Source organism: Onychomys torridus, chromosome 21 (genome assembly GCF_903995425.1).
Source record: "Onychomys torridus chromosome 21, mOncTor1.1, whole genome shotgun sequence".
In the NCBI taxonomy this organism is placed as follows: Eukaryota; Metazoa; Chordata; class Mammalia; order Rodentia; family Cricetidae; genus Onychomys; species Onychomys torridus.
Window position 1 is genome coordinate 31,695,990 of NC_050463.1, and position 288,358 is coordinate 31,984,347.

General features: G+C 45.1%; 6 protein-coding genes, 1 long non-coding RNA gene, 5 other non-coding genes and 1 pseudogene across 12 annotated transcripts; 5 read left to right on the forward strand and 8 right to left on the reverse strand.

The window, feature by feature from the left end:
- Positions 1-2,186: 2,186 nt before the first annotated feature.
- On the reverse strand, positions 2,187-49,091 carry Togaram2 (TOG array regulator of axonemal microtubules 2). Its single transcript, XM_036171181.1, has 19 exons — positions 48,997-49,091; positions 46,656-46,769; positions 43,698-43,985; positions 42,411-42,613; positions 41,401-41,567; positions 37,352-37,398; positions 35,196-35,341; positions 32,719-32,869; positions 32,010-32,174; positions 28,641-28,794; positions 27,651-27,756; positions 26,053-26,288; positions 23,978-24,136; positions 18,727-18,844; positions 18,299-18,393; positions 16,361-16,577; positions 15,410-15,626; positions 6,620-6,706; positions 2,187-2,594 (listed from the first exon to the last, which is right to left on the reverse strand). Exons 1-19 carry the CDS (start codon positions 49,022-49,024, stop codon positions 2,254-2,256), a joined length of 3,039 nt encoding a protein of 1,012 aa, XP_036027074.1. The 5' UTR covers positions 49,025-49,091; the 3' UTR covers positions 2,187-2,253.
- Positions 49,092-79,244: 30,153 nt separating this feature from the next.
- On the reverse strand, positions 79,245-123,790 carry Wdr43 (WD repeat domain 43). The gene is made up of 18 exons (XM_036171309.1): positions 123,520-123,790; positions 117,573-117,710; positions 114,743-114,864; positions 110,307-110,427; positions 108,392-108,528; positions 107,191-107,293; positions 103,499-103,563; positions 101,298-101,469; positions 99,788-99,874; positions 98,714-98,845; positions 97,478-97,606; positions 92,852-92,938; positions 92,234-92,265; positions 86,493-86,556; positions 84,428-84,541; positions 83,903-83,972; positions 80,893-80,942; positions 79,245-80,806 (listed from the first exon to the last, which is right to left on the reverse strand). Exons 1-18 carry the CDS (start codon positions 123,742-123,744, stop codon positions 80,624-80,626), a joined length of 2,031 nt encoding a protein of 676 aa, XP_036027202.1. The 5' UTR covers positions 123,745-123,790; the 3' UTR covers positions 79,245-80,623.
- LOC118572084 lies at positions 98,510-98,587 on the reverse strand. The gene has a single exon (XR_004943454.1). It is a non-coding gene; the product is annotated as a small nucleolar RNA SNORD53/SNORD92 (small nucleolar RNA).
- On the reverse strand, positions 99,165-99,234 carry LOC118572086. The gene has a single exon (XR_004943456.1). It is a non-coding gene; the product is annotated as a small nucleolar RNA SNORD53/SNORD92 (small nucleolar RNA).
- LOC118572085 lies at positions 109,218-109,302 on the reverse strand. The gene has a single exon (XR_004943455.1). It is a non-coding gene; the product is annotated as a small nucleolar RNA SNORD53/SNORD92 (small nucleolar RNA).
- Positions 123,781-144,597, forward strand: Trmt61b (tRNA methyltransferase 61B). Its single transcript, XM_036170513.1, is given in 11 exon segments — positions 123,781-123,823; positions 137,266-137,457; positions 137,916-138,226; positions 138,228-138,336; positions 138,339-138,397; positions 138,399-138,431; positions 138,433-138,483; positions 140,999-141,213; positions 143,234-143,391; positions 143,394-143,513; positions 144,224-144,597. Coding segments are annotated over 11 exon segments (1,317 nt in total). The 3' UTR covers positions 144,250-144,597.
- Positions 137,224-137,295, reverse strand: Trnac-gca. Its single transcript has one exon. It is a non-coding gene; the product is annotated as a tRNA-Cys (tRNA).
- Spdya (speedy/RINGO cell cycle regulator family member A) lies at positions 143,979-175,532 on the reverse strand. Its single transcript, XM_036170850.1, has 7 exons — positions 175,328-175,532; positions 171,952-172,201; positions 170,277-170,335; positions 166,941-167,026; positions 160,839-161,010; positions 150,480-150,777; positions 143,979-144,585 (listed from the first exon to the last, which is right to left on the reverse strand). Exons 2-7 carry the CDS (start codon positions 172,181-172,183, stop codon positions 144,497-144,499), a joined length of 936 nt encoding a protein of 311 aa, XP_036026743.1. The 5' UTR covers positions 172,184-172,201; positions 175,328-175,532; the 3' UTR covers positions 143,979-144,496.
- LOC118572060 lies at positions 166,624-166,766 on the forward strand. Its single transcript, XR_004943436.1, has one exon. It is a non-coding gene; the product is annotated as a U4 spliceosomal RNA (small nuclear RNA).
- Positions 174,858-181,559, forward strand: LOC118571655 (basic proline-rich protein-like). The gene is made up of 2 exons (XM_036170851.1): positions 174,858-176,323; positions 181,440-181,559. The coding sequence occupies exon 1, from the start codon at positions 174,975-174,977 to the stop codon at positions 175,689-175,691; it is 717 nt and encodes a 238-aa protein (XP_036026744.1). The 5' UTR covers positions 174,858-174,974; the 3' UTR covers positions 175,692-176,323; positions 181,440-181,559.
- A 2,561-nt stretch (positions 181,560-184,120) lies between these two features.
- On the reverse strand, positions 184,121-218,991 carry Ppp1cb (protein phosphatase 1 catalytic subunit beta). Its single transcript, XM_036171021.1, has 8 exons — positions 218,842-218,991; positions 198,651-198,782; positions 195,741-195,971; positions 193,018-193,122; positions 190,710-190,781; positions 189,896-190,047; positions 188,367-188,501; positions 184,121-185,908 (listed from the first exon to the last, which is right to left on the reverse strand). The coding sequence occupies exons 1-8, from the start codon at positions 218,891-218,893 to the stop codon at positions 185,804-185,806; spliced, it is 984 nt and encodes a 327-aa protein (XP_036026914.1). The 5' UTR covers positions 218,894-218,991; the 3' UTR covers positions 184,121-185,803.
- LOC118571863 lies at positions 197,191-197,542 on the forward strand (annotated as a pseudogene).
- A 29,744-nt stretch (positions 218,992-248,735) lies between the features above and the next one.
- LOC118571436 lies at positions 248,736-251,457 on the forward strand. The gene is made up of 3 exons (XR_004943366.1): positions 248,736-249,007; positions 250,466-250,545; positions 251,346-251,457. It is a non-coding gene; the product is annotated as an uncharacterized LOC118571436 (long non-coding RNA).
- The last annotated feature ends 36,901 nt before the right edge of the window (positions 251,458-288,358 follow it).

Below are 288,358 nucleotides of genomic sequence, written 5' to 3' on the forward strand. Positions count from 1 at the left end.
AGTTGATGGTTATTTTCAACACATCCACCCATGAGAACCCTAGGGGCAAGAAGCTTGGGTTTGAGGTGGGTACAGGAAATAGCATCAGACTTCATCCTTCATCCTTTTTGTTTTCTTCTCTCTCTCTCTCTCTCTCTCTCTCTCTCTCTCTCTCTCTCTCTCCCTCTCGTGTGTGTGTGTGTGTGTGTGTGTGTGTGTGTGTGTGTGACGAAAGTGTGTGTGTGGGTATATGTGAAAGGCTCTCCATCTTACTCAATCAGACAAGGTTTTTCAATCGGACCCAGAGCTTGCCAGTTCGACTAGTCTGCTGGCCAGCTTGCTCTGGGGTCCCGCCTTCGCCTTCTGAGGCTGGAATGACATAGGAGCTAGCCCCTCCCCCCAGTACTGACCTAGCTCCTGGGGTCCTGAATGCCAGCTCCCACGCTTGCGCAGCAAGCGCTTTAACCACTGAGCCATCCTCCCAGCTCTGTCAAGCTTCATTTCTGCCTTCAAATGTCTCTGCCAGCCTCTAAGTTCCTGGACTCTTACAATTCTCAAGAACCTTGAAACAGTCTCATCTCTCCTTGGATCCTGACAAGCAGAAAAATACAGGTCTCCCCCCTCCCCCCCACCAAAAAAAGCTTGCTCAGACGATAAGCAAATGTGGTTAATTACATCGCATAAAGCCTTAGAAAGATTTACAAACCAGCCTCTTGGAGTCTTCTGCACAACTCCCTTTGCCAGCATTTCTCCTGGCCCAGACGGAGCTGGCTTCCGGAAAGCCCCGCTGGGGTCACCATCGGGTGAACAGCAGCTCACACTGGCTCTGGAATGACCCTAAGTCACACTTAAGCCGTCTATTAAAAGCCGAGCCCCAGCCTGACTTGCCAGCACCCACTCAGCCTGGGGAGGGGCTGGCCGACATCCACCTGGCCAGAGCTGCCCTGGCTTAAGGCCAGGCTCCCCTGGAGAGGCTCAGAACAGCATAGAACTCATATCAAACCTGGAGGTCAGATGATGGATGATGCAGGGGGATTCCACTAGGTGGACCAGCCCTGTCAGAAAACCTGCTGGCTCGAGGCTGAGCCTCGGGACTTCACCATCTGGAACTGCCCCTACATGGAGTAATGGCTGAGTCCTTGGCCAATGGCGAAACGTCACCCCTTCGGTCTTTACTACATCACAGCTGCCTGGCTGTGTTCGAGGCAGTGACCTGAGCTCTTAAATCCTACTCAAATCACTGCCAATCTGTTGCTGGTCACAACAAACCAAGGCTACTACAGAGATGTCCTGACTGCCCCTCCCACACCTCCACCCCCCCCCCCCCCAACCCCCCCAACCCCCCCACCCCCCACTGCCATGGTCAGGACCCCTCTCACTGGCTTTTCCTTAGGGACCAATACTATCCTCTGTTTTCTCACCACCTGGCCCCTCTGAGCCCAACATTCCCGTGACTTGGCCCATCTATGCAGCCTGTGACATGTCACGTAGTCCACGTGACACGTGAGTCATGTACAGCAGGCAGATTCCACCACACGGTCCCATCCATGCTGATTTAAACATGAAACGCCATCTAGTCCTTGTCAGAACAAGCCAGATGGCCAGCTTCTGGCTAAGGCATCTAGTGGTACATTGTTAAATTCTTCCTGCTCTGTGACAAGCTGGGCAGATCCCCGTAGATCGTCCCACGGGATACACGGAGACTTCAGTCAAGATTTTGCAGGGCTGAAGGGTGAGGGGCTGGAAGACATGTGTTGCAATGACTTCTAATCAAGTTGATGATAAACAGACCATATCTGAGGGAACAACGGGAGGGGTGGGCGCTCTGAGATGCAGGAGGCTTCCAGCTGCTCACAGATGTGGGGGCTGGGCTGTATTCCTGCAATATGGGGGCCTATGTTTCCCTTTCTTTCCCAGATACTTGTCACTGTCTTTTTTTTTTTTTTTTGGAGCTGAGGCTCGAACCCAGGGTCTTGCACTTGCTAGGCAAGCGCTCTACCACTGAGCTAAACCCCCAGCTCATACTTGTCACTGTCTTATCTAAAACTAGGTCTGTTGTTGTGTTTTGTAAACCGGTCTGATGGAAAAGTCCTGTGGTTAAAAAAGTGTAAGGTTAAAAAAAAAAACTTAGAAAAATAAGCAATTATTTTATTTCTACTTCAAAATAGACTATGTACATCGGGGACTCTAACAGGAAGAGTAGGTCATGAGGTGACTCCATCATAAAAAATAAGATAAGGTAAAAAATAAAAATTTCCCATTTCAGACCCATCTTTAATCCGGCTGCTGGGGGCAGCTGGTCCCAGTCATCTTGCTGTTGGGGAGCATTATTTCTCCATTGGTGACCTTGTCATTGCCCCTCAGAGATTCAGAGTCTAAAAGTCCCTGGAGTGTCTTGAGGACATGCTGGGGCTGATTGGCAGCGAAGTCCTGCAGGCGGGACCCCATTTGTTCCTGGAGGCTCCCTGCCAGCCGGCATACCACCGTGCGGACGTTGCCACCACGCCCAGGCAGCACACCATTGCCAATCATTTTGTTCAGGAAGTACCAGAGGACTGGAAGGACGTGCCGCTCCACAGCCTGAGGCTTTCGGGGGTACACTGAGGCCACCAACACTGTCACAAAGAAAAGAGGGAGGTTCATTTGAGCTGCACACTCTATCACCAATCCTGTGCTCTGGAGGGCGGGCACCCCAGCAGGGCTTATTTCCCACCTAGGCCCTGTGCACAAGCCTCAAGATGTTCAGGGGCCCATTAAAATGTTTCAATTTATTTTAACATCAGAAGAGAAATATTGGTTTGTATTCATAACAGTCATAAAATATAATTTTATTTTTTTATGAAAGAAAGGACCACAAAAGCCAATGCAAATGAGGTAGGTCCATGACGATCGTAATGTGTTCCCTCTGCCCCAGTGAGGGAAATGAGGTGGATTGCAATCCCACCTCTACCATCTTCCAGGTGTGTGAACTTGAGAAAGACACCACCTCTCTAAGCTCTTTTACACACATAAAGTAAGAATCGCTACACAGAGAAACCCTGTCTCAAAAAACCAAAATAATAATAATAATAATAATAATAATAATAATAGTAATGTAGAAAGCAACTGAGGAAGATACTGTAGATCAACCTCTGGCCTCCACATGTACACATATGCACACCCACCCATACACACACACACACACACACACACACACACACATTCTAATGCCTGCTACAACATGGGTGAACCTTGAAGACTTTTCGCTAAGTGAAATAAGCCAGTCTCCAGAAGATAAACTTATATGAAGTGCCATGGAGGAAGTCAGTGTCACAGAAACAGGAAGCAGAACGGTAGTTGCAGGGGCTGAGGGGCTCAGGGAGTTATCGTTTGATGGGGTGAGAGTTTCCAGTTTCACAAGATGAAAAGAGGTGGGTGGTAGTGATGGTTGGACAACATTATGAATGCAGTCAATACCCAAAGAACCTCCTTAAATGGAGTGGTAAAGTTTATGTTACATGTATCTTAAAACAATAAAAAATGTAGGGAAACCAATAAAAAGGAAAAGGAGAGAAATCCCAAGAACCATCCCAAACCCCGACCTTAACTCCTAACCCTAACTGGAACCCAGACCAGGAACAAGACATTGTCCCACAATGGGGTCACCAGCCCTTGCCCTATCAGATCCTTCTTCTCTCCTGCCATGGCTTGTCTACAGACCCTCCTGAACTCTGACCCTCTGTGCAATGAGCTACTCACTCTCTTGACCTCCAAAGACCAAGAACAGCAACCTGCCCACCTCAGCTGCCCAGGCCACACTCCCTCCCCTGCTCACATCTCAGCCACCCCGGAGCCCTGGTCCCCAGGCACAGGGACATGGTAGTCACTCAACTGGCCAGGTCAGTCTCTCGAGTTGGCAGAGGGACAGAAGCCCTCCGGGAACCATTGGGAAGAAGAAACCACCATTAAACTTGAGTTTAAAAGACAGCTGAAGTAATTACAAAAGATTTACTCCTAGTGAACTGTGTTGCTCTAGTCCATGCCTGTGTCAGAGGCGTTTCTAGAAAACACCTAGTTAGCAGAAGAGCTTGGGAGAAACTTGCTTTGGTGGTCTCTTAAAAAGAAATGGGGAATATTAACAGTAAGTGGATAATCTATGGTGAGACTCCTCTCCCACCTCAGCCCTCGAAGTTACCTGCAGGTGCTGGTGTGTTTGTATTGGTTTTTGTTTTTTTTTGTTGTTGTTGTTTTTTTGTCTTGTTTTTGGTTTTGGCAGGGTCTTCTATACCCCAGGCTGGTCTCAAACTCCCTATGTAACCAAGGATGCCTTTGAATGTTTGATCTTGTCATTTCCACATCCCAAGCACAGGGATTACAGGCTTGTGTCACCGTGTCCAGTACACAATGCTGCCAATCAAACCCAGGGTTTCATGCATGCTAAGCAAGCATGCTAACACTGAGCTCTGTTCCCAGGACTTCTTTTCTTCAGTGCAAGGGACGGAATCTGGGACTTCGTACATTATGGTCAAGCACTCTACCACTGAGCTATAGCCGTAGTCTGCAAAACACCGATTGTGGGCCACGGGAAAGGGTTGTGTATGGTCTCCTGGGTGATCTTAGTTCCACGCCCCCCCATCCTCACCCCCAAGGCATCCAAACCCCACACTGAAGCCACCATGGATGCTCCCAGCCCTCATGCCACATCTTTAGAGGAGGTCTGGTACTGAATGAGAGGTAAAGAGTCACTTTGGGGACATAGGGAAGACTGAACCAGGACACAGAGACAAGGTCTGGGGCAAGAGACGGGACAGGGAAGCCAGAATTCAGAGGTAGCACCCGAGTCCTTAACGATGCTACTTGTGACAACCAAGCATCTTCTGAGCATCCAAGACTCGGACACATCGGGGGAGGCAGCACCCTGGTGACTTACCATGGGGTGCATTCCCAAGAGCATGGGAAAAAAGGGACAGAGGAGGTGATGTGAGGTGCTAAGATGGTATGGGCATCACCCAGGTGGAGAAGAAGATGGCACCTGCCAGTTTCTGTCTGGCCAAAGAAGCAAAAAAATTTTTTTTTTAATTTTCATGACAATCATCAGCTACTGAATCATGGACTAGGCAGTGCCTACCTGAAAAAGCCATTCCCTCCTGACTCATCAGTGGAAGCCAGATGAGGGGAAACACATCTGTAATCCCAACAGTAAGGAGACTGAAGCAGGAGATCTTTACATATGAGGCCAGCCTGGGCTACATAGGGAGAGACTATTTCCAAAACAAAACACAAACAAACAAAAAACAAACAAAGGGAGTCTATGTCTGGTGATAGCTAAGTCAGCCAAGTACTTGCCTTACACCCTGAATTCTATCCCCAGAACCCACATATAGTGGTTTCTATGAGAAATGCCTCTCCTAGGCTCAGATACTGAACACTCCATCCCCAGTTGGTGATGCTGTTTAGAGATACAGTGTGGCCTTCCTAGAGGAAGCACATCACTTGAGAGACAGGCTTCGAGAGTTTCCGGCTTCACCTCACCTCCAGTTTACTCTCTCTGCCTCATGTCTGCATCTGAATATATGATCTCTCCGCTTCCTGCTCTGGCTGCCTCCCACCACGCCTTCTCTGCCATGATGGACTTGTATCCCTCTAGAACTATAAGCCAAAATAAACTCCGTCTTCCATGCATTGCTTTTGGTCATGGTGTTTTACTACACTAACAAAAAAGTAACTAATACACCAGAGAGAGAGAGAGAGAGAGAGAGAGAGAGAGAGAGAGAGAGAGCGAGCTTGAGTGTAATCAGCCCCCATAATCTCATAGGGAGTGGCACTATTAGGAGGTGTGGCTTTGCTGGAGTGGGAATGGCCTTGTTGGAGGAAGTGTGCCACTGTGGGGGCGGGCTTTGAGGTTTCCCATACCCAGGATACCACCAAACATGTCAGATAACTTCCTATTGCCTGCAAGCCAAGATGTCGCCAGTACCATGTCTGCCTACACGTCATTATGTTCCCTGCCACGATGATAATGGACAGAACCTCTGTCAGAGAACCACCCCAACTGAATGTTTCCTTTATCAGAGTCGTAATTGTCATGGTGTCTCTTCACAGCAATAGAAAACCCTAAGACAGACAGATAGACAGGTGTGGTGGCTTGTGCTGTGTACCCATCACTGAAGAGTAAATTCCAGCCATACTAGCCTACTTAACAAGTTCCTGTCCAATGAGAGACCCTGTCTTAAAAAAAAAAAAAAAAAAACCCTAAGTGTATACCACCTAAGGAAAGGATGTCAAAGAAGTCCTTTGGCCTCTATATTCATGTGCCCACACCTGCACATGCACACAGGCACGCGCGCACGCGCACACACATACACACACACACACACACACACACACACACACACTTTCTAAAAAGGTACTCAGTGGGATAGAGAAATCCAGATCTGTAATGAGGAAAAAATACAGTCTTAGAAACTATTTGGTTATATACATACGTACCTCACTTTCGCCAAAAACAAAGACTGTTTTCTGGTAATGTGGAGAGTGTCATAGAAAAAGCACACTATGAAATTTTTTAAATGGTCTTTGAAATCTAAAAAAAAACTATAAATTCCAGTAGAGAACAGTGATGGACAGGCTGTCTGGGCTGGGTGGGGTCACGGGTGCTCACCTGAAAGGCGTTCTGTGACAGCCAACACTGCAGGACCACTCAGGAAACGCACACGTCCGGCGAAGGCTTGAAGGAGGTAAAGGTGATCTGAAAGAGATGGAGATGTCAGCAACCAAGACATTGCCAGCTACACCAACACACCAGGCACTCACGGTGTCCACACGCCCTCATGAGGAAAGGGCCCTATGGGGAGCTGAATTAATTCTTCCAGATCCCTGGACTCCTGTGTGTGTGTGTGTGTGTGTGTGTGTGTGTGTGTGTGTGTGTGTGTGTGTGTGTGTGCGTGTGTGTCCATGCGCGCGTGTGCACGTATGCGTGTGTGTGTGTGTGTGTGTGTGTGTGTGTGTGTGTGTGTGTGTGTGTGTGTGTGTGTGTGTGTGTGTGTGCGCGCGCGCACATATGGAGACTGGAGGATAACCTCCAGTACTGGCCCTCACTTTCCACCTTATTTGAGACATGGTCTCTCACTCTCCACTGTTGTACGTCAAGCTAGCGAGCTCACAAGCTTCCGGAACTTGTGATATTAAGTCTGGCTGGAATGGCTTGATCTGGGGACTGGATCAGGTCCTTACACTTACATGACAAGTATTGACCCAGTGGGCTATCATCCCAGCCTAGGACCAGTTTTTGAAAAAGCATATGAACAAGATATTAGGGGAGAGTGGGAAGTCTAAAGCAGTTAGATTGACTCCAATCATTTATTCTCATCTGTCTGATTCATATTGTCTGATTTTCCAAATTGCCCTAAACTGAGGTTTGAAATAAAAGAAGGTAGATGGATGACCGGTAGACAGAAGACAGACACGCAAACAGCGATGCTCGCAGTAGACGAAGGAGGATGGCTACGTGGATATTTGAATGTATTTATAGCTTCGGGGTGAACGAGGCACTACCCGCTGGTCACACAAAGGTCGTTACAGGGATGGGGATAGCATTCAGAAGTCAAGGCTTTTATGAAAGACTGAACGCACACTCTGGTCATTAGGATACTCCATGTCAGGTTGTCACTTACTCCCACAGTGAGCACTTCCTGGTGCCCTTTATGTGACGGACACGGAGCCCAGAACTAGTCAAAAGGAGTCTCCCGACCCTCCAGGAGGTTTCTGTGATTTGAACATGAATCTCACCCAGGGTGCAGTCCTGTAAGAAGAGCCTGAGAGAGGGTTGATGCACACCCCTAGGTCTGTCCATGTGAAGGCACAAGAGCACAACATTCTGCTATCTCCCCACCACTCCTGCCACAAATCTGCAGGCACTGGCGTGCCCAGCTCCCAGCATGCTCAGCAACCAGCATTTTGCAACCACAACAGTCACGGAATAACTTAATGGAAAGTAAGGCAAGGTGTGCAATGCCCTTTTCAGGGCGATGGCTGTGGGGCTTGCCCACACCCGTTAGGCAGGCAGGGCAGGTACAGCCACCACCAAGTGTGTCCTGGTGTCTGAGTTCATTTTCTGCTTCCATGACTTTAAAAAACAGAATGAGCAATTGACAAATAATGAAACTTTATTTGGCTCAGGGTTGGGAGGCTGGAAAGTCCTAGAACAGGCACTGGCCTCTGGTGAGGACATGAGTCTTGCATTTGTCCATGGTGGAAGGCAGAAATGCATGCCTGTATGTGAGAAAGACAGAAAGATGCCCAAAGTCACCCTTTACATCAGGACCCCACCCTGTGATAGCGAGCCATCCCTGCAGCAATGTGTTCATCTGCCCTCACGGGCAGAACCCTTGACCTAAGCCGCTCTCAAAGGTCCTACTACTCACCACTACTACAGAGGGATTTCAGCTTTAGGATGGTTGGTGGGGAGACCGCAGAGCCAAGCGCCTGAAGTCAGGGGTCTGGGTTTAATAACTGCTTGGTCCAACGTAGCACAGTAAAAGCAAAGCTTCCCCCTCCTTAGCTCCTCACAGGACCCAGTCCAGCTCCTGGCCCTTGGCACAGTCCTCCAGAGCCAGAAAGAAGGGCACCTGGGGAGTCCTTGGAAATGAACCACCAGCCAACCAACCAGGCAATGCTCCCATAGCAACCAGCAGGGGCACCAGGTGCTCCATAAACGCTTGCAGTGTACAGGTACTTGACAAATGCTGGCTGAGTACATCTGCCTGGTAAATGTTTGTAGAGTCAGGGCATGGTTTATCCAGGCTTGTTTATGAATGTCGGAGCACTTTACTTGGGCATTTGGCCTTGTCTTGTTCTGGTCATCTCTATAAGAGTTGCCTTCAGGGGGCTGGAGAGATGGCTCAGCGGTTAAGAGCACCGACTGCTCTTCCAAAGGTCCTGAGTTCAATTCCCAGCAACCACATGGTGGCTCACAACTACCTGTAATGAGATCTGGTGCCCTCTTCTGGCCTGCAGGCATACATGCAGGCAGAATACTGTGTACTTAATAAATAAAATTTAAAAAAAAAGGAGTTGCCTTCTTGGGTCACACTCGGTTTTAATGAGACAAGGGAGCAAGATAAAGGGGTACAGGTTCAAGTTGCCTAAGCTTAAATCCTGTCTCATTCATATTTTACTATGTAACACTATATGAGAGCCACTCACTCCCTCTATGCCTCAACTTACCCATCTACAAAATGGGGACAAATCCTAGTTCCTTTCTGAGTTGCCGTGAGGTTTAGATGAGTTGATTTAATATTTAAGATTACACCCATATTACATAATTAATAATGTATCTGCTGTTCTAACGAGTTTTATTATTGCCCTAAAGTTCTTACAATGTAAAAATCAAACAAGAGGCCAGAACCTTGAGCTGGCTTGAGGTATCTCAGCAATAGAATACTTGCCTAGCATGTGTGAGGGCTCTGAGTTCAGTTCCAAGCATCATTTAAAAAAAAAAAGATGATTGTGGTGGTGATAATGACAATGAGGATGATGAAAAGGAATTTAACATTTGAAAGGCTAACATCGATACTCCATTAGCTAGGCCCACATTTCCAGAGGGTTCGTTTTGCCTCACAAGGAGGTCTAGACTTGGTACGCAGCGAGAAGAACGTAAGATGTCATGCATGAGAAGAAAACAGGCCTGGCTGCTCAGTCCGTCCCCCTGAGGCTCCCTTCTCTACAAAGGGACAGAGGGACCCCAGCATTACCACAGTTGTCCCACTTAGTGAAGCCCTGAGGCCACCAGGCCACGTTATCCTCGGACTACTTGAGAGCCACAGAACTGTATGTATCATTAAAAAAAAAGAAAAGAAAAGAAAGAAAAGAAAAGAAAAGAAAAGAAAAGAAAAAAAAGGACTCTTATTAACATTGGGCATCCTTCACTTTACCTTTCTTTCTTTCTTTCTTTCTTTCTTTCTTTCTTTCTTTCTTTCTTTTTTTTTTTTTAGTCTTCCTGTGCAGCTCTCAGAGATCTGCCTGTTTCTGCCTCCCCCTTCCTGTGCATATCCGTATACATAATTGTGATATTACACATTTGAATTTGCATCCTCTAACCAAATCAGAGCATGAGTGTTTGCATATGATAGCACACTGGAGCCAGGGGCTGCCCTGGAGTACACACACCTCGGCAGGTGGATCAGTTTCCCCTCCTCCTCTTTTGTTGGATGACCACACCTAGTTTGGGCCGCTCGGAGGACTGGTTACTGAACTGTGATGACTGGCCCCGATTGGTCATCAAGCCACTGTGCACACTGCCATGGTTTTCATACTTTCCTTTTAAAATTCTTCTATAGGGAGATGGTTCAGTCGGTAAAGGACTTGGCACACAAGCTTGTTGACCTGAGTTCTGTGCCCAGAACATACACACACACACACACACACACACACACACACACACACACATACACGCACGCACGCACGCACGCACGCACAGGCACTGGCGTGCCTGGGATAACAGTGTGTCCTTAGAATCTCAGCACTGGGGAGTTGGAAACAGGTGGGTCCCTGGGGGCTTACTATGCAGTTATTCCAGGACACAGTGAGAGATCCAATCTCAAAAATGAAGTAGAAAGCTCCCAAAGAATTACACCAGAAGTTGTCCCTGGCACCCATATAGACACAGACAGACAGACAGACAGACACACACACACACACACACACACACACACACACACACTTTCATGAGTTGGTACTTGTCATAAGTGGGTTATAGTCCTTTCAAATGCTTTAGATTTTTCTATTTCCCAATAATTAACAAGCGTGATTTTTTTTTTCTTTTTGATCTTTTTGAGACAGAGTTTCTCTGTGTAGCCCTGGCTGTTCTGGAACTCACTCTGTAGACCAGGCTGGCCTTGAACCAGATCCTCCTGCCTCAGCCTCCCGAGTGCTAGGGTTAAACCCATGAGCCACCACTGCCTGGCCTAACAAGCATGATTTTTATAGAAAAGAACGAGATTTCATGTTTAAGTAACTAGTAAGGCTACAAATTAGCACTGAAAACCAGCTGCTGCTCACTTGCTTTCTCTTTGAAGTTTTCAGACGGGGGCTCACATACAACCCAGATTAGCCCTAACTCATGTTAATCCTCCTGCCTCCAAAAATGCTGGGATTACAGATATGGACCATGAATATCTGCTCTGAATAGAACTTAAAGGAAAGAGTCCACATCAAAACTGGATTCACTTGAGGCTTTTCACTGGGTGAACCTGGACACCTATGGACTTTTTTGAGAGTTTGATATATTGGAGAGGCAGCTGGATGCAGAGTCTAAGCCCGTTGACAACATGATGCCAGTCATATGATTTACAGACATTTAAAGTCAGAGAGCAAACAACAAAATTAGATCCAAGCCTACCCCCACCCCCAAGCTTATCTGGCCTCTCCAGCTGGCCAGAGCCAGAACTAAATTGAGAGCTCCTCTTGGCCATGAGACACCGGAATGTCAAGGTCATCTGGGGAAGGCAGAGCTGTCTGCAGCCTGAAGTTTTCATCAGGCAAATAAATATCTTCTCCACCTAACCCAATGATAACAGAGCCCAGCGGGGCCAACCAGTCTGCTCCGGCACTTCCTTAATCCTCAAAGAAAAAGAAACTCCCCTGAAATCACATCTCGGTAGTAGGGAAAACGGCACTGGGTCTCAAGTTCAGAGAAATCCCAAAGCAGTAAGAGGGTGATGAACGGCAGAGGCCAGGCCACAAGCTGCCCAGGCTCCTTCCTGTCCACCACAGCCTCAGGGTGACCTGTTATGTCACCCAACGTCATATCCAAGCCACTAACCCTCAGGGAAACCAAGGAAGAAGACATGATTGGGGCTGATGAGACCATGCTGTCAATGAATTTCACAACCAAGCAGCATCTTCAGCGGTGTCGTCCTAGGAAAGCCAGCCTCCCCCGTTTAGCTGTGACATCTGGACTTGTCGCCAGAGGACAGCAGTCTCACTTGGCAGGAAACAGACTGGAGCACGTTGTGCGATCACTCTGGCCTTCCCTATTTAAGAACTGCCCAGCATTTTACAGGCCACCTCCAGCCTGGAGCCCAAAACCTCCCCGGAGGGCCACGGAGAAGCAGGCTGTGGAGAAAGCACCTTTGTAAGAGGGGTCCAAAGGACAACTGGAATTACCAGGCTTAGCTGGGTAGTTTGGGAAGACTATGTTTATTTCCTGTCCCCACTGCCCGAGGCTCTGCAGTGACCACCCAAAGCTCTGGGCAGTGGGACGTTCACTCGTGTCTCTGCTGAGCTACCTTCAGCTCAATCTAGGCAGATGAAAACCCTTCCTGGGGACAACATGATTCTACCCTTGGTACTCACTGGGGGCAATTAAATTCCCCATGTCGCTAACCTAAATCCTTAAGCTTGCCACTTCATAGTCAAAAACACCTTCAGAATCCGTGTTGCTAGTGAGACTGAGAAGGCATGCCACACAGCAAACCCAGCTTGTCCAGAGAACTCTTTCCCACGCCTGCTCAAACACCACCACACCCAGAGCCAAGATAGCACGCTGCACCATGTCCTCTCCACGGGAGCTTTCGCCAGGGATTTATTGGGTTCCCTTGGAACTTGAGGCCAACACTATTCCATTTCAAACCTCAGCACTGACCTAAGGAATAGAGAAGATAGCACCCCCTCACACTGGCATCATTCTCCCTGAACCAAAGACTCTGCCTGGTGGACCAGAAGGACTGTTTTCATCTGTATCCAAGAGGACTTTGTCCCAACTGGGAGAACCACATAGCTAAACCCCTGATTGCAATGTGCTGGTCCCCACGGGTTTCTGTGTTGGAGCCTGGTCCTTAGCGAGGAAATGTTGGAAAGTAGACTTTTAGGAAGTAGACAATAATAGAAAGTAATGAGGTCATTAGGAGCACTGCCCTTGGAGGGATTTAATATAGGCCTTGAGAAGTGAATCAGTTCCCACATACTTTCTTTAAAAAACAAATTACCCCCCCACCCCCGTGTGTGTGTGTGTGTGTGTGTGTGTGTGTGTGTGTGTGTGTGTCAGAGGCAACCTCAGATGTCAGTCCTTGCCTTCCACTTTGTTTGAGACCTGGGTTTAACCGCTGCATTCACCAGGGTAACCAAGCTTCCCAAGACTCTCCCTATCTCTGCCTCCCATTTCCCCACAGGAGCACTGGGTTACAGGAGTTCAGGCTTCCATGTCCCGCTTGAAGTGAGTTCCGGGATCCGAAATGGTGCTCTCGAACTGAAAACAATTCATTTACTGAAACTGCCACCTTCCTTCCTGTCTCACCTTGTAATCTCTTCCACAGGAACTCCCACCATTGTGACGACATCCATCACTGTGACGTCATCCACCATTGTGACGTCATCTATCACTGTGCCTTCATCCACCATTGTGATGTCATCCACCATTGTGATGCCATTCACTGTGAGGTCTTCAATAAAGCTGATCAGAAACTGGTGCCATGCTCTCTTGGACTTCCAGAACCATGACTTAAATTCCTTTTATAGGGGTTGGGGATTTAGCTCAGTGGTAGAGTGCTTGCCTAGCAAGCGCAAGGCCCTGGGTTCGATCCTCAGCTCCAACAAAAAAAAATTCTTTTATACACACACACACACACACACACACACACACACACACACACACACACTCATAATAACTTCCCAATCTTTGCTGTAGTAGCAGAAAGCAGACTAAAACACAGGCCATTCCCAGGTCTACTGCTCTCCAGGGAACTCATCCTAGGTGAGCACAGCAGATCCTCAGGTAGAGGGTATCTGACTCTCAGAACTATGGGAGATACTAAATTCTGTTGTCCAGAGTGCCAGGCTCTTCCATGCTGGGGAAGGTTGTCCCAATGGCAAAGAGCAGGCTGAAGCCCTTGGCGGAGCAAGAGTTAAAAGAGTCCACTCCCCAGACATGAGTGATCATCCTCCTCCAATACCTAAGCCCATTCTGCTTTGTGTAGGTTTTCCCAATAAATCCAGGGCCCGCGGTGATTTACCAAGAGCCTTGATTATTTGCAACAGCAATCTCACTCACCCAGAGCAGCTCAGGGAACAAGCTGTAATTTAGGGCTCGATTTGTATTGTTTGTTCCGTAGCAACAAACTCAGCAAATCATAAATTTCCTCCGCGATGAAATGTGGAAATTGACAATATTTATGAACTCAGGAGAGAGAGCAGGGCTTGACCAAGCCTTTGATTTGTAACTGAAACTCCTCCTGGTGGTTCTAGCTAGGACACAGCTTGCTGTCCCGGGTCCAGGAACTGGGCTCTGGCCAAGGCATGGGGAGGGAGGAGAGGAGAGTGTGCCAGGGATGTCTCGTCCAAGACATTCTGTGAATGCGGAGGCCAGGTGCCACCTTGTACCTATCCGATATACAGCAATCTTCAGATACAAGTTCCTTCACACGAGCCCAGACAGAAGCCTACTAAGGTACTGCTTTCTCAGTACGCCTTAAGTTTCAAATGTGCCCTTCCCTCTAGGGATATACTAACCACGAAAGGAAATGGAGATGCACCAAAGAGTCCACCTGACATTGGGGAACTGAGTTGAGATGCTGCAAAGTGAGTAGGCTCTGACATGCTCTTGCCTCTCGTGATGGCTGCCCACTGCCCCTTCCTTTCTTCCTCCGTCTCTGCTCCTCTCTTACAGTCCATCACCAACCCCTGGCACAGACAGACCTTGCCGAGCACTCCTCACTCACCTCTGTGGTGCCCTGTGTGGCCCTGAGAAGTCATTTTCCTCGTGTGACCGACTATAGGGAGGCTGGATCAAATCCTCTCTCATCACCTCCATTCCTGACCATGCAGTGCCTAGTAGACTGTGGTGGTTTGAATAAGAATGGTCCCATAGACTCATATATTTGAATGCTTGGTCATTAAGGCTGGTACTACTTGAGAGGGATTAGGAGGTGTGGCCTTGTTGGAGGAGGTGTGGCCTTGTTGGAGGAGGTGTGGCCTCGTTGGAGGAGGTGTGGCCTCGTTGGAGGAAGTGTGTGAGTGGGGGAAGGCTTTGGAGTTTCAAAAGTTAGAGCCAGTCCCAGTGTCTGTATCTTCCTGCTTCCTAGGACCTGGATGTAGAAGCCTCATCTACCTCCACAGCACCATGTCTGCCTGTGTACCACCATGCTTCCCACCAAGGTGATAATGTACTAAACCTCTGGAACAGCCAGCCCCAGTTACTTTCTTGTCTAAGAGTTGCTGTGGTCATGGTTTCTCTTCACAGCAATGGAACACTGACTAAGACATAGACAGAACATGGAGAAAAGCCTCCAGCCAGGAACTTGAGGGCCCTACAGTGTCAACACCTGCTCTGTACAGCCTCAGACAAAACCACCAGAGTTGTCTGCAACTCAGCTGACCCCCACACAAATAGATGTGAGTGGTGGCTCAGGTGCCTGTGCCTCCCACAGCCCCACAGGGACTACATTGGGATGCTCACCTAGGCTGTCCATCATGGCGTCCAGCACAGTGGAGGCAGCGGTGGAAATCCCAGAGTTCTTAGAGTTGAGGTTGTCAGCCACTGCAATGATGAGGGAGAGCAGTATGGGGTGGATGCTCTCCTTCAGGATGGGAAGCATCTGAGCGAGGGATTCCAGTGCCCACTGGTTCACTTTCTTGTTGGAATCCTGAAGCCGTGGGGTAAAAGTATCAAAGACCTATTGAGGGGAGAATCAAAGAGTTCGTGGGCACTCAGGGTTGGCAGGAGTTGGCTGGGATTCCTCCTGCATCCCTGAAAAGGGTCCCCCAACCTGTGCTAGCACATTCCCAATGAAGAAGAGCTCATCTCCTCGGAAGGGGAACAGGCCAAAAAGGAGGGACAGATGTGTACTGAGCGTTCTTCACACGCCAAACATCCAGAGCATCAGGATAAGCCCTATTCACCGTCTCACACTGATGACCTTAGCAACCCGTGTTACTGTTATAACTCTCCACTTTCCCATTGACAATGAAGGCTCACAGAGGTTACTGAGTCTCTTCAGACCACACAGCTAGTAGGGAACCTGACTCAGCCTGGGTTTCCACCTGCCTATCAGCATCACTCCAAGTGTGTTCAGCCTGTTACCCAGCCTGTCCATCATTCATGACCCAGCCACTGTCCAACCACGGGCTCTGATACCAAACATTATTCAAATAACTAATTGGATGTGACCCAAGATTTTGACTATGGCACCCTCTCTGGCAGAGGGATGGAAGCCAGGCAGGGAATCTCTGAGCATTCTAAAGATGTGCTCAACCCCACAGTCACATCCAACTAGTCATTCGACATTACAGAGACTGTAGGAAGAGTGGGTGCTTAGTGGGCTCTCTGAGCATCCCCTCCAAACCAGTTCAGAGCTCTCCAGATCGAACCCACAGGGAGAAACCACAGAGGACAGGGGTGGGTGCTCACCTGGATGAGGTTGGCAGCAATGAGCTCTGGCTTGGCCTTGCAGTATTCAAGAAGCTTCCCGACACCTTCCATCCGAGCCGGAAACTCCTTGGCCTCCAGCAGCCTGGTCAGCTCCCGTAACTGCTCTGCCAACTCCACACCACCCCGCTTGGAGGAACGGAGTCCCATCAGCCGTGGGCCATTGGAGCCTAGCCTAGGCGGAAGCAGGATCTGACCCCTGGGGAAGAGCCCAGGGGATGAACACAGCTCTCATCCCGAGCCACATCCCACTGCTGGGTAAGGCAGAAATGGTATCTCCTGTACCTTCATCCAAACCCCACCTCTCCTCTAAATGTTGCTTGAGGACACTGTTGGGAACTCTGGGCTTCTCTTTTCCTCAAAGGGCAACAAGCAAGGCTCTCCCTGAGTTTCTATCCTCCCTCTCCCTTCCAAGGACATGTAAGGAATTGGGGGTAGGGAGGATAAGTGTCATGGAAAGATGGCTGGTGCCAGTGATGGGGGAGGAGGTGCTGAGGATGGAACCCCTGGTCTCATGTAAGCTAGCTAGACAAGTGTTCTACCACAGAGAAGCACAGCCCGGCCACCAGCCCAGCTAGAGCATATGTAACCTAAGAGTAAGGGAAGATTCAAGACTCTGGAGGCCATCACACTTCTATCTCTGCTTGGCTCCTTGTTAGCTGGGCTCATTCAGTCCTCCAGGAACAGAGAGGATTTGGATCGCATGGCCATCAGAGCCTAGACAGTTCAGCCAGCATGAGAGAGGCTCCATGCAGGATTCCTACCTCCCACACTTAGTTCAAAGCCAGGGTCTCTGATCCCCTTCTCTATACCCAGGTCCCACCCAACAGGTTCCAAATTCCATCCATTCTAACATTTGTTTCTGCATCTCACATTCTTGCCTACTGAAAACCAAGAGGTGTGCTTGGGCCCTGAGAACAGAGATGAGATACACAGTCTTTGCCTTAAGCGTCTCACGGACATATGGGAGACAGAGGTATAAAGAACAGGGACAGCTGTCTACTCTGAGGATATGGGGCCACAGTGTCAGAGAATGTCTGGGAGAAGGTAACAGGCAAGCTGCATCTTATAGAATCAACAAGCAAGTTCTAGGTGCTCAGGGGACGTGAAGATGGAATGTATCAGGGAAAGAAAGCATGAGGAGGAGAAGGCTGGGAAGTGATCCAGTCTCGGGAGGTAGAGTACCAGAGTACAGGTCATCACCAAAGAGCTGGGCAGGGCTTTCCCTGGCATCCCACTAATGGTCAGCTGGGATCCTCACAGGGCATGGCAGAAGGGTTCATATTTCAAGCAGAGGGTTCCTGCTTCATTTTCATCTGTTCCCAGTACACACCCTCCAGCCTTCCAGCCAGGTCCTCTTGTCTACCTCTGTCCAGCTCTGCCTAGGAACGAGTCCCAAGCTGACCAGTCTAGTGGCTAAAGGACATGTTGATCTAAGTGAACAAGGAGATACTGAGCTTACATGGAGAGCCTGGCCAACACAGAAGCACATCCCCTCTGCCAGGACTACCTGACTCAACATCTCTGGCAGATGCTGCCAAGCCAGGATTGGGTCTGCCTAAGATGTGGGACAGGGAATGTACCCCACAATCCATCATTACAGACACAAACCCAACTAGATTTCAGACACGTCCCAGTCCACAATCAACCCCATGGGCAATTAAGACACCATTAGCAGGCTGGAGAGATGGCTCAGAGGTTAAGAGCACTGACTGCTCTTCCAGAGGTCCTGAGTTCAATTGCCAGCAACCACATGGTGGCTCACAACCATCTGTAATGAGATCTGGCGCCCTCTTCTGGCTTGCAGGCACACATGCAGGCAGAGCATTGTATACATAATAAATAATTTTTTTTTTTTTTTAAAAAGACACCATTGGCAGCTTTGGTCATGGGGCCCCAGAGACACAAAAACAGCCATACCTCTCCTGACCGGGCAATCCATTCTCACACACCACCAAACTCTTCAACACCTTGTGGCCTTTGGCAGATGGAAGTTCATGATTGTCTTGTATTCCCTTGAGAAACAGACACAGAACATAAGCCAAAGGGGGTGGTTTCATGTTCCAGTATAAAGCATAACAAGATGGATAATCTTTCCACCTGGGAGCACCCCCAAAGTCACAGTCTAGAGTCCTGGAGGTAGCTGGACAGATCTTCACTCAAGACAAAAAGGAATGGGGGCCCAGGGAGCTTGAGACGCATGGGGGCAGACCTGAGTATGGGCACTGGGAAGAGGAAACACAACCCTAACCCTGAGTCATGATGAAATGGCAGGTCCTGGAACTCCAACTCATTCATTCCCCGCACCTACATGAGGGCTGTCGGCCACTTGATTTCCACTAGCTCACCCGCTGTCTCATGGCCGCCATGACTTTCCGTAGGTCATGAGATGGGAGGGACTGTTTCAGAAATGCATCAAACTTTGCATTTGCCATCAAGATATTCACCATCTTCCGGCCATAAAACCTGCCACCAGGGAAAAAATATAAATGAAGAAATAGCCACGGAAAGGCCCAATAAATCCACTCTACAGCTTTATACAACTTTCCCAATTATAACAGGAGAGGCTGGCATACTTCTAATTAGGAAAGCAATCCCTACCCAGTTAAAAATTAGATTCATAAAAGAATAAACATCATCCATAATGCCATTACCAAGAGGAAATCACTATTAAATTTTAATATATTTTCTTAGTCTTTTTTCCCCTATGCATTTACATTTTAATAGATAGCAGAATACATGGGCAACTGGCTTACAGCCTTTTCTCTTATTAATCATCTGCCCAGGCTATGTAATATTCTTCATATGCACTTTTATTTTCAAGATTTTCTAAAATTTATGTGTATGTGTCTAGGGGTAAGTGTGGGCAGGTACCTGCAGCGTCCAAAAGGGGATGTCAGAGCTCCTGGAATTATGGGTGGTTATAACCTGTACAATGTAGGTACAGGGAATCGAATCTGGGTTCTCTGGAAGAACTCTGAGAGGTACCTGTCCATAACCTTACCCAGAGCCACAAGCAAAACAATATTGGCAGCACTGGCCATGGACAGACACACCCTTCCTCACTGGGAAGTGAGGCAAGTGTTCTTAGGCACTAAGCCATCTCTCCATCCCCATGGGTATCTTTTAAACAGCTGCTATCCATTATAGCTATTTACTCAATATATCCAATACCCAATATTATATAGCTATATATCCAATAGCAGAATATTTACTATCCTGCTGCATGGCTATCAGAAGTGTTGGTAAGTTTTTTCCCCCTGGTTTGGGACACCTAAAAATCTGGGGAAGGGTACAGGAGGGCACAGTCAGCTCTTCCTGGTGAATAGTGCTGGCTGAGTAAGAGAATCAAAAAGAGTTTGTGTTTGGGACTCAACAGATGAGCGAGAGTTCACTCTTAGGATAGGCCTAGGAAGCAAGGGGGGCATTCTAAAGTCGACAACATGGTCTGATACAACAGCCAGATATGGTTGGAGAATATGAGGCCAAAAGAAGCCAGTGTTTAGGGCAATGTGAAGGGCCTAGGCTTTGGCCTACAGGCAACAGGAAGCTAAGAAATGGCCAAATAATCTTGTTAGTCAACATATCTCCAGGCAATAAAGATGTCTCATTGCCTATAACTCCAGCTTCAGGGGATTCCGCATTCTTTTTTGACCTCCATGGTCACCCCATCCCCATCTCTCTCTCTCTCTCTCTCTCTCTCTCTCTCTCTCTCTCTCTCTCTCTCTCTCTCTCACACACACACACACACACACACACACACACACACACACACACACAATAATTTTTTTTAGCTCTGGCAAAAAGTTAGTAGCAAGGAGGCATGATTGGGAGCTTGGAGACCTTTTAGGAGGCCACCATCACAGAGCAGGCAAGAGATGAAATCCTGAGACACTCAAGAAAACAAAAATAACATAAGGACAGCCAGGTTCAAGAGCTGATAAAGGGGCCGAAATCACAGGACTGCCAAGCTGTCTGGAGATGGAGAAGAAAGCAATAGAACGATCATATTCCACACAACCTAAGACTGTGCTTTATAAAATGCATCGCGACTCTGTGTTCCACTAAGGAGAACCAGGACAAGAAAACGCTTGCTGCCCCGTGTGATGGCTGCCAGAGGAACAAAGGTCACATTAGTATGGTCTCTTCCTTCCTCTGGGTGGCATTCCTGCTTTGCAAGAAAACATGGGGTCATTCCTTCCACACGAAGTCTTGCTTAACTGATTGATGTCTCATTGCCGTCCCGATGAGCTATGTAACGTTTCACTGCTTTTCCCCTGGTTTCGGTGCCAAGAGACAGAATGACCCTTCTAAGGGGAAACAGGAGTTCTCAACATCCTCTGAACAGCACCCGAAGGGACCTCTTAAAATGAATCCCCCAGTCAACAAGCAAGGAAAAGTCCCTAGCATCACTCCTACAGGACAAACTTCAATTCCAAAGGTCATGAGATGAGCCACAGGCACCACCGAGCTTACAAATGTGCAGGTGGAAAACAAAACCCAGGTCATAGTCCCCGGTCGGGCAACAGCAAGTGAGAAAGGCCTCCGACAAGAACTTGTGTGCGTGGCAATATCAAAGATGCTGTGATGTAGAGGACAATGTGTCCAGGAGGGCTCGGTAAAGAATGAGAATCCCTATTTTGCGTCTTAGGTGACTTGGTAAGTGATGGTGACTTTGAACGACAGAGGGATACAACCCAAGAAGCAGGCTTAGGAAAAAGCAAAAAGTACTTTTGTTTTTAAGATTTATTTATTTATATAAAGTGTTCTGCCTGCATGTGTGCCTGCAGGCCAGAAGAGGGCGCCAGATCTCATGGTTGTGAGCCACCGTGTGGTTGCTAGGAATTTAACTCAGGACCTTTGGGAGAGTAACCAGTGCTCTTAACCTCTGAGCCATCTCTCCAGCCCACAAAAAGTTCTTTTGAGGACACTTTGCACTGAAGACGGGAGTGTGGCATCCAGGGATGGGGGCCCTGGTGGGATTAGAAGACTCTGAAGCTGACAGCAGGGGAGCCCGGGAGAGGAAAGGGAGGATGTGATGGCTAGCTTCCATTGGCAACTTGACATAAGTGGAGTCACCAGGAAAGGGAGTCTCAAGAGGAATGGTCTAGATGAGGTTGGCCTGTGGGCGCAGCTGTGAGGGTTGGTCTTTGTTGAGTCATTGAGATGGGAAGATACGTCTGCAATGTGGCCCATTTTATAGGCCCTGGACTGACTAAAAGGAGACCGCCGTGTAATGTGAATTCTCATTGGCCTTAGTAATAAGCACTCGGAGTCAGATATCAGGGTAAATGCTGGAAGATCAGAGATGTAAAGGAGCCAGCCACTAGAGAGACTTCTTACCTCTCGGAATCCTCAGACCAAAAAGGCTAAGCTCCTGTCTCTGCCCCACCTTATTACTGCCTCTCTCTACCCAGCCACATCACTTCCTGTTTCCTCCTCCCAAGTGCTGGGATTAAAGGCATGTGCCTCCCAAGTACTGGGAGCAATGGCATGAGAGCCCAAGTGCTGGGGTTAAGGTATGTGCCACCACTGCCTGGCCTCTAGTGGCTAGCTCCACACTTTAATCCCCAGGCAAGCTTTATCTGTTAGAGCACAAACAAAATATCACCACAGAGCTGGCTGAGCACATGTATGCGTGCCTTAATTCATTGCCTTGCGCTCCTGCCTGTGCAGGTAATGTGACTAGCTGCTTTGGGCTCCCACTGCCCTGTCTGCCCCACACCTGGAATTTTGAGCCAAAAAAAACCCCAAAAAACAAAAAACAAAAACAAAAAAACAAAACCCTTTTTTGAGTTGTTTGTGTTGAGTATTTTATCACAGCAATGGGAGGTGACACTAACACAGAGGACTAAGATCATTGCCAGGCCATCTCCAGATGCTAGGCAGACTGGCCCTAAGAGGCGAGAAGAAGCAGGAAGTCCATGACTCCAGAAACCAGAATACCATAAAGGAAAAAGAGATGTAGTTAGTGCCATCCACTGAGGGATTACATTTAGGAAGATATTAGGTCTTGATTTCCTCTCAACAACTACACACAACCCCAAGCCTTCTACTATAATGTTCCTCATTTCAGTGAACGGCACCACCATTGACCCAGATGCTCAGTTTAAAACCCAAAAGTCGGGTTGGGGATTTAACTCAGTGATAGAGTGCTTGCCTAGCAAGCGCAAGGCCCTGGGTTCAATCCTCAGCTAAAAAAAAAAAAAAAAAAAAAGCAATCCAAAAGTCACCTTTGATATACCTCTGAAACCCTCCCTGCCCATATCCTGATGGCTCTGCCTGCAAAACAGACCCAATGTCCTGGGCCAAGTCTGATGGAAAACAAAGTCACCAGGAAGAAAGACACTCGGAAACAATGGTGAGGCATCACTTTCTCCCCTCAGATCCATTCAAAGGGAAGGAGGAAACGAGGAAGAAGTGGATATTGCCACTCATTGGCCAGACCAAGGGGAAGCAGCACCTCAGGCACCAGGGGGGTCCTCAGGGGAAGCACTCTGGGTTATCCAGCATGGCCACTAGAGAGTGGGTGTCAGGGCTGTGCTGGGTTTATGCCAGAAGATTGCCACTCAGCAAACAAAGTGACCGGCAACACCCTGTAATGTGGTGGTGACAGAGAAGGGCAGGGACTTGAACTCTCCAGAGAACACAGAAGTGTGGACAGCTCATATGACCAACACACCACCTCAGCTCCACTGACTGGGGGGGAAGTGGGACCTCTAGAGCAGGGCCTGGTGGCCTAAGCCTCCTGATCCGTGCTCCTGTTCTCTGAAATGAAGGCATTAGACTGTCACTGTCACATTCACACAGACATAGTGTTAACATCCCAGGAAGTAAGAGGGTGGGATCAATTGCAATCAACTGGACCCCAACTCTGACTTTGGGAGACAGTCAGTCCCCAACGTACTTTAAAACCCTCTAGAACTCTCCCATCACACGGCCTAAAACCCCAGCTTTTCACCTTGGCTGCCAAGGTCCTTCACGATCTGGGCCTGTCTACCATGCCTGGCCATTGTTTTCTTTGTCCAAGCTGTTTCCGTCCTGGGCTCTTTATACTATTTCCTTTGCCTGGATTGCACGCTCAGATCCTCAGAGGACTAACTCCATCAACTTATCCCTGTCCAGCTCTCCCTGGCCTCAGCCTCAAGTCTCTCCCCCGCAATCTCCACCCCATTTTGCTGGTTTTTCACTTCTGTGTCCCTTATCTATCATCTAAAATGTTCATTATATTCATTGTTCACTGTGTATCGTCCTCAACCAGGAGGCAAGCTTCCACACAACAGAGGCTTAATTTTTCCTATTCATTTTCATATCCATACTTAGTAAAAACAACTCTCAGTAAACATTCTTGCAATAAAAAAAAATGGCTGAATAGTCTGAGATTGGAGCTGGGGCAGATGGACACAAAAAATAGAGGAAATAGAAGGTAAGAAAGAGTGGCCACTGACCACTGCCTGGACAGACTGGCCGTCATTCCAGAGGGAAGTGAGAACACAGTCAGAAGCAAAGGATCGAGCCTCCATCCATCTCCTTGTCTTTCTGCTAAACCCTGAGAACACTGAGCTGTGGGCCCACACCCAGTCCCGAGTCCTGCCCTACCTGGTGTCTTGGTTAGAGTCCTGGGCCAGCCTCACCAGGTTGTGCACCAGCATGTCTGTGTTGTCTCTAGAGCCTGAGAGAAGCTTTTCTGCGCCGATCTGCTCCAGGACAGCAGAGAGATGCTTGGCAGTACATTTCCGGACTAAGGGGTTCCGATGGCTACGAGAAACAGAATCACAGCCAAGAGGTTGGTCATGGAGGAGAGGGGAGCCCCAGACTCACACACATGCAGACTGTAAACCCATGCTCGCGGAAGCCATGACTTCAAAACCTATCCTGTGTGACTGGGGCACAGGGATGGTCTTTGAGTTCCCAGTGGCAGGGCTGAAGTTGACCACAGCATCAACGGGGACCGGGAAGAAGAGCTGCATGAAGCCACAGGGCAACCACACCACTTTCAAGGCATTCAAGAGCCCAAGCGAACCTTCTGCCACACCTGACGGTTACCATCTTTCTTCTGCCTAGGAAAACCCTTCCCAATCAATGTTTCTTCTTCCTTCCCTAGTCCCCTAGGCAGAATTTGATGCTCATTCTGAATCAGCACCTGCTTGGTCCCTGGTAAGTGTAGTTGTGTTCTTGTATCCCTCCCACCCCACCCCCCAAGTGAGCTGCTAGCTCCCTAGAATTGGATACTGTCCACCATCTTGGTTGCATCTCCCAGGCTCCTGCTGATGCTAAGCACTTGCATGGTGCTTAGTGACAGGGGGGTACACTCTTAGTCATTGAACAGGTGGCACCTCTGGTGACAGAAGCCCATCAAGTGTTGCCTCTTTCAAATGTGGCTTCTGTGTCCACTCACTCCCAGGCACTACTGACATGCCCCACACAGAAACACAGTGTCCCACTGTAGTGGACATAAAGGGGAACATCAGAGCTCTCCCTACTCAGTGCGACCCACGAGACTCTACATTGGCATCATATCAGCAAGGTCCCCAGGAGACTCAAACATATATAAGCCCCGTTCTGGGCATCTTGAGGACAGTCCACCCCGGTCCTTATTGACAGTGATCAATCGTCACACCCCCGACGTCAGGCACCATGCCAGGCTCATCTTATCCATCATCTCCCACCAACCATGAGTTGCTGTTGTCATCATATGGCAGGCAGGGAAACTGAGGCAAAGAGGAAAATCTAGCAAAGGCACCTCCATTTCTCCCAAGTTCACTCAGCCACAGCCGGTGTTCAGTAACACTGGGGAAAGCAGGCATTGTTCTGGATGCTGTGTCATGGAGCTATGCATTGACTCCTCACAACCACTTCAGGGGAGAGACGCCATTATTATCTCCATCAGCTGAGGAAGCAAAGGCCAGGAGAGGGAATGTGCCAATGTAAGGCGTGAGTCCAGGTCGTTAGGCCCAGGAGAGGCTCATGCTCTGCAACAGTTACTGTGCTGGCAGGTGCGGCGGACTCTGGGTAGTCTGAGAAGCTCCTGCCTCTGTGTGATGACTGACTTATGTACGGGAGCAGGGGGGTGTTTTGCCCTGTGGGAGGAAGGGCTTGGGAAATGCCTTTGGTTTTGCTATGGATTTGGTTTTGGCTTAAGGGGAAGTAAATCTGGCTCCAAGAGCAGCCCCTCCCTCCTGAGGGAGGCCAGTTTTGTCCCTGGCTCTCCTTGCGTGTCCATGTTTCAGCAGAAAGGAACATGGCTCCCCTGAGAGGGGCAGGAGCGCCCAGGGGACAGCCGAGGCTGCTTCTACAGCCCTGTCTCCCAAGCGTTGCCATGACCACCAGGCAGAACAACATCACCCTCCTCCTTCCACCCACATTTACCCCATCGTCCCCAGCCTAGCCTAGGGAGGGTAGCAGGAGCCCACAGGATACAGGGTTTTGCTCCCTCCGCTAAATGTGCGAGGTGTTTTCTGTGAAGCCTTCCATGGATGTCTTAGCACGCTGACCCCTGGCATCCCAAGACCTCTACAGTCACCATTCTGCTTCCTTCCTCCCTGTCCCTCTCTCCCATCCTTCTCTGCTCATTCCATATGCCAGGGCCTCTCTCTCTCTCTCTCTCTCTCTCTCTCTCTCTCTCTCCACACACACACACACACACACACACACACACACACACACACACATACTAGACACCCGCAGATGTGAGGGCCACCAGTGCACGGGCAGGGGTCACATTCTCCACCATGGCACCCAGAGCCCGGTTAGCTGCCCGCTGGATGAACTCGCTGGTGTTTCCCATCTTCTGCAGAAGGCAGCGGGCAATCTCCTCAGCCTCCTGGTCCATGCTCCTCTTCAAAGACCGGAAGAGGTCTCCCAGGGTGCTGATGGCCAGGCGGGAGACCTTGGAGCGGAGGTTGGTAACCTTGGAGAGAGAGGAGAAGGAGCCTCCAGGACAATTGTACCTTCCCAAGGCCTCTGAACACACTGTGTGGGCCCCTCTGCTGCTTCCTCACTTATGCTGAGGCCCTGTCATCCTTTGCCACAGTAGAAAAGAAAACCTTTCAGCATCTTTGGACAGAAGAGCCTTATTTTGTTATTATCATATCCCACCACGTTATCATTGCAACTATGAATCCCATTCTCAACAAGATCTGAAACTTGGGGCTGGAGAGATGGCTCAGAGGTTAGGAGCACTGGCTGCTCTTCCAGAGGTCCTGAGTTCAATTCCCAGCAACCACATGGTGGCTCACAACCATCTATAATGAGATCTGGTGCCCTCTTCTGGCCTGCAGGCATTCATGCTGTATACATAATAATAAATAAATAAATCTTTTTTTTTTTTATCTGAAATTTGTACATTTGCTTTAAATTCGAAATGTTCCCTCCAGGTCCATGTTGTGATCATTCATTCCCCAGATGTTGGTGCCATTTTAGGAAGATGGGGAACTCTCAGGAGGTGGAGCCTAACCAGTGAAAGTAGGTCAATAGGGCAAACCTTTGACTGTTCTGGCCCCGCCCCTTTCTCCTCTGGCTTGGGCTCTCTGTTAGCCGTATCTGCCATTATGTGAACAGGCCGCTCAGTACACTCCCACTCCATGCATAGAGACATCCCCACTTGCCATGCTTCCCTACCACGATGGGTTGAAATACCTCTGAAACCATGAGCTAAAATCTTTCCTCCCTTAGGCTGCTTCTCTCAGTACCAAGAAAAGCAGGAATGCAGCACATTTACAGAAAGGACTCCCTTCATCCTCCACAGCACACTCACTCTGCGGAGGAAGAAACTAATCCTCCATCACATGGCGCAGTCCAGCCAAGAGTCAACCGCATACATAACCGTCCCACCCCTGCTAGAGCAGTCTGTTCCCAAGGGTGTAGACTGGCCTCTACAGGGATCAAGCTTGAGTTACTGGCTCTCAGGGAGGGACCTCGGCTGAGATCCAAGCCTTGGGAAATTCTACAACAGCCCTGAGGTAGAGGATCACCCCAGGGTACTCCATCCCTCTTTAGACAAGACAGAAGACAATGGACAGTGACTCCAAATGCTTCAACTCCCAGAGATTACAGGATTGCTGATAAAGAAAGTCTCAGGGCTGGTACTTGAGGGATGGGTGGGGACCTCCTCCTACCTCAGGGGCTGGAGGCTGATGAATAAGCAGAGATGGCCATGTTCCAGAGAGCCGGAGTCTCTCATGGCTGGGGTGTAACTCACCCGAACAGCTGTGCCAGGAAAAGGGTATGATTAGGGGACGTGGCAAAGTACAGAAGCTGCGGGAGGCCTCACCTCTGCAGTCACTGCCAAGGACACATCATGCAGCCGGGTACCCAGGACCTCCGAGTGACAAGCTGCCAGGCGCTGGATGCTCGCCAGGCCCTTCTCCTTCATTTGCCTGAGAAGCAAGGCCAGGCCTGTCACAGGAGGGGAGGAGGGAGGAGCCCTGTTTCTCTGCAGACAACCCCTGCCTCAGCAAGTTGCGATTTCACTGCCTCAGAAGCAAGGTTTGTAGGGTGACAACACCCAGGCTTGGGGTCCTAGCAGGTCAATACAAGCTGGTTGATGGGCTCATGGCCAGCCCTCCACTCTGGCCACACAGGACCTGTTTGGGTCTTCCACACAAGACAGACAAGGCCAAGAAGTTGCTTAAAGGGAGGCCTGAAGATTGGAAGGTTTCTGCAAGAGTTCTGAACCACCACTTCACTGGAGACTAAGATCCTATGTCTCACTTGCATAGTGGAAGGACACTCATTAAACTCCATTTAGATGGGGACGTATCTCTATTAGTAGAATGCTTACGTAGCATGCACAAGGCCCAGTGCCACACAGACTGCACATGACAGCACATGCCTGTCATCCCTGCACTCAGGAGGCAGAGGCAGAAGGATCAGAAATTCAAGGTTATTCTCAGCAAGTTCCAAGACAGTCTGGGATACAAGAGACTCTGTTGTAACTAATAAACTTGATGTAGAAGAATAAAGCTGTGACCTTTCTTGGTCTCTTTGTTCTATAGTCAAATGTTACTGGTCATGTCCTGACTCTAACATGTCAGAGAACAATACATGGGGTCATTTGGAAGTTAGAGACCACACATATGAACCTACATGTGTGTATGCACACACCTGCACATCTGCACACACACACACTTCTTCCATAGTAGCAGCCCCTAGGGGTGGGTGAAGGAAGAGGGACGTTGTGGGGCTGGACTTCTTCTGTATCCCTCCTAAATAACCCGCTACCGCCCAAGCCACAGGCCATACAATGAAGGTGTCTCCTCACCAATCATTGCTGTTGAGACACTGGAGAGCATCTGCCATTCCAAGCTCTGGGTTCGAGAAGGGCCTCAACTCCCGGAAGGCTCGAAGGTCCACCTCTTCCTCTTCTTCCTCCCATTCAGGAGAGCCCAAGGTGAGCACGGCAGGTAATGAGTTAGCTGCATGGAGGAAAGAGAGACAGCAAGCTTCACCCAGGAAGATGGAGAAGTGTGTGTGTGGTGTGTGTGTGTGTGTGTGTGTGTGTGTGTGTGTGTGTGTGTGTGTGCAGACACACATCTAATTCTCAGACGCTGAACCTGACCCTCAGTGCAGCCCCACACACAGGGAGAAGAGCCTGGAGGCGGCAAAGCCAGCATCTATGCCTCTCTTGCCCTGACTTTCCTATTGCGCACACCAATGCCAACTTCAGTACATGAGGAACACACGGGCAGTGGGACAGCATGTGGAAGCCAGCTGAGCCCCTGACTCACCTCCAGCTCTTTCCTACCTTGGTTGGGATATGGCACAATGAGTCATTGAAAGACTCCCTGTTCACTTGATAGCATGCTAAGCTCACTCTCCTCCAGGAGCCTCTCTGCCTCTGCTCCAAACATCCCCCCTCTTGTGTGAGAGAGCCTGAGCATGGAAGCACTCCAGGGGACAGCTGAAGGAAGGCAGGGCAGGGCAAAGAATGGAGGAGGTTATCACCTGCAGGGTCAAGGTGTGGCCACACTTTCTAGGACTGACAGAGAAGAGAGACAAGAATGGCTGGGGTATAGGATGCCAGCCTAGCATTTGAGAGGTTGGTTCTTAGTTCAGTCAAGACAGACAGACAGACACACACACACACACACACACACACACACACACACACACACACACAGAAAGAAACACAGAAAGAAACACAGAGACAAAGAACAGAACATGTCTTCTTTCTTGTGACTAGATGGTAGAATCACAGACTCCTAGAAGAACAGGAAGGAACTGCAGAGACACAGCACAGCCCCTCAGCTCCTCCATCATGCAGCATGTCTCCCTTGCCTGCTAGTTCTGCTGTGAGGGTTCCTTGGTTCCCCTCCCTCAGAATGACTTTCACTATAGTACACCCAGAAGATCCTGGATCTGGGTGCATTTGTGAGTGTGTGTGTGTGTGTGTGTGTGTGTGTGTGTGTGTGTGTACATGTATATGGGCATGTGTATGTGTGTGTGTGTGTGTGAGAGAGAGAGAGCATGTGTGTGTGAGCATATGTGTGAGCGTATAGGTGTGAGCATGTGTGTATGTGTATGGGTGTGGATAGAGATTGAACATATAACTTTCCAACATGCCAGGCAAGAACTGTAACACTGAACAACATCAACAGCTCCCTCTTTACTTTTTGAATCTAGACAGGGTCTCACTAAATCGCCCAGCCTGGCCTTGAACCTTCACCTCAGCCTCCTGGATATCTGATGACATAGTCCTGCAGCACCACTAGCCCTAGAGTGGTAGCCAGCCTCCTTTACCCTCCCCAGCTCCACAGCATCCTCCAACATCACTTAACTCCCACCTAGGTTTAAGGTACATTCTTGCACAGAGAAACACATGCAGACCCACCAGGCCCTGCAGGGGTCACTCCAGCTTCTAGCCTCTGGGGTTTGCGTTGAACTTTGTCTTAGCCTCTCCCTCTCCTCCTGGCTTTGCTCATGAATACAACTTCCCACAAGTGGCCGAGGAATTTCCTTTTCCTGCACGCACACACGCACGCATGCACGCAGAATTGAAGAAATGCAGGGGAGCTGGTCTCCAGGCACCCGGTCTCCTAAGACAAGGCTGGAATCTCATGAGTTTCATTGAGCACGTGAAGATAATCAAGTTTCCAGTCCTGAAATTCCATCATTTTCAGACAGGCCAAAAGCTAGGCACAGGTGTAACCGATAAAGCTCCTTGAGTGACACCCCCACAACCATCCAGGGAAGGAAAAGCACGAGGATTCAGACTCGGCCTCCAGGGACGTCAAAGACATTGCCCTTTCCTAAGTCAACCCATCCGCCCACCAGCATGCGTAGCTTCAATAATGAGACAGTAGCAGACCATACTAGGTCAAGACTCAGCAGCCAAAGGCTTAGTTAGGCTGATGATCCACCATCACTGTGGGTGACCTGAGTCTTGGGCCCTCCACTCTGTTGTCTACAAAGTGAATGGGGTGGGCTAGACGGATCACGCCCATGGTTCATTCTCTCACACACACAACCCAGGTCCCAGGTGCCTGGTGCCTCCTCACCAGTCATGGCCGTTGACAGTCGTCTGTCAACCCCAGTGCAACCTCGCCCTCTCTCATGGGAGAGAGAGACAGAACAGAGATAGAGACAGAGATAAAGCCAGGCATTGCTAGTCAAGTGCCCCACCACTAAGCTTAAAGTCCTAGCCTATCATATCTCCTAATTACCTATAATTTTCATCTCTTTGCACTTTCCTTCAAATCAAGCCTCTTTCTAGATTCCAAATAAATTTATTTTAAAGGGAATTTTAGGTCACAATCATTGTAGGTAAACTAGCATTGCTTGTGACAGACTATGATGTTTATAACAGACATGGAATAATCTCTAAACACCTAGCTATGAAATTTCAGCCTCGGAAGCTTCTGAACCTAAGCGTGGGTCTCTTTGTTACAACAAAAACCAGAAACAAAGACAAAGGCCTGCATGGTTTACACACCTGTGACCCTAGCCCCTGAGAGGCCAGGGTACAAAGATCAAAGGTCATATAGCAAGACCCGTCACAGAAGTGGTAACAGTAAAATCATAAAAATCATAAAAAGGACCCCCAACTTAAGGCTTGCCATTTGACACAATTGAAAAGATCGAAATAATGGAAAGGAAAGCGAGTCAAAAATATTTATAGTATCATTATCTGCCACACACCAGAAGAAGGAAATATGAATCAGAATGATTAATTTCAACCTTTACTTAAAAAAAAAAAAAATCAAGGCTCCTTTGAAAGTGGGACAGAGCTTCTACCGGTTCCTTGGCACCTTCCGGGAGATGTTCTTGTAAGATCTACAGATTCCTTGGTCCTAGCCAGTCTCACCCATTCCCAACAGCATGAAGTCCCAGGCAGGCCTCCAAGATCTTCCCAGAGCCCCCTGGAAAGTAGTTCCTTGCCAGCATCTTTGGTCCTCATATACGATGACTTCTCTAAGACGTGTCACACTAGGCTGGCAGAACTGGCTCGCCATCTACTCACTGGATGAGCCATCTTGGGTCCCCGAGCCCGGCCCGTGGATAATTATGGGCCCCAGACATCGTCTCTCTTAGTAAGATGAGCATGGGCAACATGACAAAGACAGGTAGCCAAGGTCCCCCTGACCATACCCCAGAGCACCCAGAGATGGCCAGAGAAGAGGTCAAGTCCCACCTGATGCATGGCGGGCAAAACTAGGCTCTTTCTTGCTGACAGGGATGCTGGGCAGGGAGGCTCGGTTAGCCCTCTTCCTCAGGAGGACTCCGACGTTATTTCTGCGTGGGCTGCTCAGCCCAGTGGGCACAGATAGGGTTCCGCTGCCCCGCAAAGGAAGGAGGCCTGTGGAGGGAAAAAATCCTAGACTAAGCAGGTCCTCCACCTCACTGGCATCAAGTGTCCGTGGATATGTGTGCATCAGGAGTGTCGGGGAGTGGACATGACTCCTTGTAACGTCTCAGGATGGGAAGGGAGGAGCTGTGGGCAGCCCCTCTTTCGGAATGGTGAGAGGCCAGGAGTTGTCCAGGAGGTGTCCCCAGTGGAGACACCCACCAGTACTCCCCCCAGTGCACCAGTACTCCCCCCAGTGCACCAGTACTCCCCCAGTGCACCAGTACTCCCCCAGTGCACCAGTACTCCCCCAGTGCACCAGTACTCCCCCAGTGCACCAGTACTCCTCCAGTGCACCAGTACTCCCCCAGTGCACCAGTACTCCCCCCAGTGCACCAGTACTCCCCCAGTGCACCAGTACTCCCCCAGTGCACCAGTACTCCCCCAGTGCACCAGCACTCCCCCAGTGCACCAGTACTCCTCCAGTGTACCAGTACTCCCCCAGTGCACCAGTACTCCTCCCAGTACATCAGTACTCCACCCAGTGTACCAGTACCTTCCTTTGCTGAGGTTCTCCATGCACCCAGGCCCCGGGAAGCCAGCTCCGGCTCGTGCTCTGGCTCCTCTGCCCTCCGAAGCAGCTCCACCTCCCGCATCTGCTTCAGTCGCATCTTCTCCTGGGCAGACTTGGAAATGGTGAACTGGACCTGGGACAAGGTCAAGGAGATGTCTGTTAACCTGAGGGACACCACCAGTCTTTCTACACCTTCATTCATTCAGTCACCAAACAGAAGACTGCCTCCTACGTGTCAGCCACTGTTCCAGAGGGAAGAAAACAGTTAAGTCCTGGTCCCCTAGGAGCTTCCTGGGAAGGGTGGGGCACAGACAACAGTCAATGGGTCCATAATGTCATAGGAGATACACTAGAAGAAAAGCACAGCAGATCAGCGACTCCCTTTGGGGTGACATTAAGTGGAGACAAAAAGGGAGAGAGACAGCAGGCCATGCAGTTTTGAGGAGAGAGATGTTTTAGCAAAATGACTGCAAAGACCCTGAGGTTGGGGTGCGCCTAGCGTAAGTGGGAGCAGCTTGAGTTAAAGCAGGCCAGGGAGTGGCAGGATGGCTGATTTTTAGGGCCTGTGACAAGGGCTCAGGTTTTTCCTCAGAAGGACGTAAGAGGTCATTTAAAGTCAAGCAGAGGCAGGACAGGATCCAACTTCCATTTGAGGAAAGCAGTTCCAAAGGCTGTATTTTTAAAACATTTTATCCTTATATAGCTTGATATTCTTAAGAAGTTGTAAAAATGGAGCCGGGTGGTGGTGGTGCACGCCTTTAATCCCAGCACTCGGGAGGCAGAAGCAGGTGGATCTCTGAGTTCAAGGCCAGCCTGGGCTACAGAGTGAGTTCCAGGACAGCCAAGGCTACATAGTGAGACCCTGTCTCAAAAATAAATAAATAAGTAAATAAAAGGGTGGGGGAGAAGGTATAAAAATGGGATGAAAAGCCCCATGTGCCCTTCATCCAGCCTCCCCCAAGGATGATACCAACCACCCTGGAGCATTATGACTTCTGTTTCCCACAGATCAGGCTGACTACTGCATGGGAAGACTCAAGAGCATGGAAAACCATTGGGGAATAATGGGACATCCATGCAAGACGGGGAATTGGGGAGGACCACGGTATGGGGAGAGCATGGGAACACGGCAGCACCAAAGCTGGTTACAAGTGGAGTTAGTTCTGCTGATAGACAGAATATAGGGAGAGGGAGGAGGAGAAGCCAAGAGTGGACCTGGGATTTGGGGCCTGAGCAGCTAGGAATTGCCATTCAAAGGTAGGCATGGCAAGTTCAGAACCTAACTCGATATTTAAGCAGCGATGCTGGAGGTAAGGCAGTCTAAGGGAGGGAGGTGAGCTGTCTATCATGAATGCCAAGAACACCTCCTGGCTCAGCTCTGTCTCTAGGTGGAAAATTAAAGAGGTGCATGTCACAAGCTGAGTCAAAAGCTGGCGCGAGGTAGAAGACGGTTGAGACATGGCCTTTGGAACCTTGGTGGGGATATGGGGAGGGAGGCTGCCAGACTGCAGTGTACTCAGGAGAAACAGGAGTTTTGGGCAGCGGATTGTGATATGAAGATGAAAAGGCTAACAGAGAGCCGCTGGGCTGCTGGGAGTGATCTGGACTCAGGGTGAATGTCCCTGATACAAGGAAGCGGCCAAAGGCTAATGCTGGATGGAGCCCGAAGAGGAGATGGTGGTGAGCAAGTAGGACCTTGGAGTCGGGATAATATGGCTGGGACAAAACAGCGTGTAATGTCCTGGTCTTTGGAATGACCGTGCAGTGAGTGGCTGAGGCGGGCTGGGAAATAAAGTCAGGTCACATGTAGAATTTTCACGGCCACCCTCATTGGAGGGAGCCTGGCCCTCATGTTGTCAGCAAGGTACAGGCCTTCCACGTCTGTTTCAGAGCTGATCTGCTGTTTCCAGAGGACAAACCCGAGGCTCCCACAACAGTGACTCCGTAAGTTTGACTAAATCCATCTCAACCAGGGAAGCCAAGCCACGCCCCCCCGAAGGTCACCTTCCAAGTGCAAGGCATTTGTCAGCCTGTCCAGTGCAGCTTTGGCCCCTGAGCCTCTGAGTCAGCTGCCTCTCGGCTGCTATCTTGGAGGTCGGTTCAAATTACTCAGCCTGGTTCATCTAAGCCTCCTGTCCTCTTCCCAGCATCCTGCTCCCCTTCCAGCCCACACGCGACCTTCTTCTGTCCTTCCTCCTCTCCCTCCATCTGCATTCTTCCCTGTTCCCAGTCCCCATCCTCATCCTCAGCTCCCTCTCCGTTTCTCTTGCTCCTTACAGCCCTCCTCCCCAAACTGTCCACAGGTTCCTGTCCTAAGGGCTTGGGGAAACCGCTTTGGCCATCCTTGGCTCCGCCTCATTCCCCACCAGCTGACTCCACACAGCAGATTTCAGAAGCATGCTTGCATCCAGCCAGCTGGACCTCAGCTTCTTCCTCCTGTCTCCCCCCCACCCCAGTACCTTGGCGCTGGACTCCTTCTGGTCTTCTTCAGTCCCCAGGGAGTGGGCTTCTTTGGCATGGCTGGAGGCAGGCTGTGACGAAGCCAGGGATTTTGGGGGGCCTTCGGCCGACTTGGCTTTGACAGCTGGGACCAACGGCTTTGGCTCTGAGAAGTCAAGAGCAGGGCAGAGCTGAGGACATGGGCTGTCAATGGGTCCCTGACCCTGGGGCTGATGGACTTGCCTATGCAAGCTCTCGGTCCTCGGTCCTTCTGGCCCACATTTCCCGGGTGGGAAAGTTAAGTTTATTCTCCAGAGTGGCATTGCCAGGGATGTCAAGGACCATGCCATTCTCTCTCCCTCCCTCCCTCCCTCCATTCATTCATTCATTCAGAAAGCAAGCACTGAATGTTTTATTCTAAGAAGGGAGAAGGTTGGAAAACAGAGTCAAATGAAACACATCTGTCAGTCATTTCCTACCACTCCAGCAGAACTGGAAGGGGCCAGAGAATTTTTGAAAACTAGACCAACCCTCTCCCTTCACAGATGGGAAAACTGAGGTCCAGCAACCTTCATTTCCAAATATCAATTCCATAGAATCCCATCATCACTCTATATTTTCCCAATCAATGGATTTAAAGGTATATATTTTTTTAAACAGAGACGGGATAAAGATGGGCTCCTCCATTTTCTCCTGCCCCTAAATTTGGTCATTCATCACCTTGAGAGAGCCAGCTAACCAGGGGGTTCCCTGGAACTGGGGCTGCCATCTGGGGATGCTCAGGACTGGAAAGGACATTGTGTGTCTGTGTTTCTACCCAGCTCTTTGGACACAGTTCCTCTGCCTCACCCATGCCTTCATGAAGGGTCCCTCTGCTTGTGGCAGGGTGGAGAGGGGCTAAGAAGTCAAAGATGGGGGAGAAGACACAGATAGAAGTTCAGGGGCCCACTGTTCAGGACAAGGTCTGTGAAAACGCCACAAGATTTGAGACACCATGGCAGCCCTTACCATATACTACTGGCAATGTCACCCCCAGCTGACAGCCAGAGACAAATGGTACTCTAAGATCTTGTATATATCCAATGTCTCGCCTACACCCAAAGGGACACCTAGGAAGCCTTGTCTAGCAGGCTGTCCCTATTTATAGACACCTGGTGACATGGTCTCCTGGCCCAAACACCCATGCCAGCCATCTGAGGGCTAGCTCATAAAAACATATGAGGTGCCATGTGCATCACCTCAGGTGCCCCAGACACATTCCGCACAACTGAGCCAGGGACACAGGAGAAGCATCTGCCATTAAGGTGTCCCTGCTAGGCCTCTCAGGCGCAGCTCGGTGTCCTGTCCCAGAGCGTCCTGGACAACAGCCGGTCACTCTGCCAGCTGCCTCACCGCGCTGTGCTGATTAGTCAGGGACCTGCCAGGAAGGTGCTCACCCTCCCGCCAGTCAGCACAGCAGCCTGAGCTCAGAGTGCCCCTCATAGGCTGTGGCCTCTTCTCCTAACTCCGCATCACTCTCCGCCACAGCAAAGCTTTGCTTCACCCCATACCCTTCCAACGGCAGATCATCAGCCCCAAAGGGACGACCTTCAACGTTCATTCCCCTCCCTTCTCCCTCCCTCCTCTTTCCCTTGTCCTTCCTCCTTCTAGAAAGCTGTCCTCCCCTCCCCTACATCCACCCTCAGGTTGGCCCTGCTCCCCTGACCTTTGAATCTGCTGAGGGCAACTGTAGGAGATTTGCGGGAGGTGGTTTGATGTCCCGCTCTGTCCAGCGAGGACATCTCTCTATGCTAAACACAGAGCAAGAGGCCTCTGCTTGGTGTGTCAGGCCCACTCTGCCCCGGTGTGACCCCAATGCACTTCTGACCGGGTCGTCTCCCAGGCTCTGAGAGCAGGACTGTAAGCCTCAAGGTGGCCTGGATCAAACTCCCCAGCCTGGTTCACCTGGTTCATCAAAAAGGAACAGCGCATCTCCCTCATCTGGACTGTCATGAGCTACATAAATTGGTGTGCATCCTGGTGCTGAGTAGAGTGGATACCAATAAGTACTTTTCTATCATGTGGTGACATCTTCCCCCATCCATCTGTGAAATGGGTCTCCCCTGGCCTAATTTCATAACCCAATCCACAGATGCCAAGAAGCAGAAACAGGATGAGTGCTCATGGGAATACGTACCCAGAGATGTAGAGGTCTTCTCCAGAGGCCCATTCTCACAAGTCAATCTTAAAGGAAGGGAGAGAAAAGAACTGTATGAGATCTGGTTAGCCAGAGACACCAGGATGAGAAGCTTGAAGTTGGTCCAAGGTAGGGGAGACAGTGAGATGGACAAAGAGATAGGGTTCGTTTCCCTGCCAGAGATGGAGCTCCTTACACAAAGACTAGGTTGGTTGCTTATCCCCCAGGCCAGGCTGGGAGTCGAGGCACAGGCCTAGGCAGTTCCCTGGCTGTGCAATCATGTTTCCTAGGTAACAGCATCCACATGAAAACTGCTGTCTTAAACTAGAACCATCTTGCCAGGTGGTGGTGGTACACGTCTTTAATCCCAGCACTCAGGAGGCAATGCCAGGTGGATCTCTGTGAGTTCGAGGCCAGCCTGGTCTACAGAGTGAGATCCAGGACAGGCGCCAAAACTACACAGAGAAACCCTGTCTGGAAAAACCAAAAACAAAACCCTAGACCCATGTCTGACTCTACCCAGATGGAGGCTAGGACTTCTCCCTCAGCTCCTGCCACACAGCCCCTGCCTTGGCCTGTGCTTCATGGCAAGTGTTTTAGCTGCTAAGCCACCTCTCCTTCCCCTCACTGCTCACCACACTTTTTAAAGATGTAGGTACATGCTGTACAGGCCTGTTTGTATCAGTGTTTCGTTGTGCGTGTGCAAGTGTGTGTGTGTGTGTGTGTGTGTGTGTGTGTGTGTGTGTGTCCGGAGGCTCAAGGCTGATGTGAAGTGTCTCCCTCCACCACATGTTTTGAGTCAGGGTCTCTCCCTGAACCCAGAATTCACCGCTTCGGCTGGGGTGGCTACCCAGCTTGCTCTGAGGAGCCCGTCTCCACCTGTCACATACGGAGATGTGATGGTGGCCACCGGATTGCATGGGGTTCTAGAGATCCAACTCTCATAATTACACTACAAATGCTTACCTGCCAAGCCATCTCACCAGCCCCACAGTGGCCTTCAGAAGTCAGAGCTTGTCTAATCCCCCCACCTAAGAACCGTTGATGACACCTAGTTGCTTCAGGATAGGGGTTACACTCACTCAGAGGCCCCTCAGACAGGCGGAGCCTACCTCACAAGCAGACTCTTCGCAGCTTCCTAAACGCCTGTCCTTCCTCTCTGTGCACTGGTCTCCTTCATCTTACACAGTCTCTCCCTCAAAATTCCCTCAGGAAATCACCCCAGCTGGATTGAGACGCTTTTCTATTGAGCCTTCCAACATGGCAGGCAAACCCTCTACCTCGCCTCCAGTCTCGTTGGACTTGGACTCAGTGATTCGCACCCAGGTCTCTCTTATCCCCCAAAGACTTATTCACCCTGGTGTCCAAAGCATCTTGCAGATAGTAGGCAGTTAATAGTTTTTAAGTAACTAAATGATTAGGTGGTTGAATGAATGAATGAATGAAGTGGCAACAGAATGAATTTCCCATCCATTTGCTAGGCAGCCTTACAGAATTACAGATGGACAGCAGGAGATGGGTGTTTTCTATGTGACTAAATTCACGCCAGGCACCGAGCTTAGCATCACAGGTTTTTGAGATACGGCCCTTGTCCTATAAAGTGCCAAGTTAAAGAATAGGATGAAGTTTAAACAAGACAAAATAAATAAGAAGAACCAACATAAAGAGAAACAAAAATCAATTTAATTAGCCAAGATTTGTTAGTTCAATCAATGAAACAGTGGAAGGGAGGTGGGGGCGGACAGGCAGTCCATGTCGTGCGGGCAAAGCAGAGGTGGCCACTTCCTGTCCTTGCCAGCCATGAAAGCCAGGTGAGGCAGGGGTGGAAGGACAGGACAGAAAAGGGCCACGCCGGCAGTGAGGCTCTGGTTCGGGAATCGGCACACCCACAGAGGTGTGAGATGGACCCTATATATAGCACCGGAGGAGGGCGAGGTCAAACCAAGCTGACTCCTCTCAAAGCTGCCCGCAGCAAGAGGTGAAGGAAGGAAAAGGTCATAGAAGGTCTGCGTGGGGATTGAAAACAGGAGGTGGGGCTGGAGATGGCAGATCAGGGCCTTCTCTAAGTGCAAAATGGGGGGGGGGGGGGAATGACGGGGACAAGACCCAGGTGGGAGCTTCTGGGTATTCTGTTGTTGTAAGAAAGGTATGGGGAGAGGCAGCCTGTGAGGGACCAGAGCCAGTCTGCCAAAGGTGTAGGCAAAGGGCAGCTCCTCCATGGAAGGGCAATTTTGGGAAGCACAGGGTGCCTCATGTTGCCATAGCAATATGCATTCCTTTCTCCCTCCCCCCCCCAACAGCCTTCTCTCCCTCCCCCCCTCCCCGAACTTCCTCTAAGACTGACCAGCATCTACCATGAGAAACCAGAGGTTCCCAGTGAAAGTGTGGGTCTCCACAGAGAAGCCAGGCCACAGCAAAGTCACCCAGAGCCCCCTGATCCTGGAGGTCATGGGCACAGGTAAAGACTCCAGAAGAAAACCAGAAATTTTGAGGATGAGTAAATTTAAGTGACAGATGAAAGGAAGCGTGTAAGAGACTGCCTGGAAGTCATGGGTGTAAAACCAGAGAGGAGAGGAAGGAGAAAAGTCTGAGGGCTGGCCACAGTCCAGAAGATACGAGGAAGTTAAGCCACGAGTTGGGAGGAAAGGCCTTGGGCAGAGCAAGGACTCTACCATTAACGCTGCAGAGAGGAGAGGAATCTGGGCCCGAGGAGGAATGTCTGACCATAGGGAAGACCAGTCCAGAAGAGCAGATGAACCGCGTGTATAAGTGAAAATGGAGGAGAACTCCCACCCAGGAGCAGGTGCACGGGCACGTTCCCACATCCCAGAGAGGCTGGAGCACATGGCGGTGTACAAAGGAGAAGGCAGTTCAGGAGACAGGAGATCAAGGAAGCCAGAGAGAAACGGGAGACTTTGGGACATCAGGACAAAGAAGTGTGCAGAGATGTGACCACTCTATGTAGTGGTTTCAGAGAGAAACGTCCCCCATAGTCTCGGCATCCGGAAACTTGGTCCAGGGTGAGTGAAGATGTTTGGATAGGTTTAGGAGGTGCGGCCTTGCTGGAGGAGCTACGTCACTTGGGGGCAGATTCTGGGGTTTCAAAAGCTTTGTGCTGTTTCCAGTGTTCTCACTCTGCTTCCTGCTTGAGGATCAAATGTGAGCTCTGAGCATTTTGTGCCACCATGCCCGACACTTCCCCGCCATAAGGGACTCTTACTCCCCTGGAACTGTAAGTCCAAATAAACTCTTTCTTCTAGAACTTGCCTTGGCCCAGTGGTATTTTATTATAGTAACAGAAAAAGAGACTAATACTCCATACCAGAAAAGCCAGGCTCATGCTTGGTGAGCACACACACACTCACATGTATGTATACATACTCACACACACACAAACACAAATGTGATCACAGACATGTGTATATGAATTCTTACTCACTCACTCTGACATGTCTGGGCTGGCCGCTGGATGCTGAGAGCCAGTTAAAAGGCTCTGCCTGCCTGTTTTCTTTACAAAAAAAGATTCATAATAACTCAGAGCCTCTGCCTGAACTGTTTCTGGGTATGACGACCTCTTTTTAAGTCCAAAAGTTTTACAGAAAACCCATACGCTCACACATATGCATGCACAAACATGCCCACACATGAGCACACTCATATACACGATAATGGTGGTGGTTTTAGTATATCAGTTAAAAGAATACATAATAATAGAGATTCACCATGAACTTGATCATGCATGCTCTAAAACAATTTGTATTTTACTTGTCACTATGGCAACCACAGACATTGAGAAACTAGAGAACAGGATGCCCATTTCGCTTGTCAAGTATGCCTTCATGAACCAGAGAAGCTCCAATATCAACGCTACGGCCTCCCCAGGTCTGGGGTTCATGGGTGCGGCATCATTTCTAAACCTGGTACCTCCAAGCTGTATCTGTCATAGTGACTCAGCAATGGGGAGCCCAAGGGAATTTGGGGGTGGGGGGTGCACAAACTACAAGAGAGATGTCTACAGACAGGCTTGAGATTTGAAGTTGGCCCCTTACCGAGTCTGCGGGGCCCTTGGTCCCGTTAGCACATCCTGGCCTGGACCCAAGGGGCTGGGCAGGGAGTCAGGCAGCCGGGCCTTCGGAATGGGCGGGATCACGATGCCTCCTAGAGACTTGTGCATCTTCTCATCATTGCAAGGCAGGTACTGCCTGGAAATCTGTACCTGGGAGGGGAAGGGAGCCTGGGCCTTGGAAGCATGACTCACCGTACATTCAGCTCCTAGTAACCTCACACAGAGTGTCTCCAGCCAGAAGCTCGCTGGGGAAGGATGCTGGGAAATGCCTTTCGCTTCCCTTTTCAATCTCTTAACCCCACCCTAGCCCCTCCGGAAAGGTCAGTCTTTCCCAGCCACTCCAGGTGGGAAGGACTGACAATCTCTTCTGTTCTTTTTATTACCATGTAGATTTTTGTTTTGTTTTTGTTTTTTGAGACAGGGTTTCTCTGTGTAGCTTTGTAACCTTTCCTGGAACTCTGTAGCCCAGGCTGGCCTCAAACTCACAGAGATCCACCTGTCTCTGCCTCCCGAGTGCTGGGATTAAAGGCGAGTGCCACCACCGCCCTGCTGCGGATTTTTTTTTCTCATTTCAGAAGAATCTTTGACCATCAGAGCTGGAAGGGACCCTCTAAAACATGCAATTCAAAGCTCTGCTTTTACAAATATACAAAATGGGGCCAGGAAGAGGTTTTATTGACATTAAACAAGAGATGACCAGAAAACCAGGGAAATCCCAAAGACATGAATACCAGGGAAATCTGGGGGCCACCAACTCCAGGGTGGACAGTCTGGTAGCCCCTGTATCTTCCAGGCAGCCCCTCCTCCAAACTCCCAGGCCAGCTGTGGAGGTCTGGAATGAAGGCCTGGAGTCCCTCTCAACACCACCCTGATCTAGAGGGCTGCCCGGAGACACTCACAGAGATGCACAGAGCATGGGCCAAGCGTTGGTAAAGGAAAGAAAAGCCGACAGGGTAACCGCAGTAAAACCCCAGAGCTGTGGCGCCTCTTTACCTCCTGGGTACTGGTTCCCGAGTCCTGGAGATGCTGTCTGGCCCCAGGAGTGTCCAGGTCCTTCTCCTTGACACTGCTGGCCTCAGGGGTGGTGGGGATGCTCTGGATGGGAGGCATTGGCCTGGCCACCCTCAGCAGCCTCTGTGAGGTGGTACGGGGGATGGTACTCCTCAGAGGAACTCCTTTGGGGCCTCCCCCAGGATCTGAGCAAGGGTAAGATGGGGAATGAGTTAGTAAATACCTGGATCACTGGGAGCAGAGGGGGATTGACATGCTAACTAACTTAGGCTTCGTGTCCTAGGAGAAGGAGGGATGAGGAGGAGAGAGAGCAGGGCTCCCTCCAGCCCTATGCTCAACACCCACCAAAACACCAGATAAGCAGCAGGCTTTGAGGGTCCTTTTCCACTTCCATAGAATTTGGTAGAAATGCAAACCAAGGTCAAAGATGGAAGGACAAGAGCCGTATTGGGCTAAGAGAGGGAGGGACAGCTGGCCCTGGCTGGAAGCTGTGTGGCCCTGCTTGTTCCTGACTTGAGATCTAAAATGTCCCTCCTCAGACTCATGTTTGGAACACTGTCTCCCCAGCTGGCTGAGCTATTTGCAGCAACCGTGGAGACTTTCGGAGATGATGCCCAGCTGGAGGAGGGAGGAAGTAGGTCACTCGGGAGAAGCCTTCGAAGGTTACAGCCCAGACCCGGGGTCCAGCCTTGGGCTCGGCTTCCTGGTTTATGAGCGGCCTCAGACACATGATACACCCATGGCCCTGAATGGAGCCACCCCACCATGGCTTGAAGCTGTGAACCAAAATCAATCTTTCCTCCCTTCAACTGTTTCGGTTCTGTGTGCTTCTGTTCAGAGATGTGGAAGTAATAATATATCCACTAAGACTCACGGAATGGACTCCATAGAACGTCAGCCGTGGGGCCTGCTGAATCCCAGGCACTCTGTGTTCTGACACAAAACGCCAGTCTGGTGCCAGGCAGACACAAAGGGGCTAATCAACCTCTTCCCCCTCCCCACTTCTTCTCCAGCTACCGATGTGGGGTAAAGAGCTGCCTTGACTCTCCTAACCTAGACTAACAGACACGCTGCACCTCTTCCAGCGTCTGTTATGGTTTATTCTCCCCACCTCCTACGCATCCCACAAAGCCCCACCCCATCAGTAGAAGCCCACTCACCAGCCCCAGTGGATGACCCAAGAGCCTGAACACCTGCTAATCCTCATAGCCTGGCTGGTCTGGAGTCCTTGAGCTCAGGGCGGTGGGTAAAGGCAGGGTCATGGCTCACCTTGAGAAGACGCCGCCATGCCTTCTGAGAGCCGCCTCTTCTTGAGCTTGTCCTTAATCTGGATGGTGTCTCGGGCCACACTGCTGGCCTCTGATTCCAGGGAGGGGATAGCTGCCACAGGGTGAGGCCCCAAGGGCAGAGCCCCGAGATTCCTGGGGTAGCCATTCCTGGCCGGCCAGCCTTTCAAAGGAGCATCCAATGGGAGACGACTCTGGTCCTTGTGTCCACTCAAGAGTTGTGATGGCTTCTCACTGCTTAGCGGGACACTTGACCCTGGCTGCAGAGGGGCTGAGAGAGACGGAGACACGATGGCTTCTCAGCCAAGACCCAAGGTGGCACCCGACACCAGCAAGCTTGTTAGTATTGCATCTAGAGAATAGTCAGCCATATGCCCAGTGAATCCCAGTCCTTCTGTGTTTCTGTCATTCCTGGGGACCATTTATAGATTAGTGGTGCCATGAGAGTGAGACCCATGTCATGAAGTCTTCAGGAAATAAAAGGGGATCTATAGGCAGCCTTGTTGCAGAATGGGTAAGGGATGCTAAATACCTAGGAAAAAGTCTGTCAGCCCTGGGAACATGTAGTGGTATTTGCTCCGCCCATGACAAAGAGGTACAATGGCAGGAAGCACTGCCTTCTTTGGGCCGTGTAGCCCAAGGTCATGGGCGGAGCAAATACCACTACAGGACCATGTCCACCAGGCTCCAGGATCCAACCTTTGAGCACTGGCAACAATATCCAACATGGATCCAGAGGACAAGCTGGGTCTTCAAAAGAAGACACACTACATGTAGACTTCGAGTCATGCAATTTCTCACTCCTCCAGCATTTAACAGGCACTGTCCCTGTACATAGCACTGTCCAGACAGTGGAGGGACAAAGATGAGTGGAACACAGACTTTGTGATTTAAGGGGCTTTCAATTAGAGGAATATGTATGACATGCTGTGAATAGGTTCAAGGTAAGTATGAGATGTGCCCTAAGTTACAGAGAGAAATGTTCAATGTGCCCACTGTGTGAGTAGTGATGTAGAAGGCATTGGTGAACCACAGGGCCCCGAGGAGTCCTGGGACCTGGGAGAACATGGGGAATGGTGGGCAGGGAGCTCACAGAGACTCTGCCACATTGTTTCACTTGGAATCCCTGGACATAAGTCCTAAGACCTGGCCCTCAGGCTGCAGAGGTAGGGCTGGACCTGGCGTACAACCCAAAGACAGCCAAACTCCCGGACCAGCCACAACCCTGAGAGGACACAAGTCCTCAGAGCCATGGAGGCTTCCATCAGAGCAAAAGGACTGAGCTCTGCCCTAGACGGTCTACAGCTAGACACCGGAGCCGAAAGTCCAGGAGAAGGTGACAGGGAGTCGAGGCAAGCTTCAGACCAGGGCTGCCATGTTTGTGACTCCACCTCCTACTTCTCATGCTCGGTGCCTTCTTAAGACCAAGATGCAAGCCCCTGGGGAGACCAGCCCTGGCCTGCTGGAGTTTGAGGGGTCCCGGATTCCCAGAAGAGCTAATCCATACTTGTTGGAGCCCACCAAGATTTCCCAGTGGCTGTACCCAGCAGGACCGCGTAAGAGGGTGATTGAGCCACGGGCCTGAGTACCAGGTGTTTGGAAGGGTCTACACTTGGCTGTATCTACCAGGGGGAGGTCTTTTGCCTCGCCCCTTGGCATTGTTATAAAAAGCCCTTTTGGGGCTGGAGAGATGGCTCAGCAGTTAAGAGCACTGGTTGTTCTTCCAGAGGTCCTGAGTTCAATTCCCAGCAACCCCGTGGTGGCTCACAACCATCTGTAATGAGATTTGATGCCCTCTTCTGTCCTGCAAGGACACATGCAGGCAGAACACTGTATACATAATAAATAAAAAATCTTAAAAAAAAAAAAAAGCCCATTTGACTAAAGTTCTGGGCTGGTGGGTTCTGACCCAGGCCCTCCTGAGGCTATCCTGTGTTTCTGTGTTTCCTCTCGTCTTCTAGGTATCTCTTTCTATCTAAATATTTCCCTCTTCTCCCTACTCAAGAGTACCCTGGGGTTGGGGATTTAGCTCGGTGGTAGAGTGCTTGTCTAGCAAACACAGGCCCTGGGTTCAATTCTCAGCTCAAAAAAAAAAAAAAAAGAGTACCCTGGTCATAAAAGTGGGGGCTGGTTCCCCACATATACTGAGAGCACCACTTTCCCATCCCTGGGGTCTCTCTCTAAGACCCTGATCCCCTAAGGAGACTTGTTTTGTCTGTTTCTGCCTTTTGCTTAAGCTTTTTGTTTGGATGGTTCTCTGTTAACATTTAGTTTCATTTTCTTCTTCTCCACTCCTTACAATAATTTTTAAAACTAGGCATCACTCCAGGCGGTGGTGGCATACACCTTTAATCCCAGCACTCGAGGAGGCAGAGCCAGGCGAATCTCTGTGAGTTCGAGGCCAGCCTGGTCTACAGAGCAAGATCCAGGACAGGCACCAAAACTACACAGAGAAACCCTGTCTCAAAAAACCAAAAACCAAAACCATAAACAAAAACAAAAAACTAGGCATCACTCCACACATACAAAACTTGGGATATAAATGTTTTGTCAGATTCAAATGGTCACAAGTATATACTTTCCAGCTTTTAATTTTTTTTTTTTCTTTTAGAGAGAGTCTTGTGTAACACAGGTTAGCTTCCAACTCATTGTGTAGCTGAGGATGATTTTGCACCCTGGTCCTCTACTTCCCCCTCCGTGCTAAAATTAGTCTCTAGGAGCACTTTAAACAAGGGCCATGATACAAAAACACCTGCTATAGTTTGAGACTACCCAAGCATCCAGATACCATTGGCATCCTCCTCCAGGCTGGGTTCCAGCTCTGTGGTCAGTGGCCTTGACTGGGTAGTTTCTAGAGGATCATCTCCCATCCCCTGCCAAAGACCCCAGAGAGGCCACCAGGGCCATTTGATGTGACTGAGTCACCAGGCCAAGTTCTCACCTTCACGGTAAGGGAGAAGACTCGAGTCAATGCTTCCCGGTCGGGGCACGCGGAGCCCAGCACTGGTCCGAGGAACACTCCCACAGTACACAGCCGCTGGAGCCAGGACTTTGGCTAGGAACAGAATCCCAAGATAACGGTACCTTAGAGTCCTCTGGAGCCCAAAGTAGGGTATAAATGAAGAGTAGGAGTATCCATACCCACGATCACTCTCCCCTTCAGGGTCCCTGCTAGAACCAAGGGCAGGTCCTGGTCCTGACACCAGAGCCTGGTCCACTGATCAGGGTACCAGCCAGGCAACGACCCCAAACAAATCCCACAAACGCTACCAGCCCCAGCCTCGATAGCATCCCTCTCTCATGAAATTCTGCCTGCTTCCTCCCTCATGCCTACTTCCTCCCTCTCCGTCTGCTTTCTGTCTCCCTCTGGCTTTGGGTGGAGCCCTTTTGATATGTTTTCCTCAGCCTCCTTCAGGGTTCCTCTCCTCCAGCAGCCAGTGAAACGGATCCCCACTGACCACACTCCTGGCTTCTGTCACAGTGCCTTGCAGGGCTCTCCCTGGACCCCCCCCCCCCATACCCATTACAGATAACTCCCTTACCAGAGAAGCCCTGGCCTTGGCAAAGCCCCTGGTTCAGAGCATCCCTTGCCTGCCTTACCCTTAGAAGGCCTCCAGTGTTCCTGCCCCAGCTTCCCAGGTTTAGCAAATGGTAGCCTTTATTTCCTAGTGCCTGCACCAGGCAGGGGTTCTGCCCTGTCCACATTGACCAGAGGGTAGCAAGGCTGACCCACCCGGTCCTCCCATCAAGGAGACTGGAAGGCCAGTGACAGACAGGTGATGGAGAATGAGCAATGACTCAGTAAGCCTTTGTAAGGGACAGAGATGAGAAGGCTTCCCAGTAGGGGAGGAATAGAGCAGAAGTCAGGAAAAGAAGAGGGAGGTGGCTAGGGAGCTGCCCCTTTAAGAAACCTTCATCAAACCTACTACTATTATTCTGCTAAAGAAACATAGCAATAAATGACTCCTATAGACATGGCGCTATACCCATAGATCAGATCCCTCATCAGAGAAACTTCTTTTTTTTTTTTTTTTTGGTTTTTCGAGACAGGGTTTCTCTGTGTAGCTTTGCGCCTTTCCTAGATCTTGCTCTGTAGACCAGGCTGGCCTGGAACTCACAAAGATCCGCCTGCCTCTGCCTCCCAAGTGCTGGGATCAAAGGTGTGAGCCACCACCACCGGTGAGAAACTTCTTCTTGAAGTAGATGGAATTTAACACAGAGACCCATGACTAGACAGTGTACAGAGAGTGACTTTGGAACACTCAATCCTAAATGAGATGTCTTTATCAAATCCCTCCTTTCAAGGCTCAGGGATCTACGTGAAAGAGGAGGTCTTAAAGGGTTGTAAGAGCCAAAGGTGGTGGACGACTCGAAGAAAACAGCATCTTCCACACACAGCAGGGCTGAGACACATCCGAACTCACAGAGACTGAGTCAACAAACACAAGACCTGCACAGGTTCAAACCCAACAAAATCCCAGCGCCAAGAAGGGGAGGTAGACACAGAGTTAAGTGTTAAGACACCTGACCAAGTTAGGACACCCCTAAGCAGGAAGCTATTTGCAACTGGTGCCTGATAGGAAAGGGAAAAATCAGTTTTCTCCAATGGAGTCAACACTGACTACATCAACCACGCTCCACGACAGGCTCCATGCTCAGGGGCAGCTGGTCAACACAAAATGGACCCCATGGTTTGTAGGTGTTATTGCTGTGGGTTATTTGTTTCATTTTGTTTATTTGGATTTTTTGGTCTTCTTTGTTTTTTTCTGTTTGTTTTTATTCTTTGTTTTGGTTTTGAGAGAGAGAGAGAGAGAGAGAGAGAGAGAGAGAGAGAGAGAGATCATAGAGTTGGGTGGGTAGAGAGGTGGGGAAGATCACCATACACCCCCTATGCCTGGGCCCATCCAAGGTTAGTAGTAAGTCCACTTGACAGTCATCCAGTTCATCTGGGACAGGGGAACATCGTTCAGTTTCCACCAGAAACCAGGAATGCCTGGACTGTCACCTGACCCAGCCACCCACAGGCTCACAACCATAAGATGGAATCAACCCTTCAAGAAACCAACCCACTGTGTCTTAGAGCAGACACAAAGCCAGCTGGAGACCCTGGGCACTCCAAACCCCTGCAGGCCAGGGAGCTTTGCAGACAGTCAAGGCAACTGGAAGTCAGGACATCCAGTATCAGCATGTGGCCAGGAACCACCTGGCTGCATCTCCCCAGCAGAGCATGACCCTTGAACTATCCAAAGAATGTATGTTCCCAGCCCATCAAATCCCCCTACCTGAAGGGACATCATCACGGGCGTCCATGCCCTGGGTGGAGAAGGTGCCCACCAGTCTGTCTGAAGGTGGCAGATGTCCCTGGGCCCTGAGTGTAGTCAGGGGTCCAAAGGGTGCTGGCCTGTGACATCCAGGGCCCTGTGTACAAAACAAAAACAAAAACAAAAAACACTTTAAAACCCTCTGTGGGTTTTAAATCCACCAGAGCTAAAGCCTGTCTGAGATGAAAATATCAATGACGGGCCCTGGGAATACCCGGTCTTTTGGGCTCTTTGTCCTCTCTCAGAAAGGCCCCAGTTCCCGAGTCTCAAGGCCATGTGACCCTGGAGAGGAGTTCATTATGAGGAGTCTCAATGGAGCTCAATCAACCTGTCACCCCTTGTCACTTGCACATGACACCTTCAAGCCTCAGGGAATGTGTGATCCTGTCACTTTTTCTAGTACTTTCTATTTTCTTCCAAAGCCCTTTCCCAGCAGCTGCCTGGGAGCCTGTGGCAGATGGCTGCTCCTCAGCTCACGTTTGGGGTGTTGGCAGAGTCTTGTTTTTTGGGTTAGGTGTGCACCCGCAAGAAGAGCATGGTGTTCGCTCTCTGCTCATTGAACAAGATACACCTCTAACGCTCTCGGCCCCCTTGACCATTTTGTTTACCTCAGCTTGGCCGGCCACTCTGAGCCTCTTCCCTACCTCCCTCAAGCCTTCGGGGTCAGCCATCTTGCCCCTGACTGGACTTCACTTTCTCTTTGACAGGGGTCTCACTGCGGGCTCTGCAATTCCACACATCTTTACGCATGCCTCCGTCAAATGGGGTGACAGGTGGAGGCTGGGCGTGGCCTCGCCGGATTGGCGGCAGAGTTGGGCCTCTCAAGTGTCACTCCTGAGAGTGTTTCCTCCAGATGCCGTCTGGGGACAAGCAAGAACACTGTGCCAGCTTCCTTTTGCTGAGCAACAAACCCCAGCTCAGGAAGCGAGAAACCTGCCTTCTGCCTGGAAGACAGCCTGCCCTAGGCCCTGCCCCAGCCCCAGGGGAATCCCTGGCAATGTCTGGCCCAACAGGTTGAATGAGGCTCAGCCAGATGCCCAGACCCAGCCCTGACCCAGCCCTGTGCCCCTGCCTAGCACCTCAAGCCAGTTGGGTCCTCTGTCCCAGAATTTTCCTCAGTGACTACCACACTGAGAAAGATTTAACCACATAGTGGTAACAGCAGCCAGAAAGGCCTTTGAGACACAGCACTTCTTCCGAGGCAATGGGGAAGATTCTATTCCACAGGGACAACGCTCCATTCTTCAGCCAGAGAGCCGAGAAAGAGTCTCACCATACCACCCAGGCCACCAGCTTCCCTGGAAGGCCCAGGACCACTCTGGGCCTAAATGAAAGGCCCGGACCTGGAGTCTGGAGCCTCAGAGGCCCGAAGGGTTGACTCTCAACAGAGGATGCACTGTCTGTGGACAGACAGTCTAGGTAAATAAGCCACATTTATCTACATTGGTGTTTGCAGAAGATTTCCATCACCTATAGTCTGATTAAAATTACAGATCAAAGGCTGGGTGGCGGTAGCGCACGCCTTCAGTCCCAGCACTCGGGAGGCAGAGGCAGGTGGATCTCTCTGAGTTCAAGGCCAGCCTGGTCTACAGAGAAAGTTCCAGGACAGGCTCCAAAGCTACACAGAGAAACCCTGTCTTGGGGGGTGGGGGGAAATCCCTGTCCCTCAAACGAAAGTCAGAATGAGGAACTCCAGCACACACAGACAGAACTCTGGATTTAGCTCAGAGGCTATTCAGGCCCTGTCGCCTAGGTAGAATTCACTGAGGTCCCACACAACATTTTTCAGGCCATAAAGGCCTTACTCCCTCTCTACCTGTTAGATAATCCAACCTCAACCTGAAGAGCTCAATGAGCCAGCAGGTTCTAATAACCGGGGTTTTATTCTCATCCCTCCATGTTCCACACTGCCCCCCAGACAGCTGATTCCTTCACTCTCAGCCTCAGTTTCTCTCCAATCTCTCCAATTGTCTGCTCCTTCCCATAAAGCTGTAGTGGCCGGGCGGTGGTGGTAGTGCACACCTTCAATCCCAGCACTCGGGAGGCAGAGCCAGGCGGATCTCTGTGAGTTCGAGGCCAGCCTGACCTGCAAAGTGAGATTCAGGACAGGCACCAGAACTACACAGAGAAACCCTGTCTCAAAAACAAACAAACAAACAACAACAACAAAAAGCTATGGTAAAGATACATGCTCAACTATGTTCACAGCAGCACTATTTGTAATAGCCAGAACCTGGAAACAACCTAGATGCCCGTCAACTGAAGAATGGATTAAGAAAATGTGGTACATATACACAATGGAGTACAACTCAGCAGAGAAAAACAATGACATCATGAAATTTGCAGGCAAATGGATGGAACTAGAAAATATCATCCTGAGTGAGGTAACCCAAACCCAGAAGGAAAAACATGGTATGTACTCACTCATAAGTGGATACTAGATATAAAGCAAAGGATAACCAGACTGCAACCCACAGAACCAGGGAGGCTATAGCAGGGGGGACCCTAGGATGACTGTGGCTTATAATAAGTTTTGGTTTTACTCAATCATTGGGCAAGCCTCAGTGAAACATTTCACTATTAGGATAAGATTTTGTACTGTATCAAGCGGATAATAGAAAAAATAAAAATTAGAAAAATCACTTTGTTGTAATAAACTCATAAATAAAAATATGATCCAGCTGGGTGGGGGGAGGAAAGCCGTAGTGACAGGGGTTCTGTGGTGACCATACTGCAGGAATGAAGCTTCAGGACAGAAGGGACTCAGGTTTCAAGTAGAAAGGAAACCAAGTGAGCCTTGGCTCCAGAGCGCGTCAGCCTCAAGGGCAGGCACAACCGCCCCTGTGCCTCTCACAGACCACAGAGCCGGGCCCAGGGCCCTGCTCACCTCGTTTCCCAGGGAACTACTGTTCCAAAGAGAACAGCAAACAGCTCAAGCAGCAGGGCAGGGCAAAACCAAACCAAAGCCACATGAAATCACCTGGGCATGGCAGCACACACCTGTCATCCCAGAGCTGGGGAGGCAGAGAGAGAAGGAGGCCCGAGGCTTGCTGGTCAGTTATCTAGATGAATAGAAAGAGTCACATCCATTGAGAGACCCTGTCAGAAGGTGACATGGTGAGCGATTGAGGGAGACGTCCAATGTCAACTGTGCGTTTGGGGACAGGGATGAGTGATGAGTGGGTGGGAGAGAAAGAAGCTGATGAGGTGAGGAGACAATTCCTTGAAGTTTGCATGAGAAGGTCAGGAAGTGGAGGAGCTGGAGACAGGGGAGGGGGCCACTAAGGGGTAAGGGATGCTTTCAGGAGTCAGGCGCAGGCGGTAGATAACAGGAGAAGCAGGTCAGCTAGCAGCCTGCAGAGTCTAAAGAAAGTCCTGGGGAGATGGCCTGATGCTTTCTGTACAGTCATGAGAATTCTATTTCGAACTCTCAGAACTAAAAAAAAAAAACAACAACAAAACAACAACAAAAAAACAAAAACAAAAACAAAAAAACAAGAGGGGGCGGCAGGAACAGTGGCCTCATAATCCCAGTACTGGGAATTCAGGGACCTGTGGATCCCTGAGGCTCCTGGCCATCCAGCCTCAGTGACCTTCAAGCCAGCAAGGCCCTGACTCAAAAAACCAAGGTGGGCCGGGTGGTGGTGGCGGCGCACGCCTGTAATCCCAGCACTCAGGAGGCAGAGGCAGGTGGATCTCTGTGAGTTCGAGGCCAGCCTGGTCTACAGAGGGAGTTTCAGGACAGCTTCCAAAGCTACCAAGAAACCCTGTCTCAAAAAAACAAGACAAACAAACAAACAAACCGAAAAAACCAAGGTGGATAGCACCTACTGAATGAAACTTAGGGCTGGTCTCTAGCCTCCACATGTACCCACACACAAACATGCATCTATACACACTTTCACACACACATGTGCACACTCACAAGGGAATACAAAAGGCCAAACACAATGCCTGGTGCATAGCAATAATTCAATAAATATTAGTAGTGTAAATAAATGAATGAATTCAAGGTGGAAGCGTGTCATCACGGACAGTCTTGCCAAGAAAAGCTTCAATGAGGAAACCTCATGTCCATCAGCCCTGGGCTGCTCTGCATCAGGCCCTGTACTACATGCTTCCCAGGGTGCCATTGACCCTGGAAATAGAGCAAGGAAGTAGATGTTACGACCCTCACTTTACAGGTAAGATGACAGAGGCTCAGCGGAGCTTAGGTAAGGAATCAAGACCACAGCTCTGCTTTGGAAGTCAAAGCCAGTGGTTTCCATGGAAGCTGACATGGATTGGATTTCAGACTGTCACTCAGGAGCCAACAGACATACCACCTGCTGACCATGTGGCCTCAGGCACATTTGTACACCTCTGTGAACATGTGTGTTTCACAGCAAAATGGAATTAAAAACATCTCTTTCACAAGGTTATCAAGAGTACTCAAGGGGTTGGAGAGTTGGCTCAGTTACTAAGAGTGCTTGCTGGTCTTGCACAGGACCTGAATTCAGTTCCCAGAATCCATGGCTGGCAGCTCACAACAGCCTGTAACTGACCCCCGCCTTTTGGCCTCTGCGGGCACCCACATACATGCACACAGAGACAGACAGACAAATAGACAGACAGACAGACAAACACACACACACACACACATACACACACACACACATCCCTAAATAATAATAAATCCTCAAAAAACAGAAGCATACTCAGAAAATGTAACAGTTGTTGAGTGCTCTACCCATCTCAATTTCTCCAAGGCTCAGGCACATCAAAGAAGAAAAGCTGTAGGAGCTGGAGGTGGGGAGGAGCACTGGGGAACACTCTTCTGGAGGAGCTGGAGGTGGGGAGGAGCACTGGGGAACACTCTTCTGGAGGAGCTGGAGGTGGGGAGGAGCACTGGGGAACTCTTCTGGGGGAGCTGGAAGGGGGAGGAGCACTGGGGAACACTCTTCTGGAGGAGCTGGAGGTGGGGAGGAGCATTGGGGAACACTCTTCTGGAGGAGCTGGAGGTGGGGAGGAGCATTGGGGAACACTCTTCTGGAGGAGCTGGAGGTGGGGAGGAGCACTGGGAACACTCTTCTGGGGGAGCTGGAGATGGGGAGGAGCACTGGGGAACACTCTTCTGGAGGAGCTGGAGGTGGGGAGGAGCATTGGGGAACACTCTTCTGGAGGAGCTGGAGGTAGGGAGGAGCACTGGGAACACTCTTCTGGGGGAGCTGAAGGTGAGGAGGAGCACTGGGGAACACTCTTCTGAAGGAGCTGGAGATGGGGAGGAGCACTGGGGAACACTCTTCTGGAGGAGCTGGAGGTGGGGAGGAGCACTGGGGAACACTATCTCTGTAGCTGTTGCATTCATTAACTCACTACAGCTGTGGCTACCCGAACAAGATCAAGTCGGCGACAACAGTCAACATTCCAGCACAAAGCGGTCTCAGTGGGTCATTAAAAAAGACTTGGAGCAGGTGGTGACAACACACACCCTTAATCCCAGCACTGGGGAGGCAGAGGCAGGAGGATCTCTGAGTGTGAGGTTAGTCTGGCCTACAAAACAAGTTCCAGGACAGCCAAGGCTGTTCCAGAGCAGCCCTGTCTCAAAAAACCAAAAGGAAAAAAAAAAAAAAAAAGGATATGAGGCAGGGAAGGGAGATATGTTGGGGAGTTTGGAGGAAGAAGGGGATAGTTGGAGATAAAGAGACTCACTATACATTGTATATATGTATGAAACTGTCCAAGAATAAAAGTAAATAAACTGTACATATATTATAAATTATATACATGATGTATATATTATATAAATTACTATAAGCACACATATTATATATAATATATTAAAATACATACTATATAGTATATAAATAATATATCTTTTTTTTACTTTTTTTTTTGAGGGGGGAGCTAAGGATCAAACCCAGGGCCTTGCGGGTTCTACCACTGAGCTAAATCCCCAACCCCAACATATCATTTTTTAATGCCCTGATGGTGAGCTGACACAGGAGGAGGGGAAGTTCAAGGCCAGCCTGGCCAGCTTAGTGTGGCCCTGTCTCAAAATAATAAAAAGTCACCATATGGTAAGCATTTTGCCTAGCCATGTTTGAGGCCCTAGGTATAATCCCGTGAGCTGAAAAACAAAAGACAATCATGGAATGCTGTGTCTAGCCCTCTCGGGCAACAGTGGGCACTGTTTAGTAACGGCAGTTCCTGAAGGGGAACCCTGGGCCCACTGAAAGCTTTGGGGGCAGGAAGCTCCAGAGAGGTGTGTCTGAGGTTAGAGGCAGGGGGAAGATGCTCCCTCCACAGCACCACAGCCACATTTCCTGGGTTTTCTGGGATGAACAGGGGACAGCTGGCAAGCTGGGTCAGGGCATTCGGAATAGCTGATCTGGTGCCACTTGGCGGAGAAAAGCTCCAGGAGACTCATTGAAAGAGAACTGTCTGTACAGGCCGTTAACCTTGCAATGACCTCCAGAGACAGGATTGAGCATGCCATCAAGAACCCACACACACCCCACACCCATAAACAGCACCTTTCCTACCTTTTTTTATGCCCCCACAGAGCCAAGGAATGTGACCTCCAGTGTGTGTGTGTGTGTGTGTGTGTGTGTGTGTGTGTGTGTGTGTGTTCGGGAGAATGAAGGAACAGTGGCTAGGATGAGGCGGGAAGAGAGGCTGAATGCATATGCAACTAGGACCACAGAGTTTGAACAGCCTCCCCAGCCTCCCATCTAGAGAATTCTGATGTGAGAATCACGGGCCAAAAGATGGGAGACAGAGCTAGGGTGCAGCTCAATGCTAGAGAGCTTGCCTAGTGCCCATGAGGAGCTGGGTTTGATCCCCATTGCTTAAACCAAACAGGAGAGATAGAGTTAAGTCTATGAATAGAGGAAAGCTGCATTTAAGTTGTTTATGAAAATCCACAAACGTAGCCACTATGCTTGACTGTCCAGGCTGGGCACTGCACAAGAGCATCATAAGTAAGGGGATGCCACTCACAGTACAGGTGCTACAGTGGTACATTTATTACGGCCTTTAATAACAAATTAGGAACAGAGGCATCCTTTCCTAATTCACAGAAGGACTTGCACAGGTGAGCTGTGGCCCTCAGGACAACATGACTCCTGATTTCTGTTTATATTTACAAAATTCAAAATCTGTTGGATGCGACCCCTTTTTACACATCATGTTGATGCAAATATAAATGAAAGATGATGAATCCAAACACATACAAGACACTGAACACAGCTGCCTGGACCTGCCATGAAGGTTCGGGTTGGGAGGGATGGGGATCCCCTCCCTTGTAGAGGGGCACTGAGTATTGTCTGTCTGCTCCGGCCAAGCCTGCAGAGTGTGGCCTTAAACAACAGATAGAATTTCATATGGTTTCCAGCTGGAAAGGCCAACGTCAAGGCGGTAGGTGATTCAGGGCCTGCTGAGGTTTTGCTGAGCTGCAGAGGGTTCTCCTTGGTGTGTTCCCACATAGCAGAGAAGGAACAAGCTCTCTGGTCTCTTCTTATGGGGGTACTCATCCTCTCATGAGGGCTTGACTCTCATGACCTTCTTTGAACTTAATGACCCCCACAATGGCCCTTCTCTAGCACTAATTCATGGTGAAGGGGTGTCAGGGATTCAGTGTGAACTTCAGAGGAGACATAGCATTTGGTCATTAATGCAAACACAAGGCTATTGGGAGCTGATGCCCATCCTAGGCATACACCCGACCAGACATGGGTGGTCATCAGCTGGCAAGGCCTCAGTGGGTATGGGGGAATTTCCTTCTTCTCCAGCTCCCACCAAGTCCTCTGCAATGGTCACCAGGGCACAGCAGTGCCTGGCATGCCTCCTGCATGGTTTGGGTGTCCAACTATTCCCACGCAGGCTCTGGGGACTCAAATCATCCAGCAGCTGTGGTCTATGGTACCGGGCAGGTTCTCAGAGGCTCAGGAGAGGATGAGAAGGGATGAAACATCTGTCCAAGCAAAGTCAGAGCAACTTGCCTCCACTAAGCCATCTGAGTGCCTGCCTGTCACATTCCAGGACTCTCCTCGGGGCTCCTGGCAAAGGTACAGCAAGACCCTTGGGGAACTTCGGACTCCAGCTCTGTTCTTTAACCAAAGGCCAATCCCGGGGAAATAAAGTGTTGAGCCAACTATGGCTCAGAGGGTAAGAGTTCTTGCAGCACAAGCCTGATTCCCCGAGTTCAATGCCTGGAATCTACAGTGGAAAGAGGGAGATGGCGCTGGAAAGTTGACCTCTGACCTCTGCACACGGGCACTCACACACCTCTATCAAATACATACACGTGTAATAACAGTCATAAATGAAAATTTTAGAGGAGACTGTCAATTGTCCTAGCAGGGACCCACTTGTCAAAAGCTGGGGTTTACCTGGCACACTGAGAGCTCTTTCATGGAATGCCATTGTTTTCTAACCTGGGGCTGAAGGGAAATCCCAGGGTGAGGAGGAAAGTGAGTGGAGCCAAGAAGCAAAGGGTTTGAACCGGACCAAGTGGAAATCGCAGCTTCCAGAACAACTACCCTGGAGCCCAGCAGACAAGTAACATCACTGGCTGGTGAGCGGCCCTCCAGGAAGGGAAGAGCGGGTGGAGAGGAAAACCTCAGCCCACAGCCTGCACACAGGGTGGGGCTGAGAAAGCAGAGAGTGGCGGGGAACAGGACCTCCAGGCCAAGGAAAACGGGGGAGAAGAAAAGCTAGGTACACATCACCCTGGAGACCAGGGAGACACTAGACATACGGCGTGGCCACTGCTCTACAAAGATCGGCGTGCATGAAAATGAGAAGCGATACCAAATGCTGGCATAGGTGGAGGGTGATGGGAACTCACGCTGGCCGCAAGCAAGTTACCCATGGGCCTTCACCAGGACTCCAGCTGGCTTTCTCTAACAAAGCTCAAGAGGTATGCACCCCGTGCCAGCCACGCCAGAGCTGGGTGTCTACCCACATGATCCAGGGGGAAGGGGGGGGAGAATGTTCACAGCAGCTATGAGGTGGCTCGCCACCGAATCTGGGAGCCATCCAAATGTTGACCATTCACGTGACCCCGCAGTGAAAACAGATGACGGCTTTCAGTACCAACGATGACCACAGCAGCGAGGTTAGGAGGAGGAAGCCAGGCCCCAAAAGACAACTGGTTAATGATGCTGTTTACAAAGCACTAGAAGGAAGACAGGCAGGAACTGGGGCCTCGGGAATGCATCCGTGGGTGGGAGAGCTTTGTAATAAATTAAGGAGAACCTAGAAGAGCCCCAGTAGGGAGGTGGCTATGGTAAGAACAAGGGAAGGTCCCATGGTTCTGGGGTCTGTCTTGATGTGGGCAGTGGCCCCATCACCATTCACTTTGTTACTGTTCCAGAACCTGTTTATGGACCATAAACAGGACACCTTTCTGTCTGCATTGGTGGTGGCCCTGGGGAATGATGGGAGGCAGGTTTCTTCGGAGCCCAGGTTGATACCCTATCCTGTATCCTCCACCACATACCCCCTGCTCCAATTGTGCTGCTCTTCAGACTGAACTTCAACCAGTGAAGGAAGCAGTATAGAACTTGCCAAACTCACAACATCCCAACCCGGGGGCCACCTTCCCCACCTGGGGCCAGGTGCCAGTGTGGTCTGTGGCTAACCTCGCTGATGCTGGGACAGACAGAAGCCCTGTCCACCCTCACGCTTCGGAGAAAGAGCCAGCCTTCTGAGAGTCAGGCAGAGTGGCACACACCCGTGTTCATAGCACTCCAGCAGAGACAGGGACACCCGAAGTTCAAGGTCATCCTCAGTTTCATAACAAGTTTGAGGCTAGTCTGGACTACATGAGACCCTGCCTCAGAAGAAGACAAGAGAAAAACCGACAAAATCACCCTTCCAGATCCCCTATCAATGTGGGCCTCGTTCTTGAAGGGTGACAAGCAGAACCATGGTGTTGAGAGACTGAGATCAGTCTAGCAAGAAAGGAGCTGATCTCCACCCTCATGATGCCATCAAAATTAGAAGGTCCGTTCGGTCCATGGGCTAGCCTTGTCTCCACTCTCAAAAGCAGGGTCTGGAGAGGCATCACATACAAAGAAAACGAGGCTCCAAAGGGCCAAACCAAAGCCCCACACGTCCAGCACGTGTGTCTGGTGTTAGAATTCAAACCCAGCAGAGCGGTCCAAAACCTTCACTGTGACCCGGTGTCCCGGTCCCCGAGCTCAGCGCTGTCCCCACCCACGGCTGGTACCATCCTTCTCAGCACCCCCAGGGAATCCAGCCCAGAAGAGAACCACCCACTCCCTAAGGTCGCGACCCTGGAGAAGGGAACAGCCCAGGGCAGCCCTGCTTCCTATCAGTTGGACAGCAGCAAGTCTGGCCTCATCCAGAGAAACCCAGAGTGGGGCAAGGACCTCCCACACAGCTTCCCTTTCCCCACACGACATGCTTTGTGCTTGCTGCACGCCAGGGTCTGTCCCTCCTTCCAAGGACTTCAGAAGCTCAGTCCTCCCATCCCATCAGCTCCGTGAACACCATTACCTCTCACCTCTCCATCCAGAGGCCAAACCCCTGTCAGTGGAGGAATCCAGGGTCCTTATCTCTCTGGAGACGATGCTGGCCCTGCATCTAGGGAGGCAGGGTCGGCGCAGCACCCACCTGGCCTGCCTTGGCCCTGGCCCAGCTTAGGGAGCCCTTGGCCACGGCCTCCCGTCCAAGCAGGCTCAAGGCGGCCACAGCCCAGACGGGCACACTCCTGCTCTCTGCCAGGCTCCTCTTGAATAAACACCGCTGCATGGCAACCGCTCTCTGAAGGAGTCCAAGTCCCTGTGTGGGGGAGAGACGGAGCTGAGACTTCTCCCCTCGGTCTGCGTTCCCCTGTGGCTTCCCCAGGTGCTGGGCATGCCCCAGCGGCCAACCTGTCTTCTAGGTCCATGGGGAGTGGGGGGAAGGGGGTGTAGCACACAAGCATGCCTGAGCCAGCTCCGCTCCACTGTGTGGTGGCCGCATCAAGGAGTGTACAGCAGACTTTGGCAGGAACCATAGGCAGGTGAGCCTGTGCACACAAGCCTCTGGGCCCCATGTGCCTCTGCTCACTAGCCGGCCTCCCACAGGCAGGAGAGGCCAAGTAGGGTAGGCAGCATGTAGAGGCCAGGTCTGCCCCTGATTCTGCTGTTGCTGTCTTATGCCCTCTGACCAGGATTTATCCTTTCTCAGCCTCAGTTTTCCCATCTATAAAATGGGTTTAAAATAGTGCTCACTTGGGCTGGAGAGATGGCTCAGAGGTTAAGAGCACCGGCTGCTCTTCCAGGGGTCGTGAGTTCAATTCCCAGCAACCACATGGTGGCTCACAACTATCTGTAGTGAGATCTGGTGCCCTCTTCTGTATACTAAATAAATAAATCTTTAAAAAAAAATAGTGCTCACTCACTAGAGTTGATGTCAGGATTAAATAGCTAAGGGGGGGTAGGGGGAGGAGCATGGGGTTTGTTTAGATTTACAACAAAGTAGGCCCTCTGTTAATCTCTCCAGAAATATTTACATAGCAGAAAGCCGTGGTCTCCTCCCCAGCCACGTTCCCCGGCCAACATATGGGAAATATGAAGTCTGTCAGTGTACTTCCTCACTGAGCCCCTCAGATTGCGGCTAACTGCCCCTGCCCTCGCCATGCCCGCTTCTAACCCTCCACAGCCCACCTCCCAAGGCACACAGAGGTCTCCTACAGCTTTTCAAAGAGCCACTTGCCCAAAGACCAAGGATGTTTTTTAGGCGGCCCCTCCAAGTTCTCAGACAGGGTTCAGCTTGGCAGACACAGGAATACAGAGTGGGGGGGTCTGGAGTAGGCTGCCTCGCCTCAGGAAGCCTAGGTGCTGAATGGCTTTCATCCAATGCAACGTTTTCCTCCCCGTGGCCCAGGGGAGGCCACCCTGGAGCCTTTCTAAGGAGCAGCTTCCTGAAGCGAGCTCCTTGGAGAGAGGCCAAGAGCGGCTTGCCAGAGGATGGAGAACTGGATCTACCTGCAGAGAGCGCTGGTCCCGCCAGAGGGCGCCAGCGGGCCTCCTCTAAGCGAGCCGCCAATTGCTGCCCAATTCCTGCAGACCCCCCTAAAAGAGGGGCCTCCTCTAGGCCTGCACTGGATTTGGGTTCTCTGTGGGAGGTAAATATGAAGAAACCCAATGTTACAGATGGGGAAACCGAGGACTGATAAGTTATGCAATTTGTGAGTCAGAGACCCGTGCGCATCCGGAAAGGATGGCCACAGAACAGGAAGGAATCTGTGTGTCTCGTGGGTGGGAAGCCAGAGATGCACCCCACATCCCATCCTGGATGGGAGCTTCTAGAGCTCCGACCCAGCGGTCGTCCCCCTTCCCCAGGATCCTTCACAGCCCCGGGCCTTGAAGGAGAGCCACACAGCACCTCTGGCTCTACACACACCCGCTTCCACTCTGGCCCTCTGCTCCCTTTGCTTTCTGGGAGCGCTCACCTCTGGGGACTGGAGCATCAGGTTTCCCTAGGGTGATCTGAGTCACTCAGTGTCAGCCAAGCACAAGAGACACGCAGAGAGAGCACAGGCTGCCTCTGGAGCTGAGCAAGAGAGAAAGTTTACTACCGACACAGACCAGCATCCCCTCCGCAGTACCTGCCCACATCCCCTCCGCAGTACCTGCCCACATCCCCTCCCCAGTACCTGCCCACATCACCTCCGCAGTAGCTCCTTCCTTTTTTTTTTTTTTTAAAGATTTATTTATTTATTATGTATACAGTACTCCGCCTGCATGTGTCCCTGCGGGCCAGAAGAGGGCACCAAATCTTATTACAAGTTGTTGTGAGCCACCATGTGGTTGCTGGGAATTGAACTCAGGACCTCTGGAACTCTGTAAGAGCAGTCAGTGCTCTTAACCACTGAGCCATCTCTTCAGCCCCCTTTTTCTTTTTTCTTTTCTTTTCTTTTTTTTTTTTTTTTAAGCAGGATCTTTCTATGTAGCCATGGCTGCATTGGAACTCTCTATACAGCCCTGACTGGCCTGGAACTCTCTATATAGCCCTGGCTGGTCTCTAACCCACAGAGAGACACACGTAGTCCTTCCTCCCAAACGCTAGGAATAAAGGTGTGTGCCATCACGCCGGGCTGGCAGTAGCTTCTGTATGAATATTTGAAATAAATTCATTAAAGAGCTTAAAGATATAGATTCACGAGCTCACTGCCACATTCAAGAAGAACTTTATCTACCTTGGAAACCTCTCAAGAAGGTCTCAGTAGTCAATACCCTGTCACGTCCCAGGCTAGCACCTAGTCAGTTCTGACCCTAATCCAGTGGTTCTCAACCTTCCTAACGCTGTGACCCTTTAATACAGTTCCTCATGTTGCGGTGACCGGCAACCATAAAATTTTTTTTGTTGCTACTTCATAACTGTAATTTTGCTACTACTATGAATTGTAATGTAAATGTCTGATATGCAACACCCAAAGGGATCATGACCCCCAGGTTGTGAACCATTGGTAAGGCCTAATCCTTCAATAAACATGTCACTGAGGATCCTCTTAGCCTTTGCTGACCTGTAAAGTATAAAGTGTCCATGTCTAGCAACAGGAAGATGTAGGTGTCCTGAACACATGCCCTACTGCATGGCAAGCCTGCCACCTGGGGTACAGCATAAGACAACTTTTGACTCACACAGCCAGGCTCAGCCAAGGGACTATGCTCTGCTGGACTGGCTCTGGGGTTCCACTGGGGTTCAGCCTCCTCTTGTTCTTCCTATCCCCTCCGCCTGAAGACCCTTCCTACCCCCTTCACGTAAGAAACCTCCCCTCATCCTTTGGCTCCCGGTACAGCCCGACAGGCAGCCAGCCACACATGCTATCCTGTGTCACAACTCGTATTTCTAGAAGCCATTGCTCACTACCCAGGCTCTCCTATGACTAGAGAGAGACACAGATCTGACTCCAGTGGGAGGGGGAACAGTTAGACCCTGAGGAGTCGTCTTCTCTGAGACATCCTGATGTCCCCAAGATCAGACCTTTTCTCCAATCTGCGAAACCTGGGCTCTGAACATTGTGGGTTGTGAAGTTCTGACTTTCCCAATACAAACCAGGAAGGCCTCAGCCATGGCTGGAGATAACATGAAGCATGGGGAGCAGGGAGATAGAAAGTGTGGGCTGTATCTCCCCATGCCTTTGTCTCACGTGACATGCAATACCCGTCAGGGACAACTGAGAACAGATGAAGAAGAATCCACATGTGGCAGGGCCACAAGTGCCAGACAAGGGCCCAGGAGCGATGCTACTCCTAACTCTGACAGTGATTTTACTGTGTGGTTTCTGATGAAGCGCCTTGCCTTCCATAGGCTTCCAAACCGTCACTCATAACTAAGAGCCTCGGATGTTGGGTGACCTCCAATGGCCGGAGAGGAGGGCTGACCTTCCTCACTTCCACATGCCACTTCTCAGGCACCACCCCAAAACTGGTCTTGTCACTCATGGTCCCCAACATCTCACTCTTGCCCCCTAACCACAGCCCCTACCCTCAGAGTCTGGCCTATGAAGCTAACTGCTTGCTTCTCTGGGGCGTGTGGGGTGCACCTGTTCTCTAAATGGGGTGTCTGAGAGGAGCGACTTTCGTCCCAGCACCACAGGAAAGGGTTTGAAGGAAGATGCTTCCCTCAGCTACACACTGGGTAGCAGGGGGACAGCATGGGATGGGATGATGGGATGGGATGATGATGGGATGGGATGATGATGATGGGATGATGATGATGGATGGGATGATGGGATGAGATGATGGGTGGGATGATGATGGGATGGGATGATGGGATGGGATGATGGGATGGGATGATGGGATGGGATGATGATGGGATGGGATGATGGGATGGGATGATGATGGGATGAGATGATGGGGTGGGATGATGGGATGGGATGATGGGATGGGATGATGGGATGGGATGATGGGATGGGATGATGATGATGGATGGGATGATGATGGGATGGGATGATGGGATGAGATGATGGGTGGGATGATGGGATGAGATGATGGGTGGGATGATGGGATGGGATGATGGGATGAGATGATGGGTGGGATGATGGGATGAGATGATGGGATGGGATGATGGGATGGGATGATGATGGGATGGGATGATGATGGGATGGGATGATGGGATGGGATGATGATGGGATGGGATGATGATGGGATGGGATGATGATGGGATGGGATGATGGGATGGGATGATGGGATGGGATGATGGGATGAGATGATGGGGTGGGATGATGGGATGTGATGATGATGGGATGGGATGATGGGATGGGATAATGGGATGATGATGGGATGGGATGATGGGATGGGATGATGGGATGGGATGATGGGATGGGATGATGGGATGGGATAATGGGATGATGATGGGATGGGATGATGGGATGGGATGATGGGATGGGATAATGGGATGATGATGGGATGGGATGATGATGGGATGGGATGATGATGGGATGGGATGATGGGATGGGATGATGGGATGGGATGATGGGATGGGATGATGGGATGGGATGATGGGATGGGATGATATGATGATGGGATGAGATGATGGGGTGGGATGATGGGATGGGATGATGATGGGATGGGATGATGGGATGGGATGGTGATGGGATGGGATGATGGGATGGGATGATGGGATGGGATGATATGATGATGGGATGGGATGATGGGATGAGATGATGGGTGGGATGATGGGATGGGATGATGATGGGATGGGATGATGATGGGATGAGATGATGGGATGGGATGATGGGATGGGATGATGGGATGGGATGATATGATGATGGGATGAGATGATGGGTGGGATGATGGGATGGGATGATGATGGGATGGGATGATGGGATGGGATGATGATGGGATGGGATGATGGGATGATGGGATGGGATGATGGGATGGGATGATATGATGATGGGATGATGGGATGGGATGATGATGGGATGGGATGATGGGATGGGATGATGGGATGGGATGATGGGATGGGATGATATGATGATGGGATGATGGGATGGGATGATGATGGGATGGGATGATGGGATGGGATGATGGGATGGGATGATGGGATGGGGATGATGGGATGGGATGATATGATGATGGGATGATATGATGATGGGATGGGATGATGGGATGGGATGATGGGATGGGATAATGGGATGATGATGGGATGGGATGATGATGGGATGGAATGATGATGGGATGGGATGATGGGATGGGATGATGGGATGGGATGATGATGGGATGGGATGATGATGGGATGGGATGATGGGATGGGATGATGGGATGGGATGATATGATGATGGGATGGGATGATGGGATGAGATGATGGGTGGGATGATGGGATGGGATGATGATGGGATGGGATGATGATGGGATGAGATGATGGGATGGGATGATGGGATGGGATGATGGGATGGGATGATATGATGATGGGATGAGATGATGGGTGGGATGATGGGATGGGATGATGATGGGATGGGATGATGGGATGGGATGATGGGATGGGATAATGGGATGATGATGGGATAATGGGATGATGATGGGATGGGATGATGATGGGATGGAATGATGATGGGATGGAATGATGATGGGATGGGATGATGGGATGGGATGATGGGATGGGATGATGGGATGGGATGATGGGGTGGGATGATGGGATGGGATGATGGGATGGGATGATGGGATGAGATGATGGGGTGGGATGATGGGATGGGATGATGATGGGATGGGATGATGATGGGATGGGATGATGGGATGGGATGGGGTTGGTGGAATAGGAGAGAATGGAATGGACAGATGGACAGGATGGTGTTGATAGAAATGAAAGAATAAATAGATGGGGTGGGATAGGAAGGGAGAAGACGGGAAGATTCAGAATATTATGGATGGGAAGAAGAAAAGAAAAGAAGGAGGGTAAACCAATATGAATACATAATTGATGAACACGTAAACGAAAGCTGAACAATAGGAAAGAAGGAAGGTGGAAGTCCAGAGAGGAAGTTGCTCTGAACCACTGTACTAAGAATGCCTGGTGAAGGCCTCCATTTCTGCGGTGAGGGAGGAGGGCTTGAGTGGAAGCCGACAGCTTTCTGAGGGGAGCGATTGACTCCATCAGTGTGACAAGTGCTGAGAGGAGAATGTGGTGACTGACATGGAGCCTGGCACGTCCCGCTCCCTGCGCTGATGACCCACGAAAACCCAGATTACATCTTTGGTGTGGATGTCAGTGAACCTTTCCCAACACAGAAGAGAGCCACTCCCCGAGTAAGGCGGCTAGCAGGTGAGTCAGACTTGATCCACATGGGGCGAGGCGCAAAGGGAAATGCCACACCTACTTAAGACCCACTTCTCAGCGCACTAGGGAAGGAGGTCAGCAAGCCACAGTCATCCAACAGGTGTGCCATAATCAGGGTTCAGAAAATTAGGACCCTGAAATCAACTGGAGAGAAAAGGTCACTGTCTATAAAGGACTGTGGTATGGACAATAATGAGTTTCCCATCAGAAACTAGGCAGGCCCAAAGAGGGGCTCCAGGACACAGCTCATAAGCAACGGTGAAGACAGAGACCACAGAGGGGCTCCAGGACACAGCTCATAAGCAACGGTGAAGACAGAGACCACAGAGGGGCTCCAGGACACAGCTCATAAGCAACGGTGAAGACAGAGACCACAGAGGGGCTCCAGGACACAGCTCATAAGCAACGGTGAAGACAGAGACCACAGAGGGGCTCCAGGACACAGCCCATAAGCAACTGTGAAGACAGAGAATGAAGACACAGAGGACTGTTAGAGCCCCATTCAGCCATCAACAGAGTAGCAAGCCGTGAGGGCCAAAGGCTCCAGGGAGTTTGGAGTGAGACAGTCAACTCCTTAACACACAGCTCTAACTCAGCATTCAAAGGAAAGATCCAGCCACCCCCCCCCCCAAGCGCACACACACAACACACACCCTTAGAGATGCTCAAGAAGCCAAATAACCTTCTAGAAAATTCACTATAGGTCTCGGCTCTTCCCACATCAACCCTCACCATTTACCAACCCTACCAAGAGCCTTTACACCTGGGAGATTCTGGAATGTGAAGGAAATAGGAGACACCATCTCCTGAACTCCAGGTAACTCCAGGTATGCCCTCTTCCAGCTAGGCTTGAATCATGCCCTTGGTCAGGCCTTCCCAGGGCCAGTGCTCCAGCCCAGCAGTTCCCCGGCTGAGTTTTGCAGAACAAATGTGAATGTGAAAATAGAAGTTTCTACAGAGAAGGAAGCATAGACCACATGGGCGTAAATGTCCCACTGTGATTGTTTCTCACTGCTCAGAGCCTTCATCGTGCTCTAGGAAGGGGGGGGGGGGGGGGCGGGGGGGCGCTGAGCTCCAGTAGGGTTGGAGCATGAAACAACTTCCAAATCCATACAATTACGGGGAAGAGTTTGTGCATGAAAGGTTTCAGAAGATCAGAGTTTCAAAGAACGCTTGTGAATCTCAGCTCTCATACATTTCAAAGCTTTCAAGGCAATGGACCAGAGCTTGATGTCCACAGCCAAATAACAAATTTATTATTCAGTTCAGATACAAATATTGTACCGCTTAAGGCCATAGGAAAAATCAGATCCCCAGGAAAATGTCCACATTTGCCCAGCTCCCTCCCTCCCTCCCTCCCTCCCTCCCTCTCTCCCTCCCTCCCCCTCCTCTCTATCTCCAGCAGAAACATCCTCATTGTTCCCCCCCCCCTCAAGCCACCACCAGAAGAAAAAGTTCTCACCACAAGGAAGTTGGCCAAAGGTGTCCCCACCCCCACCAATCCAATTTTAAAACTACAAACAACCACCAACACAAGTCTATTGGAGGGCTTCCCCCAAATGACTGACAAACACTCCCAGGTCCCCAGGTTACTCAGATGCTGCCTTCAGGTTCCTTTGCAAGCTGCTGGTCCCCAGAAAAGAGATGGTGAGCGGAGATGATGAATGCACACATCTTCCGGGAGGGGACAAGCCAGGGCTGGCCAGAGGGACAGCAGCCTGATGGCTTTTAGGCTCTGACTCTGATGGATGTGACAGGGAAGAAAAGACTTGTGTCTCACTGTTCGCCAGGGTGACAGTAACCATGGATTTAAATCAATTTTGGGAAACTGTCCGTTACCAGCTGAATATAAAAAGCACACTCTCCCAGAGCCACGGGCAGGCAGAGATAGACGCAGCAGCCCAGCAAGTGGACAACAGGCATGGGCGCAAAATAAACCTTGTGTCTTTATAACTTATCCATCCTGAGGGATTGTGTTATAAGTGAACGGATGACAAAGGCAGCCAAGTCTAGAATCTGTTATGAAAAAATGTATATATGGGGTATGGGGGGGAAGCCCAGATGATGGGGGAATAAATATTGTTAGAATTAAAAGGCTAGGCAAGGTTGCACACAACTGTAGGACAAGTGCTTGAAAGTCTAAGACAGGAGAATAGTTTGAGCACAGAGCAGCCTGGGCAACAGAGAGAGAGAGAGAGAGAGAGAGAGAGAGAGAGAGAGAGAGAGACCCTGTCTCAAAAAACAAACAATAATTAATAATAATAATAATAATAATAATAATAATAATAGCCAGGCAGTGGTGGAGCACGCCTTTACTCCCAGCACTAGGGAGGCAGAGGCAGTCATATCTCTGTGAGTTCAAGGCTAGCCCGCCACAGAGTGAGAGTTCCAGGACAGCCAGAACTACACAGAGGAACCCTGTCTCAGAAAATGATAATAATAACCTACACACAAAATCAAGTAAACAAACCTTTTAAATACACAGGGTCTGGGTGGGGGCTGAGAAGATGGCACAGCAGTTGAGAACACATATTGCTCTTGCAAAGGATCTGAGTTTGGTTCCCGGCATCCACACTGACCAGCTCACATCCACCTGCAACTCTAGCTCCAGGGGTTCCAACACATCTGGCCTCACTGGGCACATGTACTCACGTGCATATTGCCACACACAGATACATAATTTTAAAATAATAAAAATAAATCATTTTCTAAGTAGATTAAATTAAATGTCATTGGGACAAGAAGAAGACTCGGTTGTGGACCTGGTGCCGACCGGACTCAGTGGCCTGGGTCTAGCCTCGGCCCTGTGCAGTGCTGGCTCCTGGGCACATTGTGAACTGCTCTTGCTCCTCTCCAGAGCCTCCGTCTGGGGTGCTCTGTCCAGTCTTTGTCTTTTCTTTTTCTTTTCTTTTTTGAGCTGAGGATCGAACCCAGGGCCTTGTGCTTGCTAGGCAAGTACTCTACCACTGAGCTGAATCCCCAACCCCTGTCTTTTCTTTTTTTAAAGATTTATTTATTTATTATGTATACAGAAGAGGGCGCCAGATCTCATTACAGATGGTTGTGAACCACCATGTGGTTGCTGGGAATTGAACTCAGGACCTCTGGAAGAGCAGCCGGTGCTCTTAACCTCTGAGCCATCTCTCCAGCCCCAGTCTTTGCCTTGTAGATGGAAAAATCGGTATTCACAGAAGGTAAGAAGCTTACCTAAGGCCACAGAGGGGTTCTTGGGCTGGACCAGCATACCCCAGAGCTTTCAAAATGCTCAGTTCCTTCACAGGAAAAGGCATGCCAGGTCAGCCCATGGCCAGCCGTGCTGGGACCAACAGAGGACAGTTCAAGGTAAGAGCCATCAAGCTTTAATTTTTCTTTCTTCTTCTTCTTCTTCTCCTTCTTCTTCTTCTTCTTCTCCTTCTCCTTCTCCTTCTCCTTCTCCTTCTCCTTCTTCTTCTTTTATTTTTATTTTTATTTTTTTAAGCTGAGTGGTGTATTTGTGTTACTTTAAAAATAATTAAAGCACTGCATTAATAAATAAAGCTCTAAACGTTTTGAAATCTGACAACCCATTTTAAAAAGCCATCTGGGCTGGGCAGTGGTGGCGCATGCCTCCCAGCACTCGGAAGGCAGAGCCAGGCAGATGTCTGTGAGTTTGAGGCCAGCCTGGACTACAGAGCGAGATCCAGGACAGGCACCAAAACTACACAGAGAAACCCTGTCTTGAAAAAAAAAAAAAAAGCCACTCAGGAGGCAGAGGCAGGTAGATCTCTGTGTTTGAAGCCAGCCTGGTCCACATAGCAAGTTCCAGGCTGGCCAAGGTTACATAATGAGACCTTGTCTGAAGCTAATTAATTAATTAATATAATTAATAAAAAACAAATAAATAAGACAGACCTGGAACTAGAGAGATGGCTCAGCAGTTAAGAGCACTTTCTATTCTTCTGGAGGACTAGAGCACTGGTCCCAGCAGCCATATTGGGCAGCTCACAGTTGCCTGTATGTCCAGCCCAGAGGAGCCAACACCCTCTTCTGGCCCCTATGGGCACCTGCATACACATGGCACACATACATTCAGAGATGCACACTCACATACACATAAATAAAAATAAGTCTAAAAAACAAACAAACAAACAAAGCAAGTGTACTCAATCCTAGCACAGAGAGGCCGAGGCAGGAGGATCAGGAGTGAGGTGATCAGAGTCTGAGACCAGTTTGGGCTACGTCACACCTTGCCTCAAAAAGATAAGGGGAGCCAGGCGGTGGCGGCGCACACCTTTAATCCCAGCACTTGTAAATCGGGAGGCGGAGGCAGGCCGGTCTTTGTGAGTTCGAGGCCAGCCTGGTCTACAGAGTGAGTTCCAGGACAGTCACAAAGCTACACAGAGAAACCCTGTCTCGAAAAACCAAACAAAACAAGCCTGAAAATGTCCCTAAAATAAATGCCCTTTTCTCATAAACTTGTACATTTGCGGATCTGGAGACTTTAAAGCACAAAACAAATACAGTTTTCTGGAATACAAGAAAATTCTCAGCCCATTTTAACAAATACCTCTGAAATGCAGAGCTGTCCTGTGAAGCCGATGGCGTGCCACATGCAGCAAAGCTGATTGCATTAGAGTCCTCTGTGGCAGGAGTCTGGCCTCTCTGTATTTATATACATATAAATACAGTCACAGAGAACAGTCTGGAAGAACATATGCTATAACTTTGGCTTTGCTTACTAAAGCAAATGGGGGCAGGGATTATTGGCGATCTTATTTCCACTGGTATTTTAAAACTTTTTAAATGTTGTGTGTTTGTTTCAGTGGTCTGGAACTCTCTTTGTAAACCAAACAGGCCTCGAACTCACAGAGATCCGCCTGCCTCTGCCTCCCAAATGCTGGGATTAAAGGCGTGCGCCACCACCGCCTGGCGGCTTGATTTTTGAGACAGTCTCTTATATAACCTTGGCTGTCCTGGAGCTTGCTGTGTAGACCAAGATGGCCTCGAACTCAGAGATCCTCCTGCTTCTGTCTTCTGGGTGCTGGGATTTAAAACATGCACCATCACACCTAGATAACTCTTCTCACTTTTTCTGTATACTTGAGTTTTTCAAAAGTTTGGAAAAGGAGCCAAATGAAAAACACTCACGCTGCCGCTGAGCACGCGTGCAATCCTAGGTCTCAGGAACAAAGTCCATGCGGGGATGGTGTCCATTGCTGCACAGCACAGCTGGTTCCTCCTAAGAAAACGAGGGGAGACGTGAAGTCTCCGCTGCTCGAGCGTTAGACACTGAGTTGCCCATGCTGCTTCTGCCAGCTGGGTATTTGCTCAGGTTAGTCCAGTGGGCGCGCATCCAGGTCCTGGATGAGGGAGTATCTGCTTCCTCAGAGGAGCTGGAGGTACAGCCACCACCGGAAGACCCGTGTCCTCCAAATGGGGGTGCATTCTCGAAAAAAAGAAAGCCGGAAGCACCTCGGGGTTTTTCTGGCCAATTCCAGAGAGCTGGTACCCAGAAAGCCGGGCACGTTCCCCAGGGAAGCGTTCCTAGGCCACCCTACTTCCTGCGGGTGCTGGCGCGCCCATAGCAAAGTTACCCGAAGCAAGGCTGACACCTAGTGGTTCACTTCGATTTTGACCATTTACACTTGGACCTCCCCGCAAAAGAAACCAGGATAACCCGGATATGCATAAAGAAGCCGGGGAAAACTTCCATTGGAACTCGATTCCAGACCTAAAATCACTTCCACAAAGTTCGTGAAACTTGAGCAGCGCACCAGGAGAACCCTGCAAGATCCACCAAGATCCACAGCCAAGATGTGCGCTGGAAGAGGGACCTTGAGACCTGAAAGTTCGTTCTCTCTCTCTCTCTCTCTCTCTCTCTCTCTCTCTCTCTCTCTCTCTCTCTCTCTCTCCCTCTCTCCCCCTCTCCCTGTCTCTGTCTCTCTCTGTCTCTCTGTCTCTCTGTCTCTCCCTCCCCCTCTCCCTGTCTCTGTCTCTGTCTCTCTTTCTCTCTCATTCATTGGGTTTCTTGCAAGCAGAAATCTCTCAGGAAATTGAATCCCAGGCCTCAGTTCTAAGGAGCTGTAGTTGCAGGGTTCTAGAACGCATCTATCAAGCAACTCTTTGTCCCTGACTTTTCCTTTTAACATCTCTACTTCCTAAAAGGCTCTCCCTCAAATGCTAGACCCATACTGGCCGCTGATTGAGATCAGTGCTCTTCTCTGGCTCCCGGAGCCCTTCATTGTGAAAGTTGGTGACATTTCCTGTTTACCGTCTCTTGTATCATAATCAAGTCTTTCCCTGAGCTTCCCTACCCATCCTCACCCATCCTCATGCCCACAAGACAAGCACCTTAACCCCCCCCCCCCCCCCCCACCCCGGGCCTGGAAGCACCTGAGCTTAAGAGGTGCTCCAAGCTTCCTGACCAAGGAGGCTGTCACGGAGGCAGACCCCAGTCCTCATGTATCCAACAACCAGAAGTTTGAATAAAGAGTCACTTGTTCATGAGCCTGACATATACCACAGGCTCAGGTCATCGCTTCCATAGTAATTACTCCAGGGTGTGCAGGTGGAAACAAGAGACAGGGTTTTTCAAAGACTAAAAAAAAAAGGGGGGGCAGGCAGCGGTGGGCCCAGCAATTGGGAGGCAGAGCCAGGCAGATCTCTGTGAGTTCGAAGCCAGCCTGGTCTACAGAGAGAGATCCAGGACAGGCACCGAGAGAGAGAGAGAGAGAGAGAGAGAGAGAGAGAGAGAGAGAGAGAGAGAGAAACCTTGTCTCATAAACAAACAAACAAACAAATAAATAAATAAATAAATAAATAAATAAAATAAAGCAAACAAACAAACAAACAAAAAAAGGTTCTCCTGGAGAGATGGCTCAGCAGTTAAGAGCACTGGCTGCTCTTCCAGAGGACCCGGGTTCAATTCCCAGCAACCATATGGCAGCTCCCAACCATCTATAATAAAATCTGGTGCTCTCTTCTGGTGTGCAGGCATACATGCAGGCAGAACACTGTGTACATAATAAATTAAAAAAAATAATAGTCATTTCTAAATATTAATGTTATAATATTCCAAAGAAATCAATTCTCATAAACTTATTAACTTGCAAAAAGTACATCAAAATTCCCATAGGATTTATAGGCTCTATGTTTAACTTGGGTCAAAGGAGAGTTTTCCATGTGAAATTCCACCTGAAGTCTGTTAAAGCCAAATTGAAAGGCAACCTGACAGGCCTATGGAATAAGTACCATAACCTGTACGCAGACTACTACTCATCAGCCACAGTTATCTTCCTTGTCAAATTTGCTCCGTTTACAACCACCCAGGAGACACTCGGGCTTGCCCGTGAGGGTGTTTCCTGAGAGGTTTACCTGAGGAGGCTGTGGGTAACACCATCCCATGAGCTGGGGCCCCAGACCTAAAAAAGATACAGAAAGCAAATGAACACTTGCTCCCTGACTGTGGTGGGCACAGTGTGACCAGCTGCCTTGATGGGCCATGTACCCTCAAACCACAAATCCAAAGAGACCATCTTTCTGGAAGCCAGGTATCCAACTCAGCATCTTAGAAAGATGCTGGCCCCACACAGACACAAGGAACAGGAGCGGCCCTTGGAACCTTCCTTATTTTTTCAGGACACTGCAAACAACCTGCTGCCACGGATCAGGAAATGCCCCAACATTTTGAAGCTGCAGGGTGAGACAAAGTAATCTGCCCTGGAGTCCCCCACCTCCAACCGATCTTCAGACAGCTCAAGACAGGGAAGCAGTTTTCTTATTGCCTAAAAAAGCTAGATTGCAAAATGCTACATACCTTCCGAATACTGCCATCCTTTAATCCTCATGTTGTGGTGACACCCCCACCCCTTGTAAATTTTATCTTGTTGCTACTTCATAACTGTAATGTTTTTTACTAGTTATGAATCACAATATAAATATCTGACATGCAGGATATCTGAGATGCAACCCCCAAAAGGGTCGAGACCCACATGTTGAGAACTGCTGATCTATGTGAAGAAAAAGTAACCAGTTGCTTCCCACCAGCACATCCGTCTGCACACAGATCCACAGAGAAAATATGAAGGGACCAAACTCCAGAAGAACCACCGACAGCTACCTCTGCATGCAGCTGTTCCCAGCTGGGATTCTGGAAGAGGATCAGAGGCAGAGGGTGGGGGTGGGGGGGCAGGAGTAGTCATCCACAACCTTCACCTTCTCTCTAGACCAGTGGTTCTCCACCTTCCCAATGCTGCAGCCCTCTAATACAGTCCGTGTTGTGCTGAACGCCCCCCAACCATAACATTATTTCATTGCTACTTCCTGTCATTTTGCTAGTTACAAATCATAATGTAAATCTCTGAGTTATGAGATGGTCTTAGGCGACCCCTGTGAAAAATGTCGTTCCACCCAGGGTTGCGACCCACAGATTGAGAAACCCTGCTTTAGAGGCATGCATTCTACATCACTTGCCAACTTTAAGTTGATTTTAACACTAGGCTGGCAAGATGGCGGAGCAGGTAAAGGCACTTGGCTCCAGGCCTGACAACTGAGTTTGATCCCTGGGATCTGCCCACAAGCTGACCTTTGACCTCCACACGCACACCACGAGATGCAAGCACAGATGAGTACACACGCACGAAGTGTCTATGCTCGCCCAAAGAGGACAAAATTTAAAGATCTACCAGAATACAACGGTTACTGCTGTTACAGCGTTGTCTAACTTCTCTATATCTTATGTAGTTTCCAAACTCTCTCCAATGTCATACTCTCAGACAAAAAAAAAAAGCCTGGTTCAGCTTTCCTCATATTAAACTATCCAATTTACCTTTTGCCTCTGGACTTTTCCTGCTCTCTTAACTTCTGTAAATTTACTCTTATTCCCTGGCTTGCTGTGTAGCTAAGCTGGGTGGCTGCCCCCTGGAGTCCTCCTCCTTCTCTGGCTCCTTGATCTAAGATCCTCCCTCCAGTCCCTCCTCCCAGATTTCTCCTCCTATTTATTCTCTCTGCCTGCCAGCCCCGCCTACCCTTTCTCCTGCCTTGCTATTGGCCATTCAGCTCTTTATTAGACCATCAGGTGTTCTACACAGGCACAGCGACACAGCTTCACAGAGTTAAACAAATGCAACATAAACCTTATAGAATATTCTACCACACTTGCCATTACCGTCCCTTTAGGGCTATCATGCCGTTCTGGTCACTGAAGTCAGTCATGGCTGGGCACGACTGTGGAATAAGACCTCTGGGTGTATGCCAAGGTACAGTTGGATGATATGGAAATTTAACTTTTTGAGAATTCTCCACACTGATGTCCATAGCGGATGCGCCAGTGTGCAGTCCCACCAACAGTGAATGAGAATCCCATCCAGCATTTGTTGTTCGTTAGAACAGTATGTTTTTAAAAATAAAGTTCACCTTTAGAAAAGAGAGATTTTGTCTATTCACCGTTAAATTTCTTCAAAGTGTCAGACTTAAACAGAAACTTTCTCTAGAACTTTCCCCTCACCCTTCCCTGCCCATACTGGGAAAATGTCTAACAATAAATCAATCTGAAAACAATCTCTTAAACAGGTCCACCCTTGATCCAAGGTCCCCTCAGTCACTGTCCTGGTGCGTTCTTGCAGGATCCTTGAGGCAGATCAGATGGTACAGTGGTTACTCTCCCGTCTCAAAAAAAGAAAAAAGAAAAGAAAAAAGACACTGTGGTGTGAACCCAGAATTTGCACTCCAGATTGTCCCTTGGTTTCATCTCCTCTCGTGACGAGTGGAGATGCATTCTGCTGATCCTCCTTTCCTATACCCAAATCTATTACAAAGCACCAATTAAACAGGCCGCCAGCTGTCCAGTGTCATCCTTGTCACGTGCATTTCACCACCATCAGGGAAAGAGAGGGTTCTGTCACACAGGGAAGACTAACAAGATCGAAGTCTAGCTGAATCTAATGTCTGTTCTCAGGGCAGCTACATGTACTGCTGGGGTACCCAGTCATAACCAACAGCTTTAAATGTACTCAAACACACCCAAACTTCACTGAAATCACTAGATGGATGGGGAGATACGAGCACAGTCCTTAATGAAGCCCAGACATCCAAGCCTGCCATGGGGGAAGACCACCTCCCCACCCCCACTGATTCTCTACTGCAATGTCACACTCGGTTCAATAATCAATCATCTAACGATATAACTGGGTTCTATGTGACTTTCCTGCGTAGAAAGAGGACATATTACCTACCACTCAGCCTGCAATCTGCTCAGCGGCATTTTTTTCCCTTATAGTGAACATGCAACTTGTTACTCCATTAACACCCCTGTGGCTTCATTCCACCACTACTCTGTGAATTGGGGTCAAGTTCTGTGCTGAGGTACCACAAAGCCAAGACCGCTACACTAGATTAAAAAGAAAACTGAGTTATTGCCTGAGATGCCTTCAAAGAGGGGACTAACGGATGGTCGCTTAAAAGGCACCCTGAAAACCACTGCTGCCTGAGTGGGTTCAGTAGACCTGTCAATAACAGCTCAAAGAACCTGCATCAAAGATGTGAATACAAATCTGAAGCCCAACAGGATCGGTCAGTTCTGTGCACGTGTGGTCCTCGTGGTAACCCCGTTTGTTTTCCTTCTTCGTGAGACACTGGGGCACCCAGTGCCTTGTGCTCCTTCCATTTCTATTACTCTCTAGGGAAACTCACGATGGCTCAGGAGCAATGTCACCTCTGTCACGGCCAAACTGCTACCTCCATGCAACTCTCCCAAGGTAACTAGCTGGCAGCACCGCCTGTGGAATACCACAAGTTATCAGAAAATGCCTTAGAACCAGCAGTGCTAGTGAGGCCGGAGAGGATGCTAACTTCAATAGTCATGGTCCCACCAAAGAACAGTGTGCGCAGCGGTGGTGGACCAGCTACCTGCTACCCCGCACACCTTGCAGCGAACACCACCAAGTCTAACTTCAAAACAACCTGACAACGAATTCTCTCCCACTCCGTAACTGCCATCCTGGCCCAAGTCACCATCATGGTTACTTCAAACACAAGTTGTCTTTTTTTTTTTTTTTTTTTGTCCTAAAAAAACTGGATTCTCAACTGGAAAAGCTGAGGATTCTGCTCAAACGCACCAGGTCCTGCCCCTCAGTTCAGAGTATAAACCAGCCGCTGCAATGATCTATCTCCAGGGCCTGTGCTCACCAGCTTTCTGACTTAACTCATACAGCCCTCCCCGTTTCTCATGCTGACCTCACAACAGGATCTGCCTTTAGGCCTTCCCTCAGCTGCTAAAATTCTCCCAGATAATCCACTTACTTGACTCACCTCTGCCAACATCCGGATCTCTCAATAATCAGATTACACTTCATATAATCTACACCTTCTCAACTCTTCTCCCATATTTATGTACCAGTATCCTACAAACGCACACACTCTCTCTCCCTCCCTCTCTCTCTCTCCAACCAGGAAACAAAGCTAAAGAGCCCAAGGTGAGTCCCAGAGTACTTGAGAACAGGAACCTTCAACTAAGAATGATGGGGGGGGGGGGGGGCGCTAGCCTTTAAAGCTTCAGCCTTTAGGGATATTTATCCAAACCATGACAACCAGACGCTTGGAGTAGAGGTTGCCTTTGTTCAACAATATATACATCAGGCACCTAACCATCAGTGTAGGGTGTGAATATAGCATGTTGAGTAACTGTCCTTCACAGGGGTTAATTTCACTCATCAGTCCAATTTCCAAACCTCAGACCCCATTTGCATTAAAGATTGAAAAATACCAAGTCAAAGCCCTTAACATCTACTCACCTAAAAAGTCTATACCTAAGGCAAGAATTGCACAAACCCAGAACTTACGGTCCTGTACCACACACCTTATGTGAACTCACTGAATAGCCAAACACACAAGAGACAGCCAATGAGGGCATGTGATCACTGACTTGGTAGCAGGCTTCAAAGTTTTGGGGCTAAAAAAGCCCCAAAAAGGAACACACACACACAAGCAAATTTCATTGTTTTGTGTGAGTCCAGCTCTGAACTGCTCCCACCTATCAAAGGGTTCTTAGGTGGAGAGAAGAATGAGGAAGTATTAGGTAGAAAGATAGACAGTAAGACAAAGGATAGCTTGGGAGGGGCCTGGGTCAATACCCAGCCACCCAGATGTTTACTTCAAAGAGCTTTTTATAATATGCCAAAGGAAGAAGCAAAAGACCTCCCCTTGCAAGATCAAAGCACAACATACAGCCAAATGTAGACGCTTCCAAACACCTGGTAAACACGCCCGTAGCCAAATCATCTCATTATGCAGCCTTGCTGGGTAAAGCAAGCTCAGATTCTCTAACCCGGACTAGATCTCACTGGATAGCTAGCCTCTGTGGGCCACCACATTATCTCAACTGACAGACCACAACAGTGAGATTTTCTACCACTGTGGGGGAAAAAAAAATCACATAGGCCTAACTGGATATTTCTAAACTCAAAACAGAAAGACTAGCCAGGCGGTGGTGACGCAAGCCTGTAATCCCAGCACTTGGGAGGCAGAGGCAGGTGGATCTCTGAGTTCAAGGCCAGCCTGGTCTACAAAGCGAGTTCCGGGACAGCCTCGAAAGCTACAGAGAAACCGTGTCTCTCTGTAAAACCAAAACCAAAACTAAAACCAAAAACAAAAAAACAAACAAACACCCAAGAAGAGTAAAAGCTTCCCTTAATACCTCTTATTTATGTCTAGAACCTTGTAATACGGAGTTGCCACCAACCAGATGAGGCGGCCTCAAGAAATAACCAGCCATCACTGAGAGATTGAAAACAAAGTGCCTATTCCTTTCACTATTACAAACTTCATTATACAGCCGGCCTTGAAAGTACTCACCTGTGAACGCTAGGAAGGACACCCACCACCTTAAATACTTTCACACCCTAAGCCCAAACATCCAGCTAATTATTCTCTACACATACCACGAGACACGCGCTGGGTAAAGATGAGTATTTATTCACTTTACAAAGAGAATGGTATTAAATTGCCATAAACAACTCCATGTATAGACAAATAACTGTACATCGCACCAGCAGCTTGCCCAAGATGCTCTTCCTGCTCCGGCTGTGCAGCCTGCTCTGCCTCTGATGGAGTCCTCCCGGGGACTGGTGTTCTTACACATTCACAGGTGGGAAAGTCAATGCATCTGCTCAGGCCTTCTGCAGAAGTGAGCTCTCCATCTGCCCCTTAGTGAGCACTAAGTCAGTACTAGCTCACTCTTTTAAAAACAAGACAAATTACTGGTAATTTGAAAAAGCTGTGTAGCACACCAAAATACTTTATACATACATAAAAAAATCTTGAGTAAGATTTATCAGTTTTAAAGATAAACAGATACCCTAGCCCTCCAAGAGTGGGTAATGAAGAGGAAAGAAAACGTTAAATTACTGAATTATAAAAATAGTTTCTTTGGAAAAAAATTCCAGCAAGGTTATCATTAATATCTAAAACCAAAGAGAAAAAATAAACAATTGTTCTCTGATCCATTAGTAATTTAAATAAAAATGGAAACCTCTTCAAAAGCAGCTGTGACTAAAGTTTTAAAAAGCTGCAGGTAAGAGCCTGTCTGATCTATACACAGATGATTCTTTACAATCTGCAGACAAGAACACTCTTAATATGGCTAAATCTTTGCTTCTTTAATTACCATTATTTTGTTTTGTTTAAAAAAATATCTCACATGACACTTTAAAAAATAAGTGTTATTTTGGGGAAGCACTCCGAATGTCCAGTCTGACCCAAGTCAGATTATCAGTTAGTAGACAAGCTAGGGACACTGTGATTTTACTTCTGTGAATCACAAAGCGTTTTCACTTAAATTTTTAGTTATTCCTTCATGTTTTATGAAAACGTATCAAATTAGGTAAGCCAGATAAAAACAATTCCTTAGTGCTGCTTTGGCGTCTGGACTGATGAGATACCAACCTGAGATGAGCGCCGACTCCTCCACAAGCGTCCAGTTCCTGACCCCTACTGCGGCATGTCTGCCTTCACTACGTCAGTTTATGATCGAACCAGCCATACTAGAGTATTATATTATAAAAATATACCATATATTGGACACTCGTGTCAGTACATGGCAGAAAGTGTGTCTATTTACTGTGTAAAGTTTATTAACATTTGCATGAAACACTCTTATTTACACAGTTACATTCTGGGGCACTCAGGACAGGAAGGTGGTGTGGCCTCTGTGAACTTGGAAGCATATGATGGGCGGCCTCTTGTCTCCGGCGCATGGCAAGCCTCCCTGGGAGGCTGCGGCAGCGTTGGGCAAGATGAGCCAGGGCTCACGGTGTGCCTGGCTGCTTCTGCTCCTCCGTCACTCTTCCTCACTCTCGTTCTCAGGATCTAGATCAGAATCTCCATTCAACTCTTTCTCACTTGACACATCTCTGCCCTCTCCGTTCTCCTCATCTTCCAAGTCCTCATCTTCTTCTCCATTGTCTTCACCAACGCCCTCATCTTTTCCACTGTCTTTCTCTTCGTCTTCATCCCAATTATCCTAGTGGAAACAGCAAAGGAAACCATTCATGAAGGATCCCTTAGGGTGAGGATAAAAAGCAGTTGGACAAGAAAAATATCACTCACATCAGAATCCTTTTCTGGAATTTCATCATCAGACTCCTCTTCAGAAGATTCTGTGAAAGAAAGAGCACAGTGCTGAAACACAGCATAGCACTTATAGTACGCTACCAACCACCGAATGTGTGCAATCCAACGACTATTTCTCTTTGCTGTTTACATGGTTTGAGTTGGGATCTTGTGTGGCCCAGGCCTAGGACCTGCAGTCTCCTTGCCCCAGCCACCAAGGGCCGAGATTACAGGTGTAGCTATCTATCTTCTAAGCCAGCTGCTTCTCACTGTACCAATCTGTATTTAACTTTACTTTAAATTGTGTGTACGCATGTGTGTGCATGCCCAAAAGTGTAGCTGCCAGCAGAACATGACAGCACCAGGGAGCTAAAGTTACAGGTAGTTGTAAGCCATCTAATGTGGGTGTTGGAAATCGAAGGAAATGGAAGAACAAGCAGAATGGGCCTCTCATATAAGGCAGCAGGAAAGCCAACCTGCACTGATGGACCCCACACAAATGTGATATGAAACCCAACTCAGCCTCACACGTCACATCCAGTTGACAAGAATTTCAGCTTTTACAGGATACACTAAATGACCCAAGAGGAAGTTCTCCACAACCACACACAGAAGCATTCCACAGCATTGAATGGTCTCTCTTCAGCAAGTGTCCATCAGGAGCTCTGAAAGACTTTCACCAACTAGACAATGTGGGGCCAAGCTTGGTCTACAGAGTAAGTTCCAGGACAGCCAGAGCTAGCAAAATGTCTCAGGAAGGGAAAAAAAGTCCCACTGCATGTGTTATCTCACCAATGTTCTAGTTGGCACTTCTTTAAAGCCATCCCACTACTTAGTAATTTTTTTTCCCTTCCAGGAAAGTAGCCCATATAAGCTTTGTGCATTTTAAAGAGTAAAGAGCAAAGTAACACAGTGAAACATGAGCAGTCTTCCCAGCCTGAAAAAGCAGTCCACCGTAGACACTGGACTCTAATAAGCCTGTCATGGATACTGCTGACCCACACCCCATAGTTCCTAGATCCTTCAGGGCTGTCTTGACATGCGAGGTAAGCCTTCCAACCTTGTTCATCCACATCAGTTACTCTGATTTTCTTGATTCACTTAAATACGCAAAATATTCAAGAAAATAATTTAGAGGTTATAAGCAACTTTAAAATATAGGATTTTCTCTTTGAAAATTATTTGATTATCTTTAAGTTTGTTTATACAGACATTATTATTTTTCTTTTCTTTTTTTTTTTTCTTTCTTCAAGACAAGGTTTCTCTGTGTAGCTTTGGAGCCTGTCCTGGGCCTAATCCGCCTGGCTCTGCCTCCTGAGTGCTCGCATTAAAGGTGTGCGCCACCACCATACGGCTCTCTATAGCCTTTCTATTTCATATCTTAGACATTTTCTAGTATTCCTAGTTTTGGCTGCCGCTATGAAATTTTTTCTGAAAATATTCTATGATTAGTTACTTCTGAGGTGCAATAATGTTGGCTCCTTTTTGCTGGTCTTGGTGTCCAGGACACTTGCTAATTTGCATACCACCTATTAATTAACAGCTGACTGCAGTCTGTTGTATTTACTATGTGCCAAAGGATAGTATCTGTCCAGTCCAAAGTCTTAGAATTCTTCAGGAAAGGTATCTGGAAGCAATAAAAAGTCCATTACTATCTCATTCCTGGCTTCACTATTATATATATGTTGTTTGATATGGGTGTAAGATGAGAAAATTCTTTCAATTCCTTGGTTGCTTAGATTGTTAGAGATGTGTAGATGGTGATTTTCCAAAATCCTATGCCCAGTGTTCTCCAATGACATCTGTCACACTGATCACTGTATCAGCAGATTTCCTGATGCTGTGGTACCTTGTAATATATTAATTAAAGGGTTAGGCATTTAGCTCAGTGGTAGAGCGTTTGCCTAGCAAGCGCAAGGCCCTGGGTTCGAGCCTCAGCTTAAAAAATTATTTAAATTAAAAACTCTTGGAAATTAATTCTACAATCAATAAAACTACTTGGGATGTCTAAGCATAGTCTCAGGCTTTCTAATTATATAAAGGAATTATAATTACTAACTTCTATTAGCTGTACAAATTCCCCCTAAAATATTCTGGACTCTGTCTGGTTGAAACTGCTAATAAGGCTTTACCAGATTCATAATGCACCTAAACTGTATTCAGGGAAGGGAATATCTATTATGCTTAGAAGGCTTAATAAAACCAGTCACAAAACTTCAACTTGGTATCTGTCAGGGGTTTGACTGAATTTATTTTATTACATCTATCTTGTGTATGTAGGCACACAAGAACACTTGCCAGTCATGAAACAACTTTGGGGGGTCAATTCTCCCCTAACATCATATGGATCCTGGGGACTGAACACAGGTCCTCAGGCTTGGTGAAGTATAGTCATCTCTCTGGCCTCTAACAAATACATTTTAGAGTAAGTGGTGTTGAAGTCCGTTCTGGTCCCTGACATTCCTAACCACTCATGCCATTGTCTACTTTCAGGCTCTTTGGCGACTATGCCCTTGTCAGCCTCGCTTCCCTCAGTCTATCAGGGAAGAGGTGACAAGGCAGGACTCCAGTGGCTTCGTTTATATGCAGAAACTAATTTCAAAGCATGTGTAAATGCAAACCTATGTATGTTGTGTGAGATCCCAAGAACAGAGGGGACTGGAGACAAGGGAGCACATGACCAGGGCAAAGCACAAGAGACGACAAACCAGCGTGAGGGGAGGTGACATGGAGTAAGCAGAGGTGTGGGGAACAAAAGGAAAACTGAGGCACAGATATTTATCCTGACAAAACCCATCGCTCCATATGTTGACCTAAAACAGTAATTTAGAAAGACTTATGTGAACATTTCTATAGGGAAACAGAATCGAATTACTATGAAAAATAACAAGAAGTTGTTGGGGATTTAGCTCAGTGGTAGAGTGCTTGCTAGGCAAGCACAAGGCCCTGGGTTCAATCCTCAGTTCTTAAAAAAGACATCCAGCCTCTAACCCAACTTTTTTTTTACCTTCTTCATACACCAATTTTGCCTTCTGTCCAGGGGAAGACATTTTTTTCATTTTGTCTGATGCTGTAACCTGGAAGACAGAATTATAAAGCAATTACAAGCTTATCTCAAGCACAGTCAACATCACCCCAACATTCTGCTGGCTTACCCTCCCCACTGGACTCGCCCAAATGAATGGTCAGCCCAAATACAACTTGGAACAAACACAGGAAAAACATGTAAGGGGAAATTACTCTACGGCAGTTAGGAAACCACGTGCAGTGGTTAGAGTATTACTGCATCAAAGACTCGCTGCTCACAGTGACTCGCTGAGCCCCGAGTACAGTATAGACGCTCTATAACTCAGCTGGTGAGTGCTTGCCTGCACTTTGTCCTGTAACTCAGCAAACACTTCCAGGTTTAAGCCTGGCTTCTGACTGCCCACAACTTCTTCCTGAGCTGGCGTCTGTTACTACTAGAGTAAATCCTCACTCCTCTCTCCACTGTGACACTCAGGTCTGAGCTGGATATCATTTATCTGCTCACTTGGGTGATGAGAAGAATGAGCTTCCCGTGCAGGTGCGAGAGTTTCTGGAACGTTTTGACTCTGCTTTCCATTAGCTGGTAGAGGGTCCCCAGCTGGTGTACCAGGTCGGGCAACTGGAAGAGACAGACAAATGACACCACTTCTCCTCAATGTCTATAGAGAACACACACAAACCATGCAGCCAGCCCTACCCAAGCATCTGTCAGAAGTACTTCTAGGGACAGTGGAGCTTTGGGACACAGCCTAGCAACACGACAAACTTCCAAAAGGCCCCTGAAATCCTGGCAGGAAAAAATAACTTCAAAAATAAAATCACAACTCACCACTGCCAGGTACTGGTGGCACACACCTTTAATCTCAGCACTAGGGAGGCAGAGGCAGTTGGATCTCTGTGAGTTTGAGGTCAGTCTGACCTACAGAGCAAATTCCAGGATAGGTAAGGCTACACAGAAAAACGGGGTGGGGGTTGGGGGTAACATCTTGTCAGCTAGGGCAGATGGCAGAGCTAACTCCTGCATACTGATAAACTATTTCAGATAAGATGAACAAGGGTAGCTAATAAAAATCACCCACAAGACATCTCTGAACTGAAGGGACTTTCCTCTGAAGCTTACCCAGTATTCAGCACCTTATCTACACCTGCCATAGGCTCTGGAGCACCAGAAGCTTCTCCAACCCTGAGTTTCCACACATATGAATGCATGCTATTTACATAGCACAAGAGGAGGGGACCTATAAGTTAATTGTGGTTTTTTTTTTTCAAATCACATGCTAAAACCTTTTGAAAAAATATAAAAAGATGAGCAAACAAATTATAACTTTCTTTTTAGTTTAAAATGTAACTGATAGCCAGGTGCGGCAGCTCATGCTTGTACCTGCAGCTCTTAAGCTGAGGCAGGACTGGCTGCTGTAGTACAAAGCAAGACTCCACCAACATGAGTTCCTGGCCAGCCCAAGCTACAGAGCCCTCCCTCAAAAAGAACCTCCTAATGAGGCTGTGGAAATGAGGACTGAGCAGTTAGAGGAATCGGGTGTGGTTCCCAGCACCCACATGGTGGCTCACAGCCATTGATAGCTCCAGCGTCAGGAGATCTAATTAATACCCTCTGCTGACCTACACGGGCATCTGGCATATATGCATACATACAGACAAAATACTCATACACATAAAATAAAAACATCAATACAGGTCAGGAAAATGACAGGCTAAAGGTGTTTGCCACTAAGCCTGATACCTGAGTTTGACCCCAAAAACCCACATTAAGGCAGAGTCAAGTTGTCCTCTGACTTCCACAGATCATGGCTTAGGCAACCCTCAACACATACATATATACAAAAAAACAAAAAAAACCCATAATTTTCTTAAAATAAAAAAACTCAGCTGGGCGGTGTTGATGCACGCCTTTAATCCTTGCACTCAGGAGGCAGAGGCAGACGGATCTTTGTGAATTTGAGGCCAGCCTGGTCTACTGAGCAAGATCCAGGAAAGGTGCAAAGCTACACACAGAAACCCTGTCTCAGAAAAAAAACAACAAAACAAAAACAATCTCAAGGGGTTGGGGATTTAGCTCAGTGGTAGAGCACTTGCCTAGCAAGTGCAAGGCCCTGGGTTCGGTCCTCAGCTCTGGAAAAAAAAAAAAAGAGAAAAAACTCAAGCCAAGTGGTGGTGGCACACACCTTTAATCAATCCAAGCACTTGGGAGACAGATGCCAGCCTGGTCTACAGAGTGAATTCCAGGGCAGCCAGGACTACACAAAGAAACCTTGTCTTGGGGTGAAAATTATGTTCCTTAATAGGCATGGTTGTATAACTCCTTTAATCCCAGCATTCAAGAAGCAGAGGCAGGCAGATCTCTGAGTCCACATAGCAAGCTCTACTCCAGCCAGAGCTATATAGTGAGACCCTACCTCAAAAATGTGTATAATAATGATGATGATGAAATAATAATAGAGAATAACAATAATAGAGAATAATAATAGAGAAACTCTCTAAAGGAAGCAAAGGGTCATCTGAGTTTCTAATCCTAACCAAAGCCCAACCATTCACCCTCAGAAAAGGCTTACCGTGGATAGGTACGACGCATGAATCGTCAGCACACATTTCAGCCACTGAACCATTAAAACAGCACTAAGCAAAGAAAAGAAACCCAAGTGAAGGCAAGTTCATGGACTCAAAGGTAAACACAGCTAGAACAGGAAGTCTGTGAAAGTAACCATCAAGCACTTTTCCCAGGTCTCTCGTTCTGCCATGGAACCTGGCAGAGATTTCTATAACAAATTTTTAGCTTCTGCAGGTTGTACTAGCAAGTTGATCAACACTCACAGGCCCAAAAATGAATTAATACTTCAAGACTAAAAGCCAGGCTTTAACTCATATAACTAATCTATACCAGGACAGTAACAATCATCCCAACAGGGTCGAATGATTTTCTGTGTTATCATCACATTGGAGCCCAATCATCTTGTTCACTATTGGAAACAAAGAGCAAAGCACTATCACTACCAGGCAAACAGGACCCAACTCTGTAGTGTGACCCTGACACTTCTTCAGATTCCTCCTGTGTGAGCTCAGAGGGCTAAGAGAGCCCACACAAAAACAAACAAGAAAAAACCTGGAGTGGGCTAGGTTCACATAGAGACTACACATCAAAAAATGAAGATACCCTGTGTCAGTTTCTGGCTTTCACAAAAATGTAGTACACTTGTATGTACATGCACACATGCATCTAATATTAGAAATTAAAAGTGAAAAACCACAATTATAGAGCCCAACAACACTGTATTGAAAGTTTAGTATCTATGAGATATCAACTTCCAATTTAAATGTTTAATGAAAGTATGAAAAACCCAAGCCGGGCAGTAGTGGCACATTTGATTGGGGTAGGACCCTGTGTCCACCTTTACCTCTGAGTGCTGAAATTTTGTCAGGCTTGACCCAATGCAGGTGTGAATACTTGGAGGTTGAGTAGTAAGATATGTTGTTAGAATTAGGTGACCTATACATCTGTTCCTGAAACCCTGGTACTAGCATACTGTCAATCAAACCAATTCTTTAGTCCTATATTCTAAAATGAACTCAAACTGGAATAGTAGCTACCAAAGTGCTTATAATAGTAATGTATTTGCATAGTATTTGTGGAGGTTGAATGAGAATGGCCCCCTAGGCTCAGATGTACTTGGTCCATAGTTGGTGGAACTGTTTGGGAAGGATCAGGAGGTGTGGCCTTGTTGGTGGGCTTTTAAAACCCAATGCCATTCCCAGTTAGCTCTCTCTGCCTTGTGCTGCTGGATCAAGGTGTGAGCTCTCAGCTCCTGCTCCAGCACCTTTCCTGTCTGCCTGCTGCCATGATGTGAGCCCCAAATTGAACATCTTCTAAGTTGTCTTGGTCATGATGTTTTATCATAGCAATAGAAAATGAAGTAAGAAGTATTCTAACTCAATATGCAGGATTTTTTATTTATTTTTATTTTATATGCATTAGTATTTTAATTTTGACTTGTGTTTCTGTTACTACCGTTAAGGAACATATGCTCCCCTATCAACTGCATTGTACTGTCTGCTTTTTCTCAACTAGGCTCAGTTTTCCCTGGGGGTCAAGTTTAGTGAATTCTTTTTCGTTTTTCTACTTTTATATTTTAGACTCATTTATTTTACATCTATAGGTGTTTCATCTGCATCAATCTACGTACACCATGTGTGCCTGGTGCCTGCTGTCAGAAGAGAGCATTAGATCATGGTTGTGTGTGAACACGTGCATGCTAAGAACCCAGCCTCAGGTCCTCTGCAAGAGCAATAAGTGCTCTTAACAGCTGAGCTTGCTCTCCAGTTCCACCACCCCCTTTTATGTTCAAATAGTTGTTTGAAGAAAAGATAGAACACAATCATGCCTGTAATCCCAGCACTCGGGAGACTGAGGCAGGTGGATCTCTCTGTTTTACAGAGAAACCTTGTCTTGAAAAACAAACAAAAAAGGCAGAAGGAAGGAGAAGGAAAAGGAGAAGTAGTAGTAAATGTGAAAACTCCACATAATTTGGTCTTTAGGCTACAAAAAGGAACAAGAAAGTTACCCAAAGGCCAACGAGCTGATAAAAGCTGGAACAGACAGTTGAAGTATTTGTTGGCTTGTTTGTAGTTGTTCTTAAAGAAAACCACAATAAAATCACTTAGGAATGAAAATGAGTCAAGTGAAGGTTGGAGGAAGGTAAGGGTTGGCACAAGCATTCTTTGGAATTTGAGACTAAGGATAGACTCTCAGGCAAGCGCTCAGCCATTGAGCAGCACCTCCATTCCGATGGACACTATTGTTTTTATTAACACAGCAATTCAGCCCAAGGATGTGCTGGCCTCAGAATGGAAACCAGGATATGTGTTATGTTGGGGACGAGGTTTGATTTGAACAAGAGAGACCTCTTAATTAGAGGAGGTGATAGTTCATCAACAAACATGACCATCTAACTGAAACTAATTTATACCATTAATACATGCCTTTTCATTTAATCAGATATAACTTTCCAAAAGGGAACCTTCCCAAAATTAGTCTTAGGGAAAGGTTTTTGTTTTTGTCTTTTAGGAGAATGAAGGCTAAGGAATCTGAAGAACACTGGACAAATGAGACAACTGAAGAAAAAGGACAAATCATCTGTCCCAGGAAAAAGAGTAAAATGGCCTATTGGTATATCATCTACAAAATTCCATAAGTCTTCCTAAATGTTTGTTTCTGCTCTTCTCTAAAAAAATTAACACTATTGGTCTTCTTGTAGTCCCAGTTCAATTAAAATTTAGGCTGACTTTGGAGTTGGAGAATGGCTCTCTCCTTCTTTAAACTCAAGCATGTTGTTAAAAGGAAAATGAAAACTCCCTGTATCATACCAGAAAAAAGAGCCATCTTCTGACATGGGACAGGAGAAAGACCAAATTAATTAAGGGACTATTCTATTACTAATCTCAATTTTTTTATTCTGATTCTTTGAACTTTTCTTAAAGTATGAAATTTATATCAAAATTTATAAGATTAATATGTATATACATTTTAAACTTCATTATGATAATAATGGTCACAGAGAGCACTAACTAATTTTAGAAAAAAGGCTTCAATTAGCTGCCTACATATGTCTCTTCTCAGTTTTCTGCAGGAAATCACGGCCAGGCCTAACTTCAACTGAAATCTCCAGGAAGAAGATGGGGCCCCACAATGACAATTCCATGTGGAAAATAATATCACTAAGCTGACAAACATCACCTACAGATCAGCTTTGGACTACAAAGTGTTCAGAGCAATTTTGGGAGGGCTAGCTGAGATGACCCAGTTTCAAAGACTACTTGAATAAGGACTTAAGATAAACCCTAAACTTTGGCATTATGCTCAAACTGGACAACAAAAGATACAGCTACCTTTCCTGCAATTTGACAATTAACCCAAAATTTTTCTTTTCAGAATAAAGATACCTTCGCCCATACCCAGCAAGAAGCAATTTTAAGACTACGATGCCCACATTCCCAAAGAGGTGGTGTGGGGCGGGTGGTTTTTTGGTCTTTTTTTTTTTTTTTTTTTTTTTTTAAATAAAGATTTATTTATTTATTATGTACACAGAAGAGGGAGCCAAATCTCATTACAGATGGTTGTGAGCCACCATGTGGTTGCTGGGAATTGAACTCAGGACCTCTGGAAGAGCAGTCAGTGCTCTTAACCTCTGAGCCATCTCTCCAGCCTGGTTTTTTTGGTCTTTTAATGGGTTTTGGGTCTGGGATAGTTTTCATTGTTTAGGAGGGTTGGTTATAAGTTGTTATGGGTTAGGAAAAGGAATAGGCAAAAGAGATTAGATTTAAGGTGCTTGTTAAAAAAAAAAAAAAGAGAGAGAGAGAGAGAAAAGAAAAAGACAATTACTAGTTTTAAATATTTTACATTGGATTGAATTTTTATATTATATAGATTATATGTATATATATATATATATATATGTATATATATAGAGAGAGATTGTTAGAATATGCCATACACATTATTTCTAATCTTGCTCACTTAACAATATAATGCAATTTGCTGATCCTTGAATGTTATTATTACCAACTATTAGGATATATAGAAATGAAAGTTAGTAGTTATACATTACATTCGAACTTGTAGTCATATTGAGTGTGTTTTCAAGATTGAACAGATATATTTTAGATAGACAGGTCATCTTCAAACCCTTCAAAGATCTACAGAATATGGCATTTAAAATGTTTTAATAACTTAGAATTTTTTTCTTTTTTGTTATGACTATGAGACATGTCAGCTCCTGACAGTACCAATCTACTTCAGAGAAAATATGGACACCGAAAAAACTGCATATGGAGTTAACTTTCACTGTGGCAAAAGTTAGCCACTAGATAACCAAGTATCCTCGAATCAACTGCTGACAAACAGGACAGACAGGACATGAAACAAAGTACTACCGGTTCTTGCCAAAAACAAGTGTGGTTGTGGCTTTAACAAAAGGCATCCTCTGAAGCCAGGACAATATGGTACCATCCCTGAAGTGAGTGGCCTTTGCAATCTGGAAAAGGTACTGTGCCCTTCTTTGAAGGCAGCTGAACAGGCAGTGGGCCGATGGCTTCTGATGTGCAATGGAACAGCAGCTGAAACAGTTATTCTTGAAGAATAACTAAGCTCACCCCTCTCAATAGTAGACTGGCATTTAATAGAGGGATGTGGAGTAGAACGGGATGCTGAGATGAAGCCACTTATACACTGCCAAGAATGGACAGCTGAATTCAAAAATATCAACAATTTCCAGAATTTAAAATCCTGAATCATGACATGACACTAGTGAAATTCGGGTGTTTCTGGTACATGGACTGCTCTCACCAAATGTGAGGTCAAACTGTTGACCTTGTGTACATCCTACTTCACAAATGAGTCTGTCAGATACGCTAAGCCTATAGGCTGAAGATGATGTCCCAACACTGCAGAAATACCTCAGGTGACTGTCCAGGCAGCTGGCTGTTTCTGTCAACTCACATTTTTTTGGAAGCTGCCTGCATGCACTCCCTGTTTTTATTTTTTATTAGGTAGTATAATTTCCTTCCTGGGTCTCTGAGGAGTTGAAGATCAGTTAGTTATAGTTATAGTTTCCCTTGTTAAGAATTTCAGAAAAGAAACTCAATAAGAGGTGTAAGTATAAATTTGAAAGACGTCTTATAAGTTAGGATAGAAAGTGAATCAAGTACATTTTGGACTTATTAAAATAGGATAGATAATGGAATTATTTTCTCTGAATTTGTCAAATAGGAATGGACAAAACATTTTTTAGGTATTTATTGCTTGTACATATGGTATATAGTTATTGTACTTTTGTATAGTTTTTCTTATATTAGTTATAACTTTTTTCCTTTTTATTAAAATAGAAAAGGGGAAATATGGTGATATCCAGCATGACAACACATGCCTTTAATCTCAATACCAACCATAGAAGACTTGGAGATCTGTACAGACAGGCAGTGACAAGGAGGTCATGTGGCTGGGTATACAACCAATGAGAAGGCAGAACAGAAAATCTATAAAAAAGACAGGACACAGGAAGTAGGCCTCTTGCAGAGAGGAAAGACAGAGCAGCAGTGAAGGCTAAGGTTTTCAGCTCTCAGCTGTTTGCTCTGACCTCTTGGCTATTAACTCTGTATTTGGCTCTGCGTTTCTTATTTAACAAGACGGTTACATCTACATTTGGCCTTTACTAAGGCAGACAATGCTGAGTTCTAGGCCATTCTAAGTTACATGGTTAGACGGTCTCAAACAAGAAGAGATCTAGTCACAGAAACAGCTTACCTATTGGGATGTCCTTGCAACCTCTTGGTAAGCTAAGGGAGAGAAAACACCGTTAGTATCATCGCTGCAAAGGCAACTTTTCTCCATCATTCCCCAGAGGCATTAATGGCTGTCCAAGCTAGTCCACCTAGCAATCCAGGTGGACTCAACACAACATATTTCAATCCATTCTCATAGGAGGAATTACAAGACAGAAACATAGGCTAGGGTCCTATAGGCAAGTGGAGACCAAACACACACTAATGATTTCCTATAAATGGGAAGTACAGGAGGGGACAGAGTCACTACTGGGGGACAAGGGTCTTTTTGGAATGACAACTGGACACTCTATGAACATGTGGAAAACTGCATTGTACATGAGAAAAGGTAACTTCGTAGTGTGTAAACAGCATTTCCATTTAAAAAATACAAAAAAATGTACCGAGAAAAGGCAGGGAAGGAAAATTTACATTTGGAGTAGACAATAACCTAATACATGAGTACATTAAGAATACCTCACAAGATACATACAAAGGTGGAACACAATAAAGAATCCAGGGCTCTATGTTGTGGTATTCCACTACAACCCCAAAAGCTGCCCACAGGATTCTGTGGCTCACTTTAAAGGCCAGCACTTACCTCTTGCAACAACGGGATGACAGCATGCAAGGGTATCCTTAGTACAGTCTTCTTGATCAGGTTTATATTCCTGGTCTGAAGCACTTTCTGCGGAAAAATACAATGACAATTAGGACAAACATACTTCTAGGAAGGACACCACTGAAAAACCTTATGTAGCTGCAAATAGATCAAGGCAATAAAGCACTGCATGAACTGGGCCAATCAGGTTGGAAATCAGGTTAAGTTGCCTTCAGTTAGCACTCAAAAGAACATCTCTAGACATTTAAATATAAGTATGTGCCATTTGGAGATGTTCTCAACTTCCATCTCACTAAATTAGAGCTGTCTCCATTTAGAGTGAGTAGAGTAAGTTTCTGTTCCAAAGAAAGCTCTTAAACTGTCACCTTTTGATAAAAACTTAAAACAATCAAATGATCACATAATAGACACTTCAACCAAAGCCCATTAAGGTCTGATCTCTGGGAGAGAGCCAGATTCCACCCTAGGTTGTATAAGAAAACAACTGAGCAAACCAGTACTGAACCATCCTCTGAACAGTATTCCATGGCAGAGTCAGACATGTTTCACAGGAGCAAGAAAGAGGGAATGGGAGAAGAGTCCTTTCAGTCTGACACACCCTTGCTCTTACTTTTCATTCTAAACAACAGAGCTACCAAACGAAAGCAAGTACAGGAAGTTATTTTCCAGTCAATTTTCTCCAATCCCTTAGAAACTTTTCAGAATCATCAGATTTTACTTTCAAGTAAAAATGACATTTACATCAACCTGATTCCACCACATATTAGTTTCAAACTATCACATAACTACAAGATTCCATATATTCTTATTTTATACACAATCACTGGGAAATTGAGACACAGAATGTCCTGATCTAATAGTTCTTGATTACCTAAATTTTATTAGACAATATAGAGGGTTCAAAGAAAATATAGCATGCAGCACCTGCAATCCCAGCTACCTGGGACTGAGGAATTCCAGGCCAGCCTGGCCAACTTACCAAGATTCTGTCTCAGAATTTTTAATTTTTAAGGGGTATAAGTAGAACACTTGCCTAGCATATATAAGGCCAGGGGCTTGACCTCAGTACTGCTTTAAAAAAAAAGCTGCATATAATCCCCAGCCCTCAGGAGGCTGAGGCAGCCTGGACTGCACAGTTCTATCCTGACTCAAGGAAACAAGAACCACCGAAGATGTAACTCAGTGAGTGCTTGCTCAGCACACAAGCTCTGGGTTTGATCCCTAGTAGGATAAACAAAAAGAAAGATGTGCTGATTATAACTAACAATAATACTGAAGGTACTGGTGCCTTTAATATTTCTAAAATAGTTGCTTTATTATAAACCCATGACCACCAAGTTCTAATCATCTAGAAACTACTAGAAACATCTGTATTTGATGATATTGTCATACTTTTGTTAATTGTTTCAAACATTCACTAGCACTAGGATCTATTGCCAAAACCATGCAAAGAGCTTGGTGGATGTTCAGGAAATATAAAACAGCCTGCCTGTCACGCCTGTGACTTTATACCAGGCCTGATCACATTGTGCCACTGTCATGTCTGCTGCTTTATGGTTTGCTAAAGAAACCTATTTTCCTACTGGAGACAGACAGACAGACAGACAGACAGACAGACAGACAGACACACACACACACACACACACACACACACACACACACACACACAATTAAACAGAGGCCTGAGACAGATGGGATTGGGGAAGATGATGCATGGCAAAGGCTGGAGTAAAAAGGGAGAGGGGGAAATGTTTTACAAAACGAAAAGCAGGTATCTGTAAGTTAAAGGCCAACCTGGGCCATACAATGAGACCTGTCCAAATCAAACAGAAGGGTGAACCCCTCCCTCATGATCGTGTTCTTGTTCAATCTGGAAAGCCTGGGGAACTGAAGCCACTATTAATAAATACACTTAGTTATACGTATCAGGTGGTGGGACACCAGAACTGTAAGATGCCAATAAGAATGAGGCCTAGCTACTTACAAGTAATCTGAGACTTCAAGGCAGAAGGAAGAATTAATGAGCAGCCCAATACTTACGCTGACTAAAAACAGAGGCAGTAATGCTAACAATTTAAGTTAAAAAATTAAAAATACAAATAAAATCTCCCAATCTATGCTGTATTAAAAAACAAATCAGTGCTGGGCATGGCAGTACACGCCTTCAATCTTTGACTCAGAAGGCAGAGGCAGGTGGATCTCTTGAGTTCCACATCAACCAGAAAAAAAGCCTGTCTTGTGGGGAAGGAGGACTCCACCCGCTACAATAAGTTCTCTCAAGACCTTATTTAAAGAAACAGACCCATAAACCAAGAAGATGACACTAGCAATGAGATTTTTCCTCATTACAATTTCACTGCAATACAGCTAAACATAAATAAAACACATAAAGGTACACTATTTCATCAATGTGACAAGCACATTTCCCCAGGAAACAGTTAAGTTTTATCATCAAGTTTCCTTGGGCCTTTTACAATCTCTCTCCCTTAAATTCCACCCTAACACAGGCACAGTTCTATGGATTGGCATGTTTTCCAGAATCAATTCTCCAATAATATCTATCCCTTTTGTCAGCCTTCACCTCAGAGTACACACTTGAGATTCATCCACTGTCTGCACTAGCAATGAGCAGTCCATGCAAGACTCTGCAAGAACACACTCGTTAGTCTCTTGATGAGCAAGTGGGGACACAACAGTGGCACTGAAAGAAACCTTTTTTCTGAGACAGAGCTTCTCTGTGTAGCTTTGCGCCTTTCCTGGATCTCGCTCTGTAGACTAGGCTGGCCTCAAACTCACAGAGATTCACCTGGCTCTGTCTCCCGAGTGCTGGGATTAAAGGCATGCACCATCACTGCCCCGCATGCTCATTTTTTATAAACTTTTTATATTAAAAAAAAATCCATGTATAGTTTTTATAAATGTGTTCCATTTTACACTGCCAACAGCAAGGCATGGTTTTTAGCTACTAAGTACCCTGACAACACAATGTCATCTTTTTTATTTTAAACAATCTATAGTAAACACAAAGTGTCATCTCAGATTTTATTTTGCCTTTCTGGGACAATTAATGTCATTAACATTTCTGTATGTTCTTATTGTCCACCTGAACTGTGTGTGTGTTGTCTGTTCAATTCTCTGTTTTTAATGAAATCTTGCTAAGTCTAATATCTAGGTAAAAACTCTGATATATAATAACATTTTTCAGCCCACAGCATGCTATTTCATCATGCTGTTTTGTTTCATGGTCTAACGCTGTCATTTAGCTCATTTGCTGAGACAGGATATCTTGAAGCAAGCAATCCTCCTGCCTTATCCTCCTGTGTGTACTACTACACCTAACTACCACTGTCCTTTTTTGAGATACGGTCTCTCTATGTAGCCCTGGCTGTCTAGGGCTATGTAGACCAGACAAATAATTTCTGAAAGTACTAATAACTTTTGTTAGGTATGGTAACGGACTGTGGTCCATTTTTTTAAAGGAGTTTTTAAGATTTTAAGTTAAGTAAAGTAGGTCTGTCTATGGATGAAACAATATCCCATCATTTCTAAGCTTTACTCCACCTGTGGAAGCATGTGAGCAGATAAATGAACACATGACAGACTGGCAGGCATTTGTGGAGAGCTTTTAAACTGAGAGATGGTTTCCTGGTGATCTACAGTACTGTTCTAGAACCTGCTTCATCATCTACTGAGGAAGGCTACAGAGTGTATTCACAATAAGCATCGATATGCTTCAAACATACTGCCAAACATTTTGTACAGATTATTTTTCATCAAATTCTTCTAGGTATGCAAGTCACATTAAACTAAAAAAACAAATTGCCACAAACAACTTAATTGAGGTTTTTAGACCTGCCGGCCTCCTCTCTTTATACAAAATTAAGACAGAAGCATTAGATAATCACATTGAAATCAAGTGAAAATCAGAGACAGCATTCACAGGTCACAAGTTCAAGGTCATAAAGAAATGGAAACTGCACTAACTGATCAGGCAGTACTGAAGTCCTATTGTTTGTCAACTGCTCTGTGTAGACTGTCAAACTGGACTGAAGAGAGCCAAACTGAATCGCTTCTTCCAGGCAGTCACCCGCTTACACAGCCATCTCTATGCTTCCTTAAGTTTCTAGAACTACACAGTAATAGCCCCCAACCCTCTTGAATCTCCCCCAAACTCCTACCCATTGCCAGGGTTCCACCTCACTGCCCCCTCTCACGGCCAGGGGAAATAAGTTTCTGGAATCCAGAGTAAAAACTCAGGAACGCATTTTCCTACAGAAGAAAATATAAATTGTGATCTAGAATGCTGAGTGTTAAGAGTTCAGCTGCACTTTATATGGCTTTTGTCAACTAAAGCCTAAGGAACCCAAAAATTCAAAATAGCATTTCTATGAGAAAATGCATTCCAGATTCAAGAGAATAACACTCCTGTGGTGAGTTGGTGAATGCCTGTATATCACTACACCAAGCAAAACATTGACTACATTCACTCACACACACAAAAAAATGAAGTTACATGTTGCTATATGATGTGACTGCTCATTCTATGAGTTCAAGTTCAACAGCTTCTCCTTTCTCAATTCACTGGAAATCTGCTGCAATACTTACGTTTAACATTTCAAAGTCATTGCTTTCTAAGCCCTGTGTGAGAAGAATTGGGAAGCTGTTTGTCTGCAGGTCATCCTTCCTTCCTTTCCTATCCAGATCCATGGCTCCAAGGCGCTCCTCGATGCTAGCCTACAGAATGGAAACATCTGCTAAGTTAACCAGGCAGGGATTTGGAGGCTGTGAACAAGCTCCAAGTCACACCTCAGCCACAGAAACACATTCGCAAGACCTCATCACCACAGCACGACTGTGTAAGAAACGTGAAAAGTTACAAACCAAGTTCCTGAAGTCTAGCAAAAAACAAATGCCCAAAGAAAGAGGCAGGCACACTGGGGACTGAAGAGATGGCTCGAAGTTAAGAGGACCCTGGTGTGGTTCACGGCACCCACATGGCTGCTCAGACTGTCACTGGAACATCCGTTCCAAGGGATCTGACGCCCCTCCAGCCTCTACAGGCACTGCATGCTCACAGTAGAGTCATACATGTAGACAAAACACCTGTACACATAATTTTTTTTTAAACTTTTTTTTTTTTTTTTTAAAGAGAGGCACATATCCTGAACATGAAAAGTCCCTCTCTGGGAAGATTAAAAAAAAAAAAATGAAAGGACCTGGCATTTTACTATTAATGCACAAGGAAAAGAGATTTTATCACCCACATGTTTTCCCCAACACAACTATCACTTGGCATCAACGAAGTTTTGTCAAGAATGTAAAGCTGGAGTGGCAAGACGGCTCAAGCAGGAGCCTGCCACCAAGCCCACCGCCTGACTTTAATCCCTGGAACCCAAAAGGTGGAAGAAGAGAACCAATTATGTGCCAAGTTGTCCTCAACCTCCACACACATGGAAGACAGGGCACAAATGATCTATTCATGCCCAACCCCCCACACCAAGATGCACGTACCCATGCACACACGTACAAACACATAAATAAAGAAACACAATAAATTTTTTAAATACCAAAGCGTTTAACCCCTGTAAGTGACTATGACCATCATTTCCAGACCAACCGCCATGTCACCAGCCAGGACTGCTCAGACAGCCAAGAGAAAGGAGGCATCATGGGAACTCAGCAGTATGCGAAACCCAATGAAAGTCATCACAGCAAATCCCGGACTTAACCTACCCAGCTGCCAAGTACCCGCTGCAAGCTTCTCAAGAATGAGCACCACCTCTACACAATGGACTCCACAGCCTGTTGAGCCCCAACCCCAAGTAAGAAAGTAGTCATTACCTCATTACTGCCGAGCTTCCTCTTGTTCTCCGCCTCCTTAGGCTGTGAGGGTGGAGGCTTGATTGGGGCGTGATGTCCAGGAATCCCAGGCACCAGAACCTTTGCTTCAGAATTCATCACTGGTGTTCTCACCTGACGCAGAGTATCAAGGTGGGAAAGAGGGAACTTAGTTCTTGTGCTTCCGACTAGAGAAAGCAAGCAGCTCTCCAAAGGCTTTTCCATCAGACAATGCAATACAATGTACTCGCCATGACAGGAATTCAAGACAAAATGGGAACTGAATGTTGGCAAATAAACTGAAAATACTGGTTAAAGCTCAGTTTTAAAGTTTGCAATATCTCAGTAAGAGTATAAACCAAGAAAAATAAAACCTACCAAATACAAAAAGCCGTATAATTTAAAACCTGCAGTTACACACCTGACAACGTCCAAAACCAAATCTTTGCCAACCACGCTCAGACAGCTGAAGAGAAAGGCTCATCCCCGAAACTCAGCTGGATGTGAAACCATCATCACAGCATGGGTTGTCTTTCCTTCCTAGCTCATCAACAAACAAGGCATCTACATGTCAACAGCAAGTTATGCTCAAAACAGAATGCCACAATGAGGGTCCAGGTGGCAGTGAGCTTCAGCTCTACTGTGGTTTGATTTTACCCGGAAATACAACATACAGCTAAACAAAGTTGTAATCTTTCAAGTTCTGATATTGCTGAGCAACACTGCAATCCATCATTAACACTCACTCATACAGAGTTCCCTGTCCATATCATCATGCACCACACCGAGCAGAGATAAAAGTTTTACAACCTTTACGTTTAAAAGCATAGTCTCACATTTCTAAGAATTAGCATAAAAAGCATTTCAGATAATCAAGGGAGCCAGGTGTGTTAGTGCAAACACTTGTAACCCCCAGCAATGAGGCTGAAGAATCCTGGGTTTCAATTTAGGCTAAACAGCAAAACTGTATCTCGGAAGACAGGATAAAAAAATAAATGAAGTCACTAACATGGCACTATGTTCAACTCAATTTAGCCAAATCTATTATTCTTACCATCAAACCTGCAGCGTGCTCACCTTGGTTATAGCCGTTTCTACTGTTGGAGCCCAGCAATTGGAAATGTCTCTTTCCAAACATATCTGCGTATCTTTGGAGTTCAAAGCCTGGAAATGGTTTTTCAGAGGGAGAGAGAAGCAATGTCAAACACTGCGACCACCGATGACGTGAGAAACAAACAACTCCATAAAGCATGACAAGTACAGAAGAGCTTCATGCCCCCTCCCCCGTTAGCCACAGTCTCCACTCAGACAGATGGCAGCTGAGCAGACATCAACTGAAGGCACTGGTGCCCTGTGTATTCCCTTGTTTATGGAGCACTAGAATTCTTCACTTCAGTTTTAAAAGGCCAACAGACAGTTTTCATTCTCAGGAAAAGGTATGTAGTCCAACATTCTTATGAATAAAGACCTCATACAAATCTAATCGAGTCCCATCTAAGTTCCCCCTAAGGAGTTCTTTGACAAACAAGTCCAAAAAAGCACAGCTTACTAACAGACTGCTCTGAGAGGCTCAGTATCCCCAGGCAGGCTGCCCAATAGGGGGACAGGAGCACAGGCAACACGTTACTTATGTCCCAGGAAAGCTTCTCTGTAACTCCACATGCCTAACACCTGCAGAACCAACACAGCTACCAGAGGCTATCACCCAGAAAGGGCATCATCTCCGGCCAGCAGCCTAAGTCCCGGCTGCATCTTGTTTAGTCCAACTCTATGCACGCCATCAGTTTACAGTACTTCTTGGAGTGGATGACACCTGAGCCCCAGCAGCCCCCAGGGGCAGACAGCAGACCCCGACAAGCTCACAGCCAGCCAGGGCCAGCAGACAGGGCTGTGTCACTGCTACAGTGCCTGTCTAGCGTGAAGGAGGCTGAGGTTAACTACAAGGGAGAAAAACTATATTCTTTAATAAACTCAAGAAAGCTTATTTGATTCCCTAGTAGCCTTACTAAGTAACGGCATAAAACCAAGCGTAAGGGCTGGAGAGATGGCTCAGTGGTTAAGAGCACCAACTGCTCTTCCATAGGTCCTGAGTTCAATTCCCAGCAACCACATGGTGGCTCACAACCATCTGTAATGAGATCTGGCGTCCTCTTCTGGCCTGCAGGCAGAATACTGTATACATAATAAATAAACACTTAAAAAAAAAACAAGCTTAAGCACACTGAACACTGGACATAACCAAGAAGTTGCAAATCTTTAGAAAAAATTCTGTAGTAAAAAATATTGGGACACTACCCATTACATTTTCATTCAGAAAATACAACGGGTGCCACCATTAAGGGCGATGAGTAACTCGCACATTTTATGTATTTGGGCAAAAATTGAACTCAAGTCACACTCATGCTGACAAACAAAAATGTATCCAGTAGGAGCATGAAAATGAGGACCTGTTCAAAGTGAGGCACACACAGGAAACATCAGATCTCTAAGAAAGAGGACAGAAGAAGCAATTCCACCTGGTAGGTTTAGAAGTCAAAATGCCTCTTTTAAAATCTGAATTGTTGTCTCCAGAGAAGCGTCTACTTACCACTCGCTCAATGGTAGGCTGAAACCAACTCCCATATACAAGTAGTAAGGACGTCTTGTCTAAGCAAAACCCAGCTGCTAGAATAGGGATGGGTTTCGGTGTTGATTTCTTGCCTTTTCCAGGTGTCGCTATCTGAATTGTGCAATTTGAAGTCAAAGGCTTTTTGCAGTGGCTAAGAATAAAGGGAAAGTAAGGTCAGAGAATCTGAAATTGCCATCAAATCACAAAACATAACACTCCCCTCATCTCCACATACCGTCACAAGTGGCCAGGAAGACATTTTTTTCAAGACTTCACATGTCCCTAGCAACAGCCCTGAGACTCTTATGCCCCACACTCCCAAATGATCTCCCAGTGCCCTGAACTTCAGCTCTCATGCAGACCCTTGTCCCATCACCACTGCTCTCAACCCTCAGAGCCTCATCACAACCTCTGGTAAGCAACTGGAGAGCTGACCACACCCTCCCTCCATGTCTTCTCCATAGACACTGCCCTGTCTGGCTCATCCGTGCAGTCCTGAGTGGTGGCTGTTTTCTGACAGCACTGTCTGTATCAGAACTTTAAGTGTACTCTTGTTCTCCACTGACATTTAAGATACCAATTTCTCCTTCTGTCATCTCCAAAACATTTCAACTGTCTGCAATAGCAGCTACTTCTCCATCCTGCCGCCATCTTATATATTGTGGACACCACATTTCTTCAAGAGTTCACTGGCTCAAGGCCATCTCTTCCCAACTCTATTCCTAATGCATTGTTTTCTGAGGTTCCCATATGCAGTACTGAAGTTGCAGATCTTTCTGAAACTCAGGACTCTTGGCTACAAGGACCAGGCCCTTCCTTCACTGCATCCCAATCACTCGCTACTCACTCATTCCCGGTGAGCTCACACTGTCTATCATTTCAATCTTTATGCATCACATTATGCCTCCTTTTCAATTCCCTCCTAGAATGCTGACTCCACAACTGTCTCTACACCCAGGACTTCACACCTCTGGTTTACCTTTACCTCTCTTTAATCCATTTCCAACAGTTTTGACACATCAAAAAAAAAACAAAAAACCTTAGGTCATAAATCAATCCTCTGCTTAAAATGGGGGCTGGGGACATGGCTTAATGCAGTGGTTCTCAACCTTCCTAATGCTGTGACTATTTAATACTGTTAGTTCCTCATGTTGTGGTGACCCCTCCAACCATAAAATTATCTTTGTTGCTACTTCCCAAGTGTAATTTTACTACTGACATGAATCGTAACGTAAACATCAGAGATGCAGTATACCTGATTTGTGACCCAAGAAAGGGTCATTCAATCCCCAAAGGGGTTGGGACCCACAGGTTGAGTACTGCTGACTTAGTGCAGATTGAGTACACTGTCTGCTCTTCCAGGACCCAGGTTGGATTCCCAGCACCCACATGGCAACCCACAACCATTTGTAACTCCAGTTCCAGGGGACCCAATACCTCCTTCTGGCCTCTATGTGCACCAGGCATGCAAGTGGCATGGAGGCAAACACCCATACAATTAAAACAAAACAAACAAAAAACCTTCAATGGCCTACCTATGCCAAGGAGAAATGTGAAAATCCTCACCAGGCCTAATCACAAACGGGGAAAACACACACTACTGTGTAAACCTTAAGTGCTACACATGGAAATGTTAATATTCTCTAAGAAAGCAAAATAGTAGGAGACTCAAAATTCCTGGAATTTTTCTCCTTTGTATTGGCATTGGGCATTCTCGCTAAGCACTTGACACAGCTATATCCCTTGCTCTCTAGAATGTTCTATAAGCGCATGCTATTTTTCTAACTCTACCTGCTCCTCGGTATCAGGAAACAGCACAGGACACTTCACTGAGTTACACACACACACAGGCAAAGGCATATAAACTACCATGGAAGAAGAACTGAGACATCACCCAAATCCACAAGCACGTCTCTCCAACTGAGCAACTTCCCCTTGAACTATTATTACTGTTATCAATGGTCACTATATATACTGCATAAAAATCACTCTCCTAACCACAGACAAACAGCATGGCCTATGACCTCAAAAACTTAAGTTCTTCACATACTCCTGTAGATAAGCAATCAAGAGTACTTTCACAATAATGTAATGGAATGAGCAGGAATGTAGTGCCAGAATGAGGCAGATTACAACACAAAAGGACAGAGACCAACATTTCTGACTTAAAAACTTCTTACCCATTTAATATATGTTCAAACAGATGGACTTGACCGTCTCTGCAAACAACAGCTAACTTGACAGGCTAAAAGAAAAATGTGGCAGATTAATTCTAGTCAATTATACATCCCACCTTCAATTGAACTCATAAAAATTGACCTCTTATTCCACCTCCTTAGTAACTAGAATTCAAAAAAAAAAAAAAGCAAGCAAATAGCACCACATTTAAAAAATCATTATTTGGGGCTCAGCAAACAGATACAGACACTTGTCATGCACTGCCAACAAGCTCAGTCTGGCCACTCGGAATCTATATAAAGATGGAGAGAAATGATGCTACAAAGCTGTCCTCCGGCAACACTCACACAAACACACTGCTGTGCTGTGGGATGTTCTGTATGTCAAATGTGTTGCTCTCACTGGTTAATAAATAAAACACTGATTGGCCAGTAGCCAGGCAAAAAGTACAGGCAGGACAAACAGAGAAGAGAATTCTGGGAAGTGGAAGGCTGAGGCAGAGAGATGCTGTCAACCGCCACCATGACAAGGGAGATGTAAGGTACTGGTAAGCCACAAGGCAAAGTATAGATTAATAGAAACAGGTTAATTTAAGATAAAAAAAAAATTGATAACAAGAAGCCTGCCACTGCCATACAGTTTGTAAGCAATATAAGTCTCTGTGTGTTTACTTGGTTGGGTCTGAGCAGCTGTGGGACTGAGGGTGAGAGAGATTTGTCCTGACTGTGAGCCAGGCAGGACCAAAAAAACTCTTAACTACACTGGGGGGGGGGGGGGGGGGGGTTGAGGCAGGGTCTCAGGTGGGCAGTGGTGGCACACACCTTTAATCCCAGCACTTAGAAGGCAGAGACAGGTGGATCTCTGAGTTTGAGGCCAGCCTGGTCTACAGAAAAAGTTCCAGGACAGCCAGGGCTACAGAGCTACACAGAGAAACTTCATCTCAAAAAACAAAAAAAGAACAGGATCTCTCAATATACCGCCCCCTGACCATCCTAGAATTAGGTAGACCAGGCTGGCCTTGAACTCACTGCGATTCATCTACCTCTGCTTCTTGAGTGCTGGGTTAAAAGTGTGTGCACCACACCCACTTTGACACAATTTTTTAAAATCAGTATCGCTGACCAAGTGTCGTTCTTGACAAGATTGTAAATAAATAATGTTTAGGCCAAGAAGGTGGCACACTGCAGCCTCCAAGGCCCTGGATGCCCCAGTCAGAGCAGCCAGGACTGATGACACCACCACTTCCCATCTGTGAGGAAGAGGAGCCTTTCCTTGGTATTCAGCACTTCTAAAACTTCCCCATTTGCATTCTGAGCGATGTCTAGTTCATCACTCAGAAACACCGTCAGTGTGGCATCAAAAGAGCATGGGAAGCTTTCAGGATCAGGGGCAGGAAGGAGGCATGCGCCTCGAGAAAAAACGCTAGTCTCCAGACTCGGTGCCCAGAGAAAGGGCCATACCCACTTTTCCACAAGCCCCAATAGATATTCCCATCTAACCCAAACCACTGGTAACTGAGAAAACAGAATGTTGTCTAAGATCAGAATCAAGGCTTTGTTTTAGGGTTTCATGTTTATTTAATAATTAATAATTACTACCTAAAACTTATGTCAGAAGTAAGACTTTAGCTTCTTGACCCATTCTTCACTTTAATATGTAAATGCCTTTAAAGAGCCTGTGAGGGAGCCAGGGTGAAGGCTCAGTTAAGTGCTTTGCCACAAAAGTGTAAGGACCTGAGTTCAGTCCTGACATCCACATAAAAGCCAAGAGTTGTTGGGGAGTATTATTTTAAGGTGTGTTACTTTTGTTTATGCTGCATTTGTTTAACTCTGGGAAGCTGTGTTACTGTGCCTGTCTAAAACACCTGATGGTCTAATAAAGAACTGAATGGCCAATAGTGAGGCAGGAGAAAGGATAGGCAGGGCTGGCAGGCAGAGAATATATAGAAGGAAAAATCTGGGAGAAGGGAAAAAAAGTAACCAGAGAAGGACTCCAGGGGCCAGCCACCCAGCTACAAAGCAAGCCAAGGAGTAAAAGTAAAATTTACAAGCCGGGCGTTGGTGGTGCACGCCTTTCATCCCAGCACTTGGGAGGCAGAGCCAGGTGGATCTTTGTGAGTTTGAGGCCAGCCTGGGCTACCAAGTGAGTTCCAGGAAAAGGCGCAAAGCTACACAGAGAAACCCTGTCTTGAAACCCCCGTCCCCCCAAAAAAAAAAGATTTACAGAAGTAAGAGAACAGGAACAGACCAGAGCAAAAGGTAGATGGGATCAGTTAAGGAAAGTTGTCTAGAAACAAGCCAAGCTAAGGCTGGGCATTCATAAGTAATAGTAAGTAAGACCCCTTGTGTGAAGTTTGGGAGCTGGCTGGCGGGCTCCCCGAAAGAGCAAGAACAGACAAGACATGGAGGCATAAGCTTTGTAATGCCAGCACAGAGAGGAGAGGCTAGGGGTTCCTGAGGCTCACTGGAAGGCCAGCCAGCTAACCAAATTACCCAGCTTACATTCGCTATCACACTCAAACATCCACATTTGAATTATTAAAATAACATTCAGGTGGACTATGAGGTGTAAGCTAGGGATAGCTCAATTGGTACAGTGCTTGCTAACATGAATGGAGTTCTGGGTCTAATCCTAACCCCTCCCATAAACAGGGCATGTGGCATGCACCTGTAATCCTGGCACTGGGAAGTAGAGGCAGGAGGATAAGATGTTCAAGATTATCATCATTGGCTACATAATGAATTGAAAGGCAGTCTGGGGTGGGTGAAGGTGAGTGTGTGTGGGTGTGGCACCAGCCTTTAATTCCAGCACTTCAGAGGCAAAGACAGGTGGATCAAGGGTAGCCTGGTCTACAGAGTGAGTTTCAGGATCTGCTCCAAAGCTACACAAAGAAACCCTGTCTCCAAAAACAAACAAAAAGGCAGCCTGGGATATATGAGACCCTACCTCAAGAAAAACAAAATACAAAAAGTGATGATGGTGATAACAATTAATTAGGCATGTGGCACATGCCTATAACAGAGCTTGGGAGACTGATGGAAGAGAGTTCAAGGCCAGCCATAGATACACAGCAACTATCAGGCTAAACAGCAAGACTGTGTCTCGGGGCTGGAGCTTTGGCTCACAGGATAAGAACATGAAGACTTGAGATCAAATCCCCAGAATCTACATTAAAGTCAGGCATGATCACATGCGCACGTATAACCCCAGCACTGAGGGTGGGAAGGAAGAGGACAGAGGGTTCCAGTGGCTTGTTCACCATCATCTTAGCTCCAAGCTTAGTGAGACTCTGCTTCAAAAGATTGAGAAGAGTGACAGAGCAGGATCCCCAAGGTCCTCGTGTGGTTTCCACAGGTACATGGGCATGCACACTCAGACATACAAGCACTTACACCACATACAAACATACACTCTCCAGTAACTTAAGAGAGAAAAACTGTGTGTTGTGCATGCATGTGTATGTATGTGGGCCCAAAGCTGCTCTCTGCAGTGTCTCTCAGATTCACTTATTAAAGCAGGATCTCTTGTTCAATCTCCATCTCCCAAGTCAGGGTTACAGGAGCTACCACACCTGCACAGCTTGGACAAGGGTTCTGGGGATCATACAGAGCCCACACCTTTATCCACTGAGCCACTTCTTCTTCCCATCACTTCTGTAGGACCTGAAGTCAATCTCACACGACATGCCACCTACCTCTTCTTTGTTCTCGGACAAAGTCAAGTCAATATAGACAGGTTCATCTGTGACTGTAAAAGACATCACTGCACTCTTCTCTTTGTTTTCTGACCGGACCTGCCTAGATAACAAACCAGCCATTACATAAGACGACAGATCTGCCCAAGCACTATGCAGGTTTATGCTCCTAGCAGGTCCATGCCTCTTGCCCACACAAGCCAGAAGAAAGGTGTCAGCTTCTCTGGAACTGAAACACAAACCTGGTAGCTCTGCATGAGGAGCAAATAGCTCTAACTGTTGAACCATCCTTCCTGCCCTCAAACATTTTCGTTTTTATTTCATGCATTTAAATGTCTTCATGTGTGTGCACATGCCCACACACACTTGTATCATAACCAACTTTTTTTAAAGTTTTAATTCATTTATTATTTATTATTTATTTACAATTTTTCCAAGACAGAGTTTTTTTTTTTTGCATAGTCCTGACTGACTGGTCTGGAACTCACCTCTACAGTGCTGAGTTTACAAGTTCCTTATGTTTGCTTAGCAAGTACTTGTAACCTACACTGTCTCCTCAAACTCAATCTATTCACTGTAAGTTCTACATTGATAAAGCTAGGTACATATTAAATGATAAAGAGTAGCATGATTTAAAGATATGCTTCAGGGCTGGAAGCACCGGTTGCTCTTCCAGAGGACCTGGGTTTGATTTGAAGCACCCACGTGGCAGCTCACAACCATCTCAAGGTACAGCCCAAGACTTGACACCCTCTTCTGGCCTGAGGGCACTAGGCACACAGGTGGTACACACACCTCCATGCAGACACAACACTTATACACATAAAATACAAACTTTAAAAAGAAAAATATGCTTCAAATTTAGTTATAACTATAGAGAATTTATTTCCTATTAAACAATTTATATTTGAGTCTAGAAGATAACTTAATATACAGTAATGCACACTTTAACTTAAAAAATGTTCTTTGGAGAGAGGAAAGGGTGAAAATTATATAATTATTCCAAAAAATGTTGGAATTATTTAAAAAAGCATTCCTAAATTCTTAATAAGATCCATTCTAACTTGAACTTATTCTAAGTCAATATAAAGCCAACAGTTAGTACAACAAAGTAAACCAAACTTATCATCTATATTGACCCCATAAGCTGTGAGATTCTTACAAAGCAAAGCTGTCTCCCTAACCCTAAAGAGCTACGTACCAGACATTAAGTAACCGGTCATGTACTGCTCCAGACAAGAAATAGAGACCTGTAATCCCGTCAAAAGGCTGGCTCTCATTAGGTCTGACGGTAGTGAACCTAAGTGATGAGACAGGTGTCGAGTGGCCTGTGAAGTGCTGGAGAGAATTAGATCTCAGTTAGGATACTCAAAACAGCGCAAAAATGGAAATCCTTAAGCACCAAAGTAAGCTACATAATACACATCTTACCACAGTACCTACAGCACACGAACAGTTAAAATTCATTCTCAGCAAAGGGCTACTTGTGCTATACTCCTTTCTCTTCTTCAAAAATATACCTGTGGGTGGCGGCAGTGGCGGCGGCAGCAGTGGTAGTGACTTTAATCCCAGCACTCTAGAGGCAGAGGCAGGTGGATCTCTGTGAGTTTGAGGCCAGCCTGGGCTACAGAATGAATTCCAGGACAGTCAGGGCTATACAGAAAAACCCTGTCTTGAAAAAACAAAAACAAAAACAAACAACCACCAAACATTCAACAAAATTAAGATGCCTCTTCTATTACCTACCACCCTACCACCAGTTTCTCTCCCTTGTGAACTAAGATTTCCTTAGTTGGATCTTTTTCCTCTTGGTTTGCCTCCTCACTCCCCTGCCTACCCCCACGAGCTATTTGTTTTTCCTTAAAGAGACAGGATCTTGCTGTACAAGCCCATGTTGTCCTGGAAGTATGCAGCTCAGGCTGACCTCAACCTTGAAATCCTCCTGCCTCAGTCTCCCACATATGGGATCGCAGGCACGAACCACCATTTTGGGCTTGACTCTATACCATTTTTTAAAGGATGCTTAGGTGCTCAGACACAGCCAAGGAATTGCAGGTCTTCATGGTACTCTCAGAGAGCCGAAACCACAATTTTAAGGCATCATCACAGCACCATAAGTTCAATACCCCTGAGTGCAACTTATTTAAAACTTCTGATAGCAATTCCCACCACATAGACTGTAAAGAGACACAATGCTACTTACACACTAAAAACACAATTATAATCTTTGTGTAATGAAGGGTTTTTTAATTCAAATTACACTTGTTTTCAAATGTATGTGAGCATGACTAAACTATTTAAGATCAAAAACCTCAGATTTAAAAAATGTTTCCTATTAACTCTAGTATTTATTTATTAAAACCATTTTGTGTGTATGGGTGCTTTGCTTGCATGTATGTCCGTGTACCAGGTACACCAAGAGGCCAGAAGAGGATGTCAAATCCCCCAGACCACAACATGGGTGCTGAGAATTGAACCTAGGTCCTTGGAAGAGCAGAGAGTGCTATCAATCACTAACCAACAGCTCTCCAGTCCTAACTCTATTATCTAAACAAATTACCTGACAACTGGTAACTTTTTTTCCAACTGAAAAGATCTCTTGTAGCCCAGGCTAGCCTTGCTATACAGCCAAGGACACCTGAGACTTCTGATCCTCATGCCTTTGCTTTCACTGTGCACATGTGTACAAGCAAGCATAACCATGTATGTTCTACTCAGTGCTAGGGATTGAACCCAGGGCTTCATGTATGATAAGCAAGAACTCTACCAACTGAACTGAAATTCAGTCCTGTTAAATCTGTTTACTCTATCTACAAACAAAGAACTTGGGTTTTTTGTTATTGCTGAGACTGAATCTTATTGTGTTATCCTAGCCTCTAGAGGCTAGACGTACGCACTCCTTTACTTTCACCTCCCAGTGGGACTGCTGATGCACAACTACCACAATAGCATGCTTGTAGAGTGGGGGTGGGGTGGTGAAAGCTTTATGCATTCGAGGCAGCAAGCTTTCTACTAATTGAGCTAGGATCCCTACTCATAAAACAATATTCTATGACTGCAACTTCTACATGCTTCCTCTAGAACTGTCGTTCTTAGAAACAATGTGATTAACTCACTCTGTAGACTTCTTTGGTCTCCAAAACCCATAGTTTGATTGTTCGGCCAGCCGAAAGTAACATTTTTCCATCTGGGCTAATACACAGGGAACTGACGCTGCTGTTGTCTCCTTTCCATTTGCTGAATGGCGGATAGAATCAGAACATCATAGTCAACAAAGGAAACTTTATTAAGAGCAGAAAATAACAAAAGAATAAGTCAGACATTAAAAAATACTAAGTAAAGTAGCCAAGTGCCTTCCCTAAAATCTTACATAAAAGCCCAGACACAGCACTAAGGTAAAGTATCTCTGAAGACAGACCTCCCCTTTGGTAAGGACAGGATAAAAATTCCCTCACATGTCAGGATATGGGTGAATAAGTGCTGTAAAAAACGTAACATAAGGAGCTGTGTATACTGGGACCCATGAGGTAGCCTGCCAGTGCCCACAAAGCACTCTGCTAGCTGGACTTCCACAAGTTGACTCTATCCCCTTAAGATTCCTGCTGTCTCTGACAAGCTAGTCTTTAAATGGTAACACACAGTTTCTCTGCAGCCCCCAAAGTTATTTCTGTCCTAGATCTTTAGGGATGAGTCCAAGAAGCATGAGTCTAATTTTCTGTACATAGTAATGTGAAAATTAAATGGGGAACCTGGCTGTTCACATATCAAACTTATATATTATAAACAAGGGATAATACTTAGAATGTAGCAATAGCTCCTTTGTATCAGTAAGAATGCAAAATGAAAACAAAGGACATAAACAGGCAATTCATAAACAGAAAATACTTGAACTCACTAGTAACCAAGAAACAAAGTTCAAAAGCCCTTTCTTTTTCCTACTGGCTTCTAAATGTTTCCTAATTTCTTATAAACTTTTTATCATTTTAAGGCTTTTTAAAAACTAATCATTCTGTATGTACCAAGCTGATACACAGTAAAAAGACATGCTAAGGATGAATAGACAGCTCAGTAAATGGCCTGCCCCTTGAGTATCAAGACCTCAGTTTAATCCCCAGTACCCACATTAAAAATAATTATAATACAAGTTAATTAATTAAAATGAACAACATTGGACAGGCTGAAGCAAGAGGACCCTTGGGGCGTGCTAGTCAGCCAGGCTAGCCAAGCTGACAAGTTCCAGGTTCAGTGAGAGACCCTGTCTCAGAGAAACACAACAAAACAAAAAAGATAAGAGTACCCCATGAAGACATTCTGAAATTTACCTCTGGCTTCAGCGACATAGACATACACACAAACACACACACAGACCCCCCCACACACACTCCTCACACTGCTTGAGAAACCTGAGATGCTTCCTGAATCTATCCCCACATGTAGAGGGTAATACCAATGCTCCCCACCCCAGCTGCCAACCACACTCAAAGAAATTGTAACTCTAATTCTGAGACCTTTGCAGTATTACAGATTACCAAGGCTCAACCTACTAGTCATACTACAGTAGATCTATCTGTCTGCACAAGTAAGCTTAAAAAGCACTAGAGTACGAATTTAATCCCAGTACTAAGAAAGCAGAGGCAGGGGGGATCTCTGTGAGTTCAAGACCAGCTTGGTTTAGACAGAGTTCCAGGACAGCCAGGGCAGTTACACAAAGAAACCCTGGGTCAAAAAAACAAGAAGAAAAAGAAAAAAAGGGGGGGTGGGGGGGACTGAAGGGTGGTCAAGAGCACTGGCTGCTCTGCAGGAGGACCCAGGTTCACTTCCCAGCACCCCCATGACAGCTGATACCCCCTTCCAGCCTCCACAGGCACTTCGTCCATGTGGTACACACAGGTAAAACACCCATACACATAAAATGAACAAAGAATGGAATGTTTTCTTAAAAGGCAAAGCACTAGAGTAAAGCATCTCCTTGAGGAGTATGGCAGGTTGCAGAGTAACAATCCATAGAAACTGACACCTTCAGGCCTTCAGATCTCTATATAACACTGACAGATGAAAGGCCAAGCACAAACACACACCGGGATTTCCTCTGCTTTTAAACAATTTCATTTCAAATACCAACAAGAAGCCAAGAATCTCCAGCATTTGAAGAATGTCTTCAATATGTAAGCAGGGACTACATCCAACAATTCAAAACATGCTACCCTCAAAGAGACAACCTAAGGACAAAAGGAAATGTTGAAATGGCACAGTATCATATAATGAAATGTAACACAATAAAAATATAAAGAACAAAAACATAAAATGGGAAATCAGAGGAAAAGGCCAAACTATAAGACCAGAATGTTGCCACCAAGCACCACTGTTTTCCTTAAAACACACAGGGACGTGGGCATGTGGTGCACACCTGTAGTTACAGCAACCAGGAGGTAAAGGCAGGACAATCAGTTCAGGTTTCTGAACACTTGAAGCCAGCATGGGCTACAGAAGACCATGTCCCCAGGTGTTCATATTCTGTCTCTGAGACACACACACACAGACACAGACACACACACACAGACAGACACAGACACACAGACACACACAGACACACACACAGACACACACACACACACACAGACACACAGACACACACACACACGCTATCAGGGCCCACAAGATACCTCAGTGGGGAGAAGTGCAAGCCACCACATCCAACAGCCTAAATTCAATCCCAGGACCCAGGAGAAGCAATTCCCAAAGGTTGTCTTCTAGCCTCCACACACATGCCATAATGCACACAGACAATACACAACGAATAAGCAGATAAATAAATAAATATAATTGCAAAAGGAATTTTGAAAAGAAAAGGCAATAATCTTGGGAGTTGAAAAAAAGACAGCTCTGAGTTAAGAATGTGTACTATCCTTGCAGAAGACCTGAGTTCAAGTCTTGGCATCCAGCTTGTGAGCTTGCAAAAGCTCAAAACTATAGCTCCAGAGGATCACACGCCCTCTTCTGGCCTCGGGGGTATATGCACTCATGTACACATATTAATACACATATACATAATTAAAGATATAATCAATCATTTAAAAAGAAAAGAATCCTGAGAGGAAATTCTTTTTAACCTAAAGCTCTTTTCCCACAAATTATCAACTGTGAGGATAGAATTAAAGACAGTGATTAGCAAGCAAAATCTCAGAGCACACACATACACTTTTTTCTCAGGAAGCTACAAATTAACATGTCCACCAATAAGGAGAGGGAACTGGGATTAGGAGAGCAGGTTTAACCATCTAACAAGAGAAAACTTTCTGCAGGCTGATAAACAGAATCCAGGCTGGTTAGCTACTCTGCAGACTACAGAAGTTGAAAGTCCTCTGAGACATAAATAAAATCAATTAAAGGACACATCTAAATGTCACTGAGCCAAGTTGCACTACTCTAAGAAAATAGGTATACATACCTGAGACCAAAACTTTCAGCAAAGAAATATAAACCTAAAGTTCTGTCTGCAAGCCTCAACTGTAACAGTAAGTAGTCATGTTGTTTAAAAAAAAAAAAAAAAAGCTGAAGCAAGCTGAGAAACTAACGGAAGAAGGGGGAGATGAAGGAGAGTAATCCTAAAATTCCAGAGCACAAAGTTAGTACACAGTGGTGTAAGAACAGTGGAGGAAGCTGGAAACTCAATTCTCTTATGAGACAGCACAGTTTAGTAGAAAAGAGGTCAGGCTTTCATCTAACCTATTTCTTATGTACATCAGGGACACATCCAGGCTCATGAAGTTATGACTAAATACAACGGTATGTCTACCATGCCGAACAGTTTCTATATGAATGACCATGAACTCTCATCCAGAGTACATGTACACTGCAAGCCCCACCCCAGACCACCGTCAAGACTCTCCACAGGTGTTTCTGGCCAGTTACCAGCATGATAAGTGTGAGTGCCAATAAGTTCAATGCAAACACCTGCACCTCCAACCCTTCCTCAGATTTTAAACATTCCTTGTAACCATGCACGCTGAGTCTTTCAAGTTTTATGAAAGCTCCCAAACCGTTTTGTCTCTTTGGACCATAATTTCTCTAACTAAAAGACATTTTTATCCTGTATCATCTATTCTACCCTAGTACACCTATCTCTAAATTAATTTACTCACTCCAAAGTTAATCTTTCACTTTCCTATGCCCTGGCCTTTGCTCTGGCCCTATCTCTACCTTTCTTTGCCCGTTCCTAAAAGGGCTTTTATATCTTTCCCTATCCAAACCTATCCACCTATCCTAGAAGGTCCCAACCTTAACCATGATAGTTCCACCAGCCCTTCCCAACTCCACCTGCCGATCTGACAAGTAACCTAATGCCATCTAGGATGTTTCTTATACATGTCTTTATTCTAAATCCCTCCACCCACTTCTTAAGCTCCTCTATTTACTTTTACATGGTCAAACTTTACCCAATTTGACCATAAGGTCCTCAAGAACCATCTACATAATTCAAATGTTTATATTCCCTACTGGGTCCCAAAAGATGCTGGTTCAAGCTCCACTTCCAGGAACCGGTGGTACTCACCACTTAACTTTGCATGTCTGTATACTCCACTCCACAATATACTTATCATCTGAACAACTATATATGCAGTCATTGTCTTGATGCCACTGTATGCAATTGACTCTGTTTTCATGCCCACCACTCTACAGATTTAAAAAAAAAAAACAAAAAAAAACAAAGAACAAAGTCTTACATAATAGTATGGATCCTGGAATTATCGAGCATTTACCTCAAAACCTTAGTCCTTATGCTAACTAAAGCCTTAACTTTCATCTTACCTATTTTAGTATTCCAACATCAAAAATAAGGTAAACCAGTGAGAGTTTAAAATGTTAATTTTTCCCTCTTCTCTATAGGAAAAATGTACTTCTACATCTTCAATGGGCACTAGACCAAATGTCATTGCTTTGGACAAAAATACCAGCACAAGGTATGAGCAATACTGGAAAGAATGAGAACACTCAAACCATGGAGTTCAAAACTCAACTTCTTTTTAAGACAGGTACTTATACAGATGAGGATAGCCTTGAACTTGCAGTGATCCCCCTGCCTCTGCCTCCTAAACACCCGAATCATAGACATGTACCAACGTCTAGCTGAAATCAACTTTTAAGGTATTTAGTTGAAAATATCACAAAAAAAACTGCCAACCAGGGAGTGCTGGCCTCTAATCAGAGCACTGGAAGGTGAGGAAGTTTGAGGCCAGCCTGAGTTACACAGCAAGGTGCTACCTCAAAGTGGGTTGGGGGAGCTTTTCTTCAGATAAATCTTGTGGTGGGAAACAAGTGACACCACACTGTGTGGACAGTGCTTTTATCTTGCTGTCTTCCAACTAATGTAGGCAATTTTGGGTGTCTATGTTCATGCTGGGGATGTTGTAGGTATGTATGTGCACCCAAGAGTGCTGCTGTAGCAGAGGTCAACTTTAGGTGTCATCCCCAGAAACTGCTACTTTTTAAAATTTATTTTGAGACAGGTCTTTTCCAAGACTCCCAAGTAGGCTAAGCTGGCTGGCCATCCAGTCCCAGAGCACTGTCTGCCTCTTACTTCCCACTGCTGGGACTAAAAGCATGCTCTACCAGGCCCAGCCTTTTTAAATGTAATGTGGGTTCTGGAGAATGAATTCAGGTCTGCATGCTGCAAGGCAAGCATCCTACCACCTAAGCTATCTCCCAGCCCAATGTAGACAATTTCTAAAGGCAGATTTAAAGCAGATCAATTAATGAGGCTGCATTTTTTGTTTGTTGGTTTGTGTTTTGAGACAGGGTTCCTTCTCTGTGAAACAGCCCTGGCTGTCCTGGAACTTTTTTTTAGTTAGATCAGGCTGGCCTCGAACTCACAGAGATCTGCTTGCCTCTGCCTCCCAGGTGCTGGGGTTCAAGGCATACACCACCATTAGGCTTGGTTGTATTTTTTTTTTTTTAATTTATGTGTATGTGTGCCTGCCTATTTGCCTGCATGTGCACATAGAGGACATTTCTCATCCACCAACTGAGGATTTTGTTGCTGTTTGCATGGGCTCCTGGGGTGGCAATAATGCTACTGAAAGTCATGTATTACCCTTCCACTGGTGATGATGATAAATGAGGAAGGCCCAGAAACCATTCTTAACTCTAAAACCCAGGCTCCTTAACTACATTTATAAATTCAAGGACTATAGGAGGAGGAAGGGGGGGGGTCGTTCTTTTGTAATGGAAAAACTAGAAACCTCCAAATGGTCAACAACAGTTATGTGCTGAAGGAACTATCCAACTTAATGCAAACTTAAGACCGTCATTAGAAAGATTACAGTTAGGGGCTGGGGATTTGGCTTGGTGGTAGAGTGCTTGCCTAGCAAGCACAGGGCCCTGGGTTCGATCCTCAGCTCCAAAAAAAAAAAAAAAAGAAAGAAAGATTACAGTTAGTTTTAGACAAGATGAAACTGCTTATAACTTAATGAAAAAAAAAAATCAGGACACAAAACAAATTAAATGACCAGATCGAAGCCGTCAATTTTTTAGTCTATGAATGAAACATAGAACTACACAAACTATTAAATGGAGATCTCTTGATAACAGATTTATATGTAAACTTTTCCCATTTTCAATTTCCCAAATTTTTGATGGTACATGCTGTTGAAAGTGGGAAACCTACTGTCTTGTTCTTTCACACAGTAAGCATTCCTCTATCCAGAAACCACCCAGTGAACTCAGAAGCACCCTGTAAAAACATAGCCTGAATCAGTTACACCAGGGAAGCGACTGTCTTCCAGCACATAACCCACAATAGTTTGAGGTGCTGGGCTGGGATCCTCAACACAATCCTGCTCTGGCAGCTGGATCCTCGCTCCGTGTGAGGACGGAGACTTCTCTCTCCCGTCCTGGTGTGCATCACCCCAACAGCTGGCTTCTTCACCCTTGGTGGTGCCGACTGAAGCCAACAGGCTTCAGAAGAACCAGCATCGCCTCTCCCTCCCTGAGACACCAAGGAGCAGGAGCACTGTCCTCTAAAATATGCAACCCAAGCCCACAGCAATGCTAGCAAAGTCAACTCCTAAGGTCTCAGCTTCAGCAGCAACCCCGAGTGCCTTTGGTCCCTCTACAGTGGAAGCGCCTTCCTAAAGCAGCTCCCTGTACTGACTTGAAAGGCCCTCTGATCCCTTGACTTTTTATCTCTAGTCAATAGTTCTCTCGTCTCTAACTCATGCAAGTGAGCATTACCTACCACAGCTCTGAACAAATATTCTGCAGTTGGTTAAATGCAAGGAGATAGGGAACTGCTTCTACATAGAAAAGTTCATCAAGATCTTGAAATATTTTAATCATCTCTAATTAGTTTGTCACTTTTTATATAAATATGTAAATGTACTTACTATTAATTTACTGTGCAATTCTCCTTTTACTGTACTATACAATAAAATGCTACCAACTGCTGTGCCAAGGGCCAACAAGTCAACCTGGTCACTGGTTCCTATAACTTCTGATTTCCTTTTTTTCCTTTGATGACTTTCCTGGAAAAAAGTAAAAAGAAGATTTTAACTTAGTATTTCAAATACACACACCAAAACATCACTAATACAGAAACACCAGTGCCCACTGGCCCACAAAGACACTTTGTACAAGTTTCCTGGCCCCCTCCCATCCCTCTAGCAAGAGGTCAGGCAGCAAACTACCACTTCCTATGCTCTCAGCGCTCTCCTAACAGACCGACCACCCCAACACTCCTACTCAAACACCAACAACTCTCCCAAGCAGTCCCAGGAAAGCCTCCCCTCCCCAAAGATCCACAAGGATTTATGAACCCATAAATCCAGGCCCAAACTCTTCCATTGAAACAGACAGCTCTTCCATTTTTCTCCCAATCGTTCCTCAAGCTCTAGCTTCATTTTCAGAATAGACATTTTCATACTGATATACACTGACTTCGATCTGAGTCAACAAAGGGCTTTGACTAGTAGTGGGATCCAGTGGGTGATTAAGGGTTAGCCTGGTGCTTTCAATGATGCTTTGCTACTTCCGCTGACTGTGAAGATACATGCATCCATCTAGTAGGGAAGGCATTAACAAAGACCATTTCAGATTAGGAATGCTCAAACAGTAAACTGAAGGCAAATATTCCAAAATCTCAAACTTCTCAGTTCTGCAACACCTTACAATCTCTACTGCCTTAGCAAAGTCTCCCCTCTCTCTGTGTGGACACACCTCTAGTCTCCACTACATAGAGCTGGAAGCCAGCCTGGGCTATGTGAGACTATCTAAAATAAACAAAGTAGCCAGGCAGGCAGTGGTGGCACACCTTTAATCCCAGTGCTAGGGATACACAGGTAGGTAGATCTCTAAGTTGGAGGCCAGCCTGGTCTACAGAGTGAGTTCCAGGACAGCCAAGGCTATACAGGAATGGATGGATATATATTTACTTTATACAAATCAAATTATATATATATATATATATATATATATATATATATATATACTGAAGTTTCTTAAAGTATAAAACAAAAACCAGTCCAAAATGCTTTTTACCACAGACTTGTTTTAAAAGAAAAAAATTAAACATCATCAAATCCCTATTTGTCCTATCTTCAGAACCTATTTCTGGTGGAAGAAGCAGAGGCTGGTGCAAGGAATCACTTCGGATTTTTGTGCAACTTCAAGAATCACTCATTGGTCTAAAGCTAGACAATACTTAACAATGGCTTAAAGCATCACTGTGTTTCTGTGTGTAGAAATGCCCACAGAGGTAGGGTGTTAGGTCGCTTCTAGTTGGAAGCGTTTGTAAGCTACCCAAACTCAGGTCCTCTGACTGGGAGGTAAGTGTTCATCCACCAGCCCAAAATGTAGGGTGGCAAGTACAACCCCACACCAATAAGTCCTCAGTCCAAGAGGGCAGGGCTAGCTAGCTCTACATTTACACCATACTCTCTAAACTTTACACGCACTTTCCCTCCAGAAACCTCCTGCTTCTCTTAAGAAGTTGTACTCTGTCATAGACCAGTAAATTCTGTGCTGTCCATTTCTGTTAGTCATAGCTGCTTCCTCTAAAGAGCTAAGCATAACATCACATGAACACTGACTACACATATAAAACGTAAGGGATGAGAAAAGTTCAAACACTGTAATCAGAAAACCTGCATGAAGGCACTAGGAGTGAAAAGGAGTAAAAAGAATGTGATTCCGTAAAGAGATTTCCAATAAGAGCTAAGTACTACACACCAGAAGCCTGTCTAATGGAAGCTTGCAATGCATCTGATCAAGGGTATCAGAATGCTGTAGTAGTAACACATGTGCAACTTCTGAAAGCAGCAAGTTACAGAGGTGAGGACAAGGGTTTAAAAAGCATAACCCAAACCAAAAAAAAAAAGAAAAAGAAAAAAAGCCGGGCGGTGGTGGTGCACGCCTTTAGTCCCAGCACTCGGGAGGCAGAGCCAGGCGGATCTCTGTGAGTTCGAGGCTAGCCTGGTCTACCAAGTGAGTTGCAGGAAAGGCGCAAAGCTACACAGAGAAACCCTGTCTCAAAAACAAACAAACAAACAAACAAACAAACAAACAAAAGCATAACTGGACAACCAGAGGGCTGACTGGTTCTGGTCAGCAGTTAAGCAATGGCTTTTCAGACTGAGACTGCAGAATCAGAGTTTGCATACACACAGAGACTTACCCTTACCATTTCCTTACCTTTCCATTATATCTCACTTAAGCTGTTACAACCCACTAAATATATTTCACAATCCACCAATGGATCAAATCTGTCTTAAAAACTGACCTCTAGACACTGAAAATTATGTCCAATTTTTAGTAAGTAGTTTAAATCCATTCCTTGGCCTGTTTTAATGGCACTTACTCTGGCATATGTATTTCATAAATAAGAATTTTAATAAGTATATATTTCACAGAGTCACAAATACATCAAAACAAATGTTCTTCTGTTTCTGCCACTAGGATCTAATCTGCAACCTTTACCTTCTTTTGAAATATTTGGGACCTCTTGACAGGAACACAGCTGAAGTGTGCTGTATCTCCAAGAGATGGCAAGGAAGAGAGCTCAAATTCTTCCTAGACATATCAGATGCTTCAGTCCCCTTCCCTCCTCGTGCCTGAAATGCCATGAACTCTAGTCAGGTTCTGAGCTGGATGTGCTCATGTCTCCACAAAGCAGCATTTACTGTGGTAGCCAACATCAGACATGGCCTGCCTGACTTCTGGGGTTGTCCAGCCAGAGGATGAAGAAAGAAACATCTGAGAGAAGGTTGGGAGGAATCAGAATCAATGCCTAGGTGGCTTAATCGTGTGACTCCAGCCTGCCACTGGCATGACAGCTTCAGATCACAAATATAAACCAGAGAAGTGCCAAAACTACCAGGCCATAAATTTAGAGGCCTTCCATCATTCTGGAAATAGGGAATAGCAACCTAGCATCTTTAAACATTTATGACCCGTTACTATAACCCATTGTCCAAGAAACGCAGAATGAATTTATCTTTCTCTACTGACAGGAGTATCGGCATACATTGTCCTTGTGGCAAACTGCCGATCACTAAACCAAGTGCAGGACACTCTTACGAATTTTTTACACTGGAGACTATAGCACTACCAAGTCCAGACAGAACATACAATGACCACTTACTATGGACCAGGTCTTACTACAACAATCATATATATTGCCTCATTTACTGCTAAGGGCTCTGGAATTAGGATAGTGTTATCTCTACTTCCACACTGGAGAGTGAGTCTCATGCCAGACCTTACCAACATGCTGGGAACATGGGTTTCATAACAAAATTTTTTCACATCTCATGCTTTAAAGGCTCAAGAATGTAAAATAAAATGGGTTTGGTATGACAAAATCATCTTAGTACTTAAAATAACAGTGCACTCAATCCAGGGAGCCCAAAGCAAGAGGCTGAGCAGCTGCCACAAACTGACCCATATCCTACCATAACCCCCCACCCACTCCATTACAAAGTCAGACCTGTTTGAAATATGTACAGACCCAATGCAAGAAAACTGATGCTTTACTAAGTAAATCGGTAGGTAACACAACCCGGATGGGAACTGATTATCTCTACAGTCGTCCTGGCTCTCAATTCCAGGACTAAAGTGCAAGGGTAATAGTATAAAGGGCACTGGACTGGGAGTCAAGAGTACCAGAATCATAGTGCCACTACTTATTAGTGATCAAGGCTTTGGTTAAAGTCATTTAGCTCCCTGAGACCTGACTCAATCAAGTGCTATCAGCTTTTCTGCTTCATCTTTTACTTTTTGGTGCCTGAGATTAAACCCAGGGCTTCCCATGTGCTTGGCAAGTCTTCCATCTCTGACCTCCATCCCAACCCTAAATCAGGGTTTTTTTTAATGCAGTAATCCTGGACATTTCATAGTCACATAGTGAAAACGACACATACAGATAAAAAGAAAGTGAAACTTATAAACATTTCGGGGCAGGGCTTGCTGGGGACTGAACACAGGACTCTGGGTATGCTAATCACATGTTCCTCGGCACTACACATCCAGCACACCCCTTTGGCTTCATACCCAGGACTCAACTAAGATGTTGTCATATAAAGTTGCTTTAATTTGAGGAGCTTTGTTGAAAAGTTAAAGTTGGGATCCTTTTAAAGACACTTTTATCCCTGCTGTATCACAGTGGATAAATATATTAAAAAAAAAAAAAATCCAAACCATGATCTTTGAAACTTGGGTTTCGTTCTGGGGCATACAAGATTGGAAGTCAACAGGAAAGCAATGTGAACCAAGTTTCAGCCAATCTAGTATTAACTATCTGTTGCAGGCAACCAAGAACTGGGTTTAAGACATGAGTTCCAGGTCTAGTTCCTTTGGGGCTTTATTGAAGTTGCTCACTTTTATGTACCTTGCAGGACTAACTATACAAATATATTAATACCGATAATTAGCATTGCCCTTAAAACACTGTACATAAGTGATTCTGCATTAATAAATATACTACCTTCCACAACTATTCTATGAAGTAGATATGATTGATGTAGGGAACAAAAAGCACAATTATTGCAGAGGCTGGACTCCAACTTTACAGCCTGTGCACATGTGTTTTCCTAACCACTGCTCTGTCTGGATTTCTCTGGGTGTTAGTACTCACCACTTTACAGCACTGTTAAAATTACAAACAAAACTTATAAAGGAAAAAAGTACTATAATTCTGATAATGACAGTTACATAGCCTTTTCACAAGTCTGATTATGTTTGATTTACAGGGCCCGATCAGCGCTCTTTATCACCAAGAGAAACTGGAAATGTCGCTTAAAACCTAAAAATGTAGCTAAACATACTCACCCGAAGTATGGCAAATTGGATACAAGCCCAACTTTCAAGCCAAAGATCTAAGTTTTCTCTGGTGATCGGAAGTAAGCTATCCCAAACACTAACTTTGTAACTTTTTCACCAGTGACAGCAAAGCGTCCCATACTTCAGGATACTTTCCCAGTTCCAGACCACACAGAAGTGATTCCTTTTGCCTGCCTACTGCCTAACTGCAGTAACCACGTGCGTGGCAATCTGAGATGTAACTGAGTGACTGAACACTGAACAGCATTTACCTGACAGCGAAAAGGATTCCCTAACTCGGCAGTTTCCCAACTATGGGAAAATCACTGGGGCGTGCATCGTACGCATTAAACCAAGCGGTTCTACTACTTCATTACTCCACTGTGCCTCTGCATCCGATGATGCAGACCTCAGGATGAGAGGGGAAGCTTAGAAAGGTGGGACTGAGCCTGAGATCAACAGCTGAGAACGAAAGGAAGCTAGGAAAGTAAAGAGTGTGCGGGAGTGAGAATCCACAACCGAGAGGCAGGAGAGGACACGTGCTGAACACGCGTCCGAGTCAAGGGGCTCCCGGAAGGAAAACAAGACCGGCGCACTCCTCCTGCCCAAAGCAAAACCAATACCCCGGGGTCTGGGATGCGGAAGAGCGGGAGTGCCCCCAAGGTACTCAGCGAGCAGCTCTGATGCGGACACGCTGAGGAGCCGGGCCTGGAAGTGTGAAGCTGTCCCCACGGGGGGCCAAGGGCTTCGGTGAACATGGCGGCCCAGCGAAAGCCGGGCGCAGACCTCGTGGAGACCGCGGGCTCGGGCCGCACCTTCTCATTGCCCCCGTCTCGGGACAGGCCGCACTCTCGGCCGCGGCGTGGGAGCCAAGGGGGGTTGCCGCCGTCCCGCTCCGCGCCTCCGCGCCCCGGGCGTCCGGGGGCCACGCGCGGCATGCAGCCACGCGCCGCTCGTGGCCCGGGACGCCGGAGCCCGTCCAGGAGGGCGCCCTCCCCGCCGCCGTCCCGCTCGCTCTACCTTGGCCTGCAGCCGCGCTGGCGCCCAGGCCAGGCAGGTGCAGGTCCCGCTGAGGTGCGCGGAAGGCACGTATTCCTGGTGCAGCCGGTTGTTCGCTGTCTCCCACACCCGCAGGTGACCGTCGCTGGAGGCTAAAGCGAAGTAGGCCTGACCGTCCGGCGAGAAGGCGCAGGGGACCCCCGCCGGGGCCAAGGGGTCGCAGCTACCGCCGCCGCCGGCCGCCATTGCTGCTCTGGCTCCGCGGCGGCCACGTGTTCGCCCATGCGCAGGCGCACCGGCGCGGGGCGGGGCCTGGAGGGAGGAAGTAGGGCGGAGGGAACGCCGGGAGCCCAGGGAGTGGCTGATCGTGACGCAGAAGAGCTTTGAGCCGGGGCCCACCCTGTGGACGGTGGCTCGGCGGGGCCCATCTTCCCGTGCTCTGAGAAGGACGCCGGAGTGGGGAAGTGATTACATCCTGCAGAGCAAGGCCCTTCTGTTAAAAATAAATAAATAAATAATGGCCTGGCCGGGCGGTGGTGGCGCATGCCTTTAATCCCAGCACTCGGGAGGCAGAGCCAGGTGGATCTCTGTGAGTTCGAGGCCAGCCTGGACTACTAAGTGAACTCCAGGAAAAGGTGCAAAGCTACACAAGGAAACCCTATCTCGAAAAACAAAACAAAACAAAACAAACAAACAAACAAACAAACAAAAATAAATAAATAAATAAATAAATAAATGGCCTGTAAAATAACTACACGAAATGTTTCAAAGAAATATTTACTTCTGTCTCCAAGATTGTAACAACTGTCTCCATCTTCCTCTAGTCTCTTCAAGGATGTGCATACAGTAATTATCCAATCATAGTACTAACAAAGTAGTAGTTGGGGCTTGGAGAAAAAAGATGCCTATTTGGCTATGTTAACATACAGAGGCCATTAGAAACAAAGGGAGGTCGCATTGAATGTGAATAAAGAAGCGGGGCCGGGCCGGGCCGGGCGGTGGTGGTGCGCGCCTGTAATCCCAGCACTCAGGAGGCAGAGGCAGGCAGATCTCTGTGAGTTCGAGGCCAGCCTGGTCTACAAATCAAGCTCCAGGTCAACCAGGGCAACACAGAGAAAGGCTGTTTTGAAACCATCCCCCCAAAGGGAATGTTACTAAAGAGAATTTAGCGCCAAGCTCAAAGGTCAATAAGAGAATAAGGATCCTACAAAGGAGATTGAGAAGAAGTGGCAGTGAGCAATAAAGCGGGGTAAAAGCCAAAAGAGTTAGAGCCCCCTGAAAAACACGGCAACTTCAGAAGCAAGTCAGAGGCTTTAAGATAATGTCTGAGAACCAGTGGTATAAAAGAGTTGGTAGGGCCACAGCAGTGGTGGCGCACGCCTTTAATTCCAGGCAGGCGGATCTTTGTGAGTTCGAGGCCAGCCTGGTCTACGGAGTGAGATCCAGGACAGGCACCAAAACTACACAGAGAAACCCTGTCTCAAAAACCAAAAAACAAACAAACAAATAAAGAGTTGGTAGGAATCTCCATGAAGAAAGGCCCAAGACAGTTATTGGCAAGCACTATTGTAGGTGTTTATGTGGTAAGGTAGAAACTATCAGTAGTATCCATTTCTCAGATGGGAAAACTGGGGTATTAGTGTAAGCATTGCAGCTTGGATGGAAAGGGATCCTGGCAGTCGGGAGCCAAGAAGTACCACAAAGTCACCGTAAGGGTAGCAGCTTACAGCCCTGCTGAAGACCCCAATGTAATAACTCTGCTCCGGCAGGGGAGGGTTTCCCCAGCGAAGTTTTTACAGTTTTGCTCCGGTCCCCAGGAGTATAACATCTCTGCTCTAGGGGAAGGGTTCCCCAGTGAAAGTTTTACAGTTCTGCTCTGTTCTGCTCCAACAAAAGATGTTACTTCTCTGCTCTGCTCCATTCCAATGAAACAAGGTCTCACCCAAAACCTCGTTCAAGAGATTTACTGGGAGAGAAGAATCCAGTAGGTGGGCTGCCTCTGCCAGAGTAGAAAAAGGCAGCAGCAAACCGAACAGGCACAGGGCTTCTATAGGGCTTCTTCGGGGCAGAGTTTTTCCAGGATGGAGGTTTTCAGGGTGGGAATTGGTCGGATTTCAATGCCTGCACTTGGAGAAGTTCAGAGATTGGCTGGCTTTTTTTTTTTGGACTGAGTTGGTCAGGGACAGAGTGTGTTTCTTTCACTGGCCACTTTTTAACCTTTTGGCTGTAGTTTCAGGGCCAAAGTAGGGTTCTTTGGCTAGCCCTTTACCCCTGCAGTATGTGACTAGGAAACGGAGGACACCTGTGTCTCTTGTCACATGACCTGATGAGAGTGTGTAGGAGAAACCCATTTCCCTTCCTGGCTTCGACCCTGCCGGAACCTCTTAGACCCCTGTTCTTCTTTCTTTCTTTATCTATTTATTTATTTATTTATGTTTTGTTTTTGTTTTTTCGAGACAGGGTTCTCTGTGTAGCTTTGCGCCTTTCCTGGAACTCATTTGGTAGACCAGGCTGGCCTCGAACTCACAGAGATCCGCCTGGCTCTGCCTCCCGAGTGCTGGGACTAAAGGCATGCACCACCACTGCCCTGCCATTCTTTATTTAAATCCCTCTCTGTAATCCCTAACTCCCTCTCTCTTTCTCATCATACATCTTTGGCAGAACTGCAACCTGGTGAAGTCTAACTCTCCACCCACAAAGCCCTGAAAGGAGCTAGAGAGAAGCCAAGCTATACTGGGACGTCTACTCATTAAGTTCACAGTGACTAACTTCGCTTGAGAGAGTCAGTATTTCCAAGTTGTGAAGTAGTTGTTCCCTATACAACTCTTCCCAGAATTCCGAGATACTAACTCAAAACTTCTTGAACCTCCTTCTCCACCCATGTTCTCTCCACCCTTTCTCTCTGCAGGTGACCTTGCTTCCTATTTCCTAAGGAAACAGCAGCAGTCACCAAGGAATTACCACAAGCTCCCAGAAACACCAGCTCTCCACTCTCCTGGGATTAAGCTGGGTGGTGGCGGCGCAAGCCTTTAATCCCAGCACTCGGGAGGCAGAGGCAGGCAGATCTCTGAGAGTTCGAGGCCAGCATGGTCTCCAAATCGAGTTCCAGGAAAGGTGCAAAGCTACACAGAGAAACCCTGCCTTGGAAAAGAAAGAGAGAGAGAGAGAGAGAGAGAGAGAGAGAGAGAGAGAGAGATGAACTGCTTCAGTTCCAAAGGCCAGCCTCCACTTCAGTCCTAGGTTATATCTCCTCTTGTCTGCTCAACCCAAGGATGTCACTATGGAGAAAGTCTTCCCTTTCCTTGCTAGCAGCAATTTTTACCTCCTAACTAGCTCATTGTCACCATAAACATTCTATTATTTCTCCCTTTTTGAAAAATAGTCCCAGTTAGTTGTGGTGGTCCATGCCTTTAATCCTAGCACTTGGGAGGCAGAGGCAGGTGGATCTCTGAGTTTGAGGCCAGCCTGGTCTACAGAGCAAGCTCCAGAACACCCAGGGCTACACAGGGAAACCCTGTCTGGAAAATTTTATATATATATATATATATGACAGTTTCTTTTTTCTTCAAAAACAAAAGTATTTTTAAAAACTAGCCACACCCCCTCTGAAACTACAGTTAAGGATACCAGACCCTCCCTACAATGTGAATGCCCATCATCATTACCATTCTCCATAACCTGGCATGCCCCCTGCCCTCCCTCTAATCCTCTGTCTTCTGTCTTAAATCTTCCTCATTCCTCCACTCTCTGACATCAGGGTTATTGGGGCTCTCCTTTCTCCATAAAGCACAGCCACCATCCATGCGCTGATGGTCACACACGTGTGCCTCCAACTTCTCCGTCTTTCCCCTGAACTTAAAACTTGCATATTCAATTCAACATCTTCACATGGCTATAGTGGTGAGTTGGATAGTGTCACCAAAACTGTTGTGTCTGAGTTCTAATTCTGTGAACTGTAGATGTGGCCTTATTTGGAAATAAGGTCTTGCCTATATAACCTGGTAAAGGAACTCAAGATGATAATGTCTTGAAGTAGGCCCCAAATCCAGTGACTGGAACACTTCTAAGAAAAACAGGTGAACATCTACCTGGAAGGTGGAGATACACATAATGAGGACGGTCACATGAAGACAGGCAAAGCCAGGTATGGAGGCACATGCCTTTAGTTCTAGCAGAGATGGGTGGATCTCTGTGAGTTTGAGGCCTGCCTAGTCCAGAGCTACATAGAGAGACCCCATGGGGGGGGAAAAAAGGCCTGGCAGTGGTGGCACACACCTTTAATCTCAGCACTAGGGAGACAGAGTTAGGTGGGTCTTTGTGAGTTCAAGGCCAGCCTGGACTACAAAGTGAGTTCCAGGACAGCCAGGGCTGTTACACAGAGAAACCCTGTCTCAAAAAAAAGAAAGAATTCTGAAAGAAATGGCGAATTCTCTCCCAAGGGCTGGTGATGTAGCTCATTATACGGCAAGTCCAGCATTACCAAGACCCTGATTCAATCCTTGGCACTATAAGTAATATTGTATAATAAAATTCTGCCCTAGTGCCTTTGGAGGGAGCATGGTCATATTAAAGCCTTGGACTCATGTTGTCCAGTTTCTGAGAGAATACATTTCTGTTGTTAGGCTGTCATGTTTATGGGAGTCTCTGGGAACAACTCTCAGAAACACAGATCTCTGATGGGTTTCTCAAAGTCAATGCACTTAAATCAGTCTCAACCTTTGGAAATATTTACAGAGTGAAAAATGCATGTCTTAACAAATGGTCGATTACAACAACCTCTAAGAAATAAGAAAAGGAGGCTAGAGAGATGGCTCAGAGGGTAAGAACACTTACTGTTCTTGCAGGGGACCTGGTTCAGTTCCCATACCCACATGATGTCTCACAACAGCCTGCAACTCCAGTTCCAGATGATCAAATGCCCTCTCTGTACTCCAAGGGCACCTGCATGAATGTGGTGCGTTTAGATCCATGCAGGCAAAACTCTCATACACGTAAAATAAAAATAAGAGAGGGCCAGTCGTGGTGGTCCACACCTTTAAAACAACGAATAAGGAAAGGTACTGCATCGTTGATATCAAACCAGAACGCTCCTTCCTTCCTCCCTTCTTTACTTCCTTTCTTTTAAAAGAATTTTGTTGTTGTTGTTGTTGTTGTTGTTGTTATTATTATTATTATTATTATTATTATTATCTATTTCATGTGTATGGGTGTTTTGCCTGCACAAATATGTGCACCACTTGTGTGTCTGGTACCCACAGAAACCAAAATAGAATGTTGTGGATCCCTGGAACTGGGGTTACAGACAGTTGTGAAACACCATGCGGGTGCTGGGAACTGAACTCAGGTCCAGAAGATCAACAAATACTCTTACCCACTGACCTAGCTCTCCAGACCCCCTTAATTTTAATTTTTATGTATTATTTTATTTTTAATGTGTCTGAGTACTTTCCTTGCACGTACGTGTGTACACCATGTGTGCACGATGCCAATGGAGGCTTGAAGAGGGTTCAGACCCCCCTGGAACTGGAGTTAGAGATAGTTGTCAGCCACCGTGTAGATGATGGGGACCTTGGATTCGCTAGAAGAGCAGTCAAGGCTCTGAACTACTGAGTCATCTCTCCAGACGCCTTTCCTTCCTTCCTTTCTTTTTTTTTTCTTCCTTTTTCCTCCTAGGCTCGAATGTGGGGCTTTGATGGGCAGGCACAAGGCTATAACTCAGGCCTCAAAAACATTTTAACTTACATGCATGTGTTACTCTTTGTTTTTGTTTTTCAAACAGAGGCTCTGTGGGTAAAGGCACTTGCCAACAAGCCTGAGCACATGAGTTCAGCCCCCAGGCCCCACATGGTAGAAAATGAGAATCAACTGCAAGTTGTCCTGTGATCTTCTCATACAAGTCTCTCCCTCTCGATCTCTTACCCCACCCCTCTCTGTCTCTCATCCCACCCACATCCCTCTTTATAATTTTTAAAAAATTTGGGGCTGGAGAGATGGCTCAGCTGTTAAGAGCACTGACTGTTCTTCCAGAGGACCCGGGTTCAATTCCTAGCACCCACATGGCAGCTTACAACTGTCTGTAACTCCAGTGCAGGCAAAACACCAATTACATGATATAAAATAAATAAATTTTTTAAAAAATTAGGAAAAGACTTTTCCAGAAGCAAAGGACATGAAGTTCTAAACTGGAAGGACTTGGAAAATAAAACCCATCTCATCTTAAAATGGTCCAAGGTCAGGCTGGAGGGATGGCTCAGAGGTTAAGAGCACTGGCTGCTCTTCCAGAGGTCTTGAGTTCAATTCCCAGAAACCACATGGTGGCTCACAACCATCTATAATGAGATCTGGTGCCCTGTTCTGGTGTGCAGGCAGAACACTGTATACATAATTTTAAAAAAATGGTCCAAGGTCTTGAATCAACATTTTTTCCAAAGAGCATGGTCACCAAGCACATGAGAAGATCACTAATTATTAGAGAAATGCAAAATAAAATCTCAGTGTCATCTCACATCTGCTTGGGTGCTTATTACTGGAAAAAATATGAAGCACATATTGGCAAGGATGTGCAGAATAAAGAAGCCTTGCACACTGCTGGTAGGAATGTGAATTTGTATGCCTCTGTGGAAAGTAGTGTGGAAGGAAGAAAAACACAGTACAGAGGTTCCTCAAAAAAAGTTAAAAATAGAACTCTCATATGCCCTACCAATCCATCTAGGCAAATATGAGAAAGAACTGAATTCAGGCTATCAAAGAGATTGCCAGCAGGCCTGTGTTCACTGCAAACTATCCACAATAAGCAGAATACAGAAATAATCTAAATACCCACTGTCAAATGAGTGACCACAGGAAATGTGTATATACACTGAGAGTGATGGTTAACCTTTAACAAGAAGAAGCATGCCGGGCAGTGGTGGTACACGCCTTTAATCCCAGCACTTGGGAGGCAGAGGCAGGTGGATCTCTGAGTTCAAGGCCAGCCTGGTCTACAGAGCAAGTTCTAGGACAGCCGGGGCTACACAGAAAAACCCTGTTTCAAAAACAACAACAACAACCAAACAAACAAAGCAAAACAAAGCAAAAAGAAGTGTATGCTGTCTGCCCCAACATGGATGAACCTGGAGAGCACTGTACCAAGTGTGGCTGTCAATCACAGGACAAGCACTGCCTGGTTTCACTTGTATGACGTCTAAAATAGTCTGCTGCGTAGAAGCTGAGGCGAACGGTGGTTAGAGAGGCAAGGGTGGGAAACTGAGTAAAAGAAAATAGGGGCTGGAGAGATGATTTAAATACCCCAACCACCAGAAGAGCAATGGCTGCTCTTCCAGAGGACCCAGGTGCAATTTCTAACCCCCCCAAGGTGGCTCACAACTCTCCTAACTCCATCTCCACGGGATCAGATGCCCTCTTCTGGCTTCCACGGGTACCAGGCATAGCCACACACGCAGGCAAAACACCTATGCACATAGAATGAGTAAACTGTTTTCAAAAAGCTCCGAAAATGATGAATATAGTGGACAAAAATCACACTTAAAATTACATCACTGTGAACAATTCATGAGAAGGTTCAGAGAGAGGACCGAAAAATTATCAAGAATCTGATGAAATCTATCAGAAAGTTAAAGCTAGAAGATAATTAAAGCACCAAAACCCTAAGGAAAAATAGAATTTGAACCCAGAAAACCTAGCTGGTGGTGGTGTGTGTCTTAAATCCCAGCACTTGGGAGGCAGAGCTCTCTGTGAGCCCGAGGCCAGCCTGGTCTACAGAGTGAGTTCCAGGACAGACAGCCAGGGCTACACAAAGAAACCCTGTCTGGAAAAACAAAACAAAAAAGAGTGAGAGTTGAATAAAGATGTTTTCCGGTGTATGAGGTGCCAAGACTTTACTTCCTAAGCCCTCTTTAGAGGTGAGTGAAGGATGACATTCTCTTCCAAAAGCAGTGGGAAGATGAGGAAAGAAGAAGTTCCAAAAGAACTGACAGAGAGAGACCGAGGCACTCTCCCATCAAGGGCGACTCTGGAGGACACAGGGCCAACTGATGAAGAAGAAGATGATCCAAAGTCTCAAGAAATGTAGGCAGATGAAAATGATAAGAAAATATGAATGCAGACAGTGGGCGGGAGTTTTATACAGCTGGGGAAGGGTAAGTTGAGTCAATGACCAATTATTTTCTAAAAATTGCCCATTGATTATCACAACTAAACAAAACTTGTGCAGAAAAGGAACAAACAGCTACAGCACATATGATTAGACTGTTGAGTCTTACAACATCACCAGTAATTAAACCAGTGGTTCTCAAGTTTCCTAATGCTTCAACCCTGTAACACAGTTCCTCATATCGTGGTGACTCCAACCATAAAATTATTTTCGTTACTACTTCATAGCTGTAACTTTGCTACTGTTATGAATCGTAACGTAAATATCTGTGTTTTCCACTGGTCTTAGGTGACCCCTGTGAAAGGTCCTTCAACCCCCGAAGGGGGTCGTGACCCACAGGTTGAGAACTCCTGATTTGAAGTAGTCTGTATACATTGGGACTGGACCTAGAGCCTCACGCATGCTTAGACAAACATGGTAGACACTCACTACATCCTCATCCTTCCTTGAAGGCTTCCACACTTCTTTTTACTTATTTTTCTCTCTTTCTTTTTTTCTGGGGGAAAGGGGAGCAGGCACGGATAAGTCTCACTAAGTTGTACCTGCTTTGTCTTGAATTCATTCTGTAGCCCAGGAGGCAGACCTGGACTCCGCGATCTTCCTTCCTTAGCCTCCTGAATAACTGGGATTATAGACCTGTATTACCTGCATGGTTTCATTTCAAATACTAAAAGAGGTATTTCAGAGCTAAGGAGAATGCTTGCCTCGCAATCATGAGGAATGTCATTCAGTCCCTAGAATCCATGTAAAAATGGTCATGGTGGCAGGCTTATAACTCCAGTACTGGAGGGCAGAGATATGAGGGTTCCTGGGGCTCGCTAGACTATCCTAATTCGTGAGCTCCAAGCAAATGAGAGACACTACATCAGATGAGGTGGATGGTATCATTTTGTGGTGGGAGGGCGGTTTCCGAGACAGAGTTTCTCTGTGTAGTTTTTTGGTGCCTGTCCTGGATCTCGCTCTGTCCAGCCTGGCCTGGAACTCACAGAGATCCGCTTGGCTCTGCCTCCCAAGTGCTGGGATTAAAGACGTGTGCCACAACTGCCCGGCTGTGTGGATGGTATTCTTGAGTGACAGCTCCCAAGGTTGTTCTCTGGTTTCCACACATGGACACACATGTGCATGCACATCCCAGAATACACACACTTACAAAATAAAACATCTTTTAAAACAGTCTTTCGAAGTGTGTGTGTGTGTGTGTGTGTGTGTGTGAGAGAGAGAGAGAGAGAGAGAGAGAGAGAGAGAGAGAGAGAGAGAGGACATGAGTGTCAGTGCTCTTGAAGGGCATTGGATCCATTGGAGTTGGAGTTTCAGGAGATTGTAAACTGCCTGATGTGGGTGCTTGGGAACTGAACTCAAAGCAGTATGAACTCTTTTGTGTGTGTGTGTGTGTGTGTGTGTGTGTGTGTGTGAGAGAGAGAGAGAGAGAGAGAGAGAGAGAGAGAGAGAGAGAGAGAAGGTCTTCTATGTAGTCATAGCTGCCCAGGAGCTCACTATGTAGACCAGGCTGGCCTCAAATTCACAGAGATCCTCATGCCTCTGCCTCCCAAATGCTGGGATTAAAGGCCTGTGCCATCATGCTCTACCAATTCTTTCCAGAGCTAGGGTCTGAACTCAAGGCTTCATGCTTGCTAGGCAAGTGCTCTGCCACTGAGTTAAATCCTAAACCCCCAGTATGCACTCTTAACCAATGAGCCACCTCTCTAGTCCCCTCAAAAAAGCTATGTTAGGTGGCTCTGAAACATAATCTAGCTGCAAATAGTACTTATATGACCATAATTATCTGAGCCTTGAATATCAATGAAGCTAAAACTGTGATAAGGAAGTGATGGGAGGGGCTGGAGAGATGGTTCAGAGGTTAAGAGCAGTGGCTGTTCTTCCAGAGGTCCTGAGTTCAATTCCCAGCACCCACATGGTGGCTCACAACCACTGACAATGATATCTGGTGCCTTGTTCTGGCCTACAGACAACATGCAGGAGAAATATTGTATACATAACAAATAAATAAATCTTAAAAAGAGAAAGAAAGTGCTGGGAAACATAGGTAGGAAAATACCGGCATAGTTGAGGGTTAAAACAGCTAAATCTCAACTGCATCATGGGAAGTCAACAATAAATGATCCATATTATTGAAAAACCCATAACTCCTAATAAAAGAATATTATTGAACAGCAAAGCAACTTTGGAAAATTTAGATGTAAACAACAGTAGTTTATTATTCAAGAAAACCTCCCAGAATTCCATTTTTAAAGTATGTTTTGGAGAAAATTAAAAATAAGGGTTGTGATAAGGACTTACGTAGTCCCAAGTCTGGCTGTGCAGATCCTGCACTCTGAGAACTTTTCTGAAGAACCGTGTTATGCAGAGTAATGATTCCAGCACATGGCATGCTCTCCACAAATGACATCAAATCAGGGGTTGGAGAGATGGCTTAGCAGTTAAGAGCACTGGCTGCTCTTCCAGAGGATCTGGGTTCAATTCCCAGCACCCACATGGCAGCTCACAACTAACTGTCTGTAACTCCAGTTCCAGGGGATCTGACACCCTCACATAGATATACATGCAGGCAAAATACCAATGCACAGAAAACAAATTCAGACTCTTTCCTCCTCTTTGACCTTCTGAAACTCACTGCTCTCTCCAGATCTCCCTACAGCACAGGTAAAGTGAAAGGTACTTTTCTTTCTTTTTGGGATGATAATGGATTATAGAAATTTGAAGAAAGGAAAATAGGAAATATTTTCTAAGAAGTTAATGGCATGTACACAGATGTATCAATTTAAGGAATGTGAGAACATAAATTTGGGGGTCCTCTGCTCTGGTCTATAAGCAGAGGAACTGTTAGGCCTAGTAGCTAAGTGACTTTGGGATCCTCTCCTGTGGTCTATGAGCAGAGGAACTGTTAGGCCCAGTAGCTAACTTTGTGTTAGTGACTTTGGAGAGCTCTTCTTCTCCTGTCTCTGAGCATTAGTTTATTTTCCTATTTCACGGTGCATCACAAGGAAATGAATTTTGCAGGCAAATCACCTGCAGGAAAGAAATCCTATGGCTTTGTTTTGCAACTTTCCCCATCCGTTCCTTCAGGCCTCATGCTAGGACCTCAGGGATACAGTGTGGAGTAAGAGAAATCTGCTCTCGGAACTCAAAAGCAGATGGCCACCTGGGAGATGGAGCCAAACAACCTCACCTGTTAGTAATGGAGATGAGGAAAAACCCAAGGCGAACAGAAAGTAGCCTAGAATGGAGGGGCATCGAGGAAGTGCTCTCTGAGGAAATGCATGGAAGACATTTAAAAGGACACTGTTTCTGCTCATAGAGCATCTTGTGGGGTTCATCTCTCTCTCTCTCTCTCTCTCTCTCTCTCTCTCTTTTTAAAAATCTACTTACAATGACACATAACAAAATTAGAAGTAATGCAACCCACCAATGCCTACTAGATGATTTTATGCTCAAAGCAGAATGTGACAAACACAAAAGAAATGTAAGCAGGGCCTACAGAGATGCTCAGAGGTTAAAAGCACTTGCTCCTCTTGTAGAGAACCCCAGTTCAGTTCCAGCATCTATAGGGTGGTGGCTCACAAATGTCCGTAACTCCAGTGCCAGGGGATCTGGTGCCCTTTCCTGGCCTCTGAATGCATCAGGCACACATGTGGTAGACATACATGTATACAAGGCAAAACATTCATATATATAATTCTCAGTCTCTCTGTTTTTTTTCTCTGCATACCCCTGGCTGTCTTGAAACTCACTCTGTAGACCAGCTGTCCTGGTTTTTTTTGTTTGTTTGTTTTGTTTTGTTTTTTTTGTTGTTGTTTTTGTTTGTTTGTTTGTTTGTTTTGGGTTTTTTGAAACAAGGTTTCTCTGTGTAGTTTTGGTGCCTGTCCTGGATCTCACTATGTAGACCAGGCTGGCCTCGAACACACAGAGATCTGCCTGGCTCTGCCTCCCGAGTGCTAGGATTACGCCTGGCTCTTTTTTTTTTTTTCTTCGAGACAAAGTTTCTCTGTGTAGCTTTGGAGCCTGTCCTGGAACTCTGTAGACCAGGTTGGCCTCGAACTCGCAGAGATCCACTTGCCTCTGCCTCCCGAGTGCTGGGATTAAAGGCGTGCGCCACCACCTCCTGGCTATTTTTATTAAACAGTAACATAAAGAAATTATCACAGACATTTAAAGAACAATAGTAGGTCAAATCAGTTTTGAGACACGAAATGCGGTAAATATAAAAAATACAAATAGAACTTTTTCCCTGTGGTGGTGAGGCTTGAACTCAAGGCCCAATGCAATTACCTATCAAGCAGCTACACTCCCAGACTGTGAATGGGGTTTATTTTTCATGTTTAAAAGACTTTTATTTTTGTGTGTATGGATGAGTGCCTGCATGTATGTCTGTATACCACATGTGTGCCTGGTGCTGAGGCAGGGTCTCCTGTCCACTGACTTAGAACTTGCTGGTGAGCTAGGCTTCTTGGCCAGCGAGTGCTGGGGAATCTGCCTTTCTCGGCTTCCCTAGGGTCAGAATTACATACCCATCGTGTTCCACTTTAAAAAAAAAAAAAAAAATATATATATATATGCATGGGGGGAGCACTTGCTACAAAATATGTGCGTGTATGTATGTGTGTCAGAGGAGAACCCAGGAAAGACTGTTCTATCGTGTGGGTTTGTTCCTAGTCATCAATCTCTGGGGGCGGGCATCTTTATCCACTAAACCATCTCAAACCATCTCGCTGCTCACCTCTCTTTTAAACGTGGGTTCTGGGTATCAAATTCAGACCCCAGTTCTTGCAAAGCAAGCATTTTACATACTGAGCTATCGCCCCGGTCCTTGGTTAGTCCTTAGAAAAGGTGTATGGTACAATCCACAAGGGCTGTTGAATCTGGTTGACTAGTTAGAACTCCCACATTCCACTTCTCAGCTATCACGTCAGGGACCTTGCTGAAATCATTTAATCTTCGTCTTGAGTTGTGAATTTTCAATATACGTGCATGGATGCATGGTATTGCCTGATTCTCAATAAACATGTGCCAAGTGATCAAGCAGACAGGCCAGTGATATTTAACTTTGGGTGCAAAAGGTATCTTCAGTTTTAAGAATCATTTATTTTGTTTGGGGGCGGGGAGATGCAAACAATTGTGTTGTTTGACTTTTTAAGAATTCTGTTGGATAAGAACACAAACGAGCCGGGCGGTGGTGGCGCACGCCTTTAATCCCAGCACTCGGGAGGCAGAGCCATGTGGATCTCAGTGAATTCCAGGCCAGCCTGGGCTACAGAGTGAGATCCAGGACAGGTGCCAAAACTACACGGAGAAACCTTGTCTCGGAAAAAAAAAAAAAAAAGTTAATCAATTAAATAAAACCATTAACACACACACACACACACACACACACACACACACACACACACAGTGTCACTTTCTAGTTTGTTTTTTCTATTATGTAGCTCTGGTCTTTGGCAGTGCTGGATCTTGCTCTGTAGACCAGGCTGGCCTCGAAGTGTCTGCCTCCTGAGTGCTGGGATTAAAGGCATGCGACACCATACCTGGCTTCAGTTGGTTTACTAAAACCGAAGGAAAGGGGGCACCTGGATTTGAACCAGGGACCTCTTGATCTGCAGTCAAATGCTCTACCACTGAGCTATACCCCCAGCGGCCACTAGCGGCTTCCTCTGCGTGTGTGGACACTCTGGACATCGGACTGAGGACGGACAGGCAGTCCATACCCACTCGCAAAGGACTTGCCAGCTATGAGCAAGGTGTGCGGGTCACCGAGCACTGCGATCTGCGATGTCTGACCAGCGAATCTCAGGGCTAGTTTACTTTTGCCTCTTGGAGATGATAGGTGACGTTCCTGTTTACCATCACTAGCGACTTAAACCCGATAGAAGACTTTGCAGTCCACAATCTCTACATTTCGTCTTTCCTGGTCCCCCTGTCCCCGGGCGGCTAGCGGAGGCTGCTGAGCGGTAAACTCGGTACTCTCGCCAACCGGGAGAAAAGGAAAAAAAATTTTAGTTCCAGAGACGAGACCCAGGCACTGGGGGTGGGGGAAAACGCAGGAGCAGTGACGCAATTCTACCTGCGACGCCGGCGCCCCGGCAGGCTGCGCTGCGCCGAAAGAAGGCGGAGGGGCTGAGGTTGCGTCATATGTGTGCGACAGCACCTGCGCTGTTGTTTTTCGTCGTTGAGGCTGCTGCGTTCCAGGGTCAGCCGAGGCTCGGAGTCTGTGCGTTCCTGTTCGACTTTGGGTCAGTGTCTTGAGAGGGAGCTCGGTTCCGGTGTTGCGAGTCCTCGCCTGGAGAGGCGCGAGATGGAGAAGGCGTGCAGGGGTTGTCCCCGTCTCCTCCTCCCGGTGTCCGGAGTGTCTGGACTCGGTGTCCCTGGTGTGTGGGAAACCCCAGGCTGTGGACTTCGCGGGCACAGTCACCCCCTCGAGATCGGGAGGACTGGAATGGAGAGCAGGGCCACTGGGACCCCTCACGCTGGGACCCCGGGGATCGCGTGCTGTCCTCGGTGGCTCGGTTGGAGACCGAGCCCGGAGATCTTCAGCTTTCCCCTTCTTGCTCCCCTTCCAGAGAGGGGACCCGTTCGGATCGGGGAGCTTATTTTTAGCTCAGACGGGGGAAAGACCACGCAAATTAAGAAATGATTTCGGCTGTGCCACGTCGGACACTTTGATAGTAACCGCGGGCGGTCACGTTCAGCGAGGTCGTGGGCAAGTTCCCCGGACAGATTCCCGACGAGTCCCTCTGTTAAGAGTTTTCTGCTGCAGAGACCAGCTTTGGGGGGGTTATGTATTATTGATGAAAAGAGGGCTTACCGTAATGTATCCAGAGGTATGGCGAAGGGGATTTAGGTGGGTGTGGGTACCAGGAAGGGAGGACAAAGAGGGGCGCAGGACCATAATCTGATGAATGTTCTCATCATGTCACCAAACGTTGGAGTTTTTCATCATGTTGGGTTGTAAAACCTGTCCAGATACCGATAATTTTAGAAAGAAACTGAGTTTAAATTTGATAGCCCCCACTATCTAAAATGAAGACTATGCTAGTTTTCTATTAGACTGATGTGGACTCGCTAAACAGACGGACTCGTTTGTTTAAACCCCCCACAGCTCTTAAGTGAGTTCAGTACTTAAGAGAATGTTGTCTGCTTGGGGGTAAATTTTGTAGTATCAGTGTAACATTATTATTTTTAAGTATTTGGTGTGTGTGTGTGTGTGTGTGTGTCCGTGTCCGTGTGTCCGTGTCCATGCATGTATGCTTGCGAGCTGCAGTCAGAGCGTGGAGGTCAGAGGGTAACTCTCAAAGTCAGCTCTCTTCTGCCACCTTGTGGGATCCTGGAATCAAGTTCACGTTATCAGGCTCGTCCACAGTGTGTCTACTGGCTGAGCCATCTTGCAGGCCCCATGGCGGTATTTTAATAATAATACTTAATAAGGTATGTTACTGGAAGTATATTTGGTCACATATAATAGGGCTAGGGATGTAACTCAGCGGTAGAGGGCTTGCCTAGAATGCATCAAAAATCCTGGGTTCTGTTCTTTTTCTCCGGAGATGCACATAAATGGCTGTTCACCCCAGATAGGACACCAGCAAACCCAAGAAACGATTCCATCTCAATCGAGTTTGGTGAGCCAGTGAGATTGTTGGGATTAAGTACTGATGCGTGAGTATGCCAAGGAGCCACTTCCTGGAAAAGCCCCATTCAAGCACATTAATGCAGTCCCAACCCCAGTAAACCTTACCTCTTATATGCTATGTCACCCCTAATAACAATGTGAAGCAGCAGCTGGGACATGGGGAAGTTGAGTTTTGGTGGGTGAGCAGGAGTGGGTAGGTAGGTGAAACTCACCCCTGACCCACTTCAAGGACCAAATATTAATAGGCCCATCATTGGGATATTTTGAGATGTCGTTGGGTAATATCCGCTGAGGTCCAGACTACAAAGTTCTTATCTGCCTAGAGGACGGAGTTCTACTAGCCGGGCATGATGGTGCATACCTTTAGCACCTAGCAGACAGAGGCAGGAAAATTGCTGTGAGTGCAGGCCAGTCTGGTCTACATATCAGAGATCCAAACCCTCTAATATTATAATTCTAAATTAAAAGTTAATCATTTCTTTTTCTTTTTTCTTTTCCTTTTCTGACCCCTAAGTACTAGACTTAAAGGTGTGTATCACCACCACTTGGCTTCAATTTCTTGATAAAGTTCCTTTTTTGGCTCACATCAAAATGTTTTTGGCTAGAGAGGTGGCTCAGGGGTTAATACTGGCTGTTCTTCCAGAGGACCTGGGTTTGATCCCTACTGCCCACATGACAACTCAGAATAAAAGCTGGAGGGGTGGGGGACAATAAAATGATTTTTAAAAAATGTTTTCATCATTTCAAGGAAAAGGTGTCTTAATAACTTTAAAACTTATTTTCTGGCCTCTCATGTATTCCCTTACCATATCAGTCTCCATAAATTGCTCTTTCTGCAGCCTCAGTGGCACACCCTAACTGCTCACCAGGCCAAGTTCAAATGCCTCATGCTGGCTTTTAAGTCTCTGTCTTTCATCCTAAAGTGCTTATCCTCACTGAACTATGTTTAAAGCTGTTCCTACTGCCGGGAGGTGGTGGCCCTCACCTTTAATTCCAGCACTTGGGAGGCAGAAGTGGGTGGATCTTTGTGAGTTTGAGGCCAACCTGCTCTACAGAGCGAGATCTAGGACAACCAGGTTGCACAAAGAAACCCTGTCTCAACCATGATTATTTTAATTCTCTGCTCTTGTTTTTTAAGTTAAGGCACTCTGCTGCTTTCTGCTACCTCTGAGCCCTTACAGCCCTTATCTGTAATTTCTAGTTGGTTCTGAAGTGCTAGTATTTGCTAATGGTGGTGGTTTGAAAGAAAATGGCCCCCAATGGGAGTGGCACTATTAGGAGGTGTGGATTTGTTGGAGGAAGTGTGTCACTGTGGGGGTGGGCTTTGAGGTAGCATATGCTCAGGCCATACTCAGTGTCTCAGACCACATCCTGTTGCCTGCAGGTCAAAATGTTCAACTCTCAGCTCCTGCTCCAGCACCATGGCTGCCTGCATGCCACCATATTGCACCATGATGATAATAGAATGAACCTCTGAAAATGTAAGCCACCCCAATTAAATGCTTTCTTTTTTAAGAGTTGCTATGGTCATGGTGTCTCTTCACAGCAATAGAAACCCTAACTTAGACACTAATTGATTTTTGAATTTGTATTTTATCAAGCAAAATCTGCTTTCAATTCTAGTTTGATTCTTTCTCCAACAGTAGTGTAAGGTGAGAATGGGTGCTTGGCATGTATTTATGAGTCACTCACACTGTGTTACATCATAGGAGATAAAGGATGTCCTGATGATGGACATCAGCCCAGGGGACACTGTTTTGGAAGCAGACTCAGGCTGTAGTGCAGTGAGCTTATTTTTATCCAAAGCAGGTAAGATTGGCGTAACTGAAGGAGGTCATGGGGCAGGGGGAGACATGATCTCCAGAGCTCACTGGCCAGCCAATCTAGTAGAGGCTGTGAGCTCTAGGTTCAGTGAAGAGACCTTGTCTTAATAAGTGGAGAGCAGCAGAGGAAGACACACAGTGGGTATATTCTCCATGAACATATACAAACATGGTACCCACACACATAGCTCAACCTCATTTATAATTTAAGAAAAATGAAAATTATTAGTGGTAGGCCAGACATGGAAGCACATACCTATAATCTTAGCACTGTTGTGAGAATTGAGTTCTAGGTTAACCTGTGCTACTTAATTCTAGGATAGCCTGGGCTACACAACAAGATCCTATCTAAAAAAAAAAAAAAAAAAAAAAACCAAAAAAACTATTCACATTGTAGACTGGCACATGTAAAATGTTGATAACTATTGGGGTGGGTATGGAGAAATAGACACTTTAGTACCCTGCTATTTGATATAAATTGGCAACATTTTTTTAACAGGACAAATGCACATATTTTTCAATATAAAAATCTTACATACCCCTTGAGCTTAATTTGTAATTGATTGCCATTACACAGACTTAGGTAGAAGAATGTTCCCTTAAGTGTTTGTATTAGAGTAAAACTAGAAACAGCTAAATGTATATCAAGAAGCTACGGGTTAAATAACTCATGGAATGCAGTGGTTAAAAAGAGCATAGTGTTTGCAAACTGCTGAAATGCCAATGTCAAGGAAAGTAAAAGACGGTGTGATTTAGCCATAATACGTATTAAAAACAGAATTACTTGCAGGTTTGTGTAACAGCTGCCACAGGAAGGGCAAGTGCCTAGTACTGTGGCTACCTGCCTCCAAAGTAAGATTTGGGGTTAGGAACTGGGAAGAGATTTTTGTAACCTTGGACTATTTGGCTTTCCCCCCCCCCCCCCCCCCCCCCCCCCAGATACATTTGACACCTTTGCAAAATAAATTCTTGTTAGTTTATAAACTAATACTGTGAAATAGCACAAAACATTTTGCTTAAGTTGGATCAGAGTTTTGAGATGAGAAAAGACCACCAAAATGCCAGCACTGGCATGGTTTTATTTTAGAGTCTGAAGGAAAAAGGATTAAGGCTGGCCAGATGGCTCAGTAGGTAAAGGTGCTTGCCACCGAGCCTGGTGTTCAGTCCCTCAGCCCACATGGTGAGAGGAGGGGACTCCTTTTGTTTTCTGACCTCCATAGGCTCCCCAATAATATGATTTTTTTTTTTAAGTGTCTCACTATGTAGCTCTGGCTGTCCTAGATCTCACTCTGTAGACCAGGCTGGCCTCAAACTCACAGAGCTCTGCCTGCCTGTCTCCTAAATGCTGGGATTCAAGGCGGCCACCACCACAGCCCTTCTTTCTTTATGATTTTTAAATTACCCTCCTCTCCCCATTTTTTAAAACGGCGTCTCACTTTGTAGCCCAGAGTGGTCTGGAACTTTAGTTCACTATGTGGCCTAGGCCGCCTTGAATTCCCAGTAACCTTTCTTGCCTCAGCCTCCTGATGAAACTATTTTTATTTTGCTTATGTGTCAGGCAAAAAATGATCATTTTGTAACTGGGTAAGGTGTACATTTCATTTTGTAAAATTGTTACAAAATGACCACATGTTCCAAATTCCATTATATTGTTGTTTAAATCATCTTTTACAAAAATAGTAATAAAGAGATATTTTTTTCGGGACAGGTTGGGAAATTGAAAGTGTAATGTTGGGGTTGGGGATTTAGCTCAGTGGTAGAGCAATTGCCTAGCAAGTGCAAGGCCCTGGGTTCCGTGCTCAGCTCCAACAAAAAAAAAAAAAAAAAAAAAAGGAAAGTGTAATGTTAAAAGTAAAGTTAAATAATAGTCTTTGTTGTTCACTTTATAAATCTGTGAAATTGCTCATGACCTGATGCTTTTTTGGTTTTTGTTTGTTTGTTTGTTTTGTAGCACTGGGATTGAGCCCAGGGCCCTACAAATGCAGACAAGCATCTACCACTGAGCTGCATTCCACCTAATTTGCCTTTTTAATCCTTCCTTTCATTTAACTATTGTATCTAAATGTAGGTAGTAACATTTAAATTTGGATGAGAAATGTAGCTAACTTAGAGACTATAAAGTTATTGTTTTCACTTTTCTGAAAGCATCACACAGGTTATTGAACTTTTGGATGGGACTCGCACCTGTGAACTTGCTCTCTCATGTGAACAGATAAGCGAGGTCAGAGAGTGGCTGCTTTGCCTTACAAAACGGAGAAGTGGAATTCTGCCTCCAACAGTCAGACCAAAATCAACACAAATTTACAATTACATTCTCTTAAGGAAATTGGGGTTGGAAATGAAGTATTTCAAAAGGAGAACCATGTTGAGCTTCAGTTTTATTTTATGCTTGTTTTTGATAGTAAGTATTGTAGTTTTTTAAAAAAAAGATTTATTTATTATGTATAATAACCTCTGAGCCATCTCTCCAGCCCAAGTATTGTAGATTCTTAAGTATATGACCAACACATTCACACAATACACTCACATAACTATCAGGTACTCTTCAGAGATTTTTTTAGTACAGAAACTGAAATGTAGTGTTTTTCTATTCTGTTAAATTAATTGCAAAATGTAAGTCCTAAAGTGTTGCTGGAGTTCTTCCAAGAAGCAAGTTTAGGTCCTTGTATGTGTATATTATTTAGGCCATGAAAAGGGTTTCAGATATATTGATTTATGAAACAGGCTTATCCATTTGGTTATAAGCTTGTCTGTAAGGTTACTATGTGATCACTGGCAAATGTTTCTGTATATTGACTAGCAACATAGCTCCAAAACAATGCAAAAAAAAAAAAAAAAATAGAAGAAAAAGGGTCTGAAAAAAGGCTTACAGGAAAAGAACAGTGTTTAATATTTCAATACTTTTTTGTGAACAAATTATACAACACTTACACAGTGTAGTATACATTTTGTTCTGTTACAGAAGAATCACATTTTCTATACAGACCTATATTGCAAACTGGTCACACATGTCAGTAATATTTTCAGAACATAGGAAATGTTTCTTTCTTTTAACTAATGTACTGTTATGACCTTAATTGTTTTCTCGATTAAAGTAGCTTTTCTCGTCAGGTGAGGGAAGTTCAAACCACAGCTGAACTGAGTACCTGAGGTGACAGCCATCAGTTTGGAGGCAGAGAAGTACCAAATGAGAAGATACTCTCACTTACTGTCAGAAACGGGCACTTCCAGTTATTACTGTGATCTGCATAACTTTTCATGTGTTTGCGGAGTAACCGAAGCTAGAGAACACTGCACAGCTTGGTAACTGCCCCATTTTGACAGGGTCTTGCATTAGCTGGACATTCTGTAGCTATGGTTCCAGGTTGCTGTGGTAGAACCTTGTCATTCTTCACTTCCTGTAAACCACTCCATAGCTTTGTCTTCCTTCATAAAATTAGTTTCCTTTTCTTTGTTTGATTGATGGTCATTGGCTACCAAAATAAAATATGCATTTTAAGGTAAATTGTATGTATTTAAGACAAAAGTTTATATATTTTTAAATACTTTTTTGACTTTTTTATTTTTTATTTTTTTGGTGAGGGGATACCAGAGTCTCAATTTGGGAGTGGTGATCATGCTTTTAATCCCAACATTTGGGAGGAGGCAGGAGGATCAAGCTACCAAGAGGCCCTATCTCAAAAAAATAAACAAACAAACAAACAATATCAAAAAGATTGAAATAGGACTTCACTATGTAGCCCAGCCTTGGCTTGAACTCCTGATATTCCTGCCTTAGCCTGCTAAGTGCTGTACTTTCAGGAATTCACCACTACCTGATTTAGCACATATATTTTTTTAAATTCATTCATTCATTTATTTATTTATTTCTAGGTTTTCAAGACAGGGTTTCTCTGTGTAGCCCTGGAACTCACTCTGTAGACCAGGCTGGCCTTGAACTCAGAGATCTGCCTGCCTCTGCCTCCTGAGTGGTGGGATTAAAAGCCCTAGTACATATTTTAATTGCTTGTATGGAACTTTAAAGTAATAATGAGCCAAGTAGTGGTGGTGCACATGGCTGGCCTCAAACTGGCTATATATCAAGGATGACCTTGAATTCCTGACCCCTGCACATCCCAAGAGCTGAGATTATGGGTGTGTGCCACCATGCCTGACTTATGATAGGTTTGGTTGTTTTTTTTGTTTTTTTTTTTTTTTGGTTTTTTGAGATAGGGTTTCTCTGTGTAGTTTTACGCCTTTCCTGGAGCTCACTTGGTAGCCCAGGCTGGCCTCGAACTCACAGAGATCTGCCTGGCTCTGCCTCCTAAATGCTGGGATTAAAGGTGTGTGCCACTGCCGGGTGATGTTTTTTTTGTGTGTGTCTATGTCTGATCCTCATGTATCATATTGAAATCTTAAGAGATCTGGTTCAGAACTGTCTTCCAGTTGCTTTCTAGAGGCCTTGCTCTACCTTTCCTATGCTTGTGGCTTTAAGTGTACACTGGATCATGAATTGTTTAATCTATTGATTTATAGTAATACAGATGTGATTAGGAATTAAAGAAGACAGGTGTAAAAAATATAGTGGAAAAAAAAAACAGATTAGCTAGTGATTTGGTATAAGACAATCTGTATTTTCAAATTCCTGTCCGCTATTCTGCTCTGCCCCTTATATTTGCCAGTCCCTAGGAAAACAGGACTCATTCAATGTCCTGTTCATACATTACTTGTTCTGAAAATCTTTTACCAATCTTTTATAATGCTATAATATCTGTGCTCCTAAATGTTGGTCCTGGTTACATTATGACTTCATGTACCCTACTCTGAATTTTTTGGTGCTGGGGCTTGAACTCAGTGTTCAGTGCCTGCCAAACATATGCTTGTCCACTGAGCCATATCTTTAGCCCTGATATTTTTGTTAAGTGCAAAGATTTTAAACATAGGTGACTGTGTCCAGAACAGTGAATGACAATATAACAAAAAATGAAGTTCAAAAGTGGACTTATTTTTAAGAAAATTATTTGGTTATAGGTTATCAGGCATACAGAATATTGTGCCTGTTGATGCCAAAGATAAAGCTTGGTATATTTTCCCCTTTGTCTTTATTTTAAAAACCTCAGGTTTGCAAATAATTCATGTCCATGTTTCACTTGGACTAGCCTAGATGCCTTGGGGCATAAAGAGTAACAGTGATAGGTTGCTATAAAATGTGCTACAGGGTTTGGAGGTATAACATAAATGGAAGAACATGAGCATAGCATATATAAGGCCCTAGGTTCAAACATGAACACCAGTAACAAAGCAAGCAAAAACAGAAAAGTGGGGGCTGGAGAGACATGCAGGCAAAACACACAATAAAATTACACACACTCATACACACACACTTATACACACACACACACACACACTTATACACACACACACACACTTATACACACACACACACACACACACACACACACACACACACACACACACACAGTTGCATATTTAGATAGAGCTGAAATCCCGTATTTTGTTGCTGCGGCTTTAGCTGGTAATAGTGTGACTTTTCTGAGCTTTTTTTTTTTTTTTCTTTCAGCAGTAAAATGAACATCAGAAAACCACTTCAAAACTTGTTGGGGGATTGGGTTTTCTAATTGATTAGTATAAAGGACTATTATAATATTGTTAGTTAAAATATGTCTGAATTTTAATTTTTTTTTTTTTTTTGGTTTTTCGAGACAGGGTTTCTCTGTGTAGCTTTGCACCTTTCCTGGAACTCACTTGGTAGCCCAGGCTGGCCTCGAACTCACAGAGATCCTCCTGGCTCTGCCTCCCAAGTGCTGGGATTACAGGCGTGCACCGCCACTGCCTGGCAAATTTTTAATTTTTAACCTATCCCCTTGAAAGTATTTTGACAGTGTTACCATCTACCTTGTCAAACTGACATTCTGTTTTTAAATGTCACAAGTAATTTGTGTTAAAGCTGTTTTTCGGTACCTGTTACTTAAAAATCAAACACCTTTAGTCATGGTATTGCACACCTTTAATCCCAGAGGCAGGTGGATCTCTGTGAGTTTGAGGCCAGTCTGGTCTTTGTAATGAGTTTGGACCGTCCAGTGTTACACAATGAGACCATGTTGAAAGAGAGAGAGGGAGGGAGAGAGGGAAAGAGAGAAAGAAGGAAAGGAAGGGAGAAAGAAAAGAAACAAAGAGAGAGAAAAAGAAAAGGAAAAAATTAGGGTGGATGGAAGAAAGTTGCTTTCTTTTGTTTGAAAGGTGCACTGATCACTATCTACAATAAATTGTAGTATAAAAATCTGATCCAATATCAGCTCCTTGGTGTGTCTTGAAGAATTTTTTTGGTTTTTCAAGATAGGGTTTCTCTGTGTAGTCTTGGCTGTCCTGGACCAGGCTGGCCTCGAACTCAGATCCACCTGGCTCTGCCTCCTAAGTGCTGGGATTAAAGGCATGCGCCACCACTGCCCACCTGGAATGAGTTTTTTAATGACTATAAACCATCAAGTGACTCCAACCTCAAGTAGACTGTAGGGGAAATGTTTTGTTAGCAGAGGTCACTGTAAAGTGTGAGCAGCTGCTAAGGCAGGAGAGACTGACTTTACCCTAGGTAATACTATGACTCCCTGTACACTAACTATATTGTTAACTTCATCCCTGATTAGTTCATACTGTTAATCAAAAAAATCAATGCAAACGTTTTTTACTGGTCAAATGTATATGTGATCAATATTTCATACCTATCTATCCATCTATCTATCTGATAGGGATTTTTGTTGCTGGTAGCAGTTTGGTTTTTAATTTTATTATTAATTTTTACGTGTACGCGTGTTTTGCCTGCATGTATGCCTATGTACTTGTGTGATGCCTTCCTATATGTATGTCTGTGTATCACAGGTATGGTATCTGTAAAGGCCAGAAAAGGGAGTCAAGTACCCTGGGACTGGAGTTACAGACAGTTGTGAGCCACCATGTGGGTGTTGGGAATCAAATTGGGGTCCTCTGGAAGAGTGGGAGGTGTTTTTAACCACTGAGACATCTCTCCAGGGCCCACCACCCACACCTCCCCTTTTTAATGATAAATCACTGTATCCCAAAGTGGCTTCCAACTGGCAATCCTCCTACCTCAACCTTCTAAGTGCTAGGATTACAAGACATTGCCACCATACTCTGCAATATTTTTTTCTTTATAGCACTTTCCCTCTGACATTATCAAAGGCTTTTAGAGTTAACCTTAAGATCCACAGTCAGGTGATGGCAGACACCTTTAATCCCAGCACTCAAGAGGCAGAGGCAGGCGGATCTCTAAGTTTGGGGCCAGTCTGGTCTACAGAGCTAGTTCCAGGACAGTCAGAGCTACACAGAGAAACTGTCTCTGGGGGAAAAAAAATAAATAAAGGACCTATAAATCCTAATTTGGGGGTTTCATCAATAAACAAGGTGAAAGCACAACCCCTTATACAATTCCTTACCCTATTTTTATCCACAGTGTCTCAAAGACTTGCTTTCAATTTCTCCTCCTTACCTTCTCTGTCTCCCCCCTCCTTTGTGTGTGTGCTTTGTGTACCAGTGTTCATGTGGAGGTCAGGACAGCAGGAGGGAGACTGAGAACCGAACTCAGATGGTCAGTTACCAGCCTTTACCCACTGACACATCCTGTCTGCAGCTTTTTCCATACAGTGACTGGCAAAGTGCCCTACTTCCTGCATGCACTCCAGTTTCTTATTGGGATGTCAAGACCTGGAGTATAGAGTATGCGCCAATGAGATCTAAGGGATTGATCTAAAGAAAGCATGGTGGTTTCTCTTCTGATTTCTGGAGATACCTGTTCAAGTTATTAGAATTTGCTCCCAATTCACTCTACAAGCATTTCAGAAGGAACTTGGTTCTTGATATTTCTACTGCTTTAGCTGTCTTCCTAAAGATTGCTGCCACAGCTTATTTTCACTTCCAGCAGGATTTCAGCAAAGACCTGTACAGCATACTAGGCAGGAATTCAGGTTCCAGTCACAAGACTGGGGTTTTCCAATATTACTCTACCAACCTTGGGCAAATTAACAGAAGCCTCGGTTTCTTTATTTGTCAAGTGGAGATAACGATACTTAACCTTCAGTGGTAGTGAATATCAAGTGCATTACGAATGTAAGAGGTTTTCTGTATTGCCTGGGACATTGAAGTATCTAATAAACCTTACCTATTCTGAGGATCAAAGAATGTAAAAGTAAGAGAAGCCTGGGAGACAGGAGACGGGTGATAAATGGCAATTCTTACTTTATAATTGAGCTAGTGATCAGCCCTACTTACTGTCAAATATAAGAATGACAATTAAAAAGTGTGCTTGGGGGGTTGGGGATTTAGCTCAGTGGTAGAGCGCTTGCCTAGCAAGCACAAGGCCCTGGGTTTGATCCTCAGCTCCACATACCAAAAAAAAAAAAAAAAAAAGTGTGCTTGGAGATGTTGAGAAGTAAGAGACTATACTGTCAGTAAAATTTGTTATGTAAATACTGTGTCCAAAGGAAGGAACAGGAACAAGGTTCAACCTCTACTGTCAAGGAACTAGAGTTTAGTTTCTCCTTTTAGTAAAGTAAAGCTTCAGTAGACATTGTCCTTCTCATAGGCTATGGTAAAAATAAACAAATAAAATTCTGAAATTGTGTGGGTCTTTGTTTTTTTTTTTTTGTTTTTTTTTCATGATAGTTAGAAGGGACTACAGGAAATCTGTCTTTCAAATGAGAGAAATCTGTAAGAAGTAAACAGGATCCTGTTACGGAGTATTTTTCTAGTACTGTTTCAAATCTAGAAATGAAATGCCATGGAATTGCTACATATAAAAATAATTTGAAAGTTATAATATAGTATATTTCTGGTTAATATAATTATTTTCTAGTTAATATGTTATTTTTCCAAGTAAGCATTTAGAGCTCAACAAAAATGAAAATATGCAAATAAATTATGATATAACACATCACAATAAGACTAAATGACATAGGGAAATGATTTATACTAAATAATAAAAAGCTAATCTGGCTAAAATATAGTCTAATTTTGTTAGAAAAGTATATAGAAGAAACCAATAGTTGGATGGTGATTACAATTAAATTTATTTTCTTCTTGAAATCACTTTTAAGTAAAACATACATTTCATAGAAACCCTTCAAGCCCTAATACTTGGAGCTCACAGTGTACTGAGTTTCATCTTAAGCTATGTTAAAATCCTTTTAATGTTTATAAGCTACCACAAAACAGGTATAGACAGAGAATAAACAGTGGTAACTGGAAGAGGGCAAACTTCCAATACTAATTTAACTCAGTAATGTAACGTTTGCATCTCTGCCTGAAAGATAAATAACATGCATTAGTTTCATTCTATTTTACCATTATATCATACCTTGAGTATAGCTATTAGCTTGAGAAGGTTCACCTATCACGTCCATTGATAATGAATCGTGTGATTCCTGAGAATGTTTTTCCGTTAGCTCTACTGTGTCACTGGATGAAGAGGACGATGAAGACAGTCCCAATCTCATATATCTTCCTTTTTTACCACACAGTAAACAGTCGACTGGTGTGGCACTGGGACCCCGGGGCAGATGAACTTCATTTCGGTTGTAGTTCCTCACAGCGCCACTGTGATGCACAGAGCGCTCTCGTTGCCAGATGTAATGGGTTGGTGCGATGGCCATAACCTATAGTGAAATGGTTACTTTGTGAAGTTAATAAATGTTTATATTGAGTAAAGTACAGAAGTTGTACTTGAAGAGCAGCTTTTTCTAAAGCTGAGATTAAAAAACAAAAGAAAGGAAAAAAAGACAGTCCTGGAGCCTGTCAGTGGTGGCGCACGCCTTTGATCCCAGCACTCAGGAGTCAGAGGCAGGTGGATCTCTGTGAGTTCGAGGCCAGCCTGGTCTACGGAGTGAATTCCAGGAAAGGCTCCAAAACTATACAGGAAAACCCCGTCTGGGGCCGGGGGGTGAGGGGGTGGGGTGGTGATTCTAAAATGAGAGCCAGATAGAGCCATACTAGTTGCCTAAACTAGTGATTTTTCTAAAATGTTTTAAAAATTCTAAAATTTCAGAGCTATATTGGGAGCTTAGAAAGGACAAGGGGAGGCAGCAGGAGAGGAGCTCAGTTTCAGGGGTGTTGTATAAGGTATATAATTTTGTTTGATGAGAAAGAACTTTTGCTAGGAAAATAAAATCCTACTATGAGTTTATTCAGCAAATGGTGGTAGTGTGGCTTTACCAAACAAGTACCACTGAGCCACTTCACAAATCTCCATGCAAGTTTCTTCAATTTTATCTGTGTTTGAATTTATATAGACATAGGTAAAATACAATAAATCTATAAAATACATAAACACACACACACACACACATGTATACACACAGGAAGATGGTGGGAAAGGAGAGAAGCTAGGTTTCATATAGCTCAGAATGGCTTTGAACTCACTGTACGGCTAAGGATGACCTTATCCTTGAATTCTGGTCTTCTTGTCCACCTCCTAAATGATGGGTTTACGGGTGTATACCACTATGACCTGTGTATGTGGTGCTAGGGATCAAACCCAGTGCTTTATACAAATTAAGCAGGCACTATTCCACTGTGCTAGGTTCCCCTTCCCAAGAATTTCTTTTTTTTTTTCTTCTTCTTCTTCTTCTTCTTCTTCTTCTTCTTCTTCTTCTTCTTCTTCTTCTTCTTCTTCTTCTTCTCCTCCTCCTCCTCCTCCTCCTCCTCCTCCTCCTCCTCCTCCTCCTCCTCTTCTTCTTCTTCTTCTTTTTTTTTTCTTTCTGACATAGGGTTTCTCTGTGTAGCCCTGGCTGTCCTGGAACTCACTCTGTAGACCAGGCTGGCTTCAAACTCACAGAGATCCATTTGCTTCTGCCTCCCGAGTACTAGGATTAAAGGCATGCGCCACCATGCCCTGCCTGGTGCCTTACTTACTTCTTTCATTTCTAGTGACTGTTTTCCTCAGCACTTTCCCATGTCTAGAATATTCTTTTCCTTTTGTTTTAGTATGACTGTTCACTGAAGACTCAGCACAATTTCCATTTTAAAAATCCCAGCTTGTAAATTTTACTGTCAGTGCTTTCTTAAGACTATTGCCAGGGTTGGGGATTAGCTCAGTGGTAGAGCACTTGCCTAGCAAGCACAAGGCCCTGGGTTCAGTCCTCAGCTCCAGCAGCGGGAGGAGGGGAGGACTACTGCCATATGAAAGCAGCCAAGAATTTGAAGCTATTGACATACAAAGCCTAATGTGAGCCGGCAGTGATGGCGCAGGCCTTTAATCCCAGCACTTGGGAGGCAGAGGCAGGCGGATCTTTGTGAGTTCGAAGCCATCCTGGGCTACCAAGTGAGTTCCAGAAAAGGTGCAAAGCTACACAGAGAAACCCTGTCTCGCAAAAAAACAAAACAAAACAAAAACAAAAAACAAACCCAAAGCCTAATGTGACTGTTGTTGGAATCTTGGTCTAGTGGGAAGAGCATCAGGAGACAGGAAGTAAAGGGCACAAATAGAAGGTGTAGTAAACTGCTCCTTTTGTCATGTGAGCAGTAGCATAGTCTGTCTCCATGCTAACACAGCTAGAAAGAAATCCGCATTTAAAAAAGTCTACATGTAGCCGGGCGGCAGTGGCGCACGCCTGTAATCCCAGCACTTGGGAGGCAGAGCCAGGCAGATCTCTGAGTTCCAGGCCAGCCTGGGCTACAGAAGAGATCCAGGACAGGCAACAAAACTACACAGAGAAACCTTGTCTTAAAAAACAAAAACAAAAAAGTCTACATGTTTATACTATAAATACATATATAATTAGATTACTATAATAACAGCCGTAAACTAAGCCTGTCCCAGGATCAAGAGCTTGTTCTTAATTCTTTAGGACCTTGGACAAATTAGATAACTTTCTAGGTCCTGGAGTATCTTTTATATACAATGTCAAGTGCTAAGTCAGATCCCATGGAAGAGGTTTCTCTGAAACACTGGTTGCAGCTGCCCTACTAAAACCATTTCCTCCTTTAAAAACACTTCATCATCAGGGATATTTTGTTTGGTGCCTTTGGTAAAAATGAAGATTGGGTAGTGTTTTGATCCCAAGAAGGGATAGCAGTATGTGTAAAGAGCATGGCCCTGCAGTTGGATTTCCTGTTTCAGCTGTGGCATGCTGCCTTACTAATTGTGTATCCTTAGAGAAGTTATGTGCGCCCTCTGTGCTCCATCAGTCCCCATCTGGAATTACCTAGCTGACTCTCCAGAATGGTTGTGAGAGGTAATTCATGTGTGGTGATTACAGCCATGCCTGACAGGCTCTCAAACACTTCAAATGCTGTTTTCCCTTTGAATCTTTACAGCATTTAACATAATTTTATTATACTGGGTGACATAAGGCCATTTTCAGGCAATTATGTAATGTACTTTGAGCATATTCCCCACACACCTTGTTACCCTTACTTACCCTTTTACTCCTTGCAATTCCTATTAGTTCCCTTTATGTTTTGCTGCTTTTATTTTCATTATTATTATTATTATTATTATTATTATTATTATTATTATCATTATTATTATTTGGAACAGTGTCTCTTTATGTAGCCCTGGCTGGCCTGGAGACCAGGCTGGCCTCAAAGCACAGAGATCTGCCTGCCTCTGCCTCCCACATGCTGGCATTAAAGTTGTGCACCACTGTGCCCAGCCATATTTTCATGTCAGCTGTACATATATGGCTTGCTACATCTCTATAAAAATCTAAGATGCATTAAAGAGAGAAGAACTGGCTTTTTGGAAAAAAAAAAAAGAGAAGAATGTGGTATTTGCATTTTTGAGGTCTACAGAGTAATAAGGGAACTAAAAAGATCAAAATATGAAAAGAAGTCAAAGTATCCTTATTTTTAGATGATATGGTTTCATACATGAAGTCCACAATCCCAAGATTCCACCAGAAAACACTTAGATCTGACAAACTTTCAGCAAAGTAGCAACATATATTAATAACACAAATGTACAAAAAATCAGTAGTCTTCCTATATACCAATAACAAACATGCTGAGCAATAAACCAGAAAGACAATCTTATTCACAACTTCCTCAAAAACAAATAAAAAAACCACCTTGGAATAAACCTAACCAAGGAAATAAAAGAGCTCTACAATGAAAACATATTACTAAGCTTTAAGCATCATTTATACGTGCTGATTCTCATAGCTGCTATTACCTAGTTATCAGCCTAATTCCTATGTCTAAATACAAAATTCCTTAATTTTCCTTTTTTTTTTTCTCGAGACAATGTTTCTCCATTTTTTTTTTTTTTTTTTGAGCTGGGGATCGAACCCAGGGCCTTGTGCTTGCTAGGCAAGTGCTCTACCACTGAGCCCCAACCCCCCTTTCTTATTACATTATAGAATCCAACATTTTTCCGGTTATATAGATCTGAAACCATTAACTTCCTTTCCTACATATGCTATAGCCAACTTATTACTAAGTCATAACAATTATAATTTTGTAACATTTCTAACACTGGCTTCACTGCCAGAGCATGGCTATTTAGTTCCTAAACAGCAAATTTAGCTCTTTCCAGCACATTCCAATAGAGGGTCTCTTTTGCATATCATCATTGTAATATTCTGCCTAGTACTATTGCTCCCTAAATTACTAATCTGAAATCACGTGGTAGCTGACAGAAGTTAGCTATGATGATACTGTGGCACTACACCAGAGTACATAAAGCAGCAAAAAGAAAAGCTTCCCCTCCAACCAACTGCCACCCTCTATGATACATGAAAGGTGATGGGATGGAATGTCTCTCAGTGGATAGGTACCCTCTCTAACTTGTGAACCAGTCTAGAAATTAAGCCATCACCAATGTAAATTAATTTCACTCCAAAGGAACTGTGTCTAAAAAGATAAGTAGGTAAGAAGCCAAGATCAGAATCAGTAAGGAAATGGGTCTTCATTCTTTCTGGGAAAGCCATTAACACACACACACACACACACACACACACACACACACACACACATGTGTAAGTATATGTATATATAGAATGTGTATTTTTATTTGCACATAATTATAGTCCACCATTCTTCAAACAAGTATTTAAGGGAGCTGAACACAAAATTGAGTGGGTGGGTGGGTGGGTGCTGGAGAGATAGCTCAATGGACCTGGGTTGGGTTCCTAGCACACACATGGTAGCTCACAACTCTCTGTATCTCAGTTCTAGAGGATCTAATGCTCTCTTCAATAATGGCACCAGACACACACATGGTGCACATACAATCATGCAGATAAAACACCCACATGCATAAAATAAGTCTAAAAAAAAAACAACAAAAAAAGAATTCACTAAACTGGACCCAAAGGGGAAATTGAACTAACGTGGGAAAAATCACACAGAGTTATAAAATGCAATGCAGTTAATATGGTTATAGATAACAGCTTTTCAAATGTGATTTTGAAAAGAAAAAGGGCTGAGTATAGTGGTGCACCCCTTAGTTCAACATTTAAGAAGCAAAGACAGGCAGATCTCTGTAAGGTCAAAGCCAGTCTGTTCTATGTAGTAAGTTCCAGGACTATGTAGAGAAACCCTATGTTAAATAAAAAATAAGGAAGGAAGGAAGGAAAGAAAGGAGAAAGAGACAAATTACAAATCTCACTATTATCAAAAAGGGGAGGGTATGTTCCTTAACAGTACTAACAAAAAGACAAGTCGTAACTTAATCTGAGAAATGGAAAGAATAGTTATGCTTCTTAATTCCCAAGCTAAGATATAGGTGAATCTTCTAAATTACCATTAAGAAGTTTCTATGTAGGCTAGATGCCATAGAGAAAACAGAACAGCAGAAAGTCATTACATACACAGCTGGTCAAGTTGTGGGTCTGCTACTTATTGTATGTTCTGCATACATAAATTGTAATGTCCTTGGGTTCTCAGTTTTATCAATACAAAGGAAAAATGTCCCCATCATGAGAGGTGTCTTTGTGAGGATAAAACGATGCATATTGGGGCTGGAGAGATGGATCACTGGTTAAGAGCACTGGCTGCTCTTCCAGAGAACCCGGTTCAGTTCCCAGCACCTACATGGCAGCTCACAACTGAAACTCTAAGATCTGACACCCTCACACAGACATACATGAAAGCAAAATACTAATGCATATAAAATAAAAATAAATAAAATCCTGCATATTGAGTTAGAATACTCCTTACTTCATTATCTATTGCTATGATAAAACATCATGACCAAGACAACTTAGAAGATGTTCAATTTGGGGCTCACAGCGGCAGAGGGACAGAGTCGATGACATCATGGCAGCAGGCAGACAGGAAAGGTGCTGGAGCAGGAGCTGAGAGCTCACACCTTGATCCAGCAGCACAAGGCAGAGAGAGCTAACTGGGAATGGCATTGGGTTTTAAAAGCCCACCAACAAGGCCACACCTCCTGATCCTTCCCAAACAGTTCCACCAACTATGGACCAAGTACATCTGAGCCTAGGGGGTCATTCTCATTCAACCTCCACAAATACTATGCAAATACATATTACTATTATAAGCACTTTGGTAGCTACTATTCCAGTTTGAGTTCATTTTAGAATATAGGACTAAAGAATTGGTTTGATTGACAGTATGCTAGTACCAGGATTTCAGGAACAGATGTACAGGTCGCCTAATTCTAACAACATATCTTACTACTCAACCTCCAAGTATTCACACCTGCATGGGGTCAAGCCTGACAAAATTTCAGCACTCAGAGGTAAAGGTGGACACAGGGTCCTACCCCAATCGAGAGGATTCTTGCAGTTGATACTTGCTGGGAGAGAGGGCAGGGGTCAGTTTTCTCCACTTGAGTGTCACTGGGTATGGCAACCATACTCTGGGTACAGACTGCATGCCAGCCATTGAGAAAGACAAGTGCAAAGATCCTACCATGTAAATGTACCTGGCTTGATTGAGAGCAGTAAGGAGGCTAGTGTAGCTGAAAGGAAGACTTTATATATAAAGAAGTTAGAAAAGAACAAACAATTGGTAAGCATGGTCAGGAGATATGGATCAAGTGATAAAGGAGCTACGGACCATAGTAAGGTCAATGTTGCCTTATACCCTATATGAACTGGGAAGCTACTGGGAGTTTCTGAAAAGAAGAGTCATGAAAAAAACTTACTGGGGGGGGGGACTGGAGAGTCGGCTCAATGGTTAAGAGCACTTATTGCTCTTTCAGGGCACCTGAGTTTGATTCCCAGCACCAGCATGATGGCTCATAACAGTCCATAACTCCAGTCTCAGGAGTTCTGATGCCCTCTTCTAGGCTCTGTGGGTACCAGGTATGCATGTGGTATAGGCATACATGCAGGTAAAATATCTATACAAATACAATTTTAAGAAACTTACTGTGGGGAGATTTAAATAATTCCTTCCACAATTATACCAAGAGCAAACTATCAGGGAAAAAGGTTATGAGACTTTTTATTGTTTTTTGTCTTATGGTATCAGGAATTGAATCTAGGGCTGTGGGTATGCTTGGCAAACGCTCAGTCACTAAGGTGCATTCCATGCCCAGGAGAGACTATTTGCAAAGTTATAACAAGGCAACCAGTGATAAATGTTAGTATCAGAAATGCTAAGAAATAGTAGGATGCTGGATTTTTTAATTTAAATTTTATTTTTTGTATACAGTGTTTTGCCTGCATGTCTACCTGCACCACTCAAGTGCCTAGTGTCTGGTGCTCACATAGGCCAGAAGAGGGCATGAGATCCCCTGGAACTGGAGTTACAGACAGTTGTGATATGCCATGAAATTGAACTAGGATCCTCTGGAAGAGCAGCCCCTGCTCTTAACCATTGAGCTATCCCTCCAGCGCCCTGCATAGCTTTTGAAGGCAAGGATACAGGGGGAGGGAAAGAGGCAAAGATGACAGCTTTGTGACAGGAACAAGAAGGACAGAGTTGCTTTCTATTAAGAAACGGAAGACTGTAAAGAAGCACGTTTGCTGGCCTATGTGTAGGAGTTGGGAAAGCGATTTTACATGCTAAGGTTTCAGTCAGACAATGGAATCAACAGTATGATATGCAGGTCTGGAATTGGGAGAGACCTTTAGAGCACTACATTAAAATCTTCTAAAAATATTTTAATTTTTATCTGTATCTGCCCATGCCTGTAGATACCAGAAGAGTGTGGCAGATCCCTAGGAGTAGAGTTACAGTGGTGTGAGCTGCCAGATATGGGTGCCAGGAACTGAACTCTGGACTTCTGGATGACTAGGAAGTGGTGAACTGCTGAGCTATCTCTCCAGTCCCTCTAAGTTAATGTCTTAAGAATGAACGAGCTCCCTTACTAAGTTAATTCCAGTAGAGGTAAGAATAGGTCCCAGGACTGAGCTCTGGGGCACCTTAATAAGGCTGATGAGATGAAAGGGAGCTGACAGAATATATGGAAATCTGTCAACCTTGAGATTCAGAAAGCCTCGTGAAGATAGCAGATCAGAGAAATAAGTGTGCCAAGTACTGCTGCTAAGTGGAGGACTGAAAACTAAAAACCGACCTAGGCTTTTGGCAACATGAAACCATCAGGAGGCTTTGACAAAGTTCTGTTCAACCACAGAGGAAGGACTTTGTGTAATAGTTTCAAAGAGAATGGAAGAGAACAGATTAGAAGCAGAGTAGATATACTTGGAAAAAGAGTGTTCAAAATGGCCTTCTGTCACTCAAGGTTGGCAAATAGCTATGCAAACTGCCATTCACTACTTTTTTGAGACAGGGTCTCACTAGTTATGCAGTCCAGATTGAACTTGAATTCAAGATCCTCCTGCTTCAGCCTCCTCAGCACTGAGATTATAGGAACGGATGACATTGATTATCCACTTGACCCAGTAGAGATGTAAAAACGACATATAAGAAATAGAGACATAAAAATAAGTTCCAGGGTTCTTTCTGTACCCTGGAACTGGATGAGTTCAGTTTGAATGACAGTGCATTAATTTTAGAGGCCTTATATATGTAACTTTTCATCTTTTCCCATTGACTTTAACTTTGTAGAGTCTTAGCCTGCTATATACTTTTTCTGTTATTTCCTGTTCTCTGTTATTTCTGAATCCTTGCATATGTACTAGGGCCAGGCAGGGGTGGTGCATGCCTTTGATCCCAGTCTGGTCTACAAATTGAGTTCCAGGGCAGCCAGGGATGATACACAAAGAAACCCTGACTCAAAAAACCAAAACCAAATAAACAAAAAACCCATTTATAAATAAAATCATTTATCTTAATAAAATATAACCTTAAGAAAACAACGTGCTGAGCATGGTGATGCATACCTTTAGTCCCATCTCCTGGGAGACAAAGGCAGACTGATCTCTGTGAGCTAGCCTAGTCTACATAGAGAGTTCCAGAACAGCCAGGGCTACAGAGAGAGACCCTGTCTCAAATGAAATTAAATATACCCAAGAGCCGGGCGGTGGTGGCGCAGGCCTTTAATCCCAGCACTCAGGAGGCAGAGGCAGGCAGATCTCTGTTGGTTCGAGGCCAGCCTAGGCTACCAAGTGAGTTCCAGGAAAGGCGCAAAGCTACACAGGGAAACCCTGTCTCGAAAAAAACCTATATATATATATATACACACACATCCAAGGAATGCTCAATCATACCACAAAGATACATGCTCAACTATGTTCATAGCAGCATTATTCATAATAGCCAGAACCTGGAAACCACCTAGATGCCCATCAACTGAAGAATTAATTAAGAAAATGTGGTACATATACACAATGGAGTACTACTCAGCAGAGAAAAATAATGACAGCATGAAATTTACAGGATGGATGGAACTAGAAAATATCATCCTGAGTGAGGTAACCCAAACCCAGAAGGACAAACATGGTATGTACTCACTCATAAGTGGATTCTAGATATAAAGCAAAGAACAATCAGACTGCAACCCACAGAACCAGGGAGGCTATATAGCAGGGGGGACCCTAGGATGACTGTAGCTTATAATAAGTTTTGGTTTTACTCAATCACTGGGCAAGCCTCAGTGAAACATTTCACTATAAGGATAAGAATTTGTACTGTATCAAGTTGCTAATAAATAAATAAACAAACAAATAAATAAAATGAAAATAAAATATTAGTTTGCAAACTATGTAAAATTTTTTTAAATAAAAAATGTATTCTTTGTGAAAAGAGGTATGGATTTTAAATATATTTAAATTTATTTAAACTATATAACATGCTGTTGGCCTCAATGTTGGAAACTTGAAAATTCATATACTTCAGTGGAAATTACTATTCAGCTCTAGTTTCCTAATTGTATAATAATCTTTAATAAGATGCTTTAGTATGTCCACAGTCCTTTGCTAGCATACTGGTGATCTTTCAGATAGGAGAGGAACACTACAATTAGAATAGTATAGAAATAGTCTGCTCTGAAAAATGGAAATTACAACTCTTAATAATTCTGATAAAATTCAAGCAGAAACAGAATATACAAGTTGTTCTCATAATGGTGACTAAGGCTAATGATCTCTGTACATGTACAAAGACAGAGGGAGAGATAGGAAAAGAGCATTAAAAACCAAAGTGGGCAGGACAGAGTGGCATGATACACTTGTATCCTAAAAGAGGACAACATAGGGCTGTGAATTCCAAGCCGGCGTGAGCTACTTGTGGGTATCTACCCCAAATAAGGAAGCAAAACTAAACCAAACCAAAAATAAATAAATAAACCAAGGAAAATCAGGTAAACAAAGATTATAAATAAAAAGTGTTTTAAAATCCTTACCTCTTCACAGCACCGCCTGCTCACAATAGCCCTATAGTCAATTCTGTCCCAGAGTTGGTCCCTTAACTTTAAGAAATTGGGGAACAATTTTCTCCAGTTTTTCCCTAAAGCCCATGGAAAAATTTCATACTTGGCTTCTTCTTCATCTTCTTCAACTGTATTAGCCAGGTACCTAACAAAGAGGATCGACAACCCAAAAAAGAAATGGGTAAGAACAAGAACAGCAGATAACAAAAAAGAAAGAAATACAAATGACTTATCAATTCACAAAAGATACTCATATCTAAAATACACAATAAAAATGGTGATACAATGCACCTTCTAGGTGTTTCAGTATTCCTATAAATGTTGACCTTTGCTCTAGGATGCAGTAAGTTACCCTGAAACTGTCTAGGCTTTTCCGACTTCTTAGGCAAATCTGTGGTGTGTGCAGTCTGGAGCTAATCAGCCAACCCTACACAAGACTTTCTAGAATATGTCCTGACTACTCCAGAGATGGTGGCTGTTTGTCTGGCTGAGAACAGGGCATACTGTAAATGAATGACTGTGAGCCACTTTTTCTGTCTTTCTTTGGGATGTCTTCAGATAGCTCCTTTATACACATTTGGAAGACAGTATTTTGCCAAATACTTGAGGGGAACCAGGCGTACAAAGAAGCAGAAAAACAAGCACCATGATAAAGAGAATAACTAACCAATCAAAACCAACCCAAACCTGATACATAGGACATCAAAACAGCTATAACTATTCTATAGGCTTAGAAAGGAAATACATTGCAACTGTGCTTCTAGAGATGAAAACTGTAATGTGCAGGATGAAAAACACTGAACTATATGAATTGAGGATTGAGTACTGGAGAAAAGAATTCTCAATTGAAGGTACAGTAACAGCATCTATGCAAACCAGAATATAAAGACAAAAATAAAAATCAGAAACAGAACATTAGTTAAATGTGTGAAAACTTCAGGAAGTAAATTCAAAGTGAACTTGAAATCTGAAAAGTGGCAGGTAGACAAAAATATTGATGAAATAAATGAATTTTTCGGAGGTTTGAAGAAAATGGGGCTAGGGATGTAATACAGCTGTTACTGTGTTCCCACAGCATTCAGGACTGGGTTTGGTCCCAGCACTGCATAAATAGGTATGTGGCATATACCTGTAATTACAGTCCTGGGGAGGTAGAAAGATCAGAAGTTCAAGGACATCTTTAGCTACATGGAAAGTTTGAGTCCAACCTGGACTACAGGAGACTGTTTATATAAATTTGACAAAAACTATAAATCTATAGCCAGGTGGTGATGGCACATGACTTAATCCCAAAACTGAGAAGGCGGAGGCAGGTGGATCTCTGAGTGTAAGGCCAGCCTGGTCTACAAAGCAAATTTGAGAACAGCCAGAGCTACACACACACAAAAAAAAACCCTGTCTTTAAAAACTAAAAAAGAAAGCAACAACAAAACCTTCCAAAAAACAACAAAAAAATCACCCAGAATCAAAACAAAACAAACCAAAAAACCATACAATCTATAAAGGTCAATGAATAAGAAACAAGAAATCACAAGAAAATTATACCACGATACATCATAGCCAAACTGTTCAAAAGCAATGATAAAATCTTAAAAAGCAGTCAGACAAAAAAAGAGACACATTAAGCTAGTGTGTTGTTGGCACACATTTGTAATCTTAGTACTTGAGAGGCTGACAGAAGAATCGGGAATTCAAAGCTATCCTCAGCTACATAGTAAGTTTGAGTCCAGCCTGGGCTACATGAGACTCTGTTCCCCCCACCCAAAAAAAGGAAAGAAAAAAAAGGAAAGAAAGAGAGAGGCAGGAATAAAGTTAAGGATGGGGCAGATTTCCAGTCAGAAGCAGTACAGGCTCCATAGGTTATGCACTTTAACAACAAAAACATTACAAAACACACAAGGAAGCAAGACACCATGAGCAGAAGCAAATCGCAAAGTCAAAACAGACCCTAAAAATAACTGTCCAGGGGCTGGGGAGGCTCTCATGGAGGACCTGGCTTCAGGTCCCAGTACTCGAAATCTCAGCATTTAAAAGGCAAAGGGAGGAAGGAAGATCAATTCAAGATCATCCTTGGCTACGTAGGGAGCTTGGGGCTAGCCTAGGCTACAAATACCTGTCTCAGAAGATCTTAAGGGCTGGAGCGATGGCTCAGTGGTTAAGAGGACTGGCTGCTCTTCCAGGTCCTGAGTTCAATTCCCAGCAACCACATGGTGGCTCATAACCATCTGTAATAGGATATGATGCCCTCTTCTGGTGTACAGGCATATATGGCAGAGCATTCATACATACAATATAAATAAATTTTAAAAAGGATTTTAAAAAATAAGAAAAGAAAATGAAATTCAAGGTGTTACAAGAATGTTTTAAGGAAGCATTATATGACTACATAGAAAACATAAGCATTACAACTGTGGCTAACAAGAGATGCTTAGTGAAAAGAAATACTAAGTTAGCCTATAGAAAATATATGATCTGGGCTGGAGAGATGGCTCTGTGGTTAAGAGCACTGGCTGTTCTTCCAGAGTTCCTGAGTTCAATTCCCAGCAACCACATGGTGGCTCACAACCATCTGTAATAAGATCTGGTGCTCTCTTCTGTGTCCATAATAAATAAATAAATCTTTTTTAAAAAAAGAAAATATATGATCTGACACAGAATGAAAATTATAAATAATGCTCCTTAAAATATAATACAATCTGCAGTGCAATCTTAAAGATGACCACACAGTAAAAGCTAAATAGTACTTTCATGGCTATAACCACAAAGCAAGTAGAACAAATTCAATTTCAGGCTTTACTTGGACTTGCACTACAGCCATTTTTGGTTTATCTTTGTCAGGTGAAGAAAACCATAGAATATGTATGTATGATACTGAATGAAAATATAATACTGAAACATGTAAGTGGCAAGTTAACAGTGTCAAGGCTGAATCTGGCTCTTGGAAATATCACACATGAATCTGCACCTCAGCAACTCTGCTCTTTTTCCCCGTTTTAGCCTAGGCTGCCCTCAAACTCACGATCCTCCTGCCTTAGCTTCCTAAATGTTGGGAGTGTAGGTGTATACTACAATACCTGGCCTCCTTACTAACTTCTGTGATCTTGCAAAGTGACTTATCTTCCTAAATTCTGTTTCTGCATCTATAAATCAGGAATAAGAAATGCATTTCGGCCTGGCGGTGGTGGTGTATGCCTTTAATCCCAGCACTCGGGAGGCAGAGGCAGGTGGATCTCTGTGAGTTCGAGGCCAGCCTGGTCTACAGAGCAAGTTCCAGGAAAGGCACAAAACTACACAGAGAAACCCTGTCTCCAAAAACAAAACAAAAACAAACAAAAAAAAAAAAAAAAAAAGAAAAAAGATAAAAAAGAAATGCATTTCATTTAATTCCACCACTCGGGAGGCAGAGGAAGGCAGGCGGCTCTCTGTGGGTTAGAGGCCAGCCTGATCTACAAAGTGAGTTCCAGGATAGCCATGGAAACCCTGTCTGGAAAACAAACAACAAAAAAGAAATGAATTTCATAAGAAAACTAAATGTATAAATATATAAAATGTGGCGATTGACACATATACTAAGTATTAGCTATTACTATTAAATTCTTCCAGTTTAGCAACCATCACCAAATATTAAATTCAGCTTATTTTTCCTACATTCTGAAAAATGTCTCTTTAATGAATAAGGCTCCTCTAGTCTGACTTCTTTAAAAACTCTGATTCTAAACACACTTTGAGTAAATACTTATTCCTCAGTGCTGACAGCTATTGTGACACTCTAGTGTCTTTTGTTTGTTTGTTTTTTGAGACAGGGTTTCTCTGTGTTGCTTTGCACCTTTCCTGGATCTCACTCTGTAGCCCAGGCTGGCCTCGAACTCACAGAGATCCTCCTGCCTCTGCCTCCTGAGTGGTGGGATCAAAGGCGTGCGCCACCACTGCCTGGCAACACTCTAGTGTCTTTAAAATTTGTTTTTATGTGTCTGAGTGTTTTGCCTGCCTGCCTGTGAACCATGTGTGTGCCTAGTGCCCAGAGGCCAGAAGAGAGCATCAGATTCCCTGGAACTGGAGTCACAGGTGGTTATGCTGGGAATTGAACCCAGTCCTCTAGAAGAGCAGCTATCTTAAACTACTGAGCCAATCTCTCCAGCCCTCAATACTCCAATGTTTTTGTATACAGTTCCTAGTTTAACACTTAAAATTATGTACATACATTCTAGCTGCATCACTGTATCCACATATAGGGTAGAAAAACCATATTCATTGTCTTTTCCTTTTTGTGGGGTGGGGGGGCTGGGGGCATTGCTAGTAATTAAAGTCGGGACTTCATGCATACCAGGGAAACACTCTACTCACACACCTCAACTCCCAAAATGTATTCTTTTTCATTTGTTTGTTTTGAGACAGGGTTTCTCTGTAAGAGCCCTGGCTGTCCTGGAACCAAAATGTATTCTTTTTGTTTGTTTGTTTGTTTTTCTTCAAGCCAGGGTTTCTCTGTGTAGTTTTGGTGCCCGTCTTGGCTGGATCTCAGATGTAGAACAGGCTGGCCTCGAACTCACAGAGATCTGCCTGCCTCTGCCTCCAGAGTGCTAGGATTAAAGGCGTGCGCCACCACCGCTCAGCTCCAAAATGTATTCTTAATTTATCTTTCTCCCTTTTTTTTCTAAAGCAGTGCTGAGGACTGACCCCAGAGTTTTGTGCATACTAAGCAAGTATTCCACCACTGAGTTATATCCCCAGCCCTGAAATTTTTTCTAACCAAATTATGACCTATAAATTGGAAAATTACATCATTAAAACAACAGATAACAAAGCTATCATTAATTAATGTGATATCAATAGAAAATCTGGAGAATAAACAATATTCACTGATGAAACCATCAGTGAACACAAAAGCATTAAATATGAATTAATTCCTATCTTTTAGATATAGACCTACAAAGAACATATCCAAGTCAGGCAGTGGTGGTGCATGCCTTTACCAACACTTGGGAGGCAGAGTGGATCTCTGTTGAGTTCCAGGCCAGCCTGGTGTATAGAGTGAGTTCCAGGACAGCAAGGGCTGTTTCACAAAACAAAACAAACAAACAAAAAAACCACAAAACTCAACCCCTTCCCCCCAAATAATATATCCAAAATATTTTTCACAAATATTCAAGTTATAAAAGTATGATAATGATTTTACTACAGACTAATTGGCAGTTTAAAAAAGAATATTCTGCCTTTTAAAAAATATAAATTGCTGGGTGTGGTGGCAAACATCTTTAATCTTAGCGCTCAGAAGGCAAAGGCAAGTTGATCTCAGTGATTTCAAGGCTAGCCATGACTACATAGAGAGATCTGTCTTAAAAAAACAACAACAAAAAACTGTGTGAGCTGGGGTGGGAGTGGAGGTGGGTGGGTAGAACAACCCTTTAATCCCAGCACTTGGGAAGCAGAGGTTGGTGGATCACTGTGAGTTCGAGAACAGCCTGGTCTACAAAGGGAGTTTCAGCCTCTTACACAAAGAAACCCTGTCTCAAAAAACCAAAATCAAACAAACCAAAAAACAAACAAACAAACAAAGAAACCCACAAAACAACAAGAACAACAAAAAACCAGTAGGGTTGGGGAGGAAGAGAAAGAGAATTGGGGAAATTTATTAAGAGCACTGTAGAAAATATAAAATACACAATACAATCTGAAGTGGGATACTGAACAATAAATCTGGCATGTAATGTAAGAACAGGGAAAAGAACGTTAAAACTATCCTATTAAAGTAAAATATACAAGCTTTGCGAAGTGGCAGTATCGTAGCCAATGAGGTTTATCTGAGGTGGGATTATTGCTAATTGAAAACTTTTCCCAATACCCGGTCATGATGATGTGAAATATAGTCGGCATTGGCAATTTTTGACAGTCTCTATGTGGAGACTGAGAAAATTAAAAATTTATAAAAAAATTTTAAAAAATAAGGTAAAATATACATAATTTTCATACACAAGAAGGCCTATTAACAATATCCATAAAAATTTAATGTCTCTGCTTTAAATTACAAATCACATATATTGTAAATAATAAAATTCATTTAATAGAAAGCATACTTACAGAGCAATAAAGAAATTTATCCTGGTATGCTCATTTATAGTAAATTTAGCTCTCTTGAAATAAACAAATGTCATAGCCAAAAGATACTATAAGGAAAAGTTAGAAATTAATATTAATGGTTTGCTTTCAGTAATACAACTGCTATAAAAAAGTTGACTTTAAACCTTAAGACATTATTAATCTTTATACAATCACCTAAGTACTTATTTTTGTCTCCTGTAATTAATCCACTTGAACAGTATGAGAATTACTGATAATGTATCATATTTTGCTAGGTGGATTTCTAAGTTTTATTATAGCTGATGCATTCTAAAATTAAAACTCCACTTTTTTCTAACTTAAAGTTCAGACTTACAGAGAAGTTGAAATAGTTTGGTTTAACCAAACATCTTTCCCTGAGATTCACCAATAGTTACTTTTAAAAATATTTAATAATGACTTTAAATAATTTCAGAAATTAGGATAGCAAGGCTTAGTTTTCATTGAGAAAACACATTTTAAATGTAATATTACAAAGACACAATTATCCTATTTGAACATATGCCAAGATCTAATGGTTCAAATTTGAAACAAGTTAAAATATAATTTTTCCTCTCTCATACTTATTCATTATCTAGTAAGGGCATTGCACAAGAAGATGGTTCTAAGTGTTCCCTTCATTTCCAAGTAAAGGGCTCTTGAATTAATAATGTCAGGTATTCTGGGATGGTTATTTTCAAACACTGCCCCCTGCTGTCCTCCAGCATTAAAGCACTTAAACTGTACTGTTAACCACACCTCTAAAAAACTGAGTATTTGGGTATATCATTAACAGTTTACTTGAAAACTGACACTGTGATTGTTTTAAAGATTACATTTCTGGAAACATATTCTATTTTTACACTTATTTATATATATTTATTTATGTATGTGTGTCACGTGTCAGGTCACCACCAAGGTGCGGAGATGAGAAAACAATTTATGAAAGTCTATTCCATTGTCTCTTCCATCGTGTGAATCCCAGGCTCAACTCAGGCATCAGGCACCATTAGCAGCTGATGCAGAATGTATGCATCCCGCCAGCCTCACATTATCAAATGTCTATGATAAAATGTTAGCACGCCTCGGTTTATCTAGAAGTAACTGACATCCCTGGGAAGAAGAAGGGTTAAAGAAACAAGAACGGCCACACTGATGATGACTGTACTTTGAGGGGCCACACGGAAGGTCTCTGTCTTTAGTTTAAACTGTGTGCCTTTCAGTTGTTCTAAACCAATCTCCAGAGGCTGCAGAGATGCCTCAGCCATTAATTAACAGTGCCGTCTATTCTTCCAGAGGAAGCTTGATTCCTAGCACCCACATGGGGGCTCACAACTGTCTCTAACTCCAGGTCTTCAGGATCTGACAACCTTTTCGGACCTTCAAGGGCACCAAGCATGCAAGCACAGACATACATACAAGCTAAACACCCAAACACAAAATTTTTAAAAAACTTTCCAAAATTTTTATTTTAAAAATATTTTGGCTTTTAATTGTGTGTGTGTGCACGCGCACGCGAGTTTGCACATGAGTGCTGATGCCTGAGAAGAACAGAAGTCATCAGATCATCTGGGGCTGGATTATAAGCAGTTATGAGTCACTTAGTATGGGTGCTGGAAACTGAACTCAGGTCCTCTGGAAGAACAGGAAGTGCTCTTAACCACTCAACCATTTCTCTAGCCTCCCAAATTAAAAAAATAAACTTTTCTTGTTATCTTTGCCCCATTTAAGTATGAAATAAAAGCTTTCATCTCAATACTTAGAATTAAACCATAAGCTAATCTTCTAAACATTCCTTTATCTATTGATTTATATTTTAACTGTTACTGAACTTAATATATGCCTGCCCAGTCTAAATGGGTATTTACTAAAGTAAAATGGCAACTATTCAGCTTACTCAAAAGTATAGAAACAAATATTGAAATGTACCCACAAAAAAAGCATAGACATCACTGTTCCTCATAAACTAGCTAGTTTATGAAATACTAACATCTAACTGAAGAACATGTTAAACTAACTGTACCTTGTAAGAGTATTAGGAAGAGTGGGGAATGAGAGGTCTGAATAAGAATAAAGTAGATGGGCATCTGGGCACACACCTTTAATCCTCACACTCTGGAGGCAGAGACAGTGGATATCTTTGATTTCAAGTCTACATAGGAAGTTTTAGGCCAGCTAGTGTTACATAGTTAAGTCCATGTCTCAAGAAAATAAGTACAATGATACACACATATGAAAATGTCACAATAAAACTCATTTCTTTGTATACTAAGCAAAAAGAAATTGATCCAGTATTTTGAAGTATTTTTAATTATTTCATATTAGCACACACACATGCATGTGTGTGTGTGCGCGCACGTGAACTCATGCTCCCTCCAGAAGCTGGAGTTACAGGCAGTTGTAAGCAGCCAGATGTGGGTGGGAGAAACCAAACACAGATCCTCTGGAAGAGAGAGCACCAAGTGCTTTTAACTGCTAAGCCATCTCTCCAGCCCTACAAGCCATTTGTTCTATAGAAGAATTCTCAATTTTCATTTGTCTAGTGTTTCTCAAAGTATGTGACAGGTGCCAATCTATGGTGGTTATCCATCAGTGAGAAGCCAATATGGAAGAAGATGTTATTTATGCTATTAGAAATTATATTTTATACATAGCAATTTAATGCCTGTTGAATTTTAGTAATAAAGATAATTGAGGAGATAACTGGAATTTTTGGTATGAATTACTTATAAACATTCAAACATATAGGAGAGCACCTTAATGGAGTGAGTCTTAAGAACTTTTTCTCCATATTAAAGGAAGTAATGCCACCCAGACTGTACTGGATCTAGCTGACCACAATAGTCTATGTCTGTCCTCCTAGCTCTTAGGAGGTTGGGTTAAGAGGCTTGTGAATTTAGGAGTTTGAGGTCAGGGTGGGCTGGACTGCCCTCCACCCCGCCTCCCTACTTCCACTCCTGCCAGCAAAGGATTGAGTCTCGTCTTGTTTCCAAATAGGTCTGGTAAAAATCAAGTGGAAGAATTCTGCTCTGGGGGCCAGTGAGCTGCTCACTGGGTAAAGGCACGTGCTGTCATGGTGGAAGAAACAACTCTGTGTAAATTGTCTTCTGATCTCCACATACTGGCTATGGCTATGTTGTGATACACACATACGAATATTAAATAAATATGACAAAAGAATTCTGCTCTGAAGGAAAAATGTAGGCTAGCTGTTTTTCTAACCTAATGAAGGAGAAAATTCTTACTGGGTAGCATAAAAATTTTAATGGTCTAGTAACATAACAATGATGGTTTATGATTATACTATTTCCCGTTTACCTTGTCTGCAATTTTACAGCAACAGTCCATCCACAAGAAATCTTGAATTAAATCGTCATCTACAACAAAAGATAACTATGACTTATCTTCTTTAAAATGTTTCCTTTTGAAGAAATAATTTCTATACCGGGAAATTTTAAAGTAATGTTTAGAAATTAAACAAAAATGGCTGCTAAGGTTTAATTGCCATTTTTTTAGTATATTTATTATTGCAAAGACATCTATTTCCTATCTGATTTACTTTACTATGTATATACTCAACTTTAAACGTGAATAATATGTTTTATTTTCTGAGTATCCAACAGCATGTTGGGTAACTCTTTTTGCAGTCAGTTTTAAGAGGCAGATATGGAACCTGATGCAAGATAATTCATCTTCTAAGAACTAATATCTTAATACTATTCTAAGCATATTACTTTTTCTATTTACCTTCTCCTTTTTTTCATTTTGGGTATTATTCATTTTGGATCCTTTCCTCTATTTCCTCTCCAGTCTACTTATTATTCAAATAAAAATATAAATGTGTCTATATAAATAACTTCAAATTTTACTTGGACTTATAATTAACATTTAATTTTGAGAAAACTGATTATTAGGATAAAAAGATCAACAAAATCTTGAAGAATAATGTCTACCCCAGAGTGGTGGAGCATGCCTTTAATCCCAGCACTTGGGAAGCAGAGTCAGGCAAATCTCTGTGAGTTCAAGACTGGGCTGTTCTACTCCATACCAGACAGGGTTACGTGGCAAGACTCTGTCTCAAAACAAAAACACAACAAAAAGCAACATCCAAAAAGTAAATTAAAAAAAAAAAAAACAACCCTTGTTTTGATTTGAAAGCATTAAAATAGATGATCTCAAAATATGTTGAAAACTATCAGAATATAATCTAGAAAAATCCCCTTCATTTTAGAAACAAAGCAAAAAGGTCTTTTTATTCATTTTGCATGTTATGAATTGCATCAATGTAATTAATATTTGGAAAATCCTAAGAATAACTTGATTTTCTGAGAATTAATTAGTGTGTTAATTCTGTTTCTACTTCTTAAATTACCTAACATGGTAGAATCAGGTGAAAGGTGTAAGGGCTGGAGATGACAACAAAATGGGAATTTTGCTTGCCTGTAATCCCAGCACTTGACAGGGGAGGGTGGGAGGATTAGAAACTCAAGGTTATCCTTGGCTACATAAGGAGTCCAAGGCTAGCTTGACATACATGAGACCCTTTCTGATACAGAGGTGGGGAGGAGGAAGAAAGGGGGCAAAGAAAAGTTTTGGGCATTATTGTGGGTCATAATTTTGTTCTTAATAAGGAGAAATGGAAACATGTTAACATTCTCGATTCTTATGACGAAAATCTTTGTAACTTCTGTTTATACTCCTTACATATTTTATCTCATCATTTAGTTTTGACATTCTTTACATCTTACCATGCACATAGCCTTTCTCTATAAACAAGGAGGTCTGTTACACACAGCTATTAGACAGTGCTATGATCTGACTTCTTATCAGGAAATAGCTACCCTATCCTTACTCTGATGTCTACCTTGCTCTATGACTGCAAAAGCAGGCTCCTTTTCTTGGCTGGTATAAACACTACATTGTAAACAACTGACAAAGAGCTTTACATTCTGATTCTTAAGTACTTTATACTATTAAAACGTGGTACACCTACCAAATAGTTTAAAGAAAGCAGTCATTTCCTGACGCTGTATAATTAGACAGGGGCCTTTTGGCCGCTTAGATTTGTTATTATGTGCATTTTTTTCAGATGCTTGCCAACTATCTTTAAGAATAGGACGCTTCAGATTAATAGGTTTTCTAGGTTGATGTGACCTATTTGAACCTGATTTTACATGAACAGTGACAGTAGGTGGTGTCTCACAACACATCTGATTATGCCGCATTTTGGCTTCCCAAGATTCCTATAAAAATAAAAATACAAAATTATTGATCACATTCATTCATTTCTACATTAAAACCTAGCTGGATACTACCAGATGCAGTCATATAAAATGTTGATCTTGCTATTAAAATGTTATTTGTTACACTGAGTCATATTAGAAATTGTTCTTACAGCACTCAGAAATGCTATGCCTCCTCTAGGTAATGATACACTCCCTCTCATTGCATTTTGCCTTGGTTATTCTGGAACTCAAAAATCAAAGCTGAAACTTGTTTATTTACTTTATTGCAGTGTGGTGTTCCTTTTTCCGGTTAAGTTTTCCTTGGTCACAAAGTTTCCATATTCAATAAGCAATTACTGGTATTTTCTGAACAGTTTTAGCATATAAATGGCACATGTGCTTTGTAGAATTTCCACAATTTATGTATGTACAAACATTTGGTTTTTGTTGAGACAGGGTCTCACTGTGTAGTTCTTGGCCAGCCTGGGAATCACTAGGTAGACCAGGCTGGAATAACTCCAGGATCCTAGTAAGAACATCTGAATCCATGACTCCCAGTAACCCAAGCAGCCACACTGCCCTTGGCACTCAAGCAGTTATGTACAGATTCTCCTTCCTGACTCTCAGAAACTTCCCTGCTGAAGGTGAGGCTACATCCAAACTAGCTGGGTACTATCAATACTGTCCAATCTGAGAGTCACATACATAATTTAATATTTTAAATCCATATTTAAAAAGAAAACATGAGGGCTGGGCTATAATTCAGTGGGAGGGGAGACTACTTGCCGAGCATGCATGAGAGCAGGGACTCAATCCTCAGTGCTGAAAACAAAGTTAATTTGAATAAATCCAATGAAATGGATCAAACATGCAATTTTAACATCTAATTAATATAAAATGAATAAAATATTTTATATCCTAAATCTTTTAAGTCTGGTACATTTTTGATATTTTATACATATCTCAATTTTGTGCTAACTACTAAATAGCTCAAAATGTAGTCCTATAAAAATGAAGTAGTATATGAGAGAATATTTTACACTCCTTCCATTTTATATTTAAATTAAAGTTTTCTGTTGCACCCAGCCAAATTCAAGTGTTTATGGTCGCATGTGGCTACTGGCTAGAGTATTAACCAGTGTAGAGTTAGATGATAAAGAACTAGGCAGAAGGGGCTGGAGAGGTAGCTCAACAGTAAAGAGCACTCTCTGTTCTTTCAGAGAACCCAGGCTCTCAGCACTCACACAGTGGCTCACAAGCATCGGACTCCAGTTCCAGGGAATTGGGGCCTTCTTCTGGCCTCTGAGGGTGCCAGGGATGTATGTGGTGTACAGACACACATGCAGGCAAAATACTTGTGTGTGTGTGTGTGTGTGTGTGTGTGTGTGTTTAAAGAGAGTGGAGAGAGGGAGGATAGAGGGAGAGAGAGAGAACACTAGGCAGAGGACAGTTAGGAATGGAGACAAGTGCCTGTAGCCATAAACAGAACCACCGAGCCAACAACAAAAATTAGACGAGAGAAATTACAATCAGTTCTACAATCAGTTCTTGTCTTTTGTTCTAGGTTCAGTGCTAGGACACACCAGGATACTGACTGTAGTGGCACATTTTCCTTTGGACTCAATGGTAAGTGACTTTCAAACAATGTTTTTATACTGAAGCCATGGGTAAATAAGAAAATGCAAACTTCGTGTATCAGACAGTGTCATCTAAGACTTGAGAAAACAGGAAAAGGGGGAAGTCTGAAATTCCCAAGTAGCGATTCACGGACGTTAATGAAGACTGAAGGGCTGTGGAGTAAGAGCTTAAGGTCAGAGCTAGCTCTGCTACAGCCTGTGGCAGATCCACTTTGCAGGATCTCTTTGACTTAGCTCTTTGTCTAGAGGGAACGAATAAAACGGCAAATGAAAATATGGGGCATTTCTCAAGAGAAAGAGGGGAAGGGGGCATAAGAGAAACGACGCCCAAAGGTATGGTGTAGTAGTTGTCTCCAAACATCCTAAGACTCGGGAAGTAAACAAAACGGGGCTCAGAAAACAAACACTTCACAAGACTCATGAGCCCCCGACCCAAGCAGCAAGGACCTGGAGGAGAGGAAACCGACTGCCCGGACAGCTCTCTCCCAGTCACCACCCATGCTGGGGTGGGCTTTTCAGTGATGCGGCTCCATCCATCCATGCTTCTCTAAGGACCCCAACAAACGCTCACTGGGTCACCAGACTGGACTCGGGTGGAACCCCTACTTTTCGGTCATGGGTTCCCTATCTGGGGTAAGTAGACATTGGTTTGCACCTCTCAAGGAAAAGTCTCACAACACAAGGTTTAAAAAAAAAAAAATCCTTCAATTCACCTGCATGCATTCTACCCAACACCTGAAAAATCATAGCACAATTCAGAATGACGACGACTGGGGGTCTGTGAGGTGTGGGGTTTTGTTTGTTTGTTTGTTTTTGTTTTTTTGTAAATACACCTGAATTTTGTAGGCATCTGAGCAACGTTCTCTCTGGGTGGCGTCTAAAGGGCACCTGGCGACAGAATCATAAAATACTACGTTTTTCTGTATGAAAACCTAACAATCGGGCTGGAGAGATGGCTCAGAGGTTAAGAGCACCCACCGCTCTTCCAGAGGTCCTGAGTTCAATTCCCAGCACCCACATGGTGGCTCACAACCATCTGCAATGAGATCTGGCGCCCCCTTCTGTGTCCATAATAAATACATAACTCTTTAAAGAGAAAAGCTAACAGTCTTCGGAGACTCGGGGCAGGTAGGAAACGGGCTAAGGGTGTGGCGATGAGTCCCAGCAGCTCACTCACTACTCAAGCCTCCCGCGGTGCGGCTCGGGGCGGGGGCGTGGCACCGAGAACGGAGCGGCGGGGCTCGCATCCCCCGCACCGCCCCCTTCACCGTGCACCCCGCGGCCCCTGCCGGCCGGCCGGCTCCCCTCCTGCGGCTCCCGACCCCACCGGGGTCCCCTCCTCCCGCCCCGCGCCGCCGGCTCCCGTTCCCCGCCTCGGCGACGCCCAGCCCGCGTCCGGACCCTGGGAGCCGGCGGGGCGCTCGAGGCCTCGAGCCGCCCTCGCCTCCCGACGCAGGACGGCGTCACCAGGCCCGAACGCCCGCCGGGTGAGGCCGAAGGTACCTGCCTGCGCTGAGCGGCGAAGGGCGAGCGGCCCGCCAAGCAGCCTCCGCGTCAGCCGAGCTGCCTCAGGCGGTTACGCGCCGGTCGCCCGCAGGCCGAGACACCCGCTCTGCCCGCCGCCAGCCGCCCGGCCCGGAGCGTGCGGCAAGCCGGAGCCAATGGGAACGCGGGAACGGCAGGGGGCGGGGCCGGCGGGGCGCTGGAGCCAATGGGAGCGCGGGAACGGCCAGAGGGCGGGGCTGGGCGCCGTGGCCCCGCCCCCGCCCCGCCCCTTCCCCGAGTCTTCTGCCGTTATTCTGCTCCTGCTCCCCGGACCTCCCCGGCGGGGATCGCGCTTTCCCGCGAACGTGTCGGTGTGGAACCGTTAAGGTGGCCCCGACGGGACGAGGAGTCGGTGCTGCCCAGCAGGCCCGGGGCGGCCCGCCGTCCTCCCGTAGCATGCAACCCCTCGCCACTCTGCACGCGCCTGGCTCCCGGGAGCTCCTGAGAGAACGCGGCCGCCCCAGCCCCGCGTGTGCACAAGTGTGTAAAAGGAGGAAGGGCCCGCCTAAGCTAGTTCCAAAGGTGTGATTAAAGTGGCTTTTCGTGAGCAGAGGGTAGTGTGCTCCGGTTCACAGCTAAAGCCGCCTCTTCATCATCCGGTGCCTCCTTGGGAGGTCTGGGATGCAGCAGGTGCTAAATAAATGCTTGCCTGCCCCCATCCCTCTAAAGTAGAAGCTGCTTTTTGGTTTTTTGTTTTGTTTTGTTTTTCTGTCGACACACCGCATCCGTCTTTCCATGCTGTTAGTCTTTCATGTCTTACTGCCTGCACATTCCAGAAAAGGATCATGTTTAAATCATTAGGATGGTTGATGCTGCTTCTATATTTTTCTGGTACAATTACAGCATTTAAGAGCAACTTAGCCTTGCCTGTTTGAGGTCCTTCCCAGCAAATGAGTTTCTCGCTCAGCAACTCGGAACGTCGAAAGCAGCTTACACTTCAACACACTAAAAGTGACAAGTAAGGGGCACTTTGAGTTTTCCTGGGGGAGGGTGGGTTTTTTGTTTTGTTTTGTTTTTTCTTCTGAGACATGGATTCTCCGCGTAGCTTTGGCTGTCTTGAACCTCACTCTGTAGACCAGGTCTCGAACTCACAGAGATCCGCCTGCCTCTGCCTCTGCTGGGATTAAAAGTGTGCGCCACCACCGCCTGGCTTTTTACTTTTTACTTTTTTTTTTTTTTTAATTTAAACCCATGGCCCTTGGGTGAATGAATGTGTCAAGAAAATTTTTAGGGAAGTGGCTGCTCCAGGCTTTTCCTCTGGCTTTTCCTGAGGACCCTCCCCTGCTGTCTCTTTTTTCTTAGGTGTCAGGGATTCTTGTGATGACTCATTTCCAGCCATTAGTATACAATGTTATTTAACTGAGCAATGAATACACACGAACATCACTATGTTGTAAAATACTGGACAGACAAGAAAACTAACTAGAATACAAGACACGATGAGCCATTTCCATGAGAGGTATAGAAAAGTACACACACTTTTTTTTTTTTTTTTTGTGAGACAGTTTTGTGTAGTCAAGGCTGGCCTCCAATTGATCCACATGTAGCAGAGATTAACTCTGAACTAACTTCACCTCTCAAGTGTACTACCATGTCTGACAGTGTTCCTCAAATAATTATAACTTATAATTTATTTTTATAATTAAGGTCAATTTGTCAAATTAAAGGTATTGAAGAAGTAATTTATTGCTGATATTTTGGCTTAAAAGGTTACAACCAGTGAGGACTTCGTGAATGTTCTCACTCCTGTGTTTTTGTTTTTACTTTTAAAACTATTTTTTAATGTGTATAATGTGAATGCACTAGATAGTTTGAGATCTGGTTTCAATTCAGTACTTTTCTTTCTTTCTTTACTAGCTATGTAAGTGTAGGCAGATGATGTGACCGCGGTGTGTCAACCTAAGGATGAGGGTGAGATGATGGCCTCTGTGTCCTGCTGGGACAACCTCAGAGAGTGGACAGGGACATCGAAAGCATTTGTTCCTTCTCTCTCTCATACCCGAGATTTGACTCGGCATTTAAAGCAAGTCTCTGAGGGCTGGAGAGATGATTAAAGGCAATGGGTGCTCTTCCAGAGGATCTGGGTTCAATTCCCAGTTATCACACGATAGTTCACAACTCTCTTCTAGTCCCAAGGAATCCAGCACCCTCTTCTGGACTCTGTGGGCAGACTCTGTGGGTACCTGGCACACATGCATGGTACAAATACACACGTGCAAGAAAGGAAGTCTCTGAAGTATTAAGTGCTTTCCCTCATTTTTTTAAAAGATTTATTTATTTATTATGTACACAGAAGAGGGCACCACATGTGGGTGCTGGGAATTGAACTCGGGACCTCTAGAAGAGCAGTCAGTGCTCTTAACCTCTAAGCCATCTCTCCAGCTCCACTTTCCCTCATCTTATCCATCCCGTTTTCCAATCTCTGAACTACACCTTGGCGATTCACCTTCTGAAAAATCAGAGAGTTGCCTATAACCTGTAAATTTCTTGCACTGTCTGAAATAGAACCAGTCTGTTCCCATTGTACTTTAAAAAAAAAAAAAAGAAATGCATGGCCATCACAATCTTTTGCCAGACTAAACTTTATAAACTTTTTTGTTTCCTTTAACATGTCTGAAACATTTCAACTTGTCTGTTTTGTTTGTTTGTTTTTTGAGACAAAGTTTCTCTGTGTAGCCCTGGCTGTCCCGGAACTCACTCTGCAGACCAGGCTGGCCTCAAATTTAGAGCTCCACCTGCCTCTGCCTGGTGGTACTAAGATTAAAGGCACGTGACACCACAATCTAGCTCCTTTCTTAAAACTTAGTTTATAATGTGCTCTCTTCACCATTTAAATCTCGTACTGATGCCCATGGTTCAAGGCCCCACTTAAATGAGTGAATCTGAGTGTTTGCTATGTGCAGGGAATTGGAACAGTGCCACAGGGGTGTCAGCATGGTCCAGTGCTTATGTGTGTCCTCTGACTCCTGGATCTTGCACCTGTCTCCACGGGGCTCACTGAGTGGAAGTAGCTGTTAGGAGATTACTGCTCCACTCTTGAAACCTTGCAGCATTTTTGCCAGTTCTCACTTAGGGAATTTTGTTAACCAGGGCCCCACTCTTACCCCCAAGACAGGGTTTCTCTGTGTAGCCCTGGCTGGCCTCGAACTCAGAGATGCACCTGCCTCTGCCTCCCAAGTGCTGGGATTAAAGGCGTGAGCTACTACTGCCTGGTTGTTAATCAGGTTTTTAAAATAAAACTTTTGTGTTCATACACCATTTTACATGAAGAAAATCATGTATTTTAAAATAGAACTTGTACAAAGCACATATGTAACTGCATAGGGCTGAAACATGACACGATGGTAAGTAGGCATCACCCAAACACTTCAATTTAAAGATTTATTTATGTGTAACTGTGTGTGCCTTAGTAGATTATGTGCACCACCTTCAGAAGCCAGAAGAGGGCACTCAAGCCTGCAGACTGGAGGAAGAGGTGGTGGTGGTAAGGTGCCTGCTACCGGTTCTTGGAACCAAACTTAGGTCCTCTCTTCAAGAGCAGTCAAGTGCTCTCAACCCACAGAGCCATCTCTCTAGCCCCACATTCCAAATTTATATCCAAGAAAGAGATTACCATTACTGTTTGAATTCTGAAGCTCTTCTTCCTTCTCCATTTGCAGTTCTTAATAAACGAGTGGGCGACTTTTTGCCCATTTCCTTTTACTCACTTTTCCCCCCCTTTTGGTACCCTCAGGTGCCAAGGATAGTAATCATGTTCATGAAAGACACACCTCTATTTACTGGGAGACAAAAACTGCACCAAATTCTTTGTGGAATTTTGTACGGAAAACAAGCATTCAACCTGAATAACTGGTAATTTAACCCAAAGCAAAAAATAAAACATCTGCATTTCTGTAGTTTCTTCCACAGCACCATTTTGTTCCTTACTGAAAGTATTTTTGCTGGTCTTTCTTTATCCCCCCACCCCCACAACTCGGCAGGTTTTCTCTGTGTAGCAGCCCTGGCTGTCCTGGAACCTGGTGTGTAGACCAGGCTGGCCTCAAACTCATGGAGATCCACCTGCCTCTACCTCCCAAATGCTGGGAGTAAAGGCTACTATGGCCAGCTTCTGTTTTTTCTTTTCTTTTTTTTTGTTTTTTGAGACAGGGTTTCTCAAACTCGAACTCACAGAGATCCACCTGGCTCTGCCTCCCAGTGCTGGGATTAAAGGCGTGTACCACCACTGCCGGCTCTGTTTTTTCTTAAACCCATAACACAGTCTTTGCAAATGAGGTGACAACTCTGCTTTCAAGTCTTGGTTACTTGTCTAAAATGTTCACACTAGATGAATGTATAAAAATTACAGCATTATATATAATTTTCCTAAAAATATACCAAGTAGCAGCTCACTATGATGATGACTTAAGATAATCAGAGAATGGAGACTCCAAAATGCAGGCAAGATAGTACCTGGGGAATGTTTGACTTTAAATATGTCCTTTTTCCCAGTGTGCCTGTGATGAGCTAGCTGCTGAATCTTCCTTTAAGTAACAGACTTCTTATACTCATCCATATGGTACTAGTACACAAACCTGCCCCTTTAAGACCGTGGTCATGCACACCCCAGTCAGAAGCCACCAAACCACCAAGCCACGCCCCTCCCCTTTCCCAGGGAGAAGTTGTGTGGTGGCTAGCAACTAATTTATGGTCTAATCAATACTTGGCTCTCCTGTGCCCCCTGTCACATGCTATGTTGATCTAAATCACCTGATATGAAGCTTCCTGCCACCCCATGAAATCATGTAAAAGGAAGGAATCTCCTTTGGGGGTAGGAGTTCTCTGGAGGTGCCTCTTTAGCCTCCCCTCCCAACCCTTCTCTCGGTGGCTTCTTTCCTCCCTCTCTCTTATCCTCAAGATTTTAAAGGGAAGTTTCTTCCCCTTTAAGGCCCTGTATATGTTTGTTTGTTTGTTTGTTTTTTTTAAGATTTATTCATTTATTATGTATACAGCATGTATGTCTGCAAGCCAGAAGAGGGCGACAGATCTCATTACAGATGGTTGTGAGCCACCATGTGGTTGCTGGGAATTGAACTCTGGAAGAACAGAGAAAACCAGTGCTCTTAACCTCTGAGCCATCTCTCCAGCCCTCCCTGTATATGGTTTTTAATATACTGTATCCTTTCTTTTTAATATTCTCTCCCCCTCTTTAACCAAGATCATGCCCCTGGGGGCCCTTTCTCCCAATAAACCCTTTTATCCCTCCCCTTTCCTTTTTTGAAACAGGGTTTTCTCTGTGTACCCCTGGTTGTCCTGGCACTCACTCTGGTCTCGAACTCACAGAGATCCGCCTGCCCTCTGCCTCCTCAATGATAAACTTCATTTCCAAAAGGTAAGTATGTGCCCATTTCCTTCCACAAACCAATTATTTTTTTCCCTTATTTTAACTATTAGGATGAGTTTTCACAATGAGCCATTTATCTGGGCAGTGCAGACTCAAAAATCTCCCGAGACAACTCCAATATTTTTGTTTTGAGACTTGAGAATAAAGGGAAATTGGAACTGTGTTGTAAACTTCTTCATAGGGCCAAAGTGCCAACAGTAATTTGAGCAGTCATTTTTAAAATCTGTGATTCATTAAATGCTGCATATTTATGTCTCTGATGTACCAAGCATCACTCCAGGAAATACATCAGTAATAAAAAATCATCTCTGTTCCAGAGCTTGTGTAGGCACCTCAAAGTTTGAAGGCCAAATGTTACATAGTCTCAAGGGCCACCCAACACATACATGGACGGAGTAATTGACAGTTCACTCAAAGTCTCGGGAATTCAAAAGCTAAAAAGACTAGTTTCCTAACAAAACAGACATTACACTATGGTAAGCAACTGTAACCTAGGTCTCCGGTGACTAGTGGAATTAACTTCAGTGGGCTCAAAAGGTCTGTTATATAAGATTCAGGGTATTATCCTGGGGGATAAGTTTCAAAAATATTTGTTGACACTCTTGAACATATTTATAATATTTTAATCATTTTCATCACATTACCCTCCGCTTCTGGACCCCTTTGTCCCATGGCCATTTTGTTTTGTCTTTAGGTTGCATGTATGAACATGGGTGTGGAGCTAATTACTGGAGCAGGGGCAACTGAGCACTGGAGTGGGTAGCCATGCCAGCCTTGGCCTGGAAGTTCCAACCCCCATTGAGGCTTTGGTAATGGTCACGCCCACAAGGTGGGGCAGAGGAGGAAGCTGAAGATCCAGGATTGAGAGAGCTCTCTCTCTTGGTTCTGGGACACTGGACGCAGGAGGTGGACCGAGCAGAGTTCTCCAGAGAACACCGCCGGACTGCGCGATACCTTTGCCAGACCTTACAACCTATCCCTTCATTTGTAAGTTACCCTACAAAATAAACCTCCCTTTGAACTATGTGGAGTGGCCTTAATAATTTCACCAATAGAACATTGGCTACCCTACTAAAGAAAAGTCTTGCTATCCCCGGTAACCATTAACTGCCAAATGTCCCTCAACCAGGAGTGGGCCTTTGTGAGCCCATTGATCATGTAGCCCAGCATGCTGACAGCTCAGTTTCGTGCAGGTAACCACAGTTCATAAGTACGTCATGTCCAGAAGACGGTGTTGGATAGCACTCTGCTTCATCCTCGTGCCTGTTCGCACTATGTTCGGGGACTTGGGGTTGAGCATCCAAGAGCCACTTACCCGCAGCCTTGGCCTCTGCCCCTACCCCAGCCCCAGTACACGTGGGGTTATTTTAAGACAGGGTCTCATATAGCTTAGGTTGGTCTCAAACTTACTGTGTAGCTGAAACTTGGCCTAGGCATTTCTGATCCCCCTGTCTCCAGCTCCTAAGAACCGGGACTGCAGGTCTCACTACACTTGGCTGAGAAACTTGTTCTGCTGTCAGTGACTTTTTTGAGGTAGTGTCTTGATCTATAGCTCAGGCTAGGCTCAAATGGCAATCCCCCTGCCACAGACTGTGGTCACTATGCCTAGTTAGATTGCATGCTGGGAGTGGGACGGTGGACCTCACAATAAGACTCAAGGCAAGGACTGGAGAGATGATTCTGTGGTTAAGAGCACTTGCTGCTTTTGCAGAGGACCCAGGTTCCCAGCACCTATGGTGGCTCACAACCACCCCTAATTCCAGTTTCAGGGGATCCAACGCCTTCTTTTGACTTCTACAGGCACCAGACACTCATGTGGTGGATATACATACACATAGGCAGAACACTCACACACATTAAATAAATGAGTAAATCTTACAAACAAAACCAAACCAAACCACAAAACCTCTGAAGCAGCAAGGAGTTTAATTTGCTATGCTGAGCCGGTTCCTGAGTTCTATCAGAGATGAAGTTTCTGGGGCACCTATGGTGGCTAGCAGCTATCAGCAGGTTACACACTTAACATAGATGTTTTAGCCCAGCATGGGTCAGGCCTACAGTCTCAGCACTCAGGAAGCTAAGGCAGGAGGATTGGAGCTTGAGGCCAACCTGGACTTGAATCTGTCTCAAAACAAACAACAGTGACCCCCCCCCCCCAATCAAAACACTCATTGTATTTGGCTCAGCGCTTAAACAAAAAAATCCACTGGGTGGTGGTGGCACACACCTGTAATCCCAGCACTCGAGAGGCAGAAGCAAGTGGATCTTAGGAGTGTGAAGCCAGCCTGGCCTACAAAGCGAGTTCCAGGACAGTCAGGGCTGTTACACTTAGATACCATGCCCCTCACAAAACAAAACAAAATCATTTAAACATTTTCTTTCTATATGTATAGGGGTTTTGCCTACACGTATGTCTATGCACCCACCACATGTGTGCCTGGTGTCTACAGAGGGCACAAGGTATCAGACCCCTTGGCCTGCACTACAGACAGCTATGAGCAACCTTCTGAGTACTGGGAATTAAACCCAGGTCCTCTGCCATCCCTTTTAACTTTTCATCTAGTGATCAGACTTCGTAATCCCCCCCGCCCCCAACAGGTCTTAATATGTAAACTAGGCTTCAAATTCATAGGTATCCCTGTCTGCATCACAAATCCTGGGATTTAAGGCAGCCTGTATTTTATCTGTCTTCGTGATTTTTGCCAGTAAACTAGCATAATAATCTATGATAGTTACAGGTGTTCAGCTGTGATATTACAGTTTAGGACATAATATACTGACTATTTGTCCATAAGAAGCTGTAAAGTAGTTCTAAAAGGTCTGAATGATTTTTCAACATAGTAAATGTCCATCCTTTAACAACCAGTACTAATTTGCTCACTTTTCTTTAGTTTTAATTTGAAAGAATGTTTATAAAAATCCAGTTTATAAAATACAGATTAATATGGATCAACTAACATTCAGATCAAGGCTTATTTTCTTTTTTTTAAATATATTTTTATTTTATGTGCATTGGTGTTTTGTGTGAATATATCTCTGTGTGACGGTGTCAGATCTTGGAATTACAGACAATTGTGAGCTGCCATGTAGGTGCTGGGAATTGAACCTGGGTCCTCTGGAAAAGCAGTCAGAGCTCTTAACCACTGGGCCATCTTTCCAGCCCCGGCCTATTTTCTTGAGCTACCTTAAATACTGACTACTGAGAGATAACATCTAAAATCCCATTAGCAACTGTTTGATTTATAATTCAGTCAAGGTATTCAAGCACATTAGATAAAGGCATGTGTGACCTAATGGAACAAGGCTACAACTGTGTCAATGTGTGCTTACATGTCTCACTGCAAAACCAAAACAACACAGAATAATCACCCAGACTTTGTATCAATTAGACAACTTTTACTAAATGAGAAAACTACATTTAAAATGTGCTTTAAAACAAAATGGAATTAGAAAAAAAAAGATGTATGCATTTTAAAGAACTTTTGCACTGTGCTGAAAATCAAATGTTTCTTGCAGTAATACAATGCGCCAATCCATAAAATGTTAACAGAGTTCTCAATTTAACATTTTCAAAGACAATAGAAGGTTTCACATCTATGGTAACACATAAGAAGGGCATTATATAAATATTATGTCCATCCCTATGAAGCTTACAAATTTGACAATGTTCAATAAAAAGACTTTAGAATCACATCCAATAGTGTCACATCCGAAGAATCACAGATCTGTGCCTGTTGTTAAGTCCTCCTAAAATCTGTGTTGACTTTGCTACTCCTTGACATTTGTTAATGCTAACCCTTAAAAAAGAGAACAGGGAAAGAAACGCTGCAATAAACTCTTGATCATGTACAGAAATTATTGCTACAATACTTCACTACAAAGCATGTCTATACATATCATGACCTTTGATTATGGAAACGCAGAGTAAAAATCTTTAGTGACAAAGCCTTATAGTCAAAAACAACATTCACATGGCAATTATTAGACAGTGAAGCACCCCGATACTCAGAGCTGACAAATGTCCCACTGACCAGCATTCATTTAAATACATCCTTCACATAGAAAGGGAAAGAAGAGCGCCAGCTTTCCAACAAGGCTTGTCAAAAAAGGATTCTCATGTTGTGTGGATCTAAAAACAAACAAACAAACAACAAAAACCCCAAAAAACAAAACCAATGCAGGTGAGGGTAATACCAGAAAGTTAAGCATGCCAAAAGGTGTTTCGTGCGAATTAAAACCTAAAGCCAAGGTACCACATAATCACATTACCAACTAATTTTGGGTAATACTATATGAGCCTTATCTTAAATGAAATGCTACTGCACAAGAGCATCAATAAATTAAAAATTAGAGTGCATAAATCCAAATCAGTGGCAATTTTGAAAAAAGCGAAATATTATCGGCTGCAAAGTTTGCCCAGTCAAACTGTTTGATTAAAATCATTGGGTCAGATAGTTTGTATATTTTTAAAACCTATCATCCTCTAAAATTCCTTTTTGCTATTATGAGGCATAAGTTTTCTTAGTAAGATCAAACAGTTACTTAAGTAGATAAGTGAAGAAGGAAAATAATAGTTGGTGAATGTCTTTAAAGCTCTTCCCATATTTCACTTTTTAAAATGTTTAGGGAAAAACAGGAAAAGTTGCCATTATTCTAGCAAAAACAAACAAAACAAAACAAGCCCCAAATACTAACAACCAAGCAACACTAACCACATGACACAGCTGGAACACCATGCTTTCATCTGGGTAACTACCACAGCGAGTTTAACTGGGATGCTTTTCCACTTGAAAAATTGTGATACCAGAAGATAGAACTTTCATGGATACTTGTGAATTTGGATTTAACTTGTTGAATATTATAACAGAGTATACTTATTACAATACAGTGAGCACATCTTTCTATTAGAAAAAATGTAAGATCCTTTACCCGTCTCCTTAAGTTAAAGGTGTGACGTCATAAGGGTGTCGAATGGCTGCATGGTTTTGCAGTGCACACTTATATATTATGAAGTATGTCCTGAACAGATCTGATGGGTTCTGTACACAATTCCTCTCTTCACCTTTTCTTCGGTGGGTTAGCTGTTCGAGGCGGAGTGACAGGACGTCCAGAGTTCAGTCCACCGTACTGGTACTTAGCTTTCTTTTCAGATGGTTTCAGTATCTTGAAATACATAATCAGCAGCATTATTCTTCAATAAATGGCATCAATTGTTAAAGTCCAATGAAAATACAGAAATAGCTCAGCAACATCCCACAAACGTTTTTCAGATTTAAGTTTGTCAGAGCAGCTCAGTAAGTATTCAGCATGAAAAAGTGCCTGGGTTCTGCCTCCAGAACCACCCTCAGGAACAACTTTAGTTATCATTCCCTTTGTATTTTAGTAACAAAAGCTTGGGTACACAGCCTCAAGCAGCTGCTGAGCGTTAAATTTTAAATTAAAATTTTCGTCTTCAGTTCACCTCATTAGAGAGGAAAAAACATTGGTCTGTGTCAAAAACCCTAGGTTCTCCCCTTAATTCTGACCGCACCCCCTGGGTTTCCTGAGATACGTTGTTAGTGCAGCAACACTCATGGCAATCCTTCTGCCTCATCATCTTCAGTGCTGAGATTACAGGCATAAGCCACCACACACAACTTCAACTTTATTTTTCATTTACATGTAGATATTACTTTGATACTTTTATGGTTATTTTCCACATCGTAAAGTTTAAGTGCTTAAAAAAGTGTTTTTAGGATGAATATTTATTTAATACGCTGTATGTTTACTACGATTATCTGATTTTAGTAGTTTTTGTCCCACCCTAAAAGAAACTTTGTTCTTAAGTTACTTCGTATTCTGGTTCTCCATCTCCCCATAAGCATTTGCAATCACTTACCTACATTATGTATTTATATACTTGCCTATTCTAGATTATTCCATAGAAATGGCATCAAATAACACATGGTCTTTTGTGAATAGCTTCTCCATGTAAGATTTCAAAGCTCTTCCATGCTGTACTACGTATCAGTACCTTTAGTCCTTTCTATTACTAAATTAGACTCTATTGTATGGACAGATAGCACATTTTATTTATCCACTCTTCAGCTGGGCTCTGGGGTTGTTTCTACTTGTAGCAATTATAAATAAGACTACAAGATTTTGTGGACCTGATTTTGCTCAGTCATCTGATAACACCATGTCTACCCTTTTAATGAACTGCCACTGTGTTCCTAGGGCAGCTGTAGCCATCTGCATTTCCACCTCGCTACACTTAGAAACAGAGTCAGTTCTACACACCAGTGGATTTCAATCAATTAGTTTAATCCAAGAACTGAACTATATTAGAGTGAAAACATTCAGGAAAAGGTGTCTGGATTGAACATGTATGGACATTTTTGGTCCTTCTCTAAACAGGATTCTTACTTATACAGTATATACACTGTACTTGGCATTATAAACAATTTAGCCATACAGAAGGAAGGGTATATCACTTATATATGAATGTGATACCATTTTATACAAGGAATTTATGCGTCCTCAGGCGTTGGTAATGAGAGTTCTGAACGCAACCCATCAACATCATGAGATCCCCTGTCTAGCAGTAAGCTTTTCAGCCCGTGAGTAACACGTTTGTACAAGCAGCAGGACAAAGCAGGAGCCTGGGAAACCTGCATGTTTCTATAAGGGAACTTAAGATTACTAGAATTTCCTTCTTAGCTAAGCATTTTATTTTCATCTAATTTATAACTCTTTCTTCCTCAATACCTATCTCATGTACTAATCTTGTAAAAGAAAAAGCCCTAACTTGTCCACTGCCTTCACTCTTTGCTGTGTGGGAGAATGCACATACATGAGAAAGGCCAGCCCATGTTGGGAGTCTTCCTCAATGCTTTTCCACTCTCCATGCAGAGTGTCAATGCTCCTGCAGGTCCTGCACTGGCCAGCACACCCTCCTGTCTCCACCTCCTCTGACTGAACAGGCACATGCCCTGCTCTAGGAGTCCAAACTAAGGTAAAGAAGCTCAGGTTTACAAGGCAAGCACTTCACTAAATCATCTTCCCAGCCTGCCATCCACATTCTTTTGGTAGGTTCTACACTAGGCAGTATGTCACACAAGAATTAACAATTTAAACATTTAAAACAAGAATGATGCAGCCTAAACTTTTCTAAAACCATCTTTGGTTACAGACCCAAAGCTAGGAAGTTCATGACCCAAACCAGAAAGTTTTAATCAGTCTGAATGTTAATCACATTTTTCATTGTGTGTGTGTATGTGTGTGTGTGTGTGTGTGTGTCCTCCACTGATGTACTTGGAGACTGAACCAAAGGTCTGGCATGTGATAAGAAGGCATTTTACCATTGAACTGTAGCTCTCGCCCTGGAGGGTAACAAATTCTGAATTAAAATCAACACATTGCTCAGAGAGAGATTATTTAAAAAGAAAATTTACTCTGATAATAGTTTTAATGAATGTCTAGTCATTACAAGTCTACCAAGCCAGGCAGGGCAGTATATGCCTATTGTGCTGATACTCAGGAGGGAGAGGCAGGAAGACAAGGTCAGCCTGTCTGTCTGGGCTATCGAGGGAGACCCTGTCTCACAAACCAGAAAGACAGACACTTTTATTCCATGTCTCACCTGAAACGAACACATCAAAGTCTCATCCACGCTCATCATGCCGCCGGCGTTGTCAAACTCGCCGCAGTAATTTGGGGCAGAAAATAAGGTTACCAACTGTCGTTTAGCGAAAAATTCATACCCATCTTCCACCACCTGTCAAGGAGATTTAAAAAAAAGCCTCATTAACAGGTCATTTCCAACCGCCTAGTCACGGAACTAACCAAGCGAAGGCCAAACAGCCCATCCTCCTTCAGTCAGGTGCCAAGACCCCGGCTTTCCTCCCAAATACAGCAAGAAAAGGTAATACAATGACTCTTCCCATGTGCACATACTCCTCCCCCCACTTTCTTTTTTAAACCCACCAAACCAACAACAAAAAGAGGCCCAGGGGCTGAGGCAACGGCTCAGTGGTGGAGACACTTGTTTTCTTTCCGAGGACTTGAACTCAGTTCCCAGCACCAACATGGTGGCTCATGAACATCCACATCGCCAGTTCCGGGTGTGTGTATGTGTCACCCTTTTCTGACCCCTGTTAGGCACTAGGCATGCTGTGGTGCAAGTAAAACATTCACACATAGAAAATAAAATACACACTGTAAAAATAAAAAGGACAAAACTATTTCAGAATGCCCTCCAGCCAATGTATTACAAACCAAGTATGTTTTACAGATCAAAAGCACCGAGTATGCATTACTGAGAAGAGTGGATACTCTTTTTACAGTATCAATAATGATGTGATAATGGCTAAAATAATTAGCAATGTGCTATTATTAACCAGTTTATAAATACATTCCACAACTGTCTCAAAAATTTCTCATAGCACAGTTTATTTTTGTCAAAGAACAATACTCACACATGCTGGTAACAGACTATGGGAGACTAGATGCTGGCCCCTCACCTACTCTTTTCCTGATACAAACCATACTATCTTTTAAATTTTAATTAATTATTCTATTTTTAGGTGTATGGGTGTTTTGCCTTCATGTATGTCTGCACACTATTTGTATGCCTGCTACTGTTGAGGCCTGAAGGTGTCCGATCCCCTAGGCTATCATGTGAGTGACGGGAATCAGAGCCAGTGCTCTTCATTACTGAGCCGTCTCTTCATCCCCCATACGACCACCTTTCCTATCTATCAGTTCTTACATTTGAATGCTTGGTCCTCAGAAGGTGGAACTGTCGCAAAGTACTAGGTGTGGCCTTGTTGGCGGAGGTGTGTCACTGGGGGTTCTGAGGTTTCAAAAGCCCACACCATTCCCAGTCACCACTCTCTCTACCTTGTGGTTACTGCCTTCAGACGGAAGCTCTCAGCTCCCGCTCCAGCACCAGGCCTGCCCACCCGCCCGCCTGCCACCACACTCCATGCTATGACGTTCATGGACTCTAGCCCCCAAATTAAATGCTTTCTTTATAAGTTGCCATGGTCATGGTGTCTCTTCACACCAACAGAACAGTAACTAAGACACATGGGCAGATGGGGGTTATCTATCTATCTATGAAGTGTGTGAAATTAACAATAAAGTATCAAGAGTCTTCATACTGCCTACCTGATGAGCTCGACAAATCAAGTCTAAATCATGACGATTCAGAAATTTACTGACTACATCAGCTCCAAAAGTAAAAGACACACCACGGTCATTTTCTCCCCAGCCTTGTACATCCTTATCTGGATCAGACCACAGTAAATCACACAGCAAACCTTTAGAAAACAGAAAAAACAACAATGAGATTGAAGAAAGCACAGCACCTTTCCTGACTTCCTAAGGCAGCATTTCTGCTGATTTCTGACACATGAAATGGTGTGTGGCACACTCAAGCATAGTAACTGCAATCTGTTTAGTTTCTCACTGCCATTCCCGGAACAGTCAGCGTATCACTTCCTTACACTTACGCACTACTGAGCACCAGCCTCTGGAGTTATTTTGTTTGTTTGTTTGTTTGTTGTAAGACTTTCCATCTGGCAGGCAGGGCTAGTCTTTCCCTGTCATGTTCTTCCTTCAGGACTGACTGTCCTGATCACTTTGGATTCTTTGTTTTTCCACTTTACAGCCTACTTTTCTAATCTCTATAATATTAAAAATATGGTGAAGACGTTCCTTATTCTGAGAAATGTCTGAACCTAGGAAAAGATCTATGGACTATATTATTATATTTCTGAAGGCTAAAGAGAAAGTCAAATACCAAAATAAACATTTTCAATATCTCAGAAACTTTCCATTAAAATATCCTAGAAATTTAGTATCAAATGTTAACTGGTTTCAGGGATGATAACTTTCTGAATGACTTTCACTAAATATAATTAGGTTCAATCATGTCAACATTTTACACAAAGCAATTAACTAAACTTCGGTATCCACTTACCTGTATCAGGGACATCAGTGGGTCTCATAATTCTCCGGATCTGTTCCATAGATTGTAGGTCTGGTGACAGTCCTATAAATAGAAAAAGATTTGATATCTAGCAGAACACTATAATAGTGTTGTCTTTTCTATCCTTCTACCAAGGAAATAAACTGTTATACTTCCAAGAGACTCCAAGGAGGAACTCCACTCTCCTTTCCAAATGCCCTTCCTTCCTTCCTAAGAACACACTTGGTTGCAACCTTTCCTACTACTTTTGTACTTCCATGACCACCAAATCTTAAATCATTTTTACTTTCAAGTTAAAACACCTCTTTTGGCACCCTAAGAACTTTCCCCATATCCTACCTCAACATGCTCGTTATTTGCAAAAATGTGTAGTAAACTATTAATCAGAAAGATAAACAAGAAAAAGCACAAGAACATACTCTGAAGTCCTTAAAGTAGAACATAAATATAAGCTATTATTTCTCTAGTAAGTCATTCAACTATCACCACAAGGAAAGAAGTTAAATACACATTCCAAACTTCCATGTTCCTCTCTCAGCTACACTAATGCCCAAGAACAATTCCTTAAATGTTAGTCTATGGAACAAGCATTTCAACTACTATAGTGAATGGTGCTGTCAAAATGAACCACCCCCCTAGCTCAGGCCTACCTACTCATCTTTCCAGCATTTTCCACGTTAAAGCTTCCCATAAGACACTACCATGGATGACACTGAGCAACCAATTTTTTACATTATTTCATTAAATGTCTTCCCTATACACAAAGCCAATATTGTTAATAAATTGTTCGACAGATGTCTGTACATGTGTGTGCGTTCACGTTTTTATGTGCAGAAGGTTGCCTCAGAAGCAATCCACATGCTTGTTGTTGCTGTGTTTATTCTGAGACTGGTTCTCACTGTGAAGCCCCGGCTGACATGCAACTTGGTACATAGATCAGCATGGCCTTGAACTCAGAGATGTGCCTGCCTCTGAGCACATCTGTGCCTCTGTGTCTTACCTGTCTTGTTTTAAAGAAGGTATCAGCTGGGCGGTGGTGGTGCACACCTGTAATCCCAGCACTCGGGAGGCAGAGGCAGGTGGATCTCTGAGTTCGAGGCCAGCCTGGTCTACAAAGTGAGTTCCAGGACTGCCTCCAAAGCTATAGAGAAACCCTGTCTCGAAAAACCAAAATAAATAAATAAAATAAAGAAGATATCTCACTAGCCTGGAGCTCACTGGTTAAACTAGGCTGGCTTTTCACATGGGTTCTAAGGATTGAATTTAAGTCAGGTTTAATTTAATCAGGCTTTCATGGCAAGCATTTTACCAAATATACCATCCTCCCTAACTTGTAAAAAACTTGTGTGTGAATGTAGTATCATAGAAAACTGTACTACATGTTCCCAAGTGAGTTCTGATGCATGTGACCTTCCAAATTTCATCTGCAATGAACTACATTATTCATGATTACACATTGGGGGGTTTCAGGAAAATTAGTCCTGGCCACTTACAATCCTCAGGGTATAAATCAGAAATATAGCTCCTCTGAGTGAGATACCAAAAGGCACTGAGGTGCTGAGGCTGGAGAGCTGAAAACTTCTGATATGCATTCTAATCTCCATATTCTCATGTCCTCATTTCCTAATGTGTACTTATGCTGACATACTGCACAACACTTAGGAGTCACATGAATGGTAAATTAGGCTGTGTTTAGAGTTTGATAAAAGGTATTTAATACAGACAGAAAGATAATTAGCCTCCCATTTTTACTGATGGCAGAGTACCTTTTTTAAATCAAAATTTGAGGCATGGGCGAGATCCTCAGCACCAAAAAAAAAAAAAAAAGAAAAAAAAAATCCAACCAGCCGACCAGGCCTAAAATGAGGCAAAGTGAAAGTACTTCCTAAAACCATCTAGTTCTCTTTTCTTTCTTTTTAGTATACATGGCCCAAGATGGCCTTGAAATCCTTCTGCCTCAGAGCCTCTGAATCCTGAGATTACAGGCGTGTACAGACCACTCTTGGGCCAAAACTTTTATATGAGGAATTCTTTATAAGGACCAATGTTAATTTTCTTTATTAATAATCACACATTTCCAATTACTGAAGGAGGTGCTTAAAGCAGTTTCTGTTTATTCATAGCATGACTTCACTTTGGTTGGAGACAGTCTTCCTATGCTGCCCTGCCCCTGGCTGGCCTGGCACCTGCGGGTCTGGCTGGCTTTGAGCTACTGTGAACCTCCTGCCACCCTCCCATTTCCCACAGCATTTGAATTATTATAGGTCTCATCTTCTACATAGCCAATTTATTACTCTACCTCCATGACAACAGAAGATTTTCTCATCCACAATGGCAGCTATAGGCAGACAGTTAAAACAATCAGTGAATGTCTTCCACAATTTAATATTAAATCTTCGTTTACCTATAAAAATAAAAAGCATAGGGAATTAAAGAATCAATAACTGTTCTTATTAGTTATCTCAAAGACAGAATGATTGTTTTAATTTTCTGTCTTAACTTAGCACATTTTTTTTCTGTAAGTGAATAAGCTATGTTCAGTTTCATGTGCTAGAGATGTAAGTTCATGCTTCAGTACTTGTCCAGCATGCAGGTTTATCACTGTACTTCATTTTTCTTCTTATGTTTCTAAAAGGGTAGTAAAATAAAACATTCAACACCATCTGTAGAGTTGCCAAGACTTCAAAGAACAACTACATCAAACAACATCACTATAATATAGTATTTTTGAAATTGTCTAATAGGGTATTAGCTAATTTCTCCCCATTCAATATATTTACCTAGCCAAGTAAGCAGACAAACGTGAAAGTGGTCCTCTGGAGCTGGTCCATGTTAACCTGATGCATTGAGTAATGAGGTATAAACCTACTGCCAGGAAAGGAGCACTTCCAAGTGCCTAAGTGGTATTCACTTTAGAGCAAATTACAACTTGGCACTAGAGCAAGTGAAAAGACGCAAGGCTATAATTTTCCCGTAGCCCAGCTACAACAAAGACAACTTCAACTAAGGGTTACCTGATTTTCATGATTTGGCATTAAGTTCAACTACCAAGCCAAAGAAGGGATAAAAGTCACAGCTATTAATTCCTGTTTTTATGTCCAAGCCAACCCTTCAACGAGTAAGTGTAACTTATAGACTGTTTACAAGCTGTTTTCCCACACACCATTCCATCTGACGTCATTTCTGCCCTAAAGGACATTCACGTCTCACTTTGTCTTCTAAGAACATGCCAATATACCTCAACTTCTGTTGTAGCTTAGAAAGATGCTTATAGTTTGATGTATTTCAACTTACTTTCCTATGTACAAGTCTGACAATTCAGATCACAAAAATGTAAAAATCAAATACAGAATCATTACCATTATAACATAAATTCCGTTTTTGTCTGTTTAAGAGTAACTTGGCCTGAGTATTACCACATTCCAGCGTCAGAAGTGACTGGCATATATAACACATTCACAAACATTTGTTATATTACAGGAATCAAGGGACTTTGAGTTTGATGATAACTCTACCATATTTAAGACAGGAAAAGAGAAAAAGTAGATTCAAACCAACAATTGAGCCATCAAAAATAAATTTAATTAGAAAACTACTATAAATGACCAAACACATTACTCTCATAATCAATCTAATGAAACTGAAAATCAAAACCACTTGTAGCTAATGACACTGGAAAGACTGCTACACAGCAGCCCATCAGACTGCCTGCTGATTAAAAACCAAGAGCACAATGTAACAAAGGTAACCCTGAGGACTCAGTCACCTAGCTCTCTAGCTATAGAAGCAAATTAACATTTCAATAATGAATTTTGACTGTCATTTAGCATTTTATTTGTTATGATGTGCGCCTGCTTGTTTCTGTATATGAACCTCATGCATGAAGTGACTGCCAAGGCCATGAAGTGTGGTGGGTATTGTGTTCCCTGAAATATTGTGTGTTCCCCGAAATAAACATATCTGGGGTCAGAGAACAGACAGCCACTAGAACAGAGCCAAAAATGGTGGCTAGAAAATGGGAAGAGTAAGCTATAGCAGAAGTTGGGCGGTGGTGGTACACGCCTTTAATCCCAGCACTTGGGAGATAGAGCTAGCTGGATCTCTGAGTTCAAGGCCACTTTAGAAACAGCTAAACATGGTAATTCACCCCTTTAATCCCAAGGAGTGTGGGCAGAAAGAGAAAAGTATATAAGGTGTGAGGACAAGGAACTAGAGGAAAAAGCATGTAGTTAGTTTAAGCTTTGGAGCAACACAGTTCAGCTGAGATTCATGTGGAGGAGGACTCAGAAGCTTCCAGCCTGAGGAAACAAGATCACCTGAGGAACTAGCAAGGTGAGATAGCTGTGGCTTGTTCTGCTTCTCTGATCTTCCAGCAGTCACCCCAATAACTGGCCTCGGGTTGAGTTTTATTAATAAGACTCTTTAAGATTCATACTACAATGAAGAGAATGGGATCCCCCGAAACTGGAATTAAAGGCAGAGTTTGTAAGTCTCTTCACGTGGGTGCTGCGAACCAAAGCTGAGCCCTCTGGAAGAGCAGCAGGTCTCCTAACTGCTGAGACCTAGGTACAAAGAACCAACTGCAAGCTGGCCTCTGATCTCCAAATGTGTGTCATGACACCGTGCATGTAGTGTGCCTGTGCACATGCTTGCATGCGTACACACACACACATGCGAGTGAGCAAATGAATGACTGTAGAAAGCAAACCTTAATAACAGCAGAAAAGCAGAAGCCACTGCCTGCAGTAACCCTGTTTGTTTTACTTGGGTATCTTACCAGGTAAACTAATCAAGACCTCCTCCAGCCAACTAAACTGCAGCCAATCTGAAACATGACCAAGGAGATCCCAAGAAAGCAACTTAATGTGTTTCCTAGCTTTAGGCTCTTTCTGGACCTTTGTCCGAGATCATATTTAAAAAAATATAAACTAAACCATCCAGTTCCCCTGAACTGAAGAGATTCATTTGAACTGTAAAAGCACGTGGAAACTAATCACACTCTAAGCTGTGAGTCCCACTTACACTCATCGTAGAATCCGTAAATGCGATTGATGCTGGCACACTCGTGGTTCCCTCTTAGCAGAAAGAAGTTTTCTGGGTATTTGATTTTATAAGCCAACAGCAAACAGATGGTTTCCAAAGACTGTTTTCCTCTGTCCACATAATCGCCTAAGAAAAGATAGTTGGCTTCTGGTGGAAAACCTCCATATTCAAATAGTCTCAGTAAATCTGTATATTGTCCATGAATATCTCCTAAAAACAAGTCAGGGTAGAGAAGTGGATTAGTTTTATGTAGCTTCTATGACAGGAACTTTGTATACTTCCTTCCCCTTAAAGCCAGGTCATTATCTAGACTTAAGCTGAGAGACAGAAGACCACAAAGTGAGGCCAGTCCCTTCTAGGGCTCACTTACAACCACTGTGACTTCTGTCAGACTTGCAGCCTCACTCCTTCCTCCTCTCAAGCTTGCTGATGAAGCTGCTGTCTTAAAAAGAACGCAGACTTTGGCCAGCAGCTCTTCAGTTGGAATGAAGGCCCGCAGTCCAGCCGCCTACACAGAACTGAATCCTTCCACAGTGCAGATGACCAAGGCCCAGAGCACACTCTGACTAGAGTGTCATGAGACTCAGAACCTGAAGATTCAGCAAAGCCGAGTCTGAATTCCTACCCTATAGAAACTGAGATGAAAAACTAGTTTTTGTGGCTCTACACTACAAAAATTTCAGGTATTTCTTATAAAATAATAATTGGCAGTTACTCTCATTAGCTGGTAGCTGAACTTAAATCATATTGTTATACCAAATATCAAGAACTAAAACACAAATAACTTCCATTACCTTCAAGTTATTGCTGTACTAAATAAAATTTGAAGGGGTACTTGTATGAAGTACAATCCCTGACTTGAGCAGTTTAACTTACAAGGGTCTCGCAGTGCAAAAGCACTGTGTAATCAGGAGACTGCAGTTTGGAGTCTCAATGTTTTGTCATGCTGGTGAAATGTGGAACAACACTTGGGAGATACTAGGTGGCAGCAGCAAGCTGTGACTATCCACCAGTCACACTGATCGTGACAGTAAACAACTGATGCTTTACAGTGTAAGGTATCAAACCACAGTGTTCAGCATTCAGTGTTTTAAGTGTATTCTGGGCTTATGGTATTTCAACTTAATGTTTCCTGGGATATAACCCTACCATAAATCCAGGAGGATCTGTACTTCAAATAATTTTTAGATCATCTACAAATAACTAATATAAATCACAAGAGACTGAACATTTCCAGAAAAGTTTCAAACTACTGGTTTTTGATGTAAAGGTGATAGTCTAAGCTAATTAATCAACAAACATTTACTTTGCTACTATTTATCTGCTGGATACTGTACAAAGCACCACACACAATTTAATAAAACCCCATAGAGAGAGAATACAAAGTACTTCAGAAGTACACTAAATCTGTAGGACCCTGAACCTAACCATGACTCTGCAACAGCTTCTGAAACAAGGCCCTCCAAGTTGGAACAAGTGTGGGCCACCACTGGGGCGACTCGAGGCCTGGACACCAGGGAACCCTTGCCCAAGCAGTTCCAGTCCAAGGAGAACACAGTCACCCACTTCCCCAACTCAACATATATAATGACTACCCTCCTACAGTCCCCTGGTGACTTCTCCCCAAACCCAGGCACCAATCAGGAGCTGTTGCCCAGAGCTGCCTCTCTGGCACTATCCTAGGAGTCTGATCCTGAGGACTTCAGGCTGCTGAGGCTGGGAAATACCTCCAACCCCTACTTAACCCTGCAACCCCAGCTAGGGACAACATAGAATTCTGAGCACTAATGGCCAATTACCACTCCCTCCCCGCATGCACCTTGTTTCCAACAAAAAACACCAGTAACCCCTAGAAAGGAATGAGGTCCTCCTCCAAACCAGGTGCCTGAGCACCAGGACTTCCTCCTAACAGGACTGAACTCAGAGGAACGCTGGGATGGGAGGGCAGCAGCCAGGGAAAAGGAAAGTTACTGCCCATTAGTAAATATCTGGGCAGTTTAAAAAAGTTACACTAAACATCTTCAAGTTACACGGCTTCAAGGTAGATCACTCAGAAACAAGCAGAATGAAGGGCATTTTTGCATATGACAAGCTACTGAAGCTGTCCTAAGTATATAAAAGTGTTTTCACAAACACATACCATTACAAAGAACACCTGTACTACCAAATGAAAAGCCAGCATGCTGTAGTATTTACACCATTTCTTGTTGTACATGAACCACAGAAAAATGCTACTTTCTATGCAGTAATTTTTCTTGTTATAACAGATCAATCAATTTAAAGTCTTAAGTTTCTGTCTTAGGCTAAACCAATATAAGACCTAAAAGAACACATACAGCTTATAAACCAGTAGCCTGAAAAGTACTCCACGCAGAGACATGGACCCTGCCACCCTGGCACTCGAGACTGTTTTCGAAGCAGCGCTCTAGAGCCAATCCCCTCATCCTTAGGAGCACCGTCGCTCTTGGTCGTTTTGTTTGTAACCTGACTAGTTAGGGACAGGTTCCACTGATTTCAGCTCTCTCCTAAGGTCTGCCCATTTTTCTAACATACTGTTCGATTTCCAGGACCATTTTATATATTACAGATAGCACCCTTTGACCAACTGTAATGTACCAAAATGGTTCTGTTGCTTCTAACCTGTCATTATTATGAACCCTTAATAAAACCTATCAATTGTTTTAATTCAAATTTGGAAGTTTTCTCTAACACACCCTCGATATTACGACAGGAGAAAATGTGCTTTAGAGAACTCATTTCCTGCAGGACATGGGGGCGTTCTTCTTTAATCCCAGCAGAGGGGTTGGGAGAGGCAGGAGGATGTCTGTGAGTCTGAAGCCAGTCTGGTCTAGGAAAAAGAACTCATTTCTAACTTTGCCATTTACATACCACAAATCTTCAGTGGTGCTTCCAATTCCAAAAGAATAGGCTGGCTGAGAAAGATTTCCCGAGACTTGATGCACAGGCCTCGAACTTCCGCTTCCGTCATCTGCACAATCTTTCCTGGACGACATCCTCGTACTAAAAAAAGAATAAGGAAACTCATCAGTTTTCCAGAATTATCCAGAAAGCAATAATGCTTCCAAAAGAGCTACACCCATATTTTGAAGACCAGAAAAGTCACACGTGGACTACGTTGTCCAGCTAACAGTGAGCTTATTTTATGAACTGTGGTATTAATTTCAAATGTTGCTGGTTTCTGAGGGTACTCTTCAAATCTGGACCAATTAAATGTATTTCTCCTTGTTTCCAGTAGACAGCATGAGCTAGGAGCCCAAGGTAGGTACTTCAACAACTTTAAGGCTAGCACCTTAAGGTCTGGCCTACTCACATCAAGTCTTGTACTAAGCAGAAAACAGAACAGCATCACTAAGAACCAGTGCCCATAAAGAAAGAAAGATGGGGTGATTCAGCTTCAAGGAGTTCCCTAAAGCTATCAGAAGCACCAAGGCTTACCAGCCTGCACTTACAATGCTGATTAAAATAAACACCAAGGGGTTGGGGATTTAGCTCAGTGGTAGAGAGCTTGCCTAGCAAGCACAAGGCCCTGGGTTTGGTCCTCAGCTCCAATCAATCAATCAATCAACGAACCAATCAATCAATCAATCAATAAACAAACAAGCAAACAAACACCAAAACATGCCATATTATATACCCCTGCTAGTTCTTATTTATAAATGAAACACACATTTTATTCCCTAACAACAGCTATAATTCCTTTGTAAAATTGAAACAGGCTTAAAAAGTCAGGCACTCATACATTAAAATTGTACATTCTATGACCATATTAACACTAAAGAGGTAAGAGGATGCAATGTACAAATGTGCTTTGGCAAATATACCAGTCAATAAGACCACCATAAAAGCACAAGGATCTAATTTCAATTCCAGATCCCACATTAAGTAAAAAGCAGGGTGAAGTATAATCCCAGCACTGGGGAAGCAGAAACAGGAGGTAGATCCTTGGTGCTCCCTGGCCAGCCAGCGCAGCCTGCTTGGTTAGAACAACCCAAGTGTGCTCACACCTGTAGTTGGAGCACTTTTTAGGCAGAATGAGCCCGAAGATGTCCTCTGTCCTCCACACATGCGCACACACACACACCAAACAGAAAAAACTACCCTTGAAATTCAAAGTAACATTCTAGAAAACTAGCATCGATACAGCAACAAATTTTAATCCAGCACTGGTTAGTTGTTTACCTGTTTAAGATAGGATCTCACATAATCTGGGCTACTATAGATAGATAGATAGATAGATAGATAGATAGATAGATAGATAGATAGATAGATAGCAGGTGATGGCCTTGAACTCCTGATCCTCTTGGCTCTACCTCCCAAGAGCTGGGATTAAAGCATCTAATCCCACATCTGGTTTGGCATTAGGGTTTTATTTGCTTGTATTTATTTTTCTCACTGTCTCAGTGTGTAGCTCTGGCTGGCCTTGAACTCAGAGATCCACCTGCCTCTGCCTCCTGAGTGCTGGGATTAAAGGTGTGGGCCACCATGCTCCTTTGGCATTAGTTGTAAATTGGGAGACTTCTGGTTTAAGAGGGAAAAGCATTCACCTTGAAAGATTAAAAGCCTCTCTCTGGATGAGTAAATGCAGAGCTAAAAATGATTGTTCAGAAGTCATCAATTCAGCAAATATTTGAAAGTCTACTGTGTGTTAGCTGTTAAAGACAACAGCAACAAAGTCAATGAAAACATTTCTGGTTGTCACAAAAACATTCAAAATTGGCACAATGGCATGTATCTAAGGTGAAAGGATCCTAAAATTCAAAGTCAGCCTAAACAACAGTGAGTCCTCCCCTTCAGTAACATCAATGAGGTTTACAATTTATGAACAACAAAATACTCAGTTCCAAAACCAGTTGAAACTTAACAGCAATTACGCTAAGTCAGAAGATGAGTGTGGGTCATCTCAGCATGTCAGTTTAAAGTGGATATCCTCTTTCTCTGTTATCAGTAAATTATGTGTTTAATCTGTGCCTGTGCTCATCTGAGAGTCACGCAGAGGCCAGAAAAGGACACTAGGCATTCTGCTCTAAGGCTCTGTCTCATTCCCAGGACTTCCCACTCACTGACCACTGCGTTAAAGTGTTATCCAGTTAGCACCACCCTGCAACACACACAGTGTGTGTGTCTGTGTGTGTGGGGGGGGGGGATTAAGGCACAGGTGCACACTTGGCTTTTAACAATGTGCAGGGGGTCTGAACTCGGGGCTGCATTCATGTTTGGGCATGCCATTTCCCCAGCTGTAGGTTTGATTTTGAATCCCCAAGTAATTATGTGACTTTGACTAACATTTACAAAGTTTAAAATGCTTTAGTCATGTTAATCTACAAAACTAAAAATTTTATCAAACAAAACCATGCTGCAATGATTATTGCTCAATTACTTCTTAGGGTTACCAGGTTTTTCTCCCACCTAGTAGCACATAAAGGTGCATTTCAGACAAACTATCTTAGGAGCTGATGAAATACTATCATAGAAACTAAAGGCTCCAAAAGCCTTTATCAAGAGAGCTCAAAAATTAACTGGCCAAACTAGGGGAGTCCCCAGAACAACCCAATTCTTTCATTTCAAAACCAAGCCCTGAAAAACTCCCAGTTCTATCATCTTGGGGGGTGGTGACGGCATTATAATCAAGAAGTTGGCCGTTCCTTTACACGGAGCAACTAGAGCAGCCCACAATATTGCCAGGACTCTGGCGTTTGAATGAAGGGTTCAGGTATAAGGCCACAGCACATTATGAAGGCATAGTAAGTATGCATGCTCCATCAGGCTCTGAACACTAGCACCATCTTTCATTTAGTCCTTCTGGTAGCCCAGGAATTCCAAGTCATCTTCACTGTACTAAAGAGGCTGAACAACTTCCGACCACCACTCAGGTTCTACACAGCCGCAGGAGCACAGCATCAATCAACAAGCAAAGTTCAGAGGCAGTCACTGAACAACCAGTGCTCTTTCCACTCTGTATATAAACTTCCTGGTAAAAACCTTCAAACTAAGTAAGACCCAATAGAGCAAAACTCTAGTTACCACTATACAAAAGATAGTCTAAGGTATTATATACAGAAAACTAAGCTAGCATGTGTAACTCAAAGAACCGTTAGCTATCATACAGTAAGCCACTTCTCAGCTCAAGATAGGATTCTTCCTGCAACCACCGTTCCTTTGTGCCCCAACAATACCCAAGATCACTATTCCTTCACTACAGAGTAGCGTGACCTGTTTCTGAATTTTAGAAAACAGAAATAAGGGGCTGAAGAGATGGCTCAGCGGTTAAGAGGACTGACTACTCTTCCAGAGGACCCGGGTTCAATTCTCAGCACCCACAGGGCAGCTCACACCTGTCTGTAACTCCAGTCCCAGGGGACCCAACACCCTTACACAGATATATGGTCAGGCAAAGCACCAATGCACATAAAAAATATAAATAAATAAATAAAAAACAGAAATAGATACTCTTTTGTTCACAATCTTTTCTGTGAGATCTACTACCCATGTATGTTGCTTGTTTTTGCTCTTTTTTAGGGGCCCACCACCCAGCTCCCAAATAAATCACAAAAAGGAGGCTTATTCTTAATCACGAATGCCCAGCCTTAGCTTGGCTTTGTTTCTAGCCAGCTTTTCTTGCCTCTCACTCTCTCCTGCCTTGCTATTGGCCGTTCAGCTCTTTACTAGACCATCAGGTGTTCTACACAGGCACAGTGACACAGCTTCACAGAGTTAAACAAATGCAACAGAAACAAAAGTGAAGTAACACATCTTAAAATAATATTCCACGGGGCTGGGGATTTAGCTCAGTGGTAGAGCACTTGTCTAGGAAGCACAAGGCCCTGGGTTTGGTCCTCAGCTCCGGCAAAATAAATAAATGAATGAACGAATGAATGAATGAATGAATAAATAAATAAATAAATATTCCACAACACATGTAACTGTGTCTAGCTACATCTGAAGTGTTCCACTGAATGACTCTACTACCATCAATGTCATGAATACTCTCAAGTACATTTCTCTTGAGCATGTCTGTAACACTTATTAAAACAAAGTCACAGAAAGCTGAGTATTATTTAAGAGAGAGATGCCAGCACAGTTTTCATAGTGATTATATCAATTATAATAGGGCCATCACTATTGTTCTGTACCTTTGACAACATTGGCCATTATCTGTATTTTAAATTTTAATGACTTTGCTGGATCTATAGAAGCATTCACTGAAATCTTAATGTGCATTTCCCTGATAACTAAGGTTGTTGAGTATCTTTTCCTATAATTAAAGGGTCATTTGGACATTTGTTTTGAGGCAAATTAAGTCTGCTTGTTTATTCTTTAAAACTTGATAATGGACCTTTCCCCATCTCTTAATGCTGTTTCAATGAAAAGTTCTTTAAGGATTATAGATCTTAAACAATTTCAAGTAAGTTAACCTTGTCTTTCACCTTTTTGTACTTTGTGCATCTTACCAAGAATCAGACCCTTTCTAAGGACTTTGGTTGTTGTTTTGTTTCCTGATGTTTGGTTACAGCTCATTTAATTGTACAGTCATCTTGAACTCGGCTGGTATACTGCTTGAGGTAAAAGTCAAGGTTAATTCGGGTGTTTTGCCTGCGTGTGTATCTGTGTACTCCACGTGTGCAGTGCTGATGGAAGACACGGAGTGCCAGATCCCACAGGAATGAAGTCACAGTTCTGAGCTGTCCCCAGGTGTTGGGAATCGAACTCAGGGCCTTAGGAAGAGCCAGGGCTCTTAACCGCTGCGCCATCTCCCCAGGGCAGCTCACTTTATCCAGGTACCAAGACAACTGACCTAGCAGCACCTGTTAGAGATGAACCCTTCCCTCCAGCCTGGGAGAAAAAGCACACTTTTATGACTACGTCGTCTCTTTTTACATCACCACCACACTATCACAGGGTTTGTTTGTAGTCTCAGTGTATGGATACAAACATTCAACTCTGATCTTTGAAACTCTTAAGGCAATCAGGGTACTGCTCTACTTTCCAGTTTTAAAGTTGGCTTGTATCTGTGGGATTCCAAGTTTGTAGGGCTTATGGGGTTTATGGAAAATGAACTGAGGGGGTCTGTAGAATTGATGTCTTAATTTTGAGTTTCCTAACCAATGAATGACCTTTCCTCTCCTTTCATCTGTCACTTATCCTTTTGTTTCATTTCGTGTGTGTGTGTGTGTGTGTGTGTGTGTGTGTGTGTACTTTTATTTGCTGAGACATTTTGCTAGCTCTGGTCATTTCCCTCAGCAATGTCTTTTTTTCCTTCACAGTTTTTACTGTGGCAGTCTTGTGTATTTTTTCATCACACTGATTTTGGAAAGACTAGTGTAAATGTCAGTTTCATTTTCCCACTATGTGATTACACACACACACACACACACACACACACACACACACACACCCACAGGAATATACATAGCAATCAATTTTGTATACTTTGTGTACTATTATAAACATTTACAGTTTCTTTTGGATTTTTAAAGTCAATCAGATCAGTTATAAAAACACAGTTTTATTTCTTTTCCAATCCATGGTAGTTTGAATGAAAATGGTCCCCATGGGATCATATTTCCATGCTTAGTCCCCAGCAGATGAACTGTTTGGAGAGGACTAGGAGAGATGTCCTTGCTGGAGCAGGTGTGTTGCTAGGGGTGTACTCTGAGATTCCAAAAGTCCAAGCTCAGTTGCTCATCAGTTTCTCTTTCTCTCTGCCTGCTGCTTATGGATCAAGATGTAAAGATGCAAAGCTCTCAGCTACTGCTCCAGTGCCATGCCTGTCTGCTTCCCACTACGACAATAATGGACTAACCCTCTGAAACTGTAAACAAGCCACCAGTTAAAGGCTTTCTTTTATAAGGGTTGTCTTAGTCATGTGTCTCTTCACAGCAGAAGAAGAGTAAGACAGAAGTTGGTACCAGGAGTGGGTACTGCTGTGACCATGACGCTTGCTAGTGAGAAGTAGACTCTGGGGACTTGGATTAGGAAAGCAGGTGAATGCTGTAGGTGAGGCTTAACATCCATCCTAGCAGGACCTTGGAAGACAGTAGTGCTGAAGGCCAATGGAACTATGCAGGCCCAGCTCAAGAGTTTTCGGAGGGAAAAATATCATCAGCTGACCTAGAGGCCATTCTTGTGATAATTCAGCAAAAAATGTGGCTGCTTTTTGCCCTTGTCCTAAAAACCTGCCTAAGGCTAATGTCACCGGCATTAGAGACTTCAAGACAGTCTATTATGAACCGTGTCACGAAGTTATTAGTGATCACCCTAATGCAGATCTACACTGAAAAGGAAAGCTAGCTAGACAAAGAAATAAAAAATGTACACTTTGAGGGGGAAAGGAGAGCCAGGAAATGTAATATTGGAATCGAGCCGTGTGCTCAGGTTGAAAATGTTAAAGAAAAGCCTGATGCTTAAATGGAATAAAGGGAAACTTCAAGCAAGGCCCCACCCAGTGAAAGGAACAAGCCTGAGATTTCCTCAGCCTAGAAACTACTACGTCAGAACTTAAGCAAATACAAATCATAGAGGGAGCCAGGTATCAGCCCAAGCAGGCAGCGGAACCTGGTAGCTTCAGCCACATGGTTCTGATTTTAGCCAAGAAGCATATTGGAAAGGAGTTATGGAACCTTCCTCTGTGGTTAAAGAAAGATGCCGAAGCCAGGCATTTAGCAGGGCAGTCCCCGCATGCAGGTCCAGAGAGGCCACTGCATGAAGCTGTGAAGGTGAAGCCTGGATTGTGTAGGAGACCCCAAGATGTTGGAGAGGTTAGAGTTGTGGGCTACCTGCCAAGGAGGGCTGCTAACAGGGAGTGGAACTAGCCCAAGAGAGAGAAGTGTATTGAAGTCAACAAAGCTGAAAGGAGTTGGAGATCTGAAGAGATGCAGAGTTTGGAGTTTGCTCTGCTGGGTTTTGGTCTTGCTTTGGTCCAGTATTTCACCACTATGCTCCCTTTTCTTCCATTTGGAATGGTAATATATATTCTGTACCATTGGATGGTGGAAATGTGCAATTTGCCTTATGATTTTATAGTGGGTTACAATTAAGAGATGGTCTTGAGTTTCACAAAAGACTGGACTGAGACTGAGACTATGGGGACTCATGAAGTTGAATTGATACAATGTGTTTGCATTACGGTACAAGCTTAGAGTGGAATGTGATGGTTAGTGAGAACGGCCCCCACGGACTCAGATATTTGCATACTTAGTCCCCAGTTGATAAACTGTTTGGGAAGGATTAGGTGTGTCACTGGGGGTGGGCTTTGAGGTTCCAAAAGCTCAAACCAGGCCCAGTCTCTCTCTTTGTCTGCTTTCTGTGGATCAGGATGCAAAGCTCTCAGCTACTGTTCCAGTGCCATGCCTGTCTGCTTCCCACTATGATGATAATGGACTAACCTCCTGCAACTGTAAACAATCCCCCAATTAAATGCTTTCTTTTACAAGAGTTGCCTTGGGACCCTGTGGTGACGCCTTTAATCCCAGCACTTAGGAGACAGAGAATTGATGCTGCCTCTCCCATTATGTTTTTGAACCTGTTTGGAGGAAAAGGCACCTAGCATCTCACCATCAAGTCTGATAACTCTATGTGCCTTATCTCAAAGAAAAGGCCTATTTCTACTTTATCAAGAATTTCTGCCAGGGAGGTGAGGGGATCCCTCCCCCCCAGGGTTTCTTTGTGTAGCCGGGATTTTTTTTTTAACCAAATACTTTTTATCAAGAAAACCTCTAACTTTCCCTTTATATTGTTAATGTGACTTATTTTAACTGAAGCTCTGAGTATTAGAGTAAACTTGGACTCCTGAAGCAAGCTCCTAAAGGTTCATGACACGCTACCTTTATTATACACGGCATGATTCAACCTGCAAATATTTTGCTGAGTTCTTAAGATCATAATTATTAACACACATTAATGGATTTCGCAATGACACATTTTCAGTATTCTGGGGGCTGTATTCATATACTGGTTCATTTCTTGTTATTGTCAGGTTTTGGTAAAGTGTTGTGCAAGCTTCATAAGACAAGTTGTGAAGTATTACCTCTTTTATTTTTAAAAGATTTATTATTTTTATTTATGTATGTGTGTACGAGCCTGCACGAGTGCACCACATATGTATAAGAGCCCAGCTGAGTCTAGAGGAAAGTTAGGTCCCTTGGAACTTAAGTTACAGGCAGTTGTGAGGCACCATGCTGAATGCTGGGAACAGGATCTTAGTCATATTCAAGGGGAGCCAGTACTCACACTTGCTGAACCATCTCACCAGTCCCTATATTTTTGTATGCATCTGTAAGGTTATAACACATGTTAACATCTTTGTATTTTAGATCACTACTAAAACAATCTGAACCTAGAATTTCCTGAGGTGTTTCAATACAAACTCATTTTCTTGAATACTAACGTGTTCTGTCAGTTCGGTTTCCCATCTACACTGTCACATTTATCACCATCAAGTGACTTATAGCTTACTGTCCTTCAACAACGGTCACACTTTCCTCTGAACTCTTTTCATAGATGGCAGGCATCAAGTCTCTCCACCCCTTAACATAACAGTGGGTAACACTCCCCCTTTCAGAGTCACAGTACAAGTCACCAGACTTAGGATTCAACCTTTAAAACACAATAATCAGCTGTTCCAATCACATTCTGTAAAGCATTTGTTTTCTTCTAGCACAATTTTATAAGTCATGTGTCTATCTCAGCTCCTTCCTAGTATCCTTCATACTGTTATTTCCTTCATCTTTACTGATACTCTTTTTCTAGATGCATAAACTTTTAATCTTCTCATCAGGAAGACCTATACTGACTTTCTACTACCGTTTCCTTCTACTTTGATAAGATGCTTATTCCACTGTCTGAATCAGCTTTCTTTTGTGTGTGGAGGCCAGAGGAAAACATTGGGTGGCATTCTCCAGATGCTGTCCACTTTCCTCTTGCCTGGAACTTGCCAGGCTAAATGAACTGACCAGTTATTCCCCAAACCCATCTCTGCATCCCCAATGCTGAGGTTATAGGCCCATACCACCACATCTATCTAGCTTTTTTTTTTTGGGGGGGGGGGTTGAGACAGGGTTTCTCTGTGTAGCTTTGCGCCTTCCCTGAAACTCGCTTTGTAGACCAGGTTAGCCTCGAACTCACAGCGATCTGTCTGCCTCTGCCTCCTGAGTGCTGGATTAAAGGTGTGCGCCACCACCAACCGGCATCTATCTAGCTTTTTACACATACATTCTGTGTATGCAACTCAGATCTTCACGAAAGCCAATTTGTGTGATGTCTTTGGCCCTTAACTTCCAGCTCTTTGGGTGCTTTCTGTTTGTTCTACCAGTCACTAAAGCTATAGTAATACACTGTGGGCTTTCTCCATATGTCTTTTTAGGTCTAGTGACTTTTCATTTTTGTTTTGGACATAATTTTGAGACATAAATATTCATTTCTGCTGAATTTATCATGAAAGCACTAATATCCTTCATTATCTCTAATGACACTGAAGCTTATAGCTCCACCTGGCAGAGTCAAGTCAGGTTTCATTTGGTTAATGGGGACATGACATAGCATTTCCCCATTTTTGTATTCATCCGTCTTTCTTTTTTATTAAAGTTTTATGCTTGTGTATGGGTGTTTTGCCATCATGCATGTCTGTGTACCACTGTGTGCCTGGTTCCTACAGAGGTCAAGAAGGTACTGGATTGCCTGGAACTGGAGTTACAGATGGTTATTATCCACTTCATGGGTGCTGGGAACTGAACCAAGGTCCTCTGGATGAGCAGTCAGTGCTTTTAAACGCCGAGCCATCTCTCCAGCCCCTCACCTGTGTTCCTAAATTTAAAATATGCCCTATAATTTATATATAATATATAAATTTCCGAGTTTTCTCCACCTGCCCCTCCTTTACTTGTTGAGATAGGTCCTCACTAAGTATGTCTGGCTACCCTGAAACTTACTATGTCCTTTGGTGATTCTTCTGCTTCCCAAGTGCTGAGATTGTCCTAATTTCAACGTTTGTTTCTTTTACATTTACTATGGTTCCTGACAAAATCAGGTGAGATTTTTATCACTCTATTGTTAGTTTTCAGTTTGACCCATCTATTCTTTTTTTTTTTTTTTTTTTTTTTGCATTTTTTGGGGGGGGGGGGGATCAATACATTCTATTTGCACATGTTTTCTTTGATTTACTGTTTATTTTTGAGACAAGGTCTCTTATAACCCAGGCTGGTCTTACACATACTATGTAGCCAAGGAAGATCTTGAACTGACCTTTCTCCCGGCTTCACCTTTCACATGAGGATAGGATTATAGGTGTCTGCCACGACACTTAGCTTGGTTTTCTAGTTATACATATTTTACCTTTCACTCAGCAGTCACTGTAACGATCACAATTGTCCTTTGTTCGACAGTTATCGTCATACCATTTCCCATCTTTTCAGTCCCCACACCACACTTGGGTATTTTAAACATCTGAAATTCATTTGTACTGCTCCTTTGTTCCTGCTCATGTCTTTCTGCAGTTGACGACTTTCACCTGGCACCATGTGCTCTCTCCACGAAGAACCTGAAGTAATTTCTGGTGCCTACCTATCGGTAATAATCTCTGCTAAGGTTTGGACTTAGAGCCCCACACACCAAGCAAGTGTTCCTCCACTGAGCTGTGGCTCCTCAGTTCGGCAATTCTTTTACAAACAGGCCTGTGCCACTGTGCCAGGCTTCCTCACGTTCCTGTTTTACGTTGTGTAAGTGTTTCCCCACATAGTCCACACTGGTGCAATCCTCCTGCAGAAGAAGAGGAGGCTGGGCCCCTGGGACTGGAGTCTCAGGTGGCTGCAAGCTGCCATGTGGGTGCTGGGAAACCAACCAGAGCAGCCTTGCTCTTAGCTGCTGAGCCATCTCAGTTTTCTCTGCTCCAGCTTATCTTTGTTTTTGCCTGTCCTGGGGAAGGATACTCTCAGTAGATTTGGAATTGTAGGTAAGCATTCTTTTTCTTCCGCTGTCTTAAAAAGCCATTCTGTTTGGGCTTCAGTAGTTTAGGTGTCAGATCAGACCAGTTATCCTTACTGCCATCACTTGAAAGGCATGACTGCTAAGCTCTGGGAGCATTCTTGATTTTTGTTGTTGTTGTTGTTGGTCTATTTGGTTGGTTGGTCAATTTTGGTTTTTGAGTCAGGGTCACATTATGTAGCCCAGGCTGGCCTCCAGCTCAGAATTCACAAGTGAAGAAACTTTCAAGTGTCAACTGTCGACTAAAGCCACTTTACCAAAGGCAGGTCAATTGTGTTTGATTGGAATAATCTTTAAAAATATCTTGAGACAATAATTTTAAAGACTATTAGCCTGATTAAAGACACTGGGGATGATAGCAACAATTTAAGAAAAATGAGAGAGAGATGATTTTTGAGTAGTGGTGGTTTTTTTTTTTTGTTTTTGGTTTTTTTGGTTTTTGGAGACGGTTTCTCTGTGTAACAGCCCTTGGCTGTCCTAGAACTCACTTTGTTGACCAGGCTGGCCTTGACCTCAAAGAGATCCACTGCCTCTGTCTTCAGAGTGCTGGGCTTGAAGGTGTGCACCACCACCCGGACTTACAATTCTTTTGTCTTTTAACATGTTACTGTGTTATATACTGACTATTTCCAAATACAGAGCAAGGTGGAAGCTGCTTGGCTGCACAGTAAGTGGGTTCTGATGTGGAAATTGCTTTTGCACTTAAGGTCTGAAGGAAGCTATAAGAAATTGGGAAATAATTTGCTGTAGGTTTATGAGGGTGAAGATCTCACTATTTTAACTTTTAATAGCATGGGAAATGAAAACACTATTGTCAAAATGTCTTACACAGTTTCGAAACTGTGTAGTGGTGAGTTCTTACAACTTTAAGTTGAACTTATTAAGTAAGTAACAGTAAGTGCTGAGTAGTGAGGTCACATGTACACCTGTAACTCCAGCACTCTGTGGTCTGAGGCAGGGCAATTTTGAATTTAAAGTGAGCATGGGTTATATATTTAGACCCTGCCTAAAACTATTCTGCACTCAGTAATAACAATTAAGAATAATTTTCAGGGGTTGAATTGCTTAGCAGTGATGACCATGAGCTACTCTTGCAGGAGATCTGTTGGGTCCCACACCCAGCTTCTTGTAGCCGCAGTGCTAAGGGTTCCATACCTCCGGTCCCCATGTGCCCATTAGCTACACACAGACACATGCTTAGACGTAATTTTAAAAATTTAAGTAATTTTAATTCAGAAAACGTTTATCATTAAACAAAATTGAAGTTACAATCTATTACCAACATAATCACAAAAATGAGTTCCTGAAAGCAAATAAAGTTGGTTATTGATACTCCTGGTTGATAATATGATAGATTAAGGTACGTTTTTTGCAGAATATCTGTATCATAGATTTTAAAAATACCAGGGACTGGAGAGATGGCTCAGAGGTTAAGAGCACTGGCTGCTCTTCCTGAGGTCCTGAGTTCAAGTCCCAGCAACCACATGGTGGCTCATAACCATCTATAATGAGATCTGGTGCCCTCTTCTAGCCTGCAGGCAGAACACTGTATACATAATTAGTAAATAAAAAAAAAAAAAGACATTTGGCCAGGCGGTAGTGGTGCATGCCTTTAATCTCAGCACTCAGGAGGCAGAGCCAGGCAGATCTCTGTGAGTTTGAGGCCAGCCTGGGCTACAGAGTGAGATCTAGGACAGGTACCAAAACTACACAGAGAACCCCTGTCTTGGATGGAAAAAAAAAAAAAAGAAGACATTTTACAATTTCACAAGCTTTATAAAGTTGTCCAGCTAAGGTTTCCCCCCTCCCTGTTTTATGTGTATCTTACCACCATCAGCTGTAACTTTTAGCAGATTCTGCTATAGGTCACACTGAATTGAAAACCTTCTTGAGTGTGCCTCCATACTGGCTCTCCTACAGGCTAACTCTGTAGTCATTTCAGTTTGAACACTAGCTCCCCAACAGCTTGGCAAGTTAGTAACAAGTGCCAACTATCCTAGGGCAAGAAAAACCACTCTAGGCACACTTTTAATCCCAGCACGGGAGACAGAGGCAGGCGGGTCTATGAGAAGTTATGGGACAACCAGGGCTGTTACACAGAGAAATTCTGTCTCAAAAAAAAATAAAAATAAAAAAAATAAAAAAAAAATTACATAAATGTGTTCTAAGTAATGAACATGCTCAATTAAAACCATATGCTTAGTGGAGCAGTGGTGATGCACACCTTTGATTCTGGAACTCAGGAGGCAGAGGCAGGCGGATCTCTGTAAGTTTGAGGTCAGCCTGGCCTACAGAGCAAGTTCCAGGTCAGGCTCAAAAGCTACACAGAGAAACTCTGTCTTGAAAAAAAAAAAAAACAAGGAAAGAAAAATCATATGCTTATAGACCAGTGTTAGCATTTGGCAGCTCCTGTGTGAAAGGGCATCTTTCAAGATTAAATACATAAAATCTCATTACAGATCAGCATCAACAGATGAGAAAACTTACAATCAAATTTGATGATCAACATTGAAAACGCTTATTTTGAATCTTAAGTAAAATGTTGAATTCTCTCCAAAAGAATTCCATTCCAGTAATTACAAAAACAAAACATCAAACTGTATTCACCATTGTATTATAATTTTATTTGTTTGAAAATTTTCCAATACAGATCAGGGTTGTCCCCCACCCCCCAGACATGGTTTCTCTTCGTAGCTTTTGGAGCCTGTCCTGGAGCTCACTCTGTAGACCAGGCTGGCCTGGAATTCACAGAGACCCGCCTGCCTCTGCCTCTCAAATGCTGGGACTAAAGGCGTATGTCTTCGGCGGCGGCATTGGCATCGTCACCACCATCACCACCACCACCACCTGGCTTCAGGATTGTCACTTACACTAAAAAGGCTTTGTGATGTGTCTTTGCGATCTTGTGTGCACACTCAAGTATTTTTTCACTAACCATCCCTGTAGTCTTCTCTAAGACAGAAAGGACAGCAGGAAACCAAGAGGAGCCAACTCTATCCTCTTTCCATGTGTGCTCACAACCTCCTGGTCATCCTCACTAACTACTGACACTTTTCACTTCCGCTGACGCACCCCTCCCCTCAGCCCCCATCACTAACTAATGTCAGCTAACCTAGACTTCCTAATTCTGTATAGGTGCTCATATTGAGCACAAAAGTCTGTCTATAGGAACAGAAAGGAAAACCTGACAGTGTTTTTCACAAATCCTCAAAGGGATCTGTGAGAGACTGGACGTCAAACAGCTGGTATAGTTCAGAGTGGAGAATGTTGATCAACAGGCTGGGATGAAATAGCTCAGGAATAAAGAAGTGCCCAGTGCAAAGTACAGACTCCTGCATTACACTGATGTCTGTACTATGGGACAGAAGCAATATGCTTCAAACAGCTGGCACTCTGACACACACTAGATCAGAGGCATCCAACTACTGAGAACCCTGTGTGTTCACTGCCATACAATTCAGTAAAATACTGTGATAAAAGCACTAAGGATGATCAATTAAGCGCAGCTCCTGCAATTACATCTTTAATCATCTATGAGAAAATGCAAAGTATCCAAACATGTCTGCTACATACCACAACACAGTAACTGTCTCAAAGGAAAGCACATGCCTGACAAACTATTGCTACCAGATTTACATAATTAACAGACATTCTCAAAAGCAAACAAAAACCTGCCATTTCAAAGAAATAGTACTTCACAGCCAATGATGAAATTCAACATTTCAGTGTAAAAATTTAAACACCGGAAACTTTGTATCTATTCTAATAGCTCATCCAGTCTTAAAAGTTTCTTATGAGATCTCCAAGGTTAACAAAAATTTAAACACTGGAAACTTTGTATCTATTCTGGTAGCTCATTCAGTCTTAAAAGTTTATGATGAGATCTCCAAGGTTAACAAATAGAATTCTTTGATCTACTGACATTTAATCAACTGTATAATTCAGCTGACCCATTTTCCAACTGACCCATGTCTATCACCAAGTCACGCCTAGGACTTCCCTCTTCTACCTTCATGGATGCTTTTTTTTCCCTAGAGAAAATAAGCCCTGAAATGGTTATTTATAGTTACAACAGAAGTGGTTGCCAGTGGTTATAATTTGTACCCTATCAAAACTAAATCCCAGGAGACTCAAGAGTCCAAACATACCCCACTAAACCATTTCTTGCCTACTGACACTGAAATTAATTCTGAAACCTTAGTTTCAGAAATACTCAATGGGAGTTTAGTCATATAAAAATACCTTGATGTTTCTATTTACTGGTATGAGTATGCCACTGTGGCCATTGAGAATGAACAGTCTGTTAAATGATAAATGTAAAGAGTATGGTGGCATACACTTGTAATCCTAGCTACCTGGGAAGCTAAGTCAGAAGATTCAAAGCTCAAGGCTTACTTGGGATACAGGTAAGCTCAAGGCCAGAATGGCTACTTTCTTAGCAAGAATTTGTTAAAACAGAAATTAAAAAGGGCTGGACAAGTATCTCACTAGTAGAGCATTTGCCTAGCATGCAAGCATAAGGGCCTTTGTTCAGTCCCTAGTACCTAAGACGGGGAGAGGGGAGGCGAGTAACAAAAGAAAAATCTTGCTAGATATAATTTACAATTTTCTTCATGAATAGAAATTCAAATACATTTCTAAATCTCAATGAATCTTTATCTTGAATTTGGAAACTTCATAGAAAACTTCCAATGCTAGATTTAAGTAGCAAATTTAAAAATAAGTATGGATTGTTTTTCTCAAATTAGATTCCTTTACTTGCTGGAACTAATTAACAAGGGGGTGGGAGTGACCTATGACTTAGTTAAAAAGAATGTCACTACCTATGAAGCTAGGTTCACCTCTTGTTTAGAAAGTCTACTTCCAATGTGCTCCTCTACTTTCTAGCCTGTTCTTATTTTTAATGGGTCCTGCTGCACACCCACACAGTATGATACACACAGTATGATGATGCTCCCTGTGGATGCAGAGGTGGCCTGAGCAGCTAGCATTTCAACCTTGTCTTTTCAACTGCTGGGCCTGAATTTTAAGCAGTTTAACCAGTAAAGGGGTTTTGCCCAGTCTACAAGTTTTTCCAAACACAAAACACAGAGTTACCATGTGCCAAGGCATGCCATTCCTAGCAACACACTCTAGGAAACCAAAAGCCTAGTCCACAATGGTCAAAAGGGCAAACAACTGAAATAGCCACCTACCAGTGAGTATTTCTGAAAATTGGTACATAGACAAAATGGAGTATTATTCGGCCATAAAAGGAATGAAGTACTAATACATTTTACAAAACGGATGAAACTTACAAACATTAAAAGAGACCCAGGAGCCTTTAATCCCAGCAGCATCTCTGTGAGTTTGAGGCCAGCTAAGGCTACATAATGACCACTTGTCTCAAAATGTTTTAAAAGAAAGAAACTAGTCACAAGCTACCACATCATATACACTTTCATGTACATAAAATGAGCCCAAACATCGAATCCATGGGGACAGAAGACAGATTAATGGTTGCCTAGATTAGAGGGAGACAGATGAAGGAAAAAGGCAACGGGGCTTTTGTGGGAGATGTCTGTGGAAATGCTCTAAAATTGACTGTGGTGATGACTGCAAAACACTATGGACACACTAAAAATCACTAACACACCAGCAACAGGCAAGCCTGTGGTATGTGAATTGCATCTCATAAAGCTGTCATTTTAAAGGGGAAGGTTTGGGCTGGAGAGATGGCTCAGCTGTTAAGAGCACTGGCTACTCTTACAGAAAACTCAGGTTCGATTCCCAGCACCCACAAGGTAGGTGGCTCACAACCACCTTAATTCCAGCTCTAGGAGATCTTCTGGCCTCCAAGAGCACCATTTGAGTCTCCTTCCAAAAGCATCATAGTTCCACTTAACCCTTTTGACTTCTTCCAAAATAAACAGCATTTTATAATGTGACCTGAAGCCCCTAGGGGATTCCCACTTGCACCTCAAATGCCTACAGAACAACTACTCTTAGCAAAACCCTTTTACTGGGCTTTCTAGCTTACCTTATATAAACTAGTCTTAATTTAAATAATCAATCAAAAATGATAAATCACAAGAATACTGTGAGTTACCCTACAGGGTCAGTACAGGTGACAAAGGAGTAAAGGTTGTTTTTAGTTTTAAGTAAAACTTAAACCAAAATAAAATAATGGAGAAGCATGCACTGTCCAAATAATGCACCTATATGTCTGTTCTGTATTAAATAATAGTATAACTTATTTAAATGCCTTTAAGGTTCTATGAAATCATAGTATCAGACAAATTCATAAAATGTACTTACTAAAAGTACATGTGCCTAACTGGCAACCAGATAGTTTCTATATATTTTTTAAAGGAATATACTGTGACATAGAGTAAGCACTTTAAAATGGAACCAGATAGGGTTGGGGATTTAGTTCAGTGGTATCCTCAGGTCCAAAAAAAAAAAAGGAACCAGATCCTGGTATTTATACAGAAACAGTTTTACAAAAGCAAGGTTTTTTGTTTTGTTTTGCTGGCCTAGAATTTGCTATGTAAAACCAGGCTGGCCTCAAACTCAGAAAGATCTGCCTGCTTTTACCAACTGAGTGCTAAGATTAAAGACATATACCAGCCACATCTTTTGCCCAGCCAAAAGCAAACTTGTCAGGTAGCACTAAATATTCTTAGGTACAACATGATGTTTTAAAGTGTACATACACTGGAAAGGTTGAACATATTGAATTCACAAATTTTATCTCACAAGGCTATCATATTTTTGCTTAGAGCACAGAACATATTCTCTTCACTTTTTTTCCAATACAATGACCACTAATCTTGCTATGATAGAAGTCTTCTGAAATTTATTCTAACTATAAGTATGTATCTTTTACTGGTCCAATTTTAATGTTTACTTTCATTCAGGATATACAAAAAAATATAACCAGTTATTCTGCTAGGCAACTTTGCAAAATAGCAACACTTGAATGAGTTAAATTAGTACATCACATCTCTAAAAACCAAAGTAAAGAAAAATATTAAGACTAGAATTACTCACTAGAAAATCCAAGTCTTTGACAATTATTTGAACAGGTACAAATTTGGGGAGGAAGAGGGACTGATAATATTTCAGAATAACAGGGAGATGTCAAGGTAAAAAAAAAATCTTCAATTGGATAAAGGAATGAGAATGGAAAAAAACCACCAGTAAACTGTATGTTCAACATGGGAAGATCAAGAAGGCTACAAAATATTGGAGTGGCTTGTTTATACTGAGCTCCGTGAGTGGAGATGCGTCTTATCTTTGGATTCCTGGTGCCTGGCACAGGCGAGTCAATAAACACTTGCTATACTAGAAAAAAAGAACAATGTATCTTGACAAGAATTCTTACCCAAAGTGGGTGGGGGATGACTGAAGCCAGAACCAAGTATTAGGCTGCTTTCCTCCTTTTCTCTACAGATACTAGTTAAAGTATCTGTAATCATATAAAAGTATACTTGATTTGATTTCTAGAGCAGTTTAAAATTCATGAATCGGCTATTAGGTATTTATGAAAAAGTTTAAATATGAATAAACTGAGATACAATCAGATTTAAACTTTAAAGAATACGAAGACAGCGGTAGGCTTAAATTCCCCTTCTCCGAAGACTAAAAAGATATAAAAAATTTTAAATAACTATTTCCCTTATAAAGCCAGTCATGCAGTATAAGTGTATTTTTTTTTTCTAAACACATGTCTCACAGACCCAGCAAGATGTTCCTATCAGTTAAAGACCATGAAGTCCCAAGTAGTGAACGCAGCAAGCACCAGGGGGCCTCCCAGGAATAACTTGATACTAAAGGAAAAGGTAAATAAGAGAGAGTTCCTGGTTAAAAAAAACTTCTGCTTCTTTCTCAGCCTTAAGGCTGCTGGAAAGCTTTAATATCCTGAGCAAATATTCAGAGATTTTTTTTTTTTTTTAAACAAGGAATAGAAACGTTGTACTTCAGTTGAAAAAGTCACCACCCCCTCCCCATACAATCCTCTTTGGTAAATTTCCAAACATAAGCACAAACTGCTTCGCTGTATGTAGTAAACAAAAGCCGCACACACGCATTCATTAGATGCCTGACAAAGACGACTCTTAAATCATTCAAAAAGGCAATTAATTCTTTTTTACGCACTCCCCAAACAATTAGTGACGACGCGAATTTTTGAGTTTTTAAAAAGATTGTTCTGACCAAGACCCGCCCTTAACTTTGAATGTATCCCGCAACAGATCAATACATTTAACTACTGGTCTCTCCATCAAGCCTTCTCTTTCCTCCTTATGTTCCCACCAACACAAAACTAATCAATAAAAAGCACGAGAGCCCGGAACTTCAAGTGCTGTGAAGACTTGTAAATACCCTTTAAGCCCCAGAGGCTGTTACAACAGGCATTTACTAAGTTTGTGCAGAAATTAAACCCGGCTCAAACATGTTATAATTTTAAGCCCCCCCATTATCAATCCCTTCAGCCCCATGTACTCAGGCGTTTCGTATTCCTAACGGACATCTCTAACCCGATCCAAGATTTTTTACTATTTTTGTACGCCAGATAAGAAATAGCAAACTACTCATCCTATCCTCTCCTTAAGCTGTTCTGGAGCATCCAGTTTTTAAAAAAGAAAAGAAATGCAAACGAACCAGGAACCTTCCTGGGAAGGGCTTTTTGGTGGGTTTTTTTTGGGGGGGGGGCGGGTAAAATTCACAACCGGAACGACAATCGGAGGCAGCCAAGGGCAACGCACAAAGAGACCAGAGAAGAAGAAACACACATTCCACGGACACACAATGCCCGGCCGCAGGCACCGTCGTCGCCCCTTCTCTGCAAGGGTGAGCGGAGGCCGCCGGCACAGCGGTCCAGCCGAGCCCCGCCGCCTCCAGCCGAGCCTGTACCCGCCGATGGGGGCCCCGGGCCGAGGCCCGGCCTCCCCGCCGCCCGCCCTGCCGGCCCGCCCGCCTGCCATCCCGCGCTCCGGGGCTTCCTGGACCACCGAGCCGCCCTCCCGCCCGCCCGCCCGCCCGCCCTCTTCCCCGGGCTCGGCTCGAGCGGGAAGGGCCCCGCGGGGCCCGGCGCCGCACTCACCCTCCAGCAGGCGGGTGATGAGGCTGTCCACGTTCAGCTCCCCGTCCGCCATCTTGTCGGCACCAGTCTCTCCAACCCGCAGCGGGAACAAGGGCTTCTCGGAGGCGGCGGCGGCGGCGCCGGCGGTGGCGGTGGTGGCGGTGGCGGCGGTGGTGGTGGCAGCGGCGGCGGCGGAGGCGGCGGCGGCGGCGGCTCGGCGTTCTCACCTACGAGTCACGCGGCGTTTCGACCCCGGCTCCAACTCCCCCTGGGCGCGCGCGCGCGCGCGGGCCGGGCCCCCCCCCCCCCCCCCCAACACACACCCTCCCCGCCGAGCAGCGAGAGCGCGCGCGCGCACACAAATACACACACGCGCACACGCACGCACGCACGCCCGCGCGCCCGCGCCCGGCGAAACCCACTAGAAAATAAATAAATAAACAAGCTGGAGCGGAGAGAGGGGAGGAGGTGGGGAGGTGGGGGGGGGGCCGCGTCAGACCCCAGCCGCCACCGCCTCCTCCTCCTCCTCCTCCTCTTCCTCCCTCCCTCCTCCTCCTCCTTGGCACCGCCCAGGTCCGCAGAGCTCGCCAGCGCCCGCGGAGAGCCCCGCCCTCAGCGTCACTCCCTCCTCCCCCCCCCCCCCACCCGGCGAGCCGCGCAGAGCTGTGCGCACGCGCGCCACGTTCCCCCCGCCTCCCTGTCCCGCAGCGCCGGCTCCCTTCCTCCCTCCCTCCCTCCTCCCAGCCCTGGGCTCCGCCGCCGCAGCTAACGCGCAGGTGCGGCTCCCTCCCGCTCCGGGAGGTGGGGGGGGAGGGTAGGGGTGTGTGTGTGTTGGGGGGGGGGGGGGGAGGCACTGCGCAGAATGGTGGTGGACTGCGCAGGCGCAGGGCGGAGCCAACCTGGCTTCGCAGAGCGAGCGCGGAGCCCGCGTAGGCACGGATGACCTTCCTGTTCTCTTGCTACCTAGGGGCCCCGAGTTTCCGCAGAGTTAGCGATTGCGGCCCTTCCTGCCTTGCTTTTTTTTTTTTTTTTTTTTTGCTTTCCTTGGTTCCGTTCACTGCTTTTGCAAACAGTTCCTCATAGGTTCCCCTAAGCCGGGAACGTGTGCCGCAGTTAACTCATGGTGGAAACCCAGGTGGGTTGGAAGCAGGAGACTTCCCTGCTGAAAAATACTGACGTTGCAAATGAGGGGTTATTATCGTTTTACCAGTGTGGCTGATTCTCCAGGTGGCCCTGGATGACACACGCATCAAAGTGGGCCCCAGTCATCAGTAATAAGATTTTACACGCTCCCGGTTTCTGCCTCTGTAACCCTTTCATCATATCTTAACATCTCCATACACTCTAGATCCCACTTTTCCATAGTGCTTTTCTGTTCATTGCTCTATTATATTGCTTAATCTTTTTATCTTGTGATAGTTTAAACATTTTTCTCCAGCACTCGATTCCTAGAGAATAACATCACATTTGCTGGGCATGAGACACCTGCATTCCTGCACTTGGGAGACAGGCAGATTCCGCAGCTCAAGGTCATCTTCAACTACATAACAGGACCGGGCAGCTTGTACTGCAGGAGTTCCTGTCTCAAGACACCAAACACACCACGTTGATCTTTGTGTCTGCACCACCCACCAAATATCTGGTTCATACAAGACAGGGAGAAATAGAAACTCGGGACTTGGAAAGGTTCATTGCTCACCTTTCCTTCTAACACCTAAATTGCCACCAAAGGACAGTAGGAAGAATAGTCACGGAAAAGATTTAGACAAAGATCCGAGGAGATCAGGTCAAAGATTTTACCTATTCCCAAACCGGTGCTTTTCCAGAACTCAAACTTCAGGAGGCTGAGAGTGCACGGCTGGGTAGGCTTTTCTCGTTCACATACCACTGATAGCTAACGCTTACTGAGATCATGTATCCTGGACCTAATTTAGATGTCATGAAGCATCATCTCATTTAATCCTTACAGCAAGCCCTAGGCCGCAGGTACCATTATGACCTCTACTTGTTGATAAGACTATCTGGGACACTAAATGGGTTAGTTGCCTCACTCCAAACAAAAGTGAGAACTGGGATTCAAACCCAGGAATCTAGTGCTAGAATGTGTACCAAATTGCAATGTTCTTTCTCAAACGTGCATATGCTTTGACACAAACTTGGAGAGCAGAAACTAAGGTGTGTGTGTGTGTGTGTGTGTGTATTGTTTTGGAAAAAACAGTATGTAATCAAGTACTTTACATGTCCAGATGAATGCTAGAATTTTCTGAAACACCCCCTTGGTTGTTTCTCTATTTTAGAACTTAGCCTGTATATTAATGGCTAATGTAGATTACACAGACTCTGGAGTAATCTGTGAAAAACTAGCGGTTTGCTTTGGGGATTTTTAGAGGGAAAGAGATGGCTCATTTTCACTATATTTTGCTCAAGTCCACTTTATTTATACCCAGCTTTGTTCCAGAAGAAAAGATTTACATTAACTTAAATAAATGCTTACAGTTGGGGTAAATTTAAACAAATACAGGGGCAGGAGAGATGGTTCAGAGGTTACGAGCACTGGCTGCTTTTGCAGAGCATGTGGGTTCTTAGCACCCACATGATGACTCACAACCACCTATAAACTTCAGTTGTGAATGAAAGCAAGAAATAAAAAAAGGAAAGAACACCACTGCTCCTAGGTATGGTGGAGGAGAAGGTTTATTGTAGATAAAAGGGAGAGTATAGTCAGAGGCAGAGACATTTGGGAGAGTCCAGAGTGGACATGACCCTGAATATAGTGAGGAGACAGAGGGGGGGGGGCATGGATGACACACGCCAAGTGCAGCATCCAAGAGGGCAAAAGGTAAAAAAAAAGGTGGGGGCAGATAACCAACCAAAATGGCTGCATATGGGGAAGGGCAGCCCAGTCACTGGGCTGGAGAAATTTACGGTAAGAGGTGGGGTATGCCAGTCACCCTGTACAGGTAGGGACTGAGGGATGCTGAGAGAACCTGATGGTCAACAGCCCCTTTGATATATGTTAAATAGGTACCTCAGCCTTCTGTCCCCTGTTTGAGACCTAAGAAGTCCCAGGGCATCTGATGCTCTCTCTGGCCTCTGTGGGCACAGTACATAGATAGTTCATAAACATACATGAAGACAAGACACTCATATACATAAAAATACCCCCCCATAGGGTTTCTCTGAGTAGCCCTGGCTGTCCTGGAACTCACTCTGCAGATCTTTCTGGCCTCGAACTCAGAGATCCACCTGCCTCTACCTCCCAAGTGCTGGGATTAAAGGCGAGCTCTGCTGCCATTGTCTGGCTAAAAATATCTTTTTAGAAGTACAGAAGAAAATAAAACAAAAGGAAACTGAGAGTGGGGAAGATTATATTAAATGAGCAATTTTATTTGCAAAACATATGGTGTTAGATCCTATTGATTTGCTAAAGATGGGCCACAAAACTGACTCTGCTTTTTAGAAACCAGAGAAGAGGTCAATTACAGATGGAGATAGATATTATGTCACTTCTTTGTAGCAAGTCTTTCTCTGTACCAAATAATAACACAGAGACTTCTTATTAATTATGAAAACATATTAATTATGAAAATTATAATTTTCATGGGGCTCATGAATCCCATAGAAAAGAACTTAAAGCTTTATCCACAACTAGGGTTCTGTTTATATGCAGACATGCTTAAAAGCCATTGGTTTCCCAAGAAGGTGTGGAGGGTTGAATGAGAACGGCCTCCATAGGCTCATGTGTTTGAATACTTGGTCCTCAGTTGGTGGAACTGTTTGGAAAGGATTAGGAGGTGTGGCCTTGTTGGAGGAGGCATGTCACTGGGGGTGGGCTTTGAGGTTCCAGAAGGCTCTTGCCATTTGCTATTCCCAGCCTCTCTGTCTGCTCTGTCTTCTGGTTGTCTTAAGATGTGAGCTCTCAGCTGCTGCTCAGTGCCATGCCTGTTTGCCACTGTGTTCTCCATGATGATCATGGACTCTAACCCTCTGAAACTGTAAGCCCCAAATTAAAGTTGTAAGTTGTCTTGGTCATGGTGTCTTATCACAGCAATAGAAAAGTCACTAAAACTGGGTGTGGGTGTGGTGATTCACACACATTTAATATCAGCACTGGAAAGGCAGAGCCAGGGAGATCTACATAGTGAGTTCCAAGACAGCCAGAGCTCTATAGTGAGACCTTGTCTCAAAAAACAAACAACAAAAACAGAAAGAAAGAGAGAAAGAAAGAAAGAAAAGGAAACTAGGTGTAATCCATGTCCTTAGTCATTTTAGACACTTCCCATTTATATATATATATATATATATATATATATATATATATATGTACTTTTATTATATACACACTATCCCTCCTTAGTCCAAAATATAACCAAATGCCTCCTCCTTGACCTTGGGCAAAGACTTCTCCTTTATCCTGCCCCCAACAGGGAACACACACACACACACACACACACACACACACACACACACACACGCACTCGGAGTAGAGCTTTTTGTTTTGTTTTGTTTGTTTGTTTTTTTCATCTTGATCCCTCAAAATAAACTGACTAGAGAAAGAATCCCTAATGACTGAAGGGTTAATTAGCCATAGAGCCACTGTTAATAGAGGGCAATTAAGGTTAGAAGAACAGTCAGCATCAATGGTGACTGTTTATTGGTTGAAGAGTTGAGTCTGTGGCCATTCCTTTTATCTTGTAAAGAGATTACAGGGGCAGTATGTATTTAGGTCAGCCTTAGTTTGTTACAACAAGCTCTGTGGTCTACATATGTAAAAATGTTTCTCTTTCAAACAGGACACCAAGAGCTCACTAATAGCTACTGGTTGCTGAGGAAAAATATATTAAGTGCAAGTTTGTTTCAAAGGAAACACTTGAAATGTTTTCTCACTAATACAAGTTGGTCTCTTACGACCAAAACTGTTCTGCTCGCCTTTTCAGTTGGAGGTTTACCAGATGGTTTCCGAAATGTCTCTTTCAACTGACTCTGGTAAATAAAATAAATCTCTGACCTCTGTCTTCTTTCCTTCCTTCCTTTCCACTCCCTCTCTGCTGCTCTCTTTCTCCTGTTGGCATTGGGGGTGGAACACAGAACCTCACACACACTAAGCAAGTGCTCTGCCATGGAGCAGACATATCCCTAGCCCAAGATGAGTTTTCTACAATGTCATGAAATCAATAGACCTTCTGTAAGAACACACAAAAATGAACAGCTTATATCTCCTAAAACTAAAACCAATGTATCTGTGACTAGGATAAATAGTCACTGCAATTAGACTTATCAGCAATGGATCCTTTTAGGTAGGAGATACTGATTAAATATAGCATTTATGAATTATTATTTACACCTTAATTTTAGGTAGGTCCAGTTCACTGCATCTGTTCTTTAAAAAAAAAAAAAGTTGTGTGAGCATTGTGTGTGAGAGCCTGTGTGTGGTGGACACGTGTAAAGAACAACTTTGTGGAATTGATTCTGTCTTTGTGCCTTTTCATGGGTTCCAGGGATTGGAACAGCTAGTGCCTTTACGAAGTAAGCCACTTAACCCCCAGCACATACGTTCTTAATTGAAATGCCCCTGCTCTTTGTTATTTTCCAGAATTTTTTTGTGGGGGAGGGGCATTTAAGACAGAGTTTCTCTGTGTAGTCCTGGCTGTCCTGGATCTCACTCTGTAGACCAGGCTGTCCTCGAACTCATAGAGAACCGCCTGTCTCTGCCTCCCAAGTGCTGGGATTAAAGGTGTGTGCCCACTCCCCCAACCCCCAGCGATATTTACAGAAATCTTACAATGAACAGACTTCTAAAGTGAAATGCATAGCGGAGTATCAAGAACTGTGTTTGATTTTCCACTAAAGGGAGGTACTTTGGGAAAGTCATTGACCATGTGGGAAAAGGACCACAGAACTCAAATTGGGTCGCAGGAAAAGAATCAGATCAAAGGTGGAAGACCAGAGTAGCTGGACAATGTTAGCCAAATCCATCTTCTGACTTTGGGTGTTATCAACTACAAGAGATTTCCATTACTAAAATACTCTTTATCTTCTACCCCTGGCAAGTCTTTGATTCTAAGACACACAGATGAAGCACACACACGTAACAGTGTACAAAATGTCCCTAGTTTAGGAGCTGGCTCAACTCCAGAAGGCCAATTGCTCTGGCATACAGACTCTATTTTCCCACAGAGATCGTGGTACAAAGGCTGCATTTCCAGATTGGTCTGCACAACCTATCTGAGCCTTAATGGAGCTATAGGAAAGTATCTATAGAAGTGTGGACTTCAACTACCGGGCTTTGAAACATCGATAGAAAACATTCCCCAAGAATCCTAATTTGGCACAGCAGAAAACACCTCTCAGGGGTGCTGTGCAACAATCTTTTTGTACACTGTGCAACAATCTTTCTGTACACTGTGAATATTTGTTGCTTTCATTGGTTTAATAAAGGGATAAGTGGCCAATAATAGTTATGCAGGTAGAGGTTATATGGGACTTGTAGACAAAAAGAGAGAGAGCATGGGGATGAAGAAGGGCAGAGTCACCAGTCAGACATAGAGCAGGCAGGAGATGAACATACCATGCTGAAAAAGGCACAGCCATGTGCTAGAGCATAGATTTTTTTTTAAAAAATTGGTAATGAGTTAGTAACAAGCCTAAGCTATTGGCTGAGCATTAATAAGAAGTCTCTGTGTGGTTATTTAGGGAATTGATAGTCCCAACAAAAACTCCATCTACACAGGGTTTTCTACTGCCCTGAGTAATAAGCATGAATGGCCTGGCCCAAAGCTTGGCCTCATAGACTGGAAAGGCAGGGATGCTCTGGTAACTCTGAGACTATATGCAGGGTGGGCTCAGTGTAGCCATGGTGTCTGGGGGTTTGGTTGCCAAGAAGAAGTTGGTCTCTTAACCAAAGGATAGGGATAGAAGGACAAAAGGAAAATAGGAAGTGGACAGACTATGCTAGGAACTTTAAAAAAAAAAAAAAAAGACACAATTACTTCTTACTAGAAGTTGACATCTATAAAAGTTAATCTTGTTGACGTAGTCCTGAAGCTGGAACCTGCATCTGGACCTTGCGGTTTCGACTCCTCTCTGTCACTCCCAGATTTTTACTTGAGAGATACCATGCTATGCAAGAAATTCCTCTTTTCTGCCTCTCTCTCCTTCCTGCTCTGACACCTTAGAACCTGGCATCCCCTGCCAACCCACATTCTTTATTTTATTTTCGAGGGTGACCATAACAGCAATGACCACACTTTCCTGTTGTGTCCCCAAGTGTTTAACAGTGCCAGCAGCCCAGAGGATGATGTCTCGCTGGCTCACAAGAGGTTGCTCTCCCACTGCAAGCTTACACAGACCACCTAGAGAATACGATGAGCAGCCTCAAACTCTAGTACCTAGGTAGTCCTCATAGATGCTCTGGGTCCCTGTGCCTACACCATAGATAATTGCCTTTTTGTCAGAAACCCCTATAACTGGAGATGCTACATGCTGTTGTTTTATTATTTAAACTAGGCCTCCTGTAATTCAAGCTGTCCTTAAACTTGCTAAACAGCCAAGCGCGATGGTGAACTTCTAGCCTCTTGCCTCTACCTTTGGAGTACTAGGATCACAGGCATGCACAACCACGCCCAGTTTTTATGGAGTGCTGGGAACTGTGAGGGGTGAGCGCTCAACCCATGGAGATGCATCCCAGGGACACAGGCTGAGAATGCGTACAGTAGCTATGGGAAGGAGGCTAAGAGGCTTTCAGTAGCCTCTAACTGCCAAGGGCTAGTTAGGAAGCAGCTCTGGAGTCTGCAGGGAGGAGAGAAGAAGTGTAGGGCCCGAGGCAGTGGATGGGACCGCTGTGTTGGTAGGCTGAGCTTCACAGCAGGAAGAATTTGAGTGATAGAGGAAGTCTTCTAGGAAGTGAAGTGATTCCTAGCTCCTACTAGAGGAAGGGCAGGGAGCCTCCTGCCCTTTCTTATAGCTCCCTGGTCAGATCAACATTAAATTCCTGTAAAAACAAAACAAAAAACAAACAAACAAACAAAAACCTTTATCTTGCGATAGCACATGCCTTGAATCACAGGCAGAGGCAGGAGGACAGCCTGGTCTACAGAGTGAGTTCCAGGACAGCCTGGTCTACAGAGTGAGTTCCAGGACAGCCAGGGCAGCACAGAGAAACTTGTCTTGGAAAAAAAAAAAAAAAAGAAGAAGAAGGAAGGAAGGGAGGGAGGAAAGAAGGAAGGAAGGAAGGAAGGGAGGGAGGGAGGGAGGGAGGGAAGGAGGAAGGAAGAAAGGAGGGAGAGAGGGAGAGAGAGAGAGAGAGAGAGAGAGAGAGAGAGCGAGCTTTATCTTATTCAAGTCCAGCACAACTGTTTCTGGAGATGTGGGCTGGTTCCTAAGCTTTTTGAGAGTTCCAATGAATTCTAAAGAGGTCAGTAGGACAGAGAGGTCATGTAAAGCCTTCAGAGCACCAATGTTGGAAAATGATTTGACCGGGGCTTTGAAGCATTGGGTAGTTTACATCAGTGGCTTGCAGTTCAAGTGGCTGGTGTGTTGTCGCAGAATCACTTTGGGGAGCCAGCTATTAGTGGTCCTCATCTACAACCCCAGCATTTGGGAGGCAGAATCACATGGATCTTGGGTTAAAGGCCAGCAGGCCTATGATGTGGGTTCAAAGTCAGATTGCAAAGTGAGACGCTGTCTCAAAGCAAAGAATTACTTAGGGAACGTTTTCCAAAATAATTAATGTTAAATTTTGAAACATTGCCCCTGGAAATCCCCTCACAGCACTACCCACTCCCTCTCCCACTTTTCACTGATGGAGATCTCAAAAACCAAACAAAAGGAAACACAGCAAAACTTGTTAAGGAGATTCATTCTGGTAAGGAGCCGGAGACAGAGATGGAGGATTCTTCACGGCCCCAGGTGAAGTTTATACAGGAATGCGGTGGTTGGAACCTCCAGAACAGACTGTGTTGTACACGACAGGATAATTAAGAAGGCAAGCCTGAAGGACCTGGAATGTGAGGCAGGAGAGTGGAAACTCGATGCTTTTTTGACACAAGAAATGATCTGTGCGTCGTTCATTTACTGTGTAGTTATTGGGTATCTCCGCTGTGCTGCAGATAGAGCAGAGCCCCGTCCTTCCCTCCATCCGGCTTCTGTGCTGGCAAGAGAAGGAGAATACCGATTCAGCCTCTTCAGCACTCACACTGTTCCAACCTGCTTTTCCTCCCCCTTCCTCCAACTCCCACGTCACCAGAGGAGCGCGATTGCACCATTCACCAGTTTACATCCTTCTGCCGTTGCACTTTGTCCTCAGGATAACATCTAAACACCTAGCTGGGTGGACGATGCCTTGCCCAATCCAAGGTGTGTCTTTTGCCTATTCTGTATCTTCGTCCTCCCTGATCCGGCCCCGCCCTCTGTTCTCTACCCCTGCCAAACCCACAGTTTTATGCTTCATGCTCCCGTGGTACTTTGTACCTACCGCCACTTCTTTTCCCATAATTCCTAGTAAAAAGCGAACAAGACAGTAGGTGTGGGAGTCCGGGGCACAAGCTTTGGAGCCATGGGACCTCCAACCAAATCCCAGAGCTGTCCCTTAACAGCTGGGCCAGATGATTAGCAGGGAAACAACCTATGGTGCGTCCCTGTGCTGGAATGCTCTATTTATTATTAAGGTTATTTCCTTATTAGGTTTCATGGAATATTAGTCATCATGCCCACCCCTCAGGGTTATGTATGTACTGGTTGTTTTCATCCATCTGTTTTGACCCCATGAACTTAGTGAAATAGTGAAATGTTCAAAGTCAGGACCTTCATTTATTTGTTTACCTTTAGAGGTGCTGGAGAATGAACCCAGAGTCCTAGGCAAACTTTTTACCATTGAGCTACATCCCCAGCTCCCTTTTTTTGTTTGATTTATTTTGTTTGTTTTGATACAGGGATTCATTTTGCAGATCCGGTTGGCCTTGAATTCACAATATAGTCTAGGCTAACCTGCTACTAGGAGCCTAGGTTAGCCTGTCTCATGTCTCTGCTCCTCCTCTGTGATGGGGTCACAGGAGTGCACCACCATAGCTGGCTCCTTATTCTATGTATAGATGAGAAAATCAGGAGTCCAAGAAAATGCCACAAAATCATCATTTTTAATAGTAGTTAAAAACAAAATTTCTCTCATACCTGTGTAGTCAGAAGGTTTCTCTGGTCCCGCCAAGCCCTCACAGTCCTGTGGCTCGGTTACAAAATAATCACTCAGAAGCTTATATTAATTATAACTGCTCAGCCATTAGCTCAGGCTTATTACTGACTAGTTCTTACACTTACATTAACCCATAATTCTTATGTATGTTTAGTCACGTGGCTTGGTACCTTTTCTCAGTTCCGCCTTCACATCTTGCTTCTTCTGTGTCTGACTGGCGGCTCCTGACTCAGCCCTTCCTCTTCCTGTCTCTCTGCTATATTTCCTGCCTGGCTATAACCTGACATGCCATAGGCCCAAGCAGCTTCTTTATTAACCAATCATAGCAACACATACTCACAGCGTACAGAAAGACATCCCACGGCATACATGTATTGAGTGGAATGTGTTTTTTTTAAGACTTTTGCTTTTAGGAATCTTGAATTTCCTGTATAGAATAGAATTTGTCTGAGTCACAAAAATGTATAATGTGTTTGGTCAGAAAATGAGAAAAAAAAACTCACATGCTTAATATAACAACATATTCTACAGACCAAGAATTCTCTCTCTCTCTCTCTCTCCTCCCCCTCTGGTGACTGGGTGGGTGGGAGGTTTTGTCTTTACTCCTCAGAAGTCTCTTCTGGTGGGGGTTGATGAGATAGTCAGTTGCAAAGTGTGACCTGAACCAGCCTAAGGCCTTGAGTTGGGGTCTCCATCACCCACATGAAAACGTAGGCACAGTGGTGTGTACACAGTGCTGGGCTAAGGGGCCGGAGGTGGATGGAGCCCTTGGAGTCCATTGGCCGGCCAGCCTAACCAAATGGGTGAGCTTCAGATTCAGTGACAGAGCCTGTCCCCAAACTACAGTGGAGAGCCACTGAAGAAGATAGCTGAGTCAAACCTTTGGCCTTCACACCCATGTGCACACATAAACTTGTATACTACATGCACATATGCAAGTGCTTATATGAACACACACACATATATCACACACAAGTATACACATACACATTTTTTAAAAGTCTCTTTTAGGGTTGGGCGTGTAGCTCAGTCACAGAGTACTTACCTAGCATGTACAAGGCCCTGGATTCTAGCTCCAGCACTATACACATGTGTACAGACACATCCTTCTACACAGCAGTGCTTTGGCTCTAAGATAATTTATAATGTGGACTATATCCAAAATTGTCATAAGTATAAAATATTAGAAATAAATGTCCAATGCTTAGGGATGAAGTTAATTTATGGTATTCCCAAATAGTAGATACCATGAGTTCATTAAATATCATGTTCTAGGAGAATGTTAATGACATAGTTACACATAGATTAACACTATAAAGTGAGAAAAGTAGACTATGGTTAAAGACCCAAAGAAATGGAGTTATACATCACATTCAGTACAACTGGAAAACACAGGATCAAGAAGTCCATCTAGATTGGGTGTGATATGCACTCCTTTAATTCCAGCACTTGGGAGGCAGAGGCAGGTGGATCTCTGTGAGTTCAATGCCATCCTGGTCTATATAAGGAGTTCTAGGACAGCACTTGGGAAGTGGAGAGGAGAATCATTAAGATCCTTCTCTCCTGCATAGTAAGATGGGAGCCATCCTGGATTATGCGAGATGCTCTTTTAAAAACAAAACAAGGGCTGGAGAGTAATGAAACTTCTATTACCTTTTTGTTGTTGTTTGAAAGGTGGTCAAAACTGACAAGTTGACACAGAAATAAATGAGCAAATGTAAAAGTTCTAAAACACACAAGACAATCTTGAAGAGAAAGATTAAAGCCAGCAGATTATACTCTCAGGTTAAAAGAGTTAATACAAGATGACAAGAGTGTGGTATTGGCACGGGAACAGACAAATTGGTAGGGGAGAGTTTAGAGTCTAGATACAGTATCACACATACACGATGGAGGAAAAGCTGGATGGTCATGTATGGAACAGAATAGCAAACCCAGGGCCTCATTCATGCTAAGCAAGTACTCCACTACTGAGCTATATCCGCAGTCCTGGAAAGTCTTTTAAATCAACAATTCTGTCTTGGAGATTTTGGACATATGTATCTTTTACTTATTTTGATTTCACAAGGATTCTCCTGCCTAGCCTCCCAAGTGTTAGGATTACAACAAGCATGAGTCACCACTCCTGGCTTCAATCAATAATGTTCTCACATTATCTAATCTCCTTAGAAAAGAGCTTTGATCTCTACTTCACAGCCTAGGAAAATTCACTTGAAGTGGGTTAGAGTCCTAAACGACAAAAGTGCAGTTTGTGGTTAATAAATCAGAGAATATATTCATAACTTTGGGGACATCAAAGATTTTAAACATTGAAAAATATACTAACCATGAGAGGAAAGAATGATAAGTAGGATTTCATAAAAAATAAGAACTTTTTATTCTATTTATTTATTTATTTATTTATTTATTTATTTATTTATAGACACGATCTCTCTATATAGCCCTGGCTGACCTGGAGCTCACTCTGTAGACCAGGCTGTCCTCAAACTCACTGAGATCCACCTGGCTCTGCCTCCCAAGTGTAGGATTAAAGGCATGTGCCACTACCGCCCAGTCTGAATTTTAATTTAAAAAAAAAAATCTAAAATGAAGGCGCTATCAATTATAATGAAAGGAATAAAACAATATAAGACCCTCTCTCTCCCTCCCTCCCGCCCCCCCCTCTCTCTGTGCATTTAACTAGAGCTAAACTCAGGTACCTATCTCCGTTTATTGGCCTGATCTCTGAACCCAGCTAAAAATAGTTCAGAGTCCTGCCAGCTGGGAGCTGAGCTATGTTTAGCAGAAACTGAACTGGAGAAGAATGGGGTAGAGCTGAGCACACGCTTTCCGTCTGGTAGGATGGTTCTCAGCAGTGCTCCTCAGGCAAGCCGGGTCAGCCCTCAGGAACGCAGGCTCTTCTACCCTGGCCAGCGTCCGTCCGAGTGTAGGAGCTCAGTTACTGGGAGGTGGGAAGTTGAGGGAAGGGCAGAAATGATCTCAGGGTAGCTGGGCCCTGGCTGTTCCCCCAAGATACCAGCCATGCTTGTCTTTTCTCCTCTCCTGGTTAGACAAAGCGGGTTTGTTTTTGAAAAAAAAAAAAAAAAAATCAACTTTTCAACAAGTCAGTTTTTGTTTCGTTTCCTACGTATGGACAAGTATGTGTGTTTGGGTACACATGTGAAGGCCAAAGGCCAGCCTCAGATTTGTTCCTCAACCACTGTCCACCTTAATTTTCTTTTCACTATGTTATTCATTCATTCATTCATTCATTCATTCATTCATTTATTTATTTATTTATTTGTGTGTGCGCACGCGCATATGTGTGTGTGTGTGTGTGTGTGTGTGTGTGTGTATGTATGTAAGAGCCATAGCACATGGTCTGGGAGGCAAAGAATAACTTTGAGAGTTAGGTTTTTTCTTTTCTCCTTCTTCCATCATATGAGTCCCAGGCATTAACTCAGGTTTGGGGGCAAATGCCTTTCCTTAGCCTCTGAGCCATTTTACCAGCCCCCATTTCTTTCTTTCTCCCTCCCTCCCTCCCTCCCTCCCTCCCTCCCTCCCTCCCTCCCTTCCTTCTCAGGGTCTTTTACTGGTCTGTAGTAGTTCTCCAAATAAGGTACTCTGTCCAGGCACGGAGACCCAATGTTCTACCTGCCTCTGTTTCCCCAGTGCTTGGATTACAATTGTGTGCCCAGCCAGCTTTTATGCATGAATTGAAGGGATTGAGTTCCGGGGGTTGATGGGATTGAACCCAAGTCCTTGTGTTTGCAAGAGAAGCACTTTATTAACTGAGCCACTCCCCCAACCCCTCAACAACTCAATCTGAAATGTTATGCTGACATTTAGGGAAAACAGGTGCAGAAATATTGTCATTGCGAGGACTAAGTTTCCCTGGTGGTTTTGTGGCTGACTCAGCCTAGCCTAGGAATTTGCTCCACTTCTCTCCTTCCTTCTTTGGTTGGAGTAATTATCCATGTCACAGCGATGCTTTGAGGCTTAATGACTGTTCATCACTGGCTTTTGAAGGGTTCAGATGAAGAGGCAATGGAAGAGTTCTGATGTAAGCTCTCCCTTCCAAGACCAGCCAGGTGAGAAAGTGATGTGTGGCTTTCCACTCAAGATGTGCTCACATAGTACCACCCTGGGGCCTTCTGATTGCAATTGCGGCCCATCAGCCAAAGACAGAACTCTAATTTTAAATTCTGTTCATTTTTTTGTTTGTTTGTTTTGGTTTTTTCTAGATAGGGTTTCTCTGTGTAGTTTTGGTGCCTGTCCTGGATCTTATTCTGTAGATCACAGAGATCTGCCTGGCTCTGCCTCCCGAGTGCTGAGATTAAAGGTGTATACCACTACTGCCTGGCTCTGTTCACTTTTTAAAGGACAGTGTGAATATATGGTGATATGAAATCAAAACATTTGGAGGAGGAGCTGGAGATTTAGCTCAGTGGCTAGCAAGCACAAGGCCCTGGATTTGGTCCTCAGCACTGGAGGGGGAAAAAGACAAAATAAAACATTTGGAGAATGATTCTAAACCAGTTGGTATGTTGTTGAGGTCAACAACAACTTCAATCTTGGGCTTGGGGAGATAGCTCAGTCAGTGAAATACGTGCCTTGCAAGCAGGAGGACTTGAGTTCTAGCCTCAGGATACACATAGAGAAGCTAGCATGGTGGCCTGTGCTTTTTAAATCCCACCTCTGGGCACACAGAGACAGAAGTATCTCTGAGACTCGGTGGCCAAGCAGCCTCACCCACCTGATGAGTTACTGGCCAGTGAGAAACCCTGTTTCATATATATATATAGTGAGACCCTATCTCAAAAAAACCAGAAACAAAACAAACTAACTAAAAAATAAACAACAGCAACAACAATAACAAAAAAACCAAAGCAACAACAACAAGGTTGATGGAGCCTGAGGAACACCAGCTGAGATACACACACACACACACACACACACACACACACACACACACACACAGGAACTTTCAGCTCAGAAGTAGGATGTAACTCATCTTCCAAGGCAGGGCAAAAATGTGTCAAACATTGAGGTCAAAGGTGACCTCAAACCTTTACGTCAAGTTCTGTGGATGCTGCTAGAAACCTGGCTGGGAAATGGCTGAGGGTACCAGCTTTTCCAGCCTAAAGAATCAGAGCACTGACATATTAATAAAAAGCAACCTGGGAAATGGTACCAAGAATCTGTCAAGGGTGTGCTCTCTTAATATGATAACCAAAGAACACGGTTGTGCTTGATTTTGAAAATCTCCCCTCTGTGAGTGATCAGAACCGTGGTGGCTGAATAATGACATGAAAAATGACAGCGGGCGGTAACAGCAATGATGGCGAGCGGGAGAGTGCCATGCTGAGAGTTTACGCATCATTTGACCCCACAATAATTCTGGAGAAAGGACCCATTGTGTTTCTGTTTTATAGGCAAACCGAGGCTTGGAGAAGTTTAGCACCTGCTTCAGGGAGATACAGCTTGGCAGCTAACTGTGGTTTTCAGAACATAAATGCACATCACAGTCCTCCAAAGAACAGGCAGAAATTTCTATTCCCAATCCAGACGTAGAGGTTCTGGTTCAGAAATAGGATGGAGAAAAATAAATGTATGTACATTTACATGTGGCTTGTCACTGATGCAGAGCCTCACACTAAGTAAGGCTCAGGTTTGCTATATAGCCCAGGTTAGCCTAGAACTCTTGGCAGTCCTACCACATTGACCTCTGCAATGTCAGGATTACAGGTATGAGCCACCATGCCTGGCTTAAAAATAACACTTCAGACCCAATCAACTGTGAGTGACCTCTAGATAGATGATCCTTTGGGAAACAGTGGTGCAGGCTTAGAGGAAAGGCAGAGAATAACACCTTGCTGCTGTTTCTCCAACCTTGGCCTTCCCTGTCCAGCTGAATAGAATGTCATTTGCCCAGTTGGAACCATACTCCCCTGTCATATTATTGGTTCCTCTCTGGTGGACATGGCTATTGCCTTCTTGAATCAGGGTATCTGTGAGCACTGGTGTGAGACCCTCATGAGATTCAGCCTTGTGAGTCTTCCTGAGTTCCTCACAAGGGTTTACTCTCCCTAGGTTGAAGGTGACTGCAGGATGGACCCTTCAGTAGTGTAGCACCCCTAGTGTCACCAAGGGGGTCTCTCCAGTGGTGTAACTGATTGTAAGTTGCCTGAGAGGCTTCCAGAAGTGTAGTTAAGTAGCCTGTGCACCCATTAAGTAACTGTGATAAACTCACTGGTTCATCAATCTGGATGTGGATGAAATCTTGTCTTTGGTCTGCTGGTACCCTCTTTATTTGAGGGTGAATAAATGTTTTCTTTACTTCTACCCAGGAAATGTCTGGCAACAGTCCCTATGCTGAATAAAGGAAGCATCAGTCTTCCACTGCTAAAGAAAATAGTTCTGTAATGCCAGCTATGATTTGTTCAGCTTGCATATTTAAAATTTCAACTTCTTCATGTGAATTCAGTTCCTCTGCTCTCCTTACCAACCTTTACCTTTCCTTTCCTTTCTCTCTCTCTCTCTCTCTCTCCCTCTCCCTCTCCCCCTCCCTCCCCTCCCTCCCTCCCTCCCTCCCTCCCTCCCTCCCTCCCTCCCTTCCTTCCTTCCTTCCTTCCTTCCTTCCTTCCTTCCTTCATCAGCCTTCCAAGTGCTGAACAACAACGCCTGGATCCAACACATGTTTTAAAAGGCCTGATTGACCTTTCTATTAATTTGTACACACACTGGAATGAAAGAAACATATAGACACTCCGAATCCCTACATTTCCAACCTTCCACGGGGAGGGTTTATTTACCTTAATAAAATGGTTCAGATGGAGCCACTCCCCCGGGTCCTGCCTTTCTACCCTTTGTTTTTCAACACTCATGACCTCTGAGACACTGAAGCACACAGCAATACAGTTTAAACATCTTTGCCCTTTTGCTTTCTCAAATGCCATTTGTCATGGCTGGCTTGAGTCACGGCCCAGTAAATTTGGGAACGATACACCATGAACGTGGCCAGGGCCAATGTCATGAAGGTTGAACCAGCCCATATGGTGTACCCCTCCTTCCTTATCACACATTTTAAGAACAGGGCAAATAAAACCAGGTGGCATAAAGCAATCACGATGGCCATGGTCTCTAAATGAGGAAGTCATGGGGGTATTTGCCACTCACTTGTTCATAGCCTCATAATGGGAGGTTGTTCTTATTGGTCCCCTTCTCCCTGCCCTTCCCTAGCCTGTCCCTACTGTCTGGTCAGCTTTGTCCCTGACCTTTGCTGTGCCTGTCCTGCTCTCCATCCTCATCTTCCTGGGTACGCTCCTTTTTTTTTTTTGGATTGGCTCCTGTCATTCAAGTTTCATTTAAAATGCCACCCTTCAGAGAGGCTGCTACTGATGACGTCATCTAATTGCTCTCAAGCACATCATTTAATTGTATCCACTGCACAGCACTTACCAACTGCTGATTTATTCATTTAGGATTTTTTTTTTTCATATAAATCTGAAAATTTAAGGGTTTTTTTGTGTTTGTTTTTGTTTTTTTGTTTTTTTCAAGTCAGGGTTTCTTTGTGTAGCTTTGCGCCTTTCCTGGATCTTGCTCTGTAGACCAGGCTGGCCTCAAACTCATAAAGATCTGCCTGCCTCTGCCTCCCAAGTGCTGGGATTAAAGGCTTGTGCCACCACTGCCCAGCTCATTTAGGATTTTTAAAAAATTTTTCTGAGACAGTGTTATATATAGTCCAGGCTGTCTGAAACTACATATGTAGCTGAGAATGACCTGCCTTTACATCTCAAATGCTGGGATCAAACCACCAAGCCTGGTTTAGGAGATGCTGGGGACCAAACTTAGTTATGTTATGTAAGGTCTTTATGGATGGAACTAACATCTCCAGACTATTTTCGATGAAGTTCTTTCTTTCCAAACTAGAATATAAACCCCAACAGAGCAGAAATCTCTTATTTTTATTAATTTGTTTGTTTGTTTATTTTCTGAGTCAGGATTTCTCTGTGTAGCCCTGGTTGTCCTGGAACTCATTTTGTAGACCAGGCTGGCCTCAGACTCCTGAGATCTGCCTGCCTCTGCTTCCTGAGTGCTGGGATCTAAGGCATGCACTACCACCAATGCCTGGCTGACTAGAAATCTTTTATTACATCATATTTTCCCAGTCAGACCCCCCAAACTATGCCTAGCACAGGGAAGATGCTCCATGCATGATCGGGGAGGAGAGAGGGAGGCAGAGAGAAAAAGCAAAAAGGAAGATAACAGGAAAGATATTTCTGACCGGAGACAGGAGAGGCAAAGTTATTTCTTTGCTTTATGGTAGAATTTGTTTTCTCCCTCCTTTGGATTATTATCAGAGATTTGAAAGATGTGGTGAGTCAAAACCAGACACGTCAGGCAGAGGGCCTTCACCAGGTGTCCGCGATCATTCACCCAGTCTCGTAATTTACTGCCTTGTGAAGTCAGGCAATAAGAACTTCGGTGCTTGAATTCAAGTAGCTAAGTTTAAAACTAGAGTAAAAACAGTCGCACTGAAAGATGATTTTTCTTCTTCAAATGAGATTTAAAAAAATAGGGGTTGGGGATTTAGTTCAGTGGTAGAACGCTCACCTAGCAAGCACAAGGTTCTGGGTTCGATCCTCAGCTCAAAAAAAAAAAAAAAAAAAAAAAACCTTGTTGGCAGCAGATGAGATAACAAGAAAATACCTCCCCCAAAACGTGGAAATAGGAAATAAGGTCACCTTCTGAGAGCTGAATCAGTGAAGGGGTAGGGGGTGGGGGGAATTAGGATAAACCAACTAAGGGAATAAACGGAGATGAATCATAAAGGAAGTCACTGAAGACCGAGCATGCCTGTGACTTCAGCCCCAGTGACCTGGGGGTAATCCAGGTTGTAAGCTCTAGAATGTTCTTAGTAACTGGTGGAAAGTTGGCCAACCGCATGAAGAAGACTGGGAGATTGTAAGCGGTAGACAGGGAGGGGAGTTGTCAGCCCAGGGTCTGGGAGCCCTCACCCTAAGAAGCCAGGAGTTGGTAGAGGCATTGTCTAGAACTGCTCAGAAAGGCTGGGGCCTTGACCCAAGCGCTTGAGCCATCAGATGTGTGTGTTAAGGCTATGCTTTGATAACTAATATACCTGTCTTTTTTCACTTCATGGTCTACATACAGCATGCGGACTCAGCGCGGGGATGGACTTGGGTTCTAGCTGTGTGGTTGCCTCTTTGCACTTGGGTTTGTCTGTGTCTATGCCTGGCTGTAAAATCCTAGAGACTTGTGCCTTGCAGGGGGGCCCCACCGCATGTCAAAGGGTAGACTAGAGTCTACACAACCTATAACAAGTAGACGCTGAAGAAGAGGTACCTCCACTAGGAGCTGGTTGTAGCTTAGTCCCTTTTTGAGAGCAAGGAAACCACCACAGAATCTGCATGACTTTGAGTTGGGGGGACAACGAGGGGTCAGGAGTGATTGGAGCTGAACTCACCTCCCAGAGCTCACGATGACCCGGCAGAGGAGAAGCGAGTACTGGAGTCTTCCAGTCAGCTTTTGCTGTGAAGGGCCAGATAATAAACATAGTGGGCGAGCCGGGTGGTGGTGGTGGTGCACACCTTTGATCTGTGTTGGATTTTTATCATTGTCATCTTCTCATTCATTCATTCATTCATTCATTTTTTCATTGTGGTGCTGAGATCCAACACTGGACCTTGTAAGTATGGAATTCACTCCCCCAGTCCCTGTTTATTATTATTACTTTTTTATTCATTTATTTGTGTGTGTGTGTGTGTGTGTGTGTGTGTGTGTGTGTGCACGTGTGCATGCATGTGTGATCGCCCACACACATACAAGTGTGTGCATGTGCCATTGGGATGCGTGTGGCCGTCAGAGAGCAAGTGAGTCCCACTGTGTTAGTTTTATCCTGTGAGTCCCAGGGATTGAACTCAGGTCTTCAGCCTTCACAGCAAGCACCTTTACCCGCTGAGCCTTCTCACTGGCTACTATTACTTTTTATAGCTCCTTTAAAAATATAAAAGTATAGCTGGTCAAAGGTCACACACACTTTTTTTTTTTTGAGGGGGGCGCAGTTTTCAAGACAGTGTTTCTCTGAGTAGCTTTGTGCCTTTCCTGGAACTCATTCTTGCCTCTGCCTCCCGAGTGCTGGGATTAAAGGCGTGAGCCACCACTGCTCGGCGGCACACATCTTTAATTCCAGCACTTGGGAGGCAGAAGTAGGTGGATCTCTGTGAGTTCGAGGCCAGCCTGGGCTACAAAGCGAGTTCCAGGAAAACCAGGAATGTTACACAGAAAACCCTGTCAGGGAAAAATCAAAAAAAGAAAAAAAAAAAGAAAGAAAGAAAGAAAGAAAGAAACACACACATACACACACAGGTTTCCGTTCAGGATTTGGATTGATGGTTGTAGTTTAACAAGCCCTGCTGTAGTCCCGAGCTGGTTTTTCCATCCTGAGATGGAAAAGTGGGGAGACTTCCATCAAGCTGCTTGAACTTGTTTACTCCTTAACAGATAGTGAATTTATAAGCCGCCTACTCCCCTCTAGGCTCATATTGCGTACCTTTGCTTGTCTGTGAGGACAGATGGCCTTGCAGTGAAGAGCAAACCGGGTGGGAGGCGCTGAAGAAGCTGGGACTGTGAGTGTTGGGCACTGACAGGGTGGGTGGGGACCAGCCAAGGAGACATACAGGTTTGAGGTGCCAGACAGAAGCTGCTGTCTCATTGAATCCGTGCAAGAACAAGGCTCACAAGAAAACGCCCCTGGACTGGAATGGCTTTAGCTCTGGCGATTGGTGTCCCTGAGACAGCTCCAGCAACACACTTCTCCGAGGCATGTAACAGCCTGGCTCTGCAAAGGCAATGCTCTATGTTCCTCCTCACCAAGGCGAGATGCCCAGCAGTTTGTATAACAACCTCATCTGCATCCCTGTGTATGCATGCAGGGAAACCGGATCTTCCAGACCCAGCAACAATTGGTTTGCCTCATTTTCCTTCATGGGGGCCAGGAGTGGAAAACAAGACCTTCTGAAGGAACCCAGTCTTACCACCTTTGCAGCAGCTTGTTTTGGGGGGAGTAAGTATAGACGATTTGGCCATATTCTTTCTATAAATCACCCGCAGTTTTCCTGACAGAAACTCAGAATGTGTAGGTAACAGGTAGATGTCATTGACTGGATGGTGAGCTAGACTGAAGGAGCAGAGCAGCTGGTCACAGAACTGCAAACTGTCTCCAGCTTCTAACGCCTGTTTTCACTTGCTGCTGTGATTGTCCCCTGTGCAGTGGACAGGGGTGGGGACAGGGAGGGTAGAGAGGGCTGTGAGGCTGAGAAAGTCTCGAGCTCTCCTTGTCTGAAGCTGCAACTCACCGATCTACAGTTCATGTCATTTGATTTGGGGTCTTCTTGAAACCTCTTGAAACCTCTTCAAACAAAACAGAACTTAGACAAGTAGGAGAGAATGGCTGGAGGCGGGGGATGTTTTCATTGATTTGGAAGTGGAAAACTAAGAATTATAGAAGAGTAAATGGTTCCTGAATCAGTAACCCTGAGGCTGGCTGATTCACAGCAGGGCTCACCATCTTTCACTGACAAGAAGCCCTAGAAACCGCTGGCCAGAGCAGGGCTTCTTCAACTCTTTCCATTCATGATTTTTTTTTTTCACCCATGTAACTTTTACATGCCTCTAGATATATAGGGTATTCTGGTTCAGTTTCTGTTGCTGTGGTAAAACACTGACCAAAACCAACTCGGGACAGGAAAGAACATGTTTGGCTTATAGGTTACTGTCCGTCACAGACAGAAGTCAAGGCAGGAACCTGGAGGCAGGAACTGAAGCAAATACCACGGAGGGGTGCTGCTTCCTGGCTTGCTCTCCATGATTTGCTCAGCCTGTTTTCTTATACAATCCAGAACCATCCACCCAAGACTGGCACTAGCCACAGGAGGCTAGTATGGGCTAGGGCTGTTATGGTCTGGGTCCTCCCATACCAACCATTAGTCAAGAAAAATGTCTTACAGACACACCTGCAGGCCCATGTAATGGAGGCAGTTTCTCGAATGTAGTTCCCTCTTCTCAAGTGAATCTAGTTTCTGTCAAGTTGACAGAAACTAACTAGCACACAGGTATATAAGTAGTTACTCAAATAAAACGTTTACTGATAACAAATTATACACACAAACTTGTTTCAAAACAATGCTTTGGTATACATATAATTTTAGCATTTATTGAAGATGAAACCAAATTTGTATACTTTTTTGCATACTGATACTGATATTCTTGCTTTATATTTTTTAAAAAAATATTTATCTGACAGGAGATGGGGACTCATGCCTTTTAATCCCAACACTCTTGGTCTACTGAGTGAGTTCCAGGACAGCAAGGGCTACACAAAGAAACCTTAGCTCTTATTTTTTCGAGGAGGGGCACATCACATATGTCCCACAGTGCACTGTGGAGGTCGATGATCCAGTTGTAGGAGTCAGTTTCTCCTTCTACCATGTGGGTCCTGGGGACTGAACTCAGTTAGCAGCAAGTCCCCTTGCCCATGAGCCCTCTTGCTGGCCCTACTTGTTCATATTTACCCAGACAATTAAATCTTGACTGAATATTTGCTGTCAGTGGACACAGAGAGTCTTCAATGTTTCTAAGAGTTGACTGATGTTTTGATTTTATAATAGCCAAAGGTGGCCGGGTGGTGGTGGGGCATGCCTGTAATCCCAGCACTCGGGAGGCAGAGGCAGGAGGATCTCTGTGAGTTCGAGGCCAGCCTGGGCTACAGAGTGAGTTCCAGGAAAGGTGCAAAGCTACACAGAGAAACCCTGCCTCAAAAAGCCAAAAAAACCCCAAACAAACAAACAAACAAAAAAAACACCAAAACCCAAAAACCAAAAACCAACCAAACAAACAAACAAAAACCCCAAAAACCCAAAGGTGAGGATGCCACTGCGTACATAGCACAGAATGCTACACATAGCTTTTAAGGCCACTTTGGAAATTGTTGGAAATTTTATCCTAATGTCAAGCCAAAATTAATTTAGTGATTTTTAAAAAGTCAAACAGAAAGTTAGCAACCTAAACCGAAGTTTTGAAAAATCCAACATTGTATGATAATATAAATCCAAGATATACTAATTTAATACAATGCTGAAGAATGATGGTAGGAAAATATTAGGTTAGTAAAATCACTACAATACTAACTTGAACCTGCGCCAAGGTGATTCAGGCAGTGTGCACCGGTGTTGTGTAGATTGATGCTATATGTAGTGCAAAGTACATGCGTTGACTGTTGAGAACCACGGCTGCAGTGAAGCCCTGTGACGACCCACAGGAGAGTACCACCATAAACACCTATGTTGGTCACTGTGTGTTTGGAAACCTTTTATTGTTGCCAATAGTTTGCAGCCCCCCTACTTTCAGTGATGTGACCCACAGGGAAAGGGTGGTAACCTACAGCTGAAGAAGCCAGAAGTTAAAACCATGTTAAGGCCTCTCTGGAGGAATGAATCTCACATTCACTGAGTTCAAAAGGATCAGAATGAAATAAAGTCTTTCAGAATTTGAATCTGGGGCAAGTAACATGTCAGATGATAAAGCCATTCTCCACCTAGTGAGGATGAATTGAATGCAAACCCATTACCTCACCTTCCCTAGTAATAAAATGTAAAGGTGGAGTTTTTGGTTTTTGTTTGCGGTTTGTTTTGTTTTTGACACAAGGTCTTACTGCATCGCTCTGGCTGACAAACAAGGCTGGCAATGAGCTCCCAGAGAGCCTCCTGCCTCTGCCTCAGGAGTACTGGGATTAAAGGCATGCGCCACCACCCCCTGGCTCAGCTGTGGAATTTTAAGGAGGTTGATAGCATCAAGGAAACAGAAGTGTCTGGAAAAGATAAAGACTCACACTGTCGTCCACAGAGTAGAAATACTATATCCCACACAGGCCTGCTAATGAACCCTGTGTCTGAGATGATATGGTGATGAACCAAGAGTCCCCAGTTAGAACTGGAAACAGTTTAGAGTGTAGATAGACCCTAGAGAAACTGACCAAGTACTCTATGACCATACCACCGCAAACATGCCCCACCTCTTTGGAAATACATCCAATGAAATGTGTTGGATAGTTTTGTATCAACTTGACACACGCTAAAGTCATCTGAGAGGAAGGAAACTCAATTAAGAAAATGCCTGTAAGCTATTTTCTTAATTAGTGACCGATGGGGGAGGGCCCAGTGTTAGTAGTTATGCGGCGCTAGGAACACATCCCGAACACAACAAGACCACGGAAGAGTTTTATTAAAGAGGACAGAGGTGACAGGCCTGTGTAAAACACACACGTGGGTGAGGAGAGAAGGGGAGAGGGGGGGAGGGGGCAGAGAGAGACTGAGAGAGTCATGCAAGATGGCACCAGCTTTTTAAAGGTTGGGTCGCGCATGCGTACAGGGACTCCTGTGGGTACTCCACGCATGCGCGTAGATTACATGGCTTTACGCAACCACGTAAGGCCACAAGAGTCCCGGTCCCGCGAGATGTCTGACCCAGAGATGGCTATTCTACACCGGAAATAGTTAGGCAGTCCGCCGGGCAAGCCCAACCATGTGGACATGTAATTATCTATCACCCAGCCCATGGTGGGTGGTGCCATCCCTGGGCTGGTGGTCCTGGGTTCTATAAGAAAGCAGGCTGAGCAAGTCATGGGGAGCAGGTCAGTAAGCAACACTTCTCCATGACCTCTGCATCAGCTCCTGCCTCCAGGATCCTGTCCTGACTTACTTCAGTGATGGATTATAACTCAATATGGCAGTGTAAGCCAAATAAACTCTTGCCTCCTCAACTTGCTTTTTGGTCATGGAATTTCATCACAGTGTTAGAAACCCTAACTAAGTCATAAAGAATTTGAATCTCTGCACTAACTTTAGTGCTGCGGGGTGAACTAGTGAGCATCTTGTAATGTCCCTGTAGTACCTACCATAGGACACAGATGCCGCGACACTCATATGATCTGAACTCTGTTGACCAGGCTTCCTTTTTGTTTTTCTCTTTTTCAAGACAGGTTTTCTCTGTAGCTCTGCCTGTCCTGGAACTTGCTCTGTAGCCCAGGCTGGCCTGGAACTCACAGAGATCATCCTGCCTCTGCCTCCTGAGTGCTGGGATAAAAGGTGTGTGTCACCACCATTCCCTCGGCTGACTAGGCTCTTGACTACCAAGAAATCAATCTCTTCTCTCTTCCTTTGATTCCCCACTATGTCCATCTGTTCATCTGTCTGACTGTCAGTCTGTCTCAGGTTCTCAGGTAGCCTTGAACTCATTATGTAGCTGAGAATTACTATGAACTCCTGATCCTCTTGTAAGGATGTTCTGGTACAACTAGTTCTTCCTTCCTTCCTTCCTTCCTTCCTTCCTTCCTTCCTTCCTTCCTTCCTTTCTTCTTTCCTTCCTTCTCCATCCTCACTTCCTACTGTCTCTTCCTCATACAGTCTCTATGTAGTCCTGGCTGACCTTGAACTCAGGATTTTTCTGTGTTGGCCTCCAGAGTGCTAGAATTATAAGCACATACTACTATGGTCTATTAAAGACCATACTCTTTAGCTTTACTTCCTAACATCCAATACCGTGTCTGATACTTAGTATCAGTTCGCTGCTGTTGCTATATTGAGCAGAAGCATGAATCTAAATTCCAGGGTAGTGGGAAATACACAAGTGAAAAATCCTTCTCAATTCTTCTAGGGCATGGAGGACAAAATCATGTAAACGGCAAAGGCAAGCTTGACCTTTTTTTGTGTGTGTGTGACTCTCCCCCTTATCTACCCACCCATCACAGGTCAGGATTTGCTAGACACTCCCTGGATATCACTTCCATTATTGCCATCAGCAACAATGCTTGTTTGTTTGTTTGTTTGAACAGAGTTCTAGGATGAACTCATTCCCAATTAAACTCCCCAATTTAATTACAGCAGAAGTAAAAATTACATAGACAAAGGACTTTCACTCAAGTATTTCAGAAATATTTTACTTTTGAAGTCGGAACTATCATGGGTACTTGTTTGGAGTTATAAGTATAATGGGTGATCTCATCTGGGGAAAAGATGGAGTATAATTCTATCCACCTTATGATTATTGTGGCTCATCAGATCCAATAGCTGTTGGGAAACATCTCTTTGCTATAGCTAAATCATTTGGCTCTTCTCTGAAAAGACATATAAAAAAAAAAAATGAACCCTTAATTTCCATAGCCCAGAGAGTTGTGCTATTTATAAACCAGCCACAGGACAAGAGAAGCCACAAAGAATTAAATGTTAGATTCTCTTAAGAAATATTTTCCTTCAGTATTACATAAATACTCTTGTGCTTTTTGGTACTTTTTTTTTTTTTTTTTTTTTTAAAATCAGGCAACCCTGTGACATTTCAAAGTGAAGTAACTACACACAGTTTTTTATATTGAGGCGAGGAGAGCCTTTTTTTTTTTTTAACCAGTATAATTAACCACACAGGACACATTATTCATTGTCCTCTGACCTTTATGATTTAATTTCATATTCTGAAAACATTTGCTTCTAAATTTAGTGATGAAACTGAAAGGAATGTTATGGTTGTTTCTCAGGCTGTGGATTGCAGTGGAGGATGCAGCTAGCAGAGTTTTCAAACATGGATGTTAAAACACCCACGCGGTATATCTGCTTGGTCATGTGAAAAGTTTAATAAAAGCCCTATTTTAAGATACACCAGGATTTCCACCCAAGACCCTGGAAAGTTCTACAAAAAGCTGTAAACTTCAGTTGCCCGGTGAGGATGTCAAGGAGAGGTATGTCGACTCACTGAGAGAGTGGACAAGAAGCAGTGACTGAGGAAGTCTTTGAAGAGCCCACCACACCCCCATTCCTTCCATCCTGACCCCCACCATCACTTCCAGAGACCAAGAGATGGCCAGTAAAGATTAGGAGTTTATAACAGGTTGTTTTCAGTTTGCATATTTCCTTTCTCTAAAATGAAAACCAAAATCCTTCCCTTTGATACACTAGCGCAAAGGGGCCTTCTGGGGTCTACATGTGGGATACGTTGCGGGGGGGTCAAAGGTACAGAGCCAAGGGGACCACTAGGGATTTAAATTCAGTTCCCCAGGCCACAGCTGCCTCCTCTAGGAGGAGAAGGCACTTTGGGAGTTTTATCTGCCCAGATGAGGTGGGGTTGTCTGAACTGGTTCATGGTCAGGAGCCTAGATCCAAAATTTTCTTGTTCCCGGGAAGATTTTGGAGCGTGCCCCATCTTCTAGATTCTTGTGCCCTGGAGGCTTGCAGTGCCCCTGCCTGGGTGAGGGTCCCAGGATCGGCCCAAGGAGTGACATTACCAGGTAGTCAAGTCTTCTGTGGACTCAGGTAGGGAAGGATGTGAGTGGCCTCCTTGGCATCCACTGCAAAGTGTGAGTATTGGACACTCTACTGTGGAAACTTGTGCAGAAACTGGGTGCAGAATGTGCTCCTCTCCCTGTCCCCCCTCCCCTGCCTCATCCCCCTCTTCTCTCATTTCTTCCCTCTGCTCTGCACATTCAGTCAAAGAAGACCCATAGATACTTCCCTCTTAGGGGGATTTGCATCTTACATTAATGTATTTATGTACCTATGTATATATGGGTATATACATGGGAGTGAAAATACACATGTGTAGGCTAGAGATCAACATCTCCTATCTTCTTCAATTGCTTTCTACCCTGATTTTGGAGACATGGTATCTTACTGAACCTGGACATTACCTGTTCAGCTAGACTGACCAGCCAGTGAGCCCCAGAGATCCCCCGGTTTCAACCTCCTCAGCAGCGGGGAGTGTGGCTATCCAAAGAAAAATATAGAATTTTAGCTTTAGTTTCAGTGAAAAAGGTAATCTTTGGGTTTGGGAGCCCAGAGAGACTGCCTAGTGAGAACTTACTTGGTCAGGGTCAGAGAATCTGAGCTTGCTTTACCTAGCAGGGCTGGAGGAAGAAATGATTTGGTCATGGGCATGGTGTTTGGAAGGGTCTGCACTTGGCTGTATCTAGCAAGGGGCAAGTCTTTTGCCTTTCCCCTTGGCATATTATAAAAAGCCCTTTTGAATAAAGGATGAGGCTGGTGGGTATTGATCCAGGCCCTCCAAAAGCTATCCAGTGTTTCTGTCTTTCTTCTCATCGGCTAGATCTCTCTTGATCTGTCATTTCTCTATCCCTCTCTCCTCTACCTAAGAACCCTTCAAAAGGTGGGAGCTGGTCGGAGCTGGACTCCCACATTTGGGCATTGACTAAAACGCAACACATCCCTTTGATAGGCTTCCCAACCTGGGACTCCCCAGGGGAAGCCCTCTTAGGCTGTGTGTAAGATGTGCCTCTCACCTCCAGCTTCTTCCTCTTATTTCCTATTTCCCGCTTTCCACCGCTTATAATTTACACTGCCGGAAATTCTCCTCGAAATCCAGCTGTAGGCTTCCTGTTCCTGGAAGGTGCGGCCCACATTCCGGAAGCTGGGCTGTGCCCCTCTGCCTGCCGCACGCCACCAGCTGTTCTTGCCTGGGCTCCCTCCCTGCCATTCATTACTCAGACCTCCGCTCAGATGAGCATCTCTGATGGCTCTCAGGCACAGCTGGGACTGCTTTCTCTCCAGCATCCAGAACAAGGCAGGCCCTTGGTGAATCCTTGCTGCATCGTTCCCCTAAAGCAGCTCTATGAGAAACACGAGGTTGCATAATCTTTGCTATTCTGTTGGGCAAGAAAGAAGCTGGAGAGCCTGGCTGTGGTGGCTTAAGTCTTTAAGCCTAGCACTCAGGAGGCAGAGGCAGAGGCAGGTGGAGTTCTGAGACCAGCCTGGTCCACAGAGGGAGGTCCAGGAGGAGCCTGCATCCTTGTAGCCTTTTAAGCATATAGCCAAGGGCTGTAAAGAGAAACTCTGGGGGTGGTAGAGCATTGTCTAGCAAGCGCAAGGCCCTGGGTTCGATCCTCAGCTCCAAAAAAACCAAAGAACCAACCAAACAAAAAAACCCAAACAAACAAACAAACAAACAAAAAACTCTGTCTCAAATGCTGCCCCCGGCCCCCAAAATAAAGATGCTAAAGAATGAACAAGGAAAAGGGGTACCCACAAGAGAGAAGCATGCTCCTTTCAGGGCAGAAAAGCAAAATGGATAACTGGAGAGAAGGCAATGGGTCCGGGCCCAGTAAAGATCAGGCCTAGCCTGAAGAAATGGACTTTGTTTCGGTTTTTGCTTTTTTGAGACAGTGTCTCACTGTGTCACCCTGGCTGACCTGGAACTCGATATATAAACCAGACGGGTCTCAATCTCATGGCCTTGCCCCTGCTTCTGCCACCACGCCTAGTTAAAAATGAGGCTGTTTGAGGGACCATGCCTCTACCACTACTCCATTCTCCTGGCCTTATTTGTTGTCAAAATAAAAACTGATTAGACGGGCGTCAACCCCCGCTTCATTTTAAACACTCGGGTAATTGTTTAGGTTAGGAAAAAGAATTTAAGACCTGCAATTTTGTCTGAAAGGGTTTGAAAGAAAAAAAAAAAAAAGCAGTACTTTCCAAAGCATTCATTGCCTCCTAAGACGTCTCTGCTACTCTCTAAGGTGTTTTGCTCATAATTGAAGGAATTACTCATCACGGTAGAAACGGACAATACACAAAGGACGCTCCGGCTCAGAACCCCATTGTGTCACTGTTCACGATTTTGTCAAACTGGATCGTCTGCTTCCTCTGCCAACTGAAATCCAACACATTCGGTCATAGCACCGCCAGGGGAGAGTTTCCACACTTCAACCTCCCCCTTTCTTCTCCTCTGCGTGCTCCACGCACCAAGTGAGATCGTAAAGACAGGACCGAGGGATGGAGGGAGGCAGCTTTTGCTAGCTACCAAGAAGCTGAGCTAGGTTCCTCTGGCTTTGCAGACTTCCCTGCTGACAGCCGAAAGGTATTAGTCATGTGACTGTTTGGACTGCGCAATCATCGGAGACTAAATGACCTCACCAGAGTAAATGGCATAGAACACAACATACTGGTAATACAGGATTTGCGGGGGGGGGGGGGGGGGGGGGGGGGGGGGATGGGGGGGGCGGGGACGAAGGATGTATTAGCTCTCTGTCACTCTTCTTGTCTCTACCCCCACCACCAATGAGGTTAGTGTTCTTCTCTAGTGGTGATGTTCCCATGTTCCCTATGGAAGAGGAACTTCCTCTAGCTCTTCCTGGAACAGCTTAGTGTCGTGGTTACTAGGGCTTTGTGGGTATGAAATCACCACTACCATTTGTATTTCTCAGTACGGTAAGAGCTCTGTAGAGGCTTTGTGTTCTTACCGTTGGCTTTCAGGGTTTGAGGCTTCCTCTGACTGACAGGCCCTTTTCCTGGGTCCTCTCCCTTCTCACTTACCCTTTAAGGACCATTTCAGATGACTTCTCCTAAGTGAGTTTTCTTCACACACACACACACACACACACCCCTAATTTGTGAGCCACCTGAATGGATGCTGGGATTTGAACTTGGTCCTCAGCAAGAACTGTGCCTTCTCTTATTCATCTCCATAGCCCTCTTGTTTTCTGTTTCTGTTCCCCACCTACATACATACACTTTGAGTGAGACAGAGTCTTACTATGTAGCCCAGGCTGACCAGGAATCACTCTGTAGCCTAGGTTGGCCTCAAACACATGCCATCCTGTGTCAGTCTCCTGAGTGTTGGGATTACAGGAGTGGGGCACCACTCCCAGTCTTCCTCAAGTGGTCTTTGTTGTAGAATATTATTTTAACTAGGCAAAGGTGTGTTACATTTGTTAATGCTGCATTTGTTTAATTGTGAAAAGATGAGTTGCATCTGTTTCATCTTGCCTGCCTAAGGCACCTGATTGGTCTAAGATGAATAGCCAATAGGTAGGCAGAGAGAGAGTAGGCGGGGCTGGCAGTCAGAGAGAATAAATAGGAGGAGGAGGAGGAGAGAGCAAGGCAGGCGGCAGCCAGCAGACATGTGAAGCAATGAAAGTAAGGTATACAGAAAGGAAGTAAGAATGGTAAAAACCCCCAAGGCAAAACGTAGATGAAGAGAAAGAGGTTAATTTAAAAGAGCTAGCCAGAAGAGAGCTAAGCTAAGGTGGAATGTTCAAAACTAGTAAGAAGTCTCCATGTCATGATTTGGGAGCTGGTTGGTGGCCTGAAAGAAAAAGCCTGGTGCATGTCTTTTATCCATTCACTTTCCAGTTTGAAACCTAAGTAAAAGTGTATCAGATTTAGACGATACACTGTATAACGTTAAATGCATGTGCATTTGGCGTGTGGCTGGGGCTGTGCTTCAGTGGCACTGTGTTTGCTTAGTGTGTGCTAGGTGCAGGTTTGATCCCCAACACTGAAGAAAAAAAGTTTAATATTCTTGCATCTCTTTGATGAATGAAGATTTTTGTCAAAATATACTGAATCATTTTATCCTAATAATGCCTTTTGCTTTATCTCTTTTTCGTTTTTCTCTTTTGAGATGGGGTTTCATGACACAGAGGATACCGGTCTGTAATCTACAGTTGTCTTGCCACAGGCTACAGAAAGTTGGGACCACAGGTATCTACCACCAGATCTGGCTACATACTTTTTGTCTTAAACTCACTATTGATAATAATAATAGCCACACTACCTTTTTAGAGGGCATTTACCAACTCAAATTTCCCCCCTTAGTATTTCCTGGCATTCTAGTCCTTAGAATTTTGTAAGCTTCTTATATAAAATATATAGCTTGCTGGGCGTTGGTGGCGCACAAAGGCAGAGGCAGGCAGATCTCTGAGTTCGAGTCCAGCTTGGTCTACAGAGTGAGTTCTAGGACAACCAGGATTACACAGAGAAACCCTGTCTCTAAAACAAACAAAATATAAACAGAGAGAGAGAGGAGAGAGAGATTGAGAGAGAGAGAGAGAGAGAGAGAGAGAGAGAGAGAGAGAGAAAGCAAACTGGTTTTCTAACTTTTTTTGGAGACAGTTTCATGTAGTCCAGACTGGCCTTTGTAGGCTCTATGTATGTATGTATGTATTTATATATCTATCTGAAGATAGCCTTGAACCTTGACCCTTTGTCTTCCAGTCCTCCATTTCCCCAGTGCTGGGATTATAGACAAGCATGTCATGTGTGCTATGTAAATTCTCTCCCTTCCCCCCCTCTGCCTCCCTCTCCCCCCCCCTCTCCCCCCCCCCCCCTCTCTCTCTCTCTCTCTCTCTCTCTCTCTCTCTCTCTCTCTCTCTCTCTCTCGTTGGAGACGGAACCCAGGGCTTTGTGCATGCCAGGCAAAGTGCTCCAACCCTGGGCTCTCCCCACACACCTCTCCCTCTTTTTCCTCATGGTGGACCACACGTTTCTTTTTTCCTAAACAGGTCTGGTGTGCTGCTCCTGGGGGAGGATTGACTGAAGCTGTATTAAGTCTTGTTCGGAAAGTTTCTTTAAAGTGCGGAAAGGAAGAGATTCCTGAGGGCATTCATAATCATTCTCTGCATCACCAGGAAAGAAGAATGGCTGGGGGTGGGGTGGGGGGGGATGGGGGTGGGGGGGGGGGGGAAGGTGCTGGGGGGGAGGTGCTGGGGGGAGAGCTTTATCTTACAACAATTCTCCCTGGCCGCTAAGGCAGTTTGCTGTCAAGTCGCTGGTTCTCTAAGTAATGAGTCAACAGGGGCTGTGAAACTGGATCCAGAAAAATGGAATCTGGAGTTTCTGCTCCCGGCTTGGGGTGGTGAGTCAGGACGAAGGTTCTTACAAGCTTCTGTGTGGGGCAGGTCTTTACGAGGAAGCCATTCTCCCATGACTTGTCTCTCTTTACTGCCAAACCTTCCCGAATGTGGCGTGCCATGTAGAAACCAACTCTGAACAAACACAGAAAGAGGAAAAGGAAGGGGATACAGCTCTGTGGTAGAGCACATATGTGAGGCCCTGGCGTCAACCCCCATTGCTGGGGGGAAATACACACATACATACATACATACATACATACATACATACATACATAAAGAAGAGCAGGCACGATATGATTGTCAGTGCTTACAATACCATTACAGGGGGGTAGGAGGTGTGTGCTGAGGCAGAAGGATTCCCGTGAGTTCAAGACTAGCCTGGACAACATAGCAAGTACCCACCCAACCAGGGCTGTATAGAAAGCCCCCTGTCACTCCCTCAAAAGGGGGAGAGCATTAAATTTTGTGACAAGACTGTTATAATTGTACTGTCTGGTAATCCAGAACACACTAGTATGATTTTTATTTATTTATTTATTTATTTATTTATTTATTTATTTATTTATGTGATAGGGTTTCTCTGTGTAACTCTGGCTGTCCTGGACCTCACTCTGTAGAGGTTGGCTTTGAACTCAGAGCTCCACCTGCCTTTGCCTCCTGCATGCTGGGATTAAAGGGGTATGTCACCACCACCTGGCCTACTTTTATGGTTTTTAAGATTATTATGTACATAACAAGATACAATTTTACTATTCTCTGTTTTTAGATCCCCTGCCCCAGTGAAAAAAATCTCAATTTTGAACAGCTAGGTTTTTGAATTCTAACTATTCCTTGTACAGGCAGTTTGATCTAGAACACATTCATTTCTTTCTTTCTTTCAAGATTTATTTGTTTGTTTGTTTGTTTGTTTATTTATTTATTTATTTATTTATTTATTATGTATACAGCATGTATGACTGCAGGCCAGAAGAAGGCACCAGATCTCCTTACAGATGGTTGTGAGCCCTCACATGGTTGCTGGGAATTGAACTCAGGACCTCTGGAAGAACAGCCGGTGCTCTTAACCTCTGAGCCATCTCTCCAGCCCCATAGAACACATTTCTTAATCATGTTTCCCTGTCACTGTCTTCAGGTTCCAAGTGAACCTAAACACACACATAGCATTGTCTAGAGTATCATCACAGAGAAAGCTTTTGCCCTAAAACCAGGGTTAAAACCCCCAAATAAAGATAAAACCTAACAACCATTGTAGCTTTTAAAAAAATTATTAAATAAGGAGTTAGGAAGGTTTGGCAGAGAAAAGGGTCTGGTAGGTCACAAGGTAAGAATTCATGTCTTTGCTTCAGGAATTTAATCTATGGTATGCTAGAAATCTTTTTGAACTTTGAAGTTGCCCTGAGGGTGTCTTAGAGATGGGTCAGCAGGTAAAGGCACTTAATACCAAGCCTGGTAGCCTGAGTTTGATCCCTGGGACCCACCTGGTGATAACAGAGAATGGATTCCCACAGTTTGACTTCTGACCTTCATGCAGGTGCTATGGTTTTACACACACACACACACACACACACACACACACTCAAATCAAGTTGCCTGAGGGTTTGAGGGATGTGACTTAGACCCTGTGTGTGAGATGCAAAGCCTGCAGACTCCCAGGAACTGATGAATGCTGCTTCAGTAGGCATGACCTCCTTAATGAGGCTCTGTGACCCTGTCCCCTCCAGTTCTTGTCTCCTCCAATCCAGTTAGCGAGCTGTCGGGGGCCATGTTTGCTGCCAACTTTCTCGTTCTCAGGAACCCCAGCTTTGCTGGCTAGAGAGCCTGTCGCCACATGCTGCGTTAGAATTAGGATTGCGTGTTCCTGTGTGAATGAGATGATTTATAGGTGATGTGTAACATCAAACTTGGCACTACTTAAAAAGTGTATTACTTCTTTTATTTTTGAGATTATAATGTAATCACATCATCTCTCCCTTCCCTTCCCTTCTTCTAAACCCTCCCTCACACTTCTCCTCACTCTGTTTCAAATTCATGGCTTCTTTGTTTTTGGTAATTGTGGCATACACATACACACACATGAACACACACATCCCACCCCCACTCCCCCATGAACACATATATATTCCTAAATACAACTTGCTCAGTCTGCATTTGTGTTTTCAAGCTGACTATTTGGTTATTGGATAATCAGTTGGTGTGCTCTTTCTTGGGAAAGACGATTTCCCTAGTTCTCAGCCTTACTTAGTTGCCTATGGCTCTTTATGTAGGGTTGAGGCCTTGCTCTTTCTCCCTTCCATTTCAACATATCTGTTGTTGTCCTGGTTCAGCTCCTGTTTGGGCAGCCATGTTGGTGAGATTTTATGGGTGTGGCTTCTGACATTCCTTGTAGACACAATCTCACGGCAAAACTCCCCAATCTTCTGGCTCTTATAATTTTCCCACCCCCTCTTCTGCAGTGTTCTCTGAGACTTCGATTTAGTGGTGGTTTTATAGATGTATCCACTGGGTCTGGGCCCCACAGCTCTGCATTTTGGTTGGTTGTGGTTTTCTGTAATGGTCTCCGTCTGTTGCCGAGAGAAGTTTCTGTGGTGGGAGGGGTGAAGACGCCACTGATCTGTGGGTACAAGGACAGATGTTTAGACTGTAGTTAGGGATTGTGCTGATTTAGTAAAGTGGTGATTGTAGGCTCTCCTTCAAGATCCTTCTCCAGCTCTGGGTAGTTGGCTAGGTTTCCGGTACTAGGCATGGTTGCCCTCTTGTTAAGCATGTCTTAGGTCTGATTAGAGAGCTGTTGGTTACTGCCAAGGTATTCCAGTCACTACTGCACCCTTAGGGTTCCCATGCCATGCTGGTCACCGGTGTGGTTTATAGGCATCACATCACGGTAGGCTTGCTGGTTGCTTTTCCTCTTTGGTGAGCTGGCATGGAACTCTCTGGTATCATGAAAGCTAGTCCTCAGGGAAGAGGCATTCAGGTAAGTTCCAGCTCAGGGAACTCATCCCAGCACTTGAGGCAGGATGTGAGATACTGTATTTTTTTTTTTTTTTTTAGATATTTATTTATTTACTTACTTACTTACTTACTTATTTATTTATTTATTTATTTATTTATTGTGTGTGTGTGTGTGTGTGTGTGTGTGTGTGTGTGTGTGTGTATGTACACACAACTTGCATGGGGCAGTTTTCTTCTAACACATGGATGGGTCCCAGGGACTAAACTCAGGTTGGCAGACTTCATGGCAAAAACACCTTTATCTGTTGAGTCATCTTGCTGGCCCAACATTAAAAAAACAGATAAATGATGGTATCCCAGTAGTAGAGTGCTTTCTAGCATGGACACAAGGCTCTGAGTTTCATTACCAGAACCAAAATAAATAAATAATAAATACCACTAATGAAGCCCGTCAGTCTCAGCCTCAGATACCCACCTCTATAAATAACGTGCTTTCCTATGGGAAACTTATCCTCAGTTCCAAACGATTGACTTATGAATAAAACATGGAGACGTAAATCATTAGGCATGCAGGGCTACATTCCTTCCTTTGCGTGTTACATGTGCACTGTGAGTTTTTCTAAACTGGATGTCAGCCAGCACAGCAAAGGAGCATTTGTCCCAAAGAGCGCTACTGGTTCCTTCTTGACCTTCCACCAATGACAGGGACATTGGATTAGGTTTGGTCCCGTGGCCACTCCTGAGCCCGCACTGTCTAGATGCTTTATGATTCCCTTGGAGCATTTTCAGAGGAGAGAAGTCTACATAGGGCTTTCTGGAAACTTTGAAATATTGTCTGATGCGTGCTTCTGAGCCTGTACTGTCCCCCTGAACTGGGCTGGCTAAGATTAGTTCTCCAAACACTCTTAACCAGATCCTCATCAACCTTCTCAGTCAGTCTAACCTTTGGGGTGTGAGCGTGTTGGGTAGAGATATCCCATCACGTGTTGGTTGACAGGGAGATGCTAAGAGTTTTCTATTGCTCAAGCTTCCTCCAGGCCGTGCAAAAAGCAGAAAAGACATGACCTCTGTTTTCAAGGAAATTGCAAATTCGTGTGGAGAGCCATACTTTAAAGCATAGGATCCATGAGTTGATGGTGGCGCATGCAGGCAGAATCTCTCTGAATTTAAGGCCAGCCTGGTCTACAGAGTGAGTTCTAGGACAGCCAAGGCTACACAGAGAAACCCTGTGTTGAGAAAAACCAAAATAATTGAAAATAAAATAAAAAATATAAAACACAGGTTTCCAGTCAGGCAGGCCTGATTTGAGCCTACTGTTTCTTAGCTGGGTAATTTGAGGTTCCTTTTGTTTGTTTTTTGTTTTTGTTGTTTTAATCTATGAAATGGGGATGATAAAAGTAGCTATCTCTGTTTTAGAGTTGTCCATGATAAACTACTTTATGCTGATATACAATAAGTGCTCAATAAATGTCGGTTCATGTTACCATCTTCCAGTAAGTCCAAAATGGGATCACAACTGGTCTGGGCTATGAGGGAATTTGATACCATTTCAATTACCACTCTGCTTGGTTGTTTGCTGTCTGTCTGTCTGTCTGTTTTGGGGACAGGGGTGCAGTCAGGGAAGGGTTCTTGAGACAGAACCCCACTATGTTGCCTAGGGTGGCCTCAAACTCACAGAAATCCACTTGCCTGCTCTCAGCCTCCCCAGTCTTTTCAGACCCAGAGGAGTCACTGCTCTGTGGGCCACAGAAAAAGCTGAGGAGGGCTGGTTTAGAAGGGCTTTGGGGATACCTTAAGCATGGTAAAGGTACACTGTTCTGCCTGTCTTGGCTCAGTTTCACACGGGGCGCCTTCGTCTCAAAACTCAAGAGCTGGAGTTTCTACTTAAAAAAAAAAAAACACAAACAAACTGCTAAGAAGACAGGGATTCAACAGATGCAGCAAGCCCATACTTTTGTGAAGCTTTGTGTAAGAAAGAAAGATTTGTAAGAAGAAAGTGGTAAGGTAGAAATGATGCTCCCATGAGAGACACTGAAGGTTAGACATGCATATTGACAAATCTGAATTACGGATCTTCCTTCCTTCCTTCCTTCCTTCCTTCCTTCCTTCCTTCCTTCCTTTCTTCTTTCCTTCCTCTTTCTTTCTTTCTTTCTTTCTTTCTTTCTTTCTTTCTTTCTTTCTTTCTTTCTTTCTTTCTTTCTCTTTCTTTCCTTCCTTCCTTCCTTCCTTCCTTCCTTCCTTCCTTCCTTCTCTCTCTCTCTCTCTCTCTCTCTCTCTCTCTCTCTCTCTCTCGTGATAGGATCTCACATAGCCTAGGTTGGCCTCAAACTGATGGCTGAGGATGACCTTGAACTACTGATTGCTCTACCTCCACCTCCCACGTGCTGGGATTATAGGCATGACCTACCACATCCAATGTGCAAGGTGTTGGGGACTGAACTTGGGGAGAAAGCATTATCGATGGAGTTACACCCTCAACCTCTGAACTCAGTGGGACTTCCTGAAAGTGTAAATACTGCCGATTGCTCCAGGGAGGCTCTTATTGGTAGTCCCCTAAAAGCGCTCTTGATTCTTTGTGTCTGCCCCCCCCACACACACACACAGGAAAACCTGGATCAGCCAGTGAAACACACTTCTGAATTCTCCCCAAAGCCCCAGGAATCCGGCCTGAAAGACCAGAGCCTTGGGGGTCTCCAGTCAGCGTACACATTTGAATGCACACACCCGTGAGTCGTGTGCAGCCCGAGAGCCCTCCCTTCATGACACAGGAATGACTTCAGGAGACTCTAACTGAGCTTTAGCACAGAGCTGTGTTTACTTTGCAGACTTTAATAACAGGTTGGCTTTTTGGGAGTGTCCCAGTGAAAGATTTAGACAAAGGTCACCATCAACCTCTTCCCTGGCAGGGCTGTTCCAGCTGGCATCTTGAGAATGGTGCAACCGAGGTTGAGATTTGGGTGTGAGACACGGTGTTTCTCAGGCGACCGAGTGATGGTCTAGTTTACCCTCCAGATCAACGTGTGTTTGGCAGCAAAGTGGATCGATCTCGCCACATTCTCTTGTGGATTAGGTAACTGTGGGGAAAAGACGTAGGAAATAAAAAGCGTGGCTAAGGGCCAGCGCCATGGCTCAGCCTGTAAAAGCGCTTGTGGCACAAACCTGACAACCTGAGTTTGATCTCTGGAACCACAGTGGAAAGAGAGAACCAGCTCTACTCAGTTATCCCCTGACTTCCATATGACTCATGTGTGGGCTGTGGCACATGGGCACCCATATTTACACACACACACACACACACACACACACACACACACATATGCACGCATGCACTAAATTTTTACAAACTGAAGAGATAGTTTTTCTCAAAAATGTTTATTAAGTTTATACATATATATATATATATATATATATATATATATATATATATATATATATATATATAGTGTGTGTGTGTGTGTGTGTGTGTGTGTGTGTATGTATATACACACACCATGGCATTCAAGTGGACAGCATGTGGGCCCGGTGACTGAACACAGGGTGTCAGGATTGGTAGTAAGTACCTTTGCCTGCTGAGCCACCTCATTAATCTGTTCTCATTTTAAAATATCCTCATGGAATTTGAGGTACCAGAGAAATTACCTGCAGATGGGAGAAACTGAAACCCAGAGAAGATAAGCACCTGGTTCAGCCTCACACAGCAAATGTGTATCTGGGCTGGGACTAGATAGAGTCCAGAGTCCTCGGGTCCTGGTGGCACCCTTCCGTTTTTATTAGTCTGTCTTTCGAGCGACAGTCATGGAGAATTCTTTTTCTCTTTCATTGATTCTTCTTTTCAAAAGAGCCAAGATAATCCAGGAAACGCTGGGAGTCCTGATTCACGTCCAAAGGCAATGTGTTTTCTGTTGCCTGCTGCATGGATTGCTGTTTCTGTTAAGGTTTTCCACGTTTCACATAAAAGCATGCAAATTACCACAGCAACTAAATGAAATCAGTTTCAGTATTCAGGGTTTCTACATACAGAGCCCCTTGCTTTCCCTCGCTCTCTTTCTCTCTCTTCCTGGCTCAACCCTCCCCCCTTCCCCCCAATTCCATTAACATGCAGTTTTTAAATAAAACACTTAGATGTGTATGTTGGTGACATCTTTTAACATTTTTCTTTCTCTAAATTTTATATTATGATCGCCCATGACGTTCTGCGATCATAAACATTTTGCAAGTTTCACAGTATATTAGTCTTGTAGAGTAATGGTCTCAGTGCTTCTAATGAGGCGGGGAAGGAGTGGGGAGCAGCTTGGATGCGGCAAAAGAGACTTTTGAAAACATAGGCGGGGTGTTTGTGAGCATACAGGCAGTGGAATATTTATGTGGCGCTGTGGGTGTTTTGAACTCTCGGGAAGCTAACAAGCTCCACACATGAACTGGATGGAACTCCTCCAAACTTTGGACAACACAGAGGCCTTTCAGAAATCTGAATACAGTCCAAGTCAAATTACAGCCCAGCACAGTGGTGTGAATGAGAGGCTGGGGGATAGATCAGAGGAAATGACACTGGTCCAGGACCCCAGGAGGCCAGGGCCGAGTGTGGCTTCTGACACCAGAGGTTGTTTCCTTGTTTACAAATAGCTTCTACCTAGTGGATTGGCTTTGATGGTAAAAATAAAACAATGCACATAAGGTCCCAAGCACATAAGGAGCAGCATCTATGAGCGTATACACGCGCACACACCACCACACATAGCACCACACAGACATGTTACACATGTACACTTATTGTATGAGATGCCAACAGGCTTCTGGAGAAAGGCATGCAGAAACCTAATGTTCAGGTATCCCGAAAAGCTCCCCCCCCCCCCCACACACACACACTTGGGTAGTGAGACAGCAGGGTTGCAGCCACAGGCTTTGAAGTTAGCAGGAGTTGTGTTTAGACTTCAGCTCCAGTATTTTCTAGTTCTGTGATTGTGGGTTGATGTGATACAGTCCTGGTGGAGCCCCGGGCTCCATGCCTGGCATTGGGGGTGTGTGTACTCAGTAAATGCTGACTCCTGGTTCCAGCTCTTCAAGAAAAGGGCTATGAAACCAGAGGAGGGAGGTAGATAGGGTTAGAGGTAACACTAGCCCGGCAGATAGGAAGCAGGAAAGCAAGGTGAGCTGCTGTGGGGCCTGGATGAGTTTCCTGTGGCTACTGTGGTGAATTGCCACCAACATGATGGCTTGAAACAAGAGTCTATTCTCTCAAAGTTCTGGGGGCCAAATGTCTAAAACCAGTATCATTACATTAAAAGCAAAGTGTTCCCAGGGCCATACTCCCTCTGAGGCTGGAGGAAGAGATTTACTTTGTATCTTTTTATGTTTATGTTGGCTGTTGGCATTTCTTGGCTTATGTGTATGGATGGTTCCAACCTTGCTGCAGACCCTGCATGTCCCCCCTTTCCCCCCTCCCCCCCACGCCACCGCCACCGTGTGTGTGTGTGTGTGTGTGTGTGTGTGTGTGTGTGTGTGTGTAAAATTTCCCTAATTTTTTAACCAATAAAGATATTCATGATTACACTTAGGGTTTATCTAAGATAATTTTGCCATGTCTCCATCTTCATAATATCTGCAAAGATGCCCCCTCCCTTTTTTTCTCTTTTCCCTGAGACAGGGTTTCTCTGTGTAGCTCAGGCTGTCCTGGGACTCATTCTGTAGACCAGGCTGGCTTCCAACTCAGAGATCCTCCTGAGTGCTGGGATGAAAGGTGTGCACCACCATCACCCAGCAAAGATGCCTTTCTTACAAGGTAAAATCTACAGAAATATTAGCAGGATTAAGACCTAATACCTTCTTTCCTCCTTCTCCTCCTCCTTCATAGCCTTGGGCTGGCCTTGAACTCAGAGATTTGCCTGCCTTTCTGTCTCCTGTGTGCATTACTGTGCCCAGCCATTATCCTGGGAAAGAATTCCAGTTTTCTTTTGCTGAGTAATGGGACAGGACAGGAGTGTAATGAGGAGTGGACAGATATCACTGGGGCCATGGCAAATCAAGCCATGGCCAATTTCTGTCATTAGGTATATAATCAGTGGAGCCCAGTCTTTGGTCAGGGCATGTTAATGGCACAAGTTACTTGGACATATGGGAAGAGAAGAATCTGAGGTTAGCTTGAGTGCATTGGAAGGGCTCAGAGCAGATGTGGAATGCATGAGAGGCCCAGCTCCCCAAGCCCTTGCCTAACCTCCCTACCCTGGCCTAGGTTGCACCACAGTGTAACAAGACACTGTCCCTCCTTGGCCACCTATTAGTTGAGTGCCATTGGGTAAACTACTTCAGCCCTCTGGGCCCCATTTTCTTATCTGTAAAAGGAGTGCAGGAGCGTCTTCCTGAGAGGATAAGCTGGAGGATTAATAATGCAAAGGAGATAGTCCTACCTGCTCAAATAAACATTGGTTTCTCGTCTTCCTGACCGGTGAGGCGGTGAGTCTGGCCATCCAAGGTCAATGCTCTTTTGCCTTGGGGTGAGACAACAGGGCTGCCTGTGACAACATGGGCAGGAACACCTACCTTCCCAGAAATCATCTACCTTACCAGAAATGAGGCTCCCTGCCACAGCTCTAACCATGACTTCCTCATTCTTGCTGGCCCTGAGCTCACAGGAAAACCGCCAGAGGGCTTTTACTCTGCTCCTTTCCTTTCTCTGTCTCCAAACTTTGTCAGCCTGAGGCAGTCCAGTCCTAAAGAAGAAGGGGCTCTCTGAGGGTGGTGGGCCTGACCCTGCCCTTGCAGCCCATCTCCTCGGACTTCCAGAAAGCAAGACTAGCAGCCCCTCTTCCTAACTTCTCACAGGCTTTTGGCATACAACTCTGTCCACAGCCTGATCCAAGAGGAACATCATTTAAGGATCTGGGGCCGGGGGAAGGGGCTGCGTAGGAAGGGGTGTCAGGATGGGGCCTGAGGCAAAGGGGAGCCTGCATTGTTAAAGTCTCAGCTCTGCTATTGGACTTTTAACTTCAATTTCTCTTTGCAAAGTACGAAAGTGATAGTACTTACCTCATAGGAAAGTTACCAGAGTTAAATAAGATTATATTGCTTATTGATTGCACAGCACAATAGATGGCTACTGTTAGGTAAATACATAAATAATAAAATGCACTACCTATCTGTTTATTTAGATAATGTCTCATGTAGCCCAGGCTGGCCAACAATGACATTGAATTTCTGATCTTCCCGCCTCTATCTCCCAAGTGCTGGGATTATAGGCCTATGCTACCACAGCTGGTTTATTCTGATGCTGGGGATTGATCCAGGACTTTTTGCATACTAGGCGAGCATTGAACTATGTTCTTGATCCCCACAAAGGAGGGAAAAGGCAAGCAAAAAAGAGGCAAAGGTTATCTCTAAGGGATGAGATAAATCAGACCACACTTGCTACTCTCCACAACTCCTGGTGAATGGGGAACAGGCCTGAGTCCCCTGAGCTCCGCGCTGAAGGACAGAGTGACGCTGATCAAAGTCCCCTGTAAAGCAGTCTTCTCCAGGGGCCTGGATGGGTCTGGGATTGCAGACCCCAGACAGTGACCCTCTTCAACAAGTCCCTGCCACAACAGGGAAGCAACACAGTAATCATTCATCAACATGTTCACTCATAATAGTTAATGTCCACTCAGAGCCCTATGGGAGTAAAGCATAGGACAGGGTAGTGGGATTAATCCACAGAGTCTATCTAATGAGCAAAGGAATTTATTTGGGGGTTCACTCACAACCATGGGAGATTTATTGTAGGGTCTGGGAAAGTTGAGCTATGTCCCATGCTAATCTGCCTGGTCTAAGATCTCAGCATCCCAAACCAGGAGGTATTGGAGAGCACAAACATACATCCTAGGTCTTAAGGGTCTCCCAGCGGCTATGCCCTGAGTGGGGCATGTACGTCAAGTTCATAGGCAGGTGTAACAATTACCTGCTACCTCACCAGGGGCGGGGCTTCAGGGCATGGTGAGAACAACCACCCACTACAACAGGAGCCCCTATGGGAGTAAAGCATGGGTCTGGGAGCCGCAGATGAGTTGCATGAGTGTTCTCCAAATGGAAGCCCACCTCCTGGGAGCTGTGGGTTTGGAAAGGAGGTCTCTCCGCATAAACGCCATCAGGTTAAGGATCTAGAAGTGAGGTGGTTACAGACTGAAAGACCCCACACAGGCTCACGTTTTGAACTGCTTGGTCCTCCAACTGGTGGTGCTATTATGGGAATTTCTGGAGAACTTAGAAGGTGAGGTCTATCTGGAGGAAGCAGCCTCCTGGGGTGTTCTTTTGTTTGTTTGTTTTTGTTTTGTTTTGTTTTATTTTTGTCATCGTCGTTGTTGTTGGCTGTGTCCTGCTCCGGCTCCTTTATGTACTCCCTCTGTTCTGCTTCCTGGCTGGCACCACAGGACCAGCTTGATACTACCATGCCCTTTTCTCCTCAAAGGATTTAACTCTCTGAAGCCATGGTTCTTCTCTGAGGTTGTTTCTGTCAGGGGTTTTGTCGTGGAGGTGTCAAAGCCAACTAAGGCAGAGATCGGTCTAGGTTATTTTTAGCGGACCTTATATCCATTGACAAACATCGTACCAAGAGACCCACAGAAAGCCGGGCGGTGATGGCGCATGCCTTTAATCCCAGCACTGGGGAGGCAGAGCCAGGCGGATCTCTGTGGGTTCGAGGCCAGCCTGGGCTACAGAGTGAGTCCCAGGACAGGCACCAAAACGACACAGAGAAACCCTGTCTCGAAAAACCAAGACCAAACCAAACCAAACAAAAAGAGAGACCTGGGAGAAGAGGAGAGGACATAGAGGGAAAACAGCCCAGGAGGTTGGGAACAGAGAGAGCGACACACACACACACAGTCACAAGCCAACAGATACGGCCACTGGAGGCTGGCAAGGCAAGGGGTCTCCCTGGCAGGGACTCCGGAGGAAGTGTGGCCTTGCTGATGCCTTGCCTTTGGTTCTCATATACTGATTTGGGTCTCAGGCCTCTAGAGCTGTGAAGGAACACATTTCTGTTGCTGTCAGCCACCATGTTTGTGGTAATTGGTTACATCAGCCACAAGAGACTCAAAGGCGCTATAAGGAGAATGAGAGTTGGGGTCTGTCTGAGTTAAGAGACGGCCAGGTTTTTGAGGCCGACCAGAGGACACAGTTGTGTGAACACAACTGGCCTTCCCTCTTAGGGTCACTCTTGCTGCGAGGACACACCACCACCAAAGCAACTCAGGGAAGAAAGGGTTTACTTGGCCTATGTTTCCACACCACTGTTCGTCACTGAAGGAAGTCAGGACAGGAACTCAAACAGGGCAGGAACCTGGAGGCCGGAGCTGATGCTGAGGCCATGGAGGGGTGCTGCTTACTGGCTTGCTCCTCCTGGCTTGTTCAGCCCACTTAAAGAGCTCAGGACCACCAGCCCAGGGATGGCCCCACCCACAGTAGACTGGGCCCTCCTTCCGCCACTAATTAAGAAAATGGCCTGAAGCCTGATCCGATGGAGGCATTTCCTCCAGTGAGGTTCTCTCTTCCCAGATGAGTATAGCTTTTGTTAAATTGATGTAAAACTGGCCAGCACACCCCTTCCGTGGCCTCAGTCACTCACTGGCTTCTGCTAACTAATAGCAAGGACAGCAAGTACTACAAGCCCTTAGTGTGTGTCTGCCAGCCATGGCTCGAGGCTCTGAGCCCCCAGCAGCGAGCTGGGCAGGGGACCGTGGTCCCTCACAGTCTCTGACTCTGCCCTTCTGCCCGTCACATTTGGATTTGACAACAGAGTCACGCATGCTCTGACCTTATCCTGTTCTTGCTCAACTCATTTCAGCCTCATCTACTCCCTTGCCCAGGCTTGTCTTCCCTCGGCTCCCCACCCCCTCTCCACGGCTGGCCTTGGGCCCCTGCCATATGCCTGGCCCAGGCTGGCACCTCTGGATCAGTTGGTGTCCACTGCTCTGTTTAGCTAGCACCCGGCCAGGGACTTCACCTACAGCTTTCCTTTCTAGCTTCATTTTCCCCCTTCTTTCTTCCTTTCTTCCCCCCTTGTTAGCATGATTTTTATTTTTTGAGATAGGTGCCACCTAGACAGGGCACAAACTAGATAGGTGTCTGCGGATGGCCTTGAACGTCTGGTCCTTATGCCTTCATCCCACAAGGATTGAACCCAGGGCCTCTCACATGCGAGGCAAGTACTCTATGAACCCAGCTCCAGCTCCGGTGTTCCCGGCCGGTCTGCTTCCTAACAGCTTGCTGCATATGCCTTCTGAGTGGACTTTTTCATTTGTTCATTGGGTTTTTATCCCGCTCTTGCTCTCCTAGCATAGCTCCAGGAGCCAAAGGCTATCAGGGATTCACAGTTACGGGCCTGTCCCCTCTGCCTGGCTCTAGTACAGTGGCGTCACCCAGAGAAGGTTAAAGCAGGTCATAGGGACTGGACAAGATGGCTGTTATTATGTTCTTGAGATGAATGAATACCTACTGTGCACTACCTGTCACAGACTTCTAAAGGAGGGACACTTGCTGGGTCTCTCTTACTTATGGTAGCCAGGTTAATAATTACAATGTGGAGGCTGTAAATAGTCTCTGCTTAAAACAGTTTATTTTGCTGTATTCTTACACACGACCAACATGTTCCGCTTTCCATGGCTTGCCCTTCAGACCATCTTCCATTTTTACTCTGCCTTGGCTTTTCTATAAGAAGAAAGGGCAAAAGGGCATTCCAGAGAGGATGTAAGGAAGGAACAGATCTTGGCCAGTCATTGATCAAAGGCATCTTGTTTTGGAGCAGGTGATACTGACAAATGGCTTTTCTCCTTATTTCTCTATACAGCTGGTGGGAATTGGGGGGGAGAGCAGGAGGAGACTCACGTACTGAGCAGCTCTTGGTACCAGGCACAAAAGTAGGCGCTTGGTAGATACCATCTCATTTAAGGCTCACAACAATCCCCAGAGTTAGGAACTATTATGTCATTTTATAGATGGGGAAACTGAGGCAGAAAGGTCATGAACCTGGCTAGGATCATGCCCTCAGGATGGGGAGCTGGGGCTGGAACCCATATGTTAACGTGGGTGCCTAATACAGATGGGATGATACCAGCAAAGGGGTCATTGGAAATCAGCTAGGAAGGCTGTTGGAACTGTGTTTCAAGCCTGGGGCACATGACCTCTGTGCTGTCACAAGGGCTGAGTTGGGCCTTAAAAACCGTAGGTTTCTGTCTTAATGGAGGGTGATACATTGGAAAGAAGCTGCAATTGGAACTGGAGGGAGTCGCCTGTCAGTCTGCTGTTGTAGGTGGTGTCTCGTATTAATTAACATTTCCAAAGCTCTTTGAGATACAAAGATGAGAGGTGGCATCTCCATGGCAAGTATGACTATATTGCCCAAAAGGCAAAGAGATAATCCTGGGACATGGCCAGGGCCTGGCTGATGCACAGGAATGTCCCTCCGTCCCACACGACAGGGCTTCACTAGAAAAGATCCTGTCCCAGACACAAGCCCCTTTGGAGATTCTGATATGAACTGGGGTGGATAGATGTCTTTAGTCCCTAGCAGAAGATTCCAGCCCTTACATCACCCATGCTCTCGGGAGGTATTAGGGATTATTGCTTGTACCTGAGTGGGAAGGAAATTCTAGGTTCGGGGTTGGCCAGAGAAGAAAACCCCAAGGGCCTCAAATCTCGGAGGTCCAGAGTGGGAAGGCCATCCCAAATTGCTTGGAGCACAAAAATGGAGATGTTGAAGGCAGGTTCTGCCCACAGCCACGCTTTTGCTTGGGACTGGACCTTTTGATGCGATAGCATTTACTACCCCAGGATGCACAGATTGGGACTAAACTGCAGATGGGGCCTGAGTCACACAGAGGGACAGAAACTTCCAGAAGATGAAAACAGAAGCACAAGGGATGAGCAAGGGGGCAGAAAGTGTTTTAGAAACAGATGGAAACAGGTAAGTCCCGAGGTCATTGGACGCAGTCAGGAGGGAGCAGCCAAGAGTGCCACAGGTGTTGGGAAGGAGGTTTAGAACATTCTACTTTTTCTTTTATTTTGGTTCTGGGGATTGAGCATAGGTCTTAGTGCTAAGCATGTATTGTCCTGCTGAGCTATACTCTAAGGACATCTCCTGTAGCCCAGGCTGACCTGCAGCTCACTAGGCAACCGAGAATGACCTTGGACTTTGGGTGCCCCTGCTTCCAAAGTGCTGGGATTACAGGTGTGATGGGTATTCCTCTAAGTCACATCCCATCTAATCTACTCCAAACACAGAATCAGCCTTTCCCTTCTGGAGACTTCACTGCCATTTGGGCACAACCCTCAAAGGTGGGCATATCATCCATTTCGCAAGGGGAGGAGGGCGCACTAAGGCTCAGAGATACATCTGGCATGTCCCGGGTTACATGGCTAGCAGTGAGGACCTGGAGCCCAGAGCCACATTTTGAATTTTGCTACCTGTGCACGAAGTTTCTGAGCTTCCCACACACATCACAGAACACGCCGGGGGCCGAGGGAGACACATTTGATACGCCACGCCACGTTTTAGGCCGAGCAGATCTGAGTCGGAATCTTGGCTCCCTTACATAGTTGTGCAGCCTCAGGCAACTGTTTGGCCTCCTTTGGCTTTGTTCTTGCATTTATTTCACACTTTGAGCATCAAATAATGAACAGGCGATGGTGATTCTGATAGAAATCATCACAGAAAACATCACAGTCTGAGTGAGTCACATGCCGGACACTGTCCGAAGTGCGTCTCAGCCAGGAATCTGTTTAATCGTAGTGACAAAGCTGAGAGTCCTCTCATTGATGAGGAATCAGACCCACAGTGAGGCTAAGCCATACTGGGCCCCACAGATACCAGCTGGGCAGTTACGTTCTCTGAAAGGAACAGGAATCCCTCAGGGCTTGGGGAGACCGATAAGGTCTGAAGAAGCCTAGCTTCTGGTCACTCTTGTGCCTTCCATGGGTTACACAGTGTCGGGGGGCCAGTGGAGATTGGGGACAGAGACTGGTTTCTCCCGAGTCCCCCCTGCCCTAAATTTCCCCTCCTCCATCTGTGGTGATGCAATTATAACAGAAATATCTGACAGTCTATGAGGCTGGTACTTTTGCTGAATCTCACTGCCAGAGTTAGTAATACACCCCGAGTTCACTAAAATCCAAAGGCTGCTGTCCTTCTGTGTCCCCAGCCTGTTTGTTTAGCTGCCTTCCAGAGAACAGAGTAACAACCAACGCTACTTGCCTTGGATTTTCCATGTGATCGACTTTTACAGCCCAAGCGACTGCTTAGCTGTAATCCTAAATTGTGTACTTTTCCATAACCCCGACCCAGAACAATGCATGAGTATCATTTACTGAAGGCCCCAAATGCAGGCGTTGAAAGTAACTGCCCAAATTCTACCGCAGAGGTTGAAAACATCCATTTGTGGTTCTGAGTTGATAAACAACGGTGTCTGTAGTACTGTTGTTGTCTGGGTCAGTGGGGATCATTTAGAACCAGTGACTTAGTCCCTTGTAAAACGCTGTCAACGATTTCTGTAAAGTAGGCCCATTTCTTCTCCCACGTGATGCCTTTTTCTATGCTATTCAATAGGGACAGAACAAAGCCCTTTGTCACACAGTCACGTGGCAGAGGCACAAGACAGACACACACAGAAGATAGTCACACACAGGGACAGACAGATTCCCAGGACAGCCTCAAGCAGACATCGATTCAGACTCCTGCAAGAGACAGACAGACAGACAGATGACACAGGGAGCGTGGAGCAGAGGATTCAAATCTGGACTCGCTTTTGGTTCACTGACTCCAAGGAGAAGCGCTTTATCCCTTCCCTTCATGTAACACTGATGCATTGTGGGTAACTCAGAGTTAGTCACTAGTGTGCACAATCTCCACCACAGCCCGGAGCTTTCCTTGGCCCCAGGCCTTGTCAAGAGATACTTATTGCATCAGTATCGCTCACTGTAGCCTTTGTGACTCAACTTACTTTCCACATTAAGCTTTTCTTCTTTGCATTTTTATTGTAAATTACATGTGATAGAAAGCCATCTTAAACATTTTCCTCTCTCTCCCTCCCCACCCCCTTCTCTTTTGAGACAGGTTTCATGTATCCCAGACTGGCATTAGACTCTCAGTGATGCTCCAGCTTCTACCTCCCGAGTCCTGGGATTACAGGTGTGTGCCACCATGCCTGATTTTAGGTAGTGCTGTAGGTTCAGTCCATGCTTCATGAATACTGGACAGACACTCTACCAGCTGAGCTACATCCCAATCACATAGTAGCCATGTCTAGTGGACAGGTCAGTGGCATTAAATGCATTATTATTATGTGTCTTCCACCACCATCCAACTCATTTCATCTTGGGAAACGGAAGGATTCTCCCCTTTAAACAATGAGTCTTCGCTCTGCTCTTTGCTAAGCCCCTGGCAAATGCCATTCTACATTCTGTCCATTGATTTTGGCTACTCTAAGTATCTCATCTAAATTTTTGTCCTTTTGTAGCCAGCTTATTTCACTTAATGTAGTATCCTCAATGTTCGCCTCTATTAATGTATGGGTCGGCATTCTCTCTTTCTCTCTCTGTTTTTTTGAGATAGGGTTTCTCTGTGTAGCTTTGGAGCCTTTCCTGGAACTCACTCTGTAGCCCAGACTGGCATCGAACTCATAGAGATCTGCCTACCTCTGCCTCCCGAGTGCTAGAATTAAAGGCATGTGCCACTACTGCCCTGCTTAGAATTTTCTCTTTTTAAGGCTGAGTAACAATCCATTGTATGTTTATACATTAATTGCTTATCCATTTACCCATTGATGGATGCTGGATGAATATTTTAGCCATTGCGAATAAAGCTCCTGTGAACATAGATAGACACTTACCTCTTTGAGACCCTGCTTGAATCCTTTTTTGTAGATGCTAAGAACAAGACTTGCCGATGATGTGGAAGTTCTCTTTGGACCCACTACACTGTACCGTCTCCTTTAAGCCTAGACCTCACCATCCTTACTGTAGTTGAAGTTCTCCTGGGTCCCACCTGGCCTGCGGTCAGGACAAATCTCTCCCACTCGCCAGTCCTGCAGCTGCTCAGACCCAAGTAAACACACAGAGGCTTATATTAATTATAACTGCATCACCATTAGCTTAGGCCTACCCCAACTAGCTCTTACATTTAAACTCAGCCCATTTCTGTTAATCTATATGTTGTCACGTGTTCCATGGCTTTACCTTTGTGCTGCTACATGCTGCTCCCTGGATGGCAGGCTGGCATCTCCTGACTAGGTCTTCCTTTTCCCAGAATTTTCCTTGTCTGTTTATGCTGCCTATACTTCTTGCCTGGCTACTGGCCAATCAGCTTTTCATTTATCCACCAGTCAGAGCAGCACATTCACAGTATATAGAACATCCCACAGCACCTTACCACTCTAGCTTCCAGTCTTGTGTTCCACTGGTCTTCATCTCTTTCCCATCCTTCTTAGAGGCAGGCCCTGGAGGGCCATTTGCACCTCTCTCAGCAACCCACACTTTTGCCTCCAGGAGCTCTGGGCCCAGGGAGCCCTAGTGGAGCTTGTAGGGATGAGGGAGAAGGCAGGAAGCCAGATGTGGGTGAGTTTTAGGTGGCTCTCTCTGTAACATGCATTTATTATACAGCACACCTAGAATTTGCATGTGTGTGTGTCCATGGGAACAGAGTTGAAGCCATGTATCCCAGACAGTTCTGAGCCCCAACATGCAACTGAGAGCAGATGGCCATGTGGCATCACATTCTATGTGGCAAAACCATCCATTCACTCACTCATGGTCTTGGAAAGCAATTTTTTTAAAAAATTTATTATTAAGATAGGGTTTCTCTGTGTAGCCCTGGCTGTCCTGGAACTCATTTTGTAGACCAGGCTGGCCTCAAACTCAAAGATCCACCTACCTCTGCTCCCCAAGTACTAGGATTAAAGGCATGCACCATCATTGCCCGGCTAGATTTTTTATCATGTAGTTTTCCTTATAACATTAATACGAATTTACTTAAGCTATGACTAAACAAAACACAACACAAAACAAAACAGGAGCCTGGACAATATGGCTCAGTGGGTAAAGGCACCTGCTGCCAAGCCTGATCACCCAGGCTCAGTCCCGAGGATCCACATTAGAAGGGGAAAACTGAGTCTTGACACACAGCATTGTACTCACATGCTTCCACCCCTGTAAAATAAATTACAATATAATAACTTTTTTAAGAAGCTACTTTGGCTACACAAGGGAAATCCAGAATAGTAGAGCTCTAAAAAACAAACCACTACGGCCTAAATGCGTATTAAAAGAATGATTGGTACTTGCTACCTCAAATAGCAGAAGAATCCTGAGCTACTGCCCTGGAGATCCCAACAGCCTCTTGGGTAGCCTTGGTAAAAGATAGACAAGAGGCATACGCAGCTCACCTGCACATCTATGGATGTACAAGCTGCTTGGGGGCTTAGGGTACTCTGTCCCAAACCTCCCCAGTGCTGTAGTGCGTAGTTTGAACGTGTGGGCGTGGCCTGAAGATAGCGCGGCACTTCTCTCTCCGCCTCCATTACCCTGCCTAGGGTGAGGCTCCGGGATGTGGGCCTGGAGGAGGAAAGCTTGACAGATTACACCGGCCTCCCCCAAAGCTCCTTTTAGCAAGCAAGTGCAGGCTGTTCCACCTTCCTGTAGCCTAGCAACCCCAGGCCCTGACAACTGATTTATTGGAAAAAGCTTAACTTTTCCCAACGTTTGTTTGCGTCCCACCCCCAAGGTTTCCCTCCCTCCCTCCCTCCTCCTCTTACCAACTCCCTCTAGCTCCCCTCCCCTTAATTCTTCTCCCAATCCTTGACAGTCAGGAGGGAGGAGGGATGGGGGGGGATGGTCATTGCACCTGCTGTCCTGTGGATGCCACCTCTCTCCCACCCTGCATCCTCGGGTGACACCTCTGGTTCCTTCTCCATGTCGTGGGCAGAGTGGCCTCGCTCACTCTCATTTCTAATGCGCTCCCTGCTATGACCAGGCCCCAGATTCAAGTGTTAGATCCTCACTAACAAGGCGATAGCTTGGGAGGTGGGACTTGAGGGATAATTGAGTCTGGAGGGAAATAAGAAAGATGCCCTGTCGGACACTGGTGGCACACGTCTTTTATCCCAGCACCCAGGAGGCAGAGGCAGGTGGATCTCTGTGAGTTCGAGGCCAGCCTGGTCTACAGAGTGAGATCCAGGACAGGCGCCAAAACTACATGGAGAAACCCTGTCTCGAAAACTAAAAAAAGAAAAGAAAAGAAAGGCCCAGGAGAGCTGGCTTCCCCTTTCCCCACATGAGGACACAAAACATTCTGTGTGCAAGGAAGCAAGTTCCTTTAGAAGGGGCACTGATCTATCTACCATGCCTCTGTGTTGGGTTCCAGGCTCTAGACAAGTGGTCCTCAACATGTGGGTCTCGACCTCTTTGGGGTTGTCAGACAACCCTTTCACGGATATCGCCTGTGTCTGTCTCTTGAATACTCAAGATGGACCCTAGAACCTCACACATTCTAGACAAGTCCTTTACCACTGAGGTACATCTCTGACCCCTCTTTATTATTTTGAGACAGTAGCTTGTTAAATTGCCCAGGACAGCCTTGAACTCTATAGCCCAAGCAGGCCTTGGCAGTTTTTCATCCATCTGCCTCAGCCTCCTGAGTAGCTGGGATTACAGGCCTGAGCCTACAAACCTTTGACGCATTCCTATCTTGTTTCAAAACCCTGGCTAGCTCCCCAAAGAAATCTCCTGAAAGACCCTTCAGCAGCTAGCCCTGCCTTTCTATTTCGTGTGAACTCTTACCCTCTGCCCGACTGGATCGCAATTCTTTTCTCTGTCCCCATGTCTTTGTGCATATTGTCCCTCTGCCAGGAATGCTCTGTCTGCTCGCTTAGCTTTGAAATAATCTTCAAGATTTAACATGAGCATGGGCTCCTCTGGGAAGATCCCCCCCCACCCCACACCCCACCCCACACCCCACCCCGCCCTTGCAGGACTGTCTATGCCTACCTACCTCTGAGCTACCTCCTACCTGGTACCTACTTCTGGGGGTGTACAGGTGGGCTTGCCCTGCACAGGCTGCTGTAGAGGAGATTGCCATTAGAGGAATTTCTTTGGGAGGGAAGCAAGAATTTCTTCTTCTCTGACAAGTTTCCAGAGCTCAGCCCAGGACCTGATGCACAGGGAGTGAGCTAGACGTGAAGGGCCAATGGGAAACCCAAAGAAGCTGGGGAGAAGAAGAGGGAAGAAGGAAAGAGGAAGGATGGGGGAAGGAGGGAAGAGTGGAGAGAGGAGGGAGGGGAGAAGGGAGAAGGGAGAGAGAGGGAGAGTAAGTTAAGGAGAAAGGAAGGGAAGGGAAGGAAGGGGTGGGGGAGATGGAGGGAAGGACCGTATGATGGAAACAAGCCAGTGTGACCATCCAGAAGCCAATGTTCAAAGAGAGCAGGAGGACGAAGTCCTGGTGATCCACACCCTCCAGGATGAAAACGCTCCAACCTATGGACCAAAGCACACTGGCAACTTCTAGAGTGGACCCAGGCCAGGTGGTCAGAACCAATCCAGCTGGGCTCATCTGCTCCATCCTGATCCAGCCCTGGGAGTGCTACCACCGCTATGTAGCCAGTGTTATCTGGCTGGGTTTGACCAGTAACAAGTGCTCGTGGGAAACCAGGGGGTGGTTGGTATTTTCCTTGTCTTGGAGCCTTGGAAGCATGACCCTGGCTCCTGCAAGGACATGCCTGGCCGCTACTCCCACATTTGGCAGGTACTACTGACTCTGGTCTTGGGTCCATGGCTGCCTCTAGCTCTTTCTCTCCCAGTCACTGTGGGAGAGTTACGTTTGGCTGTTCTGGGTGTCCACCTCACCTCCTAGTTGATTCTTTCCAGTGGCTTTTGTGGCCTGTGTTCCAGTTTCCTGGTTAAATCCTCCCAATCGTAAAGATCTGCAGTGGTTATCCTTTCCTCGTTGGTCACTGAATAACATTGGTGGCTTCGTTTATAGAGGCGGGGTCACTGTTTACCTTGGAGGAGAAGCTCCCTTTTTTCCTCTCTCCGGACAGGTCTTGAACCTGCAATGCTCCCGCATTTACCTCCTGAGTGGCGTACCCTCCCAGCACACACCTAATTTGTTCTATAGAGAGGTGGTGTTCATATTGCAAATCATATGGGTTGAACTGGGGATGTGTTATTGGCCCACCAGGGCATGGTGCTGCTGGTTTGCCGCTCTAAGGGCTCACTGTGCAAGGGTGGGTCTCAGGGATGGGGTAACCTGTCTCTCACCTGCAAGGGAAGAGCTGGAGTTTTTGGCTTGAGTTCATTGAATTCCTAATGAGAAAGCAGCAGAGAGGGAGATGTGGGGGAAGCAGGGAGCAGGCGAGAAGGGCTGACAGGTATGGAGAAAGGAAGAGAGAGGGGGCAAAGGGAGACTGCAGCAGGTGTGCCCAGGCTCTGTATGCAGTAGCTCAGTCAATATTGGTTCAAGGAATGAATAAACAGAGGAACTAGAGGGGACAGGTGTGGTTCGCAGCCCAGCAGAGATCAGGTGGGGCTTGGCCTCTGCTCTTATTGCTTCTGGTCTTCTCTATGACAACAGCCTTCTCAGCTGTTTGTTTCCTGGCCTCCAGTTCTCCCGACCACAGCTTCATGAAACTATATAAATAGATAAATAAGTCGATAAATAAACATCACCATCTTAGTTGACTGAGCCACAGTACGCCCGTGACCTCCACATGTGTAACCATTAAATTCTGTGTGTGTTTGCAAGCTTCGTCTGCTGAACACATCCAGATGTGAACTTCTCCAGTCCTTCCTCACTCTCGGGATGTGAGTGTGTTGTGGGGAGGATGGTTTCCTTGGAGGCCACAGCGCTTAGCCTCAGATCTACTTTCTAGATCTTTCCTTGTTTCTGTCTTTATCCCTTTAAGACCTGGTAATCCTCATCGGGTTGGAGACAGGACCAAGGACCAGGAAGTTAGAAAGTGAGCTCAGATCAGCATTTGATCCCACCTCCCTTTCTCCTCCAATAAATTGCTTTTGGCACTTGCTGGGTCTGGGAACCCCATTCTGGTAGCCTGGAGGTCATTCAGAGTTGCTTAGTTATTGTCACTGTGAGTTCCCGAGAAAGAAATAGGCTTCAAGGAAACACAATGGCCCAGTCCCTTGAGTAGTCTTGTCTTCTGATGATTGTCAGAGCTGGGCATGTCAGGGCCTGCTTCTTCTGGGCAGGTGACAAGATAAAGGAGCTGAAGTGGTACTTTACCAACCCCAGTGCAAGGACCACACTCAGGGGACTCCATGCAGGAGACAGTGACTGAGATTGGGGAGTGGCTGAGGGTGATGGTGGTGGAACCAGAGAGGGCAATTCTGGTGGTAGTCTACCAGAATGCATCTGGCACCAAAGGACAGGGAGACGATAAGGGAGGTTTTTGTGCTTTCTAGCTGGAAATATGTAGTTTCTGGAGATGTGTTTGAGTATCTTCAGGGCAGCCCAAAGGAGGAAACAGTGTGGGTACGTTGCTGAAAGAGATGTGTCTCTTTATCTTTGTTGGCAGACCCGCTAAGGTGGGAGAGAGCCTGGGTCCTAGGCTGGGAAGCAGCAAGAAGGTGGGATGTTGGGGAAGAGGTTCTTTCTGTGGCAAGTTTTAGAGGGGTTACCCAGAAAAGATGGGTGAGCAGAGGGGCAAGCCGAGAAGACAGACCCAGGCTGGGAAGAGTGGTGGCTGGAGACTTAGCCTCCATACTCCGGTGAGATTAAGCACGTTCGGGCAAGGCTGTGAGCACCAGAGATGAATTCCGAGAGTTCCCATCTTCAAGTGGTTCTGAGCATTTGAGAGCCTAGGTTTTGATCCAGCAGAAATGGGGATGGCCTTACTCCACTTTTGGATTTACATATGCAAAAGTAATTCAGGCATTTGGGGGCAGGGCTGTAGGAAGACAGCTTTGAGATGCTAACTCCTGGTGCGGGTTCTAAAGCCTAGAGGATGCTAGGAGAGAGGAAGTTGAGCTTTAGAGTCTGGAAGCCCACAATTTGGAAGGGGTACTACCAGCAGCTGGAACGGCAAGCCCACCCTGTAAGAGAGAACGTTTCGTGGGTGGGACATAGTGAAGGTAGATAGAGGAGACTAGAAAGGCTGGTGCCAGGTAAGGCCCGATGTCGGTGGCCTGTGACAAGTGACACATGGCGGCAGTGTAGGAAGTCAGAGGTCATTTCAAGAGGTAGGTGGGGGGTCAGGAAGGGGCTGATCGTGGCGTGGGTCGGTGTGGGAAGCTTTTTTTTTTTTCTCGAGACAGGGTTTCTCTGTGTAGCTTTGTGCCTTTCCTGGAACTCACTTGGTAGCCCAGGCTGGCCTCAAACTCACAGAGATCCGCCTGGCTCTGCCTCCCGAGTGCTGGGATTAAAGGCGTGCCACCACTGCCCAGCTCGGTGTGGGAAGCTTTAATGAAGGAGACAGCACTTGAGCCTGACCTGGAAGAGTGGGCAGCTTCACCCTGCAGAAAGGGCAAGGTGTGACAGGCAAAGGAACCAACCCTGAGTTCCAGAGTGAAGCTAGAGGCTGAAACTGGAGCCAGCCCGTGAACGACATGGGGTGCTGCGCCGAGACGTTTGAATAATCTGACAGTGGGATATAGCTAATGAAGGTGTGTGTGTGATTAACTCTCATTGGTGTGGTTCAGACTGGCCTTTAGATTTCTGAGTGAACGTCCTCTCTAGCGGGGATAGCTCTGGAGACCTGGGAGGCTGTTGTTCCAGCCTGAAGACCTGGGCAGCTCATTTTCTTGATGCACCCTTGAACCTCCTTCCCCAGCCTTCTTGGATGGCCAGACAGAGACTTTGATAAGGATGGCAAGGTTGCAGGGGCCAGCCTGCAGCCAGCAGCAGCTCAGTAGGTATGTTACATGTAAGGGGGATCCTCTCTCCAGTCTGACCTTATCCAAGGCCGAGCTCTTTGGGGGAGAGGAGAGGATTACATAGATTCCCCCCACCACCACCCTTGGGCCCTTTCCTTCCCATTTGGGCCTCTGCTCTCCGTCTACATCTTTTCTGCTCAGGGGTCTGTGGCCCCGCCCTTCTTTCAGACCTCTTGCCCCTTTGTGTTTACCTGTTTATTTGCGCTTGTCTTAGGGACTGCCTGGAGGAAGCCATCTCTCCTGCAGGTAAACTTTCACGCTGTGTTTGGCACACAACAGGCAAGCAGCCTTCTCGCCAACTTCAAAAGCAACACAACACACCCTTTTCTGCTGTCCCAGGATCCGGGCTCATCACCAGGAGGACAAGGGATAATAACCAAGGAAGGAGGAGGAGGAATGTTCTTTCCAGAAGTCTGTCAGGAGCTGAGTTCCAGCCCCCAGGGGAGTTTGCTGTTAAGGCATTCCACTGGAAAGGAATGTGGAATCCCTGCTAGGAAGCAGGTTTCTCTCTAGGCTCTGAAGCCCAGACTAAGGCCTGTTGTTGTCCAGACACAAAGGAGAGACACAGGTCCCCAGAGGTCACGGGGCATGATGGGAAGTGTGCAGCTTCCTCAGCCTGGCCTGTGTACCTATCATCCAGAGGGCCCATATAGGTGGAAACAGCAACCTGGCTCCTGAGGGGAGAGACTTAGAATAGTGTTAATCCTGGCTGCTGCTGAAGCTGAGCACCCCCTGTGAGCAGGCACCCTGCCAATCACTCCCCACAAAATGACCTCCTGTCCACTCTTCCCCTGGGAGGGAACACACGGCAGGCCGGCCATGGCATCCGCCTGGATTGTGAGCCCTCAAGCCCACAGCCTGTGCGCAGCTTATGCTCATGGAGGGTAACACTTCCTGTAAGTGTGTTCTGCTTGGCTGAATTCTGGTCACCACCTTATAGGGGAGGCATATCTCTGTTTTTTAGTCTAGGAAACAAAAACTTTTGGAGGTTAAGTAACCGGCTGTAATTACCCAATTTAGTGGCAGAGCCAGGTAGGAATCCAAGCCCAGGCCCGAGATGCCAAACCTCTTCTTAGCTGTTTCTCTGTGGTGACCGAAGCCATGCTGGCCCTTAGGCTCCATTTACGAGGAGCCTGGTTTATCATTTTGGGGATCCCTTAATGTTGGAACTAAAGCCACTGCCTCATTGTGATCATCAGCCATCATTTAATGCTAGAGTCAGGGATTCTGTTTTACTCTGTCTTCTAGTCAGGGAGATTGGCACAGAGGACATGGCCTTCTTCAAAATGCTGTTCTTTCTACCAGGCCTTTTTGGGGACTACTTCATCTGCAGCCTGACTGCACTCAGGGATGGAAAAAAAAATTGGCCTAAACAGATTTAAGGAGATAGTTGGGGTTTGGAGAAGGTTTTCTGTAAAAGAAGGCAGCGTTGGCAAACCTCACCTATTGGTGAAATTATTAAGGCCACTCCACGTAGTTAAAAGGGAGGTTTATTTGGGGGAGTAACTTACAAGTGAAGGGATAGGTAACAGGGTCTGGGAAAGGTATGGCACAGTCCGGCAGTGTTCTCTGGAGAACTCTGCTCCGTCTACCTCCACCGTCCAGGGTCCAGGAACCAAGAGAGCCGGTGGCACATCCAGATCTTGGGTCTTCAGGGTCCTCTCTCAACCCCTCTGTGTAGTTGTGACAGTTACTGAAGCCTCAGTAGGGCTTGGAACTTCCAGATCAAAGCTGGAATGGCTACCCACTACACTCACCTGCTGCTCTGTGATCATGAACTTCATCTTATGACTGACTTTGGCCTGAGAAATCAGAAGTTCCCATGATAAGCCTGTGCCCTGCATCCCTGACCCACTCACGGTTACCCTTTCCATGAGGGTTAGGCACAGAGTTGAGCAAAGTCACCATTTCATTAAGTCTCTCAGCCTTGCCAGTCAGTCCCTGTCCAGGTCACATCTCTTGACCTTCAGAATCAAATCTGAGGCTGAGAGAGAGCCCTGTGTCCCCTGCCCAGCCTCAGCTGGGTCCACCAGGATGGAATTGGGAAGCTACCCCATATTCACTTCTTTCTTTTGTCCTCTTGGGCTTGCCATCCTAGACTTGGTTTACCTCAATGTCTGCGTAGAGCTGAGCTGAGTCCCCAGTACTAGGCATGGAGTAGGGTGGCCAATAATGAATGAATTCAGGTCCCAGCATTCATCTAAGCATGAAGGAAATCATTCACTACCTTATCTAATTTTACCTGTGAAAGATACTGACACTCTTCAGGTTTTTAGTGGGTAGATCTACCTCTTCCCTCTCTGCAGGTTGATGTTCACATCCTTTGCTCAAGTGAAGCCAGGTTGTAACTTGGAATTGTCCCCAACCCCCAAGAGAATGCTAGCTCTCAAACATCCCTTCCCATCCAAGTTCAAATCGAGGGAGTATGATTCCCATGATTCCCCCGTGTTAAGATTAAGGCAGAGGGCTGGGGGCCTAGCTCAATGAAGTCTTACTAAATCCATTCTCTTGGCGCTCTCTAATGTGTGTGCAAATGTGGATAATTACATGGTGCCTGTTCCGCCGAAAATTGCTTCCCCTGGGAATCAAAGTTTTGTTTTGTGTTTCTCTCCAAGTATTTTGTTCTCCTATCCTCTCCCTTCCCCCAGCAGCTGAGACTTTCTGAATATTTGCCTCTGTGGAGGGCAAAGGAAGAATCAGAGGTGGCTTCTGAGGAGTAGGAGAGCGGTACTCAGAGACCGCGCTCGTCAGGGGCCAAGAGGACACAGTCTTGACTTGGTAGGAATCTGTGACAAATCATAAGGGGTTAGTCCTTAATTACTGCTAATTTTCAATATGAAAACTTTGATAAAAATGAGCACACCTATGAGGGCCTGACCCCAGATATGATCCTAGGCACATATGGGGATGGGGGTGGCAGGGGGCATGCACCGTATCTTTTATGTCACGAGTTGTTTTCAGCAGAAGCACACCAGTTGGCTTTCATAGCGCTGGGACCGAACGCTTAGCCTCAAGCACGTCAGCTAAGTGCTCTGCCACTCAGCTATGCTTGCCAGTTTTCAATACAACACCTGTAGTTCACGCACACTCACTCAAGTTACCTAGTTAGTCCCTTCTGCCTTAGCACCCTGGCCTCTGTCAGTCTATTTTCATTCCCTTTCTTTCCAGGGAGATGTTGGGGCAGGGGACTTAGGAAAGCTCTCCAAGTAGGTTGGTTTGCCCTGAGCCAGTGACAAAGTTTCCCAGAGGCAGAGCTGATCACGGGCTATGAAAAGCCTTCCCTCCCCGTGGGGTCATGGAAGGTCTTGCCTGAGAGGCATCGTATTGTGTTCGAAAGACATTATACATGTCATCAATATGTAATGAGGCCTTGGGGGGTGCGGTCTGTCTGGTTGGCTGGTCAACTGTGTGATTGCAAGCTGGGCCTGGTCTGGCATGGCATGCCAAGGTCCCTTGTCCTTGGGGACAGAATGGCATATCACCCAGCAGGGCAGACAATAGGGTGGCTCCCAATTGGCCATTTTCTTTTTCCTGCTCTTTCATTTGGGAGGAAAAATCATGCTAACACTTGGCAATTACTGCTGCTTATTTTGGGCCAGGTATTATCCCCTTTAAGGAAATTGTTGAGCAAACTGAGGCCTGGGGAAAATTTGCTCCAGTCCAATAGCAGTTAATCGAGGTTCTAGTAGGCATAGGAAGGCCAGCTAACCAAGGAGAGAGATGCATGAGCCAATGGGTGTAAAGAACTCGGTTTTGGGAGGCAACATTTTCACACACTGAGGGCCCCAGGGCTCTAAAGAAACTTAAACAGAAAGGGGCATGGGGTGAGAAACCTTGTTCTCAAATGCTTGCCTGTCTCCCCCCCCCCCCCCCAGTCTTTGTTTTTGACGAGGTTTCATGTATTCCAGGCTGGCCTCAAACTCACTAACTAGCTGAAGATTGAGTTCCTGCTGCCTTCTCCTCTTCATGCCGGAATCCCAAGTGAGCATCAGCAGGCTTCACATCTGCTAGACAAGTACTCTACCAACTGAGCCACACCACCAAGGCCTCTACCTTGGTCTTAAGACTCAGGAACGGAGGTGGGGGGCGGGATCGTACTCCTTCAATTTGAACTTGGATGGGAAGAGATGTCTGTGAGATCTGGGAGCTGGCATTCTCTGGGGAGTTGAGAACAATTCTAAGTTACAGTCTGGCTTTGTGGATCCCCGTGACTATATCTTTGTCAAGACAAGGTGATGGATATTGATTGATATTTGTTAGTTTAGTTTATAATTTAAGACATTAGGCCACGGTACATGGGATTCAATTCGTACACTCCTGTTCTGAGTCCTGTGAGTCTTCAGGAGGGTCTAGGTCATTGTGATTTGAAAGTCCCAAGAGAAATTCTGATTGACAAGAACTGAACTCACTAGAACCTGGTGACCACAAGCGCATAAGCATCCTTTTTCTTTTTTGTTCTCCCCCAAGGCCTTTGAGTGTTCAAACATATCAAAAAGCATAGATATCAGTATGAGAAGAGGAACTTGGCTGCAAATGATAACGTCACACCCGCTCTTGAAAAGAGGTGCCTCTGGGACCTTCAGGTCAATTTTACACTGAAATCCAACTATCCAAAAATGCTCTAAGTTTTCAAATCTGAGATTTTTATCCAAGCCAGCAGGACCCACAGCACCTTACTCCAAGGAATACGTGTGCCATGTCTATGGGTGTCTTCCTTTTCCTTCTCCCACGGAGGTGTTCTCAGGCTCTGAAGATGCAGGGACAGAGTCTATGGGGGAAGGTTAGGATGCATCTTTTCTGTGGTCCTATTGCTGGTCTAGAAGCTGGAAGCTGCTTGGCCATTGGCCCCTCCCTCTTGCTGTAGGTGACTATGTCCTTGGTGCTGCAGCCTAAGCTGCCAAGGTTTGTAGAAAACTACACTGAGGGCTGTGGTGCTGTCCCCCCTGGAGGCAAACTTCCTTCCCACAATGGGCACAGTCTACCACCTCTGTTTACCGTTCTGCCAGGCTGGTTCCCGGCTTCTCAAGCCTCAAACAATGAGGCGTCTCATTCAGAGCAGAAGGAAGAGTTGCAGGAGTCACCCAAGTCCACGTGGACACCATTTCACAAGTGACCTTGAAATGACCGCAACTGTATGTTCATGTTTGGCTGAGGCCACCCTGCAATGCTCAGGGTTCTGACTGGGCTGTCAGGAGGAGGAGGAGGAGGGTTGGACCTACTCTGGCAAGTGTTTCAGGTGGTGCCCATCCTCAGCGTAGAGTCCGTGTCTTCTCACCGAGCAGCAGCACATGCTGTGGTCATTCCCATGCAGTCTGAACTGGAGGGTTGACTTTCAGCAGGGTGTGAGGTCAGGCCAGGGTGTGCTGATCACTCTACCATTCACTCTTCCCTAGAACCTGTATGGTGACCTTGCTGCTCCTGGTCTCTTGTCCGACATCAACCATGTCACCCAGCTCCTGGGCTGGGCTGAGCTTCCAGCCTCTTACAACACCAACCTTCCCCGTCTTTGAGGATTAAGGCTTACACATGCAAAAACATATGAAGGAGTATGTTTGTATACATTTACTGAACAATGTATACATGTACCCATGCATGTATATTCTCTCTCTCTCTCTCTCTCTCTCTCTGTGTGTCTGTTTGCCTTTGTCTTTCTGTTTCTCTCTGTCTGTCTGTCTGTCTCTCTCACACACCAAAAGCACAAACCACACACACACACACACACACACACACACACACACACACACACACACACACACACCCGGGGGGGGGGGGAGGGGAAACAGAGAGAGAGAGAGAGAGAGAAGAATAAGAATGAATTCCAGAGCCAGGTTCCATATACTAATGGCAGACAGGGTGACCTTTCTATTCCAGGAAACAAGTGTTTACCTCAACACCGGGGTAACTTGTTTTCTGACCTCCAGGTTGGGGATGTGCTGGCTAGCACAGCAGGCCACCCTTGGGAGAGGAGAAAAGCGTTTTTTCTGCCCAGGTTGTCACAAGCCTTGGGTGGCATTTGAGCTGGACTCCAGCCCAGACTTGCCTGGTGCCTGAACACCTTCTCTTGGCCTTAAGGAGGGAGCCTGATAGGAAGAACATGCAACTGAGGAGGAGGCGATGATTTGGGGACAGAGGAAGTCTCTAAATGGCCCACCATTCAGCTCACGTAGATATCCTTCTATTTCAAGTACTCTGAGGGCTGCAGCTGCAGGCTGGGCTGCGCCTTGAGGACTTAGCAAGACGCATTGCTAGGAGACCTGACTAAGGGCCCAGCACTCCAAAGGACATAGCACAGCTCATTTTATGGTTTGAATGTGGTTGATCCCTTCTGAAACACATGTTAAAATGTGATTGTCATTGTGGCCATGTTAGAATGTGGAACCATCGGGATATGACTGGGTCATCAAGAGGGAGTAATGCCTCACTCATGGGATTGCCATACACATGGGGCTGTCCCTCTCTTTCCATTTCTTTTGTACATGGGCATTTCCCTGCTATCTGCTGTCCTGAGGCCAAAACCCGATGCTAAATAGACACTGGCGCCGTGTTTTTGAACTTACTAGTTTCCAGCAAAAATAAACTTCTTCTCTTTATGTGCTACCTAGCCTTGGGTATTGTGTTATATAGCAACAGGAAACAAACCAAGACACCTAGTTTTTATGAGCCTTGGTAGTGGACCTTATTTTTAGAAACATGACTTTGGGGATCATTTGATCATGTTTGGTTACTTGAGGTTGTCTTGTGACAACTCTGGCCAGAAGGCGGAACAATGAGATCATATGTATTTTATAGATGAGGAAAACAGAGACTCGGAGAGGTGAAGTGCCCGTGTACAGAGTGGGAATGGCTACCTTCAGGTTTTATTGTTTTGACTACTCCACTGTACTTTGAATTTCACCTGATAAAATGCTCATACCTCTAGGGAGGCCTTTCTATTTCCTGCTTGGGTTTGAACATGAAATAAACACAGGCTCGTGTGTCCAGTGCCTGGTTCCCTGGTGGCACTGTTTTGGGAGGTTCTGGAAACTTTAGGAGGTGGGGCCTAGTGGGAGGAAGTAGGTCGCTAGATGTGTGCTTCGAAGGTTGCGTCTGGTCCCCAGTCCCTCCCTTGCTCCCGGCTTCCCGTCCTTCATTGGGTGAACAGCATACTCTTACACATGGTCCTGCCACCATGATGCCAAGAGCTATGGACTGAAATCTGCGAAACCAGTCAACTAAAATAAACCTTGTATCCTTTTCAGTTCTTTCTAATAACAAAATATCAGATTGATTCACCTTTAACGTAGGGGCCATTTCCTCCCCACATTTTCTCAGGTCTCACCAGCCATTTTGGTTGGATTCTCCTGCCTCTGCTCACATACTCAGTTCAGCCCTTCACGTTTGGAAGATCCAGCCATTGCAGACAAGTTAATAGTAAGTGACCTCGGACACATACCTGGTTTGGGTCCAGAGTCCCAGCCTTACTCTTTTTAAGTCCGATGAACTTTCAACTTTATCACACAGTCTCTTCCCCAGAGGAAACAGAAGCAACTGCCTACAGGAAATATGCTGCAGCTTCCTCCACAGACACGGAGTTCTAGGAGAGCCCGGCTCCATGGAAACAGCAAGGAGAGGGTGTCTGCATGGCATTCTTCTAGGCCCACTCCAATTCTGCTGAACCACTGCGTATTTTCAGGGTGGTCCATCCGAATCCACAGTCTCTTCAAAGCAGAATCACTGAGTCACAGAATATCGGACAAAAGCCAGTATCTGGTCAAATACCCTCAGTGTACAGGTGAGGCTTACAGCGGAGATGTGGCATTGCTTGCTCGAGGCCACCCCACCTAGTTATGGGTAGAGGGAATAGTCTAGTCTCATGTTGAACTTACTAGTGTGGTGTCTACCGACAAAGTTGACATAATCAGTTGCTTTTAACTTGAAGGCTGGCCTCTAGTGGCTCCTCTGGATGCCTTAAATCTTGGGAGAATAAAAGCAACCCCACTTCTAAATTCATCTTGTTTTAGTCCATTCTCTATTCTACGCAGATTCCCATTTTACTTTGGCAGGACTGATCCCTCAACACATACACATACCAAGCACCTACTTTTCTTTTTTAAAATCAGGTCCTGTGCTAGAATAGGTTATAGCTAATAAGTAAGACAGGCAGAGTTCTAGGTCTCAGCTAACAGAACAGGAAGCTTATTTACAGTAAGGAATCCTAGAATTATTATTTGCGTGATTAACCCTAGAACTACCTGTTTGGGAGTCTGAGTTGGTTGTCCCAGTAAAACTATTCCCTTTGCTTCCTGTGGCCTTCCTTGGACTCCAAATCTTGATTTACAAGCATTTCTAGAATGACAAGCAGACCCACATAAACATATGAATTGACCAGAAATTGAGGCCAGTGCTTAGAACAAGCCAGCATCACCCTACTTTTGAATGAATGCCTGGTCCGGCCTCTGCCCTGGCCACAGCTGGGTTTTGTCTTTCTGTTCATGTGGCCCTCCTGAGCATCAGCTTTGGATCTAAACTCCCAGATCTCTTATTTTGATGTCTTATTTCAGACAGGGTCTCAGGTAGCCCAGGCTGGCCTAGAACTTTCTAACAGTTATGTCTGACCTCGATCTCCCGATTCTCCTGCTCTTGCCTCCAGAGTTCTGGGATTACAGGCATGAGCTGCCATGTCCAGTTTGACTCTAAGTCCTAAGAGTATCTGATTTCATGTCTGGCTTTGACATCTGTGCCCACACTAACTATATATCACCTCTCTGAATGAAACACCCTTCAATTGCAATCTCAGGCCAAGGCAACTTCTGGCCCTCATGCCCACCAGCTTGGTGTACCTTCTATTCCAGCATCTTCTACCCTAGCTCTGTCCTTTCCTGGCCTACTTCATCTGAGGCAGCCCATGACCTGTAGCTGACACATCATCCTAACAGGCCTTTGATAAATATTTATAAAGTTGAATCAGCTCGGGAGTGGTTCAGAAATTCCAGGAGCCTCTAATAGAATCCAGAGGCCCTGGCTGCAGTCTAATGGTTCATTCCATGTTGAAAGTGCCCTCCATCAATCCTTAGGCTTCTCTTTGCTCTAGAAGTTTGGAGGAAACATGGATGTCTTGATGGGGGCATCATGGTGGGCATGGGGGCAATCTGCCACATGGAACTTGTGCATCTAGCAATGGTTGGCAGCCTCAAGCCCAGCACTTTGTCCTGTGTCTGTCCAGCCCTGCATTTGGAAGTGCTGGAAACAGGTTTTCCCTGTCACTGGCAGGTCTGGGGAGTGTCCTGACCTCCCTACTTCTGCAGAACAGGCTCTGTCCCTGTAGAAGGTAGAAGCAGAGGCAGCCTTAGTAACCATTCCAGTACTGTAAAAAGACACCATGACGAAGGCTACTCTTAGAAAAGAAAGCATTTAATTTGGGGCTGGCTTACAGTTTTTAAGAGGGTGAGTCGATGATCATCATGGTGAGATCGTGGAGGTACTCAGGGCACTTGAGCAGTAGCTGAAAACTTTACATCCTGATCCACAGGCAGAGATAGATAGATAGATAGATAGATGATAGATAGATACATACATAGATAGATAGATAGATAGATACATAGATAGATGATAGATAGATAGATAGATGATAGATAGATACATAGATAGAGAGATAGATAGATGATAGATAGATACATAGATAGATGATAGATAGATAGATAGATAGATAGATAGATAGATAGATAGATAGCACGCAAGCAGGAGGGAGGGATGGAGGGAAGGAAGGGGAAACTGGACCTGGTGTGGGCTTTTGAAACCTCAAAGTCCACCCCCAGGGACACACTTCCTCCAACAAGGCCACACCTCCTAATCCTTACAATCCTTCCCACACAGTTCTGCTCCCTGGTGATTAAGCATGTAAATATATAGGCGTATGGGTGCTATGGGTGGTCTTTCTGGACACTGTGTATATGTGTTGCTACTATTGGTTAATAAAGAAGCTGTTTAGGCCTGTGGAAAGGAAGGATTGGAGCCAGGTGGGAAATCCAAGAGGGATACAGGGGGAGGAGGGCGGAGTCAGAGCAGATGCCAGGCTACCGCCCAAGAAGCAACGTGTCAACATGTCAACAGACCAGTAAAGCCACAGCCCTGTGGCAAAACATAGATGAATAGAAATGGGTTAATTTAAGATGAAAGAGAGAGCTAGCAAGAAGCCTGAGCCATAGACCAAACAGTTTATAATTGATATTAAGCCTGTGAGTGTTTACATGGGGCTGAGCGGCTGTGGGACACAGGAAAACTTGCGGCTACATATGGGGGCATTCCTATTCAAACCACCATGCTTTCTGTTCTCCTTCGATGTCTCTGCATTATTCCTAAGTGGGCTGGCTGTTCACTCTAGATTGGAGCCTTTTGTGGGCATTTAGGCACTTGCATTAAGATAGTCACTTCTGGCAGCAAAGCTAAAGCTCTGTGAAGCAGAGGACCAGGCCCTCCTTGAGGGACAAGCCAGTGGCTTTCTTTCTTTCTTTTTTTTTTTTTTTTAATTTTTTTAAAAATTGATATGTGGTGGGTTTTTTTGTTTGTTTGTTTGTTTTGTTTTGGGTTTTTTGTTTTTGGTTTTTTTTTTGAGCTGAGGATTGAACCCAGGGCCTTGCACTTGCTAGGTAAGCACTCTACCACTGAGCTAAATCCCCAACCTCCAGTGGCTTTCTATTGAGTTCAACCACCATGCTACTCTCTGAGCATACCTGAGAAAGCCAGTTTAGACCTGTTGTGAAATACTCCTTTACACTGTGTGAAGATGTGTCATTGTGACTGGTTTAATAAAAGGCTAACCGACCAATAGCTAGACAGGAGGTCTAGGCAGGACTTCTGGTCAGAGAGAGCTCTGGGAAGAAGAAAGAAAGGCAGAGTCACCAGTCAGATAGGGGATAACCAGGATGGGCATAATGAACATGACGTAACGAGAGCTTGGAGGAACGTAGATAAAAAAATATGGGTTAATTTAAGTTATGAGAGCAAGTTGGAAACAAACCTAAGCTAAGGCCGAGCTTTCAAAATTAAAAGTCTTCATGTCTTTTTTTTTTTTTTTTTTTGTGAGTTGGTGGCCCAAAAAGAAAAGCCTGTCTGCATAGAACTTTCCCTGAATTCTTCCTTTGTATCTGGAATACTTTACTTGTAGGATGAGAGAAAGATATTGCCTCTTCAAGAACAGTTTGAGGAGCTGGAGGGATAGTTTGACAATTAAGAGTCTTTCTTGCTCTTTAGGGGACAGAAGTTCAGTCCCCAGTGTCCATGTTGGGCAGCTCACAATCACCTGAATAACTCCAGCTCCAGGGGATCTGACCTCCTCTCTGGCCTCTGCAAGCGCCTGTACACAAGCAGATACATGTGCATACACATAAATAAACATAAGAGAAATCTTTTTGAAAAGGACCCATGTGTAAATCTCAATTCCAAAATCACTCAGTCACTCTAACAAATAGAATCCAGCAGAGGGGATGGGGGCTCTTCAAATAGTAGGTTACCAGAAGATTGTGGCTTTTGTATTATGTTCACTTCTCTCCTCTGCCTTGTCTCTTCCTCTCTTGAATTCCACACGTTTGGGGGAAGCAAATGGCCATGTTGTGAGTCGCTATCTAGAGAGACCCTCATGGTGTGGTAAGGGACCAAGACCTTCATCCCAGGAGCCTGAAGGGAACAGGATCTTCTAGCTTCCCTGTGACAAACTTGGAATTGGATCCTTTTATCATCTATGAAATCTGGCAATGACTGCAGAGTTGGGAGAATCTCTGGGCTAGGACCCAACCAGGCTCATCCAGTCTCCCTGCACCTGACTCCTTTACAGAACC

Bases quoted from the DNA above. Each gene is read 5' to 3' on its own strand.
- Ppp1cb (XM_036171021.1), bottom strand. From the start codon at position 218,893: ATGGCGGACGGGGAGCTGAACGTGGACAGCCTCATCACCCGCCTGCTG. The intron at 198,783-218,841 runs GTGAGTGCGGCG...TTCTTTTTTTAG, and splicing joins CATCACCCGCCTGCTGGAGG to TACGAGGATGTCGTCCAGGA. The intron at 188,502-189,895 runs GTAGGCAGTATG...TCTCCTTGACAG, and splicing joins TGATTTGTCGAGCTCATCAG to GTGGTGGAAGATGGGTATGA.
- Togaram2 (XM_036171181.1), bottom strand. From the start codon at position 49,024: ATGGACGCCCGTGATGATGTCCCTTCAG. The intron at 42,614-43,697 runs GTGAGCCATGAC...ACCCTTGCTCAG, and splicing joins CATGGCGGCGTCTTCTCAAG to ATCCTGGGGGAGGCCCCAAA. The intron at 15,627-16,360 runs GTGAGCACCCAC...TCCCCTCAATAG, and splicing joins TTGCTGCCAACCTCATCCAG to GTCTTTGATACTTTTACCCC.
- LOC118571655 (XM_036170851.1), top strand. From the start codon at position 174,975: ATGAGTCCCAGCAGCTCACTCACTACTCAAGCCTCCCGCGGTGCGGCT.
- Spdya (XM_036170850.1), bottom strand. From the start codon at position 172,183: ATGCGGCATAATCAGATGTGTTGTGAGACACCACCTACTGTCACTGTT. The intron at 167,027-170,276 runs GTAAACGGGAAA...TTTTCCTTATAG, and splicing joins GCTGTAAAATTGCAGACAAG to TATCTTTTGGCTATGACATT. The intron at 150,778-160,838 runs GTAAGGATTTTA...ATTTCACTATAG, and splicing joins GCAGGCGGTGCTGTGAAGAG to GTTATGGCCATCGCACCAAC.
- Wdr43 (XM_036171309.1), bottom strand. From the start codon at position 123,744: ATGGCGGCCGGCGGCGGCGGTAGCTGCGACCCCTTGGCCCCGGCGGGG. The intron at 84,542-86,492 runs GTAAGCCTTTTC...TGTCTCTTCCAG, and splicing joins ATGCGTCGTACCTATCCACG to TTGCCCGACCTGGTACACCA. The intron at 80,943-83,902 runs GTAAAAAAAAAG...TTTCTTTCACAG, and splicing joins AAAATTGGTGTATGAAGAAG to AATCTTCTGAAGAGGAGTCT.